The 211,872-nt window shown below is 40.9% G+C and overlaps 18 protein-coding genes across 28 annotated transcripts; 6 read left to right on the forward strand and 12 right to left on the reverse strand.

Annotated features, from left to right (window-relative positions):
• Positions 1 to 416: 416 nt before the first annotated feature.
• Positions 417 to 22,460, forward strand: LOC117762611 (growth arrest-specific protein 2). The gene is made up of 8 exons (XM_034587044.1): positions 417 to 727; positions 5,289 to 5,450; positions 8,632 to 8,762; positions 13,078 to 13,219; positions 14,409 to 14,472; positions 14,981 to 15,191; positions 15,273 to 15,380; positions 20,411 to 22,460. The coding sequence occupies exons 2-8, from the start codon at positions 5,306 to 5,308 to the stop codon at positions 20,618 to 20,620; spliced, it is 1,011 nt and encodes a 336-aa protein (XP_034442935.1). The 5' UTR covers positions 417 to 727; positions 5,289 to 5,305; the 3' UTR covers positions 20,621 to 22,460.
• Positions 22,315 to 27,333, reverse strand: svip (small VCP interacting protein). Of its 2 annotated transcripts, XM_034587054.1 has the most exons (5): positions 26,588 to 27,333; positions 26,324 to 26,374; positions 25,207 to 25,253; positions 24,659 to 24,772; positions 23,668 to 23,688 (listed from the first exon to the last, which is right to left on the reverse strand). In XM_034587054.1, the coding sequence occupies exons 1-4, from the start codon at positions 26,648 to 26,650 to the stop codon at positions 24,691 to 24,693; spliced, it is 243 nt and encodes an 80-aa protein (XP_034442945.1). In that variant the 5' UTR covers positions 26,651 to 27,333; the 3' UTR covers positions 23,668 to 23,688; positions 24,659 to 24,690. The 2 variants fall into 2 exon arrangements, with proteins under 2 accessions (XP_034442944.1, XP_034442945.1); XM_034587053.1 differs by lacking the exon at positions 25,207 to 25,253 and having other exon boundaries at positions 22,315 to 23,688; positions 26,588 to 27,246.
• A 9,120-nt stretch (positions 27,334 to 36,453) lies between these two features.
• On the forward strand, positions 36,454 to 72,513 carry ano3 (anoctamin 3). Of its 4 annotated transcripts, none has more exons than XM_034587010.1 (25): positions 36,454 to 36,976; positions 49,817 to 50,023; positions 52,443 to 52,570; positions 52,732 to 52,887; positions 53,180 to 53,280; positions 53,369 to 53,413; positions 57,309 to 57,440; positions 58,029 to 58,135; positions 59,478 to 59,533; positions 59,636 to 59,757; positions 61,805 to 61,939; positions 62,046 to 62,142; positions 62,511 to 62,571; positions 64,625 to 64,707; positions 64,889 to 65,029; positions 65,427 to 65,591; positions 65,816 to 65,852; positions 65,972 to 66,083; positions 66,364 to 66,421; positions 66,707 to 66,804; positions 67,101 to 67,255; positions 67,396 to 67,548; positions 68,137 to 68,287; positions 68,377 to 68,566; positions 69,065 to 72,512. In XM_034587010.1, the coding sequence occupies exons 1-25, from the start codon at positions 36,646 to 36,648 to the stop codon at positions 69,245 to 69,247; spliced, it is 3,204 nt and encodes a 1,067-aa protein (XP_034442901.1). In that variant the 5' UTR covers positions 36,454 to 36,645; the 3' UTR covers positions 69,248 to 72,512. The 4 variants fall into 4 exon arrangements, with proteins under 4 accessions (XP_034442901.1, XP_034442900.1, XP_034442899.1 ...); XM_034587009.1 differs by having other exon boundaries at positions 36,455 to 36,976; positions 52,440 to 52,570; positions 69,065 to 72,513; XM_034587008.1 differs by having other exon boundaries at positions 36,455 to 36,976; positions 57,306 to 57,440; positions 69,065 to 72,513.
• A 12,325-nt stretch (positions 72,514 to 84,838) lies between these two features.
• fibina (fin bud initiation factor a) lies at positions 84,839 to 86,026 on the forward strand. Its single transcript, XM_034587050.1, has one exon. It carries the CDS (start codon positions 84,942 to 84,944, stop codon positions 85,569 to 85,571), a length of 630 nt encoding a protein of 209 aa, XP_034442941.1. The 5' UTR covers positions 84,839 to 84,941; the 3' UTR covers positions 85,572 to 86,026.
• A 3,601-nt stretch (positions 86,027 to 89,627) lies between these two features.
• Positions 89,628 to 92,162, reverse strand: si:ch211-87j1.4 (transmembrane protein 178B). The gene is made up of 4 exons (XM_034587046.1): positions 91,455 to 92,162; positions 90,894 to 91,007; positions 90,647 to 90,784; positions 89,628 to 90,492 (listed from the first exon to the last, which is right to left on the reverse strand). The coding sequence occupies exons 1-4, from the start codon at positions 91,855 to 91,857 to the stop codon at positions 90,245 to 90,247; spliced, it is 903 nt and encodes a 300-aa protein (XP_034442937.1). The 5' UTR covers positions 91,858 to 92,162; the 3' UTR covers positions 89,628 to 90,244.
• Positions 92,163 to 94,211: 2,049 nt separating this feature from the next.
• Positions 94,212 to 96,747, forward strand: spi1a (Spi-1 proto-oncogene a). Its single transcript, XM_034587047.1, has 5 exons — positions 94,212 to 94,365; positions 94,653 to 94,746; positions 94,830 to 95,005; positions 95,801 to 95,966; positions 96,081 to 96,747. The coding sequence occupies exons 1-5, from the start codon at positions 94,339 to 94,341 to the stop codon at positions 96,389 to 96,391; spliced, it is 774 nt and encodes a 257-aa protein (XP_034442938.1). The 5' UTR covers positions 94,212 to 94,338; the 3' UTR covers positions 96,392 to 96,747.
• Positions 96,748 to 98,156: 1,409 nt separating this feature from the next.
• Positions 98,157 to 103,321, forward strand: LOC117762599 (protein regulator of cytokinesis 1-like). Of its 2 annotated transcripts, none has more exons than XM_034587024.1 (14): positions 98,157 to 98,309; positions 98,706 to 98,838; positions 98,924 to 99,046; positions 99,121 to 99,354; positions 99,446 to 99,616; positions 99,728 to 99,877; positions 99,969 to 100,116; positions 100,218 to 100,354; positions 100,433 to 100,528; positions 100,847 to 100,993; positions 101,074 to 101,184; positions 101,270 to 101,377; positions 101,858 to 102,028; positions 102,763 to 103,321. In XM_034587024.1, exons 1-14 carry the CDS (start codon positions 98,299 to 98,301, stop codon positions 102,832 to 102,834), a joined length of 1,812 nt encoding a protein of 603 aa, XP_034442915.1. In that variant the 5' UTR covers positions 98,157 to 98,298; the 3' UTR covers positions 102,835 to 103,321. The 2 variants fall into 2 exon arrangements, with proteins under 2 accessions (XP_034442915.1, XP_034442916.1); XM_034587025.1 differs by having other exon boundaries at positions 101,858 to 101,961.
• Positions 103,322 to 103,452: 131 nt separating this feature from the next.
• Positions 103,453 to 106,157, reverse strand: LOC117762609 (ubiquitin-associated protein 1-like). Its single transcript, XM_034587042.1, has 5 exons — positions 106,024 to 106,157; positions 104,796 to 105,452; positions 104,525 to 104,695; positions 103,720 to 103,821; positions 103,453 to 103,611 (listed from the first exon to the last, which is right to left on the reverse strand). Exons 1-5 carry the CDS (start codon positions 106,147 to 106,149, stop codon positions 103,477 to 103,479), a joined length of 1,191 nt encoding a protein of 396 aa, XP_034442933.1. The 5' UTR covers positions 106,150 to 106,157; the 3' UTR covers positions 103,453 to 103,476.
• Positions 106,158 to 106,877: 720 nt separating this feature from the next.
• On the reverse strand, positions 106,878 to 116,558 carry LOC117762598 (ATP-dependent Clp protease ATP-binding subunit clpX-like, mitochondrial). 2 transcript variants are annotated; one of them, XM_034587021.1, is made up of 15 exons: positions 116,241 to 116,558; positions 115,658 to 115,735; positions 114,817 to 114,977; positions 114,581 to 114,695; positions 111,702 to 111,856; positions 111,437 to 111,596; positions 110,963 to 111,004; positions 110,243 to 110,419; positions 109,966 to 110,130; positions 109,682 to 109,770; positions 109,349 to 109,513; positions 108,951 to 109,250; positions 108,627 to 108,719; positions 108,437 to 108,543; positions 106,878 to 108,313 (listed from the first exon to the last, which is right to left on the reverse strand). In XM_034587021.1, the coding sequence occupies exons 2-15, from the start codon at positions 115,710 to 115,712 to the stop codon at positions 108,223 to 108,225; spliced, it is 1,875 nt and encodes a 624-aa protein (XP_034442912.1). In that variant the 5' UTR covers positions 115,713 to 115,735; positions 116,241 to 116,558; the 3' UTR covers positions 106,878 to 108,222. The 2 variants fall into 2 exon arrangements, with proteins under 2 accessions (XP_034442912.1, XP_034442913.1); XM_034587022.1 differs by lacking the exon at positions 110,963 to 111,004 and having other exon boundaries at positions 116,241 to 116,556.
• A 366-nt stretch (positions 116,559 to 116,924) lies between these two features.
• LOC117763213 lies at positions 116,925 to 128,701 on the reverse strand. The gene is made up of 26 exons (XM_034588174.1): positions 127,422 to 128,701; positions 126,280 to 126,328; positions 126,156 to 126,173; positions 126,003 to 126,074; positions 125,480 to 125,572; positions 124,877 to 125,005; positions 123,615 to 123,704; positions 123,383 to 123,472; positions 122,654 to 122,746; positions 122,458 to 122,538; positions 122,098 to 122,210; positions 121,963 to 122,020; positions 121,416 to 121,508; positions 121,254 to 121,328; positions 120,789 to 120,863; positions 120,482 to 120,535; positions 120,241 to 120,318; positions 120,045 to 120,137; positions 119,855 to 119,929; positions 119,521 to 119,661; positions 119,330 to 119,416; positions 119,151 to 119,231; positions 118,917 to 118,985; positions 118,695 to 118,820; positions 118,465 to 118,615; positions 116,925 to 117,835 (listed from the first exon to the last, which is right to left on the reverse strand). The coding sequence occupies exons 1-26, from the start codon at positions 127,758 to 127,760 to the stop codon at positions 117,373 to 117,375; spliced, it is 2,886 nt and encodes a 961-aa protein (XP_034444065.1). The 5' UTR covers positions 127,761 to 128,701; the 3' UTR covers positions 116,925 to 117,372.
• Positions 128,702 to 128,835: 134 nt separating this feature from the next.
• LOC117762605 (aromatase) lies at positions 128,836 to 133,902 on the forward strand. 2 transcript variants are annotated; one of them, XM_034587036.1, is made up of 10 exons: positions 128,836 to 129,087; positions 129,924 to 130,119; positions 130,510 to 130,660; positions 130,753 to 130,907; positions 131,358 to 131,534; positions 131,649 to 131,763; positions 131,853 to 131,967; positions 132,062 to 132,224; positions 132,303 to 132,544; positions 133,059 to 133,902. In XM_034587036.1, the coding sequence occupies exons 2-10, from the start codon at positions 129,987 to 129,989 to the stop codon at positions 133,329 to 133,331; spliced, it is 1,524 nt and encodes a 507-aa protein (XP_034442927.1). In that variant the 5' UTR covers positions 128,836 to 129,087; positions 129,924 to 129,986; the 3' UTR covers positions 133,332 to 133,902. The 2 variants fall into 2 exon arrangements, with proteins under 2 accessions (XP_034442927.1, XP_034442926.1); XM_034587035.1 differs by lacking the exon at positions 128,836 to 129,087 and having other exon boundaries at positions 129,645 to 130,119; positions 133,059 to 133,420.
• A 1,333-nt stretch (positions 133,903 to 135,235) lies between these two features.
• On the reverse strand, positions 135,236 to 146,689 carry ap4e1 (adaptor related protein complex 4 subunit epsilon 1). Of its 2 annotated transcripts, XM_034587004.1 has the most exons (22): positions 146,583 to 146,689; positions 146,329 to 146,491; positions 144,097 to 144,168; positions 143,851 to 143,974; positions 143,564 to 143,637; positions 143,364 to 143,485; positions 143,090 to 143,249; positions 142,811 to 142,977; positions 142,390 to 142,463; positions 142,174 to 142,296; positions 141,962 to 142,071; positions 141,734 to 141,873; positions 141,175 to 141,287; positions 140,942 to 141,060; positions 139,717 to 140,019; positions 138,990 to 139,101; positions 138,762 to 138,900; positions 138,436 to 138,673; positions 137,356 to 137,910; positions 137,082 to 137,272; positions 136,444 to 136,604; positions 135,236 to 136,082 (listed from the first exon to the last, which is right to left on the reverse strand). In XM_034587004.1, exons 1-22 carry the CDS (start codon positions 146,615 to 146,617, stop codon positions 135,922 to 135,924), a joined length of 3,456 nt encoding a protein of 1,151 aa, XP_034442895.1. In that variant the 5' UTR covers positions 146,618 to 146,689; the 3' UTR covers positions 135,236 to 135,921. The 2 variants fall into 2 exon arrangements, with proteins under 2 accessions (XP_034442895.1, XP_034442896.1); XM_034587005.1 differs by lacking the exons at positions 146,329 to 146,491; positions 146,583 to 146,689 and having other exon boundaries at positions 143,851 to 143,972; positions 144,097 to 144,148.
• A 520-nt stretch (positions 146,690 to 147,209) lies between these two features.
• Positions 147,210 to 152,776, reverse strand: gnb5a (guanine nucleotide binding protein (G protein), beta 5a). Its single transcript, XM_034587043.1, has 11 exons — positions 152,465 to 152,776; positions 151,807 to 151,943; positions 151,670 to 151,711; positions 150,215 to 150,291; positions 149,977 to 150,109; positions 149,537 to 149,680; positions 149,360 to 149,451; positions 149,165 to 149,213; positions 148,723 to 148,819; positions 148,439 to 148,605; positions 147,210 to 148,354 (listed from the first exon to the last, which is right to left on the reverse strand). The coding sequence occupies exons 1-11, from the start codon at positions 152,598 to 152,600 to the stop codon at positions 148,343 to 148,345; spliced, it is 1,086 nt and encodes a 361-aa protein (XP_034442934.1). The 5' UTR covers positions 152,601 to 152,776; the 3' UTR covers positions 147,210 to 148,342.
• A 1,197-nt stretch (positions 152,777 to 153,973) lies between these two features.
• On the reverse strand, positions 153,974 to 166,580 carry myo5c (myosin VC). Its single transcript, XM_034587001.1, has 40 exons — positions 166,418 to 166,580; positions 165,969 to 166,079; positions 165,703 to 165,874; positions 165,470 to 165,614; positions 164,819 to 164,975; positions 164,524 to 164,667; positions 164,356 to 164,437; positions 163,855 to 163,962; positions 163,661 to 163,767; positions 163,289 to 163,554; positions 163,112 to 163,193; positions 162,889 to 163,029; positions 162,672 to 162,794; positions 162,469 to 162,552; positions 162,223 to 162,351; positions 161,998 to 162,095; positions 161,802 to 161,888; positions 161,593 to 161,704; positions 161,281 to 161,492; positions 161,023 to 161,188; positions 160,770 to 160,916; positions 160,519 to 160,683; positions 160,092 to 160,185; positions 159,950 to 160,013; positions 159,590 to 159,864; positions 158,956 to 159,019; positions 158,791 to 158,871; positions 157,906 to 158,086; positions 157,708 to 157,801; positions 157,551 to 157,614; positions 157,297 to 157,465; positions 157,141 to 157,225; positions 156,960 to 157,058; positions 156,675 to 156,829; positions 155,972 to 156,061; positions 155,719 to 155,869; positions 155,351 to 155,636; positions 154,491 to 154,665; positions 154,320 to 154,400; positions 153,974 to 154,235 (listed from the first exon to the last, which is right to left on the reverse strand). Exons 1-40 carry the CDS (start codon positions 166,442 to 166,444, stop codon positions 154,083 to 154,085), a joined length of 5,226 nt encoding a protein of 1,741 aa, XP_034442892.1. The 5' UTR covers positions 166,445 to 166,580; the 3' UTR covers positions 153,974 to 154,082.
• Positions 166,581 to 168,000: 1,420 nt separating this feature from the next.
• On the reverse strand, positions 168,001 to 184,183 carry LOC117762588 (unconventional myosin-Va-like). Of its 2 annotated transcripts, none has more exons than XM_034586998.1 (40): positions 183,978 to 184,174; positions 183,542 to 183,652; positions 182,423 to 182,594; positions 182,092 to 182,236; positions 181,848 to 182,001; positions 181,620 to 181,763; positions 181,191 to 181,272; positions 180,966 to 181,073; positions 180,718 to 180,824; positions 180,332 to 180,597; positions 180,165 to 180,246; positions 179,944 to 180,084; positions 179,689 to 179,814; positions 178,753 to 178,836; positions 178,320 to 178,445; positions 177,863 to 177,960; positions 177,686 to 177,772; positions 177,486 to 177,594; positions 176,956 to 177,167; positions 176,713 to 176,869; positions 175,755 to 175,994; positions 175,353 to 175,601; positions 174,930 to 175,023; positions 174,701 to 174,843; positions 174,058 to 174,174; positions 173,398 to 173,532; positions 173,211 to 173,267; positions 172,765 to 172,992; positions 172,566 to 172,633; positions 172,244 to 172,318; positions 171,952 to 172,150; positions 171,594 to 171,687; positions 171,347 to 171,490; positions 171,061 to 171,215; positions 170,885 to 170,974; positions 170,639 to 170,789; positions 169,819 to 170,101; positions 169,186 to 169,360; positions 169,017 to 169,097; positions 168,001 to 168,907 (listed from the first exon to the last, which is right to left on the reverse strand). In XM_034586998.1, the coding sequence occupies exons 1-40, from the start codon at positions 184,002 to 184,004 to the stop codon at positions 168,755 to 168,757; spliced, it is 5,469 nt and encodes a 1,822-aa protein (XP_034442889.1). In that variant the 5' UTR covers positions 184,005 to 184,174; the 3' UTR covers positions 168,001 to 168,754. The 2 variants fall into 2 exon arrangements, with proteins under 2 accessions (XP_034442889.1, XP_034442890.1); XM_034586999.1 differs by having other exon boundaries at positions 168,755 to 168,907; positions 174,058 to 174,171; positions 183,978 to 184,183.
• Positions 184,184 to 185,706: 1,523 nt separating this feature from the next.
• Positions 185,707 to 187,748, reverse strand: arpp19b (cAMP-regulated phosphoprotein 19b). The gene is made up of 3 exons (XM_034587052.1): positions 187,573 to 187,748; positions 186,980 to 187,102; positions 185,707 to 186,890 (listed from the first exon to the last, which is right to left on the reverse strand). Exons 1-3 carry the CDS (start codon positions 187,615 to 187,617, stop codon positions 186,720 to 186,722), a joined length of 339 nt encoding a protein of 112 aa, XP_034442943.1. The 5' UTR covers positions 187,618 to 187,748; the 3' UTR covers positions 185,707 to 186,719.
• A 1,126-nt stretch (positions 187,749 to 188,874) lies between these two features.
• rsl24d1 (ribosomal L24 domain containing 1) lies at positions 188,875 to 191,731 on the reverse strand. Its single transcript, XM_034587051.1, has 6 exons — positions 191,568 to 191,731; positions 190,059 to 190,172; positions 189,897 to 189,969; positions 189,729 to 189,792; positions 189,480 to 189,565; positions 188,875 to 189,261 (listed from the first exon to the last, which is right to left on the reverse strand). The coding sequence occupies exons 1-6, from the start codon at positions 191,646 to 191,648 to the stop codon at positions 189,185 to 189,187; spliced, it is 495 nt and encodes a 164-aa protein (XP_034442942.1). The 5' UTR covers positions 191,649 to 191,731; the 3' UTR covers positions 188,875 to 189,184.
• A 1,543-nt stretch (positions 191,732 to 193,274) lies between these two features.
• Positions 193,275 to 210,195, reverse strand: LOC117762590 (protogenin B-like). Of its 2 annotated transcripts, none has more exons than XM_034587003.1 (19): positions 210,021 to 210,195; positions 208,797 to 209,096; positions 205,573 to 205,717; positions 205,275 to 205,408; positions 204,878 to 205,168; positions 204,569 to 204,728; positions 204,205 to 204,452; positions 203,247 to 203,411; positions 202,692 to 202,997; positions 201,443 to 201,628; positions 199,099 to 199,194; positions 198,794 to 198,980; positions 198,527 to 198,654; positions 198,218 to 198,388; positions 197,548 to 197,730; positions 196,059 to 196,182; positions 195,808 to 195,946; positions 195,599 to 195,706; positions 193,275 to 195,499 (listed from the first exon to the last, which is right to left on the reverse strand). In XM_034587003.1, the coding sequence occupies exons 1-19, from the start codon at positions 210,085 to 210,087 to the stop codon at positions 195,089 to 195,091; spliced, it is 3,549 nt and encodes a 1,182-aa protein (XP_034442894.1). In that variant the 5' UTR covers positions 210,088 to 210,195; the 3' UTR covers positions 193,275 to 195,088. The 2 variants fall into 2 exon arrangements, with proteins under 2 accessions (XP_034442894.1, XP_034442893.1); XM_034587002.1 differs by having other exon boundaries at positions 204,878 to 205,174.
• Positions 210,196 to 211,872: the final 1,677 nt, after the last annotated feature.

Raw genomic sequence — 211,872 nt, forward strand, 5'->3', positions numbered from 1 at the left:
ACTTATATTATAGAATGTATCAAACATATGTTAAAGAAAGTATCTAACTTATTATCATAGACTGTATCTCATTTGTATTATGTAATATATCCACCTGCAGTAAACCAAACGAAGCATAAGAACTTAAATTAGAGAATATATCCAACTTTTTAATCATAGAATGTTTCCCACTAATCATTATATAACTACACGACGGTGTGATTCAAACCCAGTAATCACGGTAAATATAAATGTACAAGATTTAACACAGGTCAGATCTATGCAGTGGGATCAGATTACATGTGCGCACATTTAAAAACAAGGAAGAAATCAATTGAATCAATGTGACTTGAGTTTCTCGAGCTGATCTGCTGATTTCAATCCAGAAGTGTCACATTAGGAAAAGGACACGAGAGGAGGGAGGCAGTGCTGGAGAAAACCTCCCTGCCATCAGCAGCGTGTACACATATACATCTCCGTGTGTATGCGTGTGCATGTGTGTGTGTGTGCGCAGTCAGACCCTCGTGCACGCGCGCGGTTAGAGAGAGACCTCCCCGGTCCACAGTGGCTCAGTGTTTTGGAGAGTAACCTGTGGGTCGATGCACCGCAGCGAGGAGCATGAACACAAGGATCCTGCAGCTCAGAGGACCAGAGAGAGAGAAAGAGAGAGAGAAGGGGAGAGAGAGAGAGAGAGAGAGAGAGAGAGAGAGAGAGAGGAAGGTGCACACCAGCGAGCTGAACCCTCAGGGTGAGCACACACACTCACAAACACAAACAAACACAAACAAACCCCCACACACACACATACATATGAAGCATTTTGTCGACTCACGAGACGACTTGACTGCTTTCTTACACTGACAAATGAATACCAGACTTATATGCATGTTCTGGATTAGTGCTCTGGGTGCAACTTGTACTAACATTTAAAAACGATTTCTTCAGAATAATGTCATCTTCTGTTGGGGCTCAATGATTTGTTACTTCTTGCAATAAACTTGAAAACTCTTAGTGTGTTTCTCCCCATCTCTTAAAATGAATTCAAGGTATCTGAATAACCATCCACACTCTGGGGTCTTCTCTTCAGTTGCAGCTCTGTCATTTCATTGGTTTTTAATTAGTGTGTGCCTGCATGGCTGGATCTCAGTCATAACTCATCAGACATTCAGCCCTTGATCCTATTTCCAGAATGCTGACATGTCTGTTGTGGTTGTTTTCATGTTGTGGCAGTTGTAAAAGGAGGAGACAGCTTTGAAAAATCGTATTGCAGTGGTAAATGGAAATGTAATGCTGAGTGTGTTCAGGGGCAGATGCAACGCAGTCCAAAAGCAAGTTATCACACAAGTAAGTCTCAATACCTGTGTGTTCTTATAATGCTGAATGTCTGCAACACAGGGATCTTTAATTTGTGGCTTGAGGCAACCTTTTTACGTTATAAAATGATTAAATCTAAATTAAATCATTATCACAGTTGAGTATTTATGACAGAAATTGCAGGGTTATTGGAATGTGTGGCATGAGATTGTGTATATATGAACAAGCCTTGTGTTGTAGGCTTTTTTGTCGAGAATATTTGATGTTTTCTGAAAGAGACGTTGTCCAGCTGCTGTTACCTGAACGCAACACTCACTCACCACACACACAGTATTTATCTGCAGTATAGACACGCTATAAGTTGTCTTGTTTAAGTGGACAAATCAGGCTCCAGATCAGTTTACTGTCGTGCAGGAGGAAGGCATGAAGGTCTGTGAGGGCTAGCAGGACAGAGCCACTCTTGTTGTTTTTCTAATTGATGCGATCCAGCAGTCAAAATTCCCACCCGTGTGCCTTTCCTGGAGGGATCTGCAGCCGACTGTGGCATGTTGTGACTGCTTCGCTGAAGTCATGAGGCCTCTCTGACTGAGATTATATATATTTATATATGGATATCCCTGAGCGAGGAGGGTTATCTGTTCCTGATTTGAATGTCATCCTCTTAAGTCAACTTTTGGAAATAACAGAAGTGGAAGAGGCAGCAAGTTCAGCAGAACAAGCCAGAGCGCTGGTGCTGTTTATGGGCTGAAGTTGAAGAGGTCAGGCTACAGTGTGGTGATAGGAACCGAGTATGTTTAATAACAGCTGGTTGTTTCTTTTAAGACTCTTCCCTGGGAAAAATGTGGGGGAATCCCAGCAGGATGTTCTTAATGGAGAATAATACTTTCCAACTATAGATTCAAGTTTACATAAAGAAAAATGTTCAAGTCCCTATACTTGAGTCAGATGAGCAGAAAAAAATATGACGGTTATGTAAAATATATATTAAAACAATGAATTCAAATGCTTTATGATGAAAAATGTTCCATTTCCAGCTGCTTCAGGACAATTGTTCAGCTTGAGAAGTCGAAGAAATTTCCCAACCCACAAAGGAGTCATTTATCTGAAAAAATTCAAAACATGGATACACATGTTTTTCATTAGACAGTGACTCTTTAAAATATGCAGTGTATTAAAAACTGCGAGTTAGAACAGATAAAATACATCAACATCTTCATTGGGCTAGTAAACAAGATGATTTTGCAATGCACCCCATCGACACACATGTCAAACACCATTGTTTTTATTCACACACAACACCAATGTGGGTCTCTTATGAATGGGTCTTGTACTTGGAGACATGTGTGTCAGCCTGCACCACAGCGGACATGGGAATGTTGCACCTGTGTGCGACTGCTGAGCTCCAGAGATTAGTGTTTGTACACAACCAGGAGCTCTTGTCTTCAGGAAAAAAGCACAACCTTGGTCGGACATCAATGTCCTGACGTCCAGCGTTGCACCGCGGTGTGATTTGGTAGCAGCCAACTCCGGTGGGACCTTGAAATGTTTCACTGCCTTAAAGGTCAGATTCCTTGCATTGTGTTACACTGCCTCGGTATTCAGAGGAAATTTTCAGACATCTCACTGTGAACTAATTGTTCGTGGCAGCTTCGCTTCCTTGTTTGAATAAGCTCCCCTTGTCATTTGCATCAAATGTTGCTATTTGCCTACCATGGTGGTGTAAGATGTTCCTGCTTGTGTCCAGGTTGCAGATAACGTTGTTTCAATGCAACCACTATATATAGCTAGCATACGGGATGACTGTAGCCGAATATAACACCATCAGTCATATCATCCATCTGTCATCTTGTAGTCTTTAATGAAAGTAAAAACAGGACAGTATAAGGACTGTATGGACTCCAGCCTTACATCCCATTGCAACTTATATAACAAGAAAAGGTCCTATTGAAACGACAAAACTAATGATTTAAACTTTTAATAACTTCCGCAGTGTTCCTACAAAGTTAAGGATCATAAACCCACAGTGATGTTCTGAACTAAAAGAATTAAGGATCTTATCCATCAATAACTATAAAAGCACCACATGTACAGAAAATCTGATTTTGACCATTTTAGGTTATTTTCTTGTCCTTCATTTTCAAAATAAAGTCCCCTAAAAACATGTGAATGCAAGTCTTGAGTAAAAATAGTCCTGAGTCCTTATGATGCAAACCCTTGACTGTGTCACTCCTCTCTGCACCACCAGTCTGAACATATCAGTGTGTAGAGAAACAGTAATCACAGCACTGACGTTTCTAAACTGTGACTGTTGCTACCGAGCAGTTGATGTGTGTTGCTGCTTTGCTCAGGTCTTACATCTGGTGCCCACTTGTTTTTTCAGTCGCTCCCTGGTCTCAGATTAATGGAGTGACACTGGACTGAGATGAGAAAGGATTTCACATTAAAGCTCATACAGGGCAACACTTGGCGTGCTGTAGCTTGATATAGGAAAAGACTGTGAGGAACGTCTCATTTACTCAATGACTTCATTTTACAGGCAGTAAGTAGCTGTTAAATGTTGCTCTTAATATTAATATCAGTCTCTGCACCAGCTCCATAACCTAAGGCCTGCTGCAGTGTTGAATGAATTAGACTTTTATGATAGTCTGTCTCCTATAGGAAGCGGGGTAATCTGAAGGAGCTCTTTGTTTGTGTGCGGCGTTTGTTGAATGAGAGTCCCGATGGCTTCCATCAAAGCTTTCCCTTGTCTCTGTGCTGTCAGGGTCCATGAAAAAACCTTATATCATCAGCTGGACTGTAAACCACACCGTGATTTGGCCGAGAGAACAAATGCACTCACAACTCTCTTCACTTATATTCATGTGATCCTCCTCTGCTGCTGTTGAGAATAAAGGGCCTGAATGTCAGCTGTTATTGAAGAATATTGTCATGTTGATTCATTTAGATCATTAATTATAGTAGAGAGTAGGAATACTAGTGTGAATTAAGAAAAAGCAGAGCTACATTACCTCAAAGTATCAAATGCTAACTAATTGTGCAGTAATGTCAGTGTTGTTTGATTCAGCTTTTCCATCATACATCATAATAGTTTATTGTTTTTACAGATGCATCACTGTTTATGCTGTTGGTAGTTTAATTTGTAACACTGCATCATATTTTATGAGCAGGTTATAGGTTTTGTACGATCTGAGTCTGCAAAGTAACAAGTGTGTGTAGCTGTCGGGTTAATGTAGTGAAGTTAAAAGTACAATGTGTACTCCAGAAATATATTGGAGTAGGGTACTGGAAGAGCGCAAACCTCTGCCAAGGCTAATGCCCCATCACGCCATCATCATTTTCCCTGGCCTAGTAACATCTATGCTGATGCTTACACCTCTGCAGAAAAAGTCACAAGTGTTTCCTTTATGTATATATATCAAGATTATTCATATAGACCCTGCAGTTCGGAGCAGGGGTCTGGAAAACGCGCCTATGAGAAGAGATAAAAGGAAGGAAAAAGAAAAAAAATCCCGGATCCTGGGTTCTTCCTTGCGTCATGCCCCACCCATCTGCGTAGGGCGGTTGCAGTAGGTGTTTGCATAATCCTGCTGACGAAGAAACGCACAAACAAAGGCCTCCCTGCCAGAGGTAGTCTGGGAAAGTTAGACAAATTATATACATTATCTATGTGTACACAACTACACTCTGTGTTTAAATGTTTGTTTAGACAGCAAGTTGATACTTACACATTACAACATTTATTTCTGGCTGTACTTGAGAAATCATTGAATGGGTGACTCTAAATCACAATGATACTGAGTTGAATTACAGAAAAAAAGAGGAGAAAAAAAACACGACATAGAGACGTACTGATAAACAATTCAATAAAATAAAAATGTACACAAATAAAAGACATTCACTGTACCTTGTTCAATATTGACATTTACATGATGTGATAATTGAAGGTTTACAGTGTGCCACTGTCTAAGACTCTGTGTCTTCCTCTTCTTCCTCAGGCTGTCTGTAGGGAACCATGTGCAGCTCCCTGAGCCCCAAACATCCCATCGGCCCCGGCCTCACGGACATGCAGCAGTACCACCAGTGGCTGGCCAGTCGACATGAAGCCAGCCTGCTGCCCATGAAGGAGGACCTGGCCCTGTGGCTCAGTAATATCCTCGGTAAGTGACGCTCACTGTAGCACATAGAGATCAAGAGATGTTAATATGTTTCTGAGGATGAGTCAGTAACATGTGGTAGTTTATGGGTCATCTTTCTAGACATAATAAAATTCTTACTATTTAGCCAAGAGCTTGTTGAAATGTTAACTGTTGGTACACGTTACAGTTACACACAGTCAGTAAGAGTTTAAGAAATCAAATACTACTAATTCATATTTAGCAATATTTTTGCATTAATATCTCTCATAGCAGCAACATTTTAAGGAATTTAACTTTGCAGGCGTTGTTGCTAATTTATTCCGAACCCCGTCTTATATATAACTTGACATGAAAAATCCTGCACATTTCCTTATCTTCAACAGTAATTGAACTGGTATTGCTGATGCAAACACCTCTGCAGGGACCTGGAATCAATCTGAACCTCATTACAAACTATTTTAAAGCACCAGAATGTGTGAATCCATGTTCACACACTCTCCCATGGATTTGCCTTAATTGAATAATGGGGATCATTAGAGTGGAGAATGGGCAGAGGAGGGAGCATCAGCAGAAGATTTGTGTAAGGCTGTTTTTGTGTAATAAATCAGCCTGTGTAGTGCATTTATTAAAAAGTGGAGTCACACAACAATTGCATGACACAGTCTGCGGATGTGATCTGAATCTGGTGACTCCTGTTCAACTCTTGGGCAGGTATGAAGACGGTTAAGTTTTAGGACAATACTATTGCCTGTCCTTAACCGGCCTGCTTGGAAAGGGCTCTTTGCTTGGTCTCTGGTAATGCTGGTTGTTGTTTTCTTTCTGAAACTTTAAAAGTGACCTGCAGGGATTGAGCTGACTGCTTGATTCTGACGCTTTGCCACCGCTGCTGCACAAAGAGCTGTTCACCTGTTTATTCAAAGTTCAGAGTAGCTTGACTCAGTCTGCAGGACCCCGAACTGGAGATTCAGTTGTCATTGCCGTTGTTGTGAACGCGCTGTTGTGATCGACCACGTCAGTGAGTCACAGCCACCGCTGCTACAGAGCGCAGGTCGCCTTTTTATTCAAAGTTGATAAAGATGAACTGTATCGTGTGTCCAAATTGCACCAAACTTGACACCGCACTTCCTTGGACCTTTAAAAATGGACATGCCAAGTGTGAAACCGTTCTGATAAACAGTTCTCAAGATATTTGAGTCACATACAGACAGATTTCTAAAATTTGTTGATAGAAAATTCAATTGAAAATGTCTGTGAATAGAAAAATCCCTTTGACAAATCACAACTTTAAGGCATCCACCCTGTGACGGGAGAAATGCATTGCTTCATTTAAAGGGATAGTTCACTGAAAAATGAAAATTCACTCATTATCTACTCACCACTATGCCGATGGAGGGGTGGGTGAAGTGTTTGAGTCCACAAAACTCTTTTGGAGTCTCAGGGGTAAAAAGTGACCCAGTCTTCAGACGTAATGAAACAACAGAAACAAAACATAACATGCCTCCATACTGCTCGTGTGGTGTCATCCAAGTGTCCGCAAGCCTTGTGGACACTTGGATGACACCACAGGAGCAGTATGGAGGCATGTTATGTTTTTTTAGGTCTGAAGAAGGGGTCCCGTTTACTTCAATTGTATTGGATTTGGCTGCAACACTGTTTACCCCTGAAACTCAAAAAGTGTGTTGTGGGCTCAAACACTAATAATGAGTGAATTTTCATTTTTCAGTGAACTATCCCTTTAAGGACTTAACAAAAAGGCTCTAAGGCAAAAATGGTATATAGAACCATTTCTCTAAAGCAGCACAGACCCACTAGTATCCACTGGAATCCTTCCAGCAGACTATTACGATGTAAGAATTAAACGATTTCGCACTGTTTTTCCAAGAGAAGATTTATTTTAAGATTTATCAAAAACTGTTTAGACTTTATGAGGAGTGGTACTCTACTCCCTCATTTATTAGTTTTTTCTCTTTTCTTTTTGTGCCTGTGTTTCAAATTGCTCACCTCGTAACTGGGAGTTATTGGACATTCTGCAGACTGTGTGTACGCTCCAGCGGACATTTGTCAAACTGACTCAAAGCCAATTAAGGCCCTGAGACGGACTCCTGTCTATTTGCGAACAACTTAACACAACTTCATTATCTTCCCTGTTATCTCTGGCAGTCGAGTGTGTGTTTGCACTGGAACCAGATGAGCTGGAAACCTGTGGTCTGCTGTGGTGAGGGATCAAGGGTGTGGAGGCTTCAGAAAGGAGAAGCAGTGAACACAACCAGTTTGTTGGTTTAGGCCACATGCTGTATTCTCAGTGATTCTGAGCGGGAAGCGTTGATATGCAGATGAGGGTTTACAGTTTCAGATGGGAGGAGCGTCCTGGTGTAAGGATGAGTCTGCTGATTGAGTGGGAGGTGGAAGCCTGAATATACTGATGAGTCATTGTTGTTAAGCAGCAGGGTTGGAGAGACTCAGCGATTCATAGGAGTGAGTATATAAATTTAAATATTTCCCTGAGAGCCCTCTGGAATATATTTCCCTCAAACAGAAAAGCGAGGGAGAGTATGAGCGTATAAGACGAGAGCTCACTGAGTATTTCTCAAGATTTCAATCTCTCTCTCTTTTTTTTTTTTTCTGGGCTCATTTACAACATTTGGAACTCATTATATGTCGAACCCCCCAGACCCCTCCTCCTATAAGAAACAGAAAAGGGATGAAAAAAAAAAAAGTCTCTCCGGTTTCTTTCCACAGACACCCCCCTGCCACCACCTCCTATTTCACAGTGATCTAACTAAGGAAGAATGGTCCTCTGGAAGTCAGTCAACTGGACACCACATGTTGATCACCAATCTATCTGTGCAACTGTGCAGTATAATGATGCATTACTAAGTACGAGCAGACGCTAACTTTTCATATGTAGGTATGACTGCCACCTCATGGTGTTTTCCCAGAAAATCCCCCCTGGATTCCCCCAAATCGTATTATAAAAGTTGAACACTTGGTCTCTGAAGAGCTGCCCGAACCCAGCAGCGTTAGCCAAGCTCAATCAGCGGTTTGAGAGAGTCAACAACATTGAGTCAGGTTCAGCTTCAATCGGGAAACAGGCTGGAGATTAGATTTTATTTCCTTATACAGTATATATTTTTCACATGAGCACTTTTATGATGAATTCATGGTGCTGGGCTCTGCTTTCTTTATGTGTTTCCCTGGTCAGGTCTGGAAATCACCGCCGAGAGCTTCATGGATCGCTTAGACAATGGCTTCCTGTTGTGCCAGCTGGCTGGGACACTGCAGGAGAAGTTCAGGCAAAGTAACGGAGACCTGCCTGCCCTTGGCAACACAAAGGTAGAGAGAAACCTGAGGATTATAGTAGTCTGGCATGATAACAGACACAGGGAAATGTGAAAAGTGATGTGTTGAAGACAAATCTGGGCTGAAAGTGTTCGGAGACTTTCAGCTTGAAAGATTTGACAGAAAATTGTTTAAGAGGAGGGAGACATCAGTCAGACGGAATTGAAATGTTCAATCAGACTGCCACTTTATCATCAAGAAATCTCCTTCTTATTATAAATGTGTAACTAAGTAACACAGTTTCTGTGAATGCTGTTAACTCAAATCCCTACATCGAATCCTTTTTTTATGTTGTGGTATAAAATATATTGGTACCAGACAGCTTGAAGGCAGCAGCACTGAAGTTTAATTGACGATCACTGAGACTCTATCAGTAGGTTTCCCTTAATAAGAGCAATAAAAGCTCCTGTACACTCGTCCCAAAGAAATGTCAGTATCATAACCTCTTGATGATAATTAAAAAGGGTCTTCTGCATTTGTTTTCCACCCTCTGTGTTACGTTGGTTTCGTCAGCTCAGCAGCAGCCGTGATTCCCCACTTTGCTTGGACCTCCACAATTTTATAAAGCAGTGCTCAAAGGTGGGATGGGGGATGGGGGATGGGGGCCCGCAGCCTTCAGCGGGGCAAAAAAAGAAAAAAGTGAGCCTGGCAAGGACACATTAACTGATGGGGCCCCACATCCCCTGTGAGATTTGGCAGAACCACGTTGAACGTTGATTTCTTTTGAGGCTTGAGTGAGGGTTTATTGAATTGGGAAGATTAAAGGATAACTTTGCAAGTGGTTATCTGTCATTTAACCTGAGCAATCAGTGAAAATGTGTGTTTTACTGGGTCAGTGCTCAAGAAAACAAATAATAAGGGCGCAAATCTTTAGATTGTATCAGTTTCAGAGCTACTGCGAGACAACTTTGAGGTCGACAGTATCCTGGAGGAATTATGTTCAAATGTTGTTATATTTATTTTCATGTCTTGGATGCATGCTGTTGAGAGCATTTGGACAAACATGAATTTTGTAAAAATGTTCACAGAGTGAAATGTTGCTTTATGAGAATTAAGAAATAAAAAGAAAATGTTTTAAAGGTAGGGTTGGTAAGTGGTTTCTGAGACACTTTTAATCTTATTTGTTGGAATTCTCTTCACGTCCCAATAGCCATCAATAAATAAAGTTGTCTTTAAAAAAGCCAGTGTCTGGGGCCCTCGCAGGACAGTAATAAACACGACCAATCATTTCATTTGGAAAAGTTGGCTACTAGCAGTTGTCAGGCTGAGCACAAGGACTGAGGGGAGGAGGTGGGGTGTTTTGGTTGCTTATTTTCAATGTGTAGCCGGCTCTAGCTCTTCCAGGATTACCAACCTGAGCTTTAACCTCTGTTAATGTGACAAAGTCATTATCTTGTAAACATGAACATTTGTTGGATTGTTTTAGCATCTGCTGTTGGTAGATGGAGTAGTCAAAAATGTTACTGAAGTAAAAGTACAAATAAATGGACAAAAATCTACTCCAGTAAAAGTACCAAATGATCTTTTCTTGAGTAAAAGTAAGTACTTGTTTTTAAATATTCCTAAAATATTTGAAGTAAAAGTACTTGCTGAGTGTAGCCTAGTCCCTAATGCAATGATCTATTACATCATTATGGCTTTCTCTGTGGTAACGTCTGCTGCAGAAGGCGGGATCTAATGCTACCTTCCTGCTCTGATTGGATCAGTGGATCGATTCCCCTCTTGTTACTTCTTACTTTGTAAAATATATCAAAACATTACGAAGATGTAACTCAATGTTTTTAATGGAGTAGAAAGTACAGATATTTGCCAATATATGTAGTGGTTTAAGTGAAAAGTACCTGAAAATAAATCTATTTGGGTGAAGTATAGATCCATGATAAATGTACTAGAGTACAGTAACAAAGTGAGTTTGTACACACTGAGCTGGTGTCTGATGATGGGATGCTCAGCGGGATGGATGAGGTCGTGTTTCTTTTCAAATGGAGGAAAAGAAGCCAAAGACTCCTTCTTTTCTGTTCTATGAGAGCTGTTGATGTTTGCACAGAGGCATGACTGCGCTGATGACATCGGGTCTCCTGATCTCAGTGTGAGTGCAGCAGCACAGATGTGAGGAAATACTTGAGGTCAATGACCGTGGGACGTCAGAGGAGCTACTGAAATAGAGGAGCCTATTGATCCCGGTGGCCAATAGAGAGCAGAAGGAGGCCTGAGACACAACTCAGGTTTTAAAATCAAACAAAAGCTACATTATGATGTTTTATTGCGTGTGTGATTTATTGCCCTTTGTTCTTGTTGTAGCATATAATGCCTGATATGCTGTAACCCATTTTATGTCAAGATTTATGATTCAAGACAAAAAGCTGTTCCTTTATCAGCTCATCTCGGCCCTCGCTGGCTGTAGTTGTCGACTGTCACACCACTTTAAAGAACACTTCCATGTGCGCTCAAGTCCCATTCGAAGTTGATGTGGTGTGTGCAGTGGGACTAAGGGATCGCAGCAGAGAGAAACAATATATCACACTTTGTAGATGTCGTCTCTCACACATCTTCCCACGTGTTTACATCAATCAATATCAACTGCAGATGAATCAAGCTGTCATATGTCTGCCATGTGCCAACTTCAATACAACCCTCTCATCAGCTGTTATGATTTATTACCACACTGTTAACATTTAAAGCATCATTGCACTTTTTCACTTTCAGGCAGAGAGTTGGATGAGAAGAATGACACCAATCCCAACCTATTGCTTCAGCTAGTGGCTGATTATCGCACTTGGCAGGTCTATTGTTAGTGTGCCAGGGCAGTGCAGTCTACAATTTTGTGCGATTTGGACATGGGAGATATTCAATATTGATAAAAATTGATTTAACAGATGTCCAGAGCTCTGTATCCGTCAGTGGGGGGTCGGGCAGTGTGTCAGTCTGTGGACCAAGTTGAACATGTCTTCTTCCACGTCCTCGGATAAACTACAGCAGTGGTCGGCAACTGGATCAAACCGCGGGTCTAAATCGCTGCCAGATCATTTGAATGATTTGATTCTTTTTATTTCACTGTATCAAACTGACACAGACGTTCAGGGCTGTCACGAGTGCTAAATTTCCATCAGGACAACAACATTCATAGAATGGCTTCCTATACAACGTTCACTTTGTTGCTGCAATGCTTTATGTTGAGCTAAATTACTGAGGTTGTGGTTTGGGAAGTTGTGAACTTGGGTCTGAAAATTAACAGACCTCTGAAATAGTCGACAAAAAATGAAAGATTTTGATTTTATGAAAAATATTGACATCAAATCTTCACTGGAGATAAACCAGGTAGGATGAACACAAAGTAATCTAGCTTCACTCTGCACATAGACTGTTTATAAAAAACCCTCCTGCACACAAACAATAAAAAGTGATAGTATACTGTAGAACTTTTTGAGGAGAACTCACTAATTCTAACTAACAATTCTGAAGTAGGTCCTCAGCATAAACAAAGAGAACAGTCCAGGCAGTTTTAGAATGGGTCCTGTACTAGTGGTTATAAAATCTACCTATATGTTCCAAAGCTATTTTTATAGGGTGTATGTACAGCTGTAGAGGTGTTGAGAATTTGGTATTGATCATCAATAAGGTTTTAAAATCTTCCTCCTCTTCCTTGTTCTTATTCCTAGTCCCCGTCCTTTTAGACATGGTGTCGTCCAAAGGTTCGAGAACCTCCTTGTGCCATTATCAGACATGTAGAGTTGTAGATAATTCAATGAGGCACCACAGAAATGATAACATGTCATTATGATTGTTAGAGATTATTTCTCCTGGAAGGCAAAGTATAATTCAACTACAGAAAGGATCCCAGAAAAAAAAAAAGAAGTCAAAAGTCGAGCCTGGAAAAGAAAAGAAAAATACCCTGAAAAGCCTTCATATTTCCAGCATGAGCTCATTGCACCTTTCTCATAGCACAGACGCACATATCCTGTATAAAACCACAGGAAGGAGCATAAATCTCTGCAAGCAGACCGTGTGGGGGCAGAAACCCATAAGCTTGTCATTTGATCCCAAATCACAGAAGGCCTGGTAAAGTAGCCGGGGGTTTTCTAAACCGCCATCTCCCATATTGATCTATATGAAAAATGCTCCTTGATCCTGATGTGAAACCAGAGCCTCAGCAGATGGAGAAGAAATCAGTGTAGATAAAGAGTTTGTGGATCAGTGTTATGATGGGAAACGTACGGACCTTTGTCAAACACAAAGTTGGAGGATACTCTCCATCCCATAGGTTCATTTTTGAGGGTTATTAATCTACTAACCTTTATCTCTGCCACAGAGTATCCCCTCTCGGAGGATACCATGCCGGCAGAGTGCGCCCTCTGGCTCTTTCTTTGCACGGGACAACACAGCTAACTTCCTGGCCTGGTGTCGTGAGGTTGGAGTTGGTGAAACGTGTCTGTTTGAGTCAGAGGATTTAGGTGAGTCTGCTTTTCTTTCTGCCATAAACATCAAAACACCAGAAAATCAGTGTGTAGGACAAACAGCATCCGTAAACAGACTTTAACTGTCCGTCTTTGGCCGTCACTGGCACTGCCAGGCCATCGGACTCAGATTTCTCCTGGATTGTGCAGGTGCAGTATCAAATGGGTTGAACTGTTTCCCTCTCCTCCCTGTTGTGACTCAGAGGACTCACATCTCCAGGCCCTGCCTCGGCTCCTTCTGTTAATTTGACTCACAAGGACAGCGGTCTGCTGGGAGCTCGACCTGGTGATGAGGACAAGCGGGTCTTGAAAATTGCGACCATGCACAAAATGTCTGGAGCAAAACAAAGGGAGCGCACACAGAGGGAAGGGTGTGAGTTAGTGGGGAAAGTAGGCCAACGCTATGCAAATATTTTCCTCATCTCATGGGCCTTGTTGCTCTCTTCCTCATTCATGCTCTGGGTTTGTTATCTATGTCTCTCTCTATTGCAAGGATTTCTCAAATTGCTGAAATGTGTTTGCAGTTATGTCTGGACTGAAAAATCCCCTGTACAGTATGTGACCCTGCCCGCAACTGAAATACCTAAAATATTCAATTCCTGACTAATGCCTGGTCGACCATCTCTTAGCAATTTAAACTATGTAAATCATCTTCGAAGGCCAAATTACACTCAGCAAGCTCCCAACACTGGTCCTGCAAATGCAAGGGACGTGTAATTCTTATATAAAATGTTGTGAAAACACTTTAGAGAACAGCAACAGCTGACATCATCCCTCTTTCTTTTTCTCTCTCTCTCTCTTTCTTCCCAATCTTTCTTTCTCTGGATGGATTTATCAGTTCAGCAGTAGATGTAACAACACCAGGTTTGCTACCATGCATGGTGTGGTGTCTCACATGTGTCATACATCCTGTGTCCACTTTCACTGTGTGGTCAAATAGTCAGTGACGTGTCGATATGCACCTCAAGTCCGTGTGTACAACCCAAGATTGATCGATGCAAATATGATTTGGGATTAACAGGATTACAGAGGAGAGGAACATTTGAATGCATGAAGTTTATGAGCTTACGTCTTTGTCTTTTCCATCACACCCACTCCCATTCTCATGTATCGCCTTGTGACAGATATCATACAATGTCTTTATAATGATTCAAACCTAATGCTGAAACTCTATCTCTTGTTGCAGTTCTTCACAGGCAGCCACGGGAGGTGTGCCTCTGTCTTTTACAGTTGGGGCGGATATCATCACGGTATTTGTCTTTCTTTATTTCAGTTTATCCATGAATCCCTCATACTTTGTTAGATTATTATCCCCACACCAAGGAGATCATGTTTTCACCCCTGTCAGTTTATTTCATGAAACTTGGTGGAAAGCTGCAGTATGGATCAGGGGAGAATCCATTCAATTTTGGTGCGGATCCGAATTAGGGGCGAATCCAGGAATTCCTTTTTTTCACTTTCTATCACATTGCAGCATTTTTTGACATTTCCTTGATTTCTCAGATAATAATTAATGGATCTTGATGAAAAAATCAGGCATGTTTAGGGGACTGATATTTATGAGTGTGTGGATTTAGTGAAACTTGATTGAATTTGAGGAGAAATTTAAATTGATTTCCAAATTGAAATCAGATCAAGGGAATTTAAATGTGGTTTCATAAGGGGCCTTGACAGAGGTATGCGCTCCACTGAATGCAATCCTGGTTAAAATGTTGTATTATACCAAATTTATGGATGCTTCTTGTCTCCATGGTGTAGGTACAATGTGGAGCCTCCAGGCCTCATAAAGCTGGAGAGAGAGATTGAGCAAGAAGAGAAAGCGCCTCTACCTCCTCCATCACCTTCATCTCCAGCTCAGCCCCTCCCTCCATCTCCTGCCTCCTCTCCTTCCCCTTCTCCCTCCCCATCCCCGACTCCTCCCAAAGTGACGTCCATCAAGAAAAGCACAGGGAAGCTGTTGGACGATGCTGTAAGTCACCTCTTGTTTTTTTTTGTTTTTAATCTCAGAGGGGAAACATCTGTGACGAGTTTGTCTTTGTGTGTGTTACAGGTAAGAAGTATCGCTGATGACCCCCCCTGCAGGTGTCCGAATAAATTCTGTGTAGAAAGACAGTCGCAGGGTCGGTACCGTGTTGGGGAGAAGATGCTCTTCATCCGAGTGAGTATTTCATAACATCACTCTATAATATGACTTCAGGTTTCGATATATTCAGAACCAGGAAACAACTGGGTTCATGGACCATTTGGTTTAGTATTTAAAGGCATTTATCTCATAAAACTTACACCACAATGGAAAAAGATCAAATGTAATAAAAAACAAGATTATACACAGGGAAGAGTATCAACTGTATAATGCACTTGCAGTTTGAATGTAAAAGTGCCCATTCGGAAAAATGGTCCCTGTCCAAGTGTTATATTATCGATTAACCTGTAAGCAGCATGTTACTGTCTCGGAGACTTAAGTGGTAATAAATCTGTGTACTTTTTTGTTCGTTACTTTGTATAAAATCACATACAAATTAAATATAAAGAGACATCTGAAATATATAAACACACAAGGGAATTCTTACAATCAGAAAATATGTGCAGACAGAGAGAGCCAAACAGCCAAATGTCTGGAGTTTCCTCTCGTCATATATCTTCATCACTATAACTATAACAACACATTTCAGAAGAAAAATAACTGTGCTCATCTGTTGAAGTTCAGATCCAAGGTTTTAGAACTCAGCGGTGAGGAATTTCCTAACAAAGTTATTATAAAATCCCTCTGGTGATGAGTTTGCAGAGTTAGCGGGAGCTGGATTCCAGATTACGTGAGCCCCATTAGAAATGTTAAATTGGGCGTTTGAAGTTGCTACAGGCCGAAGCTGATGAATGTTCTGGTTTCAGTTGTGAATGGTGTCAAGTGTACTGAAAGAATTATCAGAGACAAAAGGAGGAGTGTTAGTGAAATAACAATAAATACAGTGAACAACATGAAGATTATTTACGGGGAAAACACAGTACACAGAGTACTCAGATTCTATATTTTTAAGTGGTGACTGAGTATATTTAGTAACTGAATATGTGCTCTTTTTGAGGTACTTGTACTCCAGTTTTATGCTAGTTGTGCTGTGCTCTCTTTCTTCTGACTGCTGTAGTTATGACTTGAAAGATATACAGAAGATATAGATATATTTGACATACAATTCTTTTTTATTAGCATTAAAAATATGTTACGACAATTGAAACAGTTGAAATAAGCTCCAGCAAAACAAAATGTAAATCTCCGTTATTGGTCAGTGCTCCAGTATTACTATACCCCTCATCATTAAGGGGGAGCTGGAGCCAAGCCAAACATTCAGAGACAAACAACCATTCACACTCATATTCATGGTCAGTGTAGAGTCTCTGATTGACTGAACCCCAGTCTGCAAGTCTTTGGACTGTGGGAGGAAGCCGGAGCACTCAGATAAACCACACACCGGCACACAGAAGAGTGGGGGAACATGCAAACTCTTTTACATTGACATACTTAATGAGTATTCTTTTTTAAGCCTCAGGTACTTTTTGCTGATAATACCACTGTCTCCTGTGGAGGACTTTAAATTCTCCACTTAAACATTATGTCACATTCTAACTGCTCTTTAAATGACTCTGGATAATGTTTCCACCAGTGCACTTAATGTTGTGTTTGTTAGGTTATAGACCAACTATGCACCACCTTAGTGCTGCTTCACAAATGTATACAGCGCAACTGCAAATGCAGTATAAGTGCACTCAAATGATCACCAAAAAAAGTGCCAGTATCTATCCTGCAAATAGATTTTAGAGCACAACACAGGGACTATGGAAATCTTCAGTTTGAGTTTATATATTTGTTAATCTCATTTCATCCATTCTATTAGTTTTCAAATCAGCTTAGGGCCGACAACAATGAGATCTCACACTGCAGCGCCAACTCCTCTCCATTCACACAGCATATGGCAGTAAGTTGACACTTGGGGCCGGCTCTGCAATGAATCATCCATTGTGTCTGGAGAGCCGCGTCTTTGCTGTGAGGTCTCATTTACTGGTAATGGTATTCTGACAATGTCCATCTTCAGCCAAACATAATGTGGCCGACTGGCCATAAAAGGAAAGTAGAAGCCACACATTTCCATATGATGCGATGACCAAGTTATTACTTGGGAAATATCTTTTGCCAAGTCATAATCCGCCCAACACTGGCTGCTGCAATCACATCTTATAATCACACTGAATCTACCAGCCCAGGAAACGTTACCCGACTTTGGAGTGGAGGGATAGAGAAAGAGAGATGAATGGCGGCTAACACAGATTAGTGATGTAGCATCGGCCCCCTTGGGATCCTGGTTACTTGGCAACCCACAACCAGTTTTCGCACCTCAAAGAATGTGAATTGATTCATGCTGATGGCATGTTTAGGATGTGCCAGCGTGCAAAACAGAGTTTACTCTTGGATGTCCTCTGCTGTCAGCACTTTATATTACAACTACTAATGTTAAACCTCAACCAAATCAAATTTCTACTAGTGTAAGGTGTGGATGAATAAAGCTGCTTTAAAATATTTGTGAGAAAAACAAGAATCTAATTCATAACATTATTATTTGTACTCATGTGGGTTTTAGTAATTGCATGCTTTAGTGTTCATTGTGTTGCTGAGCAACCAAGGACAAGTGGTGAGAAGCTCACAGTGCAGGCTGTCATACGTCTGCTTTAAAGGGATTTAAACCCTCATTTCAGACCAGAAAACACAACACAACCCCCTGACATGAACTTTAAACCAAATAAATTCTGTGTAGAGAGACAGGCACAGGGTCGATACTGTGTTTAGGGAGAAGATGCTCTTTATCAGGCTGAATATTTTATAACATCACTGTGTAATATGGCTTCATGTTTACATGTATTCAGGATCAGCTGTTAGGAAATTTTGCGCAATAATGGGAGAGTATTTACATCCTTTACCTTATAAAACATAATGAAACATAATGGAAGCATGTGCAAGTTAATATAAAAACTGATTTGTGAATTTTACACAATGAAAGTATTAAAGGTATAATGTACTTGCAGTTCCAATGTAAAAGTTGTCATGTGAAATTATTGATTAACACACAGGCAGAGAGACTGAGAAAACAGAGAAAATAAATTATATAGAGACATCAAAAATTATAACACAATTCATACAATCAGAAATATGCACAGGCAGAGCCAAAAGTCTGGAGTGTCCTCATATCATATATATTAATCACAACTACATATTTCAGGAGAAAAATATCTGTGTTCATCTGTGCAATGAGACATTTCCAAACATCGTTATAAAAACCCCTCCGGTGATGAGTTTACACAGTTACTGGGAACTGAATTCCAGATCATGTGAAACGTAATATAAAACACAGACACAACCTTTAACTTCCCTCCCGAGAAAACAAAAAGAGAGACGAGAGCAACAGAGGACAGCTTCCTATAGCACAGACAGACGTGCAATAGATGTCACAGACTTACATAAGAGTTACATGTGTATCACCACGTGTGCATCAGTCACAGTATGTGAGATACATCATTTGATCAAGCCGAAAGCGAGAGTTAGACCTCTGTCCCTCTGCCTCTGAGTGTGAACTCTTCACTGAGAAGATCCTCTAATTAAAATTCCTCAGATAGTTTTACCCCCACCCTCCAGTAACTGTTTCCACTGAACCGGCATGAATACACAAAGACCAGTCACTGGCGAGGACAACAGCGGCATGCAGCACATGTGAGACTCTACCTCACAATAATCTGTACAGCCTGAGAGGCTGACCTTCTCAGCTCCGGGAATAAATGAGATGGTTGTAGCTCCAACAAGGGGCGAGAGTATCCTTGCAGTGTTTGAGAGAAGTGCTGTCGCAGCTCAGCCCCTGGGCCCCTGCCTCTGCTCTGGGTTACTGAGGAGAGGAAAGGCCCTGGTTAGGGTCTTGTCCCAAAAGCAGTGTGATAGAAACCACTCGGCACCGTTACACAGGTCCATTAAAACCACAGTCACAAAGCCTGAAGGCCTGGCGCTGGTGATTGGAAGCAGTGCCCCGCCACTGCCCTCTAGATTGATTCTTTTTAGTGGCTTATAAATGCTGCATGTTACGGAGCTGCAGGGCAGGAAGGCTCATATCTGGCCAGACTGAGGTGACGGACTCACGAGGTAGTTTACCCTTTTTATCAAATGATTTAGTCTGGTATTTGTCTGAATCATGATCCTCCTGATTGTGCTGTGAAGGACAAATATAACGAATTGGAGACCTTTATAATGACCTGCTTACTCTGGCGTTCAGTAAACAAGCTTGTGTTAGTAGAGGTGTAATGATGTCTTAATGAGGAAGGGGCGATAGGGCTCCATAGTGAGGCAGACATGTTTTATGTGTGCAGCCTCTGGGGAATGCAAGAGTCTGAGCGTCCAATATACCAGAGTCTTTCATTTCTTCTTCTCTTTATTATAATGGCTGACGTTGCCATGGTAGCCAACCTTGAGAATGTGCCCTGGTGCGGCAGGTGTCATCATCTTGAAGCAAACGTTGCAGATTTAATGATGGAAAAAATACTGCTTATAATTCTGTGGTTAAGCAGAGGATAATGTTTTCATGTTTGGATGGAATATATTTTGTAGCCATGGAAGTACCTCTGTCCCTGCACCACTGTGGTTCAGCTGAGATATCATTTAAATTTTAAATATCTCATATAACACTGTTTGGACAATCATGACATATTGTGGATGTCAATTTTAACTATTTCAATTTTATGATTAAAAACCTGCAAAACTAGCTATATTCAAAATTCAGCTGTATTTTTGATTAGTGCTATATATACAGATTTTAGCTGGTTAACCTTATGAACATTATACCTAGCACCTTAGTCATTTTTCCTTTGTAATTCCAGAAACCAAACAGTGACACGTTTCTTAGCAATCTTATGTTCCTCAGTAGCCTGTTCAACAAGGCATTAGGCTGGTAGGAGATTTTAGAACGCTTCCCTCCAGGGACACCATCCAGTCCGAGGCCTCATCAAAGCCGTGCTTAACTCCTCATTCAACTTCAACCCACTGTGTCAATCAGGGAAATAACATTAGTCCTGCAGAGGGGAGAGCTCAGCGCCCTGTTCAAAGCTCTCCTTTGACACACGGCGACATCAGAGGAGATGCCCTAATCCTGTTCCTCTCTGCAGATGCTGCACAACAAGCACGTGATGGTGCGTGTTGGCGGCGGCTGGGAGACCTTTGAGAGCTACCTGCTGAAGCACGACCCGTGCCGCATGCTCCAATTCTCCCGGGTGGAGGGCAAGATGTCTCCTGTCAGCAGCAAGTCCCCCAACATCAAGGACCTGACCCCCGACAGCTACCTGGTGGTGGCAGCACACTACCGCAGCAAAAAGTGAAGACACGAGACAGATAAAAGGGCCATTGATAAAAGAGCACAGAAGACAACTTCTCTCTGTTGTTTCCTCCACACTTTAATGGACATGGATGTCTAACAAATGTCTGGTTTTATAAAAGTTCAGGGGCTATAGACGTTCATGGAAAGCTCACTTGTGTAACAGTGATGCTTTGTTTTTTGTGTAAAAAAAAGACACATGGATGTTTGTGATCCCATAAAGGCTGCAGTCATACAAGGAGGTTTTATTTAATTTTACGTAACTGTAAAATTAAAGCTTTTAAAATGTTTTTTTAAATCGCTTCAACTGGGTACAAATGAAGCTGTACAAATTTTGTTGAGAGATGTTTATCAGTCTCTAATCGTGTTTTAAGCAATATACAGTAATCACTTTTTGTAGGTACGATTTTTGCAGATTTTAGTGCACATGCTCTTATTTGAATGCAGTCAATAAGGCCTGTGGTACCTGTCTGCGTTATATATATATATATATATATCGAAAACATACATTTTCTGAATAAAGCGGAGTATGTTGTGGGGGTTCCAGGGTCTTCAGGAAGCCAGTACTCCTGGGAGACCTGGACTGAATTCCAACACCAAGGCATTGTTTTTCATGTTTTTCATGTTTTTCTTTTTCCTTCTTTCTTTTTGACTTTGGCTTATATTGATGTCCTAAATGCATAACAGTACATTGAATATGTTAATGGTTCTAGACACTCAACTGAACTTGTATTGGCCGTGGCTCTTCCAGGCCAAAGTCATGTGATGGACCAAATATGTACGTGATAGTCTACTGTGTAGTATTTGTGTAGAGAAACTATCACATCTCTCCTTCAAACCAAACGTTGGGTTATAAAATGTAGTAGCTTTTACCCTCTCATGTCACGAGGCTATCTCAATGTCTCAATGCTTCAATTGTTTACATCCTTGATGACTATTCTATGCAATGCAATTTTATACAACTGTCATTTTATTATAGATAATCATTGTTAGAGTAGCTCCTGTTTTATATAATTTCTATAGTGAGAACATGGACAATCACCTGCACTAGTTGCAGTATGTAGTTTAACAGAACCGTGTTTTTTTATGATATAACATGTACCTTATTTGAGGCTCCACAGTTCTTTGGTTTGTTCTGCTATTGGCCTCTAGAGGCAGTGCAATCGCTGAAATCAGAGGAATCAGTTTCTGAGGTTAAGATTTTTGTGATAAGACTTAATTCTCGATTTGATCATATTCAATGTGTTCATTTGTCCAACTTCTTCTTTGAAAAGTAATGAGGGACTGTCAGAGAGGTCAGTGGCTGTGCAGTGTAACTCACAGACGTGTATGTGCAGTAAATAAGACCAGTTTCTGTTCTCAGATGTACAATTTCAATAAACTCTCCAAACTTGAATCTTTAAAAAATTGAAGTATCTTTTGATGATATTCAAAGCATGACTGGGTCAACTTTTTATCTTTCCTTCAGTACAAATTCAGCTCAGAAAAACAAACACCAGACGCACGATTCTGACTTGAAGAGCTCAGCGTTCTTCAGTCCCGTTTTATATACTTAACATGAAAGGACAGAAGACTCATAAATTATCCATCAAAGTCTAGATCAGCAAACCTAATCTCAATTGCAATATCAAAATCTTATCTGAACTTGGATCATCTTTCTCATCAACTTTAATTCCACACATGAAATTTACACAAGAGTAGCAGAAATGTGATTTATTGTAGCAAATACCATTGGCTTTCCTGTTCTACAAAAAGGAGAGAGCACCGGAAGCATTTAGGATCAAGTGAAGGCTGTAAGAAATGCACTCAAGTCAAAGCAAGTCATAGTTTAAAAAGAAAAAAAATCACAACATACACAATTCACTTATGCTTTCCTTCGGTTTCTTCATATTTCTGTTACTAGTTTCTCTCTCCACTTATTTGCTGTGTACCAAATATTGACAAACTGTGTGCAAATAGATGTCCAACCAAAGCTTCTGTTTGTCACATGGCAATATATAAAACACAATTGATATCTCATTCAAATCAAGCAGGCGACACGTCAAGAGTTTTGCATTCAATAATTCAACTGGAATTGTGCAGAGAAAACCAAAAAAAATTCCGTTGAAATTAGGCTCCATTAAAAAGGGGGGGGTTCACAAAGGCCAGTGCAAAATGCAATAGGTCGTGTGCACAAGTTCAATAAATCATTCCCTATTTTCCAGTGCTTACTTCCTTCATCACAAATGTAGCAACTATATGATGCTGCAGAGTATAGGCCTGGTTGTCGAACATATATTCTTCGTAAAATGTCAAAGGCATAACTCGCATTGCCTTCTGCATCAGGGGACTTCATTGTGAGATGTGCATCAGTCACGGAAACACTCCGCGCAAAGAGAATAACAGGTTCAGCCAATAGCAACAAGTTACAGCCCTGTTTGCACTAGCCTTTGTGTTACCGACACATAGAGCCTGAACAAGGTGAAATGACTGGTACGTGGATGCTCATTATTGTACAATAAAACAACAATAAGCACAGTTAAATTGCTATGTAAACATAAACTGTGTCCAACTTGTGAAATGAGTCCTTTGTATAACGGTACAGAAAAAGCAATTTGGCCATGAACAGATCAACGGTGAATACTGATCCTCGACTGTGAAAATAAAAGGAAAGGTGCGGCGATGAAGCTCATGTTATAAGAGTGTTGAAGACAGCTTGTTTCAATGTGTTCCCAGAGACACAACTTGACTTAAGAGTTATATTGTTTCGTGTTATCTAATATAAAATAGCCTGCTTTTGCTATTACTGTGTATCATCCTTGATTTGTCCAAAGGTCCACACTGGTTTGTGTAACTTGGCATCAAGGGGGCTGTCCTGATGTTATCTCTTCACTTCAGATCGTTTTGCATCCAGCAGCGGCAGCTGTTTGTCTCGTGACACCATCAAACGGGCAAATAACAGAACCAAAAAGTAGACGAATGGACAGCAGTTCAGACATCTTTCAAGTCATCTTGCAGTGATGCTCCACGTTGTTTTGGACTTCCGAGTCAAGACTTCAGATTCTGCCATCAGGGTGTTCATCCTACCTGCCACTGCAAGGGAAAACAAATGTGGAGATTACAGTCCGGTCATTAAGACGTTGAGCCTGCTGACACACACACACACACACACACACACACACACACACACACACACACACACACACACACACACACACACACACACACACACACACACACACACACACACACACACACACACACACACACACACACACACACACACACACACACACACAAAAAGTGCGGTTGTTGAACAAGTGGTTTTTGGGGTTGCTAGAAAATGTACAGTGAAGAACAGAGGAAGGTTCTAATTTTCATGTGCGACATCTTCAAGTACTGGTTCGACAGAGCTTATATCAGGGTCTCCTCCATCTTGGCTCACTGAGAAAACTGCAGCCAATGACCACCATGTGAGGACAACCACACATATTTGTTGCTGTTGGTTGAGATTTTGATATTGCAATTGAGATTAGGTTTGCTGATCTAGACTTTGATGGATAATTTATGAGTCTTCTGTCCTTTCATGTTAAGTATATAAAACGGGACTGAAGAACGCTGAGCACTTCAAGTCAGAATCGTGCGTCTGGTGTTTGTTTTTCTGAGCTGAATTTGTCAAAGTTCACCAAACAAGCCACACTGTGGATTTGCTTTGCCACAGGGAGCCAATGTTTTATTCGCCCCTTTGCTTGCACAGATTGGAGGTGAACAGGAGGCAAAGGTTCGTCAATGGTACATTTGCGTATGTGTAACCGTGCCCTAATATTTAGATAGAGCTTCCTGGGTTTAAGGAACAGATCCGTTTAAGATACCAGTAATTATTTCCAATATTTTCATATCAAAGTATGTTCTTGGCATCAGAAGTGTCTTTCAGATGCCAAGAAAGAGTCTTTTTTAAGTTGACATCAAATAAAACATCTGTTCTTCGATGCCCCATAGGAACGGCACTTATGACACTGTTGTTTTAAAAGTCACACAGCTCGAGGATGAACACAAAACGAACCTTCAAACCGCCGCCACCAGACGCATTCGTTGTCATCGCCTGGTTCTCACTTTCTTCCTGCTTTTTCCTTTTCCTCTCGACCGCTTCTGGGTTTTTAACACCACGGTATGCTGTCTGAAAAACAGAGCAGACAGTGACAGAAGTCTAAAAGGAAATAGCTGCGGTACAAACTTGTTGGCTTCTTGTTTGTGTTGTTAGGGTCGTATACAGGCAGTCTCAAAAACATGCATGTGGTGTCAAGGCATTTTTTCATACATTGTATTATCACAAGCTTTTCAGAAAGCACAAGGCAAATTCAATCACAACTAGCAAGGGGAGAGGCATTCAAGTGCCAAATAAGGCACTAAAGCTAAAGCCGTTTTCAATAGCGCAGTACTGCTAATGTGACGGTGAATTAGGGCTTGGGATTTGAATCTGTAGTAGTTCACAGTGTGAATTGTAAGGAGGCCAATTTGTGGAGGAAAGGAGTGAGTTAGAGCAGGAGGATGTGGCAGTTAAAGGATTCACCTGGACAAGAGGGGGATTTATTCTGATCCATGTCTACTTACCTCGTTACAACTTTGACATGGCTCTTACGGGTTTGAAAGAGGCTTTTCTGTACAATAAAAAATGACTCACCACACTGTCAAGTGCATCTACCTCAAATGTGGTGCATGTATGTGTTTAACAATAGGTTACTTCACTCAGTTAATGATTAGATACATCTAGCTGACACACTAATGCAGTCTGAAACAACAACCATGCAATAAATCCTTTCTCGGTGAGGACAATGTTCAGTCTTGGGCTGGGTGATACAACAAGAACAATGATTATCATCACTAGCAATGTAACAAAAGTTCAGTACATATTGACATAAGGCTTGTGAGTTGTACATGCACAGTGAGGAGGTATGATACACAATTTGTTTAAAAGTTCCACCACAGATTTGTAAAATGTTTTGCTGTTTATCAAGTGTTTGTCGTTCTCTGCTCCTAAAGAAGAGTGTAGAGGTTGTGTTTTCATCTGTTTGATTGTTGGTCTGTCAGTTGGCAGGATGACACAAAAACTGCGAGACCGATTACCACAAAACTTGGTATGAAGAATGCGATTTGGGTCAGGAGAGATCCCATTACATTTTGGAGTGGATCAATATCAGGGGGCAGATGCAAGTTGTTTACAACATTGTGAGATAGGGCATTTTTAAAAAAACATTTTCCTTGTTTACTCAAATAATTCATAGATCTCCAGGGCTTACATTTATGAGCATGAGCACTTGGTGCAAATAACAATGCAGGTCTTGTGAATTTAAATTCAGTTTCATTAGGGGACTGCTGGGCCTCGGCAGAAGTGTGCACCATTCTAGCTTCACGTTTATCGTGATAATTATTGATATTTTCGACTGATGTGAACGTTGTTATATTACATTACATTATAATGATATCTTTGGCCATATCGCCCAGCACTAGTTCAGTCTTTGGTGGCTCTGTATTGGAGGTATTTGGGGTTGTCATGACGCTGGAATGTGTCTTGCTGTTGAATTGTACAGTGTTATGCTTGGAGGCATTCCCAATGGAGTTCAGCCTGAGAGTTGGCAAACCATCTCTCTGGATAACACAATACAATCCAGCCACACGAGAAGCTGCAGCAGGAGTCATAAGCTATGTGAACGAGTGTTTATCTACTCACCTCTTTTTGTCTCTTCTCTGCGGCCTCGGCTAACTGTCGTCTCCTCGCATCCTGGTAATAAAAACAACAGACAACTTCAGCTGACACAGTCAAAGGGGGGGGAACCATGTTGGGCCTAAACTGGGGCAGACTCACCAGGGTCAGTGTTTACACAGGCGAGACCTCCTGAACATGCCCAAGTAAGGCCTTCAGTGGACTCACACGTCCATTAGCTTTATTAAAGAGCACCATGCTGGTTATAACAGCAGCAGGACGGTAACTCACCGGATCTGGGGTGACAACGACGTCGTCCGCCGCCCCGCCAAGGCACGGCAAGCACATCCCCATCCTGGCAGGTTATTCCAGGCAGCAACAGGAGGGAAATGAGTATATAATGAGAATGAGTTTAGCTTTTAGCTCACGCGGCTACCTGACTGCCCGCCGAGCCCGTGTCGCGCCGCCGGGCTCCCGGTTGAGGCAACAGAAGAAGCGGTCTCCACTCCCAGCAGCTGCGGTAGGTGTAGGCTCGCCTGGCATTACGCTATCATGAGCTAACGGTACCTAGCCTCCGTTAGCCGCGGTGGCGTTAGCAGCCTAGCTAGTTGGCGCTACTCTACAAGCCGCGGTCCTCAGGCCGCCCTCACAAACACGCTCTCCCACCGCGGTCGTCTCGGCATCGGGAGGATGTGACGGTCACGACGTCTGGGTCGAGTGGTTTCTGCCTCCGTGTGTGTTCTGGTCAGGGTTCAGCTGGATGACAACTCCGCCAGGGTGTGTTCAACAGCGTCCGCTTAATGAACACTGTTAACCATCTGTGGCGGAGACACGCGACTTACACAACTGTCAGCGTTTCTGAACACAAAGAGGCTAATGCTAATAGAGGCTAATGCTAATCCACACAGTTAGTGAATGTAAGGGTGAGTGTCATTAGCTTAACTGTGGTAGAATTAGTTTATAACAACAGGGTTCGGCTGGGTTTGGTGGTTTTGAACGTAGCTCAGTGTGGACATCATACTTCTGATAGTTTGCCGAACAGCGCCACCTTGCGACCCGTGACAAAACCAACACCATAATCACCAAGTTATTTTTATTATTATTATTATTATTATTATTATTATTATTATTAGTAGTACTAGTCTTCGTATTTCTAGTACCCAAATTCCCCTCTGGATCAATAAAGTATATATCTATCTATCTAGTAGTATAAGTAGTATTAGTAATAAGTAATAATTATTGTTTTATTGTTTTTATTTCATTGTACTTATTTGCTGCTTCTGCTTAGTTTTAAGCATCTCTGCTGTTTACCGGGACATCAGTTATTTTTGTTTCATTCCCTCTCATGTATACCTCATGTTTTGAAATGACAATAAATCTTCTTGAATCATATTATAACAAAGTGTGATTGTAATCTATGTATACAGTTTATATGTGTGTATCTATATAATGAGGTATAATACGATTATTCTGGTTTGAGATCATATGCATAATGCTATTCACATTTCATGTAAAAAATAAAACATAACAGCAATAATAATAATAATAATAATTAATAGAGGCATGACTATATTAAGGGTTGGAAGATGTTACATTTTGTATATGTATATTCCCTTATTTTTTCTCATCCCACCACCACATTTTAAAGTTCATTGACAGTCCCATTCCCTCACTCACCCTCTGGGGCCACAAGCTGGATATTTTTCCATGCAAAAATGAATAAGAGACAAATTTCAGGAACTATGAAGAAGAGTAATTTTGGAGACTACAAAGCTTGTATCCAGGCTCACACTTATCGGTTTTGTAAAAAAGAAAACCTACTTATCTTTGCGGATTGCCACCCAAGTTAAAGATGCACATGACAAAACTCTATCACCTATTTATTCCACAGCAGTTTAATGTTACATAACTGTGGTCAATTCATTTTTTGATTTGATGTGCTTGTTTTCCACCTCGGAAACAACAGCCTTACAACCTCTCTATTTCAAGTCCATTTTCTCCTCTAACAACTTATAGATTTATATTGATGCATATGCATATTCATGAATGAAAATGGAAAGTCTCAAAACCCTCATCGACTTTGTTTATGATCAATGTAATTTGTTTTAATCCCTTAAAATGTTTGCCTGTTAAAAAATTAAACACAACAAGGAAATAAAAACATCTTAAAAGCAAATAATAATGACGACAATGTCTTCTTTTATATTTTAAATGACAGCAAATGCTGCTCTGAACTTTATGATGTTGTTAATGATTTGTATAAACAAACAAACAAACAAAAACAAAACAAAAGCTTGCAATAGCACTTATGACCAGCAGAATAAATCCACTGGGAATCAGAATATAGCTGGTTAAACAAATGTTCTGTGCATCAGCTGTCCTATAAATAACCCTATACCACAGTCCACTGAACTGATATGCTGGAAGAACACTCAGTATGGAAAATAGTCCACACCACGAAAAGACATTTTTAAATGAATTCCAATTAGAGTAAAGAAATCTTTCACCAGTATGATAAACCCACATGCTCACATCAGACTGCAGTGGAATCCATCACATTCAGGTCAAACTTACCTTTGGTAAAGTGGATCTCTTATGATTTGTTGTCATCCTCGTATAGACTAATAAGAAATCCCACATGTGAGGTGAGTGGTGATGCTCCGATCCCATTAAATAAATATTCTACAGTCAATAAGATGGGAGTTTGTAATGTTGTAGCGTGCAGCCCCGACAACACTTTAAACTCCACCCATCCATCTTGGCTGCAACACCCGGGCTCTTTCACAGCTCAAAGGTAGTGTGCCGTGGGGATGACAGGTTCATGAGGCAGCACTTCCTCTGTAGTTGTACAAGTTGTCTACCAGGACATTATTAATGGGGGATTTAAACTGAAGGCACAAGTTCATGCGATGGAAGTGAAGTTGTCACAGGCTCTGGGCATCTCCTCAGGTAGGTTTGACTCATTTATGACGGATGACCAAACTGCAGCTATCTATAAAACTAACATGATATAATATCTACTGAATACTGAATTTCATTTGAGATCTGTGTTTAATTTGTTCCCTTTTGTTAGTAAGTGTTTGTAAAGTTCATTTATTTAAAATTTGATGATGAGCTCTCTACAAAACCTTCTATTAAAGCCGATTTAGGATTGAATGATTTATGAACTCAGATATTGAATCAGGGAAGTTAGTGAGGGTACATCACTCATGGATGCTTCCTTCGTGTCATTTTTCATAAATGAGAAATTAATGCCTGTGCATTAAATAGAATAATAACTCTCTAGAGCACTTCCTGTGTGTTTCTGGTGTATGTGACATTAATTATATGAGTGGCATGTTTGCACAGCACTCGGGAAAGCTCAGTGTGATCTTGTGCTGAAGCATCAGCTTTGGTCTGAAGGGAGGAGAGCGTGACTGTGACTGTGTTTTCAAGGGAAATCCAGCAAACATGTCCAGCGTCATTCACTTTAATGATCCATTTAATGCATGAGTGCTGTGTCTCCTATTAGTGGTTCTAAATCATCATCATCACAGCCCCAGGGACAAAGACGGAAATGGCAAAACTCTGGGTTATGTCCTGATTGCTGATAGGACCGTGTTTTCCTCTGTGTTGAGCCGTGTGGAAGATGTTCAGTGGTGTGAAGAGCAGGGGGCACGGGGGCAAATTGTGACGTGGTGGCTCTGCTAGAAGCTGGGTGAAGTGTTTACCACTGTACGAATTATCAAGCATTTCAAACTGATTTAGATCCCTCACCATTTAAAAGAGGAAAAATTCCTTGAAAGAAAACTAGAAAAATCGGACGTGCACTGAACTGCTAAGTCAAAACTGAGATGTGGAGATTTGGGATTTGGAGGATATGACAAGTGCATCACTCGGCTCTATGTCAGGGTCCTGTTTGGGAACCATTCTTTTTTTTGCATGTTATTTTACAACCATTGTTTAAAATAGTTTTTATGAGCTCCAATTGTTACCTCAGCCAAGAAGTTTGTTATGGTCTGTGTGTTTCTCTGTTTCTCTGTTAGTTAGCAGGATTATTGGACGTATTATCATTAAAAGAAATGTTTTCACCATTTTCCTTGATTTCTCAGATAATAATTGAATAATGAAAAATAAAAATCTGGATCTAGTGAATTTAAACGTGGTTCAGGGGACTTTTGCGCCTTAGCAGAGTTATCGCTCTCTCTCTCTCTCTATGCCCATATAGTTGATTCTTCATTCGAGGGAGCCAGATATTTCATCTGCACACTTTGGAAACATGCAGGAGGAGGCTGGAGTGTTAAGATTTTATGGAAACATTAATGTTGCCTTAAGTGATCGCTGCTGACTAATGTAAGCTGTTTAAAGACGAGAGGCAAACAGACCAGGTTGGAGTCACCATCATGTAATGGAAATACTGCTGTGTAAATTACCTGCAGAGTCAATATATACCCCACTTTAGCTTATAGGTTTTATGATTATAAACTCAGTTGCCCCCGTTTATTGAATTACAAAGTTGTTGCAGACGATGTTCACCTAGGCCGCACTCAAACTGGATTACATTTATTTTATCAATCGCCGACATTCCTGTGTTACAAAGTGCTTGTGCATGTACACTAATTATGTTATTCAATACCCCTATAGCTTTTAAATGAGTCCAATATGTGTTTGTGACATTTCTTACTGAGTAGTCATGGAAATAGTATTTGCCAGACAGTCTGGCTGTGGTGGTTGTCCTTTTACGTGGTTAATGGAGTCACACTTTTCAGAGGGGAGTTATCGTGACCCATAGCTTTGAGATGTATTTGTTTAAATAAATAATCAATGTGCCAGGAAGTTCACACAGGAAGTACCTGCTCAATCAATCGATCTTCCTAATGTCTCCGTACTTCTGAAATCTTCAGGACAGTGTTGCTGCACTTAAGGCTGCACTGCTGTAATGGTCAAAGCACTTTTTAGGGAAAGAGGTTTCTGACTGACCAGTTGTCCAATGCTCTGGTGGTGGTCGGCGGCTCGAATCCCAGCCCATGACATAGTGTCCTTGGGCAAGATGCTGAACCCAAATGGCCCCTCATAGATGTTGAATGCACTACTTGGAAGTCGCTTTCAATAAAAGTGTCAGCTAAATGACATGAAATGTAATGTGACCGAGACACTACAGTTTCCATGTCACCATAATGTCTATGAAGTCGATTATAATTGCTCTACTCGGACTCTTACTCAAAAAACTGTTCTCCTCAGGGCCAGATCCAGGAGAAATAACAATAAACTACCCACTTACTAACGATAACAATAAATTATTGTTCCGAATTTTTATATCCTAAGCTTTTTTGAAGTACACACTGTGCTTGGACAATATTAAATTAGGTGTGGCTTTGCTTAAAGCTACAGAGGTAACCAAAGAATGACTTAAATGTGCACCTCACTGAATCAGGACATATGATTTGCCATTCTGTGTAAACTGTGGCCCCTTTATGGCCCCAGATGTAGACAAATCCAAGATCCGCCGTACATACTTCTGTATTTTCAACTGTATTACACCATCCTCCATTGTTGCAGGCTTAAGGTACAAGGCCCTCAGGTAATAGTTGCAGATATTGTCACATCTTTCACAGGGCACATTTAATATTTAACGTTTCACTAACAGGCTGTACGCAGCAGCAGCAGCAGCAGCAGTAGCATGTCTCGCAGCCATTTGTTGTTTTATCTTGTCACCTCCATGGCGATGAGATGCTGAAGGGAGATGTCGCTGTTGAACGTGTATAGAGAATGGTTTCTGAGATGTGAACTCCCTCTGAGCGCTGGTGAGTCATGTTGTTTGGACTCGGAGCGCGCCCCGCGGCTCTTCCTGTTGGTCTCCGTGAAGCAGGAAGGGAGCACATACTGAATGAAACCCATCTGACTGTGTGTTATCTGTGTGTCACTGTAAACAAATTCAAATGCACTACTGTGTAATAACTCGGCAAACCTCAGCAGTGACCTGTTTAGGATTCAGAACAGTAGCCTCTGTGTTATATAATAAGGGCAATCACTACGAAATAATGACTCAGTACATGCAGTAAAGATGAATTTATGATGTGCATTCAGCCATTGTTAGTGTTACTGTGCTGATTATTCCCCCCTGTAAACATCCACATTCTAAGAGGAGATGACATTTAGAATAATACTGAGTTTGCCTTGTAACCCTCAAAAAGGAGGTTAGGATTTCCCCCTGTTGGTTTGTTTGTTTGTTTGTAAGCAAGATTAGACAAAACCGATTGAATCTATTAACATGAAACTAGGTGGAAGGATGCGGTGGATCAGGGAAGAACCCATTACATCATTCTGCAGATCCAGATCAGAAGGAACAGGGAGATATGGTGTTTTTAAAAATTGTCACAGTTTTCCAAGGGAATATTTAATAACAAATAATATGAGTATAAATAATATTAATCAGAAACATTAAGGGAACTGATAACTATGAGTGTGTGACTTTAAGGGGAATGTTGGGCCTCGGTAGAAGTATGCGCTCTACCATTGTATAGAAAGGTTTCCAGGTTATGGATATCGTTCGAAATGTCAACTTAAATTCATATCCTAAAGATGAAAGCCATGTCAGGTATAATGAATAATCATGCAGGCCTTAATATTTATGACACATATGTTGAGTCAGTGAAGTCTTTATGTCAATTTTTATTATCCATCCATCCATTATCTATACCACTTATCCATTGAGAGCCACGAGGGGAGAGGAGCCGATCCCAGCTGACATTGTGCAAGAGGTTATGTTTACCATGTTGCAGAGCTGACACAAAGAGACAGACAACCACTCACATTCTTCATCCTTTTCATTCGTCCTTTTCATTACTGAATACCTTTACTGAATACCTTTGTCTCAAAAGAAAAGAAAACCGGTAAAAATGTTGCTCTAGTTTTCTAAAGATCGAAATCAATGTGTAAGGTAACAAAGCTGCAATGTAGGGAAATCTTCTGTGGCGCTATTGGGAGATTCCTGAAATTTCCACTATTGTTCATTTTCAGTCTTACCTGATCCCACGAGTCATGCCGTGGATTTTGGAAAGCCAGAGGCCTCTTTGTTCCCCATTAGTGTCACGTATCAGAGGGTAAAAGAAAAAAAGATGTGTTAAAAATGTATGAGCACAGTAACACGAGAGGGAGAAGTAGAGAGCTGGACTGTTGTGATCCACCCATACAGTCTATGGATCCACCACGCATTTTATTGATCTGAACATACAAGCTTTTACATCTTCCCAGTGATAACTCAATCAACTGGTATAATGGTTTGATTATGTGGCCGGCTGCCCTTCAAGATATAAACAACAATAACAACACTTTAATAACATACTCTTATCACTGCTTTGTCTCGTCTGTGTGTGTGTGTGTGTGTGTGTGTGTGTATCTGTGTGTGTGTGGGTGTTGGGTTCTGCAGGATCATGTCATCAGGACAGCTTTGTGTTTGCACCCCTGCTGGAGAGTCAGGCCTCCAGCTCCTCGGGAGGCGACAGGCATGTTTCTATCAATCCCACCAACAGCCACTCAGTGTCCTGGAGCTCCTCGCCCGCCAACAGTTTCCACTCTGGAGGAACAGAGACGGAGAGCGACCGACACTCCGGTGAGTTTGCACACATCACACCAGCTGAATGTCACCGAGCCGAGCACTGCTCCTGTTGGTTGCTGCATGCAAACCTAATGTGCATTCAAAATGTTAATGCTAGAATTTGAAGCCTCCTCCTTCATAATTATAACAATAACAGTAATTATAATAAGCTTTATAACTTTTCTTGATAATATTACAAAGTGCTTTAAAAGGATGAAACAAGGAGATTAAGTCAATGGAACTGAAGCAGAGGAAACAATGAAATAGATATTGTATGAATAATTGATACAAATTATAGAAATATATGAATAAATAGGGTTATTCGGTGTAAAAAAGAGTGTATGTCTAGCATTTTTAAAAGCTTTCATAAAAAGATACGTTTTAAGATGGGATTTATAATAAGCTCAAAAATTACCCTGTTTTAGTTAATTGTGGAGCAAATTCCAGAATGTGCAACCCTTTGACACTCACAACGATCCAGCCCGAACTCTAATGAGCCTGTCAATCACTGACGTTGTGCTGAGGCCACTGGACATCAGATACACTCTGATCGACTGTGCTGAACGCACGGTGAAGAGGAAAAGTTCATACCCTCAGCTGAATGGTTGGTTCTGAACTTTGATGATATCTACATCAGCAGATCCGTCGGAGCGAGCCGTCAGTATTCATTTGGTTGAACGCTGCTGTTGAGCGTCTTGATGTGACTTGTGATTGTCATGCAGGAGCCTCTTGAGTGGGCGCAGAGTTCTTTTGATTCTTGGAACGTTTGCAAACACAGAGATGTGAAGCTGCAGCCTCAGATTGAAGCTGATTAAATATCCCTCTCTAGACTTTCAACATTCTTCAAATTGGTAAATGGTCTGTATTTCTATAAAGCTTTTCTTGTCTTGATGGCCACTCAAAGCGTTTACAGTACAGTTTTTTTTTGCCAATAACTCATTCACACACACACATTCATACACTGCATCCATGTGCTGATCTTTCTCCTTCTTGCCCAAGGACACGTCAGCATGCAGATCGAACCCCCAACCTTCTGGTTAGTGGTTGACCCGCTCTTCCTCAACCACAGCTACCCCTTTAATTTGCAATATAATTTAACTGTAGTTGTTTTGCAGTTATATAATTTGGACTTTGAGTTACTCACAACAAAAAAAATATGAAAATCAAATTTGCCCCCTTGAATCAAATGTATGATTTTGAGGAATTTACATCTTTTAACTGTAAAAAATACAGTTTGACTTTTGATGCAAATATAATATGACAGTTTATCATATTGTTTGAGACTGCAGGAGTCAATCAGTATGACACTCTAATGAGAAGTAGCTCATGATTGTATATTAACATGCACACCCTGAGGTGAATAATGCATAAACCCACTGTGATGCCTGGAACTAAATACTGACTGCTCTGCTGCTTTGTACCCACAAGGTGGCAGTCTTTCACTTATCAAAAACCTCGCTCCCTCTGCAGAGCCTGTCATCTGACCTACATCTCTGCTCTAACAGGCAGGAATGGAGGAGAATATATTTTAAATGGCACTGACCCTATAAAAAGCTGCTTACCTCTTTATTTATTTATCGGCCCGATGGAAGAAATACAGTCGCCTGATGGTTCCACGACATGTTATCAGGGTTGGCACGCACACAAAGCTGCCACCAGCGCTCAATAAATATCAGAACAGTAGGAGGAGGAGAGGCTTGCTGAGCCTTAAGAAAGCAGATGGTATTTTGCATCTACTGACAGATGCCAGACGACTCCACAGAATAGCAGCACAGACAGAGACGGATACACAGAAGTACGCAGGCCAAACTGCAACCTGTGTTATTGAGATTCTGTCTGGAGGTCTGCTGGTGTGCAGCCAAACGTGGCTGACATTGAGATAAGAGTAGTGACCTTGCAGTTACACCATGATAAGCTCAGATAGAAAGATATATGAAGTAAATTGATGCAAATTTTTAGATTCCTTGCATTTCTTGTCATCATAAGTTGACCGAGTGGTTAATAAAATGCCACCTGAAATATCTATTTACAAATTCAACATATATTTTTTATAGCCAGGACTTTGAAATCCATTTAAATTCCCTCTAAATCCCAATCAATCCAGCTGGAGAAATCTGCCATCAGTTTTAATCTTAGGCTATTAAACTTTACTACAGTCATTTGTTACCACCCTGCTCAGTTTATATGACATGATGTTACATTTGCTCTCAATCCAGGGATCCCCTGCCGCCACATCAGCACTGTCTGCACAGCTGACCCGAGAGTCCTATAGTATTGATTGTTTTTGAGTTTTTCTACCCGCTGTAGAAAAACTGTTCAGCCTGAAAACCCTGTAATGATCCAAGACTTTTCAAAGGCTTTTCTTTTCACTGAAGTTTGGGCCTTTACTTCAAGGCTGCAAAGTGGATTGATAAAAAAGATCTCAGAGAGGCGTGTTTTAATCTCAAAATGATGAACCCACTGGCCTCAAATTCTTTTTTTTAAATGAAACCATTATGTGATTATTAGAGGAGGTGTTACATAATTTTCTCTTTTTTTTTAGGTCAGTTTTTTTAATTTGCACCCACTTCATAAAGGTATGATTCTTTAAGGGACATGCATCTTTCATCATGCACAAAAGAGAACGATTGATGGCGGGATCGATACACGTCCATGTCGGCCCATTAAGTTCCGCTGCCCCCGGTAATTTCCCGCAGCTTTATTTTGAGTCAGTGAATCACGACGGAGGGGGACGTGTCCATCCTATGTGGGACCTCCCCTACCGCCCGTCACCATGACAACAGCCGTGGATGGAGGTGGTTGGGGAGCTGAGGATGCTGAGGGGGGAGGAGGGGGAGGAGGAGGAGGAGGAGCAGGAGGGGCCGGGGGGGGGGGGACATGCGGAGCTGAGACAGGTGTTGCTGGAGGTTTGCGCATCGCCCGCGAGATCGTGCGGCGGCATGAGGGGCTGAGGGAGCGCGCGGACACGACCCAAACACAGTTTTCCATGTATTCTGTAATTCTGCTCCTCGATACACGGGATTTAATAATCACCGCCGGGAAACAACTGACCGTCACCATGGTGCATCACTCGGGTTCAATCCAGTCCTTCAAGCAGCAGAAAGGTGGGTCCGCTGTACATTGTGCCAATTACGCGCCCGGGGAGGGTTTGTTGTCGAGCTGGGTGCGATGCGCGGGGACTTTCCTCTCTTAGTTCAAGAGTTGGCGGTGAGACATGGCGCTCGCAGGTACCAGACTGTGTACTTGGCTGGAGAGTGACGCAGAGTTAGAGGTCTCACAGCCTCCTCCTCCTCCTCCTGGGATGAAGCTCAACCTGGTGCGCGCTGATATTTCTATACATTACTTTATATTGACTGTATCAAGTCATTTTTGTTTTCCTGCAGGCTACAGGGAAACAACTCTAACACAAACGGGATACAGCCTATTCGCAACACCTCTCTAATAATTTAATCTATACCCATCTATCTATATTTTATATTTATTTTGTTTGAATTTCAGGGAAAAAAACAACTTATTCACACTACATTTATTATAATATAGTGGATGGTTGTATTTTGTAATGCTGCACAGGAAAAAGAACTGACCTTTACAGATGTTGGAAAGGTAGTTTGATGATTGAATTTGCAGTGATTTCCCAGTCGTGTCAATATGACATTTAGAAATATCCACAGCTACACAGTACAGGCTCTGTGTTAGTGATAACATATAGGACTGGGCAATAAAACCAATAATAATTGTCACAGAATAATTTTAATCTATAGTAATAGAACAGAAGTTCAATACATATGGATATGATGCTAATGGATTGTGCAAACACGGTGAGGAGGTGTAACATAATTGGTTTTAATGCTCATAAAGAAGAGTGCCAAACCACAACCTTCATTCGGGAACAAAAATCTGTCTTTGAACTTAAAGAAATCATAATGTGACATTTATCGTGATAATTGTCAAAGTCGACTGTCATGAAAATATTGCCCACTCCTCTGATAACATAAAAAACATAAGTGTTGAGGAAAGAGACAGGTTTGTTTTCCATACATCTGTTCAGGGGCTTGCAGACGACTTTGTACCTTTGTGCCAGGCACCTGTCAGGAATCGCTGCCCCGAGGCTGTGGGCTTATGAAAGTCATAAGGAATGATTTGAGGCTGTTTAAAAGTTCCTGCCATGCAGTCAAATGGAAAAAACAATCTCCCCTAAGCGAGCTGTTGAAAAAGCAATACGAGACATCGTCGGACCCCATGCTACTGCTGCAGTCCATTTGGCATCGCTGCACTCTGCACCAGCAATAACTTAACGCGGGTCATGTAACAAATGTGTATGGTGAAAGAAAGATAATTGGTCTCCACCCATTGGAGTAAATTTCATCAAATCTATAAGTAAGTAAGAATCAAGTCATCAATCTGTGTCTGCCATTTCAGCGAGATTACACTGATGCTCCACTATTGATTTCGGAGCCTGAGTTTATGGCTCTTTGGAGAACATTAGAGGTTCTTTAACGCTCGGTGTTAATTATACATGTGTCTGCTGTGTAAATTTAGAAAGATGCTGAAGAAAGTCGTTGTTTTTCCCTGCGGACGTGGGGCTCGTAAATGAGGAGCTTTTGGAGTTCGTCTCGCTGGCTGAGGAGGATGAAAGAGCCGATCCCTTGGCTTCTGAGGAGAAGATGCTGAGCTGAGTAGCTAAAGAATCTCGTGACTGAGGGAAGGGACACCAGCTGCACTCAATCCTTTTACTGGTTTTCAGTGTGAAAACAGACCAAAAGGAAGACAAAGCAGGATATTGACAGAGATGTATTTTTCTTTATTCTCAATCTTTCAACGTGATCCACATGAATATTATGGGCTGTATTCATCCAGCGTTTAAGGTTTGTTTGTAAGTTTTATGATCATCTTTTTTTTTATTGTGTGAATTGTGCAGCACTTCGCTTCTTGCTATTCCGCATAAAATCGTAGCATATCACAGAGTGAACCACTCACCATAAAGCAACATAACACTCCACTTACCCGAACGCTGTCATCAACACATATGAGATCGTAAAAGGCTTGATGAGCTGATAATGCTTGTGTACCATTTGAAAGCTGAGTGGAGTCTTGTGTTGGAGGCGAAAATCTTCAGCATTGTTGGAACCAAGCTGTAACTACTTCATACGTCATCAGTAAAAATCTGGGAATTGATTCCATAAAATCCACTCCAAAGCCAATATGAGGGGATCAATGGGAGAGATACATCTGTGTTCCAGCTTCTCCACTGAGTGACTCAGGGGAAAACATTTCTGGTCGGAGATAGACTTCGACAGAAGTTAGAGCGGGACTAATTATTAAAAATTATCAAATGATGTAAGGCATCCATCCACCCATTATATATATATACCAGTTATCCTTTGAGGGGCGGAATGAGCAGGAGCCAAACCTAGTTTACATTGGCCGAGAGGTGGAGTACAGCCCATCAAAGCTGACATATGGAGACAAACAACCATTCTCACTCACATTCACAATTTAGAGTTTCCAATTAACCGGAGAAAACCCACACAGGCACAGGGAGAAAATGCAAACTCACAAACCCCAGCTGGGATTCGAACCAGGAACCTTCTCTCCATTAGGCAACATATAAGACCCCTTCCTGTCTTGATAAAATGTATCGCTCAATTGATGTAGACCAGAAAATGAAGCTACATCTGATATAACTGTCCAGGATGTAAGGGAAGTCTCTGTATGTTGGCCCTATGATTCGCTGGCGACCTGTCCAGAGAACCACACCTCTCACCCAGTTGTAGGATAATTTGGACAGAAAATGATTTATAGACCAAACAATTAACTGATTAATGGAGAAAATATTTGATCAGTGGGTTAGGGTTAAGGTTAGATAACAACCAACTTCTCCTGTAAAGAACCAGTGCTGTAAATCAAGCAATATCTTGCTCTTCCTCATGGAAATAGTTTATGGATTAGTGATTTAATTTGGTTTTTTTATTACGGAAATTATGTGCCTGTGTGTGTGTGCGTGTGTGTGGCTGCTAAAGGACAGGGAGTACTGTCCTCTCCTCTCTCACACTACCTTTACTTTTTAACTTTGCATATGTGCCTATAGGCAGTAAATATGTGTTAACCATGCGTATGTGGTTGTGTGTTCACGTGCAAACCTTTGGTTGCACAGTCCCAAGCAGGCCACCTGTCCTCTTATGCAAGCAGGCAGATGGTTTTATAGATGCAATTTCAGCACAGATTTGGGAAGAGCACATATAACATATCATCTGGGATTTTAACAGACTGTGGAGCAGTTTTTATGTAAGATGAGTGGATCAATACTGTTTAAAAAGAGACAGCGTGCCAGGCAGACAACCAGTTCAGAAAAATGACAAAACAAAGAGGCTTCTTTACCCTGCATGTGTGTGCAAAGTGTGGCTGTTAGGAGCTTTAACACTTTCACAGTCTTTAAATAGTCAGTTGCTTTGTTGCTAGGTTATAAGAACATTACAGGCACAAGTTCTGCTGGAGTCCGGATTGTATTCTACAGTTTCATCACGTCCTCAAAACACATGGCGACGGTGGAGCCATTCTGGAACTAAAATGTTCTTCCTTGAACTTAATGCTTGTTTTCTGAGCACAGTGCGGTTCACAGCCGTTCCCAGAAGAGGTGTGTACCCACGGACACAACAGAGGCTTTGCAGAAAATCCTGTGATGCGGTAGAATATCCCCAGCAATCAGGGGGCATAAGAAGATAGTGTGGCATTAAAGGAATCGGGAAATGCAGAGATTGAAAGACAAGGAAGATGTTTAATCTGCTCAAATGATGCAACCCAGAGGTTGTGCCAGGACCGAGTAACAGGCCGCTGAATGTTTTAAACCGTGCATGGGTAAAAAGTGCCATCTGCTCTGAGGTGTGTTCACGGTCAGACCGATGGGCTGAGCTGCACGTGACAGACAGACAGACGACAGCATGCAGTGTCTGTGGAGCAAATTATTATCCACAATGTGGGAACAGTTATTCCTCAGGATTAATCTGTATTTTTGAACAAATACAATCGTAACACACTCAGTCAATCCAACAAAGTCAAACTTCAACCTGAATGTTTAACAAACTTCATGTGAGTTTTGTCTTTCTTATATAAATTTATTAAGCAACTAAATTACAAAAATTATTTCCCCCAACTCACTTGTTTATTCTTAGTTTTAAGAGCAATTATAACAAATAAGTAACACAATTAATCATTTTTTATATTCAGTGTCCAATATACCAGGGGCGGTAACTGGCCCCAGGTAAAATCTGATTGGCCCCTGTCCTGTCAGTAGTTTTAATATTCATTAACTCACATCAACAATAATTGACAATTTGTTAAGAATTATTTATTTTGTTGGCTTTTTTGAAGTACACATTGTGCTTGGACTTTAACAGTAAACAAGGAATGACTTAAATGTGCACCTGACTGAATCAAGAATTGGGCACGAATGTTGGGCGTATCATTGGCCCCTCTTTGTAAAGTGTGGCCTCTTTGTGGCCCCTGATTTAAAAACTCCTAAGTCCACCCTTATTTTGAGTAAGTGCTATTTGGTTTCCTTTCATGGAGTCTGCCAGTTTCTTGGTGTGTTCATCATTTTCTCTGTAGCAGCAACCACAGTCTGGTCATAGATCTGTATTGTCTTACCTTTCTGGGAATCTCACATTAAGTCAGGTGAGGAAAGGGTCCAGCTTTTTATTCTTTCCTTTTTAGACCTTTGCTGGATTCCAAAGCAGTGCAGAAGTTGGATGCATGTGTCGTGTCCTGCATTAGATCATGACCTCCATGAATTGATTTAGTCCTGTACTACTCTTTAAAGAAAGTGGAGCAGATTTTTAGTCCATCTTCAACTCCAAAGGGTCCAACTAGGGAAACTGTACCAGTTTCTCTCCTCCACCTTGCTGACGCCTCAAAGTGTTGCCCTGTGTCCATTAGTGATTCAGCCACAGGCCAATACATCTGGCTCTTCAAGAGTGACTCTCATTTCATCTGTGCCTGGAACCTTTACACAAGCTGTCTTCCGATGTTTTTTGGCCAAGTGTTGACATTTTCAATTTGTTAAAAGCCTTCTTTACCTCGGCTTCTCTGAGCAGTTGGAACCTTGTACTTCTGGACCCTCCAGCGAAGTTACACTTTTGAAATATGATGCCACTGGATGATGTGCTGTTGGAAGCTTAACTTTTTTGTTTTATTCTTATTTGCAAAAAGAGTGTTGCATCTGTCTGAAAGGCACTTTTGACTCTTCAGTGTCGTTTAAATCTCTTTCGCTGGCTCATTATACCTTAAGTAATGATGCTCCCTGATGATTGTTTAAACCTTAATATGAGGTGTTAATTACTTTAGGCAGAACCCTCCGTCATACACATCAAAAGAAAATGACTGAATCCTATGAGAATTCAAGTTCATATGGTTTGGAGCTGGAAAATGTGCTTAGAAATAATTATTAAGTCAGAAAACTACACTGTTATTGTGCCTGCAGTGTTGTGGTGATCCTTATAAAAAAAAAAGAAGAAATGTAAATAAAATGTAAAAACAATAGAATAAATAAAATAACAATAATATATTAAATAAAATTATTTAATGTGATTTAACGTTGTTAAAAACAAAACAGAATAAGGTAAAAAGGATGAATCTTTTCGTTGTCACTGCACACGACACCGTTGTTTTCTTCACTAATGACACGTGAACGCTGCCCTCATTAGCTACAATACATTTTACTGTCTGTCATTAAGTCAATAGCTTATGCAGCTAAGCCCATAATCTATAGGATATCAGATATGAATAGCTGACCATCATTTATCATCATTAAATTAATGAACGAGCAGACGTTACTCAAACTAATCATTTGAGAGGATAAATTACTTTTATTGAAAATTACCTGGGGCAGCTTACGTAATATCAAATTAAATATTGACAAAGAAAAAACAATATGTAGTATAATTTTATGTAACTGTTTTATTCTGATGTCAAATTTTTAATTACATGTTTTGTGCTGAGGATATAAACTGGCCTTAAATGCAGACTTGCAAGAAGGCAGGTGTTTGCATGTATTTATAATAAACAAACTGTTTTAAAGACCGACAGACAGATGTAAACTGAAAATAGTTTAAGTAGTGAAGACACGGGGACAGAACAGAAACATGAGGAAACTTAGGGGATCTAAACAGCAGCTTGAGGGGACATGAAGGGAGCTGAACACACAAACTGACAAAGAGAAGCGGAAGCACCGAGACACAGGAGGGAGACGGGGAAAACAAGATGTGAAACAACCAACACGATAACACCCCAAAGAGTTTAAGTTTGACCTTAGAGAGGCAGGTCACGGTATGTTTTTATTTTTGTTTGTTTTTAAGAGCCATAAATCTTCCAATTCTCAATGTAGAGGCTATTATATATGAATGTGTTGAGTGACCCATCCTCATAAAACATTTTTGGTTCCAATAGAGAAAAAATATATATATTTGCTCTGTGCAATCGGGAGTTACAAACCCTCAGACACAGTTAGTGGTGCAGCAGTTATAATTATAAAACTGCTGTGATACTGTGATGATTATCAGCTGTAGCATTAAAATATCGTATTAGTCAAAATGTTTTTAAGAACACTGTAATTATCGTGATTATGTTTTATTTATTTAATCTTTATTTAATCTGGGAGTCTCATTGAGATGTTTCTTTTTTAAGAGAGACCCAAGAATAGGAGACATTCACAAACCGCACATAAATTCAACACAACAAGTAAATGGAAGCAACACAACAAGGACTTAATTAAAACAATTGCAAGAATCATGTAAACCCTTAGATAACGGAGATTTAGAATCACCAAGGGCGATGTAAGACTGCAGTGCTCGTGTAGTGCAGTGCCTGTTCTAAACCTGCCTGTTCGGAATGGGCTGTTCTCTTGGCCTGTGTTAATGCTCCAGAGCTCCTTTAGAATTGTTCCTTGTCATTAGTGAGTCCTCCTCAAACAGTTCTACAATATACTGTCACTTTTTACTGTTTGTGTGCTTGACGTTCATCCTACCTGGTTTGTCTGCAATGAAGATTTTATAGTCAAGGTTTTTCAGACCCAAGTTCACCTCTTTTCAAAATAAAAACGTGTAAGTCAAGTTGATACAAAGCATACCAGCAACAAAATGAACACTGTGCTTTTACTTTTCTATACACATGCTAATTGTGAAGCCGATTAGATGTACAGTTCTCGAGATATGCGTTCCACAGTAAGACAGACAGACGTTAGTGGAATTAGTAGGTAGATTTATTCAAATTTTTTAGACTTTGTCAGATTAACACAACAAACCCAAGTTTAACCATCCATTTGAACCTTTTATGGTTCATTTTACTCTTCTTGTGTAGATTTAAAATGACAATTCAAAAGGATTCTCTGAAGCAGGAGGGTCTGTTTCACCCGGCAGCAAACACTTGTACTGTGCTCCACACCTTTGATCCTCATTTGCTTCCTGCACTTGTCTTTGGTGAAGAGCAATCGTTGGTGTGCCTTGAGTGCTAACCATGTAGCTTAAGATGGGACTTGAATATTCATTGGCTGATAATGACACTCTTCCAAATCCTCCCTGTGAACCCAGCTCTGGATATGTGTTCTTTGATATGGTGCCAGGCAGAGGATGAAACACTCTCTTAATTGCTCGGAGATCGTTTCTGTCGGGGAGGCTGCCGGCCTCGCCTCAGTCCTGCCTCCAAGTTATCACTTTTTAAAACACACCGTCGCAGAGCTTTTTGAGAGCTTGAGTGTGTGTGTTTCTCTTTTTTACTTTGTTGCCGCTGCTTTAAAGCAGTGATCTCCTGAAATGCACCCTGTAATATAAAACAATAGTGATGTGTGTTGCACTTAAAAATGTCCTGATGACAGAATGTGCCTCGGTTAAAATTTGTGATGCTGAAAGTGCTATGAGCTGAGAGTGGATAAATAATTGAAAGTATAGAATAAGGGAACATCGAGGCATGATGGGAAACAGCCTACTGACCTGAATTCTCTGTTCGGTACTTTGTGCAACATCCTTGCAGATAATCTAATAATGCAGGCCTCACTTTCTGCTCAGGTCTCCCAGTGATCAATGGCCGACGGAAAAAAACATCACGCAAAGCACAAGTTCCTCTTGGACAGCGTATCTCATCATCACTTGTGTTATCGCCGCCGTCTGACAGCTTTCAATTGATCATAAAATCCTGGGATGTTTTTTGAATTGTGCGTTTGTTCTTCTTGCTGGCTCGGAGTAGATTGGCTGCGGAGGCAAACCGACACACTGAGGAGTAGTGCTGTGACACTGCCAGTGATGTGCTTGCTTTTCATGACAGAAATAATCAAGGGGAGCACAGGGACCTGACACACACAAACACTGTTCTTCGTCTTTATGTTTGTCACCAACACAAAGTAAAAAGTCTCAATGGCTTATTCTGTATATATATATACAATATAATGCACACACACACACACACACAGACACACGTACAGACAGAAAAATAATCATTTTAATCCCTCGTCACCAGACCATCGTGGACAAGCTGCACAGGGGAGATCCAAATCCCAGATCACGACCTTCCCTGATGCTCGTCCAGCTCCCCCACGGCTGCGCCTGAGTGGGTGTTTGTGAGAGCGCGCACACGATTGTAATCAAGTGGATACTCCTGCTGATACCGAGACCGTTTCGGAGATGGTTTTTTTCCCCTGCATCACCTCAAATCGAGCGTCCACTCCCTGGTCCTCCTGATGACTCTTGATTTGTCACCCCATTCCTGCTCCTTGTGCACGACACACACACACACACACACACACACACACACACACACACACACACACACACACACACACTGTTACAGCCCACACTCTCACACACATGCACGTACACTCCACGCACGCACACACACACACACACAGGATTAACTTTCTCCTGATAAACCAGTTTTAGCCAGCACACAGTGAGATTAAACACAGGATTTCAAATTAGAGGAAGCATTTATATATTTATATAGACTTACACAAAGAGTCTGACTCCGGCTGTGAGTTAAAATGAAGCTTTGGAGCAGTGATTGTCAGATAATAATTATTATATATTACATATCCACAGGGGCTCAGAGATTTGACCAGAGACATTTTTTTTTCCATCTACATATGCTCTGATATTTCCATGAGAATATTTCACACAACACCAACTCAGTCCAATTTGTAGAGCTATTTTAAACTTTGAGTGTCCCTTGGGACCAGCCTCACTGAGCCTCACCCCTACAGGCACATTAGCTGGCTGTACTCTGATGTGTCTCAGGCATGTTGAGCCTCGCCCATGTCTATCGGGACTATCTCACCTGGAGTCAAACAAATATACCTTTTTGACAAAGCACGTGGCGTCTATACGAAGTAACCGTTTTCTGTGTGCAGGGTTTTCTAACTGGACACTTATATTAAGTAAACATGCATCAACATTGGGATTATGGCACTCAAGGCTACTGGCCTCTAGAGTGGAAGCTCAGAGCTCACATCCACTATGTTTACATGGAAAGCAAATATTCGAACTATTGACCTTATTTTCTCACTAAACGTTAGACATTATTCCGATTATGATGTTTGACCAATAGAATATTGTTACAGAGAATAGTCTGATTATGTACAATGTGAACATTACATCCTATTTTATACTCAAACCAAGGGCATGCGTTATCGCAAAACTGCTGGGAAAACTCCAAAAAGACATTATGTGTAATTAAGATGTATATATTTCTACATAATGTGACTAATACCACTATTATTACAACTGTCACTGCTGCTCTCTTCATCTCTTTAATCTTTTATACACCCCTTCTGTACTTTCTCCTCTCCTCATGTGAGGCACTTTCTTTTCTCATGAATGTTGTAAATATTGTTATTGTGTTGATGTTCTCTGTTACACATCTAAAGCACTTCTGTCTGACCTGGGAGACGGATCCCTCACGTGCAGCTCTCGCTGAGGTTTTTGTCTCTTTATGTCCCCTCGGTTAAAAGGGTCTTTTGTCCCTTGGGTTAAGGACAGAGGACGTTGCACCTTGTAAAAGCCGTACGAGGAAAGTTGTGTTATTTGAATATGGACTTTTCCGAAATAATTGATTCATTGATAAGGTCAGAATACTCCACGTCTTAAAATGATTATTGCTTATTTTAAGTATGACCTTATTCGGGGTAAGTTAATCAGAAAATGCTAGTTACAGGACAGTGTCTTATTCAGACTATCTCATTGGGTTAATATCAGAATATAGTTTTTCATGTAAATATGTCTACTGATTAACAGTCCTGTCATAATGCATGTTGTTGCTGTGTTTGCTGCAGAGTGAAACAGACCCTCCTGCTCACTGGAACATAAAATATCAGATTTCTAAAATGTCATTGCAGATGTAATTGCCTCAATTTACAAAACAACAGCTTAACGACCTGCAGCTCAGTATTGATTTGAAATATGGGATTTAATGAAACTGATTGAAATATAGAGGGATGAAGAGGAGGTGCATGCTGTGCACTTGTGTACACAGCAGAAATAATTAAAGCGCTGGGAAATCAAGCTCCGGCATTAGCCTGAAGACAAATTAACTTTCTGCCATGGACAATTAGATTTAAAGTTAACTTGTGTCATATTTTGTGCTGAGTAGTCATACTTTTCTTAAACATTTTTTAAAGAATTTGTCTCTTGAGAGTGAAATGTAGCTTCAAGCAGTATCGCTGTCTCAATTATTCATTATTTAGCTTTTAGCTAGAGCTCACAACTGTCATTATTTGATTTCTGTGGGGCTGCATGAAAAGAAAATACACAGCATGATTATTGGCTCCCCTGGGCCCACGAGTTCACATCTTTAACTGGCTCCATTCTCACCCAACAGAAGTGGGAAATCCCTCGGCGATCAATGACACGAGAATGAGTTATTGCGCAGCTCGCGGCATTTGGCCCTCAGGTTGCAGAGTGAATTATCAATGCATCCGAACGTTTCAGGAAGGTCACTGGGAGAATCCCTTACTGGAGGTTAAAGTAAGTCACATTCTCATTTGAAAAGAGAGCGAGAGAGAAAGAGAGAAAGAGTGAGACAGAGAGAGACTCCTTTTCATGAATAAATTTGTCAGGAGCTGTGGCTCAGAGAGCGCTGCCTGCCGTGAAGGTCATGCAAACTGTCCTGCTTCCATTGCTGGACATTCATTATAGTTATTAACCACTGACTTTCTCTTTACAATTCCTCACTGTAGTATTGTTTTAAAGCGTTATGCATCAATCTTGTCCGCCTGCTCATTTGCTCTTTTATAGCTGAACTGACCTTATAAATAACCTCTAGTGGTATTAATAAGGGCGGCACGGTGATGCAGCGGTTTACCTCACAGCAAGATACTTCCTGGTTTGATCCCCTTTTCAGCTCGGGCCTTTCTGAGGAATTTGCATTTTCTTCCCGTGGCTGCGTGGGTGTCTCCTGGTGCTCCGGCTTCGGTTAAGTTCACCGTCCAATCCAAATTACCTGTAGGTGCGAGTGGTTGTCTCTATAAGTTGGCCTGGAGATAAGCTGATGGGGTGGACATTGTTGTCCGTGGCGTACCCCAGCTTTCGCCCAGTGTTTGCTTGGATAGGCAAAAAAAAAGGAGTGTTATAGCTAATGGATGGATAGATGGTGTTTATAAAATAATCGCATGTTAATGAAAAAGCTACTGTATGTAATGTAATGTTTTAACATATCTTTGCTGCATTGGTTGCAGGATTTACAGACGCACAGCATGTATCTAGTTTCGTTTTGTGGATTCACATTATGCTGCTTGTCTTTACTGAGCTGTGTCATTTAATGGAGGAGTGCTGATGGTTTTAATGCACTCCTCTGTGAAGGACAATATCATCACCACTGTAGCCTGTAAAAGGATGAAGCAGCTGATGAATGGTGTCACCCCCCCCCCCCCCCCACACACACACACACACACACACACACACACACACACACACACACACACACACACACACACACCCTTTCTGTCCCCACTCACTCCCTTGATGTCAGTTTCTGCACTTGATGTGTTGAATACTGTAAATAGATTTTTATCCTCATTAATTCATATCTTTTGTTGGATGTTGTTTCTTTATACAGAGCCATCCATTTGTTTGTTGTTTTAGTTTGCAAGAAAAGATATCATGTACAAATGATAAGATTCAAATTTGCCAACAGCCTCAAAATTGCAAAACTAAAATTGAATAATTGTATCATTGCATCAAATCAAATAGACCCTAACATGAAAATCAATGTAAAGAAAATGATTAATAACTCCTCCTCGTGCACTATGTCTTCGGCATTTTTTACGTCTGTAGGATAATATGTTTGTTAAGGAAATTAGTACGTAGGTATATTTGCTGTGTTGTGGCTGTTTTGTTATTTTGAGAGCTTCATCAGCGCTTAAGCCAGTCAGCTATTACTGCAAGAGTCTCTTACAAAAATGTATTGTAAAATACATTTGTATTTATTACCTCCACCAAGGAAGTTATGTCTTTTTGGTTGTTGGTTTGTTTGTTTGATTGTAAGCAAGGATACACAAAAACTACCGGACAGATTTCCAGGAAATTTGAGGATTTAGAATGGATCAAGGAAGAACTCACACAATTAGTTGTGGATCCAGATCAGGGGCTGGCTCCAGGAAAAACATTTTTTCACATTCTTTAACTTTGCGAGATGTGGCGGGTGTTTTTTATTTATATATTTTTATTCTTTACATTTTCACCAGTTTCCTAGACAATAATTCATTGATCGTGATGAAAAAATATCCTATATGTTTAGGGGATTGAGTGTGTGAAATTTGGTTTAGCTTGATTGAATTGAAGGGGACCGATGGGCCCTGGTGTTACTGAGTGCCCATCGGTGTTAGCATTGTACATATAAACCTTCTTATAAATGAACACGTATGGAAAAAAGAAAAGGTATTTACTCCCCATTGTCCCTCTCGTCCTCAGGCATGCACACCAGCATCAGCGAGATCCTGAAGGAGAAGAGCCTGAAGCCGTCTCGCCGCAGCCTGCCCTGCCTGGCCCAGAGTCAGACTCATCCAATCAACCTCAACCACTTCCTGTCTGTGCCTCTGAGCCCGGAGCCCAAACCAGAAGTCGAAGCTCTGAGTCAGAGCATCAGCACTTCCTGCAGCATCCTCCCCCCACAGACAGGTCAGTCCCCCGAGTGGAGCTAACAGACGTCTTCTGAAACCCATTAATGGATGTGGTGCTTCAGTCCTGAGAGAGCCTCAACAGTGATGTATGTTTTTTTTTTTTTAAGTATCGTTTCATTGCAGGTATATCTGCAGGGAACGGTACAAAGACAACGAAAAATGTAACCCGGAGATAAATTAATTATCAGAGGAGGATCATTTTTGGTCTAATGCCAGTGAGCAGGATTTCAACCACATATACTGTTAACGTTGTTTACCTCGATAGATAGACTTTGGGTTTGTCCCTATAGGGAAATCGGTTTGCAGAAATAATCACAGAGCACTTTCCACACACCAACATAACAAAAACCATCAACAGACATAACCAACATGATTATACCTTAAGTAACTCTAGATTAAAAGAGGTATACATTTGATCCATACCAGCCGAACATCTGTGCATGTTTAAAAACTCCAGCACATGTGGAACAAAAGGACATTTATCATATGTTTTTTTGTAATCGAGGGAGGCAATAATGACGTCCAGATGAGCAGTTTAAATGAGGGAGTCTTTTCCTGGGCTGCAGCAGCATTACCAAACCAGCAGAAGTTACAGAACGTCAAAACACTTTCGATAAAAAGCACAATAAAGATGTGAGGTGCTTTGGAACGCACAAGGAAAGATATCTCAATCCATTACATCAGCTGACAGCAGCAGATCTCCACGCCAGGCCACACCAGAACGATCCCCTCCCATGCTTTCAATTGGCAGAGCTCATACTGTGCACTCTTTTCAAGCTGCTTGAATCTTCCTGCCTCCACTGCAAAGCCACTTCGCAACCCCCCGTCCACCCCATCACCTCTTTTTCATACTGAACACAGACATAGCTGACCGAATACTGACTGAATCAATGTGTTCTCATTGATGTATTCATCAGCAGTATTCATGCGATCAACTTGAAACTCTTTCTCGTGTTCAAGTTATTGTTTCACTCTCTTTACAATGAACCGCATCATGCCTGTGATGCAAACTTTTAACGTTATTTTCTATAACTATATACGTTTTTTTCTACAGCTGTGTTTTGTATGTTGTGCTCAACTGCAACAGTGTTGGTTGCTCCACTGATTTCTGCAACGTTGGTGACATTTCAGCCTCGTGCACAAAATTGATTGCCCAGATTGCGTCCGCGCAGCAGGAGATTTACCAAACAGTGAAACAGTCTGGTGCACTTCCAGCGGGAGTGAGATAGTGTGGGAAAATGCTGTTGCAAGGAAAACAACACATCACTGTATGGACTGGTAAAATGAAAATGTCAGTTGAAGAGGAAAATCATTTTGTATTCTTCATTCAGAGGACAACGATCGTGAGGGGGTTTATTTGTGTCACGGCACAAGCAGTAGCGCGTGCAGCACTTTTCAGCATGATGCTGTTTTCCTGACCTCTAAATGCTCTGTGCTCGACCCTGTTGGTATTTCGGTGATGAGTGCAGCGGGTAAAAGCTGGAGGTGAGATGGGAGGTTCACGCAGATGAGGTGGCACAAGGTGAGATGTTGCTATTTTGGTGAGAACCGACTTTTTTTGTTGTGCCGAGAATCGACCTGTGAGTAACAGGTCTGTTTTCTCTTGGCCCGAGGAGGGAGAGAGAATACAGTATAACCAGCAGAGGTTGAGAGGCAAGGCCGCGATCCCTCACCAGCTTCCTGTGAACACTGACAGATGTTTTTTAACTGGGATCAAGCTGGATGTGACACAAGTTGATGTTTTAATGTTATTGCACTAATTTATTTTATTATTTTATTGAAGCTTACAACTGAGTCAGTTCCACAAAAGAACATACTGAAGGTTTGGCATCAAGGCTCAGTCTCCATCTCGTCCCCAGGTATGATTACATTAGTGTAAAGGGGACTGATGAGCAAACATGTTCAAGCCCCCTGGTGGAGCCTTCAGCTGGATGCTGAGGCGGTGGATTCTCCTTTTTTTTTGGTCTTTTTTTTCTTTCCATCCTGTCATTTATTATTTTTTTATTATTATTTAGTGTGGTCATTTCTTTATAGTTCATGTTAATGTCTGTGGAAATACAGCATGATCCAGATCAGACTTTTCTTTGAGTCATTTTTCAGCACAGTTAACACTTTTATCTCCAAATCCGTATAGTGTTTGTGTAAGAAATTCATTATTATCCTTGATAGACTCAGCTGTTTTCCTTTATTTTGTCCCATTGATCTGTTAAACTGCATCAATGTGTTGATCCCAAGCTGACGAACACGTTTCAAATAACTTCAAAACACTTTTATTCAGCTCAGATCTCATTTCAATCCTGGCAGTCAGACTAGGGGAAATATTGACTTGAGCAACAACAAAAGAATGAATGCAGGTAGGGTTCTGTAGGATTCCTCCCCCATTGTGTCATTGATCGTGCTGTGTCTGTGTGCAGCAGAGGATGGCAAGGATCGTTATACAGAGGAGTCGGAGGTGACTGCGTGTGAAACGAGAGTGGACGAGTCATTTCTACTACAAAAGCCTTCCATTCGTGCTAAGTTAGAGGCCCGCACGGATTCACTTAAGGTACCACACTCCCATTGATCCACAGTTAATACAATGAATCCTCATAGTGTGGGACTGTTTTTATTTTATTGTAACCCCCCCGAGAATCTTCAAGCATCAGCATTTTTGTGTTTTTGACAAATTTGCATCTTATATTCAGAGGTAAATCACTGTTGCCACAGGGAAAGAAACCTGCTCATTCCTCTGGACTCTTTTTCCGAGATGGGAAAAAACGTATCGACTACATCCTGGTTTACAAGAAGTCCAGTCCACAGGTGGAGAAAAGGTGCACGTTCGAGAAGAACTTACGTGCTGAGGGCCTGATGTTGGAGAAAGAGGTACGAATATGTGTTTGATTTTTTTCTTTCTCTCATTTATTTTGCTTTACGTACCTGTTTGTATATTGTTTTTGTGCTTTCCATGTGTCATGTGTCTTTGCTTGTGTCTGTGCATGTACTCCTGTGTCTTTACACAAACGTCTATTTGTATGAATTTTACCACCAAGGACTGCAGATGACAACAAGCCTGTTTGGCTAAATCTGGCATGGATTTTTAGCAACGTGTGTGACTAAAAATACCCCATCTCTCAACTTATCTCTGATATCTCTGTATTTCTCTTTAACTTTAAAGCCGTCGCTGACAAACAACGACATCATGTTTGTGAAGGTCCACGCTCCTTGGGACACACTTTGCAAATATGCAGAGCAGATGAACATCAGAATGCCTTTCAGGTAACTAGAGAAAAACAGATTGAACCGAGGAAAGTGAAGGCCACTTTATTTCAGTGTCTCTCTAACTCGTCTTTTCTTTTGTTTTAAGGAAAAAATGTTACTTCACAGACTGGAAGAGCAAAGCATTGGGCAGGTGAGTAGATTTAAGATTTAAGGCTATATGATTATTTTACTCTGTTACTGTCTGGAGGCAGAAAGATGCTTCAGAGTTTCTGACCACATTCACTCTGTCAGCTGACATGTGAGCTGTGGACGCTGTTTTAAGAATGAAGCTCTGAGTCACTTCATTGAATAAGAAAGACAGAGAAAGTGTCAAACCATCATTGTCCATGGTTACCCACCTACTTACTATTAATGAGTCGAGAATGAATCAAGTCTGCAGCCTGTGTTTAATAAACAGTATTTACAAAGTCTGGGGTCAGAATTTTAAATTGGAAAATCAACCCCTGTCTAGAGTGTGGATAAGTAAGAGTAATTAAACCTGTGGCAAAGGAAGGTTTCTGAAAAATGCAGTACTTAATTCTGCCAACATTTTAAAAAGCAATTTTACATTTGTTAATAAAAGAAATATCTTTAATTAAACTTTCCAACCTTTTCAAAACGCACAGCATCCACCTCTGACAGAGCTTTTCTATTAAATACTTGTAATTTCTCAGGGAAATAAATGGAGCTGCATCGGCTTATTTGCATACTATTTTTAGAGCGATGCAGTTGCGCTTTGATGCGTCGTCCAAGTTCTGCACAGGACTCCAGATTTCCATCTCTTCATCTCACTGGAAAGCAGAAAGAAACAGCCCAACAAGGAAATTAAAAGCAGCATCTTCAGTCTCTATAGACCAAAATCTTTCATGTTCTGCATATACATTTTAATTCTATAAAGTTTGAAAACACTCTAATGGTTTAAAGGCTCTAAAAGGCCTATTTTATCAAGTAAGATATTAACATGACTTCTTAAACATTTTGGATATTTTCCATGAGAAATATCTGTATTTTCGCTTTGCTTGTGCTTTCTTACGTGTTTGAAGTGGGCAGGGAAAAGGTGATGTCATGTATTTCCATGCACCAAACCTTGTGACAACAGTAATGATAAATAGGTTGTGTTTATATAGCACTTTTCCAGTCTTATCGACCACTTAATGCGCTTTACAGTGCAAGTTTCATTCACACATACATTCATACGCCCTCTTTACACAGCGTTTTTTCTATCACCCCATTCATACACTGTTGGCACAGCTATGCAGGGGCAATTGGAGGTTTGGTATCTTGCTCAATGGGATCGAATCCGGTTCCTCTAGTGCGCTCATCCACACAACCTTCTGGTTGGTGGACGACTAATGTCTACAAACAGATTCTGTATGTATATAATGTATATAATCTGTAGGCGAGGGACAGTTTGACCAATCACGTTTCGCCACACCTTTAGCCAGAATGTTGTCTGGACCTATAAAAAGTTAAAAGTTAAAAGTTTTACTGTTTGTGTTTTGTGTGGAGGAACATTCGACCCGTGTGATAAAAGAGACGAGTCGGCTGTAGACAGTGTACAGAGGCTGATACCTGCTGTCGACACTGGCAGCTCCAGAATATTGTCCGCAGCCCCCAGAGGCTAATTTGCTCTCAGAGACTGGTGGAAGACCCTTTCTGCCTCCTGAGCCCGTAAGAAAGAACTGAGGGTTGTTTTATCTGGTCCACTAACAATCCAGTCTGATAAAACCACACCCTCACAGCCGAGTTTAGCCCAATGTTAGTTTTTTTTCACTATTACAGAAAAACACACAACATTTGAGTTTGTGTTTTCTTTTGAACGATGGCTGAAGTTTATGTGTAAGCTTTGAATTAGCCCTTGTACAGCTCCGAATAACAATCAGTGAAGTGTGATATTAGTGGTGCTGAGTTTCTGCAGGTCTTTTATCCATTAAATTGCAAACATGGTGTGACTGTTGTTGTTTCCATCCTCTGGCTCTGTTTTGAACAGAGCCTATTGAGCTATACAGAGCTTAGTCAGGCAGGATTAGTGCACCCTGACAGACTAACTGCAACACATGTGCCTGTTTCACTGTTTTATGATACTTCACCGTAGATATTATAATGTGTTAATAAACGATTGCAAATACAGCATGCATGAACATACTGTAGTCAACACAAGATCTCAAAGATCAATATGTAATTTCATATTTGCATACATTGTATAAAGTATATATTAATGGTTTTGTTCGCATGACACAAACACGCCTACGCACAAAGCAGACAAAACGACACACAACAATCCCTCGCCCACCTGTCCAAACAAGAACAAAGCACCACTTTTAAATTTCATATGAGAGCGATCTTAGTCATTGTGAAGAATAAGAACCATTCTGTTTTCCTCTGAGCTCCTGCCGCTCTGTCACCATAAGCCGCTGTTTTCGAAATGAAAATCTACCCGAGTAGTAAATAGGCGTCATGCGTTTACTAATGGTCTGTCACTAAGTCGTGTCCCTGTGTAGGCAGAACAAATTGGCGGTGTGCAGGTGGTGATAGCTTGTTGGTTTGATATCATTACTTTCTGTACAGAACCTGTCCTCATGACAACAACATTCATAAAACCTATGATTTCCCCCTAAGAATTCCCATTTATATTCGTTAAATCCATATCAGAGCTGCAGCCTCACAAATTCGTCCAATACCTCTCGGGCAGATCTGCAGAAGCAGCAAGCGGATACCCAGCCGATTGATTTTCAGACACAGGAGCAGCATAGCTCCTGGGATGTAAGTGACAGTCTGTCGCTTGGTCCAACACTGTGGTTCAGACTGAAGTATCTGAAGAAGTATCAGTTAGCCAGTCGGCTGTTATTTCGTTGCACTGTTTGTATTGGTCTCACGTTATGGATCACAACTATTAATTGACGTTTGCTGCATTAAGTCAATTAAACTTTATTATTTCATTTCACCTTCACCTTTCACGTGAACATGATTTGCGCCTGAGTTGCCTCAGGTAGATTTTCATCTCCATATTCACACAGCAGACATTTTCCTCTGACATCATACTCAGGGTGGGAAGCTCAAATGTCAACATAATACTTGTGACCCAGGTTTATAAAGCTGCTTTCAGACAGGCACTGAACTCCAGAGAAACATAGTCCCCACGTCTCTCCAGACTTTAACCATCCATTGTCTTTTCAGCTGCTGATCAGTTAAGAACCTGAGAAATGAAAACAGTTTGTCAGATTCTCTGTGTTTCAATGACTTATGAACCTGGATCACAGCGACACAACATTTATTCTTCTCTCTCTGAGTGATGTCAGAGGAAAATTGGCCGCCGTGTGAATATGGTCACTGGTGGTGAAGACAACGACTCCCATGATCCCACACTGCTTCCCAACGCCAGAGGTCTTTTGTCATTGTTTTGATTTAGAGACCCCTCGTGGCCGAATTACGCTACATACTGTACCTTTAACTTTTCATGTAGCAACATCATCAGATTACATTCAGTTTTTACCCGCCACGTTGGTTTATACCTTAAAATGTGTTGTAGCGCACCCCCAACCTCCCCAGCTTTACTTTATGTTCAGTGTAAATTAGCAAATGTTTGCATGCTAACACAAGGGGTGATGTTCACATTGTGCCTTCTCAGCATCAGCATGTTTGCATCATGAGCTTGTTAGCATGCTGATCAATTAGCTCAAACTCTGCTGTGTCTTAATACAGCCCCGCAGAGCCGCTAGCATGGCTTCTTTCTATTCATTTTTAATTTTACAATTTAGGAAATCATCGATCAGTCTTCATCTGGTCCTTAAATCATGAAATGAAAGACTAGAATTATCCCTCTAGTTGGATTCAGCAAACTGTGAAGATCTGCGTTTCCCAGGATCATGAGTCACAAAGTGAAAATAAAAAACATGTGTGTGTGTATGTCTTCAGTGAGGATGAGGTGGTGCGAGTTTGTCAGGGTTGCATTAAAGGAAAATGTTATAGGAGCCACTGATCAAAGAAAACAATCTTCATGTTAATCCGAGCCGTTAATCCTGTTTCCCGGCGCGCCCGTGCAGCAGGTTCCATCGGAGATGTCGTCAGATAAAAAGCTGGCTTCCCAGAAATCCCATGAAGCTGGACAAAGAGGCCTTGCCTGACCTGGAGGACACCGACTGCTACACAGCCCCGTTCAGCAGAGCACGCATGCATCAGTGAGTAGGACATGCACATGCTCAGTCGTACATGATCGCCACCACGCTCATGATCAAAGTGTCATACAGAAGCAGTGTCTGTTGTGTTAGTTTGATCCTCATCCGGCTCCGTGTCCCCAGCTTCTCTCTCATCTCGCACATTCATTCATGTCTCTGAACTCTTTATATAGAATCTGGAAACAAGGGGATGAAATTTCCTGTCGTGACGTCTTGTATATTTGAAAGCTTTCAGCATGAACTCAGAGACCAGAAGGAAAAGAACACGTTGATCATGAATTAAATATTAAGATATAGCAGCTGATGTCCTTAAAAGCCTTATATTTCTCCTCCATTCCCTCTTGAACTTTTCTTTCAAGCTTCTGTTTGATGAAAAATGTCTCTAATCTCATTTGTTAGCGAACCATTTCCGTTCTTCCTTTACTTGGTAAATAATGATGCAGGAGCGAACATGAACTTTACAGCACATATTGAGTTTTAATGATCCCATCATTGCTGGCTCAGCTTTCATTAAGAGCCCTGACTGGAGGATACTGATATATTGTTACTTGATGAAGCGCTCAAATAATGTCCTATTATTATCTTCTCCAGCTTCACTATCAACAACCGAGAAACCTTCTTCTCCAATTCCACCAGAAGCAGAATAGTCCATCATGTCCTGCAGCGCACCAAGTACGAGGAGGGGAAATTAAAGATAGGTAGGACTCCACACTTCTACAAGATTTCTATATTTCTATATAATATTGTACATAAAATACCCATTATAGTTATGTATTTATTTGTTTTATTTAAAAAGGACTGTGTATATTAATAACATTTCATGTAGGGCCATTTTTTACCACATATTTCAGGGGGAAAGTTTTTATTTTCATTTCTGTTTGCTGATTTATTAGTATTAGACTTAGAATCAAGCCCATAATTAGCTAATTAAAACACAAGGGGTTTGTCTGTTTATAAGCAAAATTTCGTGAACATTTATACGTTGATTGTAGTCATAATTTTCAGTCTTTTAAATGTATTTTAAACATATATGTAGGGTTCAATAACGCATTAAAATCCATCACATAAGCCGGATTGGAACATATAACATTTACAGGGGGTCGTAAAGTTTGTATGCACTCTACTGAGTCATTCTGCTTCTGCCGTCATTTCTGTTGTATTTTACTACGTGATAGAATTTTACTGTCTCTCCTAAAACCACCAGGGGCACCAGACCTTTAAGATTCTCGTCCTTGTTTGACTTGAGAGTGATGGTGGGGGGGATGCAATGCCTTTGTTTGCTGTTTTGCTGTGGGATGATTAAACTGTGGGCTGTTGCTGAGATGTTGTTATCGTCTAACTTGTGGCTGATCCCTCCTCTCCTTCTGGCTGTTTTCTTTCCGGTATTGGCAGACACTACAATGTCCATCGACTCCCACCGTACAGTCCTGTCTGACTGCCAATGTGATTTGCTGATTAAAGTTTGGACTTGAAGCGCTGGAAATTGATTCCACATTAATATTTTAATACTGTTGACCACTTTCCAACAAATAAGATCAGCTTTCCCACAAGAGTGAAAATCCTCTGCAAATCCCTGTTCCTGCTCTCGTTATCTACAGTTTCAGAAAGAGGATGACAATGCAGACAAATGCACATTGTCCTGTAGAAATGACAGTTCATTCATTACTGCTTCATATCTGCAGTAATCCAGTTAGTTTACCGTGATTCAGATGATATTTCACAACCTGCGCCAATGATGGTGTGGATAAGAAGTGGTTACGTTTCATAAAAAAATGACAACGGTTGTTTTGAATTGCTTGCAGTGATGTGAAACTCTAACCTGGTTAGTGTTTTAAGCCTCTAATGTGCTTGTCTAATGCAGCTTGTCAGTTGCATAATGGAGTAAATTGTTATGACTGTGGAGGAGTGGATTTAAATGAACCTCTCACTGGACCCATCTCTCAGTGATAGCTGCTACTGAATTTTTAATGCGGTGTCCTTTTGCTATTCTAGCTCTTATTTGTGCATCCTTTGACTTGACACGCTTCATTATTTATGTAGGTATCAACCGGTTATTGGAAAACAACACCTACGAGGCTGCATTTCCTCCTCACGAGGTAAGGCAGCTTTTTTATTTTTTTCACAGAGATATGCATATTGTCAAACTGTACTTTTCCTCCTGTAATGTAGATTCTCTTTTAAACACATTGTCTCATCAGGGTGGTTACAAGAGCCGACATCCTATCAAGACACACGGAGCCCAGAACCACAGGCATCTTCTGTACGAGCGCTGGGCCCGCTGGGGCATCTGGTATAAATACCAGCCTCTTGACCTCATCAGGTAATCAGCACTTTGAGCAGACGACACAGCATGGGCGAGCTGTGGACATTTCCCTGAGCTCCAGTGTCCTGCCCTCTCCTGTCTCTGCTCAGAGTCAGGATGTGTTGTTGAAACAGAACAAAACTAACCCTGTTGTTTATCTTGATGCAGACACTGCATGATTATTAGGTGATCCCAGGTTCTTAAAGGCTGAAGGCTTGTTTGTGGTGGAGTTGTTTTAACAAGTTGAGATGAGCCTACTTTAGTCTGATGTGTTTTTTCAAGAAGAAGATCAATACCACTCTTGGGTGTGCTGGATCTCGGAGGTGATGAATTTAGCTAAGAATAAAGACTGGAAGTGGGGGAATCAGTTACACTTCATGAGTAATTCTTACATTTCTGTTTTTGCTACAAAACGTCTGATTTGCTTTGGACAGAGCAATTCCGCCTATTTCACCATACTTCCAGTCTTCATGCAGAGATAACCTAATGTCCTCCCTGCTAAATTTGCATTAGTGAAGCACATGGAGTCATGTCAATCTGTTATTATTACTATTGAGGTCATGTGTATGAGCTTGTAATCATCATCATCTTCCTTTAGGGTTGTGGTAGCCTGTATGATGTTGTATAACATGAGATAACAGTAAGTCAAAGATTTGGTCATACTGTATGCACCATGATATTTATCTGGTCTGTGGATAATGTTGCCAATCAACAAGCAGAACTTCTTAAAGCAAATATTATATTTACATTAGTATTCATGAGGTACGTCGGTTTTTCAGGTATTAAATGGACTAGATTAGAGAGAAGCTATTCCCATCCCATAACAGTTAGTTTTTTTGGGAAATTCATTTCATAGTATAGGAAAATATAATGACATAAAATGATATACACCGATAAGCCACAACATAAAAGCCACCTGCCTAATATTGTTTAGGTCCCCCAGGGTGGCAGGTTGCATTGATCTGCTGTAAGAGTCCCCTGTCAACAGGGAGTACTGTTAATGGATGTACTTAGTCTGAAAAAATGTTTAGGTAGATGGTAAGTGTCAAAGTAGAATCCACATGAGTGCCAATCCCCAAGGTTTCCCAGCAGAACATTGCCTGGAGCATCACACTGCCTCTGCAGGTTTGCCTCCTTCCCATAGTGCATCCTGCTGCCTGTAAATGGTGCACACACACATGGCTGTCCACGTGAAATAAATGATTTATCGGATCAAGCGGTCATCTACCAAAGCTTCACGGTCCAGTCCTGACGCGGAAGTTCCCACCGTCAGTGTGGACACTCCGGCTTCTCTGCAGCTACACAGCTCCGTATGCTGCAAGCTGTGATCCTCTGTGTGTTGTGACAGCTTTCTATCAAAGTTCTCAGCAATGTGTGCTGCAGATCACACGGGTCAGCTTTTCCTCTACCACTTGCATAAATGAGCCTTGGGTGCCCACGACCATGTCACAGGTTCACCAGTTGCATACCAGGAACAACCTGCCAGTCTTTGACCCTCAATCCATCACAAATGTCAGAGCTGCTCAGATCCTTATGTTTCTCCTGCTTCCAGCCCATCATCCTCAAAAACAGACTTTTCACTTGATGCACCATGAACAGGAGCCATTGTAAAAAGAGAATCGATGTTGTTATTTGCACCTGTCAGTGGTTTTAATGTTGTGGTTGATCAGTGTTTGTCATGATAAACGTTTTAATCCTTGAAAACCTGCGGCATGTAATGTCTTATCAAATTGCTGCGATAGTTGTGTACACATTTAAAGATACTTAGAGAAACATACTTTTTTTTATAGAAATGCACTTGCTTCCACATTTGTGTGTTTCCTGATGCAGTTAATTGCTGAAGCATTGTCTTGCTCAAGGGCACCTTAACAGTTGTGGTTTAGGAATTAGTAATTGATTCATTCTCCACCACTGCATTGTACTGTGTGACTTCTGACTCCAGCAGCCTGACTATCCATTAGGCCACCGCGAGCCCCTCACAGTTCTCTATCTACACCCACAACTGCAGCCATAAAGAACATGCTCCGCTTTAATTAACAGATCTTTGACCTCATCTCTCCCTCAGACGTTACTTTGGAGAGAAAATCGGCCTTTACTTTGCGTGGTTGGGCTGGTACACCGGCATGTTGATCCCTGCCGCCCTGGTGGGCGTTTTTGTCTTCCTCTACGGTCTCTTCACCATGGACTCTAGTCAAGTCAGGTCAGTTCACACAACTGGTACCGTCCATTTATGTATTATAATTTGAAACTTGTTTAGTTGGGATTGTTGTTGTCTTTTCCTAAGGCTCTGTTCATTGTCTCCCCAGTAAAGAAATATGTGAAGCCAACACTACCACCATGTGTCCCATGTGTGAGAAGAACTGTGGCTCGTGGACGCTGAGTGACAGCTGCGTCTACGCAAAGGTCTGTGCACTCCTGATATTCATCACAGTATCTCAGCATGTTGGTGTTCTTTAACCTCTTCTGGTTTGTTTACAATTGGATTTTTAAAAACATTTACCCCCCAAGCGTGAACAAGTTGCATATCTATGAGTCATGAGAGTGGTATCAATCTTCTCATCCAACTCTCAGAATGAAAGCAGATAATCATGTTTCCCATTGGCAACTATTCATCTTATACCCCTAACCCTTAACCCTTGGAGTAAACTCGCAAAACTGCTGAAACTGAAAAGATATCAACTTAATTTCCGATCAAATTGTGTTGAATGAATACATTTCAGGAAGCATTCCTCGTGTTTTCGGAGCAGCCCCTCATGTCCTTGTGTTTGTAGGTGACCCATCTGTTTGACAATGGCGGCACTGTATTCTTTGCAATCTTCATGGCTATTTGGGGTAAGTGGAGGCTGCTTTTTGTCCTCAATCTTCCTTTTTTTTTTTTAAGATCTCTTGTTGTATTACACCGGCTGTGCTCTGTGCTTTACACAAACCCTCCTGGAATTCAAATCTATTAATACTATTTTGTGTCAGTGCTCATGCTTCCGCTCGCCACTCAACTCCTCCAAACACATTAAGCTTCCGCACAGAGAATTCGATATATAAACACTCAGCAGTACACACACAGGAGACCTTCATTCTCTATTACATCTGTCAGCCAATAAGTCACGGTCAGGATTTCTCTGACTGAAGCTCCGTGCGTACACTTCCAGAGCTGTCCTGATGTAATTAGTCGGATAATTAAACATCTCACCAGAGGGAGACCGTATCATTCAGTGGTTGGGGCTGTACAACTGCACTATGATAGCCGCATATTGCAGCTATAGGTATAATATCCTCGTGATGTAGAGTTTGAGCGTTAGTGTGCAGCATCTGGCCCAGATCCATCACTCTGCCATGGTAAACGGTAAATAATCACCTGCGCCCAGAGGGAACACTTTGCACATTGTGTTCTGAGTCTGGGGCTAAACGAAGGCCGAGCAGAGCCAGAGAGCCGAAGGAGGTCCGGGCAGCCTCACTGACTGAGGCCTGCAGCTCTCAATCCTGCATGAAAGCTTTGGGCGATGTGAACCAAAGAAGCAGCACTGCACTACTGAGTGAGTGCACTCTAGGTCTAGTGTGTGTGTGTTTGTATCGCAGGCCAACTACTGTTTGGCGGTTACAGCAACTACACCAAATGTTTGGATGTGTGTGTGTGTTGTGTGGAAGACAGAGATGAAATATTGTTTCGCCCAAGGGACCAGATGTAGGCATCTGAAAGGGCGGCTTTTCTTTTTTTTGCTTTAAACAAAAGTGGGTCAAGCTATATTAAACTTCAACACATTCAACAGCAGTAGAAGTTGTTCTGATTGAGGTTCCTCCGTCCTGGGTTTTTTTGAGGCCATAAGTCCTTTTCTGTGGCCAAAATTCAACGTAATCACTGGAATCGTTTTACTTTGCTTCAAACATTTGAACAAAAAACACATGTTGGCCTGCAATGATTACTTTACAGATCGAAATGTTGATCTTTAAATGCCAGAAAATAGGGGGAAAAGAATTTTCATAGAATTCATAGAATTTTATTGTTTTGTCTGAGCATCACTCAAAACTTTAAAATATTATATTTAGTATCAAATGATTTAAAAAATAGAGTGAGTAGCTAAGAAATGTATTTTTTCTGTCAATCAACTTATTGATTCATTAATTGTGTTTAACTTCAGTTCGTGTATGTTAAGATTCAGTTCCCTTTGGAAGTCTGTCCCTTTGCCACAGCATCGCACACGTGTTGTATGTGTGTTTAATGGAAGCTGACAAATGAGCGGACTCAGCAGTATGGTGTTACAGTGTCCTGTCCATCACAGATCATACATGACTGAACCGTTTCCTTCACACTGACTCCGAGGCCCATTTTCCAACATCTTCGCACTAATGCAAGTTCTGCCACATACACTGACCCACAGAAGTGTTGATTCTGAAGTGTGCAGCCTTTTATAAGAGCCTTGTTTTCTCGTGTTACGCGTCTGTGATGACACAAAATGTATAAGCAGTTTTGGCTGAAAAAAAAAAACATTACGAAAGTCATATCTGGTGTTGTGTGCAGCTGAAGGCACGATAGGGTTTGACAGAACGGAAACAAAGCCTCCAGCCTGTGCTCTGCCCACAGAAGCTTTACTTTTGAAGTCTTTCAAGGTTTTGGGGCATGAAACGTTGCACGAGTGAAGCCTGTTTGCTGCTGCCACTATTCTTTAAGTTCACATGATGAAGCAGCGCGTGAGCTGACGACTGTGATAAGTTTCTATAGCGGGCCGTGCGTGTCGGTGCAGGATTATTCAGTATATCAGGTCTGTGCCTCTGAATTGTCTCCAGGGGGAATTCCCCTCATGATTATCGATCATATTGTGTGTTGCATATCAAAGTTAACCGATGGTGTGATTGATTCCTGATTGATTCCCCCCCCCCCCCCCCTCTACAGCCACGGTATTCCTGGAGTTCTGGAAAAGGAGGAGGGCAGAGCTGACTTATGACTGGGATCTCATTGATTGGGAAGAGGAAGAGGTGCGTCAGCAATATCTTCGAATAGACTCCATATCATATGATTACTTCGCAGTTGTAGCCTATATTCTTGCCTTGCATCCTCTAAATTTGAACGCCGCTTACATGATAATATCAAGGAGAGCTATTGCTGCATCAGGCAGACAGTTCAATAGTTCACACTGGAATATGTGTTGTTAATCAGGAGGAGCTGCGGCCTCAGTTCGAAGCCAAGTACTCCAGGGTGGAGAGAGTCAACCCCATCTCTGGCAAGCCCGAGCCGTTCCAGCCGTTCTCAGACAAACTCAGCCGACTGATGGTGTCTGTGTCCGGAATATTCTTCATGGTAAACCCTCTGATCCTTCCATAATCTGCCCTTTTGGGAACTGGGCTTAGAATGAGCTCACAGTTATTTTGTGTGCCACGTTTTTGGAGCAGTATGTTGGTGCTGGCAGTGGTGTAACATCTCCTCCTGCTGGACAAAGAGTGCATCAGAGGAAGTACTGGATTAAGCCCTTCTGATCACCTCATTTCTGTTGTTTAATAATCTATACACGAATGATAGGTTCATCTGAATAGTTAATTGTTGCTTAATCAATAGTTTTTTCTTTTTTTCTGCCCATTTCTTCATTATAATACAAGATTAATCCTCTCAAGCCCAAACTAAAGTGTTCACGTTTTCGGAAGTTAAGTGCTTAATACGGTTTATAAACTCCGCATCCCTTCTTCTCTGCTTCCTTCAGATTTCTCTGGTTCTGACGGCCGTGTTTGCCGTGGTGGTTTTCCGCCTCATAGTGATGGAGAAGTTTGTCTCCTTCAACTGGAAGTTTGTGAAGAAGAACTGGCAGTTTGCCACCTCCGGCACCGGCGTCTGCATCAACTTCATGATCATCATGTCTCTCAACGTGGTGGGTGTCTGGACAAGCTTCATCTGGCACATGTTTACATATTCTGTCCAGCAAGCATTTTTTTTATGAACCATTTATTTAGAACTTTGTGCCAGGAAATTTCACAGCCACAGCCAGAAAATCTTTTTTCCTGAGATTCCTTTTCGCTTCTCTTTCTCACGATCCCTTGACGTGCTTCTCAAACCTTTGCTTGTTGATGCTCACGCGTGCTATCATCTTGTCAGGTGTATGAAAAGGTGGCCTATCTGCTGACTAATTTAGGTGAGCTATGTGCACACGCTGCCTGCATTTGTGTCTTCATTATCTCTCACTTCCCAGATGGTGGGCAGCCATTTATTTTCTCCTCTCCAACCCCACAACCCCTATTTTCCCCTCTTCAGAGCATCCGCGGACAGAGTCTGAGTGGGAGAACAGCTTCGCTCTGAAGATGTTCCTCTTCCAGTTCGTAAATCTGAACAGCTCCACATTTTACATCGCCTTCTTTCTTGGAAGGTAAGCCCGGCCTCCATGAATCTAGAGTTCCTGTTTACAGTGAATTTAACGACTGATAGAAAGATGTTGTGCTTCAAACTCCCATGTCATGACATCTGCCAAGACTCCCTCCCTTCCCCTCCTCACTCTATACTTATTTCTGGACATTTACAAAACACAGCCTGGTCCTGAGATGTGAATAAGCTGTGGTTAATCACAGCTCCAGGTGTCTTGTTTTTTTCTTTGTGAGTTTTCTCTGATTGCATTTTGCACCTAATGTGGCCGATCTCAATCTCTTCAGGTTTGCTGGCAGGCCCGGAAAATACAATAAACTCTTTAATCGATGGAGACTGGAGGAGGTGAGTGCAATTAGGCATCGCCGTAAGTGGGTGATATTTTTCTCAGCAGTCACCGGGCAGATTATTGCCTTCTGTTTCAAGGATATTTTTAGAAATGTCAAGTTTTTCATCTGTGCAATGATCCGTATGAATATTATTGCGTGATCCATTTATCTCCCACATAATCAATGGGACGCTCAGTTCAAATGATCTGAAAACAATGGGATGAAGTGCGTCGCAGGATTCACTCGGGGCTTTATATTATCAGGCTTGAAAATTCTATTTATTTAAATGTATTTTTCTCAGTGCCACCCGAGCGGCTGTTTGATTGATCTGTGCCTGCAAATGGGAGTCATCATGTTCTTCAAACAAATCTGGAACAACTTCATGGAGCTCGGTTATCCGTAAGTGATATGTTATTACAATCATGTGCTTCTGTCTCTCAGACCCATTAGAGATGCCATATTTAATTCCCAATGCTGGAGCTTGATGATGAGTGATTAGCATTTTACACACCATATGTGATTCCTGCATAGTTTTTGTTCGTTTTGCTTATTAGCACAGGAAGAGATTTTTATCTCCTGCAGAAACACATCAAATCATCTTGTGTGGGGCTCAGTAAAAAGGTTCCTACAGCGCTCAGTGCATTGTCAGAAATAATTGCTTTGAGTTGACAGTTAACAACTTGCTACATTCTCAGTTTGCTGCAGAACTGGTGGTCTCGCAGGAAGATAAAGAAAGGAGGTGGAGGAGGGCAGAATGTAGACAATAAAGCCCAGCTCCCGCAGTGGGAAAAAGACTGGAATCTGCAGCCGATGAACACCCATGGACTGGTGGATGAATACCTTGAAATGGGTAAAGCCTCACAGTCGTTCCAAGTGTTTTTATTTTTGACTTTGTAAATTGCTGCTATTATTCAATCATTGACATTGTTGTTGCCAGATTTGAGGCAGACATCCTGTGAAGTTTCATCCAAACTGTTCTTTCCTCTGCAGTTCTCCAGTTTGGCTTCACCACCATCTTTGTAGCAGCATTCCCGCTGGCTCCTCTCCTGGCTCTGCTCAACAACATCATCGAGATTCGTCTTGACGCCTACAAGTTTGTCACTCAGTGGAGAAGACCCATGCCGGCCCGAGCCACTGACATCGGTCGGTGTGATCCCTGTCTGCCCTCACACACTCACCTCCTCACTGTCTCTCACACGGACTCCGTGTTATTTTTAGCTTCTAAGATCCTTTTTTTTTTTTCAAACAGGAAACCACTGTAGGAACCAAAACTGTTCCACCCTATTGAGATGGATATGTTTCCATATCCTGTGTCTGCACTGCCATATGCTGCAACCCCCCCCCCCCCCCCCCCCCCCACCCCAACCCCCACCCCTCCCCATATGATTACAAACACCACCCTCTAACAGCCGTGTAATAAAAATGCTGTGTGTGTCACCCTGTAATTAAAGGATCCCTGACATATTTAGGAATTCCTCAGCTGACATGAATGCATTATGTGTCAGTCACAGACAGTCGCCTGAATAGACTTTATTTTGAGTCAGGGTCTTTTGGTTATATAACTGTATAAATATAAATACATACATTTAAAGAAAACCGTAATGTCATTGAAATAGAAAAAGATTTCACCATTAAATGGCTTAGTAACATATAGATCACCATAGATAATGTCTTTCCTTATGCTGGAATCAATATGATAAAATGTTTATTCCCCTCTGTCTTGGCTGTCAGGTATCTGGCATGGGATCCTCGAAGGAATCGGCGTGCTGGCAGTCATCACCAACGCCTTTGTCATCGCCATCACCTCAGACTACATCCCCCGCTTTGTGTACGCCTTCAAATACGGCCCGTGTGTGGACAAGGGGCATCACCACGAGGATGAGTGAGCATTTAGAACCAATGCGTAAGCAGCAAACCATCTGGCCGAGCGGCTTCTGTTGTGTTCTGATGGCTTCCCTCTTTCGCTCTCAGGTGTCTGCGAGGCTACATGAACAGCAGCTTGTCTGTGTTCGACATGGGCGAGTTCGACAACAGCAGCCAGTCCAGGTACTGCAGGTACCGGGACTACAGAGCGCCGCCCTGGAGCTCGGTTCCATACGAATTCACCCTGCAGTTCTGGCACGTCTTGGCTGCCAGGCTGGCCTTCATCATCGTCTTTGAGGTTTGTCTGCGCTCTTCATTTCTTTTTTTTGTATATTTCCCAGCAAGGCAAGTAAATCCCCTAATGTCTCCTCGAGTCTGTGTAACTGCAGAACGTTTCGTAGAGGCATATTGTTTTTATTATTATTAATTTATGTTGCTTTCAGTGTTGAACTAAAGCCCCAAAATCCCAATTTAGGTGATTCTTGCTGCTACAGTAGTCTGAGGAATTTTACTCAAAACCCACAGAATGAAACCTTAATTACATTGTGGCTCAGATAATAACATCATCATGTTTCTTCTTGTCTTGAAAAGTTAGCACCATGGCTCCCCTGACAATTTTGCCCTTTACATTCATTTCTGCAGAAGAAAAACTTTCATATTACGTTATAGGGCATTGGAAATTATTTACACAGTGTTTACCTTGGCATGCTCATTAAATTATGCATCAAATACATGGCAACTAAAGTAAAGTGTGTTCTGAGGAAGGTAACCCGTAAATGATTGATGCTTCCCTCAGCACCTGGTGTTTGGGATCAAGTCCTTCATAGCGTACCTCATTCCGGACATGCCGAAGGGTCTGTGTGATCGCATGAGGAGGGAGAAGTACCTGATGCAGGAGATGATGTACGAAGCGGAGCTGGAGCACCTGCAGAAGGAGCGGAAGAAGAACGGACGGCGGTATCACCACGAGTGGCCTTAGCTTTACCCCCCCCCCCCACGTCTCCACTACACGCCTCACAACTCACAGGCACAACCCCTCCCTGCCTGCTTGTTTATGTATTTTAGCTTTGAGAGAGTCCAGCTTCACTCGGCTGATTCTTTTACACCAAAGACACCTTCTTCAGTGACCAGATCCCTCGCTCCACCCCACCCCCCGCAGGCCTGCTTGGCTTCAGCTCAAGCTCCGACCCGGAACCCTCTCTCACCATCTGTTGCTCGTCCGGCGTTGGCTCTTTTTCTCGGTTTTCTGCCACGCCCCTGATCCCTCCCCTGGCTGCGTCCAGCAGGTTGCCCTCGGGTCTTTGCTGTGTCATGGCTTTACTTGAGGGAAAACCTCTGCAATTGCAACGTCTACTATGCAGATCAAGGGCTGCAGATCACCACTGTTCGCTCTTGGCATCCATCCCGCACTCTCCTCTGTGTGGCAGCTAGCACTTGGCTTTGGCTCTGCAGTCCGACGCAGCCCGCAGCATGGCCGTGTATTTCTACCACGAGTGGCGTTATGTGACAGAGCTGCTGTGGCACTTTAATGTTGCAAATGTGATTCTGGTATTTTGTGGCTACCAAATAAAATGGACTGTTCTTGCAAAGTGACTGTAAATTGCCCTTGAAGCATGCTGATTCAAATTTGCTACCATTTCATAGACTGCAACAAAAAAAAACAAACATAACAACAGCAGCACTCATCGTTGAGGGTGTGAACATCCATTCAGTACATCTGACAAAGAATTCTCTATGGAATCGTATAAAGTGCATGATGATTTTGTTTCGTACCTTTCTGACGGATAAAGCCCCTGTTCTTGATGCCTGGTTCACACGTATCTGTACTCGGTGTGTGCTGTCTGTTGATCTCTGTCTGTGCAACTGCTGAGCTTGACCGTCTTGAGTCGAGAATCTGTGAACTTTGTGCAATTTGATTGTGCCTACAGTTGTGTGCACCACAATTGTGTCACCAACATCACGTGTGCCTGTTTGTGCTGCACGTGCTGTTTTTTCTTCAAGTGCAAGGAAATATTCTCTCTCTTCGTTTCGTCATCCGATCTGCTGTAAACTCTCTGAACCCTCCTGCCAGGATTTGTTTTGGACGCGAGTCACACCGCAGTACCTGCTCGGGTCTCTGCTAATGGCTCTGAAACACACGGGCCGTGTACATTGTAACGCGACTCCCAGCGTGAAGCAATGTACACACTCGCATGCAGGAGCTACAAATCTGCTCTTCCGTTCTGCGCCCGCAGCCTGTTTTTCATTTGCTGTTGGAAACGCTGAAGCGTGGTTGAAACTTGGATCACTTGGGCATACCTGTGGCTTGAATGTTCAGTTTGCAAAGAACATCCATCCACTGTTCCTCACTCCGAAAGTACAGCAAGAGTCTTAACTGCCAGTGTTTCACTGAGCAGATGTGGTTACAGAGGATTTCTGACCTTTATCAGTGTGAAAATGAGAAATTAGGTTTTTGATAAAAGCAGAGTCCTGATGTTGGGGATTAGAGCGGCGTGTTTTTATCCAATGAGAACTCAGGATATCAGGCAGCATGAGCGACACATCTGTCTATGAGGCTGAATCGTATAATGTCCTGCTTCATTCATGTTGGTATCGAAGGTTATGGAGGATGTACAGTGAGGTATTAATATTTTTAGTAGGTGATGAAAACTCCAACTCACCCAGTAAAGGTCCCAGTGATCATGTGAGGACGGTAAAGACCGAGAGTTAACCACATTATGCACAGTAAAAAGTGAAAGTAACGTGTGAAGGTGAAGAAAATCCCTCCCCTGAATGCATTGCACAACACTGAGAAACGTATTCCTCATTTAGCAAGAATTGTACATTATTTGTATTGATTTCCTTTGCTGTTCTTTCTACATTTTCTGATGTATGTAATGTTTTTTATACATTTAAAACTGTGCTATATGAGTTCACATGTTTTCACCCTCAGACCGACAAACGTCCACATTTCTCAGGTGTCCTCTGAATGTTTGCTGATGATCAACGTGTTGTCATCTTTTCTACGATGCAATCCAAGCTGTCCTGCTTTTTTTAGATATATATTTTTGCACCGCGTTACATTGCATGACTACACTGCACATTCACCAATAAAGGCATGTTTGATTTTCTTCTTGCACAATCCCAGTGAGATCCTAAGAGCAGATCGTTAAACAATGGCAGTTAGAGATTTATGATGCAGGCTATTGGATTAAATATAATTGTGTTTTTATGTCAATCATCATCGTTGCATTCACAAGAGAGAGAGATATTTGTTTAAAAATCTTATTCCAATAATGTTTAGGAAACTAGTGCAGGTTTTCAGAATATCTTCCCTGCTATGTGAACATTGAAAATCTATGCATGTTGTTCTCCTCGAGCGCTACATTTCTTTTTGAATAGACGCAGATGTAAATGTCCTGGTACATTTGTACTGTAGTGTTATGCATGAAATGACACCTGCTTTGAGCAACTTACAGCATCTTAAAACATATCACCTCCCTTTCCCCCGGTGTTGATCCTTTCTGGAGGTCAGGGCGAGACATGTGTACGTTTCTTGATGTGGCCGAGTTTTATACTGTTAGAGTGTTTTATAAATAATTATCGACTCCAGACTGATTTGTTTAATCTGTCCTGGACTGAGTTTCAAGGGGAGGTTGATAAAATGCAACTCAGACTTGTTTTGTTTGCACGCTCAACAGCAAATTAGAAGTTTGTTTACCCTCTAACAGCTGCAGTGTTTAACCTAGTGCAATATGGGGTGATGTCATGAATAATTCCGTGACCTTGTTTCATTTGCCCGCCTGCTAATCATCTCTGGATGGATCTCTCTCCCGTTTTCTTCTCTTTCTCTGAGAGCATCAGCTCACGTTCTCCCCGATTCAAATGCTGCACAGCAGTGGCGAGGTGTTTCTCAGGCCTTCTGCTGTTGGCAATAGCACAACATGGGTATTGTGTAATAAGTAATAACGGCATGACCTTGCACATCTCTGAAAAAAATAGCGGTCGAGAGAGGATCAAGCGTTCTGCTCGATGCCGCGCCTCCTAATAGGATGATGTACCTGATGTGGAAGCACAGTGACATTTTCAAGATTCAACTGTACAATACGATGGTATCAGTGGTGACATGAAGTGTATTAGTGACATTGTTTACTTCGTTCCTGTTTACATGTAAAAACATACTGAAATGTATAAATAATATGACATAAAATTATTTGGATATCACTCTTTTTCTGTAATAAATCATGGATTGTATCTTTCAAATCACATCTGGCGTCATTATTCATGTTTTTTTCCACCCTGTAAAATGGCGGACAGACAAACAGGCAGACACTGAGCCGAGCTGATATCATCCTCGTGACTATTCAAGTTTGACTAAATCTGCTTATGGAACAAACCAGAGCTGCAGCCGAGTGCAAAAATTGTTTTCTTTCTTTTTTTTCTTTTATTTTTCTCCCTCTCTCTCTCGCTATTATCACAAACCACAAATCTTCTTGCCAAAAAGTCCTCGTGTAACATATTGTTAAAAAGATTATGTTTCCATGACCATTTGATTTTTGCAGCATTTTCCCTCAGCGTTAGGACTGTTTGCTGCCCCTGCCGCTCGGGCTCCTCTTCTAACTGCTTTTCCATTCGCGTCATGTCAGTCAACGCTAGCCTTCATTTCTTTTGCTGTGAAATCTAAACAGTCCACAGGAAACATGCCAAGATCTGGTTGGTTTTAAGCTATAATGACAGATGCTTAATACTTTGATTATTTCCTGTGTTCAGTTTTACGCTTGGACGGCCACACCAAGATATTTCCTTTCACCTCATTGACCGACAGACGTTACTTAGGGGCTTAATAAGCTGTGGTTTCACATTCTCAACACAGTTGGTTCTTAGAGAAAACAGCCGTGCAGGAATTATGCACATCTGTCTCATGGTACTGCCGCTCTATATCAATGATAGGGTTGGCACTGGGAAACTTTTAAGGGATTTCACCACACAACAAATGAAAGAAATACTGAAATCTTTGAAGCTACTCTAGTAAGTGAGTGTCAAGTACAACAAAATCTAAATTATTAATCAAGTAAAGGCCCTGCCCTCAAAATCCTTCTTAAGTCAAGATTAACCATAAAGCACATTTAAAACGATCACAGTTGGCATAAGTGCAATACAATACAAAATGAAATGAAATGAAATGAAATTAAAATTAAAATTAAAATTAAAATTAAAATTAAAATTAAAATTAAAATTAAAAGAAAATGAAACTAGGGCTACGTTGTAGCACTAACGGGCCCGAGCACAGGCATTTTGAAGCCTGTTGCGGTTAGTGGAGAGAGCGATCAATGACCAAGCGCACATCTCTGCATTGCATGCGTTTTGCGCACTGCGGCAAGGATAAACGCTTCACTTCCTGCCTCCGTCACGCGATGTTGATCCTTGCCTGCCAATTACGGTCCCGCTATCAATTGCACATCACACTGTGAAAATTTTATGTAAATCGAATGATAGTTGTAAGACAAAGCTTACTTCCTGTTCCCAGTAGGTGGCACCATCACTATTATTACATACAGACTAATATATCTGTTCAAGTAGGGGCTCTGATGTAGCGTGAGCAATTTTGTGTCAATTGGACAATGTTACAACAACTTAATTATCACACTGATCAGTAGGTGGCGCTATGACCCTGAACTAATATTAATATATGGATGTGTTCAGGTAACATCGCTCAATCATCGAGTACGGAGACCTCGACGATCCGGAGGACCTCGACTTCTTCTGAACACAACGAAGTCAAAACACAGGATGTGTACGTGACGTGACGTGACGTAACGTAAAGTTACGTAAAGTCACGTCACGTCACGTAAAGTAACGTAACTAAAAGTACGAAAGTAGCTAAAAGTACGAAAGTAACTAAAAGTACGAAAGTAACTAAAAAGTAACTAAAAGTACGAAAGTAACTAAAAAGTAACTAAAAGTACAAAAGTAACTAAAAGTACAAAAGTAACTAAAAGTACAAAAGTAACTAAAAAGTAACTAAAAGTACGAAAGTAACTAAAAAGTAACTAAAACTACAAAAGTAACTAAAAAGTAACTAAAATTACAAAAGTAACTAAAAAGTACAAAAGTAACTAAAAGTACGAAAGTAACTAAAAAGTAACTAAAAATACAAAAGTAACTAAAAAGTAACTAAAAGTACAAAAGTAACTAAAAGTACGAAAGTAACTAAAAAGTAACTAAAAGTACGAAAGTAACTAAAAAGTAACTAAAAGTACAAAAGTAACTAAAAGTACAAAAGTAACTAAAAAGTACAAAAGTAACTAAAAGTACGAAAGTAACTAAAAAGTAACTAAAAGTACAAAAGTAACTAAAAAGTAACTAAAAGTACAAAAGTAACTAAAAGTACGAAAGTAACTAAAAAGTAACTAAAAGTACGAAAGTAACTAAAAAGTAACTAAAAGTACAAAAGTAACTAAAAGTACAAAAGTAACTAAAAAGTACAAAAGTAACTAAAAGTACAAAAGTAACCAAACAGTAACTAAAAGTACAAAAGTAACTAAAAAGTAACTAAAAGTACAAAAGTAACTAAAAGTACAAAAGTAACTAAAAGTAACGAAAGTAACGAAAAGTAACGAAAGTAACGAAAAGTAACGAAAGTAACGAAAAGTAACGAAAAGTAACAAAATAACGAAAAGTACAAAAGTAACGAAAAGTAACGAAAAGTAACAACAAGTAACGAAAAGTAACTAACAGTAACGAAAAGTTACAAAGTAACGAAAAGTAACGAAAAGTAACGAAAAGTAACTAAAGTAACTAAAAGTAACGAAAAGTAACTAAAAGTAACGAAAAGTAACGAAAAGTAACTAAAGTAACTAAAAGTAACTAAAAGTTACGTAAAGTAACGTAAAGTAACGTAACGTAGGTGGCGCTATGACCCTGAACTAATATTAATATATGGATGTGTTCAGGTCAGGATTGTGATCATAGGTCAGTAGTTCGGAGCCGGTTGGATAATGCAGAGTGGATTTACAAAGTACTTCCTGTTTCATGGCGAATCAGTAGGTGGCGCTATGACACTGAGGAAATATTGACACATAGAGCTGTTCAGGCTTGGTCTCTGATCATGAGACATCAGTTTGGCGGTGATAGGACAATGCACACTGGACTTATGACAACATCGTCTCCTTTGGCGAAGGATGAACCTTCGCCGCACCTCAATGTTTACACGGTTTGAGGAAATGTCACAATTCTGACCATGATCCAATGACTTGACTGAGCTCTTTTGAGCTGTATATTGTAAAGCAGCCAGGAGCAGTTCATCAAAGTAAAAACATGTCACTTCCTGTAGCCAGCAGGTGGCGCTGTGATTTTAAGTCAAGATTTATGTGTAGATGTCACCAGGCCGGGACTCTTGTCTTACATGTCTAGTTTGGAACTCGATTGGAACAAATATGTCAGAGATACAGAACCTCGTGTTTTGATGGCGTGTAATCAAACTTTGATGCCACGCCACGGTCACACCGTGTGAAGAAAAATCGATCTTTGAGTTAGTTGTTATCTCCATCTTGTTTAAATGACACTCATCTCAATATGAAGTTGATCTGATGAAAGCCCTACGACAAGTTCGTCAAAGTAAAAATGTGAAAAATGGCCAAAATGGCCACTGAAGTCAAAATGGCGGGCTTCCTGTTTGGTCTAGCATATCTATCCAAGAGACTTATTTGTTTGTTATGAGAAGACACATGTCCCTAATGGTTTTTTGTACATGTCCGCAACTCGTGGTGCCGGGGCTGCCCTTTAGGGGGTGCTAGTCAGTTATTTTGCCACGCCCATTCCTTAAAACCATATGAATGTCTGCAGGGGGGGGGGGCTGTTGCTACACAAATGTAGTTTGAGGGAGATAGACCCATGAACACGGAAGTTACAGCAATTTCGTGTGTCACAGCGAGTCGATGAACTTTAAAGCCACGCCATTAATATGGCGTTTGACGAAAAGTCACAGTAATCTTATGCCTACATTATCAATGTCTTGATAATGGCTGCGGTCAGTAGATGAGGAGGAATACTTCCAAGTGTAAGACATGCAAAAAACAAGACATTTCCTGTTGCCACCAGGGGGCACTGTGTTTTTAAGTCATGATTTCTATGTAGATGTCAGCAGGCCGGGACTTTTGTCTTACATGTCTAGTTTGGACTCGATTCGACCAAATATGTCCGAGATACAGAACCTCGTGTTTTGATGGCGTGTAATCAAACTTTGACGCCACGCCACGGTCACACCGTGTGACGAAAAATCGATCTTTGAGTTAGTTTTCATCTCCATCTTGTTGTGATGACACGCATCTCCATATGAAGTTGATCTGATGAAAGCCCTGGGACAAGTACATCAAAGTAAAAATCTGAGGACCTGAGAGATCCGGGGTGAGGAGAGGGAGCAGAGAAGCTCAGATATAGGATCAGGCCATTCAGTGCTTAAAAAAGAATAAAGAACTTTAAACTCAATCCTGAATTTAACCAGAAGTCGATGGAAATACAGGTGGGAAACTCTTCCTGGTACCAGTTATTAGTCTAGTTGCAGTATTCTGTGCTGGCTGCAGACGTGACAGGGATGATTGGCTAATGTCCACATAGCCTGAAAATTTGTGTGGTCAGCAAAATGGTTCCAAAGCAAAGTAGGCAATATATTAGGCAGCTTCATTTGACCGCTTTGTGAGGAATTCAAGCTGGAAAAGGTTATTTAGTGGAACTGCTAATAACCCATAGAAACGTAACACGGATCACAGCAGAACAGGTTTACAGCATCTCTCCGAATGACTTATTCTCTGGCTCAGCTGCACCAGCAGGATGTGTTGTGCCCAGCACCACAGTTAAACCCATGGGTCTGTCCACCAATAAAACACAAGCAGCCTTATTCACACTTTGTTCCGAGCAGTTTTCCAACCCTGGCCTCACATATCAGGGATTTTAACCCCTGTCCCTCTCAGGCAGACTGTGGTCATTAGTTCTTGCTCTCTACAATCACCCCCCAGGTGACTGATGTAAGTCATACAGCACAGATTTACAGTACAGGTTAGGAGGGTGATCATTGGACCCACTGAGACTGCGGCCATAAATCCAGCTGTACTGGGGTGTAAAGGGAACAGGGAACCAAGGATGAGCAGCGGGGGACAAAGTTACATCACTGGCGTCCACAAATCATCAGAGCACAGGCTGATAGCTGGGTGCAGGGAATGGTTTCCAGTGTGGTGGAGTAAGCTCTCCACTGTCCCATGATGTGTATTCAATGGAATCCGCTGTGTGTGAAATAAATATAAACTATGGTTTCATGAAAACATGTTCCACTGATTTGGATATGCTATAAAAGTCTGTTAAAAGTCAGTCCATCAACAACTATTTGATTGACTGTCATGACATTTTCACTTAAGTGGCTGGGTCGTCCATTAAGTAGAGGGTCAGTGGTTCGATCCCTGGCTCCTCCTGACAGCATTCCAGAGTTTTCTTGAGCAAGATACAGAACCCCAAATTTCCCCTGACGGCTGTGCCAGCAGTGTATGAACGGTGTGGGAAAGAAAAAGTGATGCGTACAGTATAGTATGAATGTGTGCGTGAATGGATGAATGCTGTAAGTAGATGATAAAAGCTTTATAAATACAGTGCATTTACCATTTAAATGTTGTTCGGACATTCATTGTCCCCAGAGGTTGAATCCGACTGACTTTGTTTATCTTGTCCCCCTTTCGCCACCATGAGGTTGACATTTAACAACTTCATCGTGAATAATTTGATCATCTCCTGACCTACTGGTTCCAAATTATTAGGTTATTTTAGTTTTTCTCCACGAACCTAAAGACATCCCCCCCCCCTCCTCAGCTGTACTTTGTGTTATGTGAGGGATGCATCACTCTGTCAGAATATTGCTTTCAAGACACTGGATTTAAGTTTTTACTCCAAAACCCGAGATGAGTTTTAAGCATCTGAACTGACAGGAAACCTTGTTTACATTACACAGCGCAGGAGAATGGAGATTCAATCATTAAATAAAAATGAGCACTATCATACTATACTACAAATTAAAAATCTGAAACCTATTATTCATATTATAAACTGTTAGATGTTAAAATAATGACATTTTGCCATTTCCAGCAATAGGAAGTGGTAAAGTTTAAAAACTGTTTTCCGGTAAAGTTCATTTGCGGAGCAGCTGGTGAAGATCGCAGCACAGCAGGCCTGCTGGTAAAATGCTATCGAGGTGACAGAGGGGTGAGATTCAGATATTACTCATGAGTAACAGCCGTGACAGATGAGTTGACAGCAGCAGCCTCAAATTACTTTGTGGAGCTGGACCGATGAAAGAAGTGACGGCCGTACACAGAGTCAACGCAAAAACCTGCCATCAAACCTCCTGCAGCACCGGGAAGTGACTGAGCCAGAGTCAATCTGATTAAGTCGAAACTAAGTGGACATAATCTGCTCAGAAATCTTCTCTCATCACCTTCTTTATTGCTTTTATTATCTCAGTGTCTGAGAATGACAGCGGCGGCATCTCCGTTTTATGGGCTGATTGACAACAAACAGTTCATGTACATCTACTGGGTTGGGGGGGGGGGGCTGGTGTCAGTAGAGGAGGTGTCATAGCTGAGGTCAGACGTCATTTGACATCTACAGTGCTCCAGCTATCCACCACTCTCAGGGGGCAGGGTGTAAAAAAACAATCTCATTTTCACTTTAAGATATCTGTAACCTTCCGTTTACTGTGGATCCAGATGCTCCAACTTTCCAGGAGGTTTGTGACCTCATTGCTTTTAAACAACGATGAGTGTGTGGGTTTGTGAAAGTGTCATCATCCAGCTGTTGTGTATGTGCGGAGGAAAAGAGCGGAACAATCTCTGTAATGATGATTATAATACTATAGTGCTGTACTTAAAGATAGCACAAAATGACATGTCTTGTGGCAGTATTGCATGATGGTCTATTGAGGCTTCAGACAGTGGAATAATTACTTCCTCTTCTTCACTGGATTCCTTAACAAAAGCAATTTCTCCTTTGAGAGCAGGACCAGGCACTTACAGTTTGTCTGTGATAGATCTACTTCTGGTGGTAAATCTTACCTGCAGCTGCACATGAAATGAGTTTATAAAGTGACGTGTCTATATTTGGTATGCTTTCTGCAGGAAAATGTAAAATACACTTCTATATATGTGCAATATGTTACACAAGGATTCGTTGGCAAGAAGATTTGTGGTTTGTTAAATAGCGAGAGAGAAGAAAAAGAAAAAAAAATGAAGCTGTCTGCTGGGCTCAGGTTTTTTCCATAAGCAGGTTTGGTCAAACTTGAATAGTCACGTTCTCGCCAACATAAGGATTAATGGTGAAATGTACATTTTTGCTGTCAGTCCAGATTGCAACAACATGTGACCATTTTAAGAACATTCTGTTTTGACTCCTGAACTATGGATCTTGTATTTAATCTATTTGAGAACATTTTTTTTTCCTTCTTGTTCAGTCTTCACCAGATTTGTCTAAAAAGGTTTAATGAGCATATAAAAGTATTTATTTCAATATTTCTTATTGATCGCTGGGACGTGGCTGACAAAGACTCTTTTGACAAAAACTGACACATTGATTGAATACATAGTGTAAATGTAATTGGATTTTGTTATGTAAAGAACTCTGCCTCATTAAAAGGAGACTTTTTGTTTCAACTTTTCTGTCTCTGCATCTTGGGTCCTCCTGCTTTAACTAAACCTGACAGCATGAGCCTTTAACATTCCTACTTGCCAACAGCGAGTTTGTGTTGCTCGGGACCAGGACGAAGAAAAATTGTTTTTCTGGCTCGTCCTCTGATTCCACCTGTTAAAAGATGGAGCAGATCATGAAATGATCTGAAATCCTGGATGCACAGATTTTCCTGAGACCACTGCCAAGGATTTCCCTCTTGACACCTGCAGCGGTTTCCAGCTGTTTGGCAGATTGAAGTCCTCTCAAAAAAGCTCAGCAGTTTGATTCTATTACCTCTGGTCATTCCATCATAATGATTACAGCTCCACTTATTCATTTGTTTCAAAATGGTTCCAACAAATCTTTGTATCATTTGTAAACAAGAGAACAACTTAAAATAGACATTGTTACCCAAAAGATGCTGTGAAATCTTCACGATTTACAGAACAGATATTTGCCTAATTTCGTGATTTTTACATTTATCATCAGCAAACAGTTAAATTAAATATGAAAACTAACTGATGACAAGGTTATTAATTATTATCTTCTGTTGCTGTGCCGTGTTGCTATGAATAGTGGCAAACTAAATGAATCACACTGATTTGTTTCACTCCAACACTGTGTTAATTGATCAGGGCCATGAATCCTGTATCTATATTCAGAAAGACAGAGGTAGATGTTATTGTACTAGTTATATTTATTCACAAAATTTAACATATTTACAACATTCACATCATTAAAATATTTATAATATTGTACAAAGGGGGAACGGGGGAGGGGTTTGTTTTGAGGAGTAGGAAAAGGGTGAGGGTGGCGGGGCCAAGGAGGGACGGAGTGGGTGAGGTAAGAATGGGTGAAGGGAAACGTCTAATCATCCCTCTCTTCTTTGAGCACTGATTCGCCTTTTTCTCCTTCTCCACCTCTTCTCTCTGCTCCAGCTCATCTCAGCCTCCACCTTTCTGCAGCTCAGTCCCATAGTTGGAGTCGTCTCCTCCTGCTTCACCTCCAGCCCCAACTCTTCCTATGCTCCTTTTCTTTTGTAGTGCGCAAGCCCGGGCAGCCGATGTAGGGAGTTCTCACTTAGATATTTTGATGACTATATTTGATTTACATTTGAAATAATAATGTTATGAATAATAACTAAATATTATATAATGATATTAATGCTATTTAATTATATGTTTAAAACTGAATGCACCTGTTCTCTCCCCACTGGGAAGAGACAAATATAATATAATAATAATAAATAACAACACAGTGGAATGTTAGTCAGCTTTCCCTTGAATGCCAGCGAGAACGGTGTGTCGCGGGTTGCTCTTCCTAGCTCCACTGGAGGTGCTAGCGAGGGGCTACTAGCGCTAGCTGAAGATGACACACTCGGGCTCGGAGACCGCAGGACATTAAACGCTGTACAGTCTTTCAGATCCATTGTGTGGAGACATAGCACAGAAGCATGTATAATTAAAGCCCTCAAAAAGCCAATTCATTTGCCTGAAAAAAAAATACAAATAATAATCCTTACAATTTCCCACTGTCTCCTACTGTTCGGTGCTCGGGCCCTAATTACAATGGCATCCCTGCAAAAACCCTGCAGAGCTGCAAGTTAAGTCACCGTAACAGTGCAGTTAATGGGTTTGGCTCATTAAAAAAAACATTTAATTCACTATAATAGACAAACATTTATTTATAAAAAGGTATTCTTCCAAATAACATGTGGTCCAGGTACCATCTGCTGCTTTGTGCACTGAAGGTGTGTTTTCATTCAACTTTGACATGCACTTAATAGCATTTAAATTATTGTCAGGGTTTGTGATGCATGCATCTTTTGAATGTGTATGAGAGACCTTAAAGATTTAGGTTCATTTGATTATGGAGTTTTATAGCTTGTGCACAGAGTCGCACCCACACTGTAGAGACATTCCCAATTCTTAAGAAAATAAAAACAATCTTGTTATGACTTCTAATAACCCGTCGTCTGCTCCCTCCCTGAAATGTTTCTATTGCACTTCAAGCTTTTTGTTTTGACTGTTCTCACATATGTTGTTCCAAGTCCAAGGACAACTGAGGCTCACCCAGTAAATCATTTTATTCACCACTGTGAATACTAATTCAGCCGTCTTTCATCAAACATCTGTGCAGAACATTTTCCCTTATCAATTATAGAAATTATTAAGATAATTAAATTAGAGGATGGTTCAGAGGTTTCTCCTCTTTGGATCCTGTTTTAATTGATTAATTTGTTATATGTAAATGTCTAAATCCTTCAAGAGCTTGTTGTAATGCAGGGCCACAGTAATGAACATAACTCCACTGCTGATAACTAAGAGAATGTAAATGATCAAATCTGAATAATTCCTTTAGTTGTGATGAGCATAAGGTCATTATGATTCACTGTGAGTCGGTCTGTGCAGCCGCCCACGCAGCCTGCAGGCCCTCGACCCTCCTGCTCCCTCAGATCTGCACTGAGAGGAAACACATCAGCACCATCTAAAAGGCATGTGTCCAAACTGCAGCCCACCACGTACACACACACACAATGTTATACAGTAAAAGCTCAACAAGAACAGTTTGTTGTTACATGTGTTACTACATCTGCTTCCAGGCAGCGTTGCCCTGCAGTCTCCTGCTGGTCAGTTTACTCCATCAGTGTTTATGCTGAGAGATGCTATATTTATTCAGGTGTGTGACTTATAAAGGAAAAGAGACAGCCTGCATGCTGGGCAGCCTCGGGTTGTCTTTGCTCGTGTCGTGTTGCTCTTTCAGGAGTGTGTTCAGCACCACTGAAGTGTTCTAAACAATCAACTCTTTTCCTAAACAGCCCAACTCTGTTGACCGAGACGTAAACACAAAACACCTGTACTTGCTTGTTCTTAAGTCCTCAGTTTCATACTAAATATCACGACTGCACAGTTACAGACGCTGTGACGCAGCCTTATATAAAAATTGCTAAACCCTTGGTAACCCCTTTAAAATCCCTCATGAGCCACACTGTTGAGTCGTGACTCAGACTTTGAAAATCGATACGAGAGAAGGTGCAGAGCTCAGTGAGCGGAGAGAGTAACTTCAGTTTCAAGGTCCAGAGTGATACAAAGTATGAATATGAGTATTAAAAAAGTCTCAAAGCTTGAATAATCTCTGTCTTTATTTCAAAGATGTGTGTAATGTGAATGGGACTGTTAGTGACACAGAGAGTTTGCACCAGACTCTGATCCTCTCAGCTATGGTTAATGGTTGGTCAGTGAGTGAGTGAGTGAGTGAGTGAGTGAGTGAGTGAGTGAATGAGTCATAAACGGAAACCTTGACTGACAAAAAGAGCCGGGTAGCGGCTTCTGCAAAAGTGTAGTACCACCAGCATCCTCTCTACTATGGCGGCAGGAATGAGGCCTTTTTGGGCTTTTTTCAACATGACCTGCACTTGATGGCATCATGGAAAAGTTGAAGTCGAGGTGGTGAATGATGTCCTTTGCTATGGATGGACGGATGGATATGGATGGACGGATGGATATGGATGGATAGATAGATAGATAGATAGATAGATAGATAGATAGATAGATAGATAGATAGATAGATAGATAGATAGATAGATAGATAATATAAATAAACCTAGTCCCCCTGCAGCTTCAGATACAGTGTGGACCATGAATGGATGGATCACACAGAAACCATCAGTTTTTAGTTCTGTGTTTAAAGCTCGCCATATGGTTCTAGTTTAAGTGAGCATTGACCTGCTGAGACACATATCTGAGGCCACCTAGTGATGATGCAATTACCCAAGACAGGATGTGCAGTAGAGGGGATCGCAGCCCAGGGGACTCTCCCTCCCTCAGTGCAGTAATGTAATCACCCTACTGAAGTCGTCAGAGTGAGCTCTAACTACTGCTCCCTGACTCTCACAGTCTGGGAATGCAATAGAAAAAAGCTCCATTGCCATACTCATTTAACATTCACCACATCTGTTCTGTACATTTACATATCCTCCCTGTATACTCCTGGACCACTTCCTCTTCAGGCTAATCACAAACATATTCTTTGGCATGAATTACAATCTATTGATTCATTTGATTATTTTAGCATCTCTTCTTTTTATGATTTATCGATTGTTGATTTGCTTATTGTGAAACACTTTGAACTGTGTTATGTATATTTTCTTTTGACAGTGTAAATGATGGTGCTGTAGGACCTTAAGTGATCAGGTTTAGTCAGACATGAACTTTTAAGATTTGACTGTCGTGTGATGGGACTGTATTCAAGCAGGGATCAAATACTTATTATAGGTCTTATTTGTGTAATATAAATATCAATGTATAACATTAAATGCAAACACAACCCAGCAATATTTCAGAGAAAATGTTCAACTACTATAATGTTTCAACTCATTTGAGACCTTGTAAGACTTGTATATTGACTGCCAGGAGGTTGCCTTGTTGAATATCTTGTTATATGTGACTATAGAATAAATCAAGCTCTTATAAGTGAATCAGAACAAGTTTCTAGTGGTAAAAACTCAGTACCAAATAAGAAAAAAAAATCTAATTGAGGTTAGTAGACTACTGATAAATAGGTTAGTTAACTACTGGTTAGTGAACTACTGATAAATCAAACAAAATACTTTGATATTTGATACTTTGATAAAACAGATTTGTCTTGAATCAGGACTGGATGATAAAAACAGAATAATCCTCTTGCACATATGAGTCAAAATGTCCATTTGTGGTGTGAATCCCCCTAAACATTGTATAATCTCTGCTCAGATACAAAGGATATCGGGTAATAAGAGTGTGAATACACTTTTAACTGCTGGAGAACACAGTCTGCACTGACACAGTGTGGCTGTATAATACCTGGGGGCCACCAGGGGCCCTCTCTACTTAAACAGGCGGTCTGTGCCTTTTAGGTGACGGGGAGTTGTGTAACATGAGTCGGGATGAAAACTGTGCGCTGGCTCCGGCTGCCAGTGCAGATGCTGGTCGCCAAAGAGAGAGAGGAGGTGCATGATGGTTCCCGTCCCACTGCTGCTCCTCGTAGTCGCATCTGTGCCATGTTGCTCCGCAGTCTACGACGGGCCCCTGCAGCCGGAGATCACCAACGGCACCTTCCATCACTTCTTCGTGCCGGACGGAGACTACGAGGAGAACGTGGACCCGGAGGAGTGCCAGATGCTCTTTAAGTTCTCGGACTTGTATCCGTGCGGGGCCAACGAGGAGCGGGACTCGGTGGTGCGGGAGGACTTCGTCATCGCCAAGCTGCAGGCGGAGGACGCGGCGCGGCTGCTGGAGGGCATCGGACGCGCGGTGGCGCACGACCTGGACGGAGAGGACAGCTACGGCAAGTTCCTGCAGCGGGAGATCTCCCAGATCGGCGAGGCGTTCTCCAGCGTGGACAAGTCCCTGCTGGAGCTGGAGGTGAAGTTCAAGCAGAGCCAGGAGACGGAGCTGAGAGAGGAGCAGCAGCTGAACGGGTACGTGGTGAAGCAAGTGAGCGACGTCAGGGACGCGCTGAGGAAGACCACGGACATCTCTGTGGGACTGAAGGATAAACAAGAGCTGCTGTCTCTCATCGTCCGCAGCCACGGCACCAGACTGAGCCGCCTCAAGACTGAGTACCTCAACTTTGGATCATAGAGGTGTTCTGCCAGGTTAATGTGTGTGATTGAGTGTGCGTAGGTGTGTGTAAGTGTGCGTGTACGTGTGTGTGTGTGTGTGTGTGTAGGACACTCCAGTTCAACAAACAACTGGAAAGTTAGTTGTGCCTTATGAATATCCTTCCTATAAGTATTTGAATCTCTCTGACCTCTTGATGGCTGCCAGTCCTCTAACAGAAACATCAACACGTTCCTCTGGCTCAGGGAGGAAGAAAGAAAATGTGAACATAAATAACTTCTACAAGGAAACCTCTGTGCCTCTTAGGAAACTTTTTATTCAGCAGAAAGAATGAAAATAAAAGTATTCCCAGTTCCTGTTGGGGTTTTTCTTCTCTGGCGTCTGGAGCCAACTTTCTGTCTCTGTGGTTTAAATATAATAGGTTGTGTACAATTTAAGGCCATTCCCATTTAAATAAATACTTAATTTGTATCACATATGATAACTTTCCCCTTTTCTATCAAGCAAGAAATAATATTTTTCACACCATTTCCCCGCTAAATCAATCATTTTGTTTGTCGTGTCAAATTCACAAATTCACATTGTCCTGTAGACGTACGGTTGTCATGTGGTGTTGTACTGTAAAAACCACCTCCATGCTTTGAAGCTCTGGGTTTAAATAAACATTTTAAAAAAAACTTTGAAATCTGAATTTTGGATTATCTGCAGTGGAGTAGTGACCCCCCCCCCCCCCTCCCCTGCCATGTCTCTGTGTCACCATGTCTATTGTCAGCACGTACAAGTGGCAGACGTGATCGTCCCTTCAAGTGGCCGTGCGTAATTGGCGTCTAAAGTCTGTCACTGCCTCCCACTTTCATCTGGAAGTCATCTGTACTCCAGTATGAAATATGTTTGTCCGAAGGCAGCCACTGTTGTTGCTGTGTATTCCTTTGTCTGTCACCAACTATCGGCTTGGTGGTTGAAGTGAGATGTTTTTGTGTCAAGTCATTTTTCCTAGAAATAGACTTGCCGCTTTGTTTAAATCTCTACCAAAGTTCCCTGGTTTTGTGTTGACACATAAACTCTTATTTCCGTCACACTGTTTACGGAAGGAAAGCACTTTTGAATTCCTGCAAGACATTAACTGTGTCCTTGAAGGGAAGAAAACATCTACTGTCGTGCCGTTTCCATTTTCCTGAACTTTTACTTGTGTTTTATCTCTGTTTTCAAACGTCAACCGCAAAGTAGCTGCCGTAAGTGTGCCAACGTCTTACAGTAATAATGTCCCTGCAGATGTGAGGGAGCCAGATGGGCAGCCATGGGCGCAACTGGGTGTGATTTCCTCTGTCTGGTTTTCCTCACAGTCCAGCTTCCCCCGGGGGACCCCCTTTTAAAAACAGCTCTCTGCAGCTCGGCACAGCGCTGAGCAGGGAAACCCTATATGTCTATATGGCTCTTTATTTCCAGGGGCGCTGCTCGGGGCTCAGAAGAGTAGATTACAAGATATTGGTTAAAATTTCCACTGTGTAAGTGAAGGTAGAGCAGGTCATGGACGCTCTCAAACAACCCATCATGCTCAGTTTGTCTTTTTTGGCCCAGAGTTATTAATTCCACCTTTTTTTTCTTTTCCTACAAAAACACTTTTTCTATAGATTCTCAGCTCCCTGATTCTTAGAAGTGAAAGCCCCAGAGTGTTCCCCTTCTATTAGAAGAATGTATTCTCTTCTCTGACATTTCTCGAGGCCAAACAAAGAAAGGTCAGGAATGCAGAGCAGAGTTGACCTGAGAACACAGTGATCCATCTCCGAGCTGAGCACAAAGCCCCTAAACCACATGCTTCTGTGCTGCTGTTATTATTGGACAGATGAGAGCATGAAGAAGTCTACAGCTACTGGGAGCCCCTCAACGATTATCACTGCAATGAATGTGATACTACATCTACCACCATTACTAACGTTATTACCATCATTCATATCTGACACAAACACTTTTTGACAGAGGCTGGTCGTTATTTGTACTTTAATGAGAATAGAATGATGTGTCAATCATTTGAATCAATGACTGTGAGTGTCTTCATCTGCAGGTCATCTACATGGCAACTGAGCTTCTTTTTTTACAGCTTTCAAGTACATTTCGATTTACCAACGAAAAACCTCCACTGAACAAAGTCCATTCTCTTATGAAGACCATGCCATTGAGCTGAAAGCCAGTAAATATACCTTAAATTAGGACTAGCTCGTGCTTGTACTGTTCGTCTGAAGACCAAGGCTGAACTGTCAGTCTAGACTGAATGTTCCTGATAAAACAAAATGTAGCAGTTCTCGACTGTCTATGAGAAAGGATTACATCCACTTCCTTGCACATTAAGGCGCTGAGTGGTGCAACTGGTAATATTCCACCTTTTAAACAGAAGCTAGGAGGAGGCCTTTGTCCTCTTTGTCTCCAAACTCTTGAGTGTTTGTTGGTTTCTGCCACATGTCTTTTGAATAGTCTTTAATCTAAGGAGCATTTCTAACCCAACCCAACTATTAATGAGGGTTACTGAGTGTTAAACAACTGATGTGAAGGTTAATGCATAATCTTTGAGGTAATTTGTCACGATGAAGTAAACATTTGACTAATTGCCATTTAAAATATTTAAGGTACTTTGATATACCAATATTTCTGATTTCAAAGCTGTGGGATTTTTTGATCAAGATAATGTGTTTCTTTCTTTGTTCAGGACAACGGCAGTAGTGATGACACTCGACATTCACATCTCTATTTGGATAAATAAAATGAACGACTGACTTCAACCCTTTATTTCTGAGTGTGTTGAGGCTCCATTTAGAACCATAACTCCACAACATTTACAGTTTAATATATTTCAGTTCAGTAAAAGTATTTATACCCAAGTGTGGAAATACAAGTAAAAGTATTGCATTCACCGTGTGATAGTGACTTGTCCAGGTTATACCCCGCCTCTCTCGCGATGCTGGCTGTGATTGGCCCCAGCCCAATTTTTATTCTACAACATTTCTCTCCTGCAGTGACTTTGCAGAATCAGGTTTTGTGTGCTAAAATAAATGTTATAAATGTTATAGTGTCATGATATAACTTGGCTGGAATACATGGATGTTATACTATATATTTATAATGTCAAGTACTTTTTAAAGCCATGTGCTTCAGGTGTTCTGTGTCATTGTTTCCAGAGAGTTTAGTTTAATTCGACAACAACGTGATATTATTAGAGGAGCGCTTCTTTACATAGAATAAATATCATTTTAGTTTTTTTGCTTCCTCACCCTCTGCATTTTGTTATTCATGAGCCGTAGGCATGACTGCTGCACTGCACTAAAACAATAATATAAATGTCAAAGCTTTAAAGTGCAGATAATCTTATTGTGAATAACTTAAGTATTGTTCAGTCATTGTCTGTGTTGTGTGTGTTATAAATACTAACACAGTCTCCGGTGGTCAATAAGGTTTCGCAACAATGATTTCTTTCAAGGCTGCAGCTGCATATAATAACTCTATGACGATAATAAATATAATTTGAAAGGAACAATAGTAAAGACACGATGCTGAGGACTGAGGAAACCTCAGCGAATGAATGAAGCCAGAGTTGGAATTAGATGTCAGAAGGATTTAATTTGTCATTAAAGTTGTGGGGAGGTTATTCACGGTGACATTTTTTCAATGGAAAACAAGTTGTTTGATGAATCAGGGAAGTTGTGCAGCTGTTGTCAGCATGTTTAAAATGTTTGATCGGAGGGCTTTCCATGTAGTTATCTGGATTTCCTTGTTTACATGGATCACTGCTGTTAATAAAATTAGGTTTTACTTCAGCAGCAGACAGTTACTCCACTTTCTTTGTTCTAGTTTATTTGTCTTTTATTGTCTGTTTAGGTCACTGACTCTTGTTCAGAAGTGGTTGCATAAAACAGACGCTTGCAACACTGACATAAATACAAACAGCTGCTGTTTTACACATGATGGAAGACTCCATCCCGGGTTCTGCTGACAGACTAATAAACTTGTGTCGTTATGCAAGAGGAGAGACCCTTACAAGGAAGTTTATATGATGCCTGTTCAGTGGGTTAAGCCAGAAAAAAGGCCGTTTTGCATGACTGTTTTATTTTTCAAAAATATTTTGATGGGGGTCAGACCTCAAGAACAACAAAACATTTCCCTCAAACACAGTTTGGTCTTAATGCTCATATTTTTCCTTGAATAAACACAAATGCATCTGCATACATACAGTTTAAAAAGTACATGTACATATCTTGTTTTGAATGGGTACATAATGATACACAGTTGCCCTTTGAAATGTGACAGTACACATCCACCTTCAATACAGATTTTAAAGTTGTGCTATGGGTCTTCTGCCAGTGTTTTCTTTTTCTGTTTTTTTTTTTTCTTTTCTTCTCAAACTAGTAGATTTTACAGGAAGAAAAATGTGTATATCTATTCTTCTGTTCGAGAGCAAGCAATAACAATGAACAGTTCATTCATGAAGAGGGACGGAAAAAAGCACCAGAGGAGCTGAAAGCGTCTTCAGTCAGTCAGATGTCACCTCTTTATTTTTCATTTTCATGTGAGCAAGAGCCAGAGTCCTGTGCTTTCTCTGTGTGAGGGCTCCCACTGCTCTGAGTCCCTGGGTGAAACTGTCTCTGGAACAGGGCTCGTCACTGTTTCAGGATGAGACAGGTGTCTGTTAGATGTGCGGCGGCCTGTCACACGCTGCCATTCTCCTGCCTGGGCTTGTGCACCACAGGGGTTTGTGGAGGGTAGAGGGAAGGGGCGAGTGTGCACAGGAAACCAGCCAGCAGTGTGAGGCCCAGTCCTCCCCACGCACAGAACATGGACCATCCGTAACCGTGGCTGATGTCCTCTGGTATGCCAAACATGTAGCGGGGATAGCGGGACAGCTCGAAGTTGATCCCGGCCACACATGTGCAAAGAGAGATTATGCAGCACGTCCCTGGCAGAGAGGAAGCAAACATCCAGTCACACAGCAATCCAAGTTAATTACCACTGATGCATCATTTCATCTCCCTCTCATTGATTGAGACTTCAGCGCCCCTCTGTGGGGATTCGGGGGCAGTGCTCTTTATGTAAAGTACAGTGCATCTTACCTCCCATGAGAAAGAGAAGTCCAGCGACATACTGCATGAGATCATGCTTCTTACAGCAGCCCAGCACGCCTATGACCCAGCCGAACAGGATGATGGATATGGCCATGCCCACGAAGCTGGCAGTCATCCTCTGCAGGTCTGCAAAGGCGCACAAGCACAAGTGGCAGAATGTCAAGTTCCTCCGCATTCATTCCTTCTGGTTATGCAAAAATAAATAAATTAGACGAGGCATTTTTGGGCTACTCACGGAGCGCGTGCCACTCATCCTGCCTTATTGTCTTGGTCAGATTGATTGGCAGGTTCCTGGGCAGCGTTGAGGATGAGTAGTAGTATTTTATTGGCGTGCAGCGCGGAACCAATCCTGAGGATGTAAACAAGGCAGAGAGGATGTGTCACATATGAGCACTGGGATGAGATGAAGAGGATACCACAGGGCTCTCTGCTGCCACCCTCTCACCAAAAAAAATAAAGCACCCAACCCCCTTCCACTCACCCACCACCCACCCATCCACCCACATTGTGGAGAAGCTTATTGTACTCATCTCCAGGCTTCTGTTACTACAGCTTGCCCCCGTTTTTCCTTGTGCTGGGAAACAACACAGCCCGTCGATGGGCATTGTGAGTGGATGTGGTGCGTGTTGTGCTGCGTAGGCCTTCGGGGTCTGTGCGCAGCATCAGCACCTTGGATAGCGCATTCATGCACAAAGTATTTACAGACAGCGCGACGCACAACAACACAAATATACCAAAATAAACACACGAAACCACCAAATATGACACACACACACACACTCATCCAGATGCAAACCTTTAAAGATCAAATCCTCCGTCTCCAAGTCAAACCCCTCTCGGTGGCACTTTCTCCACAGTCCCGTGATGGTGGAGTTGAATTGCCGACTGCAGAGGGACTCCATGGCCGAGGCGGGAGGCAAGAAGTGCCGCTTGGCCCGCAGCAGCATCTCGCCGCCGACGCCGGAGCCCTTCCTCTCCACGCTCTTCTCCTTGGGCAGCATGCGGAGCGGGAGGTTGTTGTTGGAGATGTAGATGTAGCCGGGGTCGTTCCTTTTGTTCGAGTAATTCTTGCAGCGCTCCCGGTGCCTCCTCGCGTCCGTCTCGTACCAGTTGTCGGTGCCGATCGCCACTGCGATCAGCCCCAGAGCGCAGAACGCCAGGAAGAGACCCGCCGCGGTTAAAGTCCTCATCGCAGCCATGTTCCATGCATGTGTCTCGGTTGCCTTGATAATTCCACGGGACAGCAGGACCCCCGCTCCCGGCTGCTGCTGTCAGTGGCTGAGGTGCGGAGGAAATTGAGCAATACGGGGAAATCTGAAGCGCAGATGAATCACCGGAGCCCCCATTTGGCTGATGTGCCAACCATCGCCGGAAAAAAACCAAAATCCAGAGGCTGGGGGATAAATAAATAAATGTGAGCCTGGGTTTGCTATTTTGGTTGTCTCCGCTGTGCGCCTCTGAACTCAGTCTAGCCTAGATACTGGCCAGTCCAGCACCTCTCTCTCCAGTAGATGGAGACAGAGCAAATATTTGAAAGTACAACAAGCCTCGGGCCTGCACTGTAGATCATGATGTGCAGGGAGCGGTGCCAAAGTTTGACAGAGTCTGTCAACAAAGAGGAGCATCTCCTGATTCACCTCCGCTGCTGTTATTGTGTTGTGAAATACTGAAACATATCCAGAGTGAATAAAACCAAGAGCCTCGTTTTTCTCTCTATGGAGCAGGGAAGTGTTCATCACACACACACACAAATACATGTATGTGTATATATATATATTCCCCACTTTCTATCCCAACAGGCCAAAACATATCACAAATTACTTTTTAATGACCACACAGCCAATTGTTCAGATGTTTATTGGCGCTGCTATCATTAATAACATCATTACATCCATAAACATCTTATCTCAACATGAAAAAGAACCTGAAAAACTGTTTTATAATTGGAATGTTTTATCAAACCTTTGACACTGTTTAGAAAAAATATGTTTGTGTCACCACAATCAGAATCATCTGGGACTTCACTGTTGGATTTTAGCTAAAATGTCTAATATTTGAAAAACATACACTGTCTCAACTTGAAAAGTTTACAATTTTGTAGTAGTTTCAACTCAGTAGTTTCAACTCAGCCTTTACTGAGTAAACCCCACCATATAGTTAACACAATTACTTTAGTAGCCTACAAAAAACATGATTTGATTTTCCTCTAAAAGCTTAATTGAGGTGAACCAACTTAATTTTAATGAAAGAGGTTTATTAAAGGTAATATTAAATGGTCAATTACTTTATTTAAGCTATTCTACTCAAAAATGTCCATGCAGATTATAACCTTTATTTGTTGTTAACTTAATTTAGTTCAGTCAGAAAACTACAGATGCATTTTCATTTTTGATCATAAAGATTATTCTCAAACCAATGGAAATGAATTTTCTAACTTTTGAAACATTTAAAAACTTTTGGGTAGCTGAGTTTCCACCATTGCACCATTTCCACACTTCATGCTTTATATGAACCTATTTATTTAGACTGAGACTATTTTTAGATGCGTCTGTTATGAGTTTTTTGATTGTGCCTTTACATCCGGGTCTTGCAGGACTCCTGTTCCCTCAACTGCGATCCTCGTGCTGGATGGATCGAACATTGTGGCACCACCAAAAAATAAAGAGATAAAAAAGTTAAACTGCTCTTCCAAGAGGATGGGTTTGTAATAATAACATCACTGGGAAATTGATTTAATGATTTAAGGATGAGGTTGATAAGATTTAATTGGAAAGTACGAGGACACGTCTGTGTATCTGGATTTTATTCCACATTTACTATGAGGACACAAACAAGACACAGGGACACGGTGGCTCCAGACATTTCGGGCATGTTTTCACTGGTTTCATTCTCATGCTCGGTACTTCCTCAAATGGAACCATAAAGCCAAAATAAAAGAGGAACAAGCCCAATTCCAAACTTCACTTTTGGTTTCAGCTCCTGTGTGCAGTAACGCTAAAAAAAATTCCTACATGAATAAACCACACTGGGGGGGGGGTTTGGTGCGGCTGATACAAAAAAAAACAAGTAGATCATAATCTTCTTCACAACAGGTTTAGTTAGGAAACCCCTGGTTTGTCTACTTAACTCTGAAGTGTTGATTTGGATAACAGCATCATTCTGGGTTGATTTTAACTGAGGAGGAGGAGTTGAAGCAAAAAGGAACATGGCTGAATTTATGTGAAAGCAAATTGTGTGACTCCTTCAACAAATTATTTCATATGGTTTATCCCTGCTTCAAAATGTCACCCAAAGAGGATACTAATACAAAACATTGTGTTTTTTGGGGGGGAAATTACTTTAAAAAGCACAAATTCATGCTGAACAATAACATCAAACATTTTTTAATATTGTTGATACACATGTATTACTTATTGTATAATCACTCCTCTTAGATAGGCAGGAAATGGCTGCAACTGTGACCGGATCATACGACACTCGGCCTTCAGGAACTAGCTGAATTTGATAATCGGCTGAACGCAGACTGCAGATAGGGTTCAACTTATTTCTCACTTTCAGTTCCTGTTTGTCTGGTGAAGTCAGTGCTCAGCAACATTGCATGTTTGTCAGTGTGGCAACAAGAATCAGTTAACATCCATCACCAGATTTAAGGACAGAGGTTCTCATGCTGCCTTGTTTACATGATGGACGGCTATGTCATGTCATCTGTAAGTACGGCTGCTTTACTTATTTCATGTTTGACTTTTTCACAGAGTAAATCTGGTATTTCAGTCTCAGTGGTTTGTGACAGTGAGAGGATGTTAATCGGAAGTTTTTACAGCAGTTTCCTTTGTTGAATCAGATATATTACATTTACAGCAGCTTTAAAAGAAATTCTGGTGATAAATCTTCTTTGTTCATTACGTCTGACGAGAGATGGAAGATTCTTGTTTGTTTTAATGAGGCAGAGATTTCAACTTTCTCTGTGACAAAATCAGTTTTTTCTCTTCCAAAGCCCTCAGAGGAAATTATTCCAAATGAGTCAGAGAATTTCCGTCCACCTGCAGAGCTGTACCCTTACCTCACTAATGTAGGGGAGATTTATGAAGGTGAGAAAACTGGATTTAACTTTTGAGAAAAAGAATAGTCACGACAGGACTGAGAACTCAATTAAACAACTGTCACTTTTCAGACCACAGATGGACCTTCCACTCTGAGCGCGTCCAGCTGCTGGACCTGGAGAGTTCCCCAGTGAATCAGCTCACTGAGCTTCAGTCTGTGACCCCTCAACAACACATACCACCCTACCGGTACAGCAGCGAGTGTCTGCCGCTTCACCTGGAGCCTCCACTCTCTGTGTCCCCACAGGTCAGTTCATGTGGATGGCAACAGTATAGAAGGACAAAATCGACATATGTTATTTGAAATACAGATTATACACACCCCCATTCAAATCCACCACTAAATTCAATACAAAGTCAGATTAATAACATGCAGCAGTGATCATCATGTCAAATATGTGAATAATATAATTCAGATTCAGTCCATAAATGGACAGTAATGAGTAAAATGTATTGTTTTAATTATTGTTAGGTAAGCTCCGACTTGGACATAACATTTTCTCCATTTGAAAAGATGGTAAATTATTTCACTTCATGTGATAGAAATTGAAAACTTAACTAAAGCAGATACACGTGATTATTTCACAATTAACTAATCCATCAATTATTGTCTCAAGAAAAACAGCAAATATTTACTCTGGCACTAGCACTCTGTTGATCAACCAATCAATAAATTAACTGATAATGTCAGTGCTAATGTTAACATAAACGTATAACATTTATGTGCTCTAGAACTCAAAATAATGTGAAATAGTTCTTTACAGTAAATTTATTTGCCTTTTTTTCATGTTTTTAAATTTTAAATCTTCACTGGTAAAGTACATGATGTGGACAGTCGGGGATATTTCCACTGAAATGTCATGTACATCACGTGCTCTCTCTGAGCGTTGAGATCTATTTTGGCAGAGCTACTTCCTCTTTTGCCACAATGAGAGTGTTCAAATGAAAATGTCAGACGGTGAATAATTGCAAAATCAAAAAAGTGGCAGCTCTCTCATCTGTGTAATTTTGAACCTTGTCACTCATTTAATTTCTCCTACAGATCCCGTATTACACCTCATCCCTGTGCTACCAGTACCAACCCTCGGCCTCGCCAGGCCATTACTACTCAGAGGAGGAACAGAGAGGAGTCAGTCCCCCGCTCGAGGTGTCAGAGGGGGAAGATGAATATGAAGACCACAGCCACTCCTCCTTCAGGAAAGACCACAGTGAGTCAAGTGAAAATGATCTGCTGACAGCAAATCCCAATGTTCTGAAAGGCGTATTGATGATTGAATTAAACTGATAAATAGTGTTAACCGGTCTCATATTTTCTACCCAAGATAACAAGAAGAAAATCCGCCTGTACCAGTTCCTCCTGGACTTGCTAAGGAATGGTGAAATGAGTGACAGTATCTGGTGGGTGGACCAGGACAAGGGCATCTTCCAGTTCTCCACCAAACACAAAGAGGCTCTGGCCAGCCACTGGGGCCTTCAGAAAGGAAACCGCAAGAAAATGACCTACCAAAAAATGGCTCGGGCTCTGAGGAACTATGGTAAAACTGGAGAGATAAAAAAAGTAAAGAAGAAGCTAACCTATCAGTTCAGTGAGGAAGTGCTGAGGAACCTCTATTTACGTCAATACCCTCACTGATTAGGAAACAGAGGCAGCGTTTTATCATCACGCTGGAATCACTAACTTTGCCCAGATTTAATTTGCCTGTAGATTTGCATTTTACTTTGTTTTTCTACCAAGTTTTCTCACTTATTTATTTGTGATGATGGTGAACTTCCTCTATGACATTTGCAAACTTTGATGTAAATCGCTTTTATGCGCAAATTAAGTTTTTTTTGTCTGTGCACTATGATTAAATGGTAATTAAATATCTGGGACAGGGATTAAAGAAAAAACATACATAAAAACACAAAAATCTAATCATGACCATGTTTTTTATGAATGTGTGTAAATAAATGCTGTGTTGTAAATTACTCAAATGAATTAAATCCACCTTAAAACAAAGACAAAATGCATTCTGGCTCACAGTGTATGCACCTGATACAAACACATGGTGCAGCCTATTTCCAATTCAAATCAATATACAAGTTCATTCAACTCATAGACATAGAATTGAAGTATAGAATCTGATAAATAAAGATGCTTCAACACATTTACAAGAGCTACAAAATAACACATCAAAGAAGGTGAATAGAAAATTCAACCATGCACTTCATATGAAATACATTTTTTGCTAAGTAACCGTAGTTTACAAACCAAAGTTAAAGAAGCAGTGAATCTGTACGAATGAAAAGATGGTCAACAGGACCTTGACCACAAACTCTGCTATGTTACCTGGAAAGATGATGGACTACAGAGTCAAACAGACACACAACTCAAACACATCATCCACACAGACAGACAGGACAAATGAGAAGATATTGAAGTCATCTGTGTGTCTAAATAATAAATATGAACAGGCAAAAAAGGCCCAGTAGGACATTTTTCTATACCTGTGCCAAATATAAGAGAACCTTCATAACAGAATGAACTACATATACTGTATACTCTAACATTACAGTCACTCTCTTACTCATGATTTAAGACTATATATAGCTAAATTGTATTCCATTTTATTACCTTACAAAAGTGTTGGCTTATTAAGCTTGAGTAGAATAATTCTACAACATGCAGTAGAAAAGAATCATCTTAATTATTCTAGGATTTGCAAACCAGGAATTTTGTCCATTTTTTTGTTTTGTTTGTAATATATATTATTTATAATATATAGAAATGTATTATTATACTTTAGTGTGCCTTTAGTATTTGAGTTTCTTGAACAGCGCAATTGAAATACAATGTATTATAATTCTATTATTGTTATTATTATCATTATTTAGCTAAATGGAACTTTAAAAAAACTTTCCAACATCAATAAAAATGCATTGTGTGCTTGAGATGATTAAATCTGAGTTGAGTAAGTTTATTCTCTGTTTCAGTTTGTTAAGGTCACACAAAAAGGCACAGTCCCAAAAGTTACAAGTTATAGTCTTTGAGTTCCTTGAACAGCGTTATTCCAATACAATGTATTATAATTATAACTGTTGTTATTATTATCATTATTTAGTTAAAATTGTCATCGTTGTTAAAAGGAACAGACAGGGACAATGTTTAGTTTGTGTTTTACTGTAAGTTAATTCACAAGATAATATATAATATTATCAAAGATAAAAGCCCAGCAGGAGCCACGTGTATCTATTGTCTCAGACACTGTCAACAGAGAAGAGCTCAACAGAAACTCACTAATCCTTTCACTCGTTTCTGGGGTTTATTTATCATCGTTTGTTTCCTATTGGACAAGAACTAGTACCGCCCCCCGGGGAGCAGCTTCCTGTGACGTCGGCTCAATCAGCCAATCAGAGCGCAGAGGTTGTTTCGGTGCAAATTTCAAACGCCAGTGAGTCGACATTTACGACGCGGCAGCCGGTCAACCGTCGGAGCGCCGCTTTCCCCGTGAAGAAGACCGAGTTTCTCTGGACAGATACATTTGTTCCCGTGGTGGCAACATGAGAGTCAGGTTAGTATTTAACACGTTCACTCACCGGAGCCTCGAATATTCACCTCAACAATAGTTTGTTCCGTTTGCAAACCTGTTTCCTGTTTAGCCGCTTTTAGACCAAGCTAACTGACAAAGCTCACACGCGAGGGGGGATTCTCCGTCTGCGCGTGACGCAAATGGCTTATTTTGATTGGCAGTGGCATTTATCTGTCTTTTTTTTATTTTTATTAAACTAGTTTTATTTAACTTTTCAGCTGTTGTTATCGCTGTGTGTACCGCCGCGTCGGCAGCTAGCTAACAGTAGCATATCTCTGCTAATAAACAGACCTGCTGCCTGATTTTAAAACCACCATTAACGCCGAGACCGGACTGGTTTGATCGGTAACCCAGTTAAACACCCAGTTTCTTTTCCAGTGAAGTCCACGCAGCAGAGTCTGTTGCCTACCTCAACAGAGCCCTGGTCCGGCTGCAGGATATCTGGGAGGAAATCGGTATTCCCGAAGAGCAGCGTCTACAGAGAACCAATGACGTCCACAAGCACATCAAAGTGAGCCTCTCAAATTCAAATTGGTTCGAGTCTCATCGCTGAACTTACAGACCTGACAAACTGGCCCATTGTGCTTGTCCTGCAGGGTTTGCTGGACCTGATGATCGCCGAGGAGGAAGAGCTCAAAAAGAGATTGGTGAAGAGCATCGATGCCTGTCGAAAGGAACTTTTCAGTTTGTGCTCCGAACTTCAGCTGCCGCACTTCGAGGTACAGTCCCAGTTCAGGACATGTGTTGTTGTTACTTTTACACGTTTGGACTGACTCTATTGATTTCTCTGTAGGAGGAGGATGGCTGCACTATGCTGCAGATGGAGAAAAACAGCCGCACGCGTCTGGAGGTGATGAAGGAGCACAAGAAGCAAAGGATGGAGGAGCTTAAAGGCCTCGTTGGCAAAGACCGTGAGCTGTGTGACATTATGTGCACCACGCCTTTCTGCATTGACCACGACTCCATCCCGTCACTGAAGCAACTCGAGTCGTTTCAGGCCTACCTTAATGATCTGACCAAAGAGAAGGTTTTACTGCCTGTTTATCCTCTTTTCTTTCTTACTCACTTACCTTTTTAAAAAAAAAACATGTGTAACATGTCTTATCTGTCTTTTGTAGGAGCATCGTCATGAGGAATTTGTAAGCATCAAAAAGGACATTATCGTATGCATGGATGATCTGGAGCAGACCCCAGAGACTAGTTTCGAGATGGATGTGATGTGTGAAGATGAGGAGGCATTTTGTCTGTCCAATGACAACATTGCTGCTCTGAATATGCTCCTCACTCAGGTAATTGTGTTGTATTTGCATCTGGATGTTTATGTATCTGATGCTATGGTTTGCTATTCTAAAATATCACACATTACATCATATTAACGTGGATGTATGATTTCCTTCCAGTTGAAAGAACGACGGGCTCAGAATGAGCTCCGTTGTTCAGCTTTGCGCACGAAGATCCAGGAGCTTTGGGAAAGACTCCAGATTCCCCAAGAGGAGAGGGAGGAACTCTCTGAGCATATGCTCAAGTCAAAGAAGAGAAACATTGAGGCAGTAAGAAATCTTACCTCTTGTGGTTATTTGCCTCATTAAGTGGTTTCATACAAAGCAGTAGTTAATTGTTCCCCAAATTTTGTGGTCCCAGCTCCAGGCTGAGGTCCAGCGTCTAGAGGTGCTGAAAATGCAGAGCATGAAAAGTGTCATCGAGGCCATCCGGGCTGAGATTGCCCTTTTCTGGGAGAGATGCTTCTACAGTCGAGAACAGCAGCAGACGTTTGTTGCATATCATGAAGGTGAGTTGCTGTTGTCCGATTCTAGAGCAAATGCACTGAATATATGCAGTTGATTATCTCAAGGGGTGTGTGTGGGTTTCATGCATTTCTTCTTACCACAGAGGATTTCACTGAGGATCTTCTAAACCTGCACGAGGCCGAAGTCCGGAACCTAAAGAAGTATTACGAGGATCACAGAGAGCTCTTTGAGGGAGTCACAAAATGGCAGGAGAACTGGACCTTGTACATGGAACTTGACGTGAGTTGTACTGTCCTCTCAAATGTGGTTGAGACACTTTTTAAAACGTTTTTACTAATGTGTGTATGCCCTTCTCAGAAAAAGGCAAATGACCCTGCAAGGTTCAACAACAGAGGTGGAAACCTTCTGAAAGAGGAGAAGCAGAGATCTGACCTGCACAAAAGTTTGCCCAAGGTGAGGAATTACAAGAACAGAACTGCCATTGTAAGATGTTTCTGCTCGCAGAGAAGCTGCTTGGCAATAAAACAAATGAGCTCAAGTAATTCAAATGGAGGAGAAATAGCAGAGATGGTTGGTGCATTACCAGTTTGTGCCAACAGGTGGGGTTAAAACATGTATCTCAATCTGTAGTTCTGTGTATTTGGTTGTTTACCAGGTTATGCAAAGGAATTTTAGTTTAGAAATTGGACTCTTACTTAATGATGTTTGGCCACTGTCAAGGCTTAATGTGTTAACAAGGCAACTGCATGAAATACGTTTCTTGTTTTATAGCTGGAAAAGAGTCTGAAGGCCCAAATTGATGAGTGGGTGCAGGAGCATGGCAGAGAGTTCCTGGTGAACGGTCAGGAATTTCTTGAGTACGTGGAGCAGCAGTGGGCTCAACACCTCGAGGAAAAGGAGAAGGAGAAACTGGAGAGGGTAAGTCATATTGTTGCTTAAATCTTAAATTGGCTTGTCACAAAAGTGTTGTGAATATGATTCTTTCTTTTTTTAAATAGCAACTAAAGAAAACTAAGCAGACTCAGGAGGACATGCTGTATGGAACCTCAGTGAGGACACCGACCAAGAGGCGGGTACCAGGGACCCCCACGCCTGGGAAAGTAAAAAAGGTACGACGCTGCTGCCATTTGGTCAGATTTGTTGTGCGAGTGGCTGCTGAATGTGCATCGAGTTGACCCGCCTCTCTCCTCTTAGCTCAGGGGCATGTCCACCATCTCCACTCCCTCCAGCTTCCTCAGTTCAGGCCTTGGTGGGACCATGTGTCATTCCTCCATCCAGAAACCACCTCTGTCTGCTAGCAAGGTATGTTCACTGTCACCCTCCCTCCTCTTACCAACATAATGTACATTGTTTCTGAAGTGTAAGCAAACCATAAAGTGTAAATATATCTGAGTCTATTCGTTTAAATAAGGTTTGGTTGGGGGGGATATTATCTCCATTAATGTTGAACTTGAATATTTATGACATCAGTGCAGTTTAGATTCAATTTCTTTGTATTACTGGTTATGATTTTCACTACAATGCTCGTCAATTATAGGATTTTTAAAGGCTCTTGGAATATTTTTTCAAAAGCTGCACTTGTAATTTTTTGATGTGGCACATCCTGAAAACGGGTGATTGTGTAGTTTTTTTATTTTCATATGAAAATCTGTTTTGGATGGGCTCGCCTTTCCCCCCTCTTTCTCCCCCCCACTCTTTTTCATCCTAGTCTGGAATTTAAAGGATATAGTTGACATTAAAAAAAGAAAAAACCCATCATAATTCCAGCTGGTCTTGTTGTAGGGTCTTGGCCTGCGAACTCCTGGAAATGGGAAGACTCCTCGTGCACTAGACCGAAACAAGGAAAACATCTCCCACCTTAGAAACACTCCAAGTGGCCCACTAAGGTCTCAGGATACTCAAGATCACACCTTCACCTTTAACTCTATCGCTGGCTCCTATACGGAATTTGCGGTAAATGAGTTTTTACATCTATTTTAGTCCCAAAGTTACAATCTGGAAATGGAAAAGCATTTTCCCTAAGCAGTTTTATATTTTCAAGATTTAAGATTATATAGTTAATCCACTTAATATATGGCTCACCATGTAAACACCTTTTGGCATCACACTTAAGAAGATAAAACTTTAAAAAGTCCTACAAATTGCATTTTTTTTTAATCTGAAGGAGTTACATTTTTTTCAGCCTTTACAGGCATTATATTTTGTGTTTGGCAAACAAAATTTATCGTGTCTTTTTTCTTTCTTTTTTTAGTTTTGAAAAGTGGCAAAGATCAACATTCTCTAAAATGACATTGCAATTACAAACCTTAGTTAAAGATCTGAGTCATATTTAAGTGTATTGATGGCTTCACAGTAAAGAAAAATTAAGGAAAATATCAAATGAAGAAACTAAAAAAAAACCACACGTCACCTTTGCCAAGGCTGCATAATGCACTGTATTTATTTCAATAAAAAACTGATTAGATACAGATCATCTGCATCAAAAACAAGTACAGAAGGATCAAGGTGATCCTTGGGCCACAGTTTCTACCACTGTGAAATCTGGACATCATCGCATTAATTATTACCACATCATAAGCTAACAATGCCTTATTAACATTAGATTAATTGTGTTTGAACATTTTGATAACTATATTCACTATAGACACAGCTACTGACTGATAGTAATTGTCCATGTGTCTGTACAGAAAGACCTCTCGAAGGCTTCTAAATCCAACGTGAAGTCGGGACTGCTGAACTCCACCGCCAGTCTCCACTGAGGGATCACAGGAGCTGCGTCACCACCGGGAGTCATCCAGCTCAGCAGTAGTTTGGTATTTGTTTTAGTTTTTTATATATATATGGACAACAGGGAACTGAAATGTAAAATTCTTAGAAAATTTGTAAATATTTTTATCTATGTGAAGGTTTTAAAATCTCCTCATCCTGTTCTCGTGAGACTATATTTCATGCTGACTGCTGCAGCAGTGTTCTCTGCTGTATATATTTTTGTGTAGATTTTAATGATGTTTGTACCATGGCTATTTTGGCCTTTTGATCATTTTTCTTTGAGGGTTACACCCTTTTTAAATCCAATGTTATTCACCATATCTAGAGCACTACCTTTAGTATCGTAGCAGTAAGCCAGCACATTAAGATTTTCTTCCTCCAGCTGGAATGACAGCTAAATCTGTTCCTCAAAAGCTCGACATTGATTGCTTTTTTTTAATCGACCTGTAAATAAACGTTAAAAAAAACGTTCATCCTCACTAACTGTTTGTTTTCTTGTCTAATTATGAGTTATACCTGAACAGTTTTCCTACTAGCCCCTATATGGTTGACTTGCACAGCTACTATGTAAAATCTGGGACCGTTTCACCTACTGTACACGTGAGAGTAAACATTAGGGGAGAAGGTTAGTTTTAAGCCATGCCTGTCATGAGTTCTTCCAGAGCCCTTTCACGGTGATTTTCATGAACAAGCAGCACTTCCTTGATTGCACTTTGCTGGAAGCCCATCTCATTAAACTGAGTCAGGAGCCGCAGGAACTCAGCAGCCTAAAATTAAAACAAGGGGTTAATATAATAAAAAGGTCCATCGAATCGTGTTCAGAGCTAAAGAGGCTCTGCTGTGGTTCTGCTTGTTTCATTAGAAGTATTAGTCACCTTGCTCTCACAGTTCTGAAACATCTCCAGGGCCTCCTCCACCTGCGCTTCATCATAGCCCAGTTCACACAGATGCTCACTGGCAACCAAGTATTTTAGGATCTGTTCAGAAAAACAAATGATTAGGAGTTTGGTACACTTTGTTTATAGCTTGTGATTTGGGGGTTTAAAAGTCACTAAGTTGTTATTGTATAAAATAAGACTTGAGTTCTGCCGACCAGAGATCAAATAAACGCCCCTCCCTTTTGACCTGTGGCTTTTATCAATGACAACTCTTGTAAAATGCATGTTTGCTTATTGTTATATGTGGATCCTTGTTTTACAATTATACATCAAATCCTGCAGTTAATGCTTGCAACTCAAAAGTATTTTTACTTGTGCTTTATCAGCAGTGGTGGAGGAAGTCCTATTTTAATAAAATAAAAGTAAGAAGGCTACTATGTAGATTTTTATATCATACTTGATTACAAGTTCAAAAGTCCTGCAATCAAAATTAAAGCAAAAACATCAAAATACAGTTAAAGTACCAAAAGTTAAAGCACTGCTTATAAATGTGTATTAATTATAATTAGTGATGCTTTAATATGTAGACATCATTTTAATGTTGCAGTTGATAAAGGTGAAACTATTCTGCTTTTATAAAGTAATTGCAGTGAAGTAAGAATACCATATTTTCCTCTTGAGCGTAGCTGAGATGAGATGTAAAGTATCAGAAAAGGGTAACACACATTTACCAGTAGCTCTTGGATGTATTGAGTTACTTTCCATTATTGATTACCAGGGTTCCTAAAACATCTAGGCCCACCTTCTCTGGGCTGCGATGGCCAGTCTTCTGCAGAGCCAGAATGGCTGTGCGTAACGGGTAGCCCCTCTCCGTGACGGTCTCAAGTAGCTCCCTCTCCTCCTGGCTGAGAGCTGACAACAACTCTGCTGCTGTGTCAAAGAAAACCCCACGAGAGCCACCGGTGCTCAGGGCCTGACGAGAGGGGGAAGAACAGAAAAGCATCATGGGTAATGAGAAATGACAAAGGTAGAAATATCGTGCTCTGAGACATTGACACTGAGAAAAAAGGAACCTTCTGTCTGTTTCTGACGAGAGGCCCGGCAGAGGAGGGTCGTTGCTGCTGCACTCTGGGTGGAGAAGCTCCGGCGGCTGGTGTGTTGGAGTACCTTCTGCCCACAGGGCCCAGTGAGCGCTGCCTCCTCTTGACGTTCTTCTGGCCATGGAGTAACGGGCTGACCTGCTGTGACCTCTGCTTCTCCGGTGCTCGCAGAGATTGCTTGCAGTCTTGGGGGGAAGGGGAAGAGCCTCTATGGCGTCTGAGGCTCTGAGGAGAGTTAGGCTTACAGTGGTGAGCGGGAGGGCCATGGTGCATGTCTCTGACTCTGGAGACCGGGTCTTTGGGTGCAGCGCTCCAGGGTCGCACCCTGTTCTTGATGGGGTGGCGTGCGTCTTCGGCAGAGGAGGCCTCGTTATCCTCAAAGTAACCGTCTTCATCCTCTGAGTCGGACACGAGGAACTTGACGGTGCGATGGTGCAAGGAGCGGGCCTCTGCGGAGTTCAGGCTGTGGCTGCGGGGCCGTAGTCTCGGGGGCCACGGTTCAGTGCACCTGCAATTGGCCCTGCTACTCTCCTGAGGGCTGCTGAACATCAGCCAGAAAGGCGGACAGGAGGCGGTTGGGCCAACTGGCTGCTGACCAGTTAAAATCCATTTCTCCAGATTGAATCGATACTACAGAGAAGAACAGACAAACAAACAGTAAAGAGTTTAAGCCACACAACCTCAAACTAGAACTCAGGAGAGCACATTACTCTGCCAAGGGCCACAATTGAATGGGTTCTTTCCTGTCCCACTCCTACACCAAGTTTAATGGAAATCCATCCTGTATTTTTTGCGTAATCCTGCTGACAAATGAGTAAAGATGACTTGGACTTAGACCTGTGGGTAACATCCGTGATCATATGCAAGAAAAGCTAAGTAAACTGCCACCCCAAAACTTTCCAGTAGGAATGAAAGACAATTAAACCTGTCCATAATAATGTGTCTTATCACAACATATTAACCAACTTGGATTTAAAAAATACATTGATATGCATGTTGTTTTCTGAGTAACAGTTTCTGGGCTGTGGGCAGTCTGATTATAATTTAGGAGTTTTAAAGAATATATTAAAGTGAAGATGGGCTCAGAACTAGAAACCACTGACTTCACTTATTAAGCAGAAATCACACTAACTGCACATTATGTGAGACAGATCAGACATTAAAAACTGAGGATGTGCGACAGTTCCCTCAGATGTTTGACCTCAGTTTCTCTCAGTATTTGGTGGCAGTCTGGTGTGTTGATATCTGGAGCTGTCACCGTCCGCACTTCCTCCTCCAGTGGACCCAGCATGGTCTGAAACGGAACATCCTCCAGCATGGTCATCATCAGACGACAAATAACCTGCATCACAAGAACCACAACGTTTTCTGAGGTGTTTGTTTTAGGTTTTCACACCGAATCTTTGTCGCCTGTTTGTCATTTCTTACCTGGGTTTTCTTTTTGGTCCGCAGCACTCTGACAAACTGACATGTGTCTGGAGTAAATGACTAACACAGACATCATCATGATAAACCTCTTCATCACTAAGCCTCTGACATAATCTGAGGAGAGGTTTACCAATAATATCTCACCCACCTGTTCTACCTGCAAAGGTACAGTCCAACAATGGAATGTTTACATCAATGTAGTTTATAAATATCTACCAGAATATTACTAAGCATGAGGAAATTAAGAGTTAAATGTTTTTATATTTCTATTTCTTAGACGTTTTACATTCAATACCTGTACATAACTATGTAAAATGGTTTCTCAATATTTTATTTGTCTAGTTGCAAATTTCTCATTGACATTTCAAACACTTTCATTGTGGATTTGAATGAGGATTATGGAAATGCTGAGGTATTGGGAAACCAGGAACAGCATAATACTTTCCAGAGATTAACAGATTACATGAGGGCAACAGCCAGTACAATGTTGTGATGTCTTTTGCATTCATTTCCTGTTTTGACTTGTCAGTGTTGTTTGTGAGAAATCTTTCTCAGCACTGAAACATGTTACACTGAATTCATTGTACACATTCAGACGAGTTTAAGATTGAAGAACAAAAATGTAAATTCTGTACAGAGATACACATTTTATTTATATTTTTAACAATCACAAGAATTTCTCAAGAGTCACAAACTTGGGGTGTTAACAGGTTCTTTAACAGACCTCTGAAAACAGAAAAAAGTAGTTCTGGAGGAAAAAGAAAACTTAAAGCAAAAGGAGAACAGATCTAGTTTAATCGCATTCTATAGCACGGAAAGCTTGAAGAGTACAGTGGGTCTGTCAGAGCCTTTAGATGGAGACTTGAGTACAGACATGTGACTTGAGGTGCCATTCAATAACAGGATATGACATCACTACGAACTGCTATTGTGAGGGTCTTTGACAAAGCAGTGGAGGCAGGACCATTTGTCTGGTAAAGATTTTAATCTGGAAAATTCTGAATTGTTATCTGGTTTAGGAATATGTTTCAGTCATGAATACTGGAGGATAGCTTTCTACACAACATAAAAACAAACAAAAACCCACAATATCAGAGGATATTTCAATAACACTTTTTAAGTTCTCAAAATAACCTGATAATCCTGCTTTTCCAGCGATCTGAACTAGTCCTGTGAAAACGGAGGTCTGCAAATAAACATGTACATTCCCTAACAGGTTGGCTGGAGAAGGAAGTGAACACTGAAAAACAACCATTGTGCCTGTTTAAAAAGTCACCATTATGTTTTTTACCTGCTGTGTTTAGTGTGCTGGTGAATTTCAATTCATATTAAGTTCTCCTAATTAGGTCATGTCATACAAACTGCTTACAAATGCTACCTAAGCAGTGTAGCTCAACATTTACAGCCTGATTTCACTGTGAGCACCATTATTACAATGGTGGTAAAGAAAAAACATCAAAAATATTGATGTGCTTGTGGAATATTATGCACTTATGACATAAGGCGTTACTTGACATGGTAACACCACATCTACGCTTTCTCAGCAGCCCACGTTTTCATGTGTACAGTGTGATCCCATTGTTTCGAATTGCTTCCTCTGCTATTACACCCATCACCACACGAGGAGAAAACAAACTAGCTACACATCCTTTCATGAATAAAATAGCATTATCTTTATATAGATAAAATGTTAACAATCCCCAGAGATTGAAATATTTTTATAAAAGGTCCACCATGTGGTGCACCACTAGAGAATTAACATCTGATGCACAGGACCAATGGTTGTTACACTATTAACTTGTTCATCATGAAATCACTCCTCACTGAGAACCAGCAGCCTTCAGTACCTCTACACAATGTCCACAGACTGTATGACAGGGGCTAGAATGAAACCAACCGGTGGTATCCGAGGGTTCAGAGTAATCGAATGATTTCAGCCAGCTCCGTCTTTAGCTGAAATGAGTGACATGTTTCAGTTGTTAGCAGCATCCGCCTGCCGAGGCCAGTTCTCCTCCTCGATGCCCGAGTCGTATTCCTCCTCTGCCGTCTCCTTGGCTGGAGCTCTGCAATTCAAATGGAGACTCCGGTTCAGGTTTCAAAATACACAAATATGGAGACTGAGCAGGGCTACAGGAACCTGATCTCCAGCATGCTGTACACGTGGCCCTGTTCTGTGAGATACTGACCTGATATATCTGGGCAGGGATTTTCCTAGGACAATGTCCTTGTTCAGCTCAACAGCCATGATGTCAGAGTGTGGCACCTCAAACATGGGCTCGAGAAGGAGCTTTTCCTATTGAAGAAGATATGTTAATTTTGTGTTACCTCAAAATCTGAAGAAATGAAAAATGTTATACCCTCAATAAATTAACATACCATGATGGATCTGAGCCCCCGAGCTCCTGTTTTTCTCTCCAGAGCCATCCTGGCTATGGCCTTCAAGGCACCCGGAGTCACATTGAGTTCACACTGAAACACACAAATGATAAATACAGATGAATTCTCAACCAGAAATTTGCTCTTGCATGTATTTGATTGGCCAATGCAGCACCTGGCTGGATGACAGGGTTTTGCACTGTCAACAACTATGCCAGTAGTGACCATTTTAAAAGTCAAATTCAATAATGTTCCTACTAAATAAATAAGGAGGTTGTGCTTGTCTATCTGAATATGTTGCAACCACTATATCAGAGCCCTTACTTTGTCCATGCTGAAAAGAGCCTGGTATTGGGGCACTACAGCGTTGCGTGGTTCAGTCAAGATTCGGACTAGCGTCTCTTCATCCAGGCTGTGCAGAGGAACGACCACGGGAAGACGACCCACAAACTCTGGGATCATTCCGAACTCGATCAGGTCCCTGGCCTCGACGTGCTTCAGCAGCCTGTCCTTCTCCTCGATCTCTGCCACAGTGTCCGTCTCACCGCTGGTGTTGGCCAAGTCTGCTGCAGCCGCTGCACGACGCCCTTTCCCCATGTTGGAGGGAGTTCCGAAACCCAAATACTGAAGAATCCAGACACATGAGGTTACTAAGTTATATGCAGGAAACAGGAATCTTAGCTGAAGACCTGCTGAGTGTGTATGAGCTGTGTTAAATTCACCTTTTCATTCTTTCTTCTGCTGATGATTCTGTCAAGTCCATTGAAGGCACCTGATGCAACAAACAAGATGTTTGTTGTGTCGACCTGAACTGTTTCTCCTCTCAGCTTCCTGGAGTTTTTCTCAGGAACGTTGACAATCGTGCCCTCCAACAGTTTAAGCAAACCCTGACAGAGAGAAGAGAGAAAGTCTTAAATATAAAATTCAAAATTACTGATCTGTTTTAAATTCAAATCTTACAAAAGAGACATTCTGTGATTCAAATTTCATCGAGTGATATAACATATAAACAAATCGCTGCATATGGTTTTATTTTGTGTGGATTGAATACTGACCTGCTGGACTCCTTCTCCACCTACATCCCTCAGCTGATGGATTCCAGGCACACTGCCAATTTTGTCCACCTCGTCCAGAAACACAATACCTGCTCATCACACAGAAGCACAGAGCCACAGGGGTGTAAGTTTGACATTAGCATGAACTGAGACAGTTCTTGTTACTGATAAACCTTCAAGATTCAAAGTGGAAAACTTGCAATCTATGGTGGTTATCTTTGGAGAAATTGGAAAGTGGGACAAAATGGGAAATTGTAGTGCTTGATTTTAGTCCGTCTGCCCACCTTGCTGTGCTTTCTCCACTGAGTAGTTGGCATCCTGCAGCAGTTTAGCGATGACCGACTCAATGTCTTCTCCCACGTATCCAGCTTGAGTTAGTGTGGTGCAATCGCAAATTGCAAAGGGAACATCCAGACAACGAGCCAGAGTCTGCGCCAATAATGTTTTTCCTGTGGAAATTAGAGCAATCATCATCAAATTCCCTTTGGCAAGACAGCATTTATCTCCATGATCTGATGCACCTCACTTTGCACAATTTAGGGAAATGTTGACAACACTAACCTGAGCCAGTTGGGCCTAGAAGTATGATGTTGCTCTTCTCCAGTTTAATTTCGGTGTGTGTGGAATCCAGGACCTCTCCGCCCCTCTTCTCCTGAGGTGCTTGCTGGCTCGCCTGCTGCTGCATTGAGGCTCCCAGAGCGTTTCCATGAGGACTGATCCCTGCGATCTGCAACAGCTCTGCAACAACAAGGCCACAGAGTTTAGAAAGGTAAGAACCTATCTAGCAACATACAGCACATGCTTTACATTTGAAGCGCTGCTGCATATTTCAAACATGCCATTCATTGATGATGCGTGTGTCTATCTGTGCTTAGTAACAGTTCTCATGTACTGGCTAAAAATATGGATGCCTTAATCAGTGCCCATGTCAGTGCCAGTGTGGAGTTACTAAGTGAGGAGGGCTGGACTGAAAATAGAAACAAGTACAGATGTGAATGTAGGTCACTGGGCTACTTTATCTTATTGTGTGGTCAGTCAAAGATTATCTTCATTTTATGGCTTTAGTCCTGATCTGTAGACAGGTCCCTGCTACAGCACTGGAGTTGGAATTCTTTTAGTTGAGCGAGACAATAAACATTTTATAAGAAACACCTGTCTGAAAAAGATCTGTACAGTTTGGCATTTGTGCAAATCATAAGAATAAAAGCATATTAAAATATATCTAAATAATTTTTACAGTCACCTCTGGCAAAGAGAACAGTGACAGTGACAATCACTTACTTGTGAATCTGTATTCATCCTCTCGTCTTCTCATCTCTATCTCTACAGGGGAGGACGAAAGTACTCAAATCAATTTGATCATTTATCTTTACTACTATGACATTTTCAACGCAATCCTGCAAAAACGTTTTACACAATCATGTACGATGATTGTTGAACAAATGCCAAATCATACAGATTATGATTAAAGACAAGTTATAACCAAAGGCCACAGTTGCAACCAGTTATTTGTGAGATTTGTAGATTTGACTGTAAAATATTAAATAAATCAAAGTCTTGTTGCTTTTTTGTGGCAAATTTAAACAACTACAAGTGCACTGATTTCAGCACTTGCATGTCAACAAAAAGACACAGAACATGTTCTGTACTGGATTGATCGAAGTTATCAGTGGAAACCTGATTGTTTGTATATGTACATGCATTAGAAATGTAAATGTAGTGGAGTAACATCTCTCTACAGACAGGGATACTGACCACGAGGTGTTAGAGAGGGCTGCTTTTCCACCTCAACCTGCTGTCGACTCCCAGCAGGAATGTTGTTGTAGATGCGCTTGTAATGGTTGTACACGGCGACTGCTAACACCTTCTTTGCATAGGACTGGCCCACAACGTATTTGTCGAGATAAGCATATATCTGAGGGGGGAGAAAACAGTATAAAATTGTAATATTTGTCACACTTCAGTGAAAGTAATTTCAAAGTATATTCAGACGACTTTAATTTCTGCATCAATGTCTCACCTTCTTGGGGGGAGGGGGAGGTTTCTGGGAAAATGCCAGTTTCACAGCCTCTGCAGCAGATTCTGGTTCTTTGTTTAGCCCCTTCTTAGAGTCCGTTTCAGACAGAACCACGAAAAAGTGATGGCATTTCTCACATTTGACAAATCGTGTTGATGCTACAAAAAGAATGACACACAACACAGTCAATGGTAAAACATTTTTAGAGACTTTCAAGGTTGCAGATTAATTTGACTGAAACCAGACAAATCGGTGTAAATCGACGATGCCCCCTCATGAGTTGTATTCATTATTTTCAAAGTTTAGCTGAACAAAGATAATTAGTTTTGTTGTTGATACAGAAAAATTGGTGGCCTCTGGCATATTTTAATGTCACTATTGAATCCTATGTACTGAATTCAATTATTGAATATTTTACACTAGTTCACTACCCTTTGATGTAGTAAATTACTGTAAAGGAAAATTACTCCCGGAAACCTGTTACTGGCAAACATATTGAAACATTTAAAACCACATCACACCTTTGAGGAGTAAGTTTGATGTAAGAATGAACTTTCACTTTGTTGCGCAAAAAGCAAGCGGAAATGACTCAGTGACTGGATAACCCAAAAAAGTAAACCATGGATAAAAACATGTTTACTTAGAGTATGTTACTGCAGAAAGTTACATTGCATTATATTTTATTCCTAAAGCATGATTTGAAACATCAGACATTAGTTTGCATAGCATTGCATGTAGCATAGTTTGGTCATTGGCAAAAAGATACATACAGTAAGTGTTGTAGGACATTTTTATTTGTTACAGCATGAGGCTGAGGCACAGAGACATTCTTCCCTTATGATAGAGACCCGTTACTTTTAAAGAGTTTATGATGCGTTTTCACACAAAAAATTTAAAGATAAATTCATAATGTAGTGGTGCATAAGGGAAGTGCTGCAGTCAGTTCCAGAGGGATTTCATGTAAAAACTTGCTGAGGCAGCTGAGAAGAAGAGCAGATAGTGTGTAGCAATACGCCCTTATCCAAAAGTAATGTTTGCATTTGGGTCAACTCTCTGTGAACCTTTAAAAGAGCAGACGTTTTCATGTTAAAGGGATAGTTCACCCAGAAAGGAAAATTCACTCATTATCTACTCACCCCTAAGTCGATGGAGGGGTGGGTGAAGTGTTTGAGTCCACAAAACACTTCTGGAGTAAACAGTGTAGCATCTGAATCCAATACAATTGAAGACATTAGTATCTTCAGACGTGATAAAACAGAAAAAAATAACATGCCTCCATACTGCTCGTGTGGTCAAAGTGTCCTGAAGCCCCGACATTCAAATTCGACTCGAAACAAGGTAATTTCCACTGTGTTTTAAGGCTAAATGTCCACCAGAAGTGGGTAAGCTAGCGGACTTAGCATTTCAAATGGCCAAGCGAACATTTAGGCTTAAAACAGTATAAATGACCTCGTTACGAGTCGAATTGGAATGCCACCACACGAGCAGTACGGAGGCATGTTTTTTTCTGTTTTACTACGTCTGAAGAAGGACCCCCCATTGAGTTCGATTGTATTGTATCCTGCTCTAACAGAGTTTAGCCCTGAGACTTCAGAAGTGTTTTGTGGACTGAAACACTTCACCCACCCCCCTCTTCGGCCTAGGGGTGAGTAGATAATGAGTCTATTTTCATTTTTGGATGAACTATCCCTTTAAAAGGTTGCATACAACCATGGGGTTTGCCAACAGCCCACCCCCACCTGTCTGCAGGGCTACTCTGTGTGGTGGCTTCTGATGCAGGCCCCGCACTCAGGACAGGAAGTGTACACAACAAGGAGCCCTGCACCAGACACCTCGCTCTCTGGAATCCAACTCGCAGAAATCTTTTGTAGTGATAGAGTATTACAATTAGTATTTATACACTAGATTTCTTTGGGCTGTGATTGTTGGTTTGACACAACTTGTTCAAATATCTTGGACTCTTTTGAACCTTTATCCCTGCAGTTTTCTGTTTATTCAGTTAACATGATTTTGTGTCACAACTATGTAAGTAAATATGTGGTTATCCATTTAAGAAGGCTAATTCAACCAACTTCTACCTGAGGCCTACAAGAGGAAATGAATGAATGACTATAAACAGCACATTCATGGCTTGGAAAGCTTATTCCAGAAATTGTAAATGTGACCATATGGTAAATATACCTGGGTGCAGTAAGTGGCAGAAACGTAAGGGGTGGGATGTATTCATTTATCAGCACATTGTCTGAATAAATATTTGCAAATAAAGAGTTTAAAAGGTGGAGAATAGTGTCATACGAGTGGCGGTGTACATTCATGACTCTTCCTTTAAGTTAATCGTTCAAAGGCGTTGGACAGCCAACATGTACATTAACTGTTCCCCAGGTCAATCACTGACATAAACTCAATAATGTCAGTCTCAGAAAGTTACAAAAACTAACCAGTGCAGAAATCTTCGAGAGGTTTCTTATTCCGTGCTCATTAGACAACAATCAAACCAATACCTCAGTATTGCAGGACTATAATTTGCTGTGCCAGAAAATGACTTGAGGTGGATGTTTGTTGTGCACTGTTTATCTGCTGTGGTCACACCACTGTGTTTAAAGTAATTTTGTTAAGTTTGTATCACAGGAAAATGTTAAAGATTTGAATACTTCAATAATAATAATAGAAAATTAAATTAAAAAACACATTTCAGCCCAGAATCGTGTATGGGATCAGTATGTTACATTGTAATTTAACAAAAAGCGTTGACTAATATACCTGAAGGCTATTTCTCTTAACACTTTCTCCTGTTGAAAGGTTCAACATTCACCTTTGACCTAAAATAGACTATAGATCACTTTTTTCCCCCGTAGTTGTCCAATATTTATTAAATTACTCACATACAAAGGTCTCTACGTGCGTGCATGGATCTCCACATTTAGGGCAGCGTAGCTGACTTCCCCCCTTTCCTGATCCTCCAGAACCAGAAAGTCTCTTCCCCTCACTGATGCTTTTCTGTGAAACAAACATGACTGTGTCAGCACATACCAATAACTTTATTACCATCTCGTCCATGTACAAACTGTCCTACATTGGAAGAAAGCTACACATGAGATTTATTGTGCAAGAAGATTACCTTTCCACCATCACTCCCATTGTCCTTCGTTGTCCCATCTTTAGCAGCAAAGCAGACAGAAGTCTCTGAAAAAGACCTCACCCGCACCTGGAGAGGTACATGTGCCTCCCGAGACCCCTGACGACTCAGAGAAAAGAGCTGAAAGCGGGAGCAGGACAATCCTGAAACAACAGCATATATTAAATTAGTTGTTTTACTCATCTTTTAACCAACAACACCAAACTAATTGTGGTTGCAGCTTTTCCCCTGATATCTACTACTTTATTTGTCATATATGATTGTAAGCTTAATATTTAATAACATTGTTGGTTGGAAATAACAAGACATTACATTGGGCTCTGAGAAACTGGAAAGTCCATTTTGACATTTTCTTTTTCCGTCAATTAATTTAAAATCATCTTTTTTAAAATCAATTAATCCCTAAAATTGTACTTTATAAATTGTGGTTGAGATTTTAAGACTTCTGACTTTCTTCTCCATGCCCCTTCGGGGTAGGTGAAGTTGTGTCCTTGTTACCTCATCTGCTTCTTCATGGAAGCCGGTAACCAGATAGCTTAGCTGTAGCTACTTGGAAATGTTTCTTAAAAGTTAATTTATTTATTTGTCACTACTATAAAAAAAATATTAGGACACAGCTGCACGGCTCTGTGAGGCTGGATGATGACGCAACGTTGCTCAGCCGTCGCTTCTGAACTCGTACAAGTGACTTTTCCACCTGTTGACGTTACATGTTTGTCATAACAGGCAGTGATCTGGGTTAGCTGGAGACTTACTTTACAGGCTGGAGCAAACAAAACAATGTCATGCAGCTTACACAGTGTGGGCACTTTCGTTTTCTTACCTCTGTGTGCAGTGTTAAGGAACAGCCGGGCCGCCGAGGTGCATGGACAGGACATAACTCCTCTTTTGGCTTAAACCCCTGAAAATGAAAGTAAAGTCACCACCAAGCAAAGAGAGAGGGGAGGCTCCGTTAGCAGCGGCGGCTAACAGGCCACTTAGCTACGAACATTTCATAACTCCTACGTCACTGTTAGCATTAGCAAGCTGGGTCCACCAAGTGCAGCTTCTAGTTGTTGAAACAAGTATCATTAGAACCACGTAATGTATCAATGGATTAAACCAAAACAGATAAACACCTCCTCGTGTCTACCGCTGGCAATACATGACAAGATAAACAATGTTAGCTGGCTAGCTTAAATGCAGAGGTACCTGGCAGCTACTTAAGCTAGGCCCAGACCACAGCCACGGGACGCCGCTGCCGGTGGAAATGGCAAACGACCCCGGGAGGACAGACACCCAGGGCCGGGCAGCGGTTCAGCGGGGAGGCTTAACACTAACCCCAGGCCTCACGCATGGCTTACGTCTAGCATTACAACAGCGAAAAACACGGGGCGACATGTTATCAGCTTGCTGGTTTTACTCACAAGGTACGAAGAAACCCCTCGCGTCCGGAGACCAGCCTCCTCCTCGGGAACAACAGAGCGTCAAAGTCACCGCTGCTTTAGTTTGGTTAATTCAGTGAGAGGTCAGTGTGTCATGCTCGTGTCACAGTAACCGACCACAGGTACTAACTGCTCCGCGTTGTTCCTCCCAGGTGGGGACAAGACCCACCGTGATGTAACGCTCGCAGTTATGCACCAGGTCGTTTACACGGCTAACCAGCTAGCCTCCTCTCCGGGTACAGTAGCTAGCAGATTTGTTAACTGCAACTTGGCTGGAACAACATGGAGGCCGCCGTTACGTGTAAAGAGGTTTACACCCATCCAGACCTGTTGAGATCTACTGTTCAGCAGGAGGCGTTCCCAGGGAGGACTGATGGTGCGTTCGAGGGACCGCGTACTCTACTTTCACAACATGGTGCGCTTGTGTTGCGTTTGGGGATAATCGTAAAGGTGGTATATTAATGATGATGATAATAATAATAACAACAACAATAATAATGTTAGACATCAATATTTATATGTTTGTGTTTATTTTTCTCCTTTGGGCTTTTGTATGTATTTTAATCTATGCGGTATCTGGACCCTGATTCTGAATAATAAAAGTCATCATCATCATCATCATCTTCATCATCATCAATAATAAGAAAAAGAAGAATTAATTAATTAAATGTATATACAGAACTTTTCAAAGCTACAAAGAACATTTGGTTTTCAACAAGATAACAATATAAATGTTGATATTTAGGCAATAAAAAATTGATATTTTTTTATTAAATTAAATTGAATAAATTCCTTAAAAATAACGTCATAATTATTAACTGAAAAGTCTTAGGAATACAATACACACTTAATGGTTTGGTGTAGACCAGATCTCGTCCTTTGTCTTATCCTTGCATTTTAAGGCCTGTTAAAGCCACACAGAGTGAGTAGTCACAAATCAGGGAGCAAAGGCCAGTTCAAACAGGATTATGTAACATCCTGTAACTGTCTGGGTATTAGTCATGTCATGCCAGTTTCTTGAAATTCATGAATAACATAAAAAAAACAATAAACATAAAACCGATATTTCAAATATTGTTTTATTGCTCATTTTACAGGGTTTTTTGTGGTTATTTTAGGTCGCTTTGAGTTTAACTCTGCAGGTTTTCACTTTGCTGTCCTCCCACATGTACAAAAGCTTTCTGTTGGGATAGTAAGACAGCATAGCCAAGATGCCTGTAGCTGGCCTTAAATCAAAACTTGCATCAAAAGCACTCTGTTTCTTCAAATCAAAAGCATAGGCCACTCTTCTGTCCATATCATCTGTGAAATAAAGCACCCCACATACGATGAAGGCATTTCCTGCTTTAGTTGTGGGGTAGGCAGTGTTGATGACAGACTCCACAGAAAATGTGTCGGGGTTGAGCTTTGCAACCATTGTGTTATCATCGGTATCTGAAGCAAAAATCACCCACAGTCCATTTTGATCCACAGCAAACTTGAAGTAAGTCTTTGAGTTGGGGAAAAGATAATTCAGATTGTTGTATCTGCTCTTTGCCACAGTCAGAGTGTCTATTCTCCTAGTGTTCAGGTCAAATCTGTAAAATCAAAAATGCATGAGTTAACATATTAACCACATGTCATATATCACAAACACATCTACAATTACTGCCCTGCAGCTTTATGCCTCTGCCAACAAGTGCACATTCAGTCTATCATAATATGTCACTGTGACCTTTATCTTTGACTATTGAAATCTAATCAGTTAATGTTTGTGTCCAAGTGACAACCGACAGGCAGACTTAAGATATCAAGTTCAAGAGACATTGACCTTTGAACTCCAAATTCGAATCAGTTTATCTTTGAGTTCACGTTATGTTTGTTCCAGACATAATGATTATACCAGTAATCTGTGTTCCGGATTCATGAAGTTCACCTTTTTGGTGAACTTCATGAATGTGCTTTCTGAGGTCAGAGCAACCTTCATCTTTGACCAGAAAAATCGGATCAGTTCATCCTCGAGGCCAACAGTTTTACAAGGTGTTCAAAATATTTCAGCAAGGCAAAGTTACTAAGTCAGGAGACTATTCCTTCATATGTATAACATATACACACTCGCACACACACACACACACACACACACACACACACACACACACACACACACACACACACACACACACACACACACACACACACACACACACACACACACACACACACTTACTTTATGAGATTGTTTGTTCCTGCATTTTGGAAGTAAAATGACCCCTTATAAACAACATGGCCACAACCCTGGTAGAACCTCCTGACATCTATAGTTTTGCTGTTCATGCTCTGAGAGGATGAAATGTTCTCATACTCTGCCAAAATTCGACCTGAGAAAGAAAAGTTAACATGTTAAACCCAACAAACATTCACAGAACTCTGTGATAAATGATGAAATAAATTAGTCACCTGAAAAGTGATCAGCCAGCCAATATTGACTGTCGTCCAGCAGCGACACGTCTGACATCCAGGCTCCAAACGTGCTTCTCATTTTGGTGGCTCTCTCCGAGCATTTGATACTTTTGATACGGCACTCTAGTGAATAAAAACATTTGTTTTAGTATCAATGAATACACACATACATAGTTAGTTAGTTAGATAGATTAGGTTATTTTAATCCATTTTTCTAACCCTTCTTTGTCCATGTCTCACTGTCAATCACATTGATCTTATTGGCGGTCTGGAGTGGATATGAAGAGTCTAAAGGGTAAGAGACAAAGGACAATTCTCTTCTCATCATTCTTTTCATTAAGTTACTTTTTTTTTAAATCTTTGAATAAATTAAATCTTGAAAATAATAAATAAATTCTAAATATGCATAAGTCAATACTGAAAGCAGATATGTGACTAAAGACAGTTTCTTACCACTTTCCATGGGAGTATCAATGATGTTTCCACTGATATTGAAAGTGTCCATCTTTTCAGTAAGTTCAACAGAGAGAGGAGCTATAAAATTGAATGAAACATATATAATGTAGTTATAACACAAATAGATGTGTATATAATGGCGTTATATTGCAACATTATAACAGAGTGTATCATACTTGTTAATAATTTCCATGGTGCCCCTGTAACAGTCTCACTCTTGGTTTCATTAAACCTGTCGTGGCTGTTGTCTTGATGAAATGATTCTGATTCTAGAAGATAAAACAGTACTGAGATTAACATGATTTTTCATTTTATTTTGTTAGAATTTGGTTTTGAAGTTTCCCTGCAGCTGAAACTTGTTGTTTACCAGGTTCCACTGTTGGGTTTAACCGTTTCTCAGAGTCTGTAACGTGGATGTTGTCAGGTGGACGTGATGTTGGTGTCACGTTCCCTGTGTTGCTTTCAATCCAGGAGTCCTGTCTGTAGTCTGGACGAGGTGATACTGACTCTGTGAAACATAAAACAGGAAGAGGTCAACCATGATTCTGTGTGTAAAACCAGGCTGTATGTGGTCATGAAGTACAGTCATTCAAAACGCTAATATACCAAATCTCCTATTTGTGTCTAGAAGCTAAACATACAAGTGAACACTGGTCAATACCAAACTACACTAAATGCAGGCCATGCAGACAGTTTCTAACCACTTTTCAGTGTAGCATTATTACCACGGCCTTTAACTGCATCACGGTTGTGACCCAGGTCTCCAGAAATGGGGGCTGTAGAATAAAGTGAGACAGTAACCGTGTTATTATGATAAAAGCCTCTAATCAGAATACAAGAGACAAACATGGGATAATTAACAAATCAAATACAAGACACATTGTTTTCCACCTGTTAAAAATTTTACTGGTGCCTCAGTGACATTTCCTGTGATGGTGTCATTCAAGGTGTCGTGGTTGTTGTCTTGTTGAATTGATTCAGACTCTAGAGGGTGAAATAATATTGAGATTAATATATGTTTTATTTAAATATAGTAAAAGTTCGGTTTGTCTTTAAAATTCCTCTGCAACTCAAACGTGTTGTTTACCAGGTTCCATTGTTGGGCTGAGAAGTTTCTCAGCATCAGTAACATTCATGTTGTCATGTGGATGATGTGTTGGTGATTCTGCACAAACAAAGAACAGATTCCACAAAGAATACACAGATATTAAAATACCAACGGCAATAAAACTCTATTATAACACAGTTATAACAATATACTTGTTATAACTGTGTATAATTGTTCTGAAGTGTATAATTTGAAGCTTTTAATCACAAAGTTCACTCACCAGTTTTTGTCCATCCCTCGTTGCCAGTTAAATTCAGCTTGTTGTCTCTTGAGTCTAAAGTGAATGGATGAAAACGGCTAATTAACATTTTCTCATATATGAATATATACATAAAGTTGTGTTCTATAACAAGTGAGCAGCAATCTTTGTTTTTGTGCAACATAATTAAGTAGTAGTTCAATTCAATGGAATGAAATGAAAAAGGTTTCAGCATTTAGAAGATAAAGGTGAATTTTAAAACATTAATTTGAATAAGTCAACACTATATCAAATACAGTACATACACAGTAGTGTGATAGTTTCTTACCACTATTCATGGGTGTTTTAATGATGGTTCTACTGTCATTGAAGGCATCACTGTTTTGGTCCTCATAAACATGAGCTGTAGTGTGAAAAGAGACATTAAAGTTAAATGACATTAATGACATTAAATGCGAGCGATGAAAACCAGATGTTTTATAGTTATAGTTAATTTAATCAGCAACACAGGATTCTGTTAATAATGTTTTTAATGATTCTGTGATATTCTCTCTTTCTGTATTATTCAAGGTGCAAATTCATTCAGTTGTTTTCAACTATTACAAAGCTTTTAATACTAACCTTAATTGCATCAAACTATATCTGTGGTCTAATACATATCTAAATATCCAATAGCCAGTACAGGTATGTTGTTGGATGTTTAATATCTATTAAATAATAATTGTTGTGCAGAGTAAACTGCTGCTAATGTATTTGGAAAAAAATATAATTTGTCAATAGAACAGTTTCTTACTGTTTTCCTTGGGCTCATCAATAAAGGTTCTGCTGCCATTGACTGCATCTTTGCTTTGGTCTGAAGAAAATGGGTCTGTAAAATAAAAATAAATATTAGATAAAATGTTTTCAAGTTATGGTCACTCATTTTATGCAAAATAGTCAAATATGTACTTCTAACCTGTTAGTAATGGAATTGGTGTTACAGTAATATTCTCTGTGTTCGAGTCATTCAAGATGTTGAGGCTGTTTTCCTGATGAGACGACACTGACTCTAGAAAATAAAGACAAAAATTAAATAAGGACAAAACTGTTATATTGTATACTCTTTCTTGAATTTGGAGGAATTTTGAATACTTTTTATAATACTGTAATAAATTATTTTAATATTGTTCAGATACTTTTAGTTCATTAAGAATCTGAATACTTCTTCCACCACTGATTACTTCAGTGTTTTGACATTAAATTCTCTTCATTTGCTCCCAACATAAATAAAGTAAAAATGATGACACATGGATGGACCCAAGAACAAAAAGAGAATGGCACAAGAATAGAAAAGAGACTTTGAAAATTTGACATAACCGATCATAAATATCAAGATTGTAAATAATAACATGATATAAAATAAACAACCATGCCAAAAAAATTGTCCTTAGCAAAGGATTACAAAAAAGTTTTCCAGTAACTTAAACAATTGCTTACCAGTTTCCTTATCTATGTTCGTGAACCTCTCTGAGTTAGTGAAGTTAAAGATATCAGCGGCTTCATGAGCTGAACGTGGTGTTGAGGAAAGAAAGATGAACATGGTTTGATGTTCATGTCACATACATGTATGTGTGTTTCATGAACGAGATCCAGTATCAGTATTCCAAACCTGCTAATGTTTCCACTGGCGACTCTGTAACATTCCTCGTGTTGGTTGGAATCCAGGACTCGTGTCTGTTGTCTGGACGAGGAGAAACTGACTCTGTTGAAACTAAAACAGAAAGAGGTCAACTATAGTTTGTTAAATCAAAGTGTGTGGTCATACAGTACAGTCTGATTTCATAGATAATATTAAAGTATCTCAACATTGGGAGTTAAGAGTGTAAAGAAATAAATCTGGAATAGGATGAAATAAAACCAGTAAAGCAAAGTGTCAGCAAAATCCATTTAAAATGTCTGCATTTTTAATCAGACAATAATGATCATAATACAGGACATAGAGTTTGACAGTTTCTCACCATCTCTTATTGTTGTATGACTGATATTTCCACTGGGTTTGAAGACATCACTGTTGTTACCCAAGTCTCCAGAAAGTAGGACTGTATAATAAAATGACACATGATACACTAATGTTATAATGCAAAGCCTCTAGTCGTGATACAAGAAACAAACATGGGATATTTGATGATTACAATTTAAACACATATTTCTCACCTGTTGATAATTGTACTGGTGCCTCTGTGACGTCTCCCGTGCTGGTCTCATTCAAGGCGTCTGTGTCGTGGTGCGGATGGAATGATTCTGACTCTAGAAGATAAATTAATGTTGAGTTTAAAATATACTGGTATTGCTTTCACCTCGTGAGTCTGTGTGTTTGTGATCACGTTAGAATGTGATCCAAGAGACATCTACTGTAGCCAAAGCCAAACCACATTGGTGATTTCAAAGGGATAGTTCACCCAAAAATAAAAAAACCCCTCATTATCTACTCACCACTAAGCCGATGGAGGGGTGGGTGAAGTGTTTGAGTCCACAAAACATTTTAGGAGTTTCAGGGGTAAACATTGTTGCAGCAGAATCCAATACAATTGAAGTAAATGGTGACCGATTCTTCAGATATAAAAAAAAAACATAAAATGCCTCCATACGGCTCCTGTGGTGTCGTCCAAGTGTCCGTAAGCCCTGACTTTCAAATTTGACTCGTAACAACGTCATTTACACCATGTTTATAGCCTAAATGTCCTCTGTGACCCACGTGCGAACGCAGCTCCAGAGGAGGATTACAGAGGACATTTAGGCAGTTACTTCAATTGTATTGGATTTGGCTGCAACACAGTCCATGTTTTCAGGTGGGTGTGGTCTGACTACTTGTGCAATAATGTCGTACTGAGTACCACCAATAGGTAGAGATAGTTTTTTTCTGCAGTTTAAACAGTTCCTTACCAGGCTGTATTGTTGTGTTGAGTAGTTTCTCAGAGTCGGTAACATTCACGACGTTTCTGGTATCATCAGGTGGATGTGATGTTGGTGATTCTGTAAAAAGAAAGATAAGATTTAAACTGAAGAAATGGTAAAGACACATTAATTCCAATATTAGTAAAGAGGAATTGAAGACTTCAGTCACAAAAAAACAAATGATCAAAGTCATGATTCATATAACGGCTGCATGTAATACTGAATTGTTTCCCACCAGTCGTGTTAAATGTTGTCCTGTTTTCTGTGTCGGTTTGATTCAAGTTGTCTCTGGTCGGGAGAGGAGACGACTCTGAAGAGGTAGAGTGAAAGAGATAGATATTCAATGTTTATGTTTTGATTCAGATTGTTATAATAAGGGATGCCAATATGCACAAGAAAAGTCAAGGGCTACACCAGTCAATGGTAACAGCAAAGACTTAAATATTTCTACATTGTTGAAAAGGTTACTTATTGAAAAATATTATTACTTCTGGGTGAGTAATCCTGCAATCAAGAAGCAAAACGTTGTGGATATTTTAAAGAGAAATTCCAGTATTTTAAGACTCATATTTAGACTGTGCTCCTGGCCGTGTGGGGTCTCTGAGACTTTCATGCTGAGAAATGAAATTCACAGCAAACATCATTTAAAAATGAATTGAATAAACTAAATTCATAGCAATCCAAATTATTTATATTAAACTCAAATTAAGAAAGATTCGATTTTTCTGTTAAGTAGAATGACTTTGAACTCTTTAAAATCCTGCCTATGGCACTAAGGACTATTATGACTTGTTACAGTGGATTATTCATACAAACCCAGCCCATTAGGATTGAGATGAAAACATTATATTTCATTATATTTTAGTCAAATATATTATTCATATTTCTGATACTTTTTGCCATATTGCAAATTCAAGGTCTAGATGGTTGAGACTCTAAAGATTGGCCTCTAGGGTGTACTGGAAAAATTAACTAAGTGTGGTTGAAACCTATTTTATAGTTGAAGAGTAACTTTTGCAGCCCTGTCTAAAGACTTTTATGACCTGAGCTGTTTTATGGTCTGAACTGTTGATGACCTGAAAACTGCCAGACCCTTTTGCCACTTATTTACCCTCCAAAGTACGGAATGTATGTCTGCTTATCTCCTTAGGAAACACATGTAAATCAGTTGTTTGTGTTTAGATTCCTCTCTCTCCTGCGCCTACAGAACCAGTCTTAACTGGTTCTGAGAGATAGCCTTAGTCCTCCTATATAAGATGCTTGCATTTGAGTGTCCTGCATCTTCACTCTGAGATCCTTGTGACTCTCTGTGTTGATCCTTTCTGCAGAAAGCCCCTATTAAAATACACGTGGATAACTTTGGTGTTTCCAGCCTCTTGTATTTCCAGATTTCCATCACAAGGGTCTACTGTAGTTTCTGCAGAGAGGTTTTTAGCAGTGACAATGAGACATATTGGTTTAGAGTAGATGAGACGTTCTTACTCTCCAGCTTGTTGGTTTGATGAATGTGTCTGCCGATGGTTTTGTTTCTCACTCTATTAGGATTACAGGGGGGACAGTTTGAACCAGGTGGACCAGGTGGACCAGGTGGACCCGGTGGACCAGGGGGACCTTCAAATGTACACACAACACAAGTCAGACATGTAAAACAGACCCCAAAACAAAACTGTTGGTCAAATACAAGAGCTCTTTACAACAACAACAAACAGAAGAAAAGACATAATGTGGGCTGCTGTGTGAATTTGGGATATTTTGTTCAATTGTGCTGTGACTTTTAAGGGAAACACTTTTATTCTAATTTAAAGCATAGGAATAGAATTAACATTAAACCCAAATCTTATCAAAAATAATAGAGGATTCGTCAATAGAGGTTGTTTCAGTTTGTTTATCACACAACACGATAAAATGTCAAATATGGTCGTGGTGGTGGGGCCTCATAAATCAAGTAAAGCACTTAAAAAGTTGAACGTTTTCAGATTGAGTTTTGGGGGAATATTAGATGTCGTGTTCACTGACTTAAAGCTATGTCTTCTCTCTGTTAGACACATTATCAATATCAGGTTCAAGTATCATGTCGTCTCTCACCCTCAGTGAGAATGTCGTTGCAGGTTTCGTCTTTCAGTCGAGGAGGCCCATGGTCTCCTTTGGGTCCCGGTTCTCCAACTTTACCAGTGGGTCCTACAGTAAATATTGATAGGTTTGTCAGTTCATTTGTTGAAAAGAATTAAACAAGAGGACAACCATGTGTTTTTTGTAGGGATTTTAAAAAGCGTTAAAACCTTTTCCAAGTGAAAAACACAACTTGAGTCAATCTGTGATGCCTTCAGGGAAGTCAGTAGATGAGTAAAAGACAAACAAATTGGCCACAAAGGGACTTTTGTATGGAGCATATGGTTCAAACCACAACAAAACACAGCATCATTAATGTGTAAACAGCTGTGTGGCAGCTATGAACAGAGTGTATTGAAGACAGTGAGTGGGATGCTCATGTAGTTACACAATGGAGGACTGTTTCAAACTAGACTGACTTCTGTTTCTGAGTTTATTTCTTTGTTTCTCTCCATATGAACCGATTATTAGATTTGTGAAAAACCAACACATCTCTCACCTCTTCTCCCTCGTCGCCCCTCCGCACCCGGCTCACCCTGTGGTCCTTGTGAACCAGCTCTACCGGGCAAACCTAACAGGTAAAAGTACTTTGTCATGAATTCAGCTTAGCAAAAAGTCATTTATGCATTAAACTAACAATCTGTGTATTTACCTGGAGGCCCAGCTGGACCTGGGAAAAAAAAAACAAATAATATAATTACACAAACTAAACACAGCAGAGGCACCAGTATCTATTCAAAAACAGTGTTGGGGTGGAAAATAGTTTTGAAATGCACCTATTAAACAAACGCCTCTGGAGCTGCACATGTCCATGAGGGATTTGACCTGAAAAACAGAGACACACCGTAAAATAAGCATCGGCTGTAGGAACACTGACAAACTTAAAAAATGTACAACTCAGAGGAAGCTGCAAAACTACTCATTCACATCTGAAAGTGTTGCATTTATCTGTGGGTTATTCAATATTGAATGTTAAATATTGAATGTTCCATGTTTACTGAGGTTTGTACATGTATGTGTGGAAAAGCTAATGTCCTGCTGCAGCGCTAGTGTTTTTCTCAAATGCCCCGAGACAAATTTCTCCTAAGGGAGACAATGAAACTAATCCTAATTTGCACACAGCATCAAGAGAAAAGATTGCATCCATTTGTTTTATACATTGAAGCTTGTATTATCTTATCTTATATTACATCACCCAGATCACCAGTTTTTCACCCTGCTGCCCTCTGGAAGGCGCTACGGGTCCTAAAACCTCAAACTAGCTTTTATCTAAGTGCCATTAGAGAACTTGACAAAGTGCAACAATATTCCAACTAAGAAATATTATCGTGTGCAATAAAACTGAGTACATATTTGTACATATACTCATCTGTTTTAATACCTCAGATTTTATTCCATTTATTGTTTGTTTTTATATTTATCTATTAGACTGTGATATGTCACTATCTATACCACTGGGAAACTTCATTTGGTTGTACAATGTGCAATGACACTAAAGTCAAATACTTGTGTACCAGAGGTGAATGTGTTGTCACAATATTCAGTATGTGTAGAGGGGCCAGCTCTCAGAGGATGTGAGTACAGTTGGGGGGGGGGGGGGGGGGGGGCAGGTCAATGCAGGCCCCACTGCTCAACAGTATTTATCTAGGAATCACCCAATGGAAAAACCCAGCCCTTCTTAATCGCTGCAACAGACTCCTGGATTCTTTGCATTTCATGAATGTTTCTTATCCCAACAAGGGAAAAACTGAGGATATGTCTCTGTTAAAGATGACAGAAACGATTCCTCCCCTGTTCCCTCTCGTAATAACAGCAATCAGAACAACATGAATCAGTTTTTTTTCTAAAGTACAGTCAATGAACTTGAATATTAACCATCTCACAAAACAGCCCATATGAAAGCATTTTCGTGTCTTACGGGGACCATGGAGTATGTCATCAGCATCAGCATGTCCTTCTCCTCTTGACTTTGTGTTGGTTCCCCCTCCTGGTTCCTCCTGCCGCGGTGGAGCTTCTTCAGCTCTGCAGCCTCATCATGGTCCGTGGACAGGATTCCCTCCTGCAGCCTGGAGCTCTGTGACAGCTCCTGCATCTGGGAGTCCAACCTGACCAGCTCCTCTGACAGCTCCTTCTGCCGAACCAGCAGAAACACTAGACAGGAGGTCAGGATCAGCAGCAGCACACACATCCCCACCAGCAGCACCTTCCATGCCTGAAAAAAAACACTTTTCTCCGTCATATCTGTGCCCTGTCGCATGGCCGCAGTGTGATCTGAGCTCTGACAACTCACAGGCACATACAGCTCATATCTGAACACCTGCCAAAAGATGAGACGTCACAGGGAAACTACGCTCGGGCTGCTGGAGCGGCATAAACATGTCAAAATCTGTCTGTAGCTACTGGTGGAACCGCAGTGTTGCACAACAACAAGCATCTGGGAAACAGTTACAGTAAAATCTGTAGCTGCCAATGGACATATTTCCAGAATGACTGCTTCTCATCTTTCTAGTGCTCTTCCTCTCAATGTTGTCACCGAGACGTTCCACACAAATGACATGGAAGTGGAATAAATAAGTTGCGGACAAAGGGAACATTCTTCTGATGGACAAAAGAGCTTTCAGAGCACTTTCGGTAAAAGGCTGTTAGACTGTGCATGTGCATGTCAACATTTCCTTTTCATGGAGGGGGTTTTGGTGTTTTTGAATGATCTAAATATGCATTTCCAAATAAAAAGCCAGTGTAAAATGTATTAAATTGGCGTAAATGTACCTGTAAGATCCCTTATTGGAAAAAAGTCCTAATTATTCTGGACAACAATGAATGGAGAAAGTAAGTTTTCCTTCCAATTTGGGATGAAAGCCCCCAAACTAAAGCCCTAAATGTGAGGCCAATATCTTGTCGAACAGAACACCAGCTATTCAGAGGCACTGAGGCTGAAGGACAGCTCATTATACACACAGATTCTGCACAAACACCTTTTTTCCCATGATTGTAACTATGATTTCATACATTGAAGTGACACAAACTGTGAGCAGCGTTTCTACATGAAATTCTCAAGACTAAGCGTATAAAAAGATAAAGATTTCTCAGCCCCTTGTCTCCTTGTTCGAGCCGCTGGGTAAATCTCTGCTCTCTTTGTCACAGGTCAGTCTGACCCAGCTAATTCATTTCCCCTTGAAAAGACTCCACAGCAGATGAATTGGGACGGAGCGGTTTCTTTTATTCCAACAGCTAAATGTGAAGTAAGCCCATCTAAAAATAATGACAAATGTGAAAAGGTTTCTGTTTTTCTCCTGAATTAAAAAAAGACACCTTTTTTGTTCTTGTTGAAGCTTCGAGACGTGAACTGTTATCTGGCCTGTTCCGTGTTGTGGTGTATAACACTACTTGTAACCCCCCCCGAGGAGGCAGCGTCTCTAAGCAACTGGTAAAGTGGAGGCTGAAGCGAGGATTTATAAACACTTGAATCCCACTGTGATTTATTTGGTAGGAGAAAGTTGATCATGTTTAAAACTGATCTGTGAGGCAGCGACGTCTCTTCAAACTGCTCTCTAACCTGTCGGGGGAAGCAACGGACAAGAGAAGTAAGTAGCACTGATCATTTCATATTCTATTAGTACAGAAATTATTATTACAGTTACTGCTTTTACACCACCGAGACTTTTTACTCAATTTGATAAAATTTGATTTCATGCAATGTGTTAATCGAGAGTTCACTCACCACTCAGCAATTCATACTTTCTGTTACATTTTTCATATTTTTATCCAGGAATTTAGTTTTGGGATGTGACTCAGTGATGTTCAGAGAGCTTAAGGGGGAAATGAATACTGTTTGTTGTTGATAGTAGAATTTTTGCTTAGGCATCTGAAAATAAAAAATAAAAATAATTGTCTACAGCAATATTCTCGACCAAAGAAATCGTCCGTCATTACCTTACTTTACCCACTCATGTGAATCCCTGACAACGTCACTGTGCTCATGTTTTCTAATGTTTAATCAAGTATGGTCTCCTGCTTGGATTTTAAAACATGCTTTACCACAATGGTGTAGAAGGAAAACGGGGAAATTATTTATGTGTGAATAATATGTATTAAATATGAGGATTGAATTTTATAAACTTACTATTACCTTAAAATACACTATTATAAACATTATGTAAACTATTGTACATGATGTTAGATCATTATGATCCATCATTATAACTATGCTATATTTAGAATCTGTTGATTCTGTAGTATCAGAACCGGATACAAACCACTGTGTCCTTCATTGTTAAGCTTCATGCGGGTGTGTTATGGTTTTAGCTTGTACCAGGGCTTTGTTGTATATGGTAACTGGGGGACAGAAGTATTACAAGGGATGAAAAGGAAGGTCGTCCTCAGATTCAGCTTCTTGTTTTGTGAACTGTGCTTGTTGAAGGAGACAGAAGCTGTGTGAGCATCGGTCAAACTCCATCTGCAGGCAGACTGACGACTCACAGGGATGCTGCCGCTGGAGACCCTCACCACCGGCCCCGTGGTGGTGGACACGGTGTCCGGAGTCACCGTTCTTCTTCTCCTTCTCCTGCTGCTGCTCTTTACAGCCTGGAGCCGAACAAACCCGTCACACATACCAGGTAGGATGAGATTTATTTTTTCCATAGATTTTTCATTATTGTGTCATGCACATTATCTGGTCGGCCTAAAACAACAAGACACCTTTATGTAGAAAAGGAGCAAGTACAGGAAAAGAAAGACAGAAACTAGAGTAGGAGCATCAATAACAATGTAAAAAAAAAAAATTTGAAACAAAGGGAGCCAACTTATACATATTCAAATAAAACAACCATTCAATTTTGAACAGACATTTCATGTAATATTGATTTTTGATCCATATTTTGTAATTCAGCTTCCTTCTGTGGATATACTTCAAAGGAAAACCTTCTCAATGACCCTGTTTTCAGACATGCTTAATTAATAACAGGAAGCTATTATGTTTTAATCACCAGCTTTTCCTTTTCTCCCAGGTCCTTCTTTCCTGGCAGGACTCGGCCCTATTCTCTCTTACTCCAGGTTCATCTGGACCGGGATTGGAACGGCGAGCAACTACTACAACAACAAATATGGCAGCATCGTGCGGGTGTGGATCAAAGGCGAGGAGACCCTCATTTTAAGCAGGCGAGTCCTTTTCAAATAAAACATCTTGGCACCCACAGTTTATCCAGTGAATCTTGTGATGAGGTCACGTCACAGTCTGGCTTCACTCGCAGGTCGTCAGCAGTGTATCACATTATGAAGAGCCCCCACTACACTGCCAGGTTTGGGAGCAAAACAGGGCTGCAGTGCATCGGGATGGAAGGGAGGGGCATCATTTTCAACAATGATGTCCCACTCTGGAGAAAATTGAGGACATACTTCTCTAAAGGTGAGTGATTACTGTAGACTGAGTGTTTGCCTGCCTTAATTCTTATTATATTATATTTATTTAACTTTATTATCTTATCTTATACTTTTCTATTTAATTATGTTTTTATGAATCCAGTAGTACTAGTTTTCTTATCATTCTGTATTTATATGAGATTTTATATAATTGTATAGATAGTACATCCTTTAAATTATCCATCATAATTTAAGCACACCAATTTATTTCATTCTTTTTTATTCATTACAACATATTTGATTTAGTTCATTTTAATATCTTTTTATTATAAAAATTTCGTATTATTTCTTAAATAATTAAAAGTTTTTGAAGCTGTCATGTTCCAAAATATAATATGTAATAAAAATAAATCAAGCTCCTGCAGACTCAAATCTGATAGTAGTGGAAACTCACGCAATTTGAATCATTGTAGTTATTTGTTATGTTTGTAAACAGCCCTGACAGGCCCCACCCTCCAGGGGACAGTGGCGATCTGTGTGAGCTCCACTGCCAAACACCTGGACGGCCTGCAGGACATGACCGACTCCTCCGGCCACGTGGACACTCTCAATCTGCTCCGAGCCATAGTGGTGGACATCTCCAACAGGGTTTTCCTCAGGGTGCCGCTCAATGGTCAGCTGCACGTTCAGCGTCTGTAAATCATGCACTCAAACTGTGTACAGTATTTCCTGCCTGTAAATAGTTTCCACTTCTTGCTCCTGAATGTTATTTTATTCATAATAACAGAGAAGGACTTGCTGATGAAAATCCAAAACTACTTTGAGACCTGGCAGACGGTTCTAATAAAGCCTGATATATTCTTCAAGATTGGATGGCTCTACAATAAGCACAAGAGAGCAGCGTAACATTCTCACACTCACCAGTGGAAACACAACATTAGTTTTTGTCATGTCTTCAACCTAAACTGTTTTGCTTGTTTTGTGCCACCAGTCAAGAGCTGCAGGATGTGATGGAAAGCCTCCTGGAAATGAAAAGACAGATTATTAATGAAAGTGAGAAGTTGGATGAGGATCTTGACTTTGCAACAGAGCTCATCTTTGCACAGGTCCCTCTCTCCCTCTCTCTACACTCACTGTGTCATGGAGTCACACTGTGTGTTTGCTGTGTCCGGATCACCTTCTTTTCTCTGTGTGCGACAGAACCACGGTGAGCTCTCAGCAGATAACGTCAGGCAGTGCGTGCTAGAGATGGTGATCGCAGGACCCGACACACTTTCCATCAGCCTCTTCTTCATGCTGATCCTGCTGAAACAAAACCCAGAGGTGGAGCTGAGGATAGTGGAGGAGATGAACACTGTCTCCAGTAAGAGCGTTTGACAAATTTCATCATGCGACGGCTAAATATTGAATTATTCCATCACTGCTGCTTTTTCACTTCCAGATGAAAAAGGGGCTGAAAACATTCACAGTCAGAGCTTGAACGTGCTGGAGAACTTCATCAACGAGTCTTTGAGGTTTCATCCTGTGGTTGATTTCACCATGAGAAAAGCTCTGGAGGATGACGTCATCGAAGGCACTAAAATCAGGAAGGGAACCAACATCATTCTCAACATGGGTCTCATGCACAAGACGGAATTCTTCCCCAAACCCAAAGAGTTCAGCCTGTCGAACTTTGACAAAACTGTAAGTTTCACATCTCTCTCTCTCTCTTATCAACATTATTAACTGTTGCTGCTATCATTAATAAATCTATAATTATCACTCTTATTGTTTTGATTATAACAACTAGTCTGTCAGAGCTGAAACATCATGGTTACACATCTGTTCCTGGTCTCTCTCCCTTCTCTCTCCCCCTATCTCTCTCTCTTCTCTCCTCTCTCCTCCCCATTTCCGTCTGCTTACCCAAACCGGTCGGGGCAGATGGCCGCCCACACTGTTTGGTTCTGTCAGAGGTTTCTTCCAGTAAATGAGGGAGTTTTTTCTCTCCACAGTCACCAGAGCTCTGCTCATTGTGGAAACTGTTGGGTTTCTCTATGAATTTTAAGGTCTCAACTTTACTATGTAAAGTGCCTTGAGATAATGTATATTTTGATTTGGGGCCATACAAATAAAATTTAATTAAATTGAATTGAAGAATATGTGGATCTGAAATAACAAACTACAACACATTTAAGTCTTTACCTCCTCTGTTTGGCAGGTGCCCAGTCGTTTCTTTCAGCCCTTCGGCTGCGGGCCTCGCTCCTGTGTGGGCAAACGCATCTCCATGGTGATGATGAAGGCCATCCTGATCACCCTGTTGTCTCGGTACACAGTGTGTCCTCGTCATGGCTGCACCCTCAGCAGCATCAGGCAGACCAACAACCTGTCACAGCATCCGGTGGAGGACGAGCACAGCCTGGCCATGCGCTTCATCCCTCGGACCACGCATATCGACGACAATAGTGAAGGAGTTGGTCCTGCTGAGCTGTGAATGTGCTCTTAAACACCAGTCCTGTGTATTTCTATATGTTCTTAGATCACTACATTTGTGAGTCACAACAGATATTTTATCTACTTTGATCTAACTGAGACAAATCTTTAAGAAAACATAGGTCGTGCTAAAGGTACACATAATTAATAGAGGTACAAAGTTATAAATACTTTTAAAAAGTGAAAATGTTTTTATATTTTGTGTAAGCTTTAAGTTACGATAATCAAATAAATACTAAAGTTAAATACCTGTTCTCTTGAAGCAAATATTAATGTAAGAGAGAAAAGGCTGTAAGAAAAATATTTGCACTTTTAATAATATCCTTCTTTTCCTCAAGTTCAGCATATTAAAGTCTGTATTGAATGAACAATCATGGACTCAAAGTCGAGGACATTTACATGTGTTGAATTTATTCAGAAGTTAGTAGAACATAGTGACAGGCACTAAGAAAAAAGGATTTCCTCTTTCTGTACCACAGGCACAAATCAAACACACCATCATGGCATTAGAACATAAGGCGTTGGGTTAAAGTTGAGATTTACACGTCTCGTTTTGTTTCAGATCAGGACACAGGCAAAAAAAAAAAGAAAAAGGTCAACTCTCCCTTCAGATTAAATTAAATAAAAACAGTTTTCAAACTGGAAACCAAATCCGGCACAGCGCAATCAAAACAGTACATGAAGCACGAGTTTTTTTGTTTTGTTTGTGTGAAATCAATATAAAATATTTTCTGTAAGAATATAAATCCAATAAATATGTTCTCAATACTGCTTTGATAGAAAAATATAATAATAAAAAAAACACTAAATTCCACCTCTCACCGAAACTGACAAACCAGAAATACGATCCTATAAGAAGGGAGCATCTACAAAACATCACCACAATGATAAATGGAGAAGATGATGATCCTCACTGCTACTTTTAAGACAAAATACGCATCACAGATGTAAGAATCAAATGTAACTGCTGCAGTTGGAGGTTAGAGGAGACATAACGTCGTCTTTCAGACAAACAACAATGTAAACATCTATTTGCTTTGAGGAAACTTCAGGTACTGGAACACGTTTTCCTTGACAACAAACTGTAAATATTAGTTTGCTGGCATAATATTTGAAAGAGTCGTAAAATCCTTTGTCTAAGTCCTTACAAGATATTTAAATATTTCCACTGTGGTTCTTCCAAAACACCTGATACATAACATCAGTAAATACAACTTTAGGATTTTTATTCTTTCATTTGAATCTGTATTGCTTGAATATGTGTTGACGAGAAAGTAGAAAATGTGTTAAGTTAATGACAGCAGTGAAATGTTTTCAGTTACAGTACTAAATGACAAATTCATCCTTTAAGTCTTTGTCTTCTTTAAATCCAAATGAGCGTCGCTGTCATGCTGCCTCTCTCACTATGTAGCATATGGACCCAAGGCACAGATATTAGTTCATGAGTTTTCCCTTAAGACACGACAGAAATTTCAAACTTAATATTCATTTCACAATGTTTTGACCATTAAAGGTTTCAAGTCAATTTGGAGCCCTGTCATCATCCTATATGACCCAGTTCAGACCTGGTATTCACATCCATCCTTTAGAGATCCGATCACAAGTGGACAGCGTTAAGTTCACCGGCTCACTCCTGGAATTAAAACGTGTCCAGAATATGTCTCCGGTGACCACTTGTGATTGGATCTCACTTCCCGGCTAAATACCCAAATAAGTACAACTGTCATTTCTGTTCACAGAGACCAAATTATGTTGTTTTTACCCAGTCTGAGTTTACAGACGTGTCCAATGACGATGTTTGTGTGAATGTGTCGGCATGAGCGAGCAGGAGAGAGCGAGAGAGAGAGAGAACGAGAAGAGTGAGGAGGAGCTGAATAATTCTTCTGTGGCTGTCTTGAGGAGAGATTTGACCAATTTAAGAAAAGTATCAATCATTATGCAGTGATCAGTGTTGATATTGAGGCGGTGGCCACAAACAAATCAACGTATGGTCACTGAGAAGCGTAAAAATAGATATGACATTATAAAACTGCAGCGGGTCAGAGACGTCAGCTGAGTAAGCAGTCGTTTGATGTGGCCCAGGACACATTTGCGTTCACACAGTGAAAAGAATTTGGCCACGTGTCCCAGACCAGCTCCTAATGTGGTCTTAGTGATCGGAGCTCAGGACACATTCAGGACACAATTGGATGAGTTCAGTCCTGAACTTAGAGCTGACCCCTGGTGATCAGATCACTCAGGGCGGATGTGAACACCAGATCTGAACAGGGTTTTAAGACTTAAGTATTATTCCGAAACACACAGGGTTACACAAACTCTTTTAGCCCTGAAGTTATTCCCAGTCATGACTTTCCAACAGTTGAGATCCTCTTCTACCAATAAAATTCAAAAATCCAAGGACAATCAATACCAAATCTTCCAAAGTAACTCATAGTGGAGGAGATAAATAAATGGTTAACACTGTGATGTAAAGATGACAACATCAGATGTCTCATTCTCTGTTCTGCACCGTGTACGTCTGTGTTCCTCCCTTTTCAAGTGGTTGAGGTTCTGGTTGCTCAGTGGTGTCAATGGATTGGTGCAGTTGGGGCTCAGTCCACCTGCAGAGCTCTCTGACAGTGGTAGATCAGGCAGTCGGGCAGGTCAGGCACCGGAGAGCGCAACCACACCGCCAGCACACCGGCGTGGACACGGCAATGCATCAGACACGGCTGATCCTGGAGGAGCTGACAAGCTAGAATACCTTCCATCCCTGTGAGCCAAGTGAAAAAGGTTACTGAACAACTATATCAAATACTCAAGAAACACAGTGTAGGAGACAGAGACAAAGAAAGAGACTCAAGGGTACATGCACGCTTAAACATGTATGTAAATAAATATACTTTTAGAAAGTGCTCTAATTATATGTTGCATTAGTTTGCCTGACAAACCTGTTAACCAGCAAGAACCATTATTAACAACGAATCTTGTTGCATCTTGATGTATTGTGTGACCTTATATATGCTGTGTATATATTTATCAACGTGTTTTTTACAAATTCTAGAAGTGGTTAAAAACTTATAAAGTTGAGATCAATGAGAGAAGTGAGAGATAAATTATAAATGTCTTTTCACCTATGACTTCCACGACACCAAGCTGAAGTTTCCTCTTCAGTACATTCAGAGTGGCTGTGAGAGGCTCTTCACCGTCACTGATCAGGGTCAGATTCTGCTTTGTGTCGTGACAGAAGTCGAGCCACATTGTGCCATACTCCTCTGTGGACACCGTCAAGGGTCTGCAGGAAAGATGAAAGTAAAGTCAGCAACGAATGGTCTCTGCACTGGAATGTCACTCAGTAGAGTCAATCCAACCTCATAGCTAAGCCAACAGAACCATTTAGATCATGGAATCATAATCGATAAAAAGAAAAAACTAATTGAAGCCTAACCCCCAATGAAACCACATTCAAATCTGCTAGAGCAAGATTTTTTAGATCGGCACCGATTAAAAATTCTAAAAAATATCAGTCCATCTAAATATCCATGCATGAATACTTGGCAAGTCTGTGATAATGCCACGAAAAACTATCTCATAATGTGAAAGAATGTGAATCGGCCCCCTGATCCAGATTCACACAGAATCTTAATGGTTTTTTTCTTGGCCCTTTTCCCATCCTTTAAAGTTTTGTTGAAATCAGTTCAGCGGTTTTTGCATAATCCTGCTCGTAAACAAACAACAAACAGACAGGGGAGAAAAAACATAAATGTGTCACCTGATGAAGGAGGTCAGAGGGAGTTTGTATGAGAACTGCAGTGTCTGAGGCGTCCCATCACACAACTGGTAAGAAACCATCCCGACTACTTCAACATGAACCGAAGGCCTCTTCACAGTCAGGGAATACTGGTACACTGCTACACTGTGGCTACTCACATCCACCTCTGGACGGTCAGACACACAGGATACCTGAAAATAAAATGGCCTTTAATATGAAAGACTGTTAAAGAGAGCATCAGACTTCATTCGTCATTTTTAGCTCAGTATATCACCTCTAGTTGTTCTGAGTGAAGATCCAGTAGTATCTGTTGAATGGCAGAGGAGTTGGAAATGAAAATGACAAACACCAAGGAATCCTCCTTCTGCACATGACAGGCTGAGAGCTCCAGACTTTGGTTTGTGCACAGAGGAGTGATTTCTGAGTGGCCGAGTTCACAGAGCTCTGCAGGCAGATGAGAACTGAGACAGGAGTCTTCAGGTCTGTCTGGGTCTTCATGTGGAGCAGGATCAGCAGCTACTAAACCTTCATCCTCACTAAGGGAGGGGTTACTTTCCTTTACGTCACTGTCGGTTAACTTAGCCTCGACATCACAGGTGCCATTAGCAGTCGCAGTGAGGCCCGGTGAGAGTTCTGATGTGATTGTGGACGAGGAAACACTCGGCTCTGAGGTGATGTTAGAGTCCAGTAGGTCGTCACACAGCAGGTTGTCCACGGTGCTGGGAGAAGAGGCGAGGGAGCTGGGTGTTTGCTCAGTGGCGCTCGAGGAGGAGCCCTGAACTTTGTTTTTTCTTCTGAATCGATTGGCTGTCGGCTCAGGTTTTCCCATCTGTGAGAGGAAAACAAGGTCAATTTTCAACAGTCAAAACATTGCAATAGCATCCAATTAGCCAAGATGTACAGGCCAAGCAGATCTAATGTAAAGCCAAAGTGATGAATCAAAAATGTTCTTATTTTTTACTTCTGAGAGAAACTTAAATATCTCTGGATTTTATACTTTTGTTCTGTTAAAAGCAATTTAAATAAGTCACTTCAGCCTCTGAGAAGCTACGATTGAGGAAATAAATATTTTTCACTATTTTCTGACATCATCTGTAACTGCAGGATTAATCAATGAATCGAGAAAGTAATTTGCAGGGTCCATCACATGTACTTAACTTTTTTAACCTGTTACTTTCTTTAGATCTTTATCAGATTGAGTATGAATTTTCCCTGCTGAAGGTCTGAGAACTATCGGGTTAATAATGTGAGTTCTTGTAATGGAGTGTGTGTGGAATACTCTGCTTTGACTTTTTAACCCATCTCCACATTGTGCAGCTCTGCTTCAAACAGACAAAGAATGTAAAACGCTCACCAGACACATGGGGCTTTGGGAGCTGAGGCCGAAAAACAGGGACGAAGCCAGCTGCTGTTTATCTTGTTCGGGATCAGGGGTTGGAGTCTGGCTGTGTGAGCTCTCAGCCCCCGCCTGCTGGCTGGGTGACCGGAGGGGACTGGGTACCTCCACCTGGGCAACCTCCTCCACAGATTCCCTCAGGTACCCGTCCCTCCCCCACACACGCTTCACTCCGTCCAACTTCAGAGTTGTAGGGCTGAAGCAAAAAGGGAGACCAGATCAGTGTGAGTTCAAAACAATTAACAAGCACATAATTCAGAGGTATGCACAGTGTGTCCGCATACCCTCCTTTGTGGGAGAGCTCGGTACTGTCACCCGACAGACCAGAGCTTATGGACAACAGCGTGGGAGACTGTCTGTCAGCGATGCTGCAGGAGGCCATGCTGATGGGCAGGGACAGGCCGTACGGCTCCAGGCTCAACGCTGAGACAAACAAGTCAGAACAATTCAAAACAAGGCAGTTCACATTGTGCAAAACATGCAATGATCTGATCGCTTTCAACTGTTTTTACCTTTTGCCTGAGCTAGCTCCTCCTGCCGTTGATGGGGAGGCTTGTATGGAGCAGCGCCAGCAGCCAACGCCTCCGACACAAACCCATCCAGAAACGAAAGCGAGGAATCCACCTTGGAAACAAAACAGCAACACAACAGCAAGTCTAAACTTCTCCTTTGATCAGGAGGAAAGGTCGTTTGGCAAAGTTCTGCAGGATTTCAATCAAAGATGTCAATGTGAGTGTTTGCAAGTACACACCTATATCATTTAACACTTTCTTTTGCCATGACAGAAAAAAATCACATTACTTTTGTATGTATTAAAAGTTATTGTTACTCTCTTCCCAGCTGAACGATACTGAACACAGTTGTGTCTCAGACATGCTAAGACAGCTGCACTGAAACGGCTGAATTAATGATCCCTATTATCATGGTTAAATACCTTCATTATTCTAATTGAGTGTGTGTCATGGAGGGCAAGTGGAAGCAGGTTTCTTTTTCCACAATCACATAGTGAGAGTTTACTCTGCCAGGAGAGAGTGCCACAAGAAACCTCAAATGGATGATAATCTGCTGTGGTTACCAGAGTCAAATCATTTACTGGTGTTTGTGGACATTTAAAATCAAATTAAATGTCTTTGTATTATCTCTAGAACCAATTCTATGAATACTTGAAAACATTGCAATCATAAAATCCACACACTTAAACATCATTAGAGTAATTCTGCAGCCCTTCATGTATGCTACCTCTTGAGGCTCCAGGCCAGCGTCTCGAGGTAGCACCCTGGCTCGTAGTTCAGAGTCTTGGCTGAGGTGCTGCAGCTCCTGAGCCCTCTGTCTCAGCACTGTGTCCATTGAGCTGATGTATGTTTCAGAAACCTGCTGAGCGACAGCAACACTTGCTCCGCCCTCGCAGAGCTTGGTCATTGCCATGAGGACCCAGCTCTTGGTTTCGCTGCTGGTTTGCTTCATATCCAACAGCCTCTCCAGAAGTCGCAGGACTGTGGCTGGTTCAAGTTCCTCCATCAAGTGAGAGTATTCACCGAGGACCTGAGGAGGACAGAGGGGGCGAAGTCTGAGGGAGGGTTTTACAGGTAAAGAGGAGAACTGCCTTGTGTCTTACAAGTAACAGTGTTCCTGCAGGTTTCAACTATTTAAATTTCAGACTTTTTAAGACAATAATTAATGAAATTTAACACATATGTCAAGTACAACAGATTATCCGGAAAATCAGAGTCCCAGAATTAATAATTGAAGATAAAATTAAGTAGCCTCGTAGACAATAACCCTCAAAACGCCATGTTGTCTCACAAACTACAGACAGAGACAGTAGGTATTCATATTCTTTCTCACAGCTAAGGAATGTGTACTGACATACATTCTGACCAGGGTGTTTGTAGTTATCAGTTATCAGTTTACAGAGAATTACAACAAAAATACACATTACAAACTACACATGCCACCAAAACACTCTGATTAAAAATGTTTTTAAGTGCATCAGAACCTTCAGTATAAGATCACTGAGCTCTCCTCAACGGGCACTTCTCTCATTCTAAGAGTCCTGACTCTGGCATGACTTTTATCATATTGATCTCTAAACTATTCAAATGATCTGCCAGAGGAACTTTGGCATTGAGCTTTACTAATGTTGCTTCTAAATGGACTATTCCTATATTTATTTCCTGCAGTTATGATAATCCCGCCCAATGTCAGCTGGAATTAGCTCCAGCCCCCATGACCAAAAAAGGATAAGTGATATAGATAAAGGATGGATAGATATGCTAACTGGCATTAATTGAAATGTATAATGTATTCCTATCTATGCTTTTATTTCAATATTCTTCCTTTTTTCATCTGCAAATTAAGTAATTAGTGGGGTGTGCTAAATCAAATACTCATACTAATATTTCCTTCTTGCTCTCATTATTATTATATAAGACTTATACAAAGTGCTCAATATAACAGCACTCACCCAGCTGATGACTTGGAGGAAGCGCTGTGGCAGCTTGCCAGGTTCTCCTCGCAGCAGAGAGACATACGAATCCACAGCAAACACCCTCAGCTTCCTGTCCTCCTCCACACTGTCAAATCCTGGGCCATTAAAGAGACGTTAAGCATTAAAATCAAATCAATATCAGGATCCAATTACTGAACAGCTATGTCACAACTCAGGGAACACCGCAGATTAGGTTGTGGTTATCTCACCCTCTGACAGCAGCTTAAGGAAACTGTTTGGGATGTCAGGCTGCATCATGTCTCCACCCACTGAGAACACTGTGTTCATGGTCTCGATGAACCATTCATTGTCCGGTGCATATGTATAATGTTTATAGGAAATATCAACACAAGTAATAGAAAAAAAACAAGGTATCTTAAAAAATAAATCAGTGTGTTATTTAAGAACTGGATTATTGATTTCAATATTGCCATATTTGGCAGAAAAAGATAATGGACTTTGGACTGTGTTGAAATCTGATGAAGAAGCAACAAGGAAGTATAAAAATGTAAAGAAATTACCACTGCAACACCATGATAAAGTTACCAGAGTAATAATTAATAATGATCAGAAACAGGATGTGGATTTACAGACATTTATAATGATATATAAGATGTAGTTGTTGGAGATATAAGTATAATTTATAATAACTATTACAGCAGGTATGGTGGTTTGTTAATAGCTGTTATTTCAATATTTAGATCAATGTATTTCTATAACTATGGTCATTTTTTTAAAAGAGTATATATTTGACACTGAGAAGGATATTTTTCTGCCAGTTCTGCCACCTTCCCCACCAGGTCAATAGCAGTGTAGTCATCTGTACTGACGCGCAGAAACTCCAGCATCTTGTCCACAATGACCATGACGTTCTGGGCGTTAGTGATCCGAAAGAGCAACTCCACTGTCTGCAAGATAACACATGACGCACCAACTCCTGTAACCCCATAAAGTCTGTAACGCCAAAATCCAGACTACGCCAACTGTTTGTCTCACCTCACGCTTGATGATGAGGTCAGGGTGATCGAGACACTCTATGATGGTCATCTGATGCTGCAGGGCCAGTTTAGGGTCCTGTTGGACCACGTAGGTGAGAGCCTTCAAGCCTAAAATAACAGCAGATAAATAAGAGCTTATATATAACATCTTGATTCTCGGTGGAGTCCAACTAATTGCATTATATATACTTTGTTTCCTTCTAAACTTACCAAGATATTTCAGATTTATCTTCTGTGACAGAACAAAGTTGCCGATGCACTTTGCAGCTTTTTCCAAAAGGTCCGATTTGGGATGAATTGTGTAAACACATTTTACACACTCAAATAATATTGCTGGAAGTAAAGAGAGAAGAATGTAAGTGGCTACTGGAACTAATCAAACGATTGCAAACACATGTATTAGACGTTGCTCTCAATGTGACTCACCATAGGTAATGTTGTGGTTCATCTCTGCTCTTTGTAAAGACTCATCGAGGATTTCATACATGATCTCACTGGTGCTGTGAACAAAGAGCAGACAGAATTTATTATCAGGGCAAAACCACACAAAAGCATCTGAATACAGAATAAGTAATAATTACCCAGCATTCCCCACAGAGTTAATTAGATATATGGCAGTAACAGGTGCACACAGGTCACTCTCACGCACAACAGATTCTGACAGGTACACAGACTAAAGAATGAAAGAACTGCTTTGATGCTGCAGCTGAAACGATGAGGTCAGACTGTCTGCGTGGATGGTAAAAATGTGTGAAAAAATGTCAGTTCATGATAAAAATGTGGTGGGACAAATTAGAAAATGGTGGACTAACACAGTCTAGATAATAAATGAAAAACTCTAAATTACCTCTGGTCATTTTTTCCAAGTAAGGACAATATTCTGAGAAGCTGGATTTGAAGCCACGGAGCAGGAACGCTGTGATAGTTAAAATCTATAGGCAGCTTTCCTCCCACCACCTGCTTTAATATGGTGACAAAACTCGCTGTCAAGTCCTTGTAACCGTCTGGATTCTCCTGAAACAACAAAAAGTACGTCACATGAGAAGACTGCACGATGTCTGTATAATGTTTCTTTTTTTTTTTAAGTAGTTAATTTGGGCAAGTCAAGTCCAGAAAATCAAACTACCTGGATCATCTGTAAGTAGATGTGCAGTGAAGCTGTCATCACACCGGGATCCTTGTCGCACAGAGCTTTGCGAAACTTGTTGTGGATGTGTTGAACTTGATTCGGTGCTATTAGGTAGAATTTGTAAAGTGCCAGCACCGCTTTTCGTCGAATGATTTCTCTACAAATACATTATGAGAAATGGTTAAAAATCATATTATTCAAGCAAATCTTTCATTAACCATACAAACAAACAAGTAAGTAATTGAACTGGAAGCCAATAAGCATTTCTTACTTTGGGTGATTGAGTTTCTCCTCCACCAGAGGAAGGATTGCAGGTATCATATCTTTGGGAAACATTTGGCTGACGACAGTTAGAGCCATGCACACTTCAATAAGGTTTGTGCTCTGGAGGTCCTGCAAACACAAAATACGTCATCATCATCTCTTAGACTTGGACTGAAGATGACGAATGCTGTAAAAACTCACACCCACCTTTAATACAGTGTTCACAAGAAGAAGCAGCAGCTCATGATTTTCATTCAGAAACAAGGACACAGCGAGGTAACCTGCAAAATAACACACAACTACTTTTGACTGTGGCAGCGGAGGAAGATTCAGTGGAGTTTTTTTTTTTTTCCATATTTGGATCAATAAAGTTGTGTGATGACACATGAAGAAGGCTGATCGTGTTGTTTGTGAGACTGAGTGAGTAATGCAGATCGATGGGTAACGATTCTAAGCAATGACTATGCTTTTCAGCTTAATACAGACAAACATACCGACTCTTTTCTCCAGAGCAGTCCCTTGTTGAGCCAGTTTGATGGCATGAATGTAGCTGAAAGAAGCTTCATAACCCAGACTTTCACAGTAGATCGCTCTCACCATCAGCTCCTTCATCTGCCTCTGAATCACAATATGACCCAAGGAAGAAGTAAACACATAAATAGTTTCAGGCATCATTTGACTGATTTGAATGATCTAGTTTCTTGTGCAAAAACCAAACAGGAAAATCTGAAGAACCGTACCATGGTGGTGTTGGGGGAGGACACCTGTTCTTTGATAGACACTAGTTCACGCTGGATAAGTTTCTCCTCCTCCTGAACGAGAGAAACACACAACACACAAGGTTGTTAGAACTAATGTCTAAAGAAAACTGAGCATGTTAGGTTATAGAAACATTCTTCAGCTTGTTAACGTATCAGGGTGTTAGTGGAAATGCCCCTTGTGACCTTTCAGAATATTTCAAGGTGGGAAAGATAAAAAAAAAAAAACAGAGTAAGTCAAACAAACTTATAAAACGTCCTCATGGATTTAATACAGTTGATGATGATTTTCTGTATGCTGGTGCCAAGCCATAGAAATGAGCTGCCTTGTGTCAAACATTACAGCCTTCAAGGCAAAAATTTAAGACTAAATCTAGATTCATGAACTTAATGCAAATATGTAAATGTAATGTTTTTATAATTTTTAAGTCAAACATTGAACCTCTGTCAGCACCTCTATCAAGGCTGGTGTACAGGGAAATACAAAAGGCAACAGGAGATAAGGTCAGGAATGTATTGTTCTAGCCATGACAAGATCTGGTATGTTATGTTATATAACAAATATATTAGGGCAATCATGTTTCTACAAATCCACAATGTGACTTTAAATATTACGGTCATGACAGTTTTTTAGCACTGATGGCCATTTCATATACTGTAGTCTTGATTTGTACAGATCAACAGATCATTGACTGTGTTTCCTGACAACTATGTACATTTTCAAATTCCTCTTTAAAAAGAAGAGGCTATATGCTATCAAGTGTGATATAACAACCGTTACAATTCAGACTGTACCACACTAAGGCAATATTGTCAAATTTATTTCACAACTTCTTCACCAGTCAACTGGGAACAAACAATGGATGTATTATCACACCATAGAACAAACTGACACAGTACAATTCTGCCCTCTAGTGACTCATCTTTAAACTTCTTTTTACTGCCCTCTCTCTCACGTCAAATAGCAGGTGCTGTAATATTTACAATGAGTCACGACTAATTTGTACTTGTGAAATTATCATTTCACAGCTTGTAGTTGTACCTCACGTTGTGTCACTGCGGTCAAGTGGTCCGTCGTTTGTGAATAAAGGGTCAGGCCGGCCTCACTTAGAAAAATTGATGCACATCTTACGGTAAATTTCCTTGGAGTGGGGGGTCACCATGAACAAGAGTGAGGTGAAATATATACGCGTCACCTCTCAAGGATGACAAAATATATGTATTTGATATAATCAAGTTTTAATGCCATAATGAAAAAGTACCTTTTCCTTTATTTTCTCAGAGATTCTACAGTAAAATCTTCTAAAACGTGACACACAGACAATGTGGGTCACTATGAACAAGAGTGAGGTGAAATGTCTTTGTCACCTCTTAAGGAATTATTTTAAATAGTTTTTGATTAGAGCAAGTTTTGAATGCCATAATGAAAATTAAGCTGACTTTCCCTTTCATTTTCAAAGTAAAATCACTTGACACTTGACACACAGAAAGTGGGAGACACCATGAAAAAGAGTGAGGTGAAATATCTGTGTCACCTCCCAAGGATTTGTTTTTAATCATATTTAATAAGAGCAGGTTATAAGTGCCATAATGAAAAAGTAGCAAACTTTGACTATAATTTTCTCAAACATTCTACAGCAAATTCCTCTGTCCCTTGACTCACAGACAGTGGGAGACACCATGAACAAGAGTGAGGTGAAATATCTGTGTCACCTCTGTATAATATTCCATTTTCGCATTCTTTGTGTGTTTGTGTATGTGTAAAAAGATGTTGCAGCTGTAAAAATCATTTGTACATGTGTTAAAACGTTTTGTGCAAACAGATACAGTTTGTACACATGTAATAAAAGCTGTAGAAATACTGTAGGCATTTAAACGTGTTATAGATATCATTTGTTCATTGTAAATTTATAGTTTGTGTGTGTGTGTATAATACAAGTTTGTGCCAGAATATTTTCAGAGTCTGTTGACAGCTTGACTCGTAATGACGTGGATGTCTGAGCTTTATAAAACAGACCAATCACTGGTTACTTCAGCTGAACATCCTCATAGTAACAACAGCAGAAACTAGGAGCTCAGATATCTTCTGGATATTTACAGAACATAAACACACCTTCTGCAGTTAGCATGGTCGTGTTAGCCAAAGCGTATGATCAGAAGCTGTCAGAGACTCGTGTTGCTCCTCTGAGCTGCAGCTGTAACTAACACACTCACATGTTTGGACGTCAGCTCGGTGATTCCTCTGATGAGGTTTCCCAGTTTGGAGGAGGAGGAGAGTTTAGCAGATCCTGGCTGAGAGTCCAGAGACAGGAGGCTGGGCAGAGCTGTCAGGGTCTTCTCCACAACGTCGCTCATCTTGGCAGCGGGTTTGTCTGTCCTACAACACAACCATCAAATCACCTCTTTATCCCGGGGACTCTCTCCCACATAGAGACACTCACTGTCGGCTGTGACGCCTTTAAACAGACCAGGAGAGAGGAGCGCTGCGCCGACTGTCCGCCATTGTTTTGATTCAGCAGTGCAGCCAGGGCTTGTTCACGACGTCACTTCCGCTTGAATTTGAAAAACTTTATTAAAAAAGCCTAAACACAAACTGCAGCAGTAAAGAGTCATAGTAAATTGTGAAAGATAAAATAAACAATATGTAAAATATATAATACTAAGAATGAGTCCCTTGTTTAACTTTACACTAAACTACAATAAACTAAACAGTAATAATAAAATAAAATATTTACAATGAATATGAAATTACAGCCATTAGACATGAAAAGGAGGAGTACATTACACACACACACTCACTCAGGCACACACACACAGACACACACACACGCACACACACACACTCACTCACACACTCACACACACACACACACACACACACACACACACACACACACACACACACACACACACACACACACAGATGTTGATATATAGATATATATATAGGTTCAGATGTCCATGTGCTTTCTTACAATAGCATGTGATTTACCGAAGAAAGAAAGAAAGAAAGAAAGAAAGAAAGAAAGAAGTTGCAGAATTGATTATACAATGAAAGTATAAGATAAGGTAAAAAAAAAGAAAGAAACACATTGTTATGATATTCAAAACTCAGTTTATTATGTTTGTAATATTTTGATAAACAGACCCTTTTATAACTGTACACTTAACTACAATAAATAATTACAGTAAATATGAAATTACAGCCATTTGACAACTGCATGAAAAGGAGGAGTGGATTCTAATATATATATATACATATATAAGTATGTAGATATCTACTGGGGGACCACAGGTTCAGAGGTTGAGGGTGTTTGCAGTGACTGAATGTGCACATCGAGCAGTAGTGAGTGGCTTCCACAGCAGGAAGAGGTAAGCTGCATGTTTTAAGATCACCAGGATGAATGAAAATAAAAACATCTATCATAAGTTTACCTTAAAATGTGCTTTCTTACAATAGATTAATATTGGCACGTGAGTTACTGTAAAGAAAGCAGAAGTTGGAGAATTAATGATGCGTGAATTTGCTGTCCATCCCCATCTTTGATAAACTACAGATTAGCATTTATGGTCATAATATTTTATGCCAGTGCTCACTGATATGGAATGTTATTTTTAATTGCTGCAGACAAATTTATATTGACTGACGACAAGTCAATCTTCACTACTATCCTAGATTTTCCAATATTTCCCATTTACACAGAAACCACATATTCCCTACCTCTCACTACGACTACGACTGATAGAATGAAGCTCTGAGGTCTTCATATAAACCTTACTGCTTCTCCTGCAGATATCATTTTGTAATTTTCTTTCACAGATTGCATTCCAATTTTTTTTGTGCAAAAAACAAATAAATAAACATGTAATTGTGGTAACATACAATACATCACTTTATTGTGCCACTTCTATCCTAGACTGATGCTAGTCACTACCAATTATAATTTCTACAATATACATTTTACATCTCGAGTTGTTGTAACCATAAGTATTTCTGTGCAATTTTCTTTCAATCATACTGTAATACAAGCGTGCCATTTGGTTTAATTAGTCTCTGAAGTATGTAACTCTACCATGGCCAGGAGACTGGAGTATATACAATGCTATTAATATGCTCTATGTACAACCAAGATGGAGTCTCTATCTCTGTGATTGTACTCTAGCAAACAGAAACGTTGGTGTGTCTTCAGTAGGTCTGTGTACCACTTATTCCTCTGTGTCTTCATCCTTAAGCCCAGATCTTGAGAAAGACAAACAGTGAGTCATTAGAGGATTTCCGACTGAAAAGCTGTCAAACCCGACGATAACAACAGACATCTCATACCCTCAGAGTGTGGTCCCAGGAACCTGTGGAGAAGGCGGTCCCATCAGGGGACACTCGCAGCGTACTGACACGGTTCTCATGCCCGAACAGAATTGACACCCGTGTTCCTTTGAGAACGTCCCAAACATTTATGGTGTAGTCGTTGTAGCCGCCGAACAGTAGTCGGCCTGCGAAACACAGACACACAAATGTATTTAACGGCAAGTAAAAGCAATATGTTTAACCTCAGGGGGAACTGTATTGAACTTAGATATTCAGAGAAGTAAAATGAGCACATATCTTACCACTGAGAGAGAAATCAACACTGGAGACCCCGAAAATGATGCTCTCTTTGGAATAAATGGCCACTTCTCTGTCTGCCCTCAAGTCATACAGGCGGCACTGGAACAGAAGTCAGTGTTTGGGTTTTAAATGCTTAGATTACCAGGAGCAGTTTGTGAAGTAAATAACAGGAGTCTCTCCAGTGGACAGTTTAGGAACAGTTCTACAGTTTGGGAAATTATCTGCTTCATTTCTTAGAGTTTACCTGCTTTGGATACAAAAGGCAGTTTTCAGTCTTTATGCTAAGCTAAGCTAACCAACTGCTGGCAGTAGCTTCATGCTTACTCTACAGACATGACAGTGATATTGATTTTTTCATCTTACTCGTCAAGGAAATGAATGAACATATTTCCCATAATGTGGAATTTTTCCTTTAAGATCAGTAAATAATATCAGTATACGTACTGTAGCATCGTCTGAGCCAGAGGCAAATGCATCTCCACTGGGATAATATCTATAAAAAAAAGAAACAGACACAGTCAGGAACAAATTATTCCCTTAAAGCCTTGATTTCAATATATCTGATATGTAGAGAAATCTGTTTTCATCATTCTTCTACAAAAAAGTCCATCAGAATAATAAGAAATAATAATCACATACCGCACGCTATTTATGTCCGATTCATGAGTTTCAAAGGACTGAATACACTGTCCTGAGCGCATGTCCCACACATTGGCCTTCTTATCACAACCCTGCAGTGACAGAAATCATGAAGAATGTGACAAAATCGATTCAATTCAGTCAAGTTGACAAAGCGGGGAGGATTCGTGTCCTCACCCCTGAAACAAATGTGTTTCCGGTCTCGGAGGGGGCCAGGTCCAGACAGAGCACGTCTGCTGCGTGTCCATGGAAACTCTGCAGCAGCTGCCCGCTCTCAACATCCCATAATGCACACGTTCCATCACCGCTGGACGTCAGGATCTTTGACACAAGCAGACGATGAAGAGGAAGTTCAGTAAAAAGGCACGGCTATAAATGGTCTTTGCTGTGTGAGGCATCATGTGACCAGGTCATCAAACCAGGAGCCACTGGCTGCTGTGAATTATTAACAAAGTATGAGGCCCCTTCTGCTTCCATAATGAGAGAGAAGAAGTCACTACTAGAAAACCAGCTGTGTTTTCTTCTTGGAACCAGAAAAACTAAATATATGTTCTGTTTTTCTTTAGTGATCTGTGTGATTATTGATTGAATTCACTGTGTTTTGGGGATAGTCTCACCTGCATATCTGAGTTGGTGAAGCTACAGGCAGAAAGGTAGTTTGTGTGCATGGCCACTGACTTCTTCTTCGCAGCCAAGTTCTCATTCTTGTCCAGGGACAGGGGATACACGGAGCATTTGTTGTCCAGACCACTGTGACACAAAAACAACCCCAATTTACAAAAAGAAGAACCCCACAAAAAAACGAAAATATGACGCACCACATTTAGATGGTACATTGGTGGTTAAGATACTCACCCACAGGCTACGGCGCACCCGGAGGGAGCGTAGGCGCAGGCCATCACCCAGGTGCAAGGCATTGTCACAGCGTGCTCCTGATGAAACACCAGAAGACAAAGCTGCATGAGCCACACTGGATCAATCAGATTCATTAGGCATAATCAGAGCGGAGAGTTTAGAGCTGCTGGACCATAGAGGTGTTACAGTTTGTCCAGAATAACAAATAAAAATCCCAATTAATGGGATGGTTGTTCAAATACATTTCTAGACATTGTTTTGGTAGAATCTCCTCTCTCTTAACAATAAAAAGGAAACCCTTTGTGCAGCTTTTCTATCCCTTATGGCAGTCGCTGTAGAAATATGAGAAATTCTTAGTGATATCATGGCTCCTTATCTAGTTTATTTTGCTGCATGATACTGGGGCCAGTGAAAATCTAAGAAGTTATTGCGACCCTTTAAAAATTGCCTAAAAATCACAAACCTTCTATCTCGGATTTTATGAACACATTACATTGACCATTCCTACTTTACAATCTAAACACATATATTTGCTTTCATTGTGTCTAATTTCTGCTGTCTTTCCATGTTTTAATATACTTATACTAACATTACATATTACTGTGTACAACCCGACTTGGATTTGGATCTGTGGGTCCCAAATCAAACAGCCCTGAAATGAATCTAAAAGGCTATAAAATCATTGGCTTCATCTCTGTTACTGAAAATGTCTTTTATTTTTCTAATTTCGCACTAGTTTTTGCTTTTGTTTTGGTAGATACCAAATTCTAAACTCTGATTATCGTCCTTTCTGAGCTGATAAAATCCCTCAAATAAATCAATAGGACAGAGAAAGGTTTACTCTGGTGGAACTTATGTCCACACTATAGCCCACTCGTGAGAAACGTATTGCTGATAACTTAATTTAACTTAATAGACTATAATGTTCAGGAGGTTGGTACGAGGGATCATAAACACTGGCTTTAAAAAAAAGAGCAAAAAAGCAGCATATATTAAGAATGGGTCAAATGTGAAAATACCTTTAAAGATCTCGTTTTTGTTAAAGATCAAGTGTGTACAATTTAGGTGAAATGGATTTATTGGCAGAAATTGAATATAAAATAATCCTAGTGATGTTTTCACAAGTGTGTTTCATCTCAATTGCACGAATTGTTGTTTTCTTTCGCCTAGAATGGGCTCTTTATATTTAATTACTTTATATTTACATCGGGAGCGGGTCCTCTATGGAGGCAGCCATGTTTTTTGACAGTACACCTTTTTGAGTTTTTATGACAACTGAAGGCTGCCACAGGTTCTCCTTCATGTTTGGAGGGGGAGGGTGAGGTGAGGGGTATTCAGTTGCAACATGACACTTCATCACTAGATGTCACTAAATCTAACATACAGGACCTTTAACATGCCCCAGATGATTTTCAGTTAGAAATAAAACATCTGTATACTAAGAAGAGCTGTTACCTTGTTGGTGGTGAAAGCATCCCATACTATCACTTTTCCATCCTGCAAATAATAAGAACAGGTACAATGTCATCTACAGTCGTGCAGATTACATATAATTACAACCTGACTGTCCAGATCCAGTTATAGTGAGTGACCTGTGAGGAGCTGACGATCCTCCTCTTGTCCTTACACCAGTCCATACACAGAACTTTGTTGCCGTGGCCCTTCAGAGTTCTCCGGGTCTTCATGACAAACTGACCCAGTCCCTCCACCTTCTCTGCCACCTGGTGTACTGCACACACACAAACACAAACACACACACACACAATGACCATCACATTAACCCTTCTCCTGTATATGCACCCTCCATTAATATTGCTGGCAGCAGTGGGGATTAAACATACAGCAGGCCTTCACTCTGTGGAGGGATTATTATCTTGTCCTCAAATAGCTTTTATGAGCATCTCATAAGAAACACATCCCCAGGAGCCTGTTTCTAATGTCCTCACGTTTACACTCAACATCACATACAGGTGAGACACATTGGACAGAACCACTAGATGGAGGAGACTGGGACGGAGGCGCTGGACTGTGAAATCAGGAGGCAAACAAACACCCTGTCAGATGTGAGGTAACGTCAGGCCACTAGGATCAATAATCAGCCTCGGAAAACGCCCTCCCCCGTGAAATGCGGCGAGGGGTAACCCCCAGAATAAACACGCGCGGGTATTTTATCGCCGTATTTCAGTGCGATCGGTCCCGGTGTGAGACGCAGGGGTGAACCGAGGCCTCTCCATTTTCAGCGGGACTCACGCTCGACGTCGTGCAGCTTCGCTCGTTCCTCCTCCAGCTTCGACTTCAGCGTGTCCGACTCCGTCTTGAGGTGGGTTAGGGTCTCGCTCAGCTGTACCTCCTGTGTCGCCATTTCAGGGATGAGAGGGGATCTCATATATTTCCTTTGTGCAGGGCAGCGGTGCAGGCGGCGAAAAGGCTTAAAGCGCAGCTAACAGCTGATGCTGCTGTCATGACGTCACGGGGAGAAGATGCTCCTCCAGCTTCCAGGGAGGAGGAGAGAGGAGGAGGAGGAGGAGAGAGGAGGAGAGTCCTGTATCCCGGTGATGCTGCATCCTCAGCAGCAGCATTAGCAGAATTACTCTACCCTGCAACTAAATAATGTATTTTCACTCTGTAAACACAACACAACTGTTTCTCCCCCTGCACTGTGAACATTCACACACTGACACAAGCCCTTACATTTTGATATATAACACAATGTATTACAGTGGATGTAATTATTCTTTTTACATATTAAGGTTAACCTACATTTACAGGAAGGCTGTCTTGTTTTTATGTTTTAAGTGCTATAATCTTCTACTGTTTTATTTAGGCCTATCTTCCTTGTTTGTTCATATTTAAATTTTTATTATCATTACTTTTTTAACATGACTGTGTTCTGTGTGAATTGGTTCTGTAAAACACCATTATCATTTTAAATCTGTTACAGGAAATCAATTTCTTATATTAATATATAGAAAAAAAATCTAATCCTTTATTGTGAGCAAATTATTGAAAATAATGCAGAATTGTATTGATTACTTCAAACGAGCACAATGAGGTCATGTCATATTTTTCCAGGGGGAATTTAGGAGTTTTAGCAACCTGGGAAATTTTGCATTTATTAGAGTGAAATTTGACTACTTCAAGCGACACAAAATAATTGGGGAATAAAATTTGCAGCCCCAACAATAATTTCCACTATTGATTAAACTGCCCATTATTTACTTTGAAAATCTAATAAATTCTTGACAATAGAGTCTAAACTGATGTCTTCAAATGTCCTGTACAAACACAGTCTATTAATCATTACCATACACTTTCTCTATATTTCATACTATCCCCTACTATTTCCTGCAGTTCTAATAAAAGTGACACAAATATTTTTTCTATAAATTGACAATAGTATCTGCATATTGCATATTCTCCCTGAATCTGTGCGGGTTTTCTCCAGGTCTTCTCCAGCTTCACAGTCCAAAGACATGTAGATGGGGTTTAAGTTATTGGAGACTCTATATTGACCGTAGGTGTAAAAGTGACCATTAATGGTTGTTTGTCTCTGTATGTTGACCTTACGCTGGCAACCTGTCCAGGGTTTACCCCACATTATGGCCTATGTCAACTGGGATTTGCTCCAGCTCCCCCTGTGACCCTCCAAGAATAGATGAAAAACTGAAAAAGTCAGAAAGAAGGAAAGGACACGCACCAGTGATACATGACCTCAGTCTTTGTTTCTTAAATCCAACCTACGGCCTGACAAATTAAATATGGAGTGTGAATTGTTTATTAAAAGTGTTTATATATAAATTAACATGCAGCCACAGGCCAGTAGATTATGAATCAGTCATATGGGGGGAAAGGTCCGAGGTCGACTGGGTCAGATCCGGGTCAGAAAGCCCAGATGGAGACTGTTGGGGACCTGCAGGAGCTCCAGAGCCTGCTGAGACGGGCAGAAAGGAAACGTGACCTGGAAACGATAATCCGTGTCCAGCATCATCTGTGTGGAGCCGTCACGATCATGCACCAATGCCTGCAAACAAAAACAGGACATGTTCAATGAAGTGAAAGAAAAGCTCACTGCATTAAAATATGAAACATGAACAGCAGAGCTCACCTGAACCTTGCGGACAAATGATGACGGCACTCTTTTCTCAAAATCATCTATAGGTGTGTATGAATTCAAAATCTTGACAATCTACAAATACAAATTGAGTTTTATTCTATGGATGCTGGAGGTTTCAATATTGAAATACATATGATACAGTGTGTGAGTGAATTAAAATACCTGAACAGGGTTGAGTTCAGTGCATTTTTCAGTGATCTCCTTGGCGTCATCATCCGTGGACTTGTTGACTTGCAGCAGCCAGGCGGCCTGAGACAACGGCCTCAGAGTGTCTATAGCATTAGAGCTCTGAAGTCCCTTCTCCTTCAGCCACTCCTCCAGGTAACTGATGTTACACCTGAACAAACACAGACACCACCACCCTGTTCAGACCTGGTTGTAAACTCTGTCCTGTGAGATCCATTTACAGGTGGTCAGAGGTCGGGGACACATGTGCAAATTATTTTCACTGTGTGAACACAAATGGGTCCGTATGAAGGACCACCTACTCAGCTGACATCCTCTGACCCGCTGCCGTTTCATATAAAATCAAACGTATTCATGCACTTCTCAGTGACTATATGTTAATTGGTTTGTGACCACTGGCACAATATCAACACTGATCACCACATAATGATTTGTATGAAGTAAAATCTTTTGTAGCAGAGCTGTGCACAGATCTGTCTCTTTATCTACCACTCATACCAACACACACACACACACAGTCATCGAACACATCTGTAAATTCAGACCGGGCAAAAACAACATCATTCTGTATTTTGCTAACACAAATGATGAACATGTGTATTTGCATGTAGAGCGGGGAAGTGAGATCCGATCACAAGTGGTCACGGCCGACACATTCAGGACGCACTTTAATACCAGATGTGAACAGACGAACTTCACGATTTCCCCTTTTGATCGGATCCATGAGGATGGATGTTAATACCAGTTCTCATCAGGGCCTGTAAAACTCAACTTTAAATTTTCCTGAACTTCTTTTTGACTTTTATTCCAATACCAAAAAAAAATCGAACACAGACCTGATTTGCATTCCCTTCCTGCAGGAGCACATGTCTTTGCGGAGCATGATGTTGTTGAGTGTGGTGGCCCCCACAAGGTAGAAGAGTTGTTTGATGGCCTGTTTGATGAGGCCCTGCTCCATGCCATGCTGGTTCATGGTGGAGTGGAAGACGCTGAGCTGCTGAATGATGGAGGAGATGCTGTAGGTCTCTGACTCCTCGTAGATGCTGTTGGAACGTTTTCTGAAGCCCGTCGGCTTCATGCTAGAAATCCCCTGTAAACTCTCGTGCTCCAACATACCAGGCACTGTGGGACAAGAAGCACAGTTAAGGGCACTAATCCAGGGGGACCACTGTCAAAAATGACAATGATAAACTGTGAGGAATACCAATCTCAGGAGTGATGCTCTTTTCCATGACCGTGATAAACTGATGGTAGATGTGGATGGCCAGGTCGCTGAGAATCTGTCTGTGCTCTGACAAATCAAAATTCTGCAAACAGTTCTTCTTCTGGTGGGCGGTATTTTGTTTCATGAATTCCTTCAGAGAAATAAAAGAAGGTTAAGATATGCCTGCAACTGTGTACGGCAGACACGAAGCACAACAGCGTAACCAGGTTCAACAGAGCAGACCCATACATACCTCCTCCCCGCTGTACTGCTTCAGACAGTTGAGCAGCTGATACGTGTTAGAGAGCCAGAAGGAGACCAACTCAAAGTCTTTAGGGTAATCCTGCAACATAAAAACAGCAGCCGGGTTTTTGTTTTCAAGTATTTTCATTAGCAATATAAGTCTTTGGAGATGTAGCATTTTATTGTGTTTTCTTTCCTGTTTGTACAAACTACCTGGACAAATTACCATGTAAAAAAAAACATTAAATTTGGATGTGGATCCGCATCAGGGGGCGGATTCAGGATTTTTTTTTTCACATTCCATAACATTGTGACATAGGGTGTTTTTCAACATTTTCATTGATTTCTCACAGAATAATTCCTGGATCTTGATTTATTTAAAAAAACAGACACGTCTAGAGGACTGATATTTATGACCGTGTTGAATTTGGTGTAGATCCAAATAAAGATCCAGATCTAGTGAATTTAAATGTGGTTTCATAAGGAGACGGTTGGGCCTTGGCGGAGGTGTGTGCTATTCCAGTTTTATTTATTCAATTTTTAAATTTGTACTTTCCTCCCTTCCTTAGATCAACAACATCTCAAAGTCAAAATACAAGAGCCAACTAAACTGCTGCCAAATTATTATATCACCTTAGATATGAACATGAGTAATAATCGTTTATCTGATCTACAGCGCAGATAAAGGCTTATAAACGTCTAATCAGCCTCACCATGATGACCTTTTTGACAGCACAGATAGTTGCATGCATAAGAGACTTGAGTTTGGCTTCGTCGTTCAGGTAGTCAGCGAAGCGGACGCACATGAAGACGATGTACGCTGGCAGACCCGGGATCATGTTGACCACCACACCCTTGGGCTTCAGGTCTATGGACAGATTGTGACATGATGAATTATTTTTCATTTAGTTAAAAGCTGCTTAAATTCAAAAGAGGATCCAGCTGCAAGCACAGGGAGAACATGACCATCTTAAAGAAACAGTCGAGAGGAAGAATACCCAGGATGATGTTCTGGATGAGCCTGGGTTCGTCCTCCCTCTTGTACTCCAACATGCCGAGGTAATCTTTAGGCATTGCCGGCGCAGAAGTTTGCTTGACTGTGTGAGAATCAATGAAATGATTAACGAGGAGTTCTGTTGTTTTTTAGTGATAATTCACAGCTTCAAGCCGTAACGCTACCTTTCTGTGATGACTCAAAGCTGTTGATTTGATTCTGGAGTTTCTTTATTAATCGGCCTCTCTGGTCGAGCTGCTCCTCAAAGTCCTGGAAGAAAAGTTTGTTATTGACTTTCTTGGAGACAAATGAAGCACCCACACACTTTTATCTACGCATACCATGTTCTCAGCAGTTAACCGTGAAGTCTCCTCGCTCAGTTTACTCTTGGCCTCACTCTCCATCAGCTGCTGTCTCCTCAAGTGATCGTTCGCCTCTTCCAGATCCTCCACTCGGCCTTGAAGCTGCCTCTTCACCTCCTCCAGCGCCTCAGCTTTCTCCTCAAAGTGTCTACAAAACAGCAATGAATCAGCCAAACTCAGAAATGTCCGTCCCATCTTCAATCAGGAAACATACTCCACCCTGAATATATTACCTGCGTTGTGAGCTCTCTTCTTTAATTTTTGTTTGAAGAGTGTTGGTGATCTCCTCAGTTTTTTCTTTCAGGTGACATGGAAAAAACAACAACATAAGAACAGGTAAAATACTGAAACTACGTGATATCCTTGAAAAGAAGAAATACTCAGCTCTACCTGCCAGCTCTCTGTTCAGCTCCTTTGCATGGAGCTCCAGTTCCTGTTTTTGTCTCTGCAGCTCTGACACCTGCCGTTTCAGCTCTGGTAGAACCTGTGGATCACATCAAATAAGAAGAAACACAATCACTGCACCTATTGCACCTCATCTCTCTTCAGAAATGTAATACGGAATCAGAAAGCCATCATATTACGCACCGAGTTCTCGCTGCTGAGTCTGGACACTTCTTGGCGAATGTTCTCATGGACGTTACTTTTCTCCTGGAACAGGTTTTGCAGCTTGCTGTTCTCATTTTGAAGGTGGTCCGCTTTCAACTGCAGGCCCTCAAGCTGGGTCTCATAGCCCTCCTTCTGCTCTCTCTGGTGGGTTTCCAGTATTCTGCCATCAAAGGTGGAACCACGTCGAACAGGGTCAAGTTGTACCCAGGTTTGTCAAACAGATCCAACACTTAAAGTCCCACTCCGGCAGCTTATTACACCCACTGCAACTCTTCTTTCTTCCTCAAAATTACATATTCAAAAGGTTTGTTCTGAAAAATTTCCCCTCAAGGCCGTAAAATGGCTTAAATGTACTTTTACAACTTCCTTCCTCATTTCTTGATCTACCAATATGCTGATAAGGGCACGTCCCTGCTCCCTGTCGCCCCACCCTCACAGCTCACCTGCAGCTGAGGAACCTTTTCCAGGTAATAGTCCCACCCAAAAACTACTTGTTTTTAGTGAGGGCCTGGTCACATATACGCAAATGTTTAAGCAACAATTCTTTGTTCTTCCATTGACTTCCAATCCATGCGAGTGAGCGGTAAATAAAACATTTGCTTCCTGTGGCGAAGCAACTCACAACATGGCTTTTCGTGGAGTTAAACTTTAATGAAATGTGACTTGCGAGATTCACTTTGCATTTGCATATGTGGGACCAGGCCCTTAAGGAGGAAACACTCAGCCATGGTGTTGACCTATTTTGCTAAAGATATGTCTTTTATAATATAAAAGGCACAAGGGGACATGTTTAAAAAAATTGTTTTCTCTAGAGGGGGACTTTAATACAGCTGATACTCAAATGTTGATAGCAAAAATGTATACCTGGTAGCTTTCTGCAGTCCTTCAAAAGCTGCCAGCAAATCTTCAACCTCATAAATCTTCTCCGAGTCATTTGGAGTCAGCCTTCACACAAACAATGTGTCAGATTACATTTCAGATGAAGAATAAATACAAGAGAGAGAATAGGAAAATATTTAAAGAAGTTACCCCAAAAGAACCTCCTCTTCAACAACGCCGCCAAGAAGTTGTCTTGTGATCTCGTTCATTTTGGCTGCACAGAAATATTCAGGTATTATAAGCAAAATACGATTTTCATTTGTGTCGAATCACATTTTTATGGAATAGAAGATCACTCAGTAGTGCTCATACCTTCGCCAAGGCCCATCAGTCCCCTTAAATTCAATCAAGCTGCACCAAATTACACACACTCATAGATATCAGTCCTCCTAAAAATGCCTGTTTTATTTATACAAAATCTTATCTCATGAGAAATTCCCAAAACTATGAAAACTATCTCGCGAAGATAATAAATTCCTAGATCCGCTCCCTTAATTGGATCTGCTTCAAAAGTGAATGGGTTCTTCCTTGGCTCCCGTCCCATCCTTCCATCTCATCAGTCTACTGAATCAATAAAACTGATTCAGTAGTTTTTGTGTAATCTTCATAACAGACAGTCCAAAAAATCCAAACAGACAACAATGGAAACAGCAATGAAAACACTTGAATGGGGCTCAGAGTGCGTGTGCATCCGCCAAGGCTAACGCTCTATCTCGCCGTGTTCAAGAATCCTGCACACAGACAAACAGGTAATAAGCTTCACTACGTATGGTGAAGTCTGTACCTCTTGCTTCTTCCGAGTGCTGCTTCATCCTCCGGTCCATGTTATTTCTCTGGTTCTGCATGTTGTTCAGATCTCTGCGCAGCTCAGGAATGGCCTTGACGTGCTTGGTGAGCTGGAGGACCTGTTCCTGCAGGTCGGAGTTCACCTGGCCTTCCTCCTCCAACTTTCTGTGCAGAGTGACTCTCTCCTCCTTCAGTCTCTTGATCTCCTCTTTCAGATCTTCCACCTCCTTCTCATGGTCCTGTCTCTGGATCTCGTTGCTGTTCTCTGCAATCCTGTCAAGAATCTCTCCCATTAATATTCCGAATAAATGATCAAGCAAAGATTTATTTTTCGTATAACAAAATCCTTGTTTCTTACTTTCTGAGCCTTGCTTCAGTTTCTTTCTCGTCAAGAAGACTTCTCTTTATCACATCAAAGTTCTCTGCAGGAGAGTAAAACAGGTCAGAAATATGGTTTGAGGGATTGCAAGAATAGAGTTGCTTCACCTCATTACTGTTACCTTTGGCCTCTTTGGTGGAAGCTTCAAACTTTTTGTCCAATTTCTTTTTTTCAAGGGTTAGAACATTTATCTCCTGTCGAAGCTGTGCAATTGTCTAGAACCAGAGTAAAAAAAAATGCAGTATTATAAAGTCGGTTTCATCAGCAAACAAAAAACTGAAAAGATACAAACATAGCAGTAGTGCTCATACCTCCACCAAGGCCCAACAGTCGCCTTAAATTCAATCAAGCTGCACCAAATTTCACAGACTCATAGATAATAGTTCCCAAAATGTTCCGGATTTTTATCGTCCAGAACTTGTTTTTCCCTGACCGACATCACATCCTTCCACCAAGTTTCATGAAAGACTGTTCAGTTGTTTTTGTGTCATTTTGCTAACAAACAAACAAACAAAGGGACAGGGCTGAAAACAGAACCTCCTCCTGACCTGAGTAGCATCTTCTTTCCCTTTCTTCTCTCTTGCCTCCACAGACGCCTTCTGGCTGGTGGATTTTTCCAGCTGCGCCTCCACACGCTGAAGTCTGTCCACAGTCTGAGAGTGAGTACTGGCCAAGCTGGTCAGTCTCTCCATCAACCCACGGCCCTCTTTATTCTGTCAGGGCACAGGAATTCACAGAGAGTAATGTCTTCTAAATAAATAAATAAAAACACAGATAAAATAACTGGAATCCTCTTTACCTGCTCTTCAATCTTCTTTCTGAGCTTCTGCACTCTGAATGAAAGCTGAACATTCAGCACCAGCCTGCGCATGGTTTGGAATCGCCGTCGAGCCAGCCATGCTCTGGCGTACTTCTGGATAACCAGGGCTTTGTTCTCTTCTATCATCTGACAGGTAAGGAGGAGATGGCAGGACATAAATCTCACGTGAGGACAGTCTGGATTTCCATCACTAAAAATGACCCAAATGATTCATTACTGATAACCCGCTGACCTTCTTGTACCGTTTCCGGGCCATCCAGCCTCGTGTGAAGGCCTGGATGGTGACAGAGGCCAGACGGACTAACTGGTAGATCTGTCGCGTGCGGTATCCTCTCCAGTGTCTCTGGATCACCATTGACGCCCATCCCCGCTTCAGAGTTTCAGCACTCACCATTTTACTGGAGAAAAGAGAAGTGGGAGTGGGTCCGAATGTGAAAACACTTGTTGATACAGTGGATAATGCAGAGCAATCAACCAAAATGGCTCTTACCGGATCGTCCTCTTTCCGCGGATGTACTGTTGGAGGATGATGGCCGCCTCTCTCATACGCAGGAACTTCCTCCTCTGGCTCCACCCGCGGACGTGTTTCTGGATGGTAACGCTGGCTCCTCGAAGTCGGTCCAGACGCAGCTTCTCCAGATAAGCCACCTGACCGGCTCGGAAGAAGATCTTTGTGCGACCGAACTTGTACTGGTTGGGGTCCTGGAGATCAAGCCGTGACATCAAAGTGATACACAAACATATAGAGAGCAGTAATGCATGACAATATATTTAAAGGGAGAATTTAAAAGAGGGAGTCAACCTGAATCAACCTCTGCAGCACATCTTTGCAGGTCTGTTTCTTGTCACTGAGGCCCGCCTCCTGGTGTGACATTAGGATACTGTATCGGCTGTAAAACTCAATGTATGTCCACCTGCAAGTACAAGAGCGTGTTACGCATTACAACACAGACATAACAACATGTGAATATTGTCATTTGGCTAATATGGCATCATGGAGCAGAAAGTCACCTGGACGGATAGCTCTGTGCACTGACGCGGATAGTTTCAAGGACGCCACAGGCTCGCAGCTGCTGCACGACCCTCCTGGAGTCGTATCTCAAAAAAACAACAAGTAAACGCTAACTTAAACCAAAAGTACAAACATGTGCAGATGATTCAGTCAAACAGAGAAGATCGTGTCAACTGTAGTTTTGTTAGTACTCACTCAAATGGGAGTTTTTCATCGTTTGGCTTGATGCAGCGCACGTAGTGTGGGGTGGTAGCGTTCAGTGTCTCCATCAGTAAGGACAGGGAGCTGGAAAACTACATTTGACCATTAAATCAATGAGAAGGAACAAGTGAAAAAGACAATTGTGTCCTGTACACACGCAAATACAGGATTGGAGCTGCAACAATCTCCAGTGAGCAAAGACAGAGTAAACATGTTCACCTTATCTCCCACAGAGGCTCTCAGCTGTTTATTGGCTGGTTTCACGCCGGGCCTGGCGGGCCTGACTTTGACTTTACTGTTCGCAGTGCTTTGCTCCTCCTCGTGGAAAAAAAGGGCCAGAAAAGGCAACTGATAACAGACGCAAACAAAGGAAATGTGTTAGAGTGAGAAAAACAATGCCACTTGGAACCTGGGTTATAATATATATACATAAATATTATATATAAAATAGGACTCTTGATTTACCTTACTGGCTCTCATTATATCCACCAGTTCTTCATAGAGAGTGTCTCTGTTCTTTTCAAGAAAACCTCTGCACTGATACTCCACCTGTAAAGTTTTAAAACGACATCTCCAAGGAATCAAAAAGCATTACATCGTAATAACATTAACGTAATTGTTATGCTCCATCATTAGGTAATGTGTCTTTAAAGTTCCTCAGATTCTACCTTGTCTGCAAAGTGCTGTATCACAAAAGCCTCGTTGGATAACCTGGGCTTCTCAAACAGGGGATTGGTGTCCATGTAGTTGTACAACTTCATCAGCCAGGTTTGGTCAGTGCCCTGAGGAAACTGTGGAGGGAGACATGTGCGGCAGGAGGTTAATAAAAGGCAATCAAGTGGAAACTGAAAACTGTAACCGTGTAAGTCCAAATCGTGCTCTGACCAAGCATTCTTCATCAAGCAAGTCAAGGATCCCCATCTTTGCTTCGATCAGGTCAATGACGGGCTGGTTGTCATAGAAGTCAATCAGCGTCCATGGGATGTCCTCTTTCATGTACTCCTCCTGCTCCAGCTTGAACACGTGCTGAAGGTGAGAGAAGCAGCAGAATGATCAACAGACGCGTGCGCCGTGTTTTTGCGATGATTTCTGGTTGATGGTTGCTTACCAAGTTAAACTGCTGCTGAAGCTTTTCGTTCGCATAGTTGATGCAAAACTGTTCGAAGCTGTTGATGTCAAAGGTTTCAAAGCTGCGGACAAAAGATGTCAAGTTCATGTCATGAAACAAAAGCATTCAAGAGTTGAATATATGAAGAAGAAGAAGAATGTGCTGCGTCCTCTTTACCCATAAATGTCCAGAACACCTATGAAAGCGTGTTGTTTTCCAGGGACCCGCAGTGCTGTATTTATTTTGTTAATTATACAGTCAAAAAGGAGTGCGTAGATGTGCTTGGCGAGGGCGTCTCTGGCATTCCCCGCCCGCTCCTTGGTCACCGGCTTCACCACCGTCTCCGCCACCAGAACGATCCTCCGATGGCACAGCCAGCGCACCAACCCCTCCACACTCACAGCCAGTAACTCACAGCAGACTGCCAGGTGTGGGTCACTGAGCTGGAACACACAACAATGCAGTTCTTTATTCAACCTGGTTAATGTTTGAAGTTCTATTCAAAGAAGAATTAAAAGTGATTTGAGGCCCCGGAGAGTCATGACTCACGCTAACTGACGATTTGTCCTTTCCCGAGTCCTTGATCTCCACGTTCCCCAAATGCAGAATGGCTGCCAACACTTTGAACACGTCTGACTGAAAGTCTTCCTTCAAACCTGGAGAAGACGAGAGAGGAAGGTTAAGCTCAAATAAACGCCAGATAAAAAGCGATTTACAGTCTGACAGCTGGGAACTCTTTTTACCCAGCAGGGAGAAGGTCCGTCGAGTCTCCTCCATGTCTTTCTTGTCATCTACACCTTCAATAGTGATGTCACCGCCAATGGACGTGTACCGGAAGTTATCTGCACTCACTGCGGGCAAAAGGAATATATCATTTAGCAGAGCCATTATTTACACGGCTTATACTATGAGGGTCAAGGAGGGATGAGAGGCGACCTGTCCAGGTGTCGCAGGTCCAGCGTACAGGGACAATTCACGCTCACATTCACATATACGAGTCTCCAACTAAGCTGACCCAAACCCTCATGTCTTTGGCCAGAAAAAAAATAGGATTCACACCCTCTCGCTATGAGTTGCAAGTACTAACCACTGTACCACCCTGCCACCCTTATCAAGCAAATTAAATGATAAAATAATCACACAATAAATGCATGTCTGAATGTGAGGCTTAAGTGAGTCAGAATAAACATCACAGCAATAAAACAGTTAAAGCTCCATCTGACACATGCAGTGTAAACACTCACTCAGTCTCAGGCTCTTGAACTCTGGCAGCTGAGCACAGGAGCACATCTGGTAAAATATGTGATAGTTCCGCTCGTTGTCGGCCTGAATTTAAAAAAAGGAGAAAAACATCAGTATGGATTTAATATGAGCAAAATAACGCTCAACAACATCCTCGTCTCGTACTCTACCTGAAAAACCACTCTGGATTTCTCCAGGAGGTAGGTCCTCATGTTAGCTCCAATGATGCGGTACCTCCTGTCAAAGCTGATCTCGGTGTATTTCCCAAATCGGCTGCTGTTGTCATTCCTGGTGGTTTTTGCATTTCCTATTGCCTGAGGCAGAACCAAGACATTTAGATCTATTTACCAACTATCATAAAAGATATTCTTTTATCTTCATGAGATCATAAACATGGAAGCCTAGTTGTCACAGTGCTGAAACATCGTTTGTTGCCTTGTGGCTCCTGTTGCAGTGAAACCTTACCTCTGTTACTGGATTAGACGCCAGGACTTTGTCTTCAACTCGAGTGTTGCTGCCAGATTTGCTGACAATGGCAAAATATCTCATAGCGTAACGAGCAGACACAGTTTTACCAGCTCCGGACTCACCGCTGACGATAATAGACTGGTTCTTGTGGTTTCTGAGGAACAAAGAGGTGTCAAACGCTGTTATAAGTAGACAGTTAAATAATAATAAAATGAAAAAGAAAGTGTTGACTGTGTGATCTGAGAGATTACTGTCCATTATATCATAATGCTAGCCTCAGGCTTTTCTGTAAAATGTCTGCAGAAGGTCTTGATTTGTTTTCTATATCTGATGAATGACTTCGGTTCCTGTTTACACACAGAGTCTTTCACAGTAACACGCTTTGTGCTTGATGGGTTTAAGGCACAGTCAATAAAAAAAAGTTATGTTTCACACGAGTAACATCTCAGGAGACAAGAATTGTGCTCCAACTTGATGACAGAAGATGTATCTGTTCTTTTTCTGCTGATGCACATGTTTTGGTTATGTTTGTAGTATCTTGAAGGCTGAATGCCGACTTGGTACATTTTCCTGAATGAAACTTAATAAAAACTTATAGGTGCAGTGTGTATTCTACTTCATGTGACTCATTGGTTTCTATTTATTTACCTGGCCATCTGTTTGTAGGCCTCCTCTGCCACAGCAAATATATGAGGGTCCATGTCTCCCATGTTCTGGCCTGAGTAGGCATGAATGATTGCGTCTCCGTAGATAGGGAGCTGTTTGTAGGGATTTACGGCCACCAGTATAATACCTGAAAATGAGGAAACAACACAGGTCAGGCCAAAAGCACAAAAACCTCAGTGCTTGGATATACAGTCAAAGGCTTCCTGACACAGTACCGCAGTAGGTGTAGATGATTCTGGACTCCACAAACCGCACTCTGAGGTTGTGCAGAACGGCCGGTTCGTGGAGGTAACTGAGAGCGGTGAGGTCATTCTCCCCCACCAAGATGTCTGGGTTCCTGAGAGGAGGGAGGCTTGGAGTGGACGGGTCCAGAGGGTGGTGGTGCTTCTGTCACGGGGACACACGGGTCGTGTAAAAGAGTCAGGACAGTGTTTGTTACATCGTGAACACAGTGCTGCATGTGATGGGATTCTGTACTCACTGTTCCATCTTCAAGGAGCAACTCAAGAACTTTATCTCCAGAATGAAAATCTCTCACTATCTCTGCTGATTTCCACACATGTTCTAAATCTGGAATCCACACTCTGTTGAACTGAGGGGGGGAGACAAGACAAACCAAATAATCAATTATTAAACAATATTCAACAAGAAACCTCTTCGGCTATGTCAGACGTTAACTAGGTTAACTACCAGGATCTTATTCTCTGAAGTTTAATGATTTGTTTCCTTCTCTGTCATAAATTTAGAGAGATTCACATGTAAAAATATGAATTAAATTAAACATTTGAGCATTTAAGTTGGATACTTCCTTCAACACAACTTCCTCTACATTCATACAACTTGTCTGAGCACTGGAAAAGTTTCCATATGTCTCAGGGAGTGTGGACACAAGGTCTCTACAGTAATAATGACAGGGATCTTTTCTCTTACCTCGGTGTACAGCTCCAGCAAAGCCATGTCTGTGCATTATTATGATGATTATTATTGTTAACTCCTCTTGTCTTTACATTTGTTTGTCACCTGTTGTATCACTTGAACTATGCCTGGTTAGCAACGATCCCCCGGTGACATCACAATCAAGTCACACACACTTACATCACCCGGACGTCATTTTCAAAACAATACGCAGTGAATTCGTTCAAAATCCTTCTTTGAAAAAACTTCAAACCCTTACCTTAAATGTTATTACATTTATACGTTTACCCATAAGCTTAATTTATTTATATTTTCTTTCTCCTTTAGTAATCCATATATTTATGTATTCCTGATAACATTATTGATGTATCCTGATTTGATACTTAACTTTACCCTGAGGCTTTATAGTGAGATACAGGTCATCATATTTTGTTACCAGTATTTACACTGTCAATGAGTGTATAATAAATATTGAGGGGCTCTCCAATGATGATAGAGGAACAATTGCATAAACTTATTTTCTCTAGTCTTTCCTTTTTGTTTCCTTTAGACACTCCCACCTCTAAAATCCTTCATAAGACAATGAAATAGGGGGATTTTAATTCAAGCCAAGATATAACTTAGCATAATATAAGATATTACAGGGAAGATTTCTCTCGAACAGACCTTAAGCTTTTATTCTGAAGGCCACCAAACCTCATTGGCCCCGTCTCTTCCTGGTTGTCGTTCACCTGCTGCGGACTCCTGACTGGTTGACTCCGCCCTCCTGTCTTGTGACAGAGTGGGTGTGCTCGTTTGATCAAGGATTTTAACGACAAAACAAACCGGATGCAGATCTCAGCCAGAGATCACAGAGAGTGAGCACACATCAGCTCCTGCTTTACCACGAGAAGTCCAGAAAAAATCATGTTTAAAGAAAGTTAAATATTTCAAGACCTTGTGATAACTTGACCCAAAGTATCTGTGGAGTGAAAAGTTGGAAACACATTTCTGCTGTACACAACTAAGGTGATCCAAGAGGCCCAGACCCAGTTCTATGACCCCAGAGGATTAATCATTAATGCCTTTTCTGTATTTTTATATGTTAAGCATTTTAAAAGAAAGGACAATGATGAACATGAAAAAATAAAAATGTATTTTAAAAGCAGAGTTTTGAGTATTTAAGATCCATCTTTCATAGAGTTAGTTACATCAGTTGGTTACATGTACATTTCAGAATTTAAATGAATCCAAAGACAAAAGAGTCAAACTTCACATGTGAAGGACTCTCAGAAGAAAGGTCTCTTGCATCAAGTCCAAATCCAATCTGAAGCTCTGCTCCCGAATACATGAGGATTAAAGTGCAGATTACTAATCATTTTGTTTAGATACTAAAAATAAATAAACCAAGGCACTCTTACTGTGGAAACGATGAGAAGGGTGACTTGAGTCAGTTTTTATCTTCAGAATTAGACACTATAATAAAGTTGTTTTTTCCCACAGCAGTAGCGCCTTGGTTCATTTTATTCTTTGTATCAGACTCCATCCCCCCTGTGCCAAAGAGCAACACATATAGTTTTACACATATATTTCAAAACAGACACTCCTTTCCTTTATCTGCCTTATTACTTGTTTTATATTTGTTTCGTGAAGTTCAACTCCTGTTAAATAATATTTTTTATACTAAATGACATTAAAGCATCAGATAACAAAACAGTGATGTGTCAGGGTCGACATAGAGAAATACTTAACTTGATTAAAATCTTCTACGTTTTTCTTACGGACTCCCGGGTGGTTCACAGGCACCACTTTAGAACAAAAACACTGAGCTTGTGATCTATAAGATCTATAACACCTCATGACGGAGTGAAACCATTTGTGCAGCAGTTTTAAACACATCAAACCCTCTTCCTGAGACACCATCCCTTAAAACGACCAACAGCATTTAGACTAGTTAACTACAGATACAAGAGTTACTATTGGCTCCTTCAACTTATCTTGACATAAATACCATTACTTGGAATATGGAGTCGTAGAAATATAAAGTTCCAGCTATAATACAGTTCTCCTAAAAGTTACAGTTACAGGAATACATGAAGGAAACCACAAATTCTACACCTGTATTGGCAAAATATCAGGTGTGACAAGAAATTACATAATAAAAGAATGTTTTGCATATTCACTGTTCATACAGTTATTACTCTTTGGTGTACAGCTAATGCACTGAGGCCTGTAAACAACATAGCATTTCTCTACTGCAGAAGGAATCTTTAAAACTTTACAGAAAAGGTCAAAACCTTTGGTGAAAAACTTGGTTGTTTGTTTTACTCGGGTAAACGAAACACAGAGAACATGGTGTCGGAGGCAGCAGGTTTAGATGCGGGTGAGGAAGCTCAGATTAAGACTAGCAGGAACCTGGATGGTCTCCAGAGCCACAGTGGAGGGTGTGAAGGGGAGCGTGACGGAGAAGATCTTCTTGCCGTCCATCATCAAAGTGGCTGACTCACCTCTGTCTTTCAAAATGTTCTAAGATATATTTAAAAGATAGAGATTTTGTTAAATAAGATAAAAAAAATAGTATAGGATAAAATAGCAGTGTAATCTTGTCCACACTTAAAACTTTCCATTTACTCACTTTAATAGTTGTGATGAAAGCGGTGGGCACTCGCTCTTCAAATTCAATCACTGGAGTGTACAGGGTCAACACTTTTAGAATCTGTCGAGAAAAACAAAGAATGAATCAAACCCAATTAAAATATTGTGTCAACACGTTCAAAAGGCTTAAACCTCCACTGATGACGGACCTGTGCCGTGGTGAGGGCGGTGCACATGCTGCAGATAGCTTGGGCATCTGCCTCCGTCTTCTTCTTGATCTGCAGAAGCTGTGCGGCCTGTACCAGCGGCTCCAGAGTCTCCTTGGCACCACAGTCTGCCAGATCCCTCTCCGCCAGCCACTCCTCCAGCTGCCAAATATTGTACCTGAAGCCAGAGGAATGAATGTGAATATATATTCAAATAATTCAAGATATTGTGATGCAATTGTGGAGCCATAAAAAAATGGTATCTTGAATTTCTGAAACTAGTGAATACAGTATATACTGTATATGTGATAATACACTGCATCATTTTGTGTGTAAGGGGGAAACTTAAGAGGGAACCATTGTTTAAAAATGGAAAACTAATAATGTAATAATGAAGAATTATGGCCTTTCAAAGTTTGAAATTAACCCTTTAAATTACAGCACTTTCACTGTGCCAAATATACTGATTATCTGATGATTCCTACATTTATTAAAAATCACAACAATGACTATCTAAGAAATCATCGGAGTGAGCTTGCCACATTATAGCAACAACTCACATCGATACTCTTCTTCCCCTCTAATTTTAATTTCATTAAGAACAATATGACGGCCGCGGTTTGTCCCTTGCTGTACCTGATCTGCAGGCCTTTACTCCAGGAGCACATGTCCTTCCGCAGCAGCAGGTGGTTGAGGGTGACTGCGCAGATGATGTAGAACTGCTGCTTCACCACCTGTTTGATGAGGTCTGGGTCCATCCCATGCTGACTCATGGTGGTGTGGAAGACGCCAAGACGCTGCAGGAGGACTTCCACGGTGACCGCCTCCTCCTCTGGGAAACTCGTGCTCCTCTTCCTCAGGCCTGTCGGTTTGGACCCCAGGACTCCCTGGATCGTCTCGTGCTCCAGCATGCTCGCCACTGCATATAACACATGAAGAAAACAAATCATGTTGATCTGTAATAGTCAGATTTGTATATGTAATATTAAAGCTGCTTTCAGACATGCACTGAAGTCCGGAGATTTTCCAGAAATTTTCTAGAGGTGCTGTATGTAGGAATGTAAATGTCCAAGTCAGTTGCTCTGCACATTTTTCTAAACTTTTCTTGCCAGTCCCAAAGTAAAATATCTCAGGATGAAAAAGAGGTGCCATACACGTAGAAGACACAGATGAAGATGTCCCCTTGGAAAGTCAACGAGATTGGAGAGCTTTTAAAGATAAGAGCGAACTCTGCAATGTGCTGTGAACAAAAAAATGCTTTCCAGAGCGAGATTTATTCTTCATGTCCTCCCTCCTGCATGCTCTACCCAGGCACCACACCCCGCCTGAATGTTCCGGCCATTTTCCAGTGGTTGTGAACACGCTTGACCTGGAAAATCACGTGCTGCGTTCTTCAAATATGAAAGGCACACTCCGGAGAGGAGTTCATGTCTGAAATCGGTTTATGTCTCCTCACCTATCAGGGGCTGCATGACGTTCTCCATGCTCTTGATGAGCTGACAGTAGATTTGAATGGCCAGGTCACCAAAGACCTGCTGGTACTCTGACAGTTCAAAGTTGGACAAGCACTGCTCGTTTTGTTTGACAGTGTTGTGCGTCATGAAGACCTAGAGTATACAGTGGACATAGAGACATGCAGGGTTAATCAAGGGACATGTCCAGCTTTCAACAGAACTCCAGCATCAAACCTCGTCCAGCTTACCTCATCTCCACTGTACTGCTTCAAACAGTGCAACAGCCGGCAGCTGTTGGCCAACCAAAAGGAAACTACTTCAAAATCACCTCCTCGTCTCTTCAAAGAAAAAGAAAAAGAATCAATGTAAAAATCAATTCAAGATAAACATGAGTTGCTTCATTGACACAAGTTATAAACTGCACCTTGATGACCCCTTTAATGCTGCTGATGGTGGAATTGAGCAGATTGCTGACTCTCCGGTCATTATTCACATTGTCCGCGTATCGGAGGCACATAAAGATGATGTAGGCAGGAAGCCCAGGAATCAAGCTTACTGCTACGCCGCGAGGCTTCAGATCTGAGCGGATGACAACATTTCACAGTCAAATACTCATATAACAAGTCCTCCATCTATGAAGAACATCTTCATGCAATTAGAAAACAGGAAAACAGAAGTGATTTGCTTGAATAAAACAGGTCAGAACTTACCTAAGACCAGATTTTTTAGCAGGCGGTTCTCCTCACCCTCCGTGTACTTCAACATGCCCTGATACTCTTTCTCCTTGCGGGTGATATTAACAGCTCTCATGGGAGCGTTCATTGCAGAAGCATCGATCATTTGTTGAGTGTTTGCTAAATACAGTAAAGACACAGTGTGAGTAATGACGTGAACGATGCTGTGCTACTATCATCTGTAAAATGTATTTTACAAACACAATCAAACACAAGTGGATACCTTCAATATCGCCAACTTTTTTCATGTAAAATTTAAGTTGTTTTTTCAACTTGCGTATGGTTTTGTCCTGTTTTTCTTGCCGATCCATGTTCTCCTGAAATGATTCAAACACATTCGAGTGAACATCTGTAAACAGCAACATGATTAAAGCAACCATCTTTAAAGCACTTCCCTTATCCCTTGATTTGTTTATATGCCACTTTTTGTTGATAAAATAACAATATTATCTTGTACTGCACAGAGTCAGCTTTATATTTTACATTTACTTTATATTTGGTAAAAGAAAAAGTAAAAGTAATCACTATTTCTGCGATAAGAGTCAAAGAAGTTGAGTTGAGAACAGACTGAGTGGACCCACCAGGTTATCATTGGTGAGCCGTATGATCTCATGCTTCAGGCTCGCGTCGATTCTGGCGTCTTCAGGCAGAAGGAGGCTCTGAGCCAACAGCTTCTGCTGCTGCTCCTTCTCATCCTTCAGCTTGTTCACGTCCTCGAGAAGACTCTGGCACTTCTCACTGTGAACACGCTCCTGCTCCTGCATCTGGCTCTCCAGGAACCTGGAGGAGGGACAGAGGAGAGACAGTATTTGGTTCCATGTGACGTGAAACTGCTTGAACTCACATAACAACAACAGAATATAACTTAATTACATGTTGGTCTCTTTTAAGCCTTCATAAGCCAGCCATAGCTCTCCATCTTCATTCAGAGTATGGATATCCAGGGATCTTAAGAAGAACATTAGAAAAGAATATCACGTTACACCTGATAGATTCACACTAGAACATAGTTGCTTCATTGTTAATGTAATTTAATACTTGTTACATGATGATATTGGTGGTGATTATACAGAAGTATGAGGGAAAACCAGTGGGCAGTATGAATGGTAAATGTGGACTGAAGGAGCTGGCAGTATATTACAATGATTTGTCAGCCCGTAGAATTTAGATAAGAGTGGGAGCAGATTGCTCTTACCTGTCAATGTCTTGAAACGAGGGAATTTCACTGAGGCCTAATTTCACACTCTCGCCCAGTGGAGAGTCCTGAAGGTGAGTGCAAATGGAATGAATTATTTCTTATTAATTTCAGATATACATTTTACAGAATAATATTAAAAACATTCCCGCTTTGAATATAACATGAAAATAATAATAAATGCAGTTTACTTCCTCACCTTATGTTTAAGAGCTTCTTGGCGGACCATGTGCGATCGAAGCAGCAGCACTTCTTCTTTTCTCATCTCCAGCTCATCGTTGGAGGAGGTGAGTTGTTCCATCAGTACCTCGTAGGGCCGAGTACCAGGGTCAGGAGGCATCAAGTCACTGTTCTCATTGGTCAGAGACTTTCGCAGCTCGTTCAGATCCTGCTTCAGCTTCTTGTTGTCAGACTCCAACTCTTGCCTCTGCATTCAGACATCTACAGATTCATTTTTTCTATTCACCTTTCAGTACTTCAATGCAAAGATAAGTAGTATATATAATATAATATAATATAATATAATATAATATAATATAATATAATATAATAGACACGTCTTCAGGAAGAGTTATGGGTTGACTCTTTAATAACAGCTCTCTTGCTTGGATCTAAATATACAGTATGTTCTTGACTAGGTCGTACCTTCAGTGTCTCCAAATCCAGTTCTGTTCGGCCAACAGTTCTCTGCTCCTCCACCTCCTTTTCAGAAAAAGTAAAAATCAACAATTCAAACACAAATATCAGTGAAACACAATTAAAAACGTATTGATCTGTTTGGTAGTTTTTCAATTTAACCAGTAAGAAACATGATTGGTGGTTCAGTGCCTACTTTTGCCTTTTCTTGTTTGGCTTCTTCTCTCTTATCCAGCTGCTGCCACAGTGACTGTTTCTCCTGCTCCAGCTCCTTCACTCTTCTCTGGAGCTTCAGAAGCACCGGCAGGTCCACCGTGGCCTGGGTCTCATCCTAACACAACACGGCAAGAACTGACTCACTGATCTCTCCACAACTAAACTACAATGCTGCACTAATAGGATTATGACCCAGACGAGGCTGGAAGAAAACTCTCCACAGCTTTTCAAAAGAATGATTGTTCAGTTCTCTGTAGTAAATTCAACAACACAAATGCCGACACAGCAAGAATTCCTTCTATATTCCATCCGTTTATTAGTGCCACTAATAAAATGCTTACTGAAGGCATGTAGATGTAATAGAAATCATGTGAATTCATGTTAATATGAAGATCTAACAGCTACAAACCTTGTTATTGAACTATTTACAGAGACATGGCGAGCATTTGTAAGTTGCTCAAGTCTGATGATACATTTTATGATGATATCATTTTTACATGAAAATGTTTTTAGTTGTTAGTTTATAAATGTCAACGTTTTGCATCAACCTCCAAGCTGAGGTTGAGAAGTTCATACTCAAATACAAGCATGACTTTTGATTTGATTATGCAGCATGATATTATGTGCTTTATTACATTACCTCTTTTTGTGTAGAACTGTCCTCTCCCTCTGTAGAAGCTAAGCTGTGACTAAACTCTGAGGAGTTACTGCTGTAGTTGGAGTCTGTCCTCTTGTGACCAGGTTTGCTTGAACTCTGCTGATGTGTGAGAGGAAGACATAACACAACATGTCAGAGAAAGAATCTGTCCGGCCTAAACTTGTACCAACCATAGACTCTATATAAAGAGGTACCAACATGAGAAACATTTAGATATTTTGAACCTTTATCTTGGTGTTGTCAGCTGATTTCACTTTGCTCAATGAGCTGATGTTACCATGTGAAAAAGTTATGTACATCTACTGAACTTTTCAATAAAGTGGTGGTTGGTTTATGACAGCATCTTGAAATTGTCGTGTTATTTAAATCTATGAATGAAGAGGTTTCTAACTATTGTTGCCACCTGAAAACTAAGTGAAGCCAAAATATCGTTCAAAAAGGAAAAATACGGACTTCCTGTCTGGCGGTCTGAAAACTACAGCAAATAAATAATTTAAGCTTCTAGATGTTCAGATTTTCTCTTTTTTTCAAATGTTTTGTAATTTTTCTCCTAATCAGCACCCATCGAAACAATTTTTACTGAATGTGTGTGTTGTCCTTTATGCCAAAAGAAAAGGTTTCTCACAATGCTGAGATCCATCTTCTCTTTCAGGTCTCTGTGCCGCTCCTCCAGGTGCAGGTGTTCACTCAGCAGACCTTGGTAGCGAGAACGTTCTTCCGTGAAGTCCTTCTCCATCTGTTTAGTGTTCTCAACGTTGGTTTTAATCTCTGAAACAAAACAATTTGGATTTATTTATTCTGAATTCAAGCTGCTACAGGTCAACTGTAAAGGTTTAAGGTGAGCTGCTCAGTACCTGTTAACCTTTGTGTTTGTTCAACGAATAATGTGTTGAGTTCGTCTTTTTCACTGTTCAACAAGCTGTTCTTCATATTAAGCTCTTCTACTACCTGATTGTGAAAGAAGGAAAAAATACGTTCGCAGGATTTATTACCATTCATTATTGCTCCTTATGTTTTAGAAATTAACAGAAACACAGGAAAAAATATTGACTACATTTCAACATTTTCAAGGTTTCTATTTTGAATTTCATTATGATCTTTAGTAACTCAAACGCAGCCACGTTTATTCTACTATTCTACTAAGCCTAAACCCCAAATTCGGATTGAAAATGTTTTGGCAAGCAAATTTATTTACAAAATACACCATGTAGAAAGTTCAACTGAAGCTGATAGCCAGTGAAGTATGATAAACATAGATGTGTATGTGGCAGACCTACCTGTTGAGTCTGCTCCTTATAGACCTTTGTCTGCTCCTCCAGATCTTCTTTCTCTCTGCGCGTGTTTTCCAACTCATGCTGAAGGAAGGAGAGCTGCTCCAGCAGAGAGGGAAGTTTCTCTGCCTTGGCTCTGACCTTCTGCTCGGAACTACGTAGGTTTTCAATCTCTCTGCTCTGTCTCTCTCTCTCCACACTCTGGGTCTTCTCCACCACACTCAGCCTCTCACGGAGCTCTTTGTTTCCTTTTTGCTGCAGGGGGAAAATACAAACACATGCTGTGCATGTGATTCTACGCCTCCCAATGACTCAATACTTCAACGACATTTTTTCTGATGGTAGATTCCCCAAGAAAACAACGATTTATAAAAACATAACAGACATCCATACTCTCACAGTACTCACCTGGTCATTTATCTTGTGTTGCAGCTGCATGATTTTGTTCTCCATGCCAAAGTTGAGCTTCTTAAAGTGCTCAACAGAGCGCGCCTCCACCTTCAGCTTCTTGAATTCCTTCTTGGCCTGTATGCGGCGCACACAGCTCTGCAGCAGGACGATAGCTGCCATGGTGCGTTTGTAATGCTGTCTGGCCAGCCAGCCTTTCACCCACTTCTGGATCACAACAGCCTTTTGCTCAAACATCAACTATGAAAACAAAGACAAACACATATTCCTAGTTAAACTTGATGGTAACATTACTTCTATTGCTTGTGTGCTTCTTCTAATACATTTAAAAACAAACTGCATTAACACACTGTGTCTCAGTATAACATGTCTGTGACCACAGTTTCAAACATCAATATTAAGTGTTCTCACTGTTGCAGTAAATAACATCAGCTCACAGGGAGGGACACTAACCCAAGCTGTTGCCTCGTGATGCTTTGAATTGAATTATTTTGAATCCCACACAATACGTTTTAGTCAAGTTTGAGGAAATCCATAACAATCTAATGCACTCTGTATTCTCCAGCCTTCACTACTTCAACAACATTATTACCAGAACCTGACACATCTGGACTTCCATTAAACAAGGAACTCTTCAAAATAATGTCGAAGAGGCAATTCCGGTTCCTGTTCTTGGTGACACCTGTTAAATCCAACTGTGGTTATTGCAATTATCAACAATCCAGTTCCAGTATGGACTGAGTAAATCCCTTTAAAAAACCCTTACAAACAACAGCAAGCAAACCCCAAAATCCACAGTTCTATGCAGGGCTCATGATGATATTGCCTTATGAAATTATGCTGGCATTATTTAATTATGAATACAAACCCTTTCCAGTAAAGAGAACTAATGAGTGCAGAAATAAAACTTAACTTAATTAAACGCATCAGACTTTTTAGGGGCATTTTAGGCCATTACCTTATAATACTGCTTTCTTGCCATGTAGGCCCTCAAGAAGCACTGGATGGTGATAGCTGCCAAGCGCTGCTGCTGATAGTGTCTCCTGTTCACCCACATGCGCACGTTCCGCTGGATGACAATGGCTGCTCTGGTTCTTCGTAGACCCTGAACAAAACTGAAAGTACAAACAAAGTAATAGGAGAGAATTATCAGCAGACAACAGACAACTTCTTATTTTGTTATTTTAACAGATCCACTTACCAACGTGCTTGGTGGCCCCGTACATATCTCTGAATGGTTACGGCAGAAGCCTTCATCCTCAGATACTTTTTGCGGGCCAACCAGCAGCGGATAGTCTTCTGGATGCTGACACAAGCCATACGCAGCTTGTCGGAACGCAGCTTCTCCAGGTAAGCCACCTGACCAGCCCTGAAGAAGATCTTGTTTTTGCCAAACTGGTACTTATCCTGGTCCTAATGACACAACACAGTGGTGTTAAGTATGTAATGTCTCATATTTTAGTGTAATAGTTGAATTGAATCAATTTACTGTCTTTAACATTGTGAGATAGGGAAATTTCATAATTTTCATTGATTACTCAGAGAATTATGTGTGACTCATGATGAAAAAAATCAGACATATTTAGGGGGTTGGCATCGATGAGTGTGTACGTTATGGAGCGGATCCAAATTAAAATCTGGATCTAGTGGATTGAAATGTGGTTTCATACGGAGACTGCTGAGCCATTGTGGTTAACATGATGTACATCCTTTTATACAACTCCAACATACCTTCACAAGTTTTTCGAGGAGATTTTTGCATGTCTGTTTTCTATCATTAAGAACATCTTTTTGCTTCATGAGGACCCGATAACGTCTGAAGAATTCTTGATAGGTCCATCTGCAATAAATAAATAGAAAAGTAAGGTGGGTAATTTTAAAAACAACTACCCATGGCCCTGAGTACCAGTTTCAGTTTTTTGACATGCTACCTAGATGGGAAGCCGGCTGCTGAGATCCGGATTGTCTCGAGGACACCACATGCTCGCAGCTGCTGCACTGCCCTCATAGGGTCCAAGCTTTATAAAAGAGAACACACAAAACACGTTACTACTCTGTCATCTGTGCTTGTTACAGATAACCGTACAGAACAGAATCATCCTACTCACGTGAATGGAGATTTATCATCGTTTGGCTTAATGCAGCGTACGTAGTGAGGACTCGTAGCATTAAGTGTGTCCATCAGCAAACGTAGAGACTGTCGAAACTGAGACAACAAAACCTTGATAAGTGAATTTGGTGATACATGAATCATATCCTCATGAATCATGGTTCGTAAAAATATTCAGTATAATGTTATGACTTACAATCCCTTAGATATTACCCAATCGTACATATATTTTGTTTTTGTTTTTTTATCCCTCTTCACAAAAATTTCTCACTAACTTCCCCAGGTTTTCCATGAGGATGGGCACTCAACACGTCTTTAATGTTTCTTTCTTTAATGTTTTTTACTGAGCAAGTGCAGACAGTGTGCTGGTGTCTCTCCTTCTAATGAAGATAGGTGCTGTCACTGTAAGACAAACCCTCACCACCAAATGTCATGTTTACTTTGTGTGCTCTCACCTGCAGTCCAACAGTCTTCTTGTTATCCTTCTGACTCGGACCGGCCCTTCCAGTTACGCCAGTACGTTTTTTAGTGGAACCCTTTGCCTTCTCATCTTCCTCAAACAGTTTCAGAAGCAAATCAAACTGAAAAGATGAAAAGTATAGAATGAATACACCAGACACCAAGTAGAAGAATGTAAAGCTGCCATGGCACAGCAGATGGCAGTGTTTTCAATTTTAGACAGAGGGTGTTTTTCCACTGATAGTTCAGGCTGAACAATCCTAGGGTGTGTTCCTGAAGACTTGCAACACAAGAAATACTTTGCAGCTGTTTGCTCTTGGCTTCTTGGCAGTGGTGGAGACATTAAATGACACTGAATTAATTTCTCACTCTAACTACCAGAAAGACAAATACATTAAAATAGTGCAAACAATTTTTAAATTATTTCACCTGGCTGTTTTTCAGCACATTTATCTGCTCCTCATTGACCGTGTCCTTGTTTTTCTCCAGGAAGCCCTCACACTGGTACTCCACCTAAACACAATAGACCAGCTAACAGATTCAGGGTCACATTCATCATGAACAGGAAAAGACGGATTATTCCCAAACATTCGTGGTGTAGCCATTGAATTCTGACTTTGAAGACAAATTTATTACAATTTTACACTTCACTCTGTTGGTGCTCTTCAGGAGAAAACATGAGTCATCCACCCATCTGCCCATTTTCAACACTGTTCTGTGCTGGGCGGGAACCAAAGTCTATCCCAGCTCAGTCAACAGACTAATTAAAGAAATAACACATATAAATACACAAACACATTTGCACCTATGACCACTGAGGTTCTCGGGTCACATAACTGTACACATTTGAGCTGCTTTAAAAAAATGCACTGAAGTCTGAACATTTCCGTGAAACTGTCCAGAAAGTCTGTATGTGAGAAAGCAAATGTCAGAGTCAGTTGGACATTTATTGGAAACTTTCCTGCCATCTCCCAAGAAATATGACCGAAAGATGTGTTAGCCCATGTGATAATACAGCAAGAAAATTGCTGGAAAATTCACAATGAGCAAAACAGGTGTCGATGTGCTGTAAACAAAAACATCTCTGTTGCATTTATACGTCATGTCGAGCCTCTTGCTGTTCTACTCAGAAGCCAACCCTTGTTTGAATGTTCTGGAAAATTTCCTGTTGTGAAAGGAAAATGTCAGGGCCCAATGTTCTGGATATTTTCCAAGGTTCGTGTCTTTCTGTGGAAAGAAACCTGAATACTGGAAGAGAATCCATGCAGTTACACACAAGACATGCAAAAAAAGCCCCACTCATATAAAATACCACCTGAACATGAAACATTCTGTGTAACTGTGTTTTCCTGTCCAGTCAAGTACCTTGTCTGCAAAGTGATGGATGATGAAAGCTCTGTTTGATAACCTGGGTTTATCAAAGTGGACATTCTGCTTCAGAAGGGTGTTGTACAGTTTCTGGGCCCATGTGTCATCAGAGCCTTTTGGCATCTGTGGAAACAGGAAGAGGTTAGTCATGGCATTACTCATAACCTTTAAACATAATGTGGCGGAGATTCCTCTAGTGGAAAATAGCCGGGCAGACTTTTGTTGAAAAAAGTAAAACTGTTTTTTTTTTACCTTGCATTCCTCATCAAGGAGGTCCAGGACCCCCAGCTTTGCCTCAATTAGATCAATGCACGGCTGGTTGTCATAGAAGTCGATCAATGTCCATGAGATCTCCTCTTTCATGTACTCCTCTTGCTCCAATTTGAAAACATGCTGGAGGGAGTGATCGCTAAAAATTATTTGAGCACATTCTCACTAGAAAATGAACATGCTGAGCAGCAAAGTACACATACCAGGTTGAACTGTTGTTGAAGCTTCTCATTTGCATAATTGATGCAAAACTGCTCAAAGCTGTTCACATCAAATGTTTCAAACCTGAAGAGAAGGTTTGTATTTAAAACACATCTGGTCATTCCAGGCACATAATTAGAAAGATCACATTCCAAAGGTGACAACTTGCCCGTAAATGTCGAGCACACCGATGAATGAGTGTTGTTTTGCTGCAGATTTTAAGGCGTTGTTAATACTGCCCACAATCAAGCTGAAGAGTTTGGCATAGATGTGTTTAGCCAGGGCATCTCGGCCATTGACCGCGTTCACTTTGGAGAAAGACTTCACGTAGGTTTCTGTGGTTGTCTTGAGCGTCCTGTGACATAGCCAGTGGGCCATTTCTTCGCATGGAACCCCCATCAGCTCACAAAACACCATCAGGTGCACATCATCTGGCTGGAAATACATCAACAATAATGATCTTGGGGGAAAAAGCCTCAACACATCCTCAATACAGTACTCCAACGTAAAATATAAAAGAAAAAGAAAACTTGTCCAGGTGTAATCAGTAATTACCGAGATGCTGCTTCTGTCTGCTGACTGATCTTTAATCTCCACATTGCTAAGGTGGAGAATAGACGCCAGAATTTGGTAAATTTCCATTTGATCACTTTCAGAGATTCCTACAAGGAAAACAGGACAATAAAACAAAAAAGTATGATCCATCGTGCCTTGCAACAAAACTGCATATGGACAGGATTGTCTATTCAAAATACATTGTATGCTGTTCATGCAAACTTTATTGAAATGCAACTTCCACTTACCTAAAAGTGAGAAGGCCTTCCTGGTATTATTCATCTCCTTGGCATCATCAACTCCATCTATGACTGGGCTCTGACCCTGGTTAGTAAAGTGGAAGTCATCTGCGCAACCTTTAAACATTAATCATAAAGTATTTTACTAATACAGACTACCCTGTTACAACTGCTACTGAAATAGTTTTCCTAAATCATGATATAAGGAAACCAATATTTCAGAGACTCACATACCTAACTTAAAGGCTTTGAACTCTGGTAGATGTGACGAGGCACACAGCTGATAGAATATATGATAGTTTCTTTCTTCACGGGCCTACAAATTTTGAAAACAGATGTTAAAAAAAAGGAACAAACAATAAATACTGAAAACAATCAATTGTAAATGCATTCATGTAGACCAACTGCTTTGCTAATAATAATACATTGACGTCTCTGTGAGTCAGTAGCCATACAGATTAAACTGAGGGTTATCTATGTGCCTTGAATTACGTTGCAAAGATATACTGTTCACATGTTGTGCATGTGGTGCATGCACATGAGTGTTTCAAATCACTTAGCTGTGAGGAGAATCACAGATGATAGAGAGATATGAAGGGACACATTCAGACACAGAGTAGTCACCTGAAGACATGCGAGTTATATCCATAGAAATGATATTACCTGAAACACCACTCTGGACTTTTCCAGTAAGTAGGTTCTCATGTTAGCACCAATTATACAATGCTTCTTGTCAAACCCAATCTCAATGTACTTCCCGAAGCGACTGCTGTTGTCGTTCCTTGTTGTCTTGGCATTCCCAAGGGCCTTAGGAAAACATACACATATGTATCAGTAAATTTCTTCTTTTTTCTTTTTTATGTTCTTGCTTCCTGCAGTGGGAAATGTTACCTCCATGATGGGGCTGGAGGCGAGGACTCGATCCTCTACACTGGTCTCACCAGAGGAGCTGACTGTGGCAAAGTAACGCATAGCATACTTAGCAGAGACGGTTTTGCCAGCTCCAGACTCGCCGCTCACTATGATGGATTGGTTTCTTTCATCCCTGCATGAAAAGGTGATAATATACAGAATATCAGCTCAAGCAACGTCGAATTTTACTTGCTTAAAATGTTTAAATGTATAGTGTCAGTACCTGGCCATCTGTTTATATGCTTCCTCTGCCACTGCAAATATATGGGGGTCCATGTCCCCCATGTTCTGCCCACTGTAGGCATTGATGATGTCAGCTTCATATATGGGCAAGCTCTCATAGGGATTTATGGCAACCAGGACAATTCCTGAATACAACAAAGAGAAAAGTTCTCAGCAGCAAGATACATTTTGGTGCATGTTCCTTTAAGAGCAGCCAGTACCATAATAATCAACATAATATGCTGTAGATTGTGTCAGAACGTACAGTGAACATGGCTCCAAAGTCTAGTGTGACAGTGATAGTGTGACTCAAAGGAGATGAAGCTCATTACCACAGTACGTGTAAATCAACTTGGAGTCAATGAAGCGCACTTTGAGGTTGTGCAGCACTGCTGGCTCGTGGAGGTAGCTGAGCGACGTGAGATCATTCTCCCCCACCAGGAGGTTGGGGTTCCTTAGAGGTGGCAGGTCGTTGGTTCTAGGGTCTATTTTGTATTCCACCTCCTAGAAAAACACAAGATATTTAGCTTTGAGTACCAGCGATATTAGTCTGATGACAGTTGCTTTCATTTTAGATGAACTGCAAAGCCTGGGGGGAGAACCATGTGGGGGGGGAAAAGTAAAATTAAATGGTTAAACACAAAATACTATCTAATAGTACTAATTGTACGATCACTGTGGTTCCCTTGCTCTTGTTCACTCATGATAAGACTTTGGTCTTATTTCCATACTTACAATAAGACATGCCCAAACTCGACCTTGCAGATGCAGGTAGCAACAGCACAGAGAACATTTTTTTCAAACCACACACTTTTGGAGTGTTTTAACCATTACACACCTATTTATTCAGGCCAGTTTATTAAATGGGCTTCTTATATTCAACCTTTTGCAGAGTTGCATAAAGAGACACATAAGATTGTCTTATCTTGGATTCCATGTACATTTACCAAACATCACAGCTGCCTCACATGATTCCACAGCTCAGAGATTTATGAAGCTCCATAGCCAGAGTTCCTCCAAAGAATGTGTGTGTATGTGCGTGCGTAAACAGCACTAAGTGCTGAACAGATGTGACGAAAATCAGAAGACGTGAATGTCCGCATATCAGTTGATGCTCCCATAAACTGGATTTATTCAAACTTCCACTTCTTCCATTTATTTATTGAGACTTTCACTTATGTGCCCTTCTTCAGTCTGAAGGGCGGGCCTGTGTGAAAAACATCACCTACCTGGGAGGTACAGTAAATAAGTGTATAAGGGCATCAACTGGTGTGTGGACATTCACGTCTTCTGATGAAAAGCAAGTCCCCATAACGTAAATCATAATGCAATTTAAGGTGAAAGCATGTTTTAAGGTTAGGACAATGTAAGTCAATATAGTGTGTGTGTGTGTGTGTGTGTGTGTGTGTGTGCGCGCGCGCGTGCGTGCGTGCGTGCGTGCGTGCGCTCACCGTGCCATCCTCCAGCTGCAGGGACAGCTTCAGGTCTCCAGCAGTGTAGTCTTTGATAAGCTCCGCTGACTTCCACACCTCGGCTGCATCTGGGACCCATACACGGGCATACTGGGATGGACGGAAACAGAACCATTCAACCACTGCTCTCACAAAAACACGGCCTTGCATAAAACTATATCAAATCTTCAGTGACGTGGGGGAAAATGGCAGGATGCTGAGTGTAAAGTCAGCAGACAGCAGCAGCCACGCGTGTAACGTGGATGGACCGTGGATACGGGGTGTTTTAAGAGCCGGGATCATAAATATAAGTAAACAAATGAAGAGTTGAAGAACAAAAGCTGTTATTGTAAGTAACTTGTACGAGTAAACCACCATTTTGACGGTTATAATAAACGTTAAGTCAACAGACAACAGACACAGTAAAAACTCTTACCCTGGAGTACAGTTCGGAGGCTGCCATGTTTTCAAACTCTCTCGGTGAGTGTCTGTAAAGTTTCTTCTACCCGCGGGCACACATTCTACAGACTTCCGGCGGAGCAGACGTGAAGTTCGCTGAGCTCCTCCACAGAGCAGGAGGTGCTGCTTCACAGAGCCGAGTCCCGAGAGCTGGAGCTGCTCCTCCACTCAACCACCGCCGCGCTGCTGTCAGTCAGCTGCGCGTGCCCAGACACGTTCAGCTCCCGTGCGTCCACGGTGCCCCCCAGCGGCCAGCACGCGCACGTCGACCAAGCCCCCACGAGGCCCCAGAGGAGGAGATGGAGGAGGAGGAGATGGAGGAGTCATCATTACTGCTGCATGACATGTGGCGCGTCATTAAAACCTGATCGGTCACACCACACTGCCCATCAGGTTGATTATTATCTTTTTTTTTTAAAATGAACCTCCTGAGGTACAGCTGGGGCCCCCACTGACCCCACAGTACGTTTCATTAAAGGTTCAGTGTGTAGAGTTTAATGACACCTAGTGGTGAAGTTGCATGTTGCAGCTGAATACCCCTCACCTCACACTCCCCTTCCGAACATGAAACAGAACCTGTGGTAGCCTTCAGTTGTCATAAAAACTCAAAAGGTGTTTAGTTTGTCCAGTTTGGGCTACTGTAAAAAACATGGCAGCCTCTGTAGAGAGGACCCGCTCCCGATGTAAATATTTTTATTTATATAAAGTATTTATATATTAAGGGGTAATTCTAGGGTAAAGACAATAACAATTCGTACAATATAGGTGAAACACACATAGGATTTTATATTCACTTTCTGCCAATAGATCCCTTTTACCCAAATCTTACACACTGGACCTTTAATACCCCACCCGACCAGCTCTCAAAGTTGAAAAGATTTGTTGATTATTATACATCACATGAAATTAAATTGCAGCCATTCCAATGATACGATAATTATTTATTGTGAGGTTTTAATAGAAGAAATTCCAAATATTTTCTGGCACCAGCTGCTCAGATGTGAATGTTTGCTACTTTCCCAGTTTCTAATGGAAGTAAAGATAACGTCTTCTAATGTTATTTACAAATCATTTCAAAGTGCTTTAAAGAGTGACAGATTAGGTTAGAACATATACATTAAGGTAAACTGTTTATACTGTACATGAACACTAACACACAAAACTATAAAATATATTTGAATACCTTAAGTTATTAAGTGTTAGCATAAAATATGGAAATATAGCTTCACACAATATTGGGTTATGAGTTGAGAAGAGTTGTTTGACGGCCATATATTAATATTAGACTTCTGGTCAATGCATCAATAATTTAACTAAGTTAATTTGATCTATTAAAGCACATTTTACTCTTCAAACATACTTGAGTGAAGTTCAGTCATTTTGGCTTCATTAAAGTATCTTATGTTATTTTTATTGAAAGTTGGTTCAAGACCATTCCCTCTACTGCTCATTAGGCATATTAAAGAATAAAAACACTGGTAGTGGGTTCGGATCTCAGCTGTACCTGCTGGGAATTTTGCATGTGGGAGAAAAAAAATATTTCAAAGAGGAAAAACTATGCATTCATTAACGGGCCATGACGGCATTGTTTTTTCCTGTCAGCAACACCTTGCTACTCTAGTATGATGTAAACGAGTGTCTAAGTGCAGGAAGGCTCGTGTCATAAATGCAAGGATACATTCAGTTGAGTAAGAGTACTTATAAGATATTATGCAAAACTATTTTATTTACAAAACAAATGGCACAGTGTGACTGCACAGTAAATGCACATGCACACTCCAGACATGTCAAGGGAGCTTCTTTCCATAAAATCCTACGTGATTCCAGTCAGACAGTGACAGACATTTCAGTCAAGATTCACAACAAAGATTTTCACTGAGGGAGCAAATATTGCTCAAGAGGAACAGTTCATTACTTTTAAGGCCATTTTAAAGGTCAGATGAGATGGAGACCAGCAGCAAGTCTTGGCAAACCAATGTCACTAAAATGAATTAAAATACAACTGGCTACAAAGTGGGTGTGATCTAATCTTAAGTACTTCAGAAGCACGTAATCAAATTTCTTCACAGGAAGAGGAAGGGACAGAAAGAAAATAAAGGATTACGAAAAAAAAAAACAACAGCATGATTACCTCAGTTTTCACTATTTCAATAGACATGCCTCCACGTGAGTAGGTGAATGCTCAAAAGTTTCTAAATGAAAAGCATACCTGTAAATTACACCTCTATTTCACACATACATCAATGCAAATTCTGACAGCATCTCCTCAGTGGTCATAACAAAGATGTATTTATGCCTCTAAATATCACTTCCAAGATTTGTTTGTGATGAAGATAGATCCACTTCACTCAGCTGGGGGTTACAGAGGCATTCATATGAAGGCATTTATCCTTAAAAGTGAAAATGTTCCGTGAAAATAAGATAGCATTTACATCCATTCACATCTACGACTGTGATATCATGTTCAGAAAACAATCACTATTCAGTCTCAAGAGCTTGAGAAGTGTTTCTGCTACTACGTTGATGGATTTAACTCACTGACAATTCAGTGCCCGACAGATCCCAAATTTTCTCTCAAGTATTTGGCTTGGTACATATCTTGTTCATAGAGAATACATACAAAGGTGGAAAACAAATTAAAACATAAACGACAGGTAGATATGAAGTGGGGGGGGGGGGGGGGGTCGGAATGGTAAAAATACAGTGATTATAAAACCCATCAACCGGCCAGCTTGCTCGCCACGATCGAGGTCTTTCTTTGAGGCAGGTCCTGAGGTGTGGGGATGTGGCCCCCTGTGATCTCAGCCTTCTCCGATGGGGCTGACGGCAACTGCTTGTTCTTCATCTTTGCTTTAGCCATGTTGTAGTCACCAGAGTCAAAATACTTTGGCTGCACAAAAGAGAAGACGTAATTTGTTGATTTGTTTTAATTTAAACAGGTGGAGTCTGGATAAAGGCACGTTCAGGTCTGACACTCACCCCCTTCTGGAGCCTTTTCCTGAGAAGGTCTGAGCCTCCGGGCTTGGCTGCAAGGTTTGGATACCTGGCTTTCAGTTTGGCTTCCTCTGCTTTCTCAGGACTGATTACTTTGTCCTCCATTTCCTGTTGAAAGTGTACAGAGTGCATGGATGGAAAACGCGGTTCTCAGCTGAGGTGTGAAAACCTTGTTACCTTAAAACTGATAATGACAGCGAGTAGTCAGCATATCATACACAGTCATCATTACAGTTAGTGCGACTGTTCATGTCCATAATGTGCAGGCGCCGTCATGAGGGGAAACACGACGTTTAGCTACAGCATTAACCGACGTTAGCTAACATGATAATCAGTTTCGAAATACTAATGGCAATCTACACGTTTGCACCAACGCATCAGGGTGGTGGATTTTCTTGAGCAACAGACGCCAGTGGCTAATTAGCTAATTACCTAGCGCTAGCATCGTTGATGACATAAGCAAAGAGTAGCTGCTGGCTAACTAGCTTCGTGCTAGCCGCATGCTACCTCACCAGATTGGACGCGCTAGCAGCGCCGGGTATCTCCTTTTAAATGATCTTTTCCTGGTTACATCCTACCTGCTGATCGTCTGAAGTCCTCGTTTCTTCAACCTCGTCAGACATGGCTGTGGTGAATCGCGGCTCTGCTCGCTGAACTGTGGCTGTGTCCGCACAACAGGCTCCTGACTGCGGAGGATGAGAAGCAGCTCTGGCAGCGACGAGGCGGGCGAAGGCTGCAGCCTGTACAGCAACAGGCCGCTGAGTCGATCCCAGAGAAACCGATTGGAGCAGAGTCGTCACACGAAGCTCAGACTGAAGGAAACATCTTTGTTTACAGCCGGAGACACGATCACAGGGAGTCGAGCGACAGACAATTGGTTTTTATTTTAAATGATCAATCCTTGAACAATACAAGAATACATCCCACAGTCTGAGCTGTAGAAAACATCTTTAGGGCTTCGGTGATGCCATAGATACCAATGCTTTACTATGCACTTCAATATTTGTATAATATATAAATACATTAGAGGAATTTATTCACGCTTTCAATTGCTTGTTATGCTGACACAGCGCATGGGCACATATCTACATCTTTAATGTTTTACAATATGAACATTTCATGAGGAGAAATTAATATTTAGAAGGTTCTAGTCTCATTATTGCCACCGCAAAACCCTTCATTGTAATTATCAAGACAATAAATTCGTGGAAATTTCCTCGACAAAAATTCTAGATATTTTTCATAGTATCTCTGAACTTGTGTCAATGTCATTAAGATGATCTGATGTCCTAAGTGGTAACAAAGCCAATAGAATAACTTTCACTGTCGTTAAAGCATCTGAACTTATTTCTGCATAAAATAAAAACTAGAGGCCTTGTGCCTCTACTTAAAAGTATGTAATTTTATGTAAAATTTATACCTAGAATGTCAGTAGCAGCTCAGAGTTGTTTAGTATTGTGGATTGATGAGCAATCCCATTGTTATTTTTGGAGGGTGCAAAATGTGTTTCCATTATTCACCATTTGTGGTTGAATGAGTGACAGACGTGTGTTGTAGCTGTTTTTTGCAGATTGTCAGCATATGATCCACTCTATTTACAGTAGTTTGGTAAATTCATTCTACAATGTGCTTGTATTATACTTTAATCAAGTGTGCCGTGAAGTAAAGTGCTGCCAACATTCTCTACCTTCTTCTTTCATGCTTACACGACAACCAGATTTAACGTCAATCATCAAAATTCCACATGTAACACAAATATTAAACGGCTCATTGTTTATAACAAATATTCACCATTAATTGTGACACCAACGTATGCTTTAATTAAGCCATGGTTAGAGTGGGTTTGATGTCACAGAAAATAACCAACAGAAGGAGAGCAATTCCCAACAGAAGTTTTTTAATTGGTTACATTTCAACATCTTCTACATTTCTGTAAAACGGCATTCAGTAAGTTTATAACAGCCCCAACTACTAAGCAGGAAATATAACTGGGACAAAAGTGGTCGGCCGCTACTGCTTCAGAGGCAGATGCTTGTTAGGCTTATTTTTTCAGTCTTTTTCCCGTCACTTAAAAACTGAATGAATTTCTGTGTCCATCATCTGCTATCTGGAAATAACAAAATACAATATATAACAAGGTTAACTTGCTCTCAAGTTTCATGACACAAAGAGAACAACTTGGCCAAAAGATTAAACATCCTCATCCCCCATGACGACGTCCTCTTGTAATTTCTGCACCATTTTCTCTTCCATTTGTTTGGCCTTTCCTGTAAAAAAAGAAAATAAATACTTAATTTAAACACTGCTGAAATCACAGACATGGATAATCAATATGTAGAATGTAAAAAAGTCTCCCTATTAATTTTTCTTTTTGATAATCTTAAGTATATTCATAATCAATTAGTCAACAAATCAAATTCCTTGTACAAAACCAAATGATTCTTGTGACCAAATCATCCAACTGATTATTCTAATAAATCTTTACCTGCATGTGGAGCTTTGATGAGGTGAATATTTTTCTTCACTTCGTTGATGTCCTCTTCTTTCTCCAACTGTTTGCCCTTCTTTAATCTATTAGGTGGAGAAAAACACAATTAAGCAAACGCCATTTTCCAAAACTTGTAAATACCACATTTACGATTAAAAATCAATTAAACATGAAACAGAAGCTGTAAGTTTAGAAAAAGATTGAGAACAATTATATTTAAACATTAACACAAAATGAACTGCTCACCTGTTCATGATGAATCTTGCCTGTCGTTTGTATTTTATCACTTCCACCTTCTTCATTGCTTCCACTGTAAAAGATGAAAGTTCAACATAAATGCTCTGCTAAAAAAAGGCTCAAAAACCAGATGTTTATTTAAAGAAACTGATCCTGAGAAGTGAATTCATTTGTTACCTGTCTTGTCCCACAGCTGCCTGTTATATTTAACAGGTATATTTCTGCGTTTCTCGAACTCCAAGGCGTTATCCTAAAAGACAGAGCGTTTGGTGGGTAAGTAACCAAACAGTAAAACAAATCAAAGAGACAGAGGTCGTGCTCTATAGATGAGCAGCTCACCACAGTCAGCTCCTTTCCTGATGATTTTCTGAAAGCTTTGGTCCATCTGGTCTTTCTGGGGTTACGCTTCTTCTTGAAGTTCCTGTGGCATTTTGATCTGCAGAATCTGAATGACTATTTATTTAAAAAGAGAGAGAAACACAAATAACAAATTACTCAATCAGATAGGAGGTTGAATAGATATGAACAAGTAGACCTTAGAAACTAAAATGAAAATCTTTATGCTATAACATAAGTTAAATAAAACACTAGAATAAAATTTAAAAATAAAACGATGTACACTTGAATTATATTATTATTTGTTATAATATAGCAATTATAACGGTTTAAGTCGTATTTACAAGTAAAAAACACTTTAGATTAGATGTATTAGTATGAAGATATACTGAAAGTACAAAAAAGTGAAGTACTGAAGTGAAATCCATTTCACAATAATGTGCAATATATTATTGGAGAATAGCCGTTAATGGATTAATGTGTTACATAGCACCTGGTAAAGGCTGGGATCATATTTATGACTGTAAATACTGCTGAGTAGCTTATTGTATACTACATGATTGGTTAATATATTTGGTATTAATCTGAATCTACAAAGTAATTAATAACTAAAACCACTGAATAAATAATTAAGTGACATCTCTAGAACTCTAGAATAAAAAAAAAATGAATTACTTTCTACCAGTGACATTACTGATGCAAGTGTAACGAGAGGGTTCAATGTTGGATCACTCAACAGGATGGAGACATCACTTCACTGTTCTCCACACTGGTCATCTACATCAACAACACACACTTCCTGCTTCTCACTCTCATTTGACTGAACTAACCAATAAGAAGCCAGAAAGGCATCAGACTAAGGTAAATGTGAAAGAACTACAGAGGCAGATTCAATACATCATTACTACTGTTCTTATGGTGCTAATGTGATAAGTAAATAATGAATGTGTAAACATAAATATGTAAATAACTTGACTGTAAACATAAACACATTTAGTAATTTAACAAACATGAATTAACTTAACTTTCAAACCTTACACAAGGTTTGAAAATGGCGCTGAGAGAATCGAAACAGTTATTCAAAGCTGATACAGGACAGTGTGAGTTTCAGAGTTTACACTGTGGACGTGTTTGTGGGTTTTTACATCCACGGTCATCAGATCCAAGCTGCAGTTTTCCCATGGAGCCGCTAGGAGGAGAAATCACTCCACGTACTAAAACCAAGGCCTCGCTGGTTAAATGTCCTCCTTCTCCTCAGCGCTGAGAAACAGGCAGCGTGGACCTGACTTTTGATAAATAATAGAGTCAACTGTATTTACTCAGCCCCCATCGTGTTTATGAAGTTAGCGGCGGAGTTATTCACTGTCTGACTGTTTTTTAAAACCCCTCTGTCGACCCACGTGAGTGAGTCCCAGCACGTTATGTTAGCATGTTAGCATGCAGGCTAACGCTCCCACACTGACAGCCACACACGAGCTACAGGGTAATTCAGGCCCGAAGGCAGACGCTTACCTTACAGTCGTTCCTTACAAACATCATCCCGTGTCCCGGGTACACGGGACCCGAGCAGAAGTAACACTTCTCGATACGCATCTTCACAGCACGAGCGCTGTACGCGACCACCGACCACAACAAGACCGTCCGCTCCTCTTCTTCTTCGTGTTCTTCCAACCTCGATAGGGCTCCTCGTGGAGAGGTGCTGCCCCCTGCTGGACCCTCAGCTGGACATGTTAAAGTCAAAACAAGGCACCGAGAATTTAACTTTTTTAACATTTCGTCCCCCTCATGATAAAAGAATCACATGCAATCAGGATTATTTATCTTCTGATGAAGTATTTTCTTGGGTGGACTCTCCTGATCTGCTGTAACAATGTTACAACCTCACAATGTTTGTATGGAGATCAGTCTGTAAGTTCAAATGAATAGTTATCATGAAATAAATCACCACATGAATAAACAGATGCCAGAAACAAACTGATAAACTGTTCAATTCTTCAACGTTACTGTGAATTGAGTTAAAATTTGATTTTTATTATTTTTATGTGATTGAGTTGCGCTCTCAACTGCACTATGACTGCATACTATGTCGTACTGTGTAGTATGTTTTGAGTACTTATTATATATATACACATACATATATTATTATATATCTATATGTTCTGTCTACTTATATGACACACCGGGGACTAGAGAGAAACAGCATTTCAATCCCCTCTATGTTCTGTGCATATGGCAGCTTTGACAATAAAGTTGACTTTGACTTGAGTTGTGTTGAATTATATTTTCTATTTAAGTATAGAAAAACTTATTTCAAGTAACCTTTTTCAAATCTGTGTTATGGTCATAATGGCATTTTTCCACAATTTTATTATGACTATGACAGTCTCCGCCATTTCATCTTTCAGCCAGTCACAACTCCAATAAAGCTCTGTAATGTTATCATGCAAATAAAGAAATAGCATTTTACAATATTTCAAATTATATATATTCTGTTATGAACTTTACTCTATCTAATATAAATGTTTAATGAATCATTTAGATTGATAAATTACCAGTCTTCTTAAGATATATCTTACTGAAAATATACCTGTATTGGTGTATTGGTGTACATGTTAGCTGATGACAATAGTGAAAATTAACTGCAGAGGGGTAATGTCATCTTGGTTTGCCCATACACTGTATTTACAATCAATGTTCAAATATAAATTGAATATATTAAATACTTGCCTAACTAAAATAGTGTATATAAATTCCATTCAGTCTATCTCTGACTTTGACGTAGTACAGAAACATGTATTTGAGTAATTGGTCCACCAGAGACCATTTTCAAGTCAATTGGCCTGTTAGTAGATTTGTTCTTCATATAATCAATAAAATATTGGTCAATATATTGTTACCAGATTTCTAAAACTCATAAAATCCATTTTGGTCTCAAAAATCTGGCATCAGTGAGGTTACACTTTTTAACTTTTCAATAATCACATCAGGAGACGTTCATTTTCTCACAAACACGAAATGAAAAAAAAAACACACAAATGGAAATAAAAACCAATGACACAACACGAAACGTATTTTTCCACGGACAATTTTATTATCTAGTATTTGTGATCATCTTGAGAGTATCAAAAAATCTGTTGCAACATTTCAACGCGTAAAATAATTTGCTTTGTTGCTCGCTTTTAATTAAATGATGTATTTTGGTATTCAAAAGCAGAAATATTAAAAAACCATAACTTAAATAATAACAGTTAAAATCTACACTCTAAATCTACATTTGGCACCTGAGTTGAGTCAGCAAATTTTACCTGTGGCTTTAAAAATGAAAACACTTTTTTCTGAATAGCAACAAACATTGAACTGAAAGCCTGCCTAATAAATTTAGAAAAAAGTCACATTAAAATTGGGAAATGTTTTCGTTTACAACATCATGGTAAAAAGGTCATCTAAATTTAAAAATGTCCAATGTAAGATAAGTAGCATCAAGGTGAAATCTTGTGGTAATAAAAAGACAACAGAACCATTTCGACATCTCAAGCTTTTAAAAGAAAAGGACTAAGGAAAAGGCCTTTCTACCAATCGAAACCATTGGATATCGATCACATTTAAATTCAAATAATGTAAATGAAAACCAAAGAAAATCACTAAATAACAGAGACTTCAAGTTTTCTTTGGTTAGGATTATTTGTTTTACAAAGATATAAAAAAATGATTATGTTGCTCTTCACACATTGGGTTTTCTTTTATGATAGTCAGAATCCTTCATTGTCACACCTGGACAGGAAATATCACAGGGGAGATGAGTTCTTCCCCGTACAGTTTTAATGAACGGTGAAAGACGATTCTCTAACCCAATAATAAATATCGTCATCTATCACTGGTAGGAAACGCTGGATCTTTGGTCTGTGAATAAATTCCACCCAATCACACCCAAGGATCAACTGAATTAAAAGCAACACCCATCTGAGGAAGCAGACAACTCTTTGGATAATAGCACCGGCATCACCGCTGCATTTAGCAATGGTCTCAAAGGCAAATGGAACACAAGCCCGGGGGGGGTCTTGTGCTAAAGCTTTCACCAGAATAAAGCATCGAGTAAATTTACACTGAGTAATGCATTCAAACAACCACTCTATGGGAAATTTACATCATTGGCAAGAAACAGCACTTTGGCAAACGCACCCTTAATATACATCCTCTATATTTTTTGGTTGCCTTAGAATATCTATGGTATCATCAAAAACTCTTTGGGTACAATATTTCTTTCCCATCTTTGGATCTCAGTATTTATAGTATGCAAAGCCCTTTTTCGATATTAAGGCCATTTTTAAAGCTTTGAGTTCAGTGCATTGAAAGTGTCAAACGTTACAGTGTCATAAAGCTCGAATAGTTTGACAAAATCTAATGCACTTGTTGTTTTCACAGCATACACCATTCAAAGACAAACAATGTGAAACAAAAGCTCTTCCAACCATGAAAATAAAAGAATTTGAAATGAAAAAAAACAACCTTGAGATAATAACCTCCCAACAGAGGTAGCAAGACATGGCAATGAAATGTTTTCACCTTGTCCCCTGAGATTGAGATAATACTGCATAACATGTGGTGAAAAGGAGGTAGTAATGTATGTACAAGAACAGAACACTGAGGTAGATAATCAGTCAGCAGGGCCCAACTGTGCCCTTCACACCAGTGGTAAGTAAATTAAATATAATGAAAATGTATCACAGTACATTTCTGACATTCTTTTTAACATTCATCATGGGTGAGCTTTGGTTTGGGACAGACACCACCAAACACAGGCAAACAGGTAGAAAGTTGTATAAAAGAAACTGGAAATAAAAACATTATAACAAACATTCATACAAACTCCTGAGGTAGGTTCGAAGCAAAAGCACATCTCCACTCCGTCGCAGCAGCCGACTTGCGGATCCCGTGCGCATCAGGAGAAGGGCCTCGAGTGAGGAGGCCAACGAGGTAGAAGTGGTGTCGTTCCAGCTGCAGGAGAGCGGAGATGGACGCGGGCCCGGGCGATGTCACGATTCGGCGGCTTGGGAAGCGTGCAGGGCGACGTGAGAGCCCTCCAAGATGCAGCAGAGCCGCGAAGCATCCGGGGCGGAGTGATGAAGGGGACTCAGCTTCTTCTCATTTTCCACTTGAAAAGACTGCGTCAGCTCAGTGACAGCGTCCTCGTCGTTTGGTCCAAAAGATTCCGGTCTGGAGCTCTGACTCGTCGAGGGGTTGCTCATCTCCTCGTTGCTCTCTTCGTTGGAGTAGTGTCCAGAGTCGCCCGTCTCTTGGCTGCCCTCACTGGTGTGAGAGCTCTCCGTGTGAAACGGTCCGTAGATGATCTCCCGCGAGGAAGGCGACAGGGGCCCTGAGATTAAATCCCCATCGTACCTCAGAACAGTTTTGCCAGCCTCGTACAAGCTGGCTCTGCTCTCCGCCTGAAGAGATTGAAAAAAAGATGGACAGAAGTTAAGACAAACAGAAACTAGACTAGAAAAAAAACTGACTGAGCTAAATGATGTCACACGATCACTCACGTCACTTTCAGCTTGATTTCTGATCTCCCTCTGGAAGATCAGCCACCTATTACTTTGATTCTTGTTGCTGGCTGGACCAGCACCATTTATGACCATGCTAGAGCCATCCTAGAGAAAACATATGAAAGGGATTATTTCAATAAACCTGTGCTCTTTTCAATATAAAACACAAACCTGTGAAACTATAAATTCCGTTTGGTTTTACTCACCCTGGGATCTAAAAAGTGACCACTGATCATGGGAATATGAGCCTCCACATTGTCTGTATGGCGTTCGCTGGGCAGGGACATACCAGCACGTGGATCTTCACCAGCTCCCACAGCAATGACTTTGTGACTGGAGGATTTTCTGTGTCATACAGAGATCATGATGTTAACAAATGTCACAAAAATATAACTGTTCCTGTTTCCATTTATATTGGTGAACTGTTAAAATTATTTCAAATGGTTATAATCAGTACCTGGGTCGGCCCTTGCTGAGGAGGATCAAGGCACACATAACAATACAGGCCAAGGCGATGCTCACACCAACAATGATCCCCGTCATGGACCTCTGGTCTAAGTTGTAGTGACCATCGGAGGACTCTGGAAGATAACACATATTTTCAGGGGGGGGAAAACAATCACACATTATTTTCACTTAATAACAAACACTTCAGATACAGTGGAGACGTAAGATTACAACACAACAGAAGTTAATACTCATACTTTTCTGACCTACAAGGCAAAATACAGTAAAATCTGAGTTAGTACCAGAGTCTGATATCTTGACACCATTTATTATGTGTAAAATTATTATTCCATAGAAATTCAATGATTCTATGAAGAAACACAACTCTCACTGTGTAGCTGCTGCTTTTCACTGCTGCCCAGGCTGTTCCTGCGCTCTGTCACACAACTGTGTCAACTAGACACAACTACATTTATTATAGCGATTCTAATATAAAGCACCTGGAAAAACAGAAATGATTAATCTATGAACTCAAAATAATGAAATTAAAGTTCATGTTCTTAAAAAGGCAGTAAAGGGGGAATGGAAAGCTCAGAGAACATATTTTTTGGTAGATACTGCAGCATTCATACAACATCTCATCATTACCATTTTAGATATTGTGTAGGTTTATGCCAAAGATTTATTTGTTGTAAATCATTAAAGACATAAACAGAGGTCATTTAAACATTGTTGTTTGTTATCCAGTTTACCAGCCGACCGGAAACTTAAAACCTTTCTTTTTCTCCAACATTTCTGTAGTAACAGCTCACTGCCTTCGTGGGGCAGTGTTATCATCTGTCATTCATGATCATCACTGTGTGCGGCACTAAAAGTGCATTAAAAAGTACACTTCGCTTTGTATTGGAAAACATTGAGAATGTCTCCATTTCCCTAAAGTAAATATGAAAACACTATTAATGAAACAAAAAAAGATTAGAAGAAATAAAAATTAAGGATTTCTAGAAAAATATTTTCAATCTAACTTTTTACTGAAAACTGAAATTAAATGACCAAAAATAAAGATTTCTTTTTTTTTAACTCTATATTCTATTATGCCTATACTGAGCCACACTTATTATTAACAGGCTCAGTAAGTGTTGCTGACCTACGCCTCCTAGTGGTTTGTTTCTTACCAGAGAGGAAACTTTAATCACTCTCCACATTTAATTTGTTACTAATGATTAGAAATTATTAATTACAATGAATACAAGATTCAGAATCGCATGTTTTTCGAAATACATTTATATAGCAATGAAAAACAACATGTAGTTTCTGACTCAAATTATCAATAAGCGGCCTCCTACCCCTTAAATTACAGTATAGCCTGGTATAGCCATTTCATTTAAAGCAAAGAAAACTCATACCAGAGTACAGCTCTACTTAAATATATATAAAAATAATAAAGATAAGACAAGAGGCCTCTATCGTGTCAGCCTCAGTGTCTTCTGAAGTTTTACCTTCTGTGTCTGGGAAGTTGTCTGAGTTTCTGGGGTTCTTGCTGCGCTGGTTAATTCCCCGTTTCAACACCAGTTCCACAATGTTCGAGAAAGGCCCTTCACCGATCTGGTTGGAGGCGGAGATCTTTACCAGGTAGACGTTCCCCGGCTCCAGTTTCTCCAGCAGGGCCATCGTGTGGGTTCCTGTGAATGGCAGCAGAATCAGACAATAAGGATTTGTTCAAAAAATACCTCCTACCAGTGCTCTTAATGGTGAATAAATAACTGTAGACATCATATATCATTTTTCTATATCTTCCTATGACAGAAATGCCTGAAGCTGCTCAGGAGAAAGACAACACACTTTGACTTGTGCTGAGAGAATATCCGATGTGGTTTGTGATACTTTACTTAAGGATTGCAGATGAATAATGTTGTACAAAGTATGATGATTTTTGTTTAAATCTGACCCTCAAGCACTCACATACTCATTCTGTTACTTAAAGTGATTTAGGTATAAACAGTGGTTACATTTACTTGACAGATTTTTATGCTTGTATCTAATGAGAACATCATTTAAATACTGTAGATGTTTGTAAATATATTTACTCCAAAATACTTTCTCCCTCACTAACGTAACAGATGATCACAATAAGGATGATCAGAACATAGGATCCAGGTTACTACTCACCCTCCCTCTGCAGTATTTGCCAGTGTCCGGCCATCCAGGCTTGCTGGGAGGCGTACAGGATGGTGTACTGTGTAACCACCATGTTGGGCTCCGTGGGCTCCCTCCAGGACACCAGAGCTGTGTCTTCTTCGATCAGAGTCACTCGCAATCCTCCAGGTGGTTGGCTGGGCGCTGTAAACCCCAAAAATCACATTCACAATTAACAGCTAGTAGTTGAGTCTTTGCATTTGATGTGAGGCTGCACCATGGATACACAGAACGCGACATGATCATGACAAAATGACGTTGCAGCGATGTCCCGTTTATTACCTGCTGGCAGCGTTCGATGGTAAACAAGCGAACTCCAGGGACTCGACATCTGGTCCACATGGAGACGCACAACAAACTCATAGCGAGTGTTTGCAACCAGATTCTGAACCATCACGCTCTGTTTGGTTCTGTGAACAAACAATATTCAGACATATTGGGCATTTAGCAGAGAATAATCCAGTGCTACTAATTGTATGTGATACTAATCTCTAAATTAATCTTAACTTAAAGGGTAAAATACTAAATTATCTTTGTTTCTTAGCTTACATTTGTATGTAGCGTATAGCAGAGGCATTGTGGGTGCCCACAGGTGTACAGCGGACTGTGTAGCTAACAGCCTTTCCAGAGGTGAAAGCAGGACGGCTCCAGCGCAGGGACACTGCAGATGAATTTTTGGCCAAGACGATCACGTGATCTGGAGGTGGCGGGGATGCTGTCGGTTGTTCTCTCGCCGCTGGATGATGCAAACAAAAGTCATATTTTTATCATTCATTTCAAAATTCGAGACAACTTCTTTATTTCATTTTGAATTGCACAACTTCAGGATTAAACAAACAGAGAAATGTACTCACACACACATCCTGGAGTACTAACTGTTTGGTCTGTCTGATAACCATCTCCAGCTTGGCTGACAGCCAGAATCTTGACATGATACTTTCTCCTTGGATCTGAAATCAAAATGAATCAATGTTTAGCTAAACTACACCTGAAGGTTGCTGAAACTGCTCAAATGACCTAGAATGGCACTCAGTAGAGAGCACACCTCCACCGAGGCCTCTTACGAAACTGGATCCAGATTTTTATTGGATCTGCACTAAATTGCACACGTCAGCCTCAACATGCATTATTTTGTTCATCCAGATCCATGAATTATTCTCTGAGAAATCAAGGAAATGTTTAAAAACCGCCCTATCTCACAATGTTTAAGAAAGTGAAAAAAAGTCCTCCCCCTGATCCGGATCTGCACCAGAATTTCATTTCCTGACCCAAACCACATCCTTCCAGCAAGTTTCATGGTAATCTGTCCAGTAGTTTTTGTTTTATCTTGCTAACAAACAAATAGACAGGGGTGAAATCATGATGTCCTTGGTGGAGGTCATAAACCAATAGGCTCCAAAGAAACTTGGAAAATAATAACAAAGCCTGAAGGATCATCATTAAAATACCAAACGTGATGGTGAACAAATAGAACTACATCACTTTTAAAAAAGGCAAAGAGACACTTTGACACTTAGCTGCAGGAGGGTAAGTTGGTAGGACATAACTGCCCCCCCCCCCCCCCCCCCCCCAATGCATGGCCAATGCAGGGTCTCCTGAGTGAAACCAACCTCTAATTTATCACGTGTTGTCATGTGTAAGGAGCATGAGAAAGATCAACCAGCCCGAGGCCCGGTAAATATGGTGACATGATCAATAAGCTCTGTGAAAATATTCACAAAATGTCTTTTCCCTTTGAAAGCCCATGAAGATTGTATTACACAAAACTCCAGTGGCAGTAGGTTGTATTTTAAGACTATACAAGTACATAACAAACTTTGAGGGGATGAGGTACAATGTGATTTCTTTGTATTGTGCACTTAGGATAATTCAGGACACACCAGGCTGTATCAGGACTGTCTTTAACACATCAGTAAGATCAATGAGGTCTCAGGATTGGACGCTTTTCTCTGCATCAAATGTTCTGTTTTAACTTGAAAAAAAAAACTGCAACTGCCTCAGCTCCTAAATCAGGACAGCTTTAGAGAGTGTTAAGATTTGTTTTATGCCTCCGGTGTGAAAGGTCAGCGTATGGGTATTGACCAGCGAGGGCGGTGTGTCCACGCCTGTGGTGGGGGGCTGGGCCAGGGGCCGTGTTCAGCTGCTGGGATCCGAGGCCCATGGGACTGGGGGGGTTTGAATGGGGTCACGGGTCAGGCCAAGATAGAACAGAAGGAATCTGGGTGCAGGACAGCGTTATAGGAGCTGGGCCCCTTTTGTTTCCCCTTTCACATTCTTCCTACAGGTCTTGTGTAATAGCCTTCAACTTGGAGCAACCGTGGTTCCTAAACAGAAGTTATACTGAGAACAGCGATGTTAAAGAAAATGTAACTAATGACAGCGGCATGCGTTATTGTCAATATAGAAGCTTACTTAAAGAGTTTCTAGTGAGAAATAAAAATAATAATTACAACAAAAACATTTGAACAATTACTTAAAATCTAATAATTTCTATTTCAGGTTTTTTTGTAAAAGCATAGTTGGAGACCAAATATACTTTAAGCTTCACGTCAGACAAAATAAAATAGCTTTGATCAGTGTAGCCCTGGTTTATATTGCATATGCATAAACTGTTGTGGTTTATTTACATGGACAGCAAAGATGACCAGTGTGTGTGTGGGGGGTGGGTGGGGTCCTAATCCAAGACTGCTGTCTCACGGCTAGAGGTCAGTGCCGTGGTCCAGCTCTGGCCAATCCCAGGGGTCTTTGTCTGTGTGCTACGGTGTCCACCTAAAAGGGGGGTAGTGACCAGGGGTCTTACGGGGCAGGTCTGGCCCTGGATACAACACAATGACCAGGGGATAATTATGCAACTGCAAGGATGGGAAACTGTGGTGGGAGGGACATCTGGACCCTGACCCCTAACCCTGGGAGCCTGATCGCACACAATGCTGCAGCAGGACTGGTGAGGGCTTCTGGTTAGGCAAGAGGGGTCAACCAGGAAGGAGGAGGGAAATGCAAATGCAGCATCCAACTGGCCACTGAATTAAATTGGGGCAGTGCAAGAGAGATCAATTTTGGAGAGAAGCTACCGTTCCCTCTCTGTTTGTTGTCTTCCCAAGTCTAGAGGTCCCGCTATGCGACAAGACACTGGAATTAAATCTTCTATTTATATTCCCTACAACGAGACATGTAAAACAACAACAGTGGATGACTCACCAAGGCCACTGATGGTGTACGTGTTGGTTTGAGCCTGCAGCTGGATGTGGGGCTGCTCCGGTTGACCTTCCTCATGGTAACACAGCCGGTAACCCTGGACAGCCACAGATTCGGTGGAGGTTTGCCAGCGTGCCACAATGCAGGTGCAGTTAAGCGGCTCAAGTTGAAGAACAGGGGCTGAAGGCACTGTGCAGGGAGGAGGGGGAGAAAGCAGGCATGGGATCAATAAAGACTCTTATTTTGAATATCACTGCACACAAAGGAAGACTAAACCTCCCAACAACAAAAACACAACAGGATGCTGGGTATAGGAAAAAGTGGATTGATGGAATACTGAACATTACAAGTGTCAGTTATAATTTCAGCTTAAATTTGCAGCTAGAAGTGTAGTTACAATTCCCGATGTAGACGAAATCCTAAATTAAAACATGTATAATTGTCTCTGTGATCTACATGTGCAACAAAATATAAAACTAAACTTCTGAAAACCAGAAAAACAGCTTTGGTGGACAAACAGCCTCCCCCAACACACCAGGCCATGAACTAGGGCTATTCTTCCTCCCACATAGACGCCTGAGGCCCACTCTTTATGACCCATGACTGAGGCCGCTCTGACATCACTGACAGCGAAGGGCAAAGGTTCCTGGGTAACCAACACAAAGACTGTGGGACAATGCTACAAGAGCAAACTCTACTCATAAGCTGGCCACTCTGCATGAGCTCCAGTGATCCTCTCGGTATTCTAAGTGCAGTAAGGCACCGATGTGACCAGAGCAAAAGCACAGCCAGTTACAAGTTTGGCAACATGTGATTCTATTACATGTACTTGTTTATTGATAATCATATTCTAATAAAGACTGAATTTTAGATCTTTAAAATGAAAGATCAATGCTTTTGAACCAATTCAATAAATTCAAACTTGCATGAACACTAGGCACAAAACTAGAAGGGCATTCATTCACAAATTGCACACACTCTAAACATCCCTGATTTCCACACCAAAATTTAATGAGTTCTGCCCTGACCCAAAACATGCCCTTCCAACAAGTTTTGTGATAATCTGTCCAGTCATTTTTGCATAATTCTGCTAACTTACAAACTGACAAAAGACCAAACGCAGACACAAACATAACCTCCTTGGCGAAAAAAGTTTAAACAGCCACATTAGGGGATCACATAGAAAAAAAGACATGTGGGTTTACATCACCAGCTTTGAGGACATTTCATTTTCAGCCTTCTGCAGGTTTACCTTTGTTGCTGGAGGCTTTAGGTGTACGATGCGATGTCCAGGCTGAAGGCTCACACCAGCCAACGCGGGTGGCTGCAGCCATACGGAGCAAGTAGATGGTGTCGGGCTGCAGGCTCTCCAGGAGATGTTCGGTGCTGTTCTGAGGTAGCTCCACAGAGGTGACAGTGGTGTCTGAAGCTGTGCGATAGGAGAGTCTGTATGCAGACACCTGACCACGGCTCAGCTTGGCTGGCAGCAGCTGCCAGCTCACCTGGATGTCTGTGGAGCTGTGGCTGGTCAGAGTTAGCTCCGGGGTACGCAAAGGCACTGCAGGAAGACAAGGATATCACCAATATGCTTGAGACAAAAAGCTCTAGACATTTCTATTTCTTATCCTAAAAAATAAGCTGTTAGTGAGTAGAATATTCGAGAAAAATTTGCAAACTACAGCGTGCCCATCGACCTTTATCCCACTCAAAATCTAGTCTGTACACAAATCACTTGCATGCATGTTAGGTTAACTACCAAAGTGATTTACTGTGAGGAATGCTGGAATTCTCAATGCTCTGTGCTTACCATCCTCCAGGGTGTGTTGACTGACTTGGTCTGACATACGACTGGCTCCCATTGGCATATAGGCCACGATGTAAAAGCTGTAGTTTCGAGCAGGCTCAAGGTCATCGATGATATAACTGGTCGTGTCATTGCCGATGACAACTTGGTATTCTTCGTTGTTCAGCCCTGACATGCAACAGACCAGAAAACACGTTAGGGGACAGGTTAAGGTTATCCGAAGAGGAGGAGACTGTCAAGCATATCGCACTCAAACTCATCCTCTGCACATGTTTAGAACATGTGCAATGCTCCACACAGCATCACAACTGCTTCCAGGCCTCTTAAAACAAACCCAATACAATCTAATACCTTGTTTACTACAGAGGCTTGATAGAGAACTCTCAATTTAATGGTCTGAGTTAATTATATCCGTGCATTAGTCCTTCGCTAGACTTTTAAAAAGCTACCGTGTCCCTTTTACTGCACGAAGAATGAGCTGGGGACTGAACAATGGGTTGGATAAGCCTGTTGTCATTTCAGTGAAGTTGCCATTCTGAGTCCGCCTTGACCCCTGCTCTGTGCAGCATCAACAGATGGCCTTCACCAAGTAGAGCTGATCACATGTGAGAGCGAGTATGTTTATTGTGGTAACGGAATGATGACTACGCTGCACTTATATAGCGATTTTGTGTGTTAGCAACCACTCAAGAAACATTAACCCATCCATTCACACTGCACTACTATTGTAGCACATATTCATATTTACATTCTGATGAAATAGCCATGAGGGGAAATTAAGGGGTAAAGTGCCTTGCTCAAGGTCTGGAGGAGCTGGGGATCAAATCACCGACCCGTTAGTGGACGACACATTCTACCTCCCTATCCACAGCCGCTTGTGTTTGACTGTCATCTTGCATCTCTTCACACCTTTATCATTCCCAGTTCCCCAAATCACAAGTGACTGGATTACTCCTCTCACCTTCAGCCTTCATGTAGTGGATGGAGTAGGCAATGACTTTGTCCGCGTTGTAGAGCGGCCTCTCCCAGGCCAGTAAGATAGCAGAGCTTGAGATTGTCTCTGCGTGGATATTTCTCGGTGCACTGGGCCGGTCCTCGGACATGACAACGATAAGGCGAGCCAAGGACAGCACAGAGCCCTGCTCACTCTCTGCCAAGCACTGATAGATGGCGTCATCCTCGGGGATGATCTGGGTAATCACCAATTTACTGCGAACAAAAAAACCCAGAAAATTAACTCAATGACATTTGATATTATTCAGTCTGTTTTCATGGTACTTATTATGTTGTGTTTGATCGGGAACACTACTCTTGTTGTACAATACCTGTTATACATTTTGATCCTCCCATTTAAGTGAACCTGTTCTCCGTTTTTCAGCCAGCTGATGCGCGGCGGGGGCACTCCCTCCGCTTGGCACATAAACCTGGCAGTGCCGGCTCTTGGACGGGTTTGGCTCTCAGGGCTCTCGACAATGGATGGCGGTTCTGAAACAGAGGTTTTAGAGAAAAGTAATGTAATTGTATAAAAAAATGTTTCACATCTGCTAAAGGTTTTATTGTGTTATAGAATATGCAATAAAGGAACTAGACAGAAGAGGCTGTGTGAAGACCTCTGAGATGAGAGTTTACAGTACCTAGAACTGTGATGTTGGCTGCAGCAATAGTGTAGTTGCGGGTTCCAGGAGTGGTGGCCCTGCAGAGGTAGACTCCACTGTGCTTGGAGCTGGCATCAGTAATAACCAGGTTCCCGTTGCCCAGAACTTTGGCATTGTACACATCGATTGGTTTACTGTCGGCCCGGCTCCAGGAGATGATGGGCCAGGGGTTCCCCGTGGCCACACACTCCAGCACCACAGTTTTGTGAAGAGGAATAGTGACGTTCTGAGGTCCAGCAATGATTTGGGGCCTCTGACGGGGTTTAGGACCTGCACCTTCATGGGAACATTTCGGGAAAATGAATTCAGAGTTGTCCAAACAGAGTGAGTGGTTTATTTTCCAGTATGATGGTTTAAACAGATGGAGTCTCTTTACCCTGGTTGACTGTCAGCGTGGCTTCTCTACTCTTCAAACGGCTGCCGATGTTCGTTGCCACACATCGATACTGTCCAGCATCTTCCAGCCGAACATTGTGAATTTGAAGAACTCCATTGGGCAGAACCGTAATTCTACAAACACACAAAGGCAACATTACGATGGTGTATAAGACTAGAGCCAAAACGCTTTGGATGTTTGTGGGCCAATGGTGATATCACTATTGAGTAAATCATTTTCAGTACCGATATATCTGTCAATTTGGCTTCTATCTAAAACAACTGATGTGTGCAGGTACCTGTCTGTCTGAAGTGGTAATGTGCTTTGGTTGAGCTCCCACGTGATGGTGGCAGGAGGGCTGGAGGGGACTGCACAGGAGAAACGTGCCACTGACCCCTCAGTCACCACCACAGGCACGGGATGCAACAGAAACTTTGAGATACCTGTGGAGAAAAACTAATTAGAAACCAAAGCCAGAACTTTCAGCTGCATAGAGAACTTTAACTAAAACCCACCTTAACAACCTATTTGACTATTAACGGGTGTTTGCTTCAGGAGTGGGCTTCTGAATTGGATATTCATCATGATTATTTACTCAAATGTACTTCACAGTTGCTCGTGATTGTCACACACTGAAATATAGTATTTTCTCGTGTGCTTCCTGGGTAAACATTATACATTATGCATGCACAGCAATGACTTTGATGGATGTTAACTGCTTCTATGAAAGGAATTGATCTCCGTAAGTCTCCGTGATCTTGCTTTTGTGCAGATGAGCTATCGGGTCCCATGCTGACCAGCTGGGCCGATCAATTCAATCAATAGAAGAATGACACTGAATGATGCATTGTTATAGATAAAAACCCAATCAATACCCTTTGCATAAGAAGGATTGTGAGCAACCACGAGGAATAGAAAATATGAAAAACAACAGTGTAAGACAAGGGTAAACCTATTTCATACAGTAGACTGTCACACTACTCGAAGGCAAGATATTGCAATTTGATGTAATATCATACTTATTTCACAGCTATGCTTATATAAACTATATAACTATGATGTGTATAAGTATATTAAATATATATATACTTGTTTTACAATAACTGAAAGAGCAGTGCAAAGTTTGCTGAGTCAGCCTCTGTTCCTGTGCTGTTTATGTTGTGTAAGGTCTTTCAATAATCACCACAAATTAGAAACCCCTGATCTGCATTAATATGGAGCACGCTGTATAAGATATGAACAGTGACCTTCATTCATTTAGGTGATAACTCTCTCCCTTCCCCCTCACTCACAGGAAGGAAGTCAATATCATGTTAAGGAAAATCAATACCCTGTTCTCCCACTGAAACTCCACATTTAAATCCGGAGCTTTGGGACGTCCAAATTAAAGAGCAATCCTTTAATTTAAGAGCTAATCTCATCAATGCTACACACATGCACTGGTAACTCAGTTTATGTGAAGTGCGGTAGGTGGTTAGAATAAATTAAATTGTGGTTTGTTTGTAAAATATTCTGAGGAAATTGTGGTAGGTTTAAGTTCAGGTTTAGGGCGAGTACAAAATAATGCCTCCGGCCACTGGCTGTCGCCCGCTTGGAGGCATAAAAAATCCTGGCCAATCTTCTGACAGCAGCCCTCACTGGTGAGCATCAGGACAAATCCTCAGGAAGAAGTTAAACAACATGTTGTTTACTCTTATCTGAGTGACCAGGGACGATCTTGACTCTGGCTGGGGACCGAGATGTAGATGGTGGGTGTGGCCTACGCAGACCGATCTGCTAATTTGGTCACCTCTGTTGTAAAGAACAAATCAATGCCTGGGTCAAACATCACAAAGGTTTCTCTAAAGAGGTCAGAGTTCCCCGCAAACCCCGGTGCATTCAATTTTAGCCCAAACTGGACAAGAGATCGAAGCCAGTTTACCATTAGTGCACAAAAGAGAAGCCTGTGAGACTTGTGTTGTTTGTAACCTCTACAAAATCTTATAAAAATGATAACCATCAGCAAAGCACATGCAGAACACATAAACTTATTTATGCAATTATTGTGGGAATTTTATGACAGATAACTGACGCCCTCTGTAAATCTAGGAAGTGCTGAAAGTGGCGATGTCTCCCTGGGGCTGCAAGAAAAAAACACTTCCTGAATGTAAACATGTTTTTGCAAACACTATCTACTGCAGAATATCAGGTCCGTTCTTTCGCTTGACAAACTGCAGCCTTTCTTGAACAAAAGGGCTCTGCTTGACAGGGCAACAGAGGGCCTGGTGCAGTGAAAGGGATGGTGGGAACGGAGAAAGAACAGCAGGGCGGCCCGGGCCGAGCAGAACGGTGACATCACAAAGCCTTTCCCTGCTGACCCCTGACCCCCCAGGACCTCTGGACAGAAGGGGAGAACAGCAGAGGCCCATCCTCCACTCCCCACCTACAGCTGACCAAAAACCTTTAACCCTTTCACTGACAAAGGCTGGACCCCAGACCAAACTTGATTTTTCTGTTCTCATGGCATAGTCAAGTTTGTTTGTCCTTTAATACACCAACAGTTGCAACCAGACTGGCAGGGAGTTAGTGTGTGGTGTGAAATTACTGCTCAGGGTTTATTTTCACGTTTGTATTTTTGAATTTCGAAAATATCCTCCTGCATTCTAGTTTCATCTAGTTCTTAATCAATTTGCACTGTTGAGACGCACAGCCCAAAATGGGGTATTTGGTGTCCTCAGTGTCATTGTCAAAATCAGCGGACTTCAGTGGACTTTCAGAGGACTTGCCAGTTTCCATGACACAAATCATGGGATATCCCTTCCAAGACTTGTGAAGAGAGGCCATGGTAGACCAGGCCCAGTGAATAGACACAGCTGTCCTGTCCACTGATAAGTGGACAAACAAATGCCCTGAAAACGTAGCCTTTTCTTCTGGGGCAGTCAGGGGCACTCCCAACAAAGGCTAAAAGGCAAATGGCCTTTCAGGGATTCCTCTGTGTAGCGGACCATTCAGCAATCACACGGCCACGGCCTGACAATGTGACCCCACTAGCCAGAGAGAGAGAGGGCTAATTTCTACTTTTTGCACATGTTTCCTGAGCACTTTCATACAAGTTCAAGTTGTACTTTTCCTCAAAACAAGGAAAAGACAGTGCAGTCCGACTCAGCGCTGACTATTTATGGAGTCTTTATGAGCTTTGAGATAGACTCTCCATCAATCTTTAACTGTCTCTTAAAATGTCCCTTTAACTGGCCTGGCAGCTTTAAACTCCAGCACAGTGAAGTCTGAACAACTTCCAGGGACATGGAACCCCAGACTTTACTCAGTAAAGAGAAAAAAGAAGAAGAGAGGGGTGGGGTACATCTGCTTCCCATCTCCAGGTTAATAACCCATGAACTTGCTATTCTAATGCCTTCATGATGACACCACATAGTAGATATCACCAACAACTTTAACCCATTTCACCTCGGCCTCAACAGTGGAAACTGGGGGATAAAGTCCATCCTGTAGCCCCTGGGAATTCCTCTCACCCTCCATACTTACTTGCGATAGTCAGACGTGATCTTTGGCTTAGGATAGCTCCATATTTGTTCTGTGAGAGGCACTGGTAGAATCCTTCATCTGAATCCTCCTTGGTATGCTTAATCTTTGGTATGTACAGGGAGCCGTTAGGCAGAAACTGTATGTGCTCGCTTTCGGCCAGCCGTACTCCGTTCTTCAGCCACCTGATGGTGACCGGCGGCTGCCCGTGGGCCTGACAGTCCAAGACAGCGGGGTCCTTTGGTAGTGCAGTAACATCACTGGGCTCTGTGATGAAGGACAACTCACTGAAACACACAACACCTGGAGGAAGACAAAGGTAACATTAGTAAAGACTTTTATTATGTTCCTGAGTAGTGGGGGACAGCTGTATATGTTGACAGGCCATATATATCAGGTACTACATAATATATATATATACATACATATTAAGTGCTACACAATGTATTACAAATAAAAAGATTACAGAAACACTACAAACATATATAGAGCTTGTAATATGAAAACAAATGTAACGTTAGAAAATTGTTTTTTTTTATGTTTGTAAGTATTGGATGACAAGGACAGCTGTATATCCTGAGAGGCTATATGCATATCAGGTGCTTCATACAACCAAATGTACAAAACTTGAAAATAATATAAAAAAACAAACAGAAAATGTAAAGATAAATGCTCATCTTTTTCTGCATGGCTTATTCTCTAAATTATATCAGCAAACATGATAGTACATCACAGTAATGGTACATAATAGTAAGGATAACTATGTTGATGAGGCTGGAAAAATATAACTTATGTCTCGACAACAAATGTAAAAGCAACAGCAGCTGTATTATTTAATGTGGGATGTGATATCTTCTGTTAAAATAGAAAAAGTAAACAATGAGTTATGGTGATTTAAAATGAATATTTGCTGCCTGTCATTAACATAAAGCATGAAGTCTGTGAGCATCCAAACCAATGAGACAGAGCAGGACTAATGCTGAACACACAGTGAAAGTCTTATTATTCTCAATCAGAGTGGTGTAAAAAAAGTCATGTTTTCTACTATAGTTGTGATCGGTTGTGATGTGTGTGTTTCAGTGGTGATCGTTATATGTACGGGGTGAACACACACACACACACACACACCCACACAGAGAGAGAGAGAGAGATAGCCCTAACCCACCAGGTCAGACTGAGCACTCACACTATCCACGATACCATCAAAAACAAAAACAACACACTTACTCGACAGAGGTATGAAGAGGACAAACAGCAGCCACCGCTGGAACACCCTCATCTTAAACTTGGTCATTTATCCGGAGAGTTGGCTCATTTCCCCCCGAACCACCACCACCACGACCGGCGCCGCTCGCTGCGTCCTGCGTCCTGCGTGCTCACCGTAGATCCACAGGACTGCTTCTGCTGCGGCCGGCCGGGGAGCGACCGCTGCACCCGGGGAGCCGGGGACCCCCTCCACCCCCTCCCCTCTGACGCATGCGCTGTCTGTGTGTGTGTGTGTGTGTGTGTGTGTGTGTGTGTGTGTGTGTGTGTGTGCGTGTGTGTGTGTGTGTGTGTGCTTGTCTTTCTATACTTTTGAGGGCCAATTTTGGTTCAATATCATCACTGTGAGGACATTTTGGGTGTTTCTCTCAAGTTCAAAGGGTTGTATAGGGTTGGAGTCAGGCCTCTATTTGGGATGGTTAAGGTTAGAGAACACATTATGTCAACGAGTGTCTTCACAGCTATTAGACAAGTGTGTGTGTGTGTGTGTGTGAGGACATTTTGGTTGTTCCTTAATAACTTTAAGGGTTGTTGTAGGGTTAGAGTCGGACCTTTAGTTGTGAAGGTTAAGAGGGTAAGGGGCCAGGGAATACATTATGTCAATGAGGGTCTTCACAACTATAAGACAAGTGTGTGTTTGTGTGTGTGTTATTTATGTGTGTTACCTCTTAACACTGAGTCTATCAGCACCAGTAAACCTCATGGGGACCAAAAACAGTCCTGATGAGGCAAAACTTAATTTCTGATGTATTGGTTAAGGTTCAGGTTCAGGGTAAGATGTGAATTGTGGTTAGGTTAAGGTTAGTGTTTGGCATGAATTGGTCATGGTTGAGGATTTTGTTAGGCTGGCCACAATGAATGGAAGTGAATGCAAAGTCCCAATAAGGATAATTGCACAAACTAATGTGTGTGTGTGAGGGGGTGGTGTTGTAGGGGCCTATATCTGTTTAAAAAGTCACACTAAGTCATTACAATCTGAGGTGTAGACGTGTCATGATGGGGTACGGTTGTGTTCAGGTTAGGGTTAGGGTCAGGGAAGAAGTAGTTCTGGTTAGGCCAAGTTCCTCATCCTCATGTGGAGCTGAATCCACCAGGACAGATGTGATCAGAGGTTCCTATCAGATATAATACTATAACCAAACTTGGTGTCCGTGGCCTTATTAACCTCACAATTCTTACTTTGACATTATTAACTGGGAACTTTGAAAAGTGCTCATACACATGAACTCTTAAACTGCACTTGAAGGCACCCCACAGCTTCTCCATTTGAATTAGTGTTGTACATGTTTACACACAGTCTGTTTGCATCCTTCGCTTTTGCTTCTTTTATGTATGTGTTTGTCTTTGGTAACTGTTATGTGACTAAACTGTCGTATCGTTGTTATGATTAATTTTATTATTGATTAATCTCGTTATTATTTTTGGGATCAATCAATATAACAATTCTATGAAACGTTACAAACCATCTATCACAACTTTCACAGATGTCTTAAAATGTCTTGTGTTTTACAACCAACAGTCCAAAAACCCCAGAATAATTTGTTTACATTCATACGGTTCATCGCACGGTTTCATTATATTTACTTGACAAAAATGACAAAAAGGCGATTAGCTGTATCAAGATAGCTGAAAATTAAAATAGCAGTTGACAATTCTTCTGTTGACTGACTGATCAGTTCATCGCTTCAGCTCCTGTCTACTTGCTGTGATGTTGTGTTAAAAGATCTCTCCCTATAGTTAAACGTTTATCAATCTAAATGAGACTCTGCATAAACAAAGGTTCAGGTTTCAGGTCCAACAAAAGTTGCTTGATATT

The sequence above is a fragment of the Hippoglossus hippoglossus genome, chromosome 6 (genome assembly GCF_009819705.1).
Source record: "Hippoglossus hippoglossus isolate fHipHip1 chromosome 6, fHipHip1.pri, whole genome shotgun sequence".
NCBI classification, from domain to species: domain Eukaryota; kingdom Metazoa; phylum Chordata; class Actinopteri; order Pleuronectiformes; family Pleuronectidae; genus Hippoglossus; species Hippoglossus hippoglossus.

Bases quoted from the DNA above. Each gene is read 5' to 3' on its own strand.
- LOC117762609 (XM_034587042.1), bottom strand. From the start codon at position 106,149: ATGATGACCATGCTGGAGGATGTTCCGTTTCAGACCATGCTGGGTCCA. The intron at 103,822-104,524 runs GTGGGCCTAGAT...TTTTCTGAACAG, and splicing joins GCCATCGCAGCCCAGAGAAG to ATCCTAAAATACTTGGTTGC. The intron at 103,612-103,719 runs GTGACTAATACT...TTTTAATTTTAG, and splicing joins TTCAGAACTGTGAGAGCAAG to GCTGCTGAGTTCCTGCGGCT.
- LOC117762605 (XM_034587036.1), top strand. From the start codon at position 129,987: ATGCTGCCGCTGGAGACCCTCACCACCGGCCCCGTGGTGGTGGACACG. The intron at 130,661-130,752 runs GCGAGTCCTTTT...CTTCACTCGCAG, and splicing joins GAGACCCTCATTTTAAGCAG to GTCGTCAGCAGTGTATCACA. The intron at 131,968-132,061 runs GTCCCTCTCTCC...TGTGTGCGACAG, and splicing joins CAGAGCTCATCTTTGCACAG to AACCACGGTGAGCTCTCAGC.
- ap4e1 (XM_034587004.1), bottom strand. From the start codon at position 146,617: ATGGCGGACAGTCGGCGCAGCGCTCCTCTCTCCTG. The intron at 138,674-138,761 runs GTATGCGGACAC...TTTTTGCTTCAG, and splicing joins GAGCTCTCCCACAAAGGAGG to CCCTACAACTCTGAAGTTGG. The intron at 136,605-137,081 runs GTGACACATTTA...TCTTTCCTGCAG, and splicing joins CCTCTGACCTCCTTCATCAG to ACCCTTGACGGTGTCCACAG.
- spi1a (XM_034587047.1), top strand. From the start codon at position 94,339: ATGATGGACGGCTATGTCATGTCATCT. The intron at 94,366-94,652 runs GTAAGTACGGCT...TCTCTTCCAAAG, and splicing joins ACGGCTATGTCATGTCATCT to CCCTCAGAGGAAATTATTCC. The intron at 94,747-94,829 runs GTGAGAAAACTG...GTCACTTTTCAG, and splicing joins TGTAGGGGAGATTTATGAAG to ACCACAGATGGACCTTCCAC.
- si:ch211-87j1.4 (XM_034587046.1), bottom strand. From the start codon at position 91,857: ATGGCTGCGATGAGGACTTTAACCGCGGCGGGTCTCTTCCTGGCGTTC. The intron at 91,008-91,454 runs GTTTGCATCTGG...TTACATCCTCAG, and splicing joins GGAGGATTTGATCTTTAAAG to GATTGGTTCCGCGCTGCACG. The intron at 90,785-90,893 runs GTGAGTAGCCCA...GCGCCTTTGCAG, and splicing joins GGATGAGTGGCACGCGCTCC to ACCTGCAGAGGATGACTGCC.
- LOC117762598 (XM_034587021.1), bottom strand. From the start codon at position 115,712: ATGTCCTGTCCATGCACCTCGGCGGCCCGGCTGTTCCTTAACACTGCA. The intron at 110,131-110,242 runs GTTAGTGTTGTC...TAATTTCCACAG, and splicing joins TCTAGGCCCAACTGGCTCAG to GAAAAACATTATTGGCGCAG. The intron at 108,544-108,626 runs GTATGTTAATTT...CTTCTTCAATAG, and splicing joins GGGGGCTCAGATCCATCATG to GAAAAGCTCCTTCTCGAGCC.
- ano3 (XM_034587007.1), top strand. From the start codon at position 36,646: ATGACAACAGCCGTGGATGGAGGTGGTTGGGGAGCTGAGGATGCTGAG. The intron at 59,758-61,804 runs GTAATCAGCACT...TCTCTCCCTCAG, and splicing joins CAGCCTCTTGACCTCATCAG to ACGTTACTTTGGAGAGAAAA. The intron at 66,084-66,363 runs GTAAGCCCGGCC...CAATCTCTTCAG, and splicing joins ATCGCCTTCTTTCTTGGAAG to GTTTGCTGGCAGGCCCGGAA.
- LOC117762611 (XM_034587044.1), top strand. From the start codon at position 5,306: ATGTGCAGCTCCCTGAGCCCCAAACATCCCATCGGCCCCGGCCTCACG. The intron at 5,451-8,631 runs GTAAGTGACGCT...TTCCCTGGTCAG, and splicing joins GTGGCTCAGTAATATCCTCG to GTCTGGAAATCACCGCCGAG. The intron at 14,473-14,980 runs GTATTTGTCTTT...TCCATGGTGTAG, and splicing joins TTGGGGCGGATATCATCACG to GTACAATGTGGAGCCTCCAG.
- fibina (XM_034587050.1), top strand. From the start codon at position 84,942: ATGATGGTTCCCGTCCCACTGCTGCTCCTCGTAGTCGCATCTGTGCCA.
- arpp19b (XM_034587052.1), bottom strand. From the start codon at position 187,617: ATGTCTGACGAGGTTGAAGAAACGAGGACTTCAGACGATCAGCAG. The intron at 187,103-187,572 runs GTAGGATGTAAC...CACTTTCAACAG, and splicing joins GGACTTCAGACGATCAGCAG to GAAATGGAGGACAAAGTAAT. The intron at 186,891-186,979 runs GTGAGTGTCAGA...TCTTTTGTGCAG, and splicing joins GGAAAAGGCTCCAGAAGGGG to CCAAAGTATTTTGACTCTGG.
- myo5c (XM_034587001.1), bottom strand. From the start codon at position 166,444: ATGGCTTTGCTGGAGCTGTACACCGAG. The intron at 164,976-165,469 runs GTAAATAAATAG...TTTGTTCCTCAG, and splicing joins GCCTACAAACAGATGGCCAG to AAACCACAAGAACCAGTCTA. The intron at 158,872-158,955 runs GTAACTTCTTTA...GTTTGTGTGAAG, and splicing joins GAAGAGGAGGTTCTTTTGGG to GCTGACTCCAAATGACTCGG.
- LOC117762590 (XM_034587002.1), bottom strand. From the start codon at position 210,087: ATGACCAAGTTTAAGATGAGGGTGTTCCAGCGGTGGCTGCTGTTTGTC. The intron at 202,998-203,246 runs GTAAGCACAGAG...GTCTTCCTGCAG, and splicing joins TCAACACACCCTGGAGGATG to TGCCTTTGCGTACCCCGGAG. The intron at 198,981-199,098 runs GTGAGTACATTT...TGCATCATCCAG, and splicing joins TAGTACTCCAGGATGTGTGT to CGGCGAGAGAACAACCGACA.
- rsl24d1 (XM_034587051.1), bottom strand. From the start codon at position 191,648: ATGCGTATCGAGAAGTGTTACTTCTGCTCGGGTCCCGTGTACCCGGGA. The intron at 190,173-191,567 runs GTAAGCGTCTGC...TTAAATAAATAG, and splicing joins TTGTAAGGAACGACTGTAAG to TCATTCAGATTCTGCAGATC. The intron at 189,262-189,479 runs GTAAAGATTTAT...CTTTTTTTACAG, and splicing joins CATCAAAGCTCCACATGCAG to GAAAGGCCAAACAAATGGAA.
- LOC117762588 (XM_034586998.1), bottom strand. From the start codon at position 184,004: ATGGCAGCCTCCGAACTGTACTCCAGG. The intron at 182,237-182,422 runs GTAATGAGCTTC...TGTTGTATTCAG, and splicing joins GTTGATTTACACGTACTGTG to GAATTGTCCTGGTTGCCATA. The intron at 172,634-172,764 runs GTGAGGAAGTAA...ACTCACCTTCAG, and splicing joins AAGAAGCTCTTAAACATAAG to GACTCTCCACTGGGCGAGAG.
- LOC117763213 (XM_034588174.1), bottom strand. From the start codon at position 127,760: ATGCGACAGGGCACAGATATGACGGAGAAAAGTGTTTTTTTTCAGGCA. The intron at 122,747-123,382 runs GTAAGGAACTGT...TTTATCTTCTAG, and splicing joins CAACACAACAATACAGCCTG to AGTCAGAATCATTCCATCCG. The intron at 119,930-120,044 runs GTGGAAAACAAT...TTTATTCTACAG, and splicing joins ACCAGTAAAATTTTTAACAG to CCCCCATTTCTGGAGACCTG.
- LOC117762599 (XM_034587024.1), top strand. The intron at 99,355-99,445 runs GTTTTACTGCCT...TGTCTTTTGTAG, and splicing joins ATGATCTGACCAAAGAGAAG to GAGCATCGTCATGAGGAATT. The intron at 100,117-100,217 runs GTGAGTTGCTGT...TTCTTACCACAG, and splicing joins GTTTGTTGCATATCATGAAG to AGGATTTCACTGAGGATCTT.
- gnb5a (XM_034587043.1), bottom strand. From the start codon at position 152,600: ATGAGATCCCCTCTCATCCCTGAAATGGCGACACAGGAGGTACAGCTG. The intron at 150,110-150,214 runs GTGAGTATCTTA...TTTGTGTCACAG, and splicing joins GGGTGCGCCGTAGCCTGTGG to TGGTCTGGACAACAAATGCT. The intron at 149,214-149,359 runs GTATGTGATTAT...TTTTTTTTATAG, and splicing joins TCGGACATAAATAGCGTGCG to ATATTATCCCAGTGGAGATG.
- svip (XM_034587053.1), bottom strand. From the start codon at position 26,650: ATGGGGATGTGCTTGCCGTGCCTTGGCGGGGCGGCGGACGACGTCGTT. The intron at 26,375-26,587 runs GTGAGTTACCGT...TTTTATTACCAG, and splicing joins TCGTTGTCACCCCAGATCCG to GATGCGAGGAGACGACAGTT. The intron at 24,773-26,323 runs GTGAGTAGATAA...TCTGTTTTTCAG, and splicing joins CAGAGAAGAGACAAAAAGAG to ACAGCATACCGTGGTGTTAA.